This window comes from Saccopteryx leptura, chromosome 11 (assembly GCF_036850995.1).
Source record: "Saccopteryx leptura isolate mSacLep1 chromosome 11, mSacLep1_pri_phased_curated, whole genome shotgun sequence".
In the NCBI taxonomy this organism is placed as follows: Eukaryota; Metazoa; Chordata; class Mammalia; order Chiroptera; family Emballonuridae; genus Saccopteryx; species Saccopteryx leptura.
Genome location: NC_089513.1, coordinates 23,145,848 through 23,408,015, shown reverse-complemented (window position 1 = coordinate 23,408,015; position 262,168 = coordinate 23,145,848). Strand labels below are relative to the sequence as shown.

At 43.2% G+C, this 262,168-nt stretch overlaps 4 protein-coding genes across 5 annotated transcripts in view; 1 reads left to right on the top strand and 3 right to left on the bottom strand.

Annotated features, from left to right (window-relative positions):
• The first annotated feature begins 39,406 nt into the window (after window positions 1-39,406).
• SIGLEC15 (sialic acid binding Ig like lectin 15) lies at window positions 39,407-57,206 on the top strand. Its single transcript, XM_066352826.1, has 6 exons — window positions 39,407-39,512; window positions 47,110-47,169; window positions 47,602-47,985; window positions 49,318-49,692; window positions 50,790-50,820; window positions 53,972-57,206. The coding sequence occupies exons 1-6, from the start codon at window positions 39,461-39,463 to the stop codon at window positions 54,051-54,053; spliced, it is 984 nt and encodes a 327-aa protein (XP_066208923.1). The 5' UTR covers window positions 39,407-39,460; the 3' UTR covers window positions 54,054-57,206.
• Window positions 56,143-164,854, bottom strand: EPG5 (ectopic P-granules 5 autophagy tethering factor). 2 transcript variants are annotated; one of them, XM_066352816.1, is made up of 44 exons: window positions 164,733-164,854; window positions 152,117-153,058; window positions 150,618-150,861; window positions 149,064-149,200; window positions 148,070-148,177; window positions 147,114-147,187; window positions 144,965-145,070; window positions 144,005-144,119; window positions 143,421-143,571; window positions 139,557-139,712; window positions 133,088-133,245; window positions 131,554-131,708; window positions 130,314-130,454; window positions 128,093-128,257; window positions 125,970-126,089; window positions 124,749-125,008; window positions 116,643-116,783; window positions 115,691-115,835; window positions 115,271-115,468; window positions 114,415-114,525; window positions 113,169-113,291; window positions 112,141-112,307; window positions 111,099-111,320; window positions 108,793-108,916; window positions 108,092-108,236; window positions 103,411-103,582; window positions 101,861-102,023; window positions 97,337-97,479; window positions 95,563-95,719; window positions 92,692-92,886; window positions 91,433-91,646; window positions 89,019-89,167; window positions 87,880-88,081; window positions 87,265-87,337; window positions 85,783-85,886; window positions 83,627-83,802; window positions 70,989-71,174; window positions 70,300-70,509; window positions 69,472-69,616; window positions 66,598-66,840; window positions 65,097-65,313; window positions 64,366-64,581; window positions 62,280-62,394; window positions 56,143-60,067 (listed from the first exon to the last, which is right to left on the bottom strand). In XM_066352816.1, the coding sequence occupies exons 1-44, from the start codon at window positions 164,793-164,795 to the stop codon at window positions 59,885-59,887; spliced, it is 7,734 nt and encodes a 2,577-aa protein (XP_066208913.1). In that variant the 5' UTR covers window positions 164,796-164,854; the 3' UTR covers window positions 56,143-59,884. The 2 variants fall into 2 exon arrangements, with proteins under 2 accessions (XP_066208913.1, XP_066208914.1); XM_066352817.1 differs by having other exon boundaries at window positions 85,783-85,883.
• Window positions 164,855-172,047: 7,193 nt separating this feature from the next.
• Window positions 172,048-248,305, bottom strand: PSTPIP2 (proline-serine-threonine phosphatase interacting protein 2). The gene is made up of 15 exons (XM_066353062.1): window positions 248,114-248,305; window positions 210,163-210,263; window positions 204,504-204,581; window positions 199,385-199,419; window positions 195,994-196,100; window positions 189,580-189,642; window positions 185,623-185,721; window positions 185,008-185,053; window positions 184,057-184,136; window positions 181,446-181,544; window positions 180,584-180,680; window positions 180,381-180,462; window positions 177,232-177,266; window positions 176,108-176,165; window positions 172,048-172,992 (listed from the first exon to the last, which is right to left on the bottom strand). The coding sequence occupies exons 1-14, from the start codon at window positions 248,144-248,146 to the stop codon at window positions 176,116-176,118; spliced, it is 1,005 nt and encodes a 334-aa protein (XP_066209159.1). The 5' UTR covers window positions 248,147-248,305; the 3' UTR covers window positions 172,048-172,992; window positions 176,108-176,115.
• Window positions 248,306-255,314: 7,009 nt separating this feature from the next.
• The window catches only part of ATP5F1A (ATP synthase F1 subunit alpha), a 7,452-nt gene continuing 598 nt past the window's right edge, over window positions 255,315-262,168 (bottom strand). Inside the window, exons 2-12 of the mRNA XM_066352188.1 lie at window positions 261,067-261,145; window positions 260,228-260,397; window positions 258,760-258,933; window positions 258,402-258,568; window positions 257,959-258,107; window positions 257,521-257,672; window positions 257,193-257,417; window positions 256,554-256,661; window positions 256,282-256,426; window positions 255,677-255,827; window positions 255,315-255,537 (exon numbers count right to left, since the gene is read on the bottom strand). Of these exons, the coding sequence (XP_066208285.1) occupies window positions 255,456-255,537; window positions 255,677-255,827; window positions 256,282-256,426; window positions 256,554-256,661; window positions 257,193-257,417; window positions 257,521-257,672; window positions 257,959-258,107; window positions 258,402-258,568; window positions 258,760-258,933; window positions 260,228-260,397; window positions 261,067-261,145 (1,602 nt within the window). The 3' untranslated portion in view covers window positions 255,315-255,455. The remainder of the gene's footprint in view (window positions 255,538-255,676; window positions 255,828-256,281; window positions 256,427-256,553; window positions 256,662-257,192; window positions 257,418-257,520; window positions 257,673-257,958; window positions 258,108-258,401; window positions 258,569-258,759; window positions 258,934-260,227; window positions 260,398-261,066; window positions 261,146-262,168) is intronic.

The window sequence follows — 262,168 nt, the reverse complement described above, 5'->3', positions numbered from 1 at the left end:
ACTGTGAGGAGTTTCACTGGGTTGAGAATGATTACACGATTCACACCAGGGTCAGCAGGGGGAGGCCATCCACCTGGAGGACGGGAACTGAAGGATAACACAAACCAGACCCTTCCCTTTTACCCAGTGGGAAGCAATTTGAAAGATGATTTTTATATCAAAACTAGACATTAAAACATTGTTGAGTAGCACGCAAAAATCACATGAACTTCTGAGATAATACATGAGACTTTCACGAAATGTCTTGCTTGCAGTTGCCCCTTTAAATTCCAACCAGCTCTTGTTTAGAATATTTCAGAAGAAAACTAGGAAGAACAACCGTCAAACAGGATAAAGGGCTTAGGATGAAATTCTAGAACTTGCAGTCTATCCCTCTGACTGTCCAGCCTTAGCTAAGCCCCCTGCCACACAGAGCCTTGCTCGATACTCCCCTCTACATCCCTGCAGTTTCCCCCTCATCTCCTATGCTTCTCCTGCAGCCTGGAATGGATCCTCCTCCCATTCATTATCCGGAAACGTACTCACCTTCCATGAAGTCCTCCAGGATCGACCTGCCTCCCCTCTGCACAGCTGCTGTACTAAGCCTGCACTTGTCACAGCTACCGTGCACTGTTACAGCATCCACCTGTGATGTAGGGCTTGTCTCCTAAGCAAATGAGGGCATCTTTGTGTCCCCCACATAGAGTGAGATGTCTTTCTGAACAGAGATCGGGCGATGCCCACTGGCATGTTGGGATCTACCTGCCAGGGTGCCCACCTGCAAATCGGCTAAGATGCACTCCCTTAGGTTAAGACGTTGCCTTCTTTAGGAGCTTTCTTTAATAGTGAATTTTAATGAACACTGGGATAACCAGTTCCCTTATAGAAAGTGGCACATTGGAAGATAGGATTATGAAGGGAGAGGGAGGGAGATGAGGCTATTTAAGGTCCAGGAATGGGGGAACTCTGCTGTGTGGCGGTGGAGGGGGGGGCTGCTCTGATCCTCGGCTACTTTGCCTGACTTAGCTGTGCAACAACCTTGTTAATGCACTTCTCTTTTTCTTGGCTCCCGGAGCCTCGGCTGCGGGAGGGGAAGAGAGAGACAGAGAGGAAGGAGAGGGGGAGGGGTAGAGAAGCAGATGGGTGCTTCTCTGTGTGCCCTGACCGGGAATCGAACCCGGGATTCCTGCACGCCAGGCCTATGCTCTACCACTGAGCCAACTGGCCAGGGCCAAATGCACTTCTCCTATAAGCCACAGCTTGTTCGTCTGGAAGAAAAAGAAGGTTGGACCAGAGTAGCGATTCTCAAAGTGGTTTCCAGGTCAGCAACATCAGCATCACCTGGGAACTTGTCAGCAATGCAAATTGTTAGACCCACCCTAGACCAGCTGACTCAGAGACTCAGTGATGAGCCCAGCAACCTGTCTTCTAACAAGCCTTCCAAGAGATTCTGATTCATGCTCAAGTTTGAGAAATGCTGGACTAGGTGATCCACTGAGTCCCCTGGAGAGAAGGGCACTCATGCTTCTTAGCATGGCTCATAGGGCCACATAAGGCTATCACTAATCTACTACCCATGTAACAGCCCAGTCTCTTGTCAACAGACCTCTACATCTGCCAGTAAGTACTAAACATGTCCTTACAGAGACTTGCTCTTGGAAATGTATTGCATTTACACGTGCTACTCCATCATCCTGAAATAGCCTTGTCCTTCTATCACCTGTCTGCCTCCTAGTTGTCTTCCAGAACTTGTTTTAGCAGTCACCTCTTCTGGGAAGACATCCTAATACCTCCATTCTGAGGTTGGGCGTCTCCCCTCTGTGCTCTTTTAGCGTTTTATAAATACCTCTGTCATGCCACTTACCACCTTTATCTGGTCCCCCACCAGGCTAAAGTAGATGTGGGCAAAAACGTTTATTTCTGACACAATCAAGTCACAGAGTATGTCCTCAGTAAACATCATTGCATGAATGAATGAAAGTATGATTTGAATCCTGGTGTCAACTACCTGAGGGCTCAGGTAATGAGTTTTGATTTTTGTTCATCTCTAATTATTGCGGTTTAATGTTCTTCATACTGTAAACACCTAATGATTGCTTGATCATTGTACTTATTACTGTAACTAATTCTCTATAGCATATTACATAATACAAGTTCTTTCATATCTATTAGCCCATCTGAGCCTCTCGGCAATCTAATCAATTAAGTAAGGGCAGAAATTGTCTCAGTCATTTTAATGGATGGCAAAACCACACACAGATATTAAGTGGCTTTCCATGATAACCTATTTCTTTAAAAATTACTTTAGTTTCTTCTCCATTAAAGCATTACAGGAGATACAGAAGTATTAAAAATAAGATCCTTGTCCTCCAGAAACCTATATTCTGGGAAAAATAAAATTTATCCTCCACATCAGTGGTCTCCAACCCCTGGGCCGCGGACTGGTACCGGGCCGTGGGTCATTTGGTACTGGTCCACAGAGAAAAAATAAATAACTTACATCATTTCCATTTTATTTATATTTAAGTCTGAATGATGTTTTATTTTTAAAAAATTACCAGATTTCCTCTGTTACATCCATCTAAGACTCACTCTTGACACTTGTCTCGTAAGTTCAACAATTATATTTAAAAATACCACGGTTTTTATGCCGGTCGCATAATTTTATTTTGTGCATTTATCCATCCCTAAAGGCTGGTTCGGGAAAATATTTTCTGACATTAAACCGGTCTGTGGCCCAAAAAAGGTTGGGGACCACTGCTCCACATAACCACAATACAAAACAATATATAATAAATCTAATCTGGAGTGAGTCAGTCCACTGAGGCTCTAGGAGTTTGGTGGCAGAGCAGCTAGAGGAGACATCATTGGGGCCAAGGTAGAAATTGCATGATGACTGACTGATCCAGGTCTCCCAGAAGAAGGGACTAAATTGAGAAATGAAAGGAACAGGACGAGATGACGTCAGAGTAATGGCACGGTAGGAAGCGATACCGATAAATCTCCCCCAAAACTCAACAAGATCTTCAACCAGAAACAGAAAAACCTATCCTTGGAGCCTCCAGATGTTTCGCAATACACCCGAAGGTATGGTCAAGCGAAAAATTGACTAAATATATAATCAAACCCTGAAGGAAATAGGGAGTAAGAAATGTTCCGCCTTCCTCACTAACCTAAACAGGGCAGCTTTCACTGGGAACTGAGAATATAGAAACTGAGGCGGGCAAAGGGGGTGAATAGATCCAGGCCATGGCACAAACGGCCGAACCAGGCTGTGGCACGAGATCCAAGCCGAGGAAAAACTGTTCCTGTGGCAACCCAGGCAATACAAGCTAACACTCACACCAAACCCAGACAAAGAAAGACAAGCGGGGCAGCCATTTTCCCCAATCTCCTGGTCAGCGCACGCAGATAGTGGGCGAGAGATTCCTTCCAAAGCCCTGGGAGTGGGCGCCCATGTTGTCCCACAGAGAGGCAGAGTCAGAGGCCTTTGTATGGGCTGAAAGCGGAATCTCTGGGCCACCCCAGTGCCCTGGGAAAGCCGCGCACGGAGAGGGAGCGAGAACTAATTCCAACGCTGGAACTTTTCCATGCGGGAGAGGGATTCACTCAGAGGGTGAGGCGGCTGGCCTGATATCCTGGTTGGCGCGCATGGAGAGTGAGAGATTCCTCCCAGCACCTCAGGAGTGGGCGCCCGTGTTACCCCACAGAGGGGCAGAGTCAGAGGTCTCTGTGTGGGCCGAAAGCGGAATCTCCGGGCCGCCCCAGCGCCCTGGGAAAGCCACGCACGGGGATGGAGCGAGAGCCAATTCCAACGCTGGAACTTTTCCATGCGGGTGGGGGTTTCAATCAGAAGGTGAGGCGGCTGGCCTGATATCCTGGTCTGCACGCGCAGATAGTGAGCGAGAGATTCCTCCGAGTGCCTCGGCAGTGCCCGCCCGTGTTATCGCACAGAGGGGCAGAGTCAGGGGCCTTTGTGTGGGCCAAAAAGCAAAATCGCAGGCCGCCCCAGCACCTTGAAAAAGCCGCGCCCGGGGATGGAGCGAGAGCCAATTCCAACGCTGCAACTTTTCCGTGCAGGTGGGGGTTTCACTCAGAGTGTGAGACTGCTGGCCTGATATCCTGATCTGCGCGTGCAGATAGTGGGCGAGAGATTCCTCCAAGTGCCTCGGCAGTGCGTGCCTGGGTTATCCCACAGAGTGGCAGAGCCAGAGGTCTTTGAGTGGGCAGAAGCCCCGCCTGATTATGCTAGCAGCTCTGACTAACTGAGCCTTACCCAGAGCCCTGTGCTAAGTGGGAATAGAGTGGGGAGTTGCCAGCTCTTTGAGCCTCTTACTATCCAGGCAGAGGAGGCAGCAGCAACCCCATAGCTGGATTATCAGGCTACTAATTGAGGAAGGAAAGACTAGGAGAAAGGCTCCAGGAACACGGACTCTCTCACTGGCGGAGCCTATAAATGCTAATGAGCCTCAACTGCCAACAAGACTGAAGCACAATACACGACATCGCCATAGAGACTTATCAACTGCAAACCTCTACCTGAGAGTGCCAAAGGGGCAGAACCCGAGGTACAGAGTCACCAACCAGGAAGAGGGAGAGAAAAGAAAAACCAAGAAGATAACCTCTCAAAATCAAGAATAATACGCAGACTTTATAGCCTATCCCATTTTATTATATTTGTTCGTTTGTTTCTCTTATCTTCATTCTTGATATTTTTTATTCCTCCTCCAATTTGGTCATTTAACTCTCTGCCAGTCTTACTCTTTCCTCTCCTTGAACTACACTACCCATAAGTGTTACATCTCCCATTATCTTTTCTTTCCTCTTCCTTTCTCTCTATGAGGGTTGCACTCCAAAACCCTTAACTCTCTCTCTCTCTCTCTCTCTCTCTCTCTCCTCTTTTTTCTTTTTTCTTCTTTTAGTGGTTCCCTCTTTTTTTTCTCTCTCTCTCTTTCTTTTCTCTATATTAGTTTCTTCCTTTCTCCTTTATGTCTCCTCTCATTCAAACCTCAATAACAAACAATATCTTATCTGGGACTCAAACTTATGTTTCTAGCATTTTGGGGGTTTTTACTTCACCTTTTTAACACACTAGCAGTGCTCCCATCCCTGGCTCTCCATTTTATCTAGTTCTTGTTCCACTAAATACAATAGTAATTTTTTAATTTTCCCCCCCATTTTCCTGTTTCCCTCTTATTCCTCTCATCATAACTCTTAGTCAACCAACACCTAAAAGCAAATCATTTTATTCTTGACCCAATTTTTTTTCTTATTTGCTTTCTGTGGGTAAATACACCCTTTTTTTTCTTTTTTTTCCCCCTTTATTACTTCTCCCCAATTCAGGCCCTCCATTACAGGCATTGTTTGTTCTATTTAGTACAATATAATTCACAGTTCACCACAAGATTTTCTCAAGAAAGAGGGGAGAGGAGAGGAGAGAAAAAAAGGAGGGGGGGGAATAATTTCCTTTTTTTTTTTCTTTTTTTTAAAATTTTTATTTTATTTTTCTTTATTTCGTTATTAATTTTTAAAAAAAAAAACAACTCTTTTCGATTTTTTTTAACTTTTTATTCTTTATTAAATCTCATTAATACTATCAACGAAACCACCCTCAGATGCCATTAAGGTAGAGAAAATCAAATATCATGGATACAAAAGAAAGAGAGGTAACACAGCTAGATGAGGAAAAATCTATGGAGAAAAAATTTAATATATTGGAAACCTTGGAGCTAAATGACAGAGAATTTAAGATAGAAATCCTAAAAATCCTCTAAGATATACAAGAAAACACAGAAAGGCAATTTAGGGAGCTCAGAAAACAACTCAATGAACACAAAGAATATATTTCCAAGGAAATTGAAACTATAAAAACAAATCAAACAGAGATGAAAACCTCAATTCACGAGCTGAAAAACGAGGTAACAAGCTTAGCTAATAGAACAGGCCAGATAGAAGAGAGGATTAGTGAAATAGAAGACAAGCAACTTGAGGCACAACAGAGAGAAGAAGAAAGAGACTCAAAAATTAAAAAAAAAATGAGATAGCCCTACAAGAATTATCTGACTCCATCAAAAAGAATAACATAAGAATAATAGGTATATCAGAGGGAGAAGAGAGAGAAAATGGAATGGAGAACATACTCAAACAAATAATAGATGAGAACTTCCCAAGCCTGTGGAAAGAACTAAAGCCTCAAATTCAAGAAGCAAACAGAACTCCGAGTTTTCTTAACCCCAACAAACCTACTCTAAGGCATATCATAATGAAATTGGCACAAACCAACGGCAAAGAAAAAATTCTCAAGGCAGCCAGGGAAAAGAAGAATACAACATATAAAGGAAGGCCCATTAGATTATCATCAGATTTCTCAGCAGAAACTCTACAAGTTAGAAGAGAGTGGACCCCAATATTTAAAGTCCTGAAAGAGAGGAACTTCCAGCCACGAATACAATACCCATCAAAGCTATCCTTTAAATATGAAGGAGAAATAAAAACATTCACAGATACAGAAAAGATGAGGGATTTATCATCAAAAAACCCCCACTCCAGGAATTACTAAAGGGGGTTCTCCAATCAGATACAAAGAACAAAAAAAAAAACAACACAAAGCCACAAGTAAAAGCTCCAAGAAGAACACAATAAAACTAAATTTAAACTGTGACAACAACAAAAAGAAAGGGGGGAGAGGATGGAGATTAACAGTAGGAAAGGATGATGGAGTGCAAAAGTACTCACAAAATAGTGCGCTACATTGAACAGGGTAGGAACCCTTTTCATTACTTAAAGGTAACCACCATTGAAAAAACCACCACAGAAGCACATGAGATAAAAAAGATAGGAACAGAGGAAAGATGTATGGAATACAACCAAATAAAAACAAAAGATAGAAAAACGAAAGAGAAGGATCAAACAAGACACAAAACTAACAGAAAGCAATATATAAAATGGCAATAGGGAACTCACAAGTGTCAATAATTACACTAAATGTAAACAGATTAAACTCACCAATAAAAAGGCACAGAGTAGCAGAATGGATTAAAAAAGAAAATCCAACTGTATGCTACCTACAGGAAACTCATCTAAGTAACAAAGATAAAAACAAATTCAAAGTGAAAGGCTGGAAAACAATACTCCAAGCAAATAACATCCAAAAAAAAGCAGGCGTAGCAATACTCATATCTGATAATGCTGACTACAAGACAGCAAAAGTACTCAGAGTCAAAAATGGCCATTTCATAATGGCTAAGGGGACACTGAATCAAGAAGACATAACAATTCTTAATATATATGCACCAAACCAAGGAACACCAAAATATATAAGACAGCTACATATTGACCTTAAAACAAAAACTGACAAAAATACAATCATACTTGGAGACCTCAATACACTGCTGACGGCTCTAGATCGGTCATCCAAACAGAGAATCAACAAAGATATAGTGGCCTTAAACAAAACAATAGAGCACCTGGATATGATAGACATCTACAGGACATTTCATCCCAAAGTGACTGAGTATACATTTTTCTCCAGTGTACATGGATCATTCTCAAGAATTGACCATATGTTGGGCCACAAAAACAACATCAGCAAATTCAGAAAAATTGAAGTTGTACCAAGCATATTTTCTGATCATAAAGCCTTGAAACTAGAATTCAACTGCAAAAAAGAGGAAAAAAATCCCACAAAAATGTGGAAACTAAACAGCATACTTTTAAAAAATGAATGGGTCAAAGAAGAAATAAGTGCAGAGATCAAAAGATATATACAGACTAATGAAAATGACAATACGACATATCAGAATCTATGGGATGCAGCAAAACAGTGATAAGAGGGAAGTTCATATCATTTCAGGCATATATGAACAAACAAGAGAGAGCCCAAGTGAACCACTTAACTTCACACCTTAAGGAACTGGAAAAAGAAGAACAAAGACAACCCAAAACCAGCCGAAGAAAGGAGATAATAAAAATCAGAGCAGAAATAAATGAATTAGAGAACAGAAAAACTATAGAAAAAATTAATAGAACAAGGAGCTGGTTCTTTGAAAAGATCAAAAAAATTGACAAACCCTTGGCAAGACTTACCAAGGAAAAAAGAGAAAAAACTCATATAAACAAAATCCAAAATGAAAGAGGAAAAATCACCACGGACACCATAGATATACAAAGAATTATTGTAGAATACTATGAAAAACTTTATGCCACTAAATTCAACAACCTAGAAGATATGGATAAATTCCTAGAACAATACAACCTTCCTAGACTGAGTCAAGAAGCAGAAAGCCTAAACAGGCCTATTAGTAGAGAAGAAATAGAAAAAACCATTAAAAACCTCCCCAAAAATAAAAGTCCAGGCCCTGATGGCTATATCAGTGAATTTTATCAAACATTCAAAGAAGACTTGGTTCCTATTCTACTGAAAGTCTTCCAAAAAATTGAAGAACAAGCAATACTTCCAAACACATTTTATGAGACCAACATAACCCTCATACCAAAACCAGGCAAGGACTGCACAAAAAAAGAAAACTACAGACCAATATCTCTAATTAATGCAGATGCTAAAATACTAAACAAAATACTAGCAAATCGAATACAACAACATATTAAAAAGATAACACATCATGATCAAGTGGGATTCATCCCAGAATCTCAAGGATGGTTCAACATACGTAAAACGGTTGACGTAATACACCATATCAACAAAACAAAGAACAAAAACCACATGATCTTATCAATAGACGCAGAAAAGGCTTTTGATAAAATACAACACAATTTTATGTTTAAGACTCTCAACAAAATGGGTATAGAAGGAAAATATCTCAACATGATAAAGGCCATATATGATAAACCGTCAGCTAACATCATATTAAATGGCACTAAACTGAAGGCTTTCCCCCTTAAATCAGGAACAAGACAGGGTTGTCCACTCTCTCCACTATTATTTAATGTGGTATTAGAGGTTCTAGCCAGAGCAATCAGACAAGACAAAGAAATAAAAGGCATCCATATCAGAAAAGAAGAAGTAAAGGTATCACTTTTTGCAGATGATATGATCCTATACATCGAAAACCCCAAAGAATCCACAAAAAGACTACTAGAAACAATAAGCCAATACAGTAAGGTCGCAGGATACAAAATTAACATACAGAAGTCAATAGCCTTTCTATATGCCAACAATGAAACATTTGAAAACGAACTCAAAAGAACAATTTCCTTCACAATTGCAACAAAATAAAATAAAATACTTAAGAATAAACATAACAAAGAATGTAAAGAACTTATATAATGAAAACTATAAACCATTGTTAAGGGAAATCAAAAAAGATATAATGAGATGGAAGAATATACCTTGTTCTTGGTTAGGAAGAATAAATATAATCAAGATGGCCATATTATCCAAAGCAATATACAAATTTAATGCAATTCCCATCAAAATTCCAATGACATTTTTTAAAGAAATGGAGCAAAAAATCATCAGAATTATATGGAACTATAAAAACCCCAAATAGCCAAAGCAATCCTAAAGAAAAAGAATGAAGCTGGGGGCATTACAATACCTGACTTCAAACTCTATTATAGGGCCACGACAATCAAAACAGCATGGTATTGGCAGAAAAATAGACACTCAGACCAATGGAACAGAATAGAAAACCCAGAAATAAAACCACATATATATAGTCAAATAATTTTTGATAAAGGGGCCAAGAACACACAATGGAGAAAAGAAAGCCTTTTCAATAAATGGTGCTGGGAAAACTGGAAAGCCACATGCAAAAGAATGAAACTGGACTACAGTCTGTCCCCCTGTACTAAAATTAACTCAAAATGGATCAAAGATCTAAACATAAGACCTGAAACAATTAAGTGCATAGAAGAAGACATAGGTACTAACTCATGGACCTGGGTTTTAAAGAGCATTTTATGAATTTGACTCCAATGGCAAGAGAAGTGAAGGCAAAAATTAATGAATGGGACTACATCAGACTAAGAAGTTTTTGCTCAGCAAGAGAAACTGATAACAAAATAAACAGACAGCCAACTAAATGGGAAATGATATTTTCAAACAACAGCTCAGATAAGGGCTTAATATCCAAAATATATAAAGAACTCATAAAACTCAACAACAAACAAACAAACAATCCAATAAAAAAAATGGGAAGAGGACATGAACAGACACTTCTCCCAGGAAGAAATACAAATGGCCAACAGATATATGAAAAGATGCTCATCTTCGTTAGTTATTAGAGAAATGCAAATCAAAACTGCAATGAGATACCACCTCACATCTGTTAGATTAGCTATTATTAACAAGACAGGTAATAACAAATGTTGGAGAGGCTGTGGAGAAAAAGGAACCCTCATACACTGTTGGTGGGGATGTAAAGTAGTACAACCATTATGGAAGAAAGTATGGTGGTTCTTCAAAAAACTGAAAATAGAATTACCTTATGACCCAGCAATCCCTCTACTGGGTATATACCCCAAAAACTCAGAAACATTGATACGTAAAGACATATGCAGCCCCATGTTCATTGCAGCATTGTTCACAGTGGCCAGGACATGGAAACAACCAAAAAGCCCGTCAATAGATGACTGGATAAAGAAGATGTGGCACATATACACTATGGAATACTACTCAGTCATAAGAAATGATGACATCGGATCATTTACAGCAAAATGGTGGGATCTTGATAACATTATACGAAGTGAAATAAGTAAATCAGAAAAAAAGAGGAACTGTATTATTCCATACGTAGGTGGGACATAAAAGTGAAACTAAGAGACATTGATGGGGGAGAGGGAGGGGCACAAAGAAAACTAGATAGAAGGTGACAGAGGACAATCTGACTTTGGATGATGGGTATGCAACATAAGTGAACGACAAGATAACCTGGAGTTATCTTTGAATATATGTATCCTGATTTATTGATGTCAACCCATTAAAAAGAAAAAAAAAGAAAAAAAAAAAAAGAAAGGAACAGGAACACTATCAGGGACAGTGAACAGATCCGATAGCTGTAATGCAGACCTTATGAAAGGGGTCTGTGGAAACCAAAGATCTAACTGGGGGCCCACTCACCCTATGTGCCACTGAAGGTGGGCTTGATGGCATGCCTCATTTGCTTGGTTCCTTTTTTATTGTGTATGGGATGTTCTGTTTGAAAAATAATCTGTAGAAATGATTTGAGATCTAGGATAGTAACTCCTTTCAGACAGGATTTCCCGGGCTCTGCCAGGCACCTAGGGATACTCGCATTCAAGATCAGTTTAATCCAAAGTCAAGGCTTCAGACTCTTTGGCCACCATCTGACTCAGATAGACTGTGCTCCGTGGGAGGGCAGTGTACTTCTCGTTCTTCAGTCCTACAGTGCAGCACTGGAGGGCCCCAACTCTAAATGCCAAGCCATTTGCCAGGGCCTCTACCCTGGAAAAGAAAATAAGCTATAGATTCCAACTTTTAGACCCCTAGCCATTTAGAATTTCCAAAAGCATGACTTATTTCTCAGCCTCCTCTTTAGATCAGCCAATGCCAAGCTCGCCTCTCTGAACCTCTCTCTTCTAGATACTGGCTTGCTCATTCTTCACGATCCTATGAGATTTTTGAGGTGTTAGGGAAAATTTTTAATGTTTTCTTTTTCTCATTTTTTTTAGCTGTTTTCAGAAGAAAGGTTTGACTGGATTGCCCAGTCTGCTGCTAACTAGAAGCAGAGTCTGATATTGACTGGATAGAGATGAAGATGAGAATTTGTGAGCAGTGGGGGAGGGGACACGAGAACAGTAATTAAGAAAGTGATGCTTAGGCTTTTAGAGGGGGGTGTGGCAGGGTCAGTAGAGAAGTAAAAGAAGGATTATTTTTCTTGGTTCCCTCCCCTTGTTCCAACCAGCATACAGGATCAAAGAGTTTATTGGGTTAATGCCCAAACTGGCACTTCTAATTCTAGTTAACCCCATGGGATTTCAAAAAATCAGGCAGTATTGTCTAACTTACTTAATTGCTTCCTTGTTGGGGAGCTTTCCATTCCAACTGCAAAGTCTGCCAAGAGAAAAGAGAAACCTAAGACACAGAGAGATTACCCCCCCCCCCAGCACTGAACTGTCGTCCCGCTCTCAGAAAGCCACCTCGGGCTGTGCTGGGGCAGTGGGTGAACCCCGGGACTCGAGGCTGCACCTCTGAGGCAGAAGCACCATCAGTCAAGTGTCAGGACCCTGCACATGGCCCTCTGGCTGCCTGCCTTCCAGGGCTGAAGCTGCCGGAGCCTTGACTGAACAGGGCCGGGGCAGACCCTGCAGCTTGGCCAACCTGGCGTCCATTCCCCTATCTCCTTTCCCATGGCCCTCTCCACTGTGGAGACTGGAAGACCTAAATCTTCGCTTTCCCAGACTCCACCTTGGGGTGCTCTTGTGATACAGTTCTGACCAGTGAGATGTAATCAGAACCTTGGTGGGAGGGTTCTGGGGAAGCTTTTCCCCCGATAAAAGAGACAAATGGAGCGGGCACCAATCCCAGACTTGAATGTGGATGTGTTGCCTGGAGCTGGAGCAGCCATCGTGTGAGGGGACACTCGGGAGCGAGAGGCCCAGAAAACCTCTGACACTTGCCCTGACATGGCTTCTTCTTAGGTGAGAAAATGAAACCACTATTTATTCAAGCTATTGTGATTAGGTTTTCTAGCGTTTGCAGATGAATCACTCCTAACTAATGCAGAGAGATTTCAAATGCCAGGACCCAAATTCAGAGCAAAATCATCTCTGGCTTTGGAATGAAAACATGATCAAATAGCAAATGTTAATAATAGTAACTTCCGTGAATTTGGCACTGAGCTAATTGGTAATCACTGAGGTGGCAGGCACTGAAGGCACTCACACCTAAATGAGACACAATTAATTGAAACAAAACCTCATGAAATATTAGAAAAGCCTGTAAGATAATCGAATCGTGTTTGACAAACACTGTATGGAACTCAATATATGAAACACAAAATCTACTTCATTTTAAGGAAAATTGGTACCTAGAAACCTGCCCGCTTGGCCCCTTCGTCTCTTTTATGATACAAGGTTGAAAAGTTCTGATCTAATACCGCATGTGATTTGACAATTGAGGGAACTGGGGTCTCCCCGGGAGGATGGAAGCAGCTTGTTCTCAGAGATGTAATAGGTTTGCTATGGTGCCTGGATGAAGTTTACATCCCCAGGAACGACTGTTTTCAGGGCTGTCTTCTCCTGGAGGTCAAATGAGGGAAGAGGAAGATTACACAGTGAGTTGCATTGCTGTAGCAATGGTGGGTGCCGGAGACCAAAGAAAGTAGAAATCCACTTGAGCAGAAGTAGCCAAAGCAAGGTTCATGGAGGAGGTAGGACCTGAGCGAGGCTGGGAAACACAGATACACTCAAAATGGATTAGTGGTTCCCTTGCCCAAGAGGTATCTGACAGTGTCTAGAAACATTTTTGGATGTCAGAGCTGAGGGTTGGCATCTAGAGGGTAGAAGCCAGGGATGCTGCTAAAAGTTCCACAATGCACAGGACAGCCCCCCACAACAAAGAATAATTTAACCCAGAATGTCAATAGTGCTGGATTGAGAGACCCTGAAGCAGAGGGAAAGAAGATGGGGAGGAGCAGGCGGGGGATGGTGTGAGCAAACGCAGAGGTAGAAATGAGAAATGAGAACAGAGGCGGCCTCCTTGTGTCCCCAACACACATCAGCAGCTGCCAGACGGGTCTTATCTGTTCGAGAAGAGAATGAACACCAGCCATCCTTGAATTCTACCCTGGCTCTTTGGCAGCCAAGTCTTCTGCTCAGAATAAAGAAAGAAGTCAGCCTAGTCAATACTTCTTTTCCCAATTTCTTCTGCCCCACCTCTGTCCTCATCCCAAATCTTCAGAAAAGGTGGCCTTTCTTGCCCACTTACTCATCCTCCTACATCTACTTACATTCTTAAGAGTCACTATGCTCTCAATACTCACCAAACCTGCTACCTGGTGTCCTTCTGCAGGGTGTCAGCAACTAGAGAAGGTGCCAGCCCTCACCCTCACTGAGCAGGCAGGTGCAGGTGCTGGGAAATTGTGTCCATTTATATCCATCACCTGTCAGCCCCTTTGTGACTCCCAACTGTTTAGCTCAACCTCCCAGTTATCACACATCAAGTTCTCTGGGGACCAGCATGCCCCCAGGATGGAATCCTGGCCCCAGAGGGTCCCACCCTCTTCTGGAGGACTCATTCAAGTAAATGACAGACTCCCTGTGGCTCAGATTTACTGCTCGCCTGTTTATGCCTGTCCTGATGGGAGGCATCTCCTTGACATCTAATTAATTGTTTTCCCTGCCTCGATACCCTTCCTCTCACTGTGCACGAAGAGTGGCCAGTGGAGTTGCTCAGGACAAGTGTGGGCCTGGGTGAGCCTCTGCTGTAAGCACCAGCTCAGTAAACGTGTCCAGGAAACAGTGAAGGATTAAACAACCATCAGAGCACCTGGAGCCAGGACACTGTCTACAGCCTATCTCTGCTCGTCCTCTTTATGATTTTCACAGCCCCACCTCAGTGGTGGGGTTCAGCAAGTTTGCACGGGTTCAACAGAACGGACACCTAATTTTTTGTTGAGTTTGGCAAACCATTTGTTAAAATGGCCTCTAAAGGAATGGGATTCTACTCCTACTGTGAAAAGATGGTTAAGGATAAATCACACAGCTGATGATGCTTAGATAAAAGCAAAGAAAATTGCAAATGAGGACGCCAATCAAAAAGCAATATGGAAATATCTTAAATAATAGTTTTATTGTTTTTTGTCAGGTGTTATTTAATATTTTTCATTAATACTTGTAAGCTCTTATAATCTAGTTTGTGGTACCTCTTTTATTGTTCTTATTTAAGTATTAAATGCATAAAATAATACACCACCTTTCAGTATATCATTTTTTATACTTAAAACAGTCAATAGTTAAATTATTTGAATCCCACCACTGCCCCACCTCTTTTTCAAGCTTCACTGCTCTCAAGATAATCTTTCTCTCTCTCTCTCTCTCTCCTACCATAACACACTCTCATCAGATCTGCTGTCGCCGCTGACCTCTCAGTCTAGCAGAGCTAGCGCCAAGGCTCTTATCTCTGGTTCTAGAAGAAAACACGGAAAAACTTGTCCTCCTCCAGGGCCAAGGAGAAGTGGAATTCTGTGTGGTGTCCAGAGTGGTGGGCGGGACCCGGTGTGGGATTCCTGAGATAACTGTGCATTATCTCCTCCTTCATGGAGGCCCAGCGCTGGCTCCTTCAGGTCAATCTAGCCACATTCCTCAGATGAGCTACAACAGATCCAAATGGCGAAGTAACTCGTTCAGGGTCGCAAAAGGAAGTGCCAGAAACAGTATTTCCATCCAGGTCTGTTCTACCCCAAAGACTGTGGCCGGAACACTCCTAAGCAAGGAGAGAAGGAAGTAGCCCCGAAAAGTAGGAAAGTAGGAACATGTGTGGAAATCTACACCCGAGCAGGCTTGGCACAGCAGTGAGGTAAACGGAAAGACAGAAGGACACACACAAATACCCACAGCCAGAATATTCTCCTCTGAGATACGTCACAAACCCAGACGCAGCAGGCTGGGTGATCAGGATGAGGGAAGGTGTCCACAAGAAGTCATATTCTGCTAAAATCATACCTGACCTGATAAGGCATTGCCTGGCTTCTCTGACAATTTTAAGTTAGAAAAGCAAGCTATGAAAATCAATATTGGAGGAGCCTCAAAAAACTAAAAATAGAATGATCATATGATCGAGCAATTCCATTTCTGGGAATATATCCAAAAAAACCAAAAACACTATCTTGAAAAGATATATGTACCCCCATGTTTATTGCAGCATTATTTACAATAGCCAAGACATGGAAACAGCCTAAATGCCCACTGATGAATGAGTGGATAAAGAAGCTGTGGTGGCCCTGGCCAGTTGGCTCAGCAGTAGAGTGTTGGCCCAGTGTATGGAAGTCCCAGGTTCGATTCCCAGCCTGGGCACACAGAAGAAGCACCCATCTGCTTCTCCACCCTTCCCCTCTCCTTTCTTTCTGTCTCTCCTTCCGCTCCCACAGCCAAGGCTCCATTGGAGCAAAGTTTGTCTGGGCACTGAGGACAGCTTCATGGCCTTTGCCTCAGGCACTAGAATGGCTCCAGTTGCAATGGAGCAACAGCCCAGATGGGCAGAGCATCACCCCCTGGTGGGTATGCCGGGTGGATCCCAGTTGGGCACATGCAGGAGTCTCTCTCTCTGCCTCCTCGCTTCTCACTTCAGAAAAAAATATTAAGAAATTTAAAAAAAAAATAGAAGCTGTGGTATCCACATCTAATGGAATATTATTCAATTATAGAAATGAGGAAGTCCTACCATTTATGACAACATAAATAAATCATTTAATCAATAGGCTAAGTGAAATAAGTCAACAGAGAAAGACAGATACTGTATGGTATAACTAATATGTTGAAAGAAAGAAAGAAAGAAAGAAAGAAAGAAAGAAAGAAAGAAAGAAAGAAAGAAAGAAAGAAAGAAAGAAAGAAAGAAAGAAAGAAAGAAAGAAGAAAGAGAGAGAGAGAAGAAAGAAAGAAAGAAAGAAAGAAAGAAAGAAAGAAAGAAAGAGGAAAAGAAAAGAGAAAAAAGAAAAGAGAAAAAAGAAAAGAAAGAGGGAGAAAGGGAGGGAGGGAAGAAGGAAGGAAGGAAGGAAGGAAGGAAGGAAGGAAGGAAGGAAGGAAGGAAGGAAGGAAGGGAGGGAGGGAGGGAAGGAGGGAGGGAGGGAGGAAGGGGAAAAGAAAAGAGAAAAAAGAAAAGAAAAAGAGGGAGAAAGGGAGGGAGGGAGGGAGGAAAGAAGGAAGGAAGGAAGGAAGGAAGGAAGGAAGGAAGGAAGGAAGGAAGGAAGGAAGGAAGGAAGGAAGGAAGGAAGGAAGGAAGGAAGGAAGGAGATATCAGATTTATAGTTATTACAGCAGGAGTCGGGAACCTATGGCTCGCGAGCCAGATGTGGCTCTTTTGATGGCTGCATCTGGCTCACAGACAAATCTTTAATAATAATAAAAAATAACGTTAAAAATATAAAACATTCTCATGTATTACAATCCATTCATTTCCTACTGCTCATGTTCATGGTTGCAGGTGGCTGGAGCCAATCACAGCTGTCCTCCGGGACAACACCAAATTTTTATTGGATAATGCATAACATACACGGGTCATTGTATGGCTCTCATGAATTACATTTTAAAATATGTGGCGTTCGTGGCTCTCTCAGCCAAAAAGGTTCCCGACCCCAGTCTTACAGGGAGAGGGTGAAGGAAGAGGAATTAGAGGAAGGTGGTCAAAGGGACAAACCTCTAGTTGCAAGATAAGTATGAGGGATGTGAGGTACAACAGTTAACACTGATATACGATATATAGGGAAGTTGCTTAGAGAATAGATCCTAAGTGTTCTCACTGCAAGAATTTTTTTTCTTTTCTATTTATTGTATCTATAGGAGTTGATGCATGTTAACTAAACCTGTTGTGATAATCATTTCACAATACATGCAAATCAACCCGTTATGCTGTACACTTTCAACTTACACAGCAAGGTATGCCATTTATTTCTCAATAACACTGGAAGAAAAGAAACTAAGGAGACTGGGCAGCAAGTTACTTGATCAACCCAGCCCCAGTGGACAATCTAGCCGGGACAGCACAGTTGACACTGCTGGCTCCCCTGCCCCCTTCTCTGGACTCTTATCTCCACTCCCATTGCTAAGCAGTCAGGAACGTGCCCTGCATGTTAGTTACGGCAGCTCCCTCAGGACCCCAGGTCCCCAGTCCAGGCGGGGATCCTCCAACTGGCCTGGCCTTGGTTACAGAACTGGGGGAAAGGCATTTTTGTTAAAAGCCTTGTATACCTACCTGTTAAACTACATGCCTGTTTAAAAACTGATTAAATTTATCCATTTCTGACCTTGATATGATTACAGCTAAATTTTTTTTAAATGTTTTTGAAATACAATTGAAAACACATTCTCATAGTATAGGAGGAAAATACTGAACCAACCTAAATGTGATCAACAATAGAATGCAACACAATGTTAAAAATGAATAAACTGCCCTGGCCAGATAGGTTTGTTGATTAGAACATCGTCCTGAAGCGCAGAGGTTGCTGGTTTGATTCCCGGTCAGGGCACATGCAGGAACAGCTCAATGTTCCTGTCTATCTCTTTCTATCTTCCTCTTTTGCTGAAATCAATAAATAAATTTTAAAAATGAACTAACTACAGCTAATACATCAATGTGGATAAATTTTAAAGAGCAAAATATTAAGCAGAAATGTGACAAAGCATATACACTATGTGATTCCCTTCATACAAATATCTAGACTTAAGTACAATGACTCCTGAACACTATGGGATTGAACTGTGCAAGCCCTTTTACATGCAGATTTTTTTCAATAAATGTTTAAATTTTTTTTGAGATTTTCTTACTACCAGAAAGCAATCATATTGCTGCTTCTTCATTACTGATGCATGAATCATTATGCCTGTAAATAAATATAAATTTCTTTTTCACATTTTCTTTTCATTTTTGCTATCTGGTGTTATTAATATGTATAGAATCTGCAGTGTTTTGTAACCTCTACGATGATATTGATGAAGGTACAGTTAGACAATTCATCTTGCAAACAAATTGATGTAAATGCACAGTGTCGATACAGATATACAATACTGTAAACCTATTTTCTCTTCCTTATGCTTTTCTTTGCAACTTTTTTCTACCTTAATTTATGGTAAGAATACAATACAGTATATGATACATATAACATATGAAACATGGGTTAGTTGACCCTTTATGTTATCAGTAAGGCCTCTGGTCAACAGTAAACTGTTTACCTGGCTTACCTGAGCATGGGGGCAGAACACGGAGATGGATGGCAGGGAGAAAAAACCCAAAAATAAAAAAGGAAACCTGCACACAGATGAGCATATATATAATCATATTTTTGAAGCTATTAAATTTGTTTGCAGGAGGTTAGATGTCCAAAGGTATTAAGTTAAAAATATGTTTCCCCGAGGCAATTGAACAGCTGTGCTGTCTCTATTCAGGGAAATTGCGTCCCCAGAGCACTAGAACCTGGACCTTAGAATTGGGACAGAAGCAGCAGTTTTGGAATGTTTCTGCCTGCATAAGAATTATGACAACATCTGGCAATTCAAAACCCCAGGGAGATGTCACCTCATACCTGCCAGAATGGCTAGTACCAAAAAGACAAGTGATATCTAATGTTGGCAAGGATGTGGAGAAAAGGGAACCCTTCTGCACTGTTGGTGGGAATGCAGACTGGTGCAGCCACTGTGGAAAACAGTATGGAGACTCTTATAAAAATTAAAAATGGAACTACCATCTGATCTACCAATTCACTTCTGGGTATATATCCAAAAAAAATGTAACCACTATCTTGAAGAGATACCATATTTCCCCATGTATAAGATGCTCCCATGTATAAGACACACCTTAATTTGGGGGCCTGAAATTTGGGGAAAAAATGTATTACATCAAAATATTGAACTCAAGTTTTATTCATCATACAATTCATACAACTCCTCATCCGTGTGAAAAAGCGGGAAATGCAAACAAAAAAATCTACAACCACTGTATAAGACACACGCAGTTTTTAGACCCTAAATTTTTCAAAAAGGGTGTGTCTTATACATGGGGATATATGCTACCTATCTCCATGTTCACTGAAGCATTATTCACAATAGCTAAGACATGGACAACCCAAATGTCCACTGATAGATAAATGGATATAGAAAATGAGATAGACAGATAGATAGATAGATAGATAGATAGATAGATAGATAGATAGATAGATAGATATAGAATATTATTCAGCCATAAAAAATTAAGGAAATCCTAACAAGATAGACTTTGAAGGAATTATGCTAGTGAAATAAGTCAAAGAAAAATACTCTATGATCTCACATGTGGAATCTAAGAAAATCAAACTCATGGAGACAGAACAGACTGGTGGTTGCCAGGGGTAGGAGATGGAGGTGGGGTAAATTGGGTGAAGATGGTCAGAAGTTTTGAATTTCAGTTATTAGATAAATAAGTCTGAGAGTTAATAAATAGTGTGTTGACTATAGTTACCAAGACTGGACTATATATTTGAAAGTTGCTAAGAGAGTAGATTTTGAAAGTTCACCACCACACACACACACAAAAAAAAATTGTGACTACAAGAGGTAATAGATGTTAACTAACCTCATTGTAGTAATCATTTTGCTATATAGATATATTTTGCATAATGTATATATATATATATCTCAAATACATTGTACTACATTGTATACCTTAAACTTACACTATATGTCAATTATATCTCCAAAAAATAAGTTTGACATGATCCGTCCTTGCAGAAACACAACCTTGAGCAAACACCCCTCAGCCACCTGTCGGCCTCCATCCAGTGCCTGCTGATCCAAGTGGTGAGGCCAAAACCACAACCAAAACTGCAATCAAAGCTACCCCACCCCGTGCTCACCCTGACTCCCCAGCCCTTAGGAAGCCCAGCCTCAGCATTCCGGGGCAAGTTCTCTCCCCTTTGCTTGGACACCCTGTAGCGTTAGGGGCCAGACAACCAGTGTCTCCTCCTCCTTCTGCCTCTCCCCACCTGTGTGCCCTCAAGCAAATGCCTTATCTTCTCTGAGCCTCTGCTTCTTCATCCATGACTCTGGAATGACTTCATCCACTAACTCTCAGGGATGTTGTGAGAATTAGATCACACATACATATGAAACTTTCACAACATAGCTGGCACTCACACTAAAAAATTGTTGATTCTCTTGTGATTGTTAATATTGTCATTATTTTGGGGACAGCCTCCGGGACTGGGCCTGATGGGTGGGTCAGGATATGTAGCTTGCCTTACAAAGGAAGCAACGTCTGGGTTTTTCCAGCTTGCAAATGATCTCAAAATAACCTGGATTTCCATCAAATGCTGGTAGGAATGTCAACTGGTACAAACTTTGGGGAAGTCATGAAGTGGAATATAGAAACTGACTTAAGAATGGGCCTAGGTCCTGGCCAGGAGCTCCACGGAGAGAGCATCCTCCTGGGGCTGATGTCACGGGTTCAATCCCCAGTCAGGGCACATACAAGAAGCAACCAGTGAGTGCACAACCAAATACAACAACTAAGTAGAACAACAAATTGATTTCTCTCTCTCTCTCCCTCTCTCTCTCTCCCTTCCTCCCTCCCTCTCCTTTCCTCTCTGTCTCTCTCTATCTCTATCTCTCTATCTCTTTATCTCTATATATACCTCTATCCTTAATCAATGGGGGGGGGGGGGGAGAAGTGGGCCTTAAACTCATAAAATGAAAGCCAGGAAAGCCTCAACCTGCCTAGGATGAAGGGAAACCAGTCCTTCTGGTCACTCTTGGGAATCTGACCTAAAGGACTTGTGCACCATCCTGTTCATTTCAGATTTATTATAATAGCTTAAAAGTGCAGACGACTCAGATAGCCTAAACATAGGCCCATTTGTTGAGCAAACTAGGTGTATACTTTTGACAGGACGTAATGCAGCCATTTAAAATGATGCTGACAGACCTTTAACATCACAGGAAAATCCTACTGGTAAATGGTTAGGTTTTCAAAGCAGTATAGAGAAGGGTATGCACTATTTGACCTCAACTATACCAGGAAAAGATGGACGTGAAAAGAAAGGATGGAAAGGTAATGTGCCCAATTTACCAGTGGGTGGTAAGTTTACAGCCAATTTCCTTCAATCGCTTTATAATTTTCTCGATTTTTCCAAAATGTCTACAATGAGTATGCAGCACCATGATAACTGGGAAGAAATAGCAGGAAAAAGAAATTGAAAAAATTTAAAAATAAGCTAGTAAAACATTGCATTGAGCAGCAGCTGCATATTTGTCATTAGAGGTCCCGTCTCTTGACAAAAGTGCAAGCCCTCTGGCCCTCTGATCTGGGAGTGTCCCCCATGCTGGGCCAGCCAGGGATCAGGTGGGGACCCTGACATCCCAGATAGGGATCTCCTGGGCTAGGGACAGCAGCAGCTTTAAGCTGAGGCCAAACACCTTCAGAGAATCATCTCTGCTCCTTCAGGGAAAGCCTCTTAGGAAAGGAGGCTGTTGGGAGCTATTTGCAAGGAGGGGAATTTGTTGAGTGTGGGGGGTGGAACCAGATAGGTGAATATTTTTTAAAGAGACAGTGAGTCATTCCAACGCATCATCTTCCTGCGTTTTAAAGTTTGATGGAAGGTTCTGGTGAGCAAACATTTGACAGTAAATAAACAAGTGACTACAGGTAGAGGACCAACCCAAACGTGGGGGGTTGAGGAGGTCGGGATACCTCAGCAGGAAAGGGGGTCACTGCTGAGCTGAGTGAAATCTGCTTCATGAAACTGGGGACGTTCGGGGTACGCACACTCCACCACCCTTTTCAGATTTCCCCCCTCCCCTTCTCCCCTGTTTGAATCCACCTGGATTTCCACCCGTCAGAGAGGAAGGGGTGAGAAGGAAACTGCTTCTCTTCCCAAGGCTGTGGTGGGCAGCTGCCTCGGGGCTTAGCAGTGAAAGGAAGCCCAGCCCGTGGCCTCACAGGCATGGCCAGAGGGAGGACTTTAGCACCCCTTTCAAGCTCTCCTGGGAGGTGAGGGCAGTGCCCTGTGCAGAGAAAGCTGAGCTTCCTCACCCTTTCTGTGGGGTTCTGGGTCCTGTCCACTCCCACCCTCACTCCAGGGTGGACCTGGAGGAAGGGTTAACCCGAGAGCGAGAATGCCTTTGGCCTCTGGCACCTCCCTCTTGCTCCGAACCTCTCTTGTCTTCGCTTTCATCCCCATGTCCCCTCCTCTAGTGAATCCTCATAGATAACAGGAGGGGCTCTTCCCTGAAGATTCATGGAACCAGAGGGGTCCTTCAAGCGCATCTCATCCATGGCCACAGGCTCATAGAGAAATGGAGCCCTTCTAGCTCTCTCCAGAGCTCTTAAGTCACAGAGGACTAGAGTTATATAACAAATGTTGACGCTGATCTTTGACCCTCAGGTCCTTCCCAGTTACCCCCAAACATCCAACCCCACCCAATGCCCATGGAAGGAGGAGGAGATGACCACAGGGCCCAGCAGTTCCTGGTGTCTCTAACCTTTCCCCACCTGTCCTAGCACCTGCCCTCACCTTCCACCTGAACCCCACTCTGTGACTGAATGACTTCATACAGATTGCATTTATTTGCTCGTGTCTAATCACATCCTAGGATCTCATGCCCTCTTGATGGCAAATAAAGGGAAACAGAAGATACCTCCTAATGACCTGGAAAATCAAGTTTCTACCCTTCCCAAGTCAGAATCGATTTGCTCTAAATCTAGTCATGTCAGAGCCGAGCATTAGCCAACAGCCTGCCACCTTGGCCACTTCCTCCAGCCTCTGAGGCTCCGTGAGTCACCCTCAAGGGCTAGACAAGCCCATAATGAGTCAGTAGCTCCTGTCTGCATACATAGCATTACTTTTTCTTAAGAAAAAACATATCTATAAATGAGGTGGGCATTGCAATTTGAAAAGCATTAACAAAAATTCTCCTTCTCTAAACGTATCACCAGCCTCACATAGTATCTGAAAACCCACCATTTTAGATCTTTCTCAGAGTCATGACCCTTTATAGGGCATGTGATGAGGGCAGAACAGCACTTAACTAAGTGACAGTACATCTCAGTGGTTAAGCATCCAGCTTCTGGACTGAGCTCTATGTTTGGTAAGATGAGTAAACGCTTACTGTACCGACCTTCCTGAAGAGAACAACAATAAACTCTGGACCAAAAAAACCCTACTGAAGGCCCTGGCAAGTATACCAAAAGCAGGCGGATTCTAGAGGGAAGGTGATACTTGGAAGAAGGGAATCGTGTAAGGTGGGTCTACTGTTTTTTATGACGTTTAGCCTGAGGGCAAGCTGCAGTCAGAGAAGGGTAACTAAAACTCATAGAAAATCTTCTATCTTTTTTTAAATTTTATTTTTCAGTTATATCTTACATTTAATATTATTTTGTATTATTGTATTTCCCCATGTATAAGACGCACCTTTTTTCAAAAACTGTGGGGTCTAAAAACTGGGTGCATCTTATACAGTGGTTGTGACATTTCAAATGCCATAGATGGAACTGAGGATGAGGCAATCAATATATGAAGACAGTGATTTGTCATCAGACACAGATGAGGCCAATGGATGAGAGTTTTGACAGTGATGAGGAGTTGTATGAATTTTATGATGAATAAAACTTGAGTTCAATAACTTTATGTAATACTTTTTTTTCAAATTTCGGGCCCTAAAATTAAGGTGCGTCTTATACATGAGGAAATACGGTAGTTTATGTGTACAGCATAGCAGTTAGACAATCATATATTTTAGAAAGTGTTTCCCCCGATATTTCTATTACCCACCTGACAGCATACATAGTTATCACAGTATTATTGACTATATTCCCTATGCTGTACCTTACATCCCTGTGACTATTTTGTTAACTACCAATTTGTAGTTGTTTTTATTATTATTATTTTTATTTATTCATTCATTTTATTTTTTTTAACCTTTTTTTTTATTATTATTGAGTTTTGAGAGAGAGAGAAGGGGGAGGAGCAGGAAGCATCAACTCCCAAATGTGCCTTGACCAGGCAAGCCCAAGGTTTCGAATCAGCGACCTCAGTGTTCCAGGTCGACGCTTTATCCCACTGCGCCACCACAGGTCAGGCCTATTCATTCATTTTAGAGAAGAGAGAGAGAGAGGGAGAGAGAGAGAGAGAAGGGGGAAGGAGCAGGAAGCTTCAACTCCCATATGTGCCTTGACCGGGCAAGCCCAGGGTTTTGAACTGGCAACCTCAGCATTCCAGGTTGATGCTTTATCCACTGCGCCACCACAGGTCAGGCCAATTTGTAGTTCTTAATCCCTTCACCTTTGTTGTCCAAGCACCCAACTCCCCTCCCCTCTGAGAACCTCAGGCTGATCGCTGTATTTATGAGTCTCTTTCAACTTTGTTTATTTATTTTGTCCTTTAGAGTCCACATATAAGTGAAATCACATGGCGTATGGTATTTGTCTTTCTCTGACTGACTGATTCCCCTGAGCATGAAACCCTCTAGGTCCACCCATGCTGTCACAAATGGTGCTTTTACGGCTGAGTAACATTTCATTGTACGTATGTGCTACCACTTTTTTATCCACTTGTCTGTTGATGGGCATTTGGGTAGCTTCCAAATCTTGGCTATTGTAAATAATGCTAAATGAACATATATTCTTGCAAATTAGTGTTTGGTGTATCTTCCAATCTATACCAGAAGTGGAATTGCTGGGTCATAAAGCAGTTCCGTGTTTTAGTTTTTTGAGAAAACTCCATACTGTTTTCCATACTAGCTGCACCAATCTACATTCTCACCAACAGTGCGTGAGGGTCCCCTTTTCTATACATCTTCACCAATATTTGTTATTTGTTAATTTATTGATTATAGCCATTTTGATATGTATGAGGTAATATCGCATTGTGGTTTTAATTTGCTTTTCTCTTATAATTAGAGACATTGTGCATTTTTTCATATGCCTATTAGTCTTCTATATGTGCTCTTTAGAGATCTATTCAGGTCCTCTGCCCATTTTTAAAAAATTTTTTCAATTTAAACAACCTTGTTTTATTTATTTATTTAATTAATTAATTTTTATTTTTTACAGAGACAGTGAGAGAGTCAGAGAGAGGGATAGATAGGGACAGACAGACAGGAACGAAGAGAGATGAAAAGCATCAATCATCAGTTTCTCGTTGTGGCACTTTAGTTGTTCATTGATTGCTTTCTTATATGTGCTTTGACCAGGGGGACTACAGCAGACCAAGTAACCCCTTGCTCAAGCCAACGACCTTGGGTCCAAGCTGGTGAGCCTTGCTCAAACCAGATGAGCCCGCACTCAATCTGGCAATCTTGGGGTCTCGAACCTGGGTCCTCTGCATCCCAGTCCGATGCTCTATCCACCACACCACCACTTGGTCAGGCCCTCTGCCCATTTTTCAATTTGATTTTTTTTTGTTTTATTTTATTATTATTATTATTATTATTATTATTATTATTATTTTGGTGTTGAGTGATATGAGTTCTTTATAAATTTTGGATATTAAGCCCTTATCAGATGTATCATTGGTGAATATCTCCTATTCAGTAGGCTGTCTTTTTGGTTTGTTGATGACTTCCTTTGCTGTGCAAAAACTTTTTAGTTTGATGTAGTTCCATCTGTTTTTTGGTTTTTTCTTTCGTTTCCCTTGCCCAAGGAGATATATCAGGGAAAAAAAATTGCTAAGAGAAATGTCAGAGATTTTAAGCCTATGTTTCCTTCTAGGACATTTATGGTTTTGAGTTTTACATTTCAATTCTTAATACATTTTTACTTTATTCTTGTATATATGGTGTAAGAAGGTGGTCTGGTTTCTTTCTTTTTTCTCCCCTTTGTTTGTATCTGTCCAATTCTCCCAACACCGTTTATAGAATAGACTCTCTTTACCTCGTTGTATGTTCTTGCCTCCTTTGTCAAATATTAATGGACCATATAGGCTGGAAAGCCTACTCTGACTTGAAGAACCAGGCACAGAGTCTGGGGCAGTCACAGCTGCTGGAAAGAGGGAGCCCTGTAAAGGAGACAGACAGACAGAGTTCCTCGTTAATGTGTAAAACTGCCCAGATTCCTGCCCAATCATAAAAAAGATTTTTTTTTATTTTTAAACAGTCAATTTTAAAGTAAAATTTTTAAGAGATCAAATTTATCAAAGTTATTTTATTATTTCTGAGGTTCTTTCCCAAACTTAGAAAGCTCTCCACGATTCATTGTAAAAGTCACCCATGTTTTCTTCCAGCATTTTTATGATTTCAAGTTTTAGCTTTAAATAATTGCAACAATCTGGAATACAGATTAAGATTTAAGGACAATATCTAGCTTTTTTTTTTTTAATCCAAATGACACACTGGTTTTACCAGCATCAGTGATTAAAGACTCAGTTTCTCTCCAGTGATTTGGAATGACATTTTATTTTATATGCTGTGTTCTCTCTGCCTTGTTTCATCGATCTGCAACTTCTCTCTGAGGAAGGGCTGCTTTTGAAGCAAAGAGAGAAGCCTCAAAACCAGGGAGGAAGCACCGCTGTGGGCACAGGGGGTGCGGTTTGGACAGCTGGGGAGGGAAAACGGGAGGATGGATGAGGGTTTGGGAAACACTGGGAATGCAGAAGAGACAGACGTCTAAATTACAAAATGGTCTTTCTAAAAAGCAATTATACTGCTTCCCGATGCAACTAAAGCGAACAGTGAACACTTGTCCAGGTCCTCAGATGACCTGACTGAATTAACAGAAGATAGGTTTGTTAATTAGCTTGCCAATGTTTCATAAGTGCTTGAAATTGTTTGGCCTCTCCAAAATATCTATTTTCCACTATTATCTTCTATCTAACCCCTGAACTCATACTGGTTTCTCATCAAAATCTGAAGCTATCCACCCACATGGGACCCAAAAATAAAAAGATGCTATCGCATCTTACTGATTATTAGTTGAATTCTTATTAGGAGTCAGGCACTGGCCATTGTCCCCTGTAAACCTTGCCCTGTTGTTTTTGCAGCAACTGCACGAAGAGGCCATTATTGTCCACATTTTACATATTCTTTAGCCCAAAGTCACGCTATCATCACAAAGCTGGGACCGCAGAAGCCGTGCCCTTGCCAGGATACCACACCGCCTTTCCCGTGTGATTGCTAGGGCCGAGGGGGGGAAATGACACAGAAAGCTGAAAATAACTGGGTTTTCCGGAGAAGAGGAAATGGAAAGAAGACGTGGAAAGGAACAACCAGTCCCTCACCTTCATTAAAACTAGCAAGAGGGCATGGCCTCAGTCACCCTGGCAAAATGTCTGAGGAAACCCGAGCTTTCTGTCCCTCTTCCCAGACTAAGCGTGGTGTGAGCTGGTGTCACTGGCCCACTCCCATGCTCTCTAGCTCCTCATATCCTTGGGTCAAGGAACACCCTCCTCTATGAAAATCTCTAGGCAGAGACACGATGTTACCTTCCTGGATTCCTGCTCACACAAACCTTGCAACTAGCCAGGTCCCTGGAGCCCCTGAACTGGGACATCTCCTACCTAGGGGTAGGCAGGGAATCAGCAGGTGCTAAGGAGAGAGAACATCATATCAGCCTGTCATCCCATTACTGGAAACTCCCCTGGTTCCTTCTGCCATTCCTCCTTACTACTCCTGAGGTTTACACCCTGGTTCCACCAACCTAGGCCACCTGGGGGTTCACTTTCACCAGATTAAACCAGACTATGCGTCAGGTGGCAGAGAAGGACCCTATAGCTCCCCGGAAACAATCCTGGTTTCATGTTCCCAATTTCCTTACCTTACCCCAGGCATTCACACAGGGTGACTGCACACAGTTGCACAGACTGTAGAGAGCAAACACAGAGAGTACAAAAAGCACAATGGCCCCTTATTCACACGCTCTCACTTAGCCTCAGCTATGAGGATTCCAATTTACAGCTCACCCTCAGAGACCCAGGCACATACATTTTAATCCCCTTAGTGACTCCCAAGAAAATCAATGTAAAGGACCCAGATGGAAAAGGCAAAATTCTGCCTCCAATCACAGCAACTACCAGTGCCTTCCCTTACCCTCCGCTGTTTCCAGTAGTCATAGGTAGATCCATAAAGACTTTGAGATATTCTGCCAATAAATTGACAGTGCAGGATGTTTCCAGAAGAGTAATCACATGCTCAGTTTGCTCAGGAGAGTCCCAGTTTACGATTATTGTACTGGTGGTCCCAACAGTTTAACATTTAATAGTCCCAGACAAAAGTGTCCCAGTTTGGAGTGTAAATTATGCAATTACTCTTCTTATAAGCCACAGATGGGTCAGCCCAAGAGACTGGGAGAAGGCAGCATCAGCTTGTCTTCCAATAACATTAAGAACCATTTAATTAAGCAGCTACTATGTAGATATACACATATTGTGTTATTTTATATATGTATGCATATATATATAACATGTGTATATATATGTATGTTTATTACAGGTGTGTGTATGCACACACAAACACAAACATATGGCTACCATTGATTATATTGTAAAACAATTTTTTTTTTTCATTTTCTGTTGCATGAGGTTTTAGAACTGGTTCTATATATTTCTGCATTGCTGATTTCAAATCTGAAATCTGTTTTTGGTACATGCTCTAGTTTTTATGCAATTTTAATTTCTTTTTGTTACAGTTAATGGCATGCATTGATTTTTAAATTGAAGTTAAAGGGCAACGACTCTTGGATTGAACATAACCACAAGGCAATTAATGCTTTACAAACATCACTTTTACATAATTGTAGTTGTTTTTAAATGTAAAAAATTATTATCTGATAAAAAATTATTATCTGATAAAAAGATTGAATCATGGCTTCTTCGAGTAGGCATAAATGTAAGAATAGTCCTGACACCTTTTGTTATATATGTGGCTGTTATACACAATTCAACGTCAAAGGCGCGATATTTCATCATTTGTGAGACGTGCCTATTTTCAGCAGTTCCAATTGGTTATTCAATTCATCTGCCAGAAGATTATAATGACATAAAAACTGTCCTCAACTTTCTGAAGTATGAGGAGCATAACTGGATCATTTCTGTGGATCTTAAAATGGTAAATTTCCTGCTAGGACAACAGAGAGGTTTCAGGAAGTATCCTTGCTTTCTGTGTTTGTGGGACAGCCGAGCTCAGGAGAAACACTGGACACAGACAAAGTGGCTGAAATGTGAAGCTCTGGAAGTAGGAATGCAAATTATTGTGATTGAACCTGTAGTTAATCGAGACAGGATCATTTTTCCCCCACTTCACATCAAACTTGGCTTAATGAAGCAGTTTGTTCAGGCTTTGAATAGAGAAAGTGAATGCTTTCAACATTTTATTTCTGCTTTTTCTGTCTTGTCTTTCGAGAAGATAAAAGCAGGTGTATTCGATAGACCTCAAATTTGAACCCTCATACATGATGAATAATTTGCCAGGAAGTATGAATAAGGAGGAGAAAGCAGCATGACAGTCTTTTGTGGCAGTTACAAAGAACTTCCTTGGCAATAAAAAAGCAGAAAACTATGAACTGGTTCAAAGGATGCTGTTGGCTTTCCATGACATTGGATATAATATGAACATTAAGATTCACTTCCTGAACAGTCACCTTGATAAGTTTCCTGAAAATCTTGGAGCTGTTAGTGATGAACAGACTACTGCTGGAGCATCAAACGAGATTGTCCTCAACAAGTACACAAACGCAAGAGCTACAGATGCAAATTTTTGCCCAAATAGAATTTAAATAAGTTTTGCGCAAATTTTATGATTAAAATAAGTGTTTTAATATGTTCTATTTTGAAATTGTAGACAAATTCTGATGCAATCATATCTTTTAGTGTATTAGTGTATTTACTGCATTATATAAATTATATTTTCACAAAGATGATGCCCAAGAAGATATTCTATTTCATTATGTTAAAGTAAATGTTGAAAATTTTACAATAAGATGAAAACCTAAAATCTTGAATTGCAAAAAAACATGTAGCTTACAGAGAAACACTAATGTCAGATTTGAGATCAGCACACTCAAATTAGGTAAGAACAAGTGTTTTTGTGGATGCAACAAAAATTTTGTTCCCCAGTGGAGAGACTCCTCAATCTGCCAACCTCTGAACTGAGAGCTCTATGGGCCTCACCACTTTTATTCTTTAAACCACTGGTTCTCACACATAAGCTTACATCAGAATCACCCAGATTTCTGGTTAAAACATAGATTTCCAGATGGTCTATCTGACTCCCAAATCTGGTTCCTTTGCTGAATAAATGAGTCGGAACTCATTCAGTTCCAAAGATAAGGGGCATCTACTCCCTCCAGTTCAAATTGCAGGTATTCTTAGGTGACTAAGAATCTATGTAGAGATGTCAGAGAGTATCCTTCATGACATGGAGGAGCCCCATAGGGAATTTCAACTCAATTTTAATTAAATAATTGACTCATCTGGGAATGCACATGGAATGAATGGTTGGTTACCTAGCGCTCCTCCGAGTCCTCACAGCTGTATTAGACAGCTGGGGAGAGAGACCAAGATACATAAGAGGGTTGAGATGGCTCCGGAGCTGACAGTCCCTTAAAATGAACACAGAAGCAGCACACTTCAACTCACTACACAATATCCCTAGAAATTTTGTTCAGACTCTGCAGATCTCAAAATAAAACTAAAATTAACATGGGAACTAGTGCCTCCAAGGTTGAAAACTCCCAGCTTCCAGTCCCCATTAACACTCCTGCAGATATACACTTAATAGGAAGCTGTTACTTGCAAGTACTTACAGAAATGGAAAAATTTAACTAGAAATTATATAAACTTAGGTTGGTCAAAATGGAACTCTTCTGATGCCTAAATTAATTTTTTTGCACGCAAAATTAGATTAAGCCAGCTCTAAAATTAAACTGAAGGAATGGGAAGTAAATTTTGATTGGAAATTAGAAACCTCTAGGAGCAAGTCAGATAAATTATTTTCTCTATAGGAAGTTAATAAGAAAATTTTAGAGACTGTCTCTGAACTAAAGAAGGCTTCTGAAGCTAATAAGTGCCAACACTTCATCCCTCCCTTTTAGTTTCTCCACTATATTCTTTGCTCTCTGCGGTTACTTGTCTGGACTTGCCCTCGCCCTTCCTTCATCCTTCTTCCTTCCCCCTTTCTCTCCTCTATATTTCTTCCATTATCACTCCCTACTGACCGAGGGGAAAAATGAGAATAGAAATTCAGACAAGGATAATCCAGGAATTCTAGCAGTTTGCTCCAGGGAAAAGCCAGTCTCAGGCAGAAGGGAACCAGCAATTATACACGTTCCTTGCAATACAACAGAATTAAGGAACCCACCTAGAGATTTTCCAACTTTCTTCAGAACCTGATGGGTTCACAAAGGAATTTAACTGTTATAATATATGATCCTGGCTATTCTGAACCTCAATAATATCTGTTCCACAAGCTGAATTCATTGTTCTAATTCTAGCTTGTCAACTAAAGATCAAATAGCTGGTATTTACACTAATAGTAGCTATGCCTTTGGTATAGCTCACAACTTTAGAATGTTGTGGAAGCAATGAGGCTTCTTAACTTTCTTGGGGCAGCCCATAAGGGATGGAAAATAAGTTGCAGAATTATGTCACACAAAATTGCAACAACTGGCATTTATCAAAATTCCAGAACATTCTAAATCTGCCACCATGAAAGCAAAAGGGACTCCTCTAGCTGATGCTGTGGCTAGACAAGCAACATGAAACAGCCAAATTATCCAGACCCAAGAATGTACCTCGGTTCCTATGAAATCAATAAAAGACTCCCTTTACAGTTTCAATGGACAGCTGCAGAAGACAAGAGGATATGGCAACAAAAAGGGGGAAACTTTGACCCAAACAAACAGATTTGGTATGTATCCAATCAGAAACCAATCTTACCTATAAGGACTCAATTATCTATACTTTAGCATGTACATGAGCTTACACATTGGGGTCCTGAAAAAATGATTTCATGAAGTAAACACAATTACTGGAAATCTGACTGTGGCTTGTAAAAATGTGTAGCAGGTATCCTATCTGTGCAAATACAATCTTGGAAAATAACTCCACAGGTCCCAACGATATTTCCCACTCCTGATATCCCTTTGAGGTATGACAATTGGGTTTCATCCAAATGCGACCATCTCAAGAATACAAATATGTGTTAGTTACGGTTTGTATGTTTTTTTCACTGGGTTGAGTGAGGCATTCCCTTGCAGGAGAGCAACAGCCTTAATGGTAGGTAAATTATTATTGGGAAAAATTAATCCCCACTTGGGGAATTCCCTCTGAGTTACAGTGATTGAGGGACTCATTTCACTGGGCAAATAATGCAATCCATTTGCAATATTTGGCCTATTCTATGGCATTTTCATATTCTCAAAATAAAACCATGTGCCTATCACCCAGTTCTCTGGATTGGTGAGACACACAAATGGTACAATTAAAACTCAACTAGGTCAATATTCAGAAGCTTCTAATTTCCTTTGGCTGAAAGCTCTCCTCATAGTGATCCTCAACCTGAAATCCACTTCTTTAGGTAAACGCCGAGCATTATATAGTCACTGGTCATCCTATCCATCCAGATAAAGGGACATACGAATCAACTGTACTAAAAGGAGACATTCTGCATTATTATCAAGAACATATTGAATAGTTTATAGGAACTGATAAATTAGTAACCAATTCATTTCACAGTGTGCTCCTGGGAGACAAAGACTTCAAAGCCCAGAACTTAAAAGCAGAAAATTTTGTCCATTGGAAAAGAGATCAGTTAAATACCTTGTCATATTGGCCCTGGCCGGTTGGCTCGGCGGTAGAGTGTCGGCCTGGCGTGCGGGGGACCCGGGTTTGATTCCCGGCCAGGGCACATAGGAGAAGCGCCCATTTGCTTCTCCACCCCCCCCTCCTTCCTCTCTGTCTCTCTCTTCCCCTCCCGCAGCCAAGGCTCCATTGGAGCAGAGATGGCCCGGGCGCCCGGTCGGGCGCATGCGGGAGTCTGTCTGACTGTCTCTCCCCGTTTCCAGCTTCAGAAAAAAGTAAAAATAAATAAATAAATAAATAAATAAATAAATAAATACCTTGTCATATTTTACCTTATCAGATGCTTAACTGCAAACAGACATCTGCCCCTGTCTCTGCCACTTGCCTCTCTCTGCAGTGGGGACCAAGACTCCTCAAGGATCAGGAGGCACTGACATCAGAGATACAAAGCTTTCCAAAACATTTGTATCTCTACAAATTGACGTTCAACTTTGTTTTATTGTCTTTACCTGTCTGATAATATTAATCATAATAATAATAGTTACACTTGTTCTTTAGGATTTTCCCAAACTTTGTGTCTATAGGCCAACTGTTAGTAATTGCTGAAGGTATAGAACATAACTTTTGTGTTATCAACAATACTTTTTTAATTTAGAAAGGATGTTAGTGCACCAGGAAGGGATGTGTGTGTGTTTAAGAGAAGTTAAAAGTAAGTAGTTTGTCCTAATAAGTTGGTTATTGCTAAATGAGTAAAAAGAGACAAACTAAGAAGACCAACAGAGGTTGTAGAAGGTTAGTAGAAAAGGAATATTGAGAAAGAAATTTTATATATAAATGCTAGAACCCAACCATGGGCAAAGGCTTAACCCCAAACCCACCAGGGACTACTGACTAGATTAATTCCAATGGAAGTTGAAGTGGCTATAAAAACTCAGCCCCTTATAACTACTGCTGAGGCACCAGAATTTACTTATAATACTCCTACTGTCCTCTTGGCCTCTGGAATTTTTAGGTGGTAATTGTACTTTGCACCATTGTGTTATTACAGCCGTGGCCCCAAGTAATCCTTAAAGTTAGAGCTTCCAATTGCACAAAAGCACTTGATTGCTTCCCATAGGAAGTACTATAGATGGGCTGTAGTAAATGAGACTCCGTCTCATAGTCAGACTGTGAAAACCGTAGAGGTGTATGGTATGCCCTCAGACAATAAGTAAATGTTATACGACATACAGAACACAGAAAAGTGAGACAGCCCTGGCCGGTTGGCTCAGTGGTAGAGCGTCGGCCTGGCGTGCAGAAGTCCCGGGTTCGATTCCCGGCCAGGGCACACAGGAGAGGCGCCCATCTGCTTCTCCACCCCTCCCCCTCTCCTTCCTCTCTGTCGCTCTCTTCCCCTCCCGCAGCGAGGCTCCATTGGAGCAAGGATGGCCCGGGCGCTGGGGATGGCTCCTTGGCCTCTGCCCCAGGCGCTAGAGTGGCTCTGGTTGCAACAGAGCGACGCCCCGGAGGGGCAGAGCATCGCCCCTTGGTGGGCAGAGCATCGCCCCTGGTGGGCGTGCCGGGTGGATCCCGGTCGGGCGCATGCGGGGGTCTGTCTGACTGTCTCTCCCCGTTTCCAGCTTCAGAAAAATACAAAAAAAAAAAAAAGAAGAAGAAAAGTGAGACCAACAGCAGAAATTGGATCATGATAGCTTATATGTTAGAAATGACCCAGAATGATTTTCTTAATAAAGGCACATAAGATCTGCCTGCCTCCCACTTGCCTGCTTTTCACGTTTGAGAAAAACTCGGCCTTGACTTCCGTCCAGGGTTACGGTCTTGCCCTGTCTCCACGCTGACACTAAGACTTCTAGGAATGAGCCTTCCTAGAACCGTGGACCACATTATCCAACCAAAATATTGGTCACCAGTGCATCCTTTGGATTAATTTATGATGAAAGGGGAAGTGTGGGTGAAAAGGGGGTCACATACTGAACCTGACAAGTTTAAGGGAGGCCTGCATGGTGAGCCTTACAAACTCAGAGGCTGAATGCAGTCACATAGGGTGGGCTGAAATGAAAACTTTCTAACTAGAAGAGAGTCATAGCGGGTAGTCCAGTCCTTGGCCAGTATCTTCCTTGACAAAGGTCAAACTGTACCTTAACTGAACCTGTCTGTTGTCATTTTACATTTGTGATAACATAGCTTGGGAATGTCAGGGTAACCGCTTATGCGTCCTCCTTTGATTGTAATATATAGAGTAAGGTATAAAAACTGCCATTCTCTGGAGCATGTGCTCAGTCTGTTGATATTTTGTTTCCCGGCAATTGTTAGTTTGGCTCAAATAAACTCATAAAAATTCTCTACAGGTTCAGACGTTTCTTACATTGACTCCACTACAACTGCAAACACTTAGGAGCATAATCTGAGCACAATAATTAAAATGCAAAATATACATACCCTATGAGCCAGAGATCCCACTGTGGGATTATTGATGAAATATAAGTACTGGTATGTAAAGATACATGTGCACGAATTCCTCCTGCAGCTTTGCTTGTAATTTCAACATCCATTAACAGAGAGTGCTACATTAACTATATGCTGTGGGAGTCTATAGAGCTATTGGAAAGAATGGGATAGGTCTGTGTAGTGCTGGTTCATACCTGTTTGAACTGATTCTTGCTCACTATGCCAGATGTAATGCTGGTGGTTGAGGCCAGGCAGGTTCACGTTGGATTCGTGCAGATAGTAGAGGAACTATGGAGCTGGAACACGTCAGGCCATTCCTGTTTATTGGAGGCTCACAGAGATGGGTGAGCAAATAAGCAAAGGAAAACCGCTTTTCACAGTGGAGGGCAAGGGACCAGGAACACCGCCCCTCACGGTGGCGGGCAGGAGATCTGTGCCGAGGGAAAATACCTGTAGCCTTACATAGGCTACACACACACACACTCACACACACGTGGCTTTGCCACGTGCTCACGCACTAATCATGCAAAGTGCAAGCAAGTCTCACACACCTGTTTTCCTTACAGTCTGCATCTCCTGAAAGATGCCCCAGGTTCACTAGTAAGAGGAAAGGAGTAAGTTGTAGTTGAATGGAGCTCAGGAAGGCATTCTAGGCAATTGAAGCTGAGCTGGGGAGTAGTCCAGCCAAAAAGAGAAGACCTTTTCTCATTTCCTGAGGATTCTGGGACCCCCGGGCCTAACCCTCCTCTTCTCCAAGGTAGCTAGGCCACCTGCGACAACTCAGTTTTGGGCAGGAGCCAGCAGGGCGGGGCCTCCTGAGTGGGCAGGGATGGCTCTCCCATCAGTGAGAGGTTACAAGAGGAGGGGCAAGTCATGAGTAGGGCACAGAATTTCCTCTGCCACCTGGATAGGAAGAGTGACATTGCTAACGTCACCTCTGCAAGGCACTTGAGTCTAGTACATTATCAGAAAAGAGCTCAGACAGTCCAAATCCAATACAGTCAATTAAACAGAGCAAACAGGCTTCTAGTTCCCATGGAGTCCAACTGTTAGTTCCACAAGAGTCCACTGAATAAGCTTCTCTTCTTCTCCAGGGTCCCAACTTCCACCTGGCATTCTACCCAGTGGCCCCCAGGGTGGGGGTGGGGGTTTAGTTCTTCTTACTGAATGTATGGCTCATGGACCAGCAGCAGCAGCATTGAGGGCTCATTAGAGCAGTGATTTCCAACCTTTTTTGAGCTGCGGCACATTTTTTACATTTACAAAATCCTGGGGCACACCACCTACCAAAATGACACAAAATGACACTCTAACACAGTACATATTATACATATAGTTAATAATATAGTTTCTAAATGTATTTATACTTAGTGTGAAACCTGGGCCTGTTTTGATGAACACAAAAGGGATAGCCTGGCAGAAATGGTAGAAAGACACACCCGAAGCTCTTCCTCAACAGTTCTCAGTCTCTCTCTGTTTTTAGTTTTTATCACAGTCAAGCTTGAGAAGCTCAGCTCACATAGATATGTGGTTGAAAACGGGAGCAATGTCAAAATAGCTTTGTTGGCCAGAATAGGGAACTCCTTGGCAACAGATAACCAAAAACTGTTCAAAGGAAGATCAGCAAACTCTAGCTTTAAAGTTAGATAACATTGTGATGCATTGTATATCACCCTCTGCGGGGGCCTCTTTTAAAAAGAAAAAGGTCAAATATCTATATACACCATCAGGATAGACATAACCAGCTGAGGCTAAGGCTTCATCTAGTGGTGGCAACATTTACCTCCAGTCCTGACCAGGATTAGAAATCAGGACCATGGGGAGGAGTAGCAGCTTCAACTACTCGCAGTGGCCACACAATGATAAGTGCGTGACAGCCCGAGCGGGGACCTTCCTGGGTGTGGATGAGAGGCGGCCTACTATTGGTTCATTGCTAGTGGTCGGGATGAATCCTAGAAGGTGATTGGTCAGTGAGCGTTCCCTGTGCCTCCACTTTTCCTGTCGTTGATAGCTGGAGGGATTGTGAGGGGAAGGTTTATGTTCGGATGGAGGCGACTGGCCATATCTGGCATGCGGGCCATAGTTTGGGGACCCATGTTTAATTTTCCCACGGCACACCTGACCATGTCTCACGGCACACTGGTTGAAAAACACTGCATTAGAGACAACCCAGGTCAGAACCTGCATTTTAACAAGATACCCAGGTGAGTCTTATGAGGCGCAGCTCCAGGCCTCAGGCCCTCTGGTGGGGCTGGGTCATGGAAGTGGATCTTCTGTGAAAGAGTCTTTTCCTTTCAAGTACTGACAGCTTTTTGGCTGCACCTGTGTAAAAAAAAAGAGCTGTGGTTAGGCTTGCTCGCTGGTTTCCTGGCTGCAAGCACTTTGCATGATTAGTGTGTGAGCATGTGGCAGAAAGCCACGTGGGTAAAGCCTATATAGGCTACGGATACTTGCCCTTGGAACAGATCACTTGCCTGCCACCACAAGGGCAGGTGTTCCTGAGAGCTGGCCTGCCACTGCAAGAAGCGGTTTCCCAGCCCTGGCCGGTTGGCTCAGCAGTGGAGCGTCGGCCTAGTGTGCGGAGGACCCAGGTTCGATTCCCGGCCAGGGCACATAGGAGAAGCGCCCGTTTGCTTCTCCACCCCTCCGCCGTGCTTTCCTCTCTGTCTCTCTCTTCCCCTCCCGCAGCCAAGGCTCCACTGGAGCGAGGATGGCCCGGCGCTGGGGATGGCTCTGTGGCCTCTGCCCCAGGCGCTAGAGTGGCTCTGGTCGCAACATGGCGACGCGCAGGATGGGCAGAGCATCACCCCCTGGTGGGCAGAGCGTCGCCCCCTGGTGGGCGTGCCGGGTGGATCCCGGTCGGACGCATGCGGGAGTCTGTCTGACTGTCTCTCCCTGTTTCCAGCTTCAGAAAAACGCAAAAAAAAAAAAAAAAAAAAAAGAAGAAGCGGTTTCCCTGCCTGTTCACTCGCCTGCCTCTGCAAGAATCCCATAACAGGAATGGCCCAGTGCCTTTTGGCTCCACAGTTCTGTGGTCTGCCCGAATCCAATCTAAACCTGCCTGGCCTCGATCACCGGCATTGCACCTGGTGTAGTGGGCAGGATTCAGTGTAGACCGGTACAGAACAGGCATACAACTTGGAAGAGTTATTATGGTGACAGGCTCCTCCCCTCGGTCTCTTTAACCATCTTGTCAAAACCTCTCAAGACCATGGTAGAAGGAGAGAAAACCCACCCTGGCACACTAAAGGGAAGGGAAGGGGGAGGGGGAGGGAGAGGGAAGGAAAGAAAGAGGGAGGGAGGAAAGTATAAGCAGTGTGCTCAAAGGGACCAGGCCCCGGGAAGGGGTCCTGCATCTTCCCCATCCACTTCTCCATTTCCTGTCCTGAGAAGTCATCAGGGGGTTCCCCTCTTGGTTTTCCACATGACTAAACCCCACGGGTCTCATCTAATCATATCTCGGGCTGCCTGGCTGCCTCTCCCCAGTCCCTCCGACACCGGCGGAGCCCAGCACCGTGCAGACAGACGGGCACACGGCCCTCCCCTCCACCTTCCTCCCCCCACACCCACGCCCAGGAGGCTTCTCACTGGTGGCCCAGCCGAAGGTGGGGGCTGGTCCGGGGTCTGCAGGTGCTCACAACATGGAAGGGTCCATCCGACTCCTGGCCTGCCTGGTGTGTGTCCTCCGGATGGGTGAGTTTCCCACTCTTCTCTCTGGCCCACGCTAGGACCGGAATAGGCGCCAACCTCGGTACAGTCTTCTCTCCTTGCACTCGGAGCAGCCGGGGTACCGGGAGCCTCCAGGCTGTGGAGGAGGAAGAGCTGCACTTAGGCAGGCGGGGATGACAGGATCCAGAAGGTCAAGTCTGGGCTTTGCCTTGGGTTACAGGTGATTAAAGCAGGCCCCAGACTTCTCTGGGCCTCGGGTCCCCACCTGTAGAAAGGCCACCTGGCCCACACATTGCTCTGAAGGTCCAGGGAGATAATGGGCCAGGTATGAGGAAGACAGTCTGGGCTCTGAACAGACTTTGGTGTTGCTGTCACCCAAACGTTTCTATGTCTTGAAGGGTGTAGACAGCCTTGAAGAGACGGGGGGAGCACTCCGAGGTCTGGGCGAAGGATGGGGGTAATTTCCCATGGGAGTAGAATAGTGATAGAGGGCACTCGGACTGCCCAGCAGGATCCAAAGGGTAAGTGGCAACTCTGTGGCAGGCCTCGGGAACAATAGCATCGGGGTCCTTGTTTGTGTCCCTGGGAACAGTGTGCTTTAAAAGTTGATCAGCCTGACCTGTGGTGGCGCAGTGGATAAAGCTTCGGCCTGGAAATGCTGAGGTCGCCGGTTCGAAACCCTGCGCTTGCCTGGTCAAGGCACATATGGGAGTTGATGCTTCCAGCTCCTCCCCCTTGTCTCTCTCTCCTCTCTGTCTCTCTCTCTCTCCCTCTCTCTCTCTCCTCTAAAATGAATGAATAAAATAAAAATAAAATAAAAGGGAGTCCTTATAAAAAAAAAAAAAAAGTTGATCACTGACCATCTGCATCACAATCGCAGAGTGGGGGACACTTGTTAAAATGCAGGCGCATCAGCCCCCCCACAGCCCTGTGGAATCACAGCATCAGGCAGCAGGGCCAGGGATCTGCATTTTCAACCACTCTTGAGTGATTCTGACGGTCGGTGCCATTGAAGGCAGCTGGGATGATTGACAGAGGCCATCCTCTGAGCCCCTACGTCCAGGCCCCCGTTCCTCCCTCGACCCCAGCCTGAGATGTCTTCCCTGTGACTCCTGCATGCAGCATCCGTGTCTCCGTGTGCATGGCCACTGCTGTCACGTGCTGTGACTGCTGACCTCATGATGTGCTGAGCTGTTACACAACATTCCTTGTGTGGGGTCCTGTCGCCAGGACTGCATGATAAGCTCCCACGCCTTCAGCTCCTTCCTCTCCAGCAAAGTTCAGTGAGATCTGGGTTGAATAGAAACAGGAAGTGCCCACATAGCTCTAAGTGCTGGCACTTTAATTAGTAACTCACTGGAGCCTGAAAACCCTACGGAAAAGGAATATTCTAGTCACTTTTCACAGATGAGGAAACCGAAGCACAGAGAGTTTTGGTGAATGACTAGGGGTGGAGCTGAGATTTGAACGTGGCTGTGTGTGCCCTTAGACTGGACGCTCCACTGCGGACCCCTGTCCCCTGCACAGAGCCCCGTGGTGGCAGTTCGTGGAAAAGGGCTTTTTTCTCCCAAGTTGATTTAACTCAGCCATCTTTCTGGGGTGCTTTAATGCGGGGTCCCACTTAGAGGGTAGAGGCTGGAGGAGGTGACCCTGCCCAGACCTTGGGCACATAGGAGAGCAGCAGTTCCTGTCCTGCGTATTGATGTCAGGCATGACCTTGAATCTTGGCTCTGCTGTTTACTAGCTGTGTAGCCCTGGGCAGTTTTACTAACTTCTCTGAGCCCTCAGATAATCAGATCACTGATGAAAGGCCCCCAGTATGGTTCCCAGTCCTCTGTGGTTGTGCAATTAGTGCCAGTGAAATGTTGCTGATGTCACAAAGCTTCAGAAGCCAGGTATGGGGGCATTTTGTTATGGTTTGTGTTTTTGTTTGCCCTCCTCTGGTGGTCAGCTGCTGTGAATCAGTTAAACCCAAGATTTAGAGGAAGCATGCACAGTCACATGTTCAAGAACAAAACCCAAAGCTCACAGATGCTCCAGCTGTGCGTCAAGATTACCTGGAAAGCTGAGCCACGCGTGTGAGCCACATAGGGGAGGAGACCCTTTTCTTTTCAAAATGGCAGCTGCCTCATTGATAAAACCCAGAGGTCCATAGCCAGGATGAGTGGGGTCCACCCCTCTGGTGACATGCACCTGTGAGCCCCTCCAGGTGACGGCAGGACTGAGCAGGAGCCCCCTGGCTGAGCTTGACTGCGAGGTGGGAGTCCAAGGGGCTGCATGATCAGGGTCACAGACACATCCCTGTCCACATCTCTGCATGGGGGCCCAGAGCAAGCCATCAGCAGAAGCAAAGTGGAGTGAAGTTGTCCCAGGAAACGCCCCTCCACTATCCGTGCCCTCTTCCTCCTCCCCCTGTCACCGACCCAGAGCACACAGTACTTTGGGCAGCCCCTCACCTCCCGGGGGTCCCCACACACTCTTCCTTGTCTTTTCCTTCTCTCTCCCCACAAATCTGCTTCTGGAGCATGGGAATGCAGGGGGTGGGAAAAACAGCGGTCCGGGAGCTCTACCCCCTTGGACGACCTTGTCAAAGTCCGCAGTCGTCCACAGATCGCTGATAAGCAGGTTGAGCAATCAGTAGCTGTCATGCTCAAGGACTTCTGTGCCAGACCTTTGAAGAACAGCTCATTTACTCTTCATCACAATCCTGCCATGCAAGGACGGTTTTTCCTGTTTTAGGGAGGTCAGGTGACTTTCTGGGAAGTCACAGCCTGGATGTGAACTGGAGTCTTCTGTGCGCGGTCGGGACCTTATACCACCTCAGGCAGTGGTGGTGAGCCTGGCAAAGCTTGGTGCTCAGAGGAATTCACCTGACTGGCTTGGAAATGAACCACTGCAGGAAAAAGAGCAGAAAAGGCCAAAGCAATCACAGCCGTCACCCAAGGAGGTGGGGTGCTGGCACGGGGGAGGAGAGAGGCTGCAGTCGTGGGTCCAGGAGGAAAGGGGCCAGTCTAGCCGGGGCTGTTGCCCCAAAACACCTCTCATGGCAATGAACCTTCCCAAGGTGACTCGGGTCACAGCTCTGAGCATCTGTTTCACTATCTGCTGCAGGGTCATGAAGCCTGAAGACCCTCTGCCTTTACTCCTTCTTTAAGTGGTCCCTTCTATGCTGTACTTTTAGCATTTCTGTCCTGAGCCATTTTTTCATCGTTCCTGGATCCTTCCTCCCTGTCAGTTGTCTTTCCGGCTGCTTTCAGTTGGCCTACAAACAGAACCCACTTCCCAGCTGTTCACTGTGTATTTCCCTCCGCTGGGGTGCTAATCAAACAAACTTGTTAGAATTGTGTGTAAATGAAAAACAAACAGTAGCTGAGCAATGGCCAGACCACAAACATACCAAGGAAGGCCACTGATTGTTACTGTAACCACATCCCCTATGCCCTGCACAAATGTCTAGCACACAATAGACCCTCAGTGAGTATGTACTGAGTGAATAAATACATAAATAAATGACTAGCTAGCAGGTGAGTTAAGGACAGGGACTATTGTATTTCCCATGGTCTAAGATGCCAAACTGAGTAGTAACTGGTGCGATGTCAGGATAGCAATGTCTCTCTTTTTCTTTTTCTTTTTTTGTGTGAGAGAGACAGAGAAAGCAAGACAGAGAGACAGGAAAGGAGAGAGATGAGAAGCATCAACTCATAGTTGCAGCACTTTGATTGTTCATTGATTGCTTTCTCATATGTGCCTTGACTGGGAGGGCTCCAGCTGAGCCAGTGACCCCTTGCTCAAGCCAGTGACCTTTGGGCTTAAGCCAGTGACCATGGGGTCATGTTGATGATCCCATGCTCAAGCCAGCGACCCTGTGCTCAAGCTGGTGAATCTGTGCTCAAGCTGGCGACCTCAGGGTTTTGAACCTGGGTCCTCAGTGTTCCCAGTTGACACTCCATCCACTGTGCCACCACCTTGTCAGGCGTAATGTCTTAACCCCCTCCTGCATCACCCTGGTTCCATGCCCACAGCACCTCTCCACCTCTGGTCAGCACTCTCTACCCCACCCCTCTATTCCCACTCCCTTTGCAGAGCTAGTGAACAAAAGAACAGGCATGGGGCCTTTGCTGAGTGTCAGGCCCTGTGATCTACATATGTGACTTCACTCAATCCTCAATCCTATGAGGAAGGTATCATGTTCCCCCTTCTGCCACAGAGGAGCCCGAGACCTGAAACATTAAGAAATTTGTCCAAACATCACCTAGAAAGTGAATGAACCTAGAACACTGCCAGGCACAGACTGGGTGCTTGATGCCAGTCTGATGAAAGAATGAGCACAAGTAAGATTGTCCCCCAGGCCTAGCTGTGCCAAAGCTGACATGCCTTCCACCAAGCTCTGTGGCCAATGCCTGGGGGGGTATTCTGGACAATGGGAAGAATGTGGGCCTCCTGTTGACCCCAGAGGTTGACAGACCCTGGATAAGGAGATGAGGAACCCTACAGGAAGGGGCGGGGGTTCCAGTTGAAGAGTCTTCCCTCCCCTGTCAGAGGAGACAAGAGAGGCAGTGAGCTGCCAGGGGGAATGGTAAATGTCACAGGAAGCCAGGAGCTTGGATTCGTGCCAAAGCAAATGCTTTGGCTCCCTGGGCTATTCCTGACAACCTGGAGTCCTGGGGGCAGGGATTCACTCAAAGGTCTCTCTGCAGTCTGGTGGGAAGGGGGGGTAATTCACTCAAAGGGGGGGGGGGCAGAATTCACTCAAAGGTCTCTGTGCAGTGTGCAGTCCTGGCAGGGGATGGGGGGATTCACTCAAAGGTCTCTGTGTGAGCCAGAGAAGTCCCTTCACCCTTCAGCAGGTAAACAGGAAACACAGACCCCGCCCCCAACCCTGCAGGGAGCCAAGACAGTAACACCTGGTGAAAGGGCCTCTGTGTGTCCTCTCTGCTCCTACAGCAAAAGCCCCAGGGAGGGAGGGGCCCTGGCCTGCCAGCTGCAGCCCCCTGAGGACGACCGGTCTAGGCTGTCATCCTCCAGCACTCAGAGCCCGGACAAGATGAGAATGTGAACATGAGCAGAAGCCTTGGCTCTGCTGCTGGTCCGTCAGATGGACTGGCCAAGTCACTGTGCGTCCTGAGCCCCAGTGCCCCCTCTCCAAAAAGGGGCTAATGACAGTTCCTGGGGGAGGGGGTTGTGCATATTAAATAAGATGACCTCATGTTCCCCAAGGAGCCCCGAAAGACTGATCTCTGGCCACCTTATCCCAAAGTGCCCCACAACCTCTCTGCTGATGGCTGTGCTGCTCCTTTGCCTAACTGCCTCAATCCACACTAAGGCTTAGTCACACCCCACTCCTTCCTCAAGGCTCCACTGAAACGGCATCTCCTTTCCCCGTGCGTCCTGCACTCCCTGCCTGCCTGACGTGTGCGTGAGGCCGCTCCCCACCACCCCACGCCCAGCTGTTCCCGCCGGCAGCTCTCTCCCTTTGGCTCTGCCTTAACAACTTCATTGCTGACTGTGTGCCATGGTGCCGTGCTGGGCAGTAACAACATGACTGACCACGCGCACGTGGCCCCTGCCCTCCTGAGCTTCTGGGATCCTGGGAAAGACGCCGTGAACAGGCACTGCCCGTGCAGAGGAAGTACCCCTGCCAGCCAGCGCGTTGCACAGGGTAGGGGTGCCACACCCAGGCTTAGGGCTCAGGGAAGGCCTCCCACTCTAGGCAGACTCAGAGGAGACCTGGGGCTGGGGAGGAGGGAGCTGGCGAGTGAAATGGGCCTGGAACCGTGTTGAGACAGAGGGTACAATGTGTCTCTCATTAGCTAGCGCACCTGGCAGGCAGTGCTGTAATCACGTGTTCCCAGATCCGGCAGCTCCCTTTCTGAGCTGTGAGCTCCAGCAGGCTCATCAATTATTCTGTTGACCTTTGTCAATTCGCCTGGCTTAGAGTGGGGACCTGTCAGATAAGTGTTTGCTAAGTGATAAATACACAATAGCAAACACTACCTGGGGACTTTGGGATACTTATGAGATGCAGTGTGTCCGAGAGTGGGAAATGCAGGGAAACTGAGGCAGGAGCTGACTCTCAAGAGCAGGGAGCTGCTTTCTGCAGCTGGGAGGACCAACTAACCAGCAAAACCTTCAGAAACGGTTTCTCAAATTTGGACCTAGGCCCTTTGATTATTAATGACTGAGCAAACAAGCTCTTACTCGGGATAATTGTCAAGTCCTCCATCTGAGTTCAAAAGTGTAATTCCACTTGACCGGAAGAAAAGAGATTTGGCTTAGAAGCAGACTGTGTGAAAAAATAACTTGTGGTTTTATTTGACTTCAAGCTCAGTACAAGGGCAAAGCGAGGTTGTAGATGAGGCACAACTCACACAACCTGATTCAGACCTCAGTCTGCTTGTACAGCACACCTGGAGCACACACCTGGAGCCCCGGGTCAGGACACTACACTGCCGGAGAGTACTGAGCAGGCAGGACGAATGGGGAGGGGCAGCTGGGTGACTGGGACTTCCATCAGAGAAGAGAAGACTTAGTGAGTCCCAGTTAGTGATGATGGGATCCCAGGAGGACTGTCACCAGGAGAGGATGTGCAGTACTCCACAGCAGTGGGAGTCACGTGGGTGGTGTGGACAACAGTTCTGTGCAGAAGGAGGCTCTGACCTGTGGATTATTCATAGATGGCCTGGGCTCCCTGGAGGATAGTCTGCTGCCGTGGGCTGAGAGGACTCCTGCCAGGGCATGCTTCAAGCTACCCTGAGGAGCAAAGAACACTGGACTTGGAGTCAGAAAAGCTGGGTTTCTCCCACCTTCCGCCTGTGTGACTCTGGGCCTTCATTTTCTCCTCTATGACAATATCTGCTCTACTTTACTTTCTTGGGTGTTTGAGGGTCAGGTGATATGCCATACATGACGTACATGTAAACTGCAAAGTCCTTTGGAAATACAAGGGCTGCTATATTATTCCCTTTAAATATTCTTTTCATAAACTGCACCTGGGCACTAGCTGCTAAGCCTGTCTCCTCTCCTTGGACGCACAACCCCTGGCCTGATACTCCGAGGATGAGCACGGACAGCCACCCACCCACCCAGCTCATTCCTCTCTCAAAGCAGCACGTGTTCAATTACACAGGCAGCAACTCACCAGCCCTCTGAGCTGAAGGCAGAGTGGAGATTCTGGCCCTTCACTTGACCATACTTCAGAGCCTCACAATGCGGGAGGGGAAGAAACTGAGTCCAGGGGTGCTTGCACAGAGCAAGGGGGCAGCATGATTGCCCACCATGTTTGGCCTCTCAGCTCCCTATCTGAGCACCAGCCTCTTAGGAAGCCCACTTGAGTTGACCTGGATTCTAGAGGAATCTCACCCACCAACTTCACTACTATACATTAGCTTCAAAACATATCAGCATTCCCATGCCTCAGTTTCCCCTCCATGAATGGGAATGCTGGTCTGAGTCCCAAGATCCCATGCCTTTAGTGCAATGAAGTGCCACTGTGGGGTCAGGCAGTACTGAGTTTGAATGCTGGTTTTGCCTCATCCTAGCTGTGTGAACTCAGGAAAATACTCCACTTCTTTGTGCCTCAGTTTCTTAACATGTAACCCGGGATAACTGTGCTTATCTCTAGGATCATTTGTGAGATCTAAAAGAAATACTACTGGGAACTTGCTCAACACAGAGGTGCACAGTAAGTGCTTTTATTATTCTCACCATCTTGGAGGTCTTGGGACTCGACTGTAAGCACAAAATCCCCGGACTTCTCTGCAGCAGGGCAGGTGATGGATCACTGGCCCGCAGTTGAAGTGGGACCCCCCCCCCCCTCCCGAGGAAAAGCAAACAGACCCAGGAAAGTGGAGGAGGGCCCAGGAACCTTGCCAGTCATGGGGGTCAAGGAGATGTCTCTCAGGTCACCTAGTGGGTTTCCCCGCTCCCCCCTTTCCCAGGGGAGAGGTGTTTCCTGAGTCATGGGATTTCCAGAGAGGGAGGACTTCTACAGTCCTGGGGTTTTCAGGCCCTCGGGGATGCTTCCTGAATCCTGGGTTTCCAAGGGATCCCTGCGGGGTCCGGGGGACCGGGTCCCAAGCGGATGAGGCTGACGCGCCCGGCACGCCCCCCGCAGGTGCCCCGACGCAGCGCTGGTCCATGCAGGTGCCCACAGAGGTGAGCGCGGCGGCGGGCGAGGCGGCTGTGCTGCCCTGCACCTTCACGCACCCGCACCGCCACTACGACGGGCCGCTGACGGCCATCTGGCGCGCGGGCGAGCCGTACGCGGGCCCGCAGGTGTTCCGCTGCGCGGCGGCGCGGGACAGCGAGCTGTGCCAGACGGCGCTGAGCCTGCACGGCCGCTTCCGCCTGCTGGGCAACCCGCGCCACAACGACCTCTCGCTGCGCGTGGAGCGCCTCGCCCTGGCCGACGAGGGCCGCTACTTCTGCCGCGTCGAGTTCGCCGGCGACATCCACGACCGCTATGAGAGCCGCCACGGCATCCGGCTTCGCGTGACGGGTGAGCGCGGCGGGGCCCGGGGCTGCGGGGGCGAGGTGGTCTCTTCCCTCCATCCCACCTCCCGCCCTTCTCCGGGGCGAGGGGTTCTCTAGGTGCCCGGTGCTGGGATTGGAAGGGGATCAGTACACACTCCATTCTCTACAGCAGGGGTCTCACACGTGGCGGTGGGTACGGGCCACCAAGACTTTGCCGAAAATGTAGAATCCTGGCCCCGGGCTGGGCTGGGTGAGGCCCGGGTATAGGTATTGTAATGAAGCTCTTGGAGAGTAAAGGTCTCTAGGAGCTCAAAGGACAGGGAGGTGAGAGAAGAATTAATGAACAATACCCCTAAATATGGCAAGGGCTGCAAATGTCCCCTGCAAGGTGCACAGGGAGATGCACTTTGCTAGACCCTGAGATATAAAGACGTAGGAACCAGGGTCCCCATCCCTATATTAGGTTATCAGCCCTGACAGTGCATTGGAATTACCTGCAGAGCTTTAAGAAATCCCGGACCGCCTGACCTGTGGTGGCGCAGTGGATAAAGTGTCAACCTGGAATGCTGAGGTTGCCGGTTCGAAACCTTGGGCTTGCCGGGTCAAAGCACATATGGAAGTTGATGCTTCCTGCTCCTCTCCTCCTCCTCCTCCTCTCTCTCTCTCTCTCTCTCTCCTCTAAAATGAATAAATAAAATCTTTAAAAAAAAAAGAAAAAGAAAAGAAAACCCGGACCCCTGCTATGGGGGGAAGGGTGTCCACGAGTTCTGGGTTTAAGTGTGACTCTCCCAAGAACTTCCCATGAGCCCTTGGGTTGACCAGACCGCCTCTCTGAGTGCATTTCAGTTTCTTCCCAGAGTGGGCACCTGCCTAACACAGGCCCATGGATTCAGTGAATCAGTCTCAGCTCTAGCTGAGGTTGAGGTTGTCTGGCTGTGGAAGGTGCCCTTGAAATTACACCCCGAGCCTGCCCCCTACCTTGTGCTACCACAATCCTAACTACCATTTAGTGAGCACTTAGTATGGGTCAGGCCCTAGTCAAGCACCCTCCACGTATTAACGTGCCAGATCTTCTCACCAAGCCCATAAAGTAAGTGGTCCCCATTTTACACCCAGAGAAACTGAAGCACAGAGCAGTGGAGTAGTATGCCCAAGGCCACACCTGTATTGGGGCCCAGGCGGGCTGGTGCCCGAGTGCCCACTCCCTCCTTTTTGCGTTCCTCCCCCCTCTTCCAGCTTTCTGAACGACTAAAGGGGACAGGAAGGGCACCCCTTCTCCTTGCCGGCCGCACGCGCGCTCTCTGACTGAGGTTCGCTTTCTCCCACATACCCCGCCCGCCCCCTTGACTGCCCGCAGCCGCCCCGCGGATCGTCAACATCTCGGTGCTGCCGGGCCCGGCGCGTGCCTTCCGCGCGCTCTGCACCGCCGAAGGGGAGCCGCCGCCCGCCCTCGCCTGGTCCGGCCCGGCCCTGGGCAACCACTCAACCGCCGTGCGGGGCCCGCAGGATCCCGGCCACCAGGTGACCGCGGAGCTGCCTGCGCTGGTCCACGACGGCCGCTACACGTGCACGGCCTCCAACAGCCTGGGCCGCGCGGAGGCCAGCGTCTACCTGTTCCGTGTCCACGGCGCCTCCGGGGCCTCGGCGCTCACCCTCCTCCTCGGCGCGCTTGGCCTAAAGGCGCTGCTGCTGTTGGGCGTGCTGGCTGCCTGCACCTCCCGCCGCCGCCTAGGTGGGTGCGCCTGGGTGCATGGGGAACGGCGGGGCGGGGGACACTCTTTTTAGGTAAGACCATCTGGCTGGCCAGCAGGCATGACGCAACCAAAACGTCATTTTAGCACCTACGCATCATCTCCATTTTCTCTACCTGCATCAAACCCAGGAGATGGGAACCAGCCTGAGCCCATTTTACAGTCAGGAAGCCGTGGCCAGTGAGGTTAAGGAGCTTACCTCTACCCTACAGTCACAGAGATAGAGACCCGGACAGTATAGTTCTGGATCCTGCCCCTTTACCACCACCCCTCCCTAAGGTCTGACCACATATCGGCTTTGCCAAATAGCTCCATTCCATTAGTTACAACAACTTGAGGACACACTAGTGCTGTGTAGGTGCTAGAATCACAGAGATGAATGAAACGTGGTTCTCTGCCATTAAGTGGGATGCTGAGGAGTATGCAGATTATTGTAGTCTGCAGAAGCCCAGGGTGTGTATACATCCCTCTGGTGGCCATCTGGACAGGGACAGGAAGGAAAGCTGTACACAAGTAAGGTGAGAGTGAAATAAAAAACTATTATATAGGAAGGTATGACCTAGGAAAACAAGGAGCTAGTAGTATTCCCAGCAGAGGGAACAGCATGTACAGAAGTGTGGAAGGGCAAACTAGCAGAGTGTCTTCAGAGTGCTGCAGTTTGCCCCACATTGCTCTTATTGGGTTGGAGGAGATTTTGTTTCTACCTCCCAGATGAGGAGACTTCCCAAAGCCATTCAGACCACCCAGGTCTATAGGACCAGCCTTAAACTCTCGAGGGATGAAATCCAAAACTTGTCACAGTTGCCCTGGCTGCCATCTTTGCTGTGGCTATGCTGGCTCTCACTGGTTGTCCAGAATTACCAAGCATTCTGTGCTTGGACTGCTCCTCACTCCACTCTTCTCCTCTATAACTCCTCATCTTCCTGTTACTCCTTCACACCCTTCAGCTTACGGTTTGTTGTACGTTCCCTTCAGACCACTGTCCACGGTGTGGAAGGGTGGACAGCTGGGCCTATAGTCTGGAGGCTACCATGTAGACTTACGACCTCTTTTTTTTTTCTCCCTGTCCCTCACACAGAGCATCCAGTCACTCAGGACAGTCCACCACGGTAAGTGAGCTACCCCACCCCTGCCACCTGCCGACCAAGGGGTGGAGGCTTCTCAGGGCTGGCGGCATGAGGAGAAAGAACAGGCGAAGGGCTAGGACTGGGGTCCTGGCTTTGACGAGAGTCTAGGTCAGGCATGGCCAACATACGGCCCACGGGCTGGATCCGGCCCGTGTAGTGAGTGTATGTGGCCCGCAATTAAATTTTTAATATTCTCTGCACAACGCACTGTGGAAATGAAATGAGTGGTACTTTTAAATTGTTATACAGAAACTACGATATCTAACCATTGTAAAACAATGAAAGTTAAAATCTCAGCTACTCAGAAGCAGAAGCATCTTTGATTATTGGAAATCGAGATATTTAAGAAGATAGTGATACACGGAAAAGAATTCTGCGTGTGACTAATCTAGGGTTAACTTCCAATAATTGGTTGAATGGATTCACGATACTTCTTTATTTTTTAAAAAATTCCATTATAAAGATTTACAACTTTCATACTCGTCTGTGCAATTTTTATAAGCAATTGAATAATAGAAAATATGGAAATTAAAAAAAACTTGCCAAGGAATATTTAGTAATTTTCAGCTCAACTTATATTTGTGAACAAACTTTTTCTTTAATGAATCTAAATAAAAGTACAAGATCAAGATTGAATGATTTACATTTGGAGGCTGTGTTAAGAATAGTTACTACAAGTATAGAGCCAGATATTAAAAAAATAATAGGCGATGCGAGGCGCCTCAACACGTCACATTAGTTTTTTTGTTAATTTATTGTACTAAATTACTTACATTTATTTATAAACAAATTACATAATAAAATTTTGTTTACTTAAATAAATCATTTTTATATTTAACATTTTTTAATTTTAATATTTCATCCGGCCCGTGAAAAAAGGTTTCTTTCTAATCTGGCCCAGGGGGGACAAAAACTGTTGGCCACGCCTGGTCTAGGACCTCCCTGGGGCCTTCGAAGGCCCCCCTCCTTCAGTCTACCGTGTCTTCTCAAGCCAGATCAGGCCACAGTAACCTGCTCTCCCCTCCCCCACCCACTCCACTCCTAGCATTTCCTGTCTGGGCCTCATACTGACATCTCTCCCAGACCTATCTGCCTGGTGTCCTGGTGCTAAGGGATCATTTTTCTGTGTGTCTATCTTTTTTTTTTTTCCATTTTTTCCGAAGCTGGAAACAGGGAGGCAGTCAGACAGACTCCCGCATGCGCCCGACCGAGATCCACCCGGCATGCCCACCAGGGGGCGACGCTTTGCCCCTCTGGGGCGTCGCTCTGTTGAGTCCAGAGCCATTTTAGCGCCTGAGGCAGAGGCCACAGAGCCATCCAGAGCGCCCGGGCCATCTTTGCTCCAATGGAACCTTGGCTGCGGGAGGGGAAGAGAGAGACAGAGAGGAAGGAGAGGGGGAGGGGTGGAGAAGCAAATGGGCGCCTCTCCTGTGTGCCCTGGCCGGGAATCGAACCCAGGACTCCTGCACGCCAGGCCGATGCTCTACCGCTGAGCCAACCGGCCAGGGCCCTGTGTGTCTATCTTATCTCCGCACCTATACGCGAGTCCTCTTGGCTGTTTCCTCTTGGATGCCCAGCCTCCTAGATCAGGCAGACCCGTGCAAAAGCCACCCCCGCGCACTCGTTCTCCCAGACACCCCGCTTTGCAAACTAATATCATTAGAGGTTCTGAGGGCTTAGGTGAGGGGCCCAGGGACCCTGCTGGGAAGTAATGACCCCTTCCTCTACCCATGGTCCCTATTTTCAGTGTTTGTCCAAGTAAAGGCTCGTTGGGTAGTCTATCTGGGACCCTGGGTCAGAGTCGTGTTTGTCCAAGTAAAGGCTCCTTGGGTGGTCTATCTGGGACCCTGGGTCAGAGTCGTGTTTGTCCAAGTAAAGGCTCCTTGGGTGGTCTATCTGGGACCCTGGTCAGAGTCAGGGTGTGGAGGAACTCCGTCTTTCAGAACGCATTGGACAGACCCAGGCTCAGCTCCCACGCTCCACTTCACCTGTGCCCCCAGGGCTAGTGAAGCCACATCACCAGCCCAAGCCTCTCTCTCCAGCTGCCTGTTCAACTATCCCCCACATTCTCAAAGCCTGGGCAATGTCCCTTTTCTGTGCTAATGTACTACTGCACCAAGGTACCTGAATCAGAAAGCTGACAGTTGTTCAACTATTGAGTACCTAGTATGTACATATGTTTTGGATGCTAAAGTTGCAGCAGAAATCCCTGAACTCGGAAAACTCAAGTTTTACCGTGGAAAATTTTAAGAAAACATAAACGAGATCATTTTAGACCCTAACATGAAAGCTGTGAAGGAAACAGGGCAATGAAGAGAGCCACAGGATCGGGAGGTGGCCACCGGGCTACGGCTACTTTAGATCAGGACAGCCTCTCTGAGGACACAACATTGAGGAACCCTGAGCCCAGAGGGGAAGGAGGGGAGGTGTGGGGGTAATCCAGGGGGAAAAGGCAAGTCAAAGGCTCAGGGGCAACCCAGGAAGGGGTGGGAGGGCTGGCAGGCTGCAGGATTTATTCTGACTGTGATGGAAGTCACTGGATGGTTGTAAGCAGACGGGTCCCTATCTGAACCGGAAAGGGGGCAGGAGAGCTGTGAGGAGGCTGTTGGCCAAGGCTGAGGCTGGCAGGGCTGCAGAGAGGACGGGGTGGGCAGCACGAGGGAGGGAGCGAACCAGGATGCCCAGGTTTGGAGCTGGAACCCTGAGGACCACTTACTAAGATAACGATAAGGGGAGGAGAGAGGGATGGTGGTGAGGATCGTGTGAGCACTGTGGACATTTACGTCTGAGGTGCCCATTCAGATGTTCCAGAAGCCAGGAAAGCAGTTGGAGCTCAGGAAGCGAGGCCTGAGGTCAGGGACAAGGAGGTGGTTTTTGAAGCCGCAGATGAGAGAAGATCCTTCGAGAAGAGAGACTGTGGTCTGGGATACTGCCGTCACCCCAAGCAGTCCCCTCCTATCCCACAAGTTCCGCACCGCCCTGCTTCGAACCTCTAGTTAGCACCCAGGCCCTGTTGGATCAGGGCCCCACCCCACCTCATCTCTCCTTCCTGACCCTTGCTGGGCTGCGGTTTGGAAAGTCGGGGATCCCCTTTCCTGTACTGGGTGATCAGCCAACTTTCTCTTGTCCACAGGCCGCAGGCCCAGGAGTCCAATTATGAGAACTTGAGCCACATGAGCCCCCAGAGCCCACTGGCAGCCACGTGTTCACCATGAGGAGCCCCTCGGCCACAAGTATCCACTTGTGCACCGTGAGTTGCAACGGCCAACGTGAGGCTGGCTGGAGTGGCTCTTCCTGGCTCTCAGGCACGTGGCAGCCCCCAGCTGAGAAGCCCCTGGGGTAAGGACCCACTTCCAGGAGCTCAACATAGATGTGTGTCGCAGAATCCTGGTAATATTTTGCCAATGGGCCAGCATTTTGAAAGAATGTGTATATGTCTGTGTGTGTGTGAGCTCCAGTGAGAAACTCCCAGAAAAGCCCCTCGCCTTTTCTTACCTGGAACACCACAGGAAAGCAGGCAGGACACTGGTCATTGGGTCTCGAGGCCCAGACTCCACCCTGGCTGTGTCATGACTTACAGTGTGGAACAAGGCACCTCTTCCGCCAGGTGGACTGGGTCACAGTGCTGTTGAATGTGGACAATAATATTTTCCCTCCTGGCTGGTAGGACTTTGATCTGAGGATGTGAAGGGACGTTGGGAAGTACAAAGCTGTCTACAGATGTGAGGGGCGTTACAGGCTCTCCTTACAGAGAGGCTTTGGGACAGGCAGAGTTCTTGGACAAGTGCGGCACCCACAGCAGCCTTGCTGAGGAGAGCTCCGGAGCCAGCCTGAGGGGCGGGGCGTCGGGGCAGGGGCTGTGAGAAGCTGTGGTCCCGAAAGAGCAAATCGGCGGTGAGGAGCCTGGTGCCCCTGCCCCTGGTGTCTCCTCTGTGATTGCCCCACCCCTTACCCCATCAGCTGCTCTGTGCTGCCCTGAGCTGGGATAATGGGAAGACACTGTCTGCAGGCTGGGAACCCTCGGGGAAGTTGGGCCACAGGAGCCCTGCGGAGAAAGCAGCTGCAGCTCTGACCTCTCTCCACCACCTGCATCCTCCCAGGACGTCCAAAGGCGCCAGCATTTTCACCCCATTTGCCCGAGTCCTGCCGGCTGGGTGCAGGGTCTGCCTTCCGTGTTACACTTCACTGTGAACTTGTTGATCACTTTAGCTCCTGCAGTCCCTGGGGTCAGAGAGGGAAGAGGTGGGCTTGGGACCCGGGTGAGCAGGCAAGAGGAAGGGCCACAGAGATTCCCCCCACATGGGGACTGAAAAGACAATGGGAACAAACTTTCCTTCCTTCAGAACTTTCCCAAAAGCTGGAATGGTAACCTGGTGTAAGCACAGGGCCCTCTCTCATGCTTTCCTGGGGAGATGGCCTGAAGGCTGAGGGGTCTCTACAAGTTCATAAGCAGGGCAGCGGGTTACAGGTTCCCCTCCTCACCAGAGCCTGCCTTTGCTGGGGTGACAGCTCATGGTGAACTGGGGACCCATCCGGGGCCTGTCTGAGCTGTTACATGGTCAGAGGAGTTTGTCAGTTCTGAAATCCCCAAGGTTTAAATTCTCTTTGAAACTAGAGGCCTCGCCCATTATGGAATATAAAGTCTACCCATACAAGCTTTCCAGTTTCCCACTTTTTCTTAGTGTGATTTCTGGGTGAAAAGACCTGCCAACCAACTTGCTAAAAATGAGACCTGTCCACCACGTGTAAATTAAATTTGAATCAACTTTATTTGCAGTTTACTTAACCAGTTCTCATCATTTCATAAAAATCTGTCCTTTGTACAAGTGTGTTAAATGCTGAACAGTGAAGAAGTGAACATTGCACGTTTAATGACCAAAATAGGTTGTGGTTTTTAAAGGCCACACTAGACATGTGGGAAGGAAGAGGAATTGATCACACTTAAGAAGTATTTGTTGCCACACAGGTAATTTTAAGCCATAAAAAGAAAAAATAAGTTCTAACCCTCAGTGCTCAATGAGAGATATTACATCTGTACATTAAAAAAATAAAAGTTATAAGAAATGACATTCCTTAGTGATTTTATTATTCCCAGATAGAGTCAGTAGTTCATTTTTTTTTTTCCAAGTTATTGTCATCAGAAATCAGGAACCTAGTCAGCCCAAAGGAAACTTCAACTGCAGCTTCCATAGGACACATGGTGCCTCTGTGATGCGTGAGGATCATCTCGGACCAGAACCGGGTCAGGGCCTGGTGTGAGCCGAGAACTTCATCCAGTAAATGGAAGATCAAAGCAGAGGGAGCGTTTTTTGTTTTAAGCAAAACATTTATTTCCAACATTTTCCTTGATAGGACAAAGTTAACTGAGCCGGGGAAAAAATCAGCTACTACCTCAAAATAAGCTGCAATGTTGGTCCAAAATGAAGGCAGGCAGCCTTGAAGAAGCCCCAAACGCCTGTTAGACCACCGTGCAGACAGCTGGTGTCACAACGAGGCCTAGAGTTTGCACTCACCGCTGGCTGAACGTGCCAACCCAGGACACAGCTACTGGGGCCCTTGCCGATGCAGAGAGCTTCACTGCCTGCCCAGGACACAGCCACTGGGGCCCATGCCGATGCAGAGAGCTTCACTGCCTGCCCAGGACACAGCCACTGGGGCCCATGCCGATGCAGAGAGCTTCACTGCCTGCCCAGGACACAGCCACTGGGGCCCATGCCGATGCAGAGAGCTTCACTGCCTGCCCAGGACACAGCCACTGGGGCCCATGCCGATGCAGAGAGCTTCACTGCCTGCCCAGGACACAGCCACTGGGGCCCATGCCGATGCAGAGAACGTCACTGCCTGGCCCACTCTAGTGTCACCACCCCCGGGGCAGGGCCTGGGCTAGGTACAGAGAGTGAGGACGCACAGTCCTGGCACCTGCAGAAGAGTGACAACTTAAATTTGTGCCTTGGGTGTCTCATTTGTCTCACCGAGTCCTGGCCCTGCTAACCCTGGGCGTAGCCCTTTTACAATAACACGGGCTACTTTGGGCACTTTCCCAAGAGCAGAGCTGTTAGGCTAATCGAAGACAGAGCATTTAGCCTGAAGAGGACCGGGAAGCCGGGGGGCATGTGTGATGAGGTCTGTGATACCACCAGCCTGGCCTGCTCCCACAGTGCCGTAACCAGCGCTTCTGAGCCAGCGATGGCCTCTGCAGCTGCCACCAGAGGGCACGACCTGCCAGGGGAAGGGGGGAAAGACAGGCTGACACTTAGGGCTGGTGGTCCTTACAGAGTGAGAGGTGGGACTAGAGGAGCTGTAATGCCCACGTGTTTCCTGCTCCAGAATAAAATAATGAATTTTAGGATTAAAAGTCCATTGGAAAATTGTGCATAACTTTCATTCGAAAGGAAGCAAGGGCGTGAGCACGACCCTGTATGCGTGGACACACTGCTTCCGGTGCTGAGCAAGAGGACCGGGCTGGGCGGCTGGTTCAAGTGGGTCAGGCTGCTCTGGGTTTGTTTTCTAGAGCAGGCCTCCGCCACCTTGGGAGAGGAAAGCCTCAGGCAGACCCGGCCGGCGGGTGACAGTCGTGCCTGGGGCTGAGGCTCCGGAACACGAAGGTGTGGGTCCTGGCCTCCATCAGGCTGAGCAGGCCGCCTCCCAGAGCACTGTCCTCGTGCGCTGCGGAGTGGGCACAGACGAGTGGAGACGCAGGAAAGGTGCTTTTCATGGGGCCAGAAAGTTGCTAGACACCCCCACCTGAGCCCGATACCACTGAGGGCCACGTGTGCTAGTTCACCCTCAACACTGCCAGACACAGGTGGCCTTGGTCTTGCCTGACCAAGGTGTCCACGTGCAACACCAGTGACTGTCTCAGAGATGGCCCTGCGCTCTTGGGGGGCCGACCACTGTTGCCAGCAGTGGCTCGCTATTCCTGAAGCCAGGGGTCACGCTGGGTCTGTTCATCCCCAGGAGACTAGGGTAGCACGGCCACCTCCTGAACCATCTCAGTGTCCTCACAGCACTGTCATGCCCAGAGCCTCTCAGAAGACCCTGTGCGCTGAGCAGACCTTCTGCTATGCACAAGGACTAAAGAGGAAAGCACTGACCAACCACTAATATTCAGGTTACACTGTCAAGTAGTCAGATGACATCAGGCATAAAAATCTGCAACCTTAACAACTGAAAAGCTTTACAAGAGAGTGCGAGAGCCCTGAAGATCGATTCTTACCAGCTACAACCAAAGAATGATTTTATTTGATATAATTTGCAGAGACCAAGTACATTATAAATATTATAAACCTTCAAAAATTAATGGATTAATCACAATTTTCTTTAAAATGTACATACTATCACACAAAACTTTCACAGTCTAGGATATTAATAATCACATCCTCCTCAAAGAAAACAGCACACGAAATATTTCCTGTCATAAAGCCAGCCTCTACTGTCCACAGCTTCTAAACCTTCCCTGAACGCAGCACAGGGAAGATGACTGAGTCTGAACCTGGAGAGAAGCAGAAACGGGCCAGCTCTGCAATGCGCCTGAGATGGACACTGGGGGCTACAAAACGTGCAGGCTGAACAGAGATGATCTTTCTCGGGCCACGTGGCTGAGGCAGACCTGCCCTGTCCACCTAAAGACATCCCGAATGAGCAGCCACAGACTTCCAAAATTGGGGAAGCACTCCAAGAGGAAGTCTGAAAAGAAACGATCTCTGTTAACACATATTGCCATCCCATTAAAAGTTCTCCGTGACTGCTGAGACATTTTTAGGGAAATATCCTTGGGTTATAGAAAACCCATTAAAAAAAAGACACATTATGCAAGTGGACAAACAAAATCAATCTGAGCCAACAGAATTATGACTGTGGTGACAGAAGTCAAATTGCCAATTCCTGGGGGAAATGACAAGAGCAAGACGATGACAACAGAATAAGAATAAGGCAATGTCACAGACAGGCTTCGGTAATGAATGAACTGTTAACAACGGAAGGCACATGGCTAATGGGAAAAAGCTGATTTTCAGTTAAGTCTCTTGACTTGATCTAGTTTCCATGGACCAATCTCAACAGATCTGCCAGCTTCATTTCAGTTTCAAAACGGAGTGAAGAAACAAGCAGAGAACGGAGAACCAAATTCTCTCTCTCCCAAAGGGGACTTCAGATTTCTAACTTGGTGTCTATGGAGTTCGTCTGCAGGGGCAAAGCAATGGATGTGGACGAGGGAATGGGCTGGGGTAGGAGGGAAGGGGATGTTCCGTGTGTCTACACGGAACTGGAGAGTAATCCCCATTGATACTCTCCGCCATGTGGACCAAAGAAACATATCTATGCCAGTAGGCTCATCACAGACTGCCAGCGTGCCACCTCCGACTCGGATGGATGGCTCCCTCTCCGTGAGGACACACGGCTGGGTGGAAATGTACCAGACACCAGCTCTGCTGTCCACTCTAATCAGGACCACGTGGTCGCATTTTAGACAATGACTTACTTTCATTCCGCATTCCTACCTCCCTTCTGAGAAAAAGAACACGTACTTTCAAGCTGACGTGTTTCCCCACATTTGAGAAATGCAGACATTTCCAAAGCTTGTTTTACTTTGAAAAAACAGGAATAGGGTTCAAAAGTGAGGATTCTATATGATTCCCAAAGTAGTTGGATCTGGCACAGAAGCTTTGACATTTAAAGAGAACAGGAGAGGACAGAAGTGGAGCCGTATAACCCTGCCCGGGGCCTTGTGAGGAGCCCGGGATACTCGGCAACGGTGAGTGGCTCTGTCCCTCTGTCCCCAAGTGGGACTTAGTAAGTTTCTCTTGATGGATGAACATAACTGAATAGTCCATGTAAAGTTTTAAGAGCTAAGAACATACACACACACACACACACACACACACACACACACACACGAGAATTATCTAGTGCCTCTGACTTGCATCTCAGTCAACTACCTCATTGGCCAAACTGAGCTCCACAGTGAAACTGAGCAAAGCTACTTGTGCAACAGCAAAGTTGAATGTAAACAGAAACAGCAGCGGGTTTCGCAGGAGCCTCGGTGTTACTATCGAATGATGTCCAAATAATGCACTTCTGGATAGAGATGGTTCACAAGAAGAGCCAGGAAGCTTTTCCCGTCCTGGAGGCAATGAGTAGGCTGCTTTATAAACTGTGCAGCTTGCGATACCTGATCCTGGTATTCCACGTACTGCTTGCTTGATGTCAAGGATTCGAGGGCACTCAGAGCCTAAAAGACAAAGAAGAGTTAAGCACCTGGGTGCAGGTACTGTGAAGCCAGCAGGTGTGGCACACCTGTTATCATCTGGTACAACTGTGAGCCTCTGGAGAAGCTAGGGACCTGGAACTAACCACACGCAAAAGGAGGCCAGCAACCCAAGCTCCTGGGGCCTCTGCCACAGTCTCCGTATGGCCTCCCTTCGTCCTGGCCGGTGCTACTCCCCAGCCCTTCCCACAGGGCCGTGGCTGCAGCCACACGGCCTGACCGCCCCATCCCCCAGCGCCAGCAGCTGAGCCGCCGACCAAGCCTCACTGCCTCTCCTCCTGGGTCCCCACCTGGAACCACAGGCACTGGCTGCCTGGGAGGCCTATTTAAATTGCTGTTGGGTTTGTTCTGAGGTCACATAATAATGTCATATTAAAGTGTCTAACTGAATGAAATTCAGAAGAAACCAGTGGCTAAGTGCTGCTGACGGTGAGCAAAGAGGTCAGGCTATTGGTCAGCAAGCAGAGAGCAGAGATCAGTTCCTCCAGCGCCTGCCCACAGAAACCACAGAATTTCCCATGCCTCGCCTCAGGAATAAATAGAGAAAACATTTTAATTCTATAATTAATAAATTTTTCCTTCCTTCATAGAGAAGACGAGAAAAAACACTGCTCCCTCTCCTATGGAGAACACTGCACAAGAGAATTTCGATTAGATGACATTTGCTTGGCTCAGTAAACAAGGGGGGAGATATTGTTGAGGGTAGTTAATGAACTGGTAGCTTCGAAATAAATACGAGGGGGTTGAGAACAAAACTCTTAGGGTTGAAAATAAACAACTGAAGGAATCTGACAGCAGGCCAACTGCCGTGTGAACCACGTCAACCTCTGAACAGGAACCGAGGGGTTAGCACTCCCACCAACCAGTGTCCATACATCCCTCTCTGCCATTTCTTTAAAAAATTTTGCCCCCGGAGTGGTCTACTATGACAGTTTGCCTACGAGTAATCACTTTACAAAAAGATGACATTTTTCAAGCCTCACAATCCCGATGACATGTCTGGGAACTTGAAGTGTACATGAACGCAGGCAGAGAGGCAAGACCTGGGACACTTGGTGGCCACCGTGAGAGCAGAAGACTCCTCAATACACCCTGAAATGTACCGCGCTGGCTTCACAACTGGCCCTCGGGACATGCATTTCCTGAATCGTGACGGTTCATACATGACACGGTTCGAACAGCCGCTGTCTAGTTAGCTCGTGACAGGTCTCAGGGATTGTGTAAACCGAGATGCCTGTGAAGAATCTGCTGGTTGTACCACCTGATCTTGGCTCTTAGTAACCAAGATGCCGCCCGGAACGTGGCTGCCTGAGACAGCACGAGCTGCAGGAGAGCCCGGGTCTGGGCGGTGGCGTGACAGGGACCGCATGCAGAGTTCCGAGTGCGAGCAGGCTGGCCGGCTGGGTGCACCCGACTCCCGGCCCCATTCTCACGACCTGCGAGAGCTGGGACAGGTTACTTAGCCCCTTTCTGCCCCCATCTCTGCATCCACAGGAACCAGGATAATAAAGTTCCTCTGCTATAAGGTTATCATGAGGATTAAATGAATTAAAACTAAATCAGCTTCAAGTGAGTTAAAACTCAGAACATGTCAGGCATGTGGAAAGTTCTCAAGAAGGCGGCCACCACTGCATACTGCACACCTTTGTACCTGGCCAGCCTCATGTGGGTGACAACAGTTACAGAAATGGGACCACTCCCATGTAGCCTTCCACATTTTTAGAAGAAACTATAATTTCTCAAAGGTACCATTCTGTCCGTGTTAGGTTACTCCAGCATCAGACAACAGTGGTCACCTCCAGACTCACCAAACAGTAACCATGTCCTTGGTTCCAAGTAACAGTTCAGCTAACCGCCATCATGCTCCACTGTGGCCACCTGCTCTGTGCCAGTCCCCAGCCCCCTGCATGTGGGAGGTCGGCACATAGTCACATTCGTAACCAAATTCTATCCCAGACGGGCTGGCCTATGGCCTTGCTTCTTCCACAGTGGCGGTAACCGTGCTCTACGCAAGAACCTTTACAGACATGGCGTAGAATCTGAGGCCAGCACACGTGGTACCCATTCGCCAGTAAGCAGAGCACATCGGGGCATGCTGGGCTCCCGCACACCGTCAGCTGCCCCCCCCAGCCTGGTGGAGACATCTACCCCTTCACTGTTCACTGTTTCTACTGACCTGCTGAGCTTTTGGGGTGAGATGCAGTTCAGAGCCAGGCTTCAGACGGATCTGATCCTCGGCAGGAACCTGAACGGAGAGGAAGGCGGCCATGCTTCGGGCAGCCACTCGGAACCTTGGGTGTTAGGGAGAGGTCAAAAGACGTCCATGACTATAACAGTAAGCATTTTAAAATAAATACCGTTTTCTATTAAAATAGAAGACTAATACATTTCCAGACCTACTGCTATTTTAAACCTCTTCAGGAAATTCTTAAATATGATCAGGAAGGAGCCTTAATCTTCCCTTCCATTACCACCGCCCAAACAATGTAAGTATAATTCAGGCCCATGAAAGAAAGTGCCGGCAAAGACGAAGAATAACTGGAACTCTCTGACACTGCCGGTGGGAATGTAAAAAGTGGTGCAGGTGCTGTGGAAAAGTCAGGCAGTTCCTCAAAAAGTTAAGCACACATTACAACCCAGCAAGTCTACTCCTGGGTATGTACACCTAAGAGAACTAAAGCATTCTAACAAAAACTTGTAACCAAATTTCATAGCAGCACTAGTCACGATACCAAAAGATAGAAAAAAACTATTAATGCCTGTTAACTGGTGAATGGATAAACAAAATGTGGTCTCTCTCTACAGTGGAATAGTCAGTCATAGAAAGAAATGAAGCCCTGATACATGCGACAGTATGGAGGAGCCTTGAAATTTATGCTAAGCGAGAGAAGCCAGATGCAAGAGGCCACATAGTATACGATTCCATTTGTATGAGATGTCCAGAATAGCATATACATACTCAGAAAGTCAATTAGTGGTTGCCAGAGACTTGGGGAAGACGAGAATAGGGGGTGATTGCTTAATGGGTATAAGATTTCCATTTGGGGTGATGAAAATATTCTGGAACTAGATTAGTGGTGATGGTTGCAACAACACTGTGAATATACTCAAAACTGAATCGTACCTTTTAAAATGGTTACCATGATAAATTTTTTATGTGTATTTTATCAGAATTTAAGTGAATCAGAATCACACAGTCCTGATCAATTCTACCATACACAAAGAAACATGTTAACTGGTTAAACTGAGTGGACCTCAAAGTTGCAACAACAGGATGGGGTCCATCCACAGGAATGCTGATATCAGACTGGTATGAGAATTCTTTCCAATCCTTATAAGGACTTAAAAGAAAAACTGGGGCCCTGGCCAGCTAGTTCAGTGGTAGAGCATCAGCTGGCATGTGGATGTCCCAGGTTTGATTCCCTGCCAGGGCACAGTGAAATGACCATCTGCTTCTCCACCCCTCCTCTCTCTTCTCTCTCTCTCTCTTCTCCTCCCACAGCCATGGTTTGATTGGTTCAAGTGAGTTGGCCCCAGGTGCTGAGTGAGGATGGCTCCGTGGCCTCTGCCTCAGGCACGAAAATAGGTCGGTTGCTGAGCAATGAAACAACTGCCCCAAATGGGCAGAGCATCGCCCAATAGGGGGCTTGCCAGGTGAATCCTGGTCGGGGCACATGCAGCAGTCTGTCACTCTGCCTCCCCACCTCTCACTTAATTAAAAAAAATATATGTAAAAGACAAAGAAAAAAAGGAAAATTGGGGCACAAATAAGTATTAGGACATAAAACGGGAGGCTAAGGACAAATTCTTTCAAACCTTGGAATTTTTAGCAACAAAAATCTGGATCTAGAACTTCTTATCTTTTAACTCATCTTAACGTTAGCAGTTCTTGTAGACTGAGTCCCTCCAGGGCCCTGGATCACCCTGATAAAATGCATGTGACGGGGTGTTTTAACCTAATCCCTCACACTGTCCCTAGCTCCAAGGCAAAATCAATCAGTAGTGTGGTCAGGTTACAAAGTCAAAATACAGCAAGAAATACCACTAAAAAAACATCCTTTGAACACAAAAACGAAGTTGTTTTAAAATGAGAAAAATATAAACACAATTTTTAAAATAGGAAGAAATCAGGCTTTGGTTATTTTTTCCCCTTAGTGTTTGAGGGAAACCCAGCCCCTAAGTCAAAAACCTACTCAAGTGTCACAACCCTAGGGAGGCGCAGACGTGAGGCCCACTGAGAGCAGCAGCAGGGGTTTCCCTACCTGTTGGACAGGGGTGACTTCCGGCCCAAACCAATGGCCCCCAGAATCCCCGAGCTGAGCCTCTCCTCGGCCAGCAGGCTCTGCCTGCTCTGCAGCATGAGCAGGATCCGAATGACCGACTCTGTCAGGACCGAGTCCTTCTGCTCTGTCTGAATCAGGGACAGCTGTAGCACTTGGTGCCACCACAAAAACAGCTTTGCCTCTTCCTGCACAGACCTGGACGAAGGCCCAGGAAGAAAACAAAATTAGAAGTGGTTTTTTTCTACTCCCATTTAACTGCAAGTCCACACCTGAGTGTTTGTGCAAGGGGCATTTAGCACTTTCAAAGCTTGGCTAATGGGTAACAATGTTAATAAAGTAAGGAGACTGCAACAGGCATCATTTATTGAGCACTCGGGACATGCCAGGGACACTCAGGGACATATTGTGAGCCTACGTACGTCCTTCCACATAACTCTCATAACAACCTGTCAGACGAACACTCTTACCACTACTGAACTGACAGGGGAGCAAGGGGTTGGTGCTTCGAATGCCTGTTTTAGGAAATAAACAACCTGCTCAGAAGATTAGCCAACAAGGAACAATCTTTCTAAAACAAGTGTCCCTGCGTCTCGCAGCCCTACATGTTTCTGCTGCACTCGGTTCTGTGTACTAAATGAACACCGGCTCCACCCTACATCGAGTTATCCGAAAGCAGCGAGTCTCGCACGGCGGCCAGAGGGCCGACCCACCTGGGGTACACCTGTTCCAACCACTTGCTTAAGGTGAGCAGCACTTTCATTTCGTTCCTCAGCGTCTGTTCGCTGTTCAGACACTGCAGCAAGTAGACATAGAGAGTCAAGTAACTGCCAAGGGACAGGCACTCCTGCAGAAACTCCTCTATGGTGAGCTCAGGAACTTGAAGAGACACCAGAATGGGGCCCCATCCTAAAACCTGATTGAGGGAGCCTAAGGAAAGAACACCAAGAGGAGACAGCAAGATAAAAGACACATTCAAATTCTGGAACTACTGTAATGAATCCCTACTCTAAGCTTCACATTAAGAAAATACTGCCTACAGTGACCCTAGAGGCCACAAAAGTGACACAGGCCTCACAGCTGAGACTGGAGAGCCCTAATGCTAAATGCCCACGCCATGGCTGGCCACTGGAGAGGCTAAGAAATCAGAATTCAGTATTGTATTTTTATAAATCCCCTTTCTCATCATAGTATGATCAAAATCACATAGAGACACTGCATTTCCCAGACATCTAAAAGTTCTAATTTTAACACCAGTTGTATGTTATAAACACTTATGCTTTTCAAAGGGAAATTATTACTCACCCATTGTAAGTATTTTTACTCATGTCTCAACAGAAATCATTAAAAATGTTTCACAAATTAAACAAAAGAAAACAATTTTGACTTTATTAACCCGAACAATGTGGAACAGGGATATCCTAATGGTCCTGGTTTCCTGGGGGGAATCAGCATGGGCTGACATGCACGGCCCCGCCCACGGTGACTCACAGGTTGTCAGAAAAGGGCAGGATGCAGGCGCTGCCTGGCATCCTCACTCGGTGCCCGCCCCCTCGCCCACGTGTGCCCCGCGATGTGCACCCGCATGGCAGAGCTGAGAAGCGCTCTTCTGAGCAGCTCTTCTTAACCTGATCAGGTCATTTCCAGAACGTGAGAGTTTAGAGAGAATCAGAAAGATACACGGAAGGTGGTGGTGGTGTATGTGCAGGGAGGGGGAGGGATGGCCTCTTCGTAACAGTTTCAAAGACGTGACAAACAATAAAAGGAGTCCTATAAATATTCATTGTAACAAGTGACAAAATAAAGAAAATTAATATAGTGAGTCATTTTTATACAGGTTGGGCAAAAGTATGTTTGCAGTTGTGGGTGTGTGAAACAGATTATTCTTATATTAAAGTTTATTAAGTATTGTATCATTTTCCATACAAACAACTGTTAATTGACTTTTGTTCCACCCTGTATGGACTCTGGTTTATAGCATTTTCTTTGAGGACTACGACTGGGCCTGTGACACACAAGATGTGTCTATCATAAAAAGATTGGTCTGATACTCCAAAATCAACAAAATGAATTAGAGGTCTTTTCCCCTGAAACGCGACGGGACCAACAGACATGGTCATAGGCTCTCACACTAACTGCAGGTCTTTGTAAAAAAGACAAAACACGTTCAGAAACGTCAACATGTCCCGAGCACTGGAGCCGCTGGTCCCTTACCTTCTTTGAAGTAGGCAGTGATGCAGGCTTCCGTGGTCTCGGCCATGTGGCGGACGGACGCCAGGCTCTGGCAGGCCGCAGTCAGGAGCGGCAGGACCGCCAGCCCGTGCACTTTCTGCCCGATCCAGGCCCGGACACTGCCCCGGAGGAACTCTGCCGTCGGAATCGTCGCGTTGTTCATCATCATGAGGACTTCCATGAAGAGGCTGCTGAGGGCCATGTGGCGGGTCTGGCTGTCCAGGTCTGAAGGGGAACAGACACACCCTCGTGAAAAGCTGCCGGACGCAACGAGACCGTGGGCAAGGGAGCAGCTTTAACCTCAGCTGCTCTCCGGGCAGACCTGATAATCCCGTGGCCGATCTCAGAGCGCAGAAGGAACTCTGGATGGTACTCAGCTCTGCAGGACAGGATGGGGCGCAGGAGTGCTTTATAGAGCGAGGCAGAGGAACTACTGCAAGAACCTTGGTCACAGCAGTGTGGCCGAGACATATCAAGCTGGTGTGAAAGGGTAACCTACTTATCAAAACACTGTTCACTAGTCATTAGTTCCCAAACTTTGCCCATTTGGAAAACCAAATACACAGGTCTCAGCAGTCACTGGTAAACTAATTAGAAACAGTACCTCCTCCCCCACCCTCACCACTGCCAAAGCTGTTGATTCTAGGACTTACACAGAATAGTAAGTGTTTAAAACAAAATATAAAAAGGAGGAAAAACGTTTTTAAAGGCTCCAATTAGCAGCTCTTTTATTTTATTTTATTTTTTGCTTTTTAAAATAAGAAAAATAGACTGGTTATGTAAATGAGTCTTTCAAAAAAATTAAGATGTGAAAAGAGAACAGTAAACACACAAAAAGAGAAAATTAATTTACAGGATAACTGCAAAAGTCAGTTACTAAGGTAGATTCCTTCCTTACATTCAAAAATAGACAATCTACTTCACTGAGAGTGTGTGGAGAAACTATTCAACAGGTGTGCGTTTTGCCATTTCTAGCTCACTTTGAGTTGGGTATATATATTTTTTAATGGACTAGGGTTGTGGCTTTCTCACACCATGGTTTCAGTATTTATGTCAATGGGAGTAGGACGATCTTACTCATCACACACATCAGACCAAATTCACACACTTGCACAACAGTAAGTAAACCCTAATTTACTATCACAACATGACCTGCTTATTACCTCAGAAATTTCAATTGAATAGCAATTTTAATTTTAATTTACCTTTTAATTATGACTCATGGAAATAAAAAATGACTGCAGTAAACCACCTAACAGATCTCAGCCTCTCCCCTTCCTATTAATCATCAACAGGGCCAATAAATGTTTTAAATATCAAAGCCACCAACTTTTCTGATTAAGATCTTTCTAGAACATCCTTCTCTCCTTTGCCTGGTCAGCTATTATTCAAACTTCATGGCCCAATCACATGATCAACTCTAAAACAGTTTCTCCAGTACTACTTCCTAATTTTTCTTTCTTTCTTTTTTCTTTTAACATTCTCTGAGGACTGTGATTTGCCAAGCTGGTGCTAGACTTTAGGTGCATTATCTATTCCATACTTACAGTATCTAAATGAAACAGGTACACCGTTCTCTACCTGCCCGTCACATGCAGCTGTGCTGTTCAGACTTCCTATAGGCCTACTGATTCTCTGTCTACTTGATTGATCAATTACTGAGACATGCATCAAAATCTTCACTGTGAGTGAATCTGACATTTCTCTTTCTGGTTCAGTCAACTTGTACTTTATGCATTTGCTGTGTAATTAGGTACAAATAAGTTGAGAATTATTATATCCTGGTCTATATACTGATATATTTACATTTTACCATCCTATTTTAGTTACTTTTCTCACCTTCTCCATACTTCTTTTTGCCATCTTTGGACTGACTGTAATCTAGCCATTCCTTCATATCTCCCTCTACTAGCTTAGAAAACATACATCTTATTTCTATTCTTTTGGTGAATTTCTTAGACTTTTTAACATCCACATTTTAATCAGGCTGTAAATTTAATCAATTTCTTGATACTCTCAAACAATACTAAAACCTTAGTTTAACTCAGCTTCTTTCCTAACATATATATTTGTGGTCACATAATCTAATTTTAGCTTTTGCTGTTTAAACCCCTAACTGCATGATTATTGTAGTTTTATATAGGCAGTTTTTGTATCCACATTTTACCACTTTCTCTGCTTATTATTCCTTCTTGCAATTCAAGCCCTATACTTGTGGTCACTCCACTTCTACCAAAAGAGCATGAGTTAATATCTACCTCTTCTCCCACCAGATCCTAAGGCGGTTCGGCAAAAGTCTTCACGGTGAAAGCCACCAGGGTATTCCATCCACCTTTATAGCTCCCTCCTTTCCCTGAGTTTCTAACCTTTGAGGCTTTTTGCCACCTCATTGATAAGTTTAATTTTGGGTTTCTTAAAAACATTTGATCCAGCATTTTTAGTTGCTTTCAGCAGAAGAGGCAGTCAGGATGCCTAGCCCACCACACTGCAGGGAGCACAGGTTCTCACAGTTTATCAGTCTGGGGGGGAGGGAGCATTCTGAGTGCACGCCCAGTTAGGCTGCTGCAACCAGGAATGCTGCTCACTGGACAGTCTCCTGTTATCTCCCGATCGGTACATCTGCCACCTGACTTAGCCCTCAGGCCACTTAACCTCATGCCAGCAACCTGAAACGTCAACCCCCCTCCCCACCATGTGCGGAGACGGCACAGCGCCCCTCGGGTCCAGTCATCTCTGACCCCTGCTTCTGTGGAAACAGAAACAACTATCTTGACCATCTTCCTGATATCACAATGCCTTATAGGCAACAGGAATTCATTTACTGAATAAATACACGACTTCCCAGTGGTCACTTACCAGGCGGGTTAAAGACAATGATATCATCTAAGAGCTTAGACATTTCTTGTTCTAGGATGGCTAAGGTGATTTTTCCATTTTGTTCCAGGGAGCTGAGGAATTGAACCATCTGATGAGTGAAGGCTCGGCATTTTGGAACTGCATCCTGACAATAAAGAAAAAAAAAGAATCATTCAAACAAATCCGTAAGAGCAGTGTTGGCTGCGTGTCCCTTGAGAGCTGGTGCTGCACTGACTGCTTCGGTCGGGAGCGCAGGGGACAGTGCAGGAAGCCACACAACGACACGTCTAAGGGCCTTGTGTCTAGGGATGTGCAAATCTGTGGTAGCACTTAAGACTAGAACCTGTATTTCCCCAAATTACAGTAGAACACTTCCTTTTTTACTATATTAAAACATGAACTATACACTACTCACCAGGAACTTATCAAAAAAATGTTTATGTTCATTATCTAATTTAACCCTCCTGACAACACTTTGAAACAAGGTATTATTTCTGATTCGGTTGAGAAAACCAAGATCAGAATGGCCATGAGCTGGGACCTGAGTTTTCCAGACCTCAGACCCATCGCTTCCCTGCCATTCTGCTGCCAAGTACATTCAGATCACTAACCCATAATCCTCTTGGCCTCGTGTTAGCATGTGACACTGCTTACCAAAAGAGACAGAGAAAACTAAAAGAACCAAGAGGCCACACTATGAGTATACGACAGTCGGCCTCCCCCTGTCTCTGCTGAGCGGGCTCAGAGTCCAAGGCTGCCTGCAGGACCACTTAGGCCATTATCAGCCCTGAGGAGCACTCTACCTTTTAAAGCACCCACTCAACTTACAAGATGTTTCTGGCTGTCAGTAGGAATAGAAAGGCCTGCAGTCACTTTTAGGAGCTTCACAATTAGCTCAGCAGAAGATTCCTTTGACAGGAGGATGGAAGGCTGGTAATGGCTGCTGAAATAGCCTAGCACACTCTGATAGGACACAATATCCACCAGATGCCAGGACAGTGAGCTCGTCTGCCCGAGGAGACTGAGCAGAGGCGAGTCCTGAAAATGAAACACACAGTTCGTTAGCTCCAGAGCTCCCATTTTTCCAGAAATATGAGTCTCTAAATAGTCTCTGAAGTGACCACTAAAGACGGTCTATTTGATAGGCATAGAACAGTTAAGATGTCACGTAAGTATCTACTCAAGTTAGGAGTACTAATCAAGTAACAGCCAAAGTCTTGGCAAAAACACATTAAGGCTTGTACGTATTCAGAACCCAACTTTCAAAGAAACTCTCTGATCTGGTGTTGGAACGAGCAATTAGTGAGATATAAAACAAAACTGACTTTTGTATTCTGATTCTGCATTCCCTTCATAATCTCGAGTTAGATTATGAACTACCTAGGAAATTCAGGCACCTAGTTAGAGGCTTCCGTTCACACGGAAGAGGCACCAGGGAAACAGCTGATGGATGACAGTTCCATAGAGAGGGAGGATCTGGGGCCTCACCAGCTTTATCACAAGCTCTCCAAGCTTACCGGCTGGTCGACCAGCTGATCTTCCTTTGCCAACAATATCATCATGAAAAGCAGGCAGACCACCATGCTCCGGGTCTCTGGGAGGGGACTGGGGCTCCAGGCATCAGAGAGCACACTGACCCAGTTGACTTCACAGAGGACAGACCCCAAAAATAAGAAGCAGCTCTTGGGGCTTCCTCGTTCCACCTAAAAGGAAACAAATTAAAAACAATGTTTTGCTTTAAGTGATCTGTGTATCTTGAAGATGTGTATAAATCGATGTTTGCTAAATTATATTTTTTAAAATAACACTTTTTCCAGATTATAAAAGTCACCCACACTCCCGCCCCCAGAGGGGGCATTAACACTCTTCCCTTGCCTGCGTAGTGTGTGTACAATCTGCAGCTTGTTGGGAGCTCGTTGCTTAGTCTACTAATTCTCGGCAGGAAAGGAGTGAGCTTCCCTAGATCTAAGCAGGTGGCAGACCCCCGCCAGTCACTGGTGCAGAGGGGGCCTGTCGCAGTCCTCAGATGCGCTGGGTCAGAACAAAGGCTGAGATCTACGATAGTTCCCAAAGCAGAGTGTGGGCCAGAACCACCTGGAGGACTTGCTGAGACACAGACTGTGGGGTCCGACCCCTGGAGTTTTTCATTCCAGGGGCAGATACAGAAATATGCGTGTCTAACAAGTCCCCAGGTGCTACTGATGCTGCTGGTCCTGAAGCCATACTTTGAGACCCACTATATTAGTATATGTACATTAAGCTGTCTTTTTTAGTGTAACGTTATGTTACCAAAATGTCTCCATTATCATTAGTTTTTATAACTTTTGATGACATTGTAATATTTAATTAAATCCTATTTAAAATTATTAGGGGTGCCTGACCAGGCAGTGGCGCAGTGGATAGAGCGTCGGACTGGGATGCAGAGGACCCAGGTTCGAGACCCCGAGGTCGCCATCTTGAGCGTGGTCTCAACGGGGTTGAGCAAAAGCTCACCAGCTTGGACCCAAGGTTGCTGGCTCGAGCAAGGGGTTACTCCGTCTGCTGAAGGCCCGCAGCCAAGGCACATATGAGAAAGCAATCAATGAACAACTAAGGTGTCACAACGAAAAACTGATAATTGATGCTTCTCATCTCTCTCCGTTCCTGTCTGTCCCTATCTATCTATCCCTCTCTCTGTCTCTGTAAAAAAAAAAAAAAAAAAAAAAAAAAAAAAAAAAAAAAAAAAAAAAAAAAAAAAAAAAAAAAAAGGGCTTTCAAAGGCTTTTCATGATCAGAGGATAAAATCCAAAATCCTTAAAATGGGTTCTAAAATCTCAAATAAAACAGCCCCTTAAAAAAAAAAATTATTAGGGATTGATTGGGGGTGGGGCAAATGTATTCTCAATGTCAAAGTTATCTTCTAAGCGTATTTCAAGTCTGTTTAAAATAAAACATGGCTGGTTATAAATTTTTCCTTCCAAAATGAAAATTAAGAAGCTCTTAATTTTATTTATTCCAGGGCCCTCGCCAGGTAGCTCAGTTGGTTGGAGCATCGTCCTGACACACCAAGGTTACGGGTTCAATCTCTGGTCAGGGTACATGCAATATTTAACCAATAAAGGCATAAATAAGAATAAAAAATCAATGTCTGTCTGTCTCTCTCACTCTCTCCCCCCACCTAAAATCAATCATATAAATTTTTAAAAAACACCTCTACTCCATTTTAAAATCACAATCAAAGGAATTTGGTGGTGATCCATGTCTTCCCATCACCACCACCATTAGAACATGCTAAATGCTTCATCTTTTTCCTTTCAGAAAATGCTTCTTAATCCCTTTATAACCTGCTCTCTATCCTCACCCTCAACCCCTAAAACTATACTTTATTATGCCAACAGGGCACATAGAACAAAAAGGTGCCCAGTTCCTGGGGAGGTCAGAGTCATCTCTCATTAGACTAAAACTCCTAGAGACACAGAGTCTATAGCATCCCCTTCCAGACCATTCTACCATTCAATCTGTCTCACAGCTAAGGCTGCTCTTCCTTAAATGCGATTTTACAGCTCTTTACACACACATTCCTTCCACATTCATAATGGTAATGAGTGTCTACTTAGTGCCTGTCTGCCCTCCTCAGCCTAGCTATAAAGCCACTCTGAACCTTGTGTTTCTCCAGGACAACTGTCAGGGGGTGGCTGACAAGAGCGGAGCTGGTGCAGTTTCTATTTAAAGCCCTAAAAGACGGCAGTACATTTTTCTAACTGTCATAAATACATAGCTGGGCCTATAGTAACTGAAGCAGGCAGGGTGTTTCAATTATCAGTGTGACTTTAAGAATAAACACAATGAGGCCCTGGCCGGTTGGCTCAGCGGTAGAGCGTCGGCCTAGCGTGCAGAGGACCCAGGTTCGATTCCCGGCCAGGGCACACAGGAGAAGCGCCCATTTGCTTCTCCACCCCTCCGCCGCACTTTCCTCTCTGTCTCTCTCTTCCCCTCCCGCAGCCAAGGCTCCATTGGAGCAAAGATGGCCCAGGCGCTGGGGATGGCTCTGTGGCCTCTGCCCCAGGCGCTAGAGTGGCTCTGGTCGCAATATGGCGACGCCCAGGATGGGCAGAGCATCGCCCCCTGGTGGGCAGAGCGTCGCTCCATGGTGGGCGTGCTGGGTGGATCCCGGTCGGGCGCATGCGGGAGTCTGTCTGACTGTCTCTCCCCGTTTCCAGCTTCAGAAAAATGAAAAAAAAAAAAAAAAAAAAGAAGAATAAACACAATGAACTGATGACTATGAACAAATTAACTGAAACAACTGTATAAAATTAAGATCATAAACAGTTTTTAAAAATAGAAACAATAAGAAGAACAAAACTGCCTGGCTGGTAAGTCTGCTAGGGTTTTTGTAAATTGCTTCTACAGCAAAGACTCACACACACTTGGTGGCACTCTTCCAGGTCATCTCATAGTACTGGGTTGCATCATTAGTGTTACAGTGCACTTCTGTCTCCTACAACCTCATTACTCCCCCACATACTTGCTTAAAGAAACTAATGGCTTAAAAGTACTAGAACCATTCAATGAATTCGGTAAAGTAGCAGGATATAAAATAAATATCCAAAAGTTAGTTGCACTTTTATACAACAATAATGAACTACGAGAGAGGGAAACTAAGAAAACAATCCCAATCACAATTGCTTCAAAAAGAATAAAATATCTAATAGGAAGAAATTTAACCAAGGATGTAAAAGATCTGTACTAGGGAAATTATAAGACACTAAAGAAAGAAACTGAAGATACAAATAGGTGGAAGCATACACCATGTTCATGAATAAGAAGAATTAATATCATTAAAATGTCCATACTACCCAAAGCAATCTCTAGATTCAATGCAATTCTATCAAGATACCAATGATGTGCTTCACAGAACTAGAGCAAATATTCCAAAAATTTATATGGAACCACAAAAGAACCCAAATAACAATAGTGATCTTGAGAAAGAAGAATAAAGTGGGAGGAACCATGCTACTTGATATCAAACTAAGCCATAGTAATCAAAATAGTGTGATACTGGCATGAAAACAGACATGTAGATCAGTGGAACAGCATACAGAGCCCAGAAATAAACCCAGGCTTTTCTAGTCAATTAATATTTGCCAAAGGAGGAGAAAACATAAAGATAGTCTATTCAATAAAAGGTATTAGGAATATTGGACAGATGTGTGCAAAAAAAATAAATAAAAAGAAACTAAACCACTTTCTTATACTATACATAAGAATAAATTCAAAATGTATTAAAGACTTAAATATCAGACTCAAAAACAAAGTAAAATCTCAGACATTTCTCATAGCAATATTTTTTTCTGATATTCCTCCCAGGCAAGGGAAACAAAAGAAAAAATAAACAAATGAGACTACATCAAACAAAAAAGATTTTTCACAGCAAGGAAATCATCAGCAAAATGAAAAGACAACCCACTGAATGGGAGAACATATTTGCCAATGACACATCTGATAAGGGGTTAATATCTAAAATGTATAATGAACTTATAAAACTCAACACCAAAAAACAAACAAACAATCTAATTAAAAAATGGGCAAAGGATATGAATAGACACTTCTCCAGGGTGAACATACAGATGGCCAACAGACATATGAAAAGATGCTTAACATTACTAATCATCAGATATATCATATATATCATTATCACAATGATATATTACCTCATACCTGTCAGAATGGCTTTCATCAATAAATCAACAAACAAGTGCTGGCGAGGATGTGGAAAAAAGGGAACCCTCCTGCACTGCTAGTGGGACTGCAGACTGGTGCAGCCACTGTGGAAACCAGTATGGTGATTTCTCAAAAAATTAAAAATGGGGAAGACAAGATGGTGATGGAGTAGGCCGACGTACCAACTTCCACCTCCCAGAAACAAAGTAAATTACAAACTAATTTTAAGAACCATCATCTGGAAAAACCAACTTTGGACTAAATTAAGAGGACTCTTCAACTAAGGAACACTGAAGAAGACACACTGAGACTGGTAGGAAAAGCGGAAACGCAGAGAGAGATGCCCAGCTCCCCGGAGCGAATGGCAGCCGGGAGAGACTCTGGTGGCGGGAAGTGAGTTTAGCAGAGAGGGGAGGGGCCTGTGTCCCAGGAACAAAGCCCCAGTCTGCAGCCCCAGAGCCTAGAAGAGGCGTATGCACAGTATTTAGCTGGAAACAAGACAGGATACTGTTTGTGAGAAAGAGACTGATTTCTCAGACCCAGGATTCTTCTTAAAGGGACCACACAGAAAACCTCTCTCACAACCACTCACCCGGGGCTCCGGGGGACGAGGAGAGAGGAGAGGAACAGAGTAGCAGGAAGAGAGTGTAATCTAGGAGGCACAGGGAGAAACATTTTGAGAGACAGCCACACTAACCCCTGGGATGAGTCACTCCCCAAATCTGAAGTGAATATTTCCCCTGAAAACAGCAATACCAGCAAAGGGAAGCAGGACACCAGCCAAACAAGCTCTCTCGCAGCACTCAGAGCAGAGTCACATAGAAGGAGGGAGCTTTCAGGACTACAGTAGTGAGTCTTAGGGTCTGAGCTGCAGCACCCCCACCCACATGGCTGAGAGCTCGCCGGAGGGCAGGCGGCAGCTGGCTGGCCAACACTGAGGCCCAGGTGTGAGCTCAGTCTTGCCCGGCTGGGGAGGAGGGGACATGCAAAAGTGGTCAAGACCAGCTGTGGGCCACCTGCAATCCAGCCTGTGGGGGAAGGGCAGGAGCCCCGGAAGGGGTGGAGACCACCCCTTGAGCAAGGGCGCAGGAGCACAGCCTTGCCCCCTCTGCAGAACCGAGGCTTGTGGCCTAATTTGGGAGCCGGCTCCTCCCGGGGGAAGCGGATGGCGGGGGGTGGAGCCAAAAGCCCAGAACAGGCAGAGTCCCGCTACTGAGTGTGGGCACGCAGTCCTGTGTCCGTGTCCCCCTTTCCCCAGCCTGTGGAGTACCACGAGTGGACTCCTCCTGCAGGGCAGGGTGAAAGCCCGGAATCATGCAGAGACCCGCAGATGAGTAAAGGTGCTCACCCCTGCCCTCAGGGCCGAGCATAACACCACCCACGGGGGCGGGGCAAAGGCCAAGGCCACTGAGGCTTGTACACCCGAGCATGTGATCACAGCCACTCCCATGAAGGAGAGGTGGAAACCACAGCAAGCCCATACCTAAACGCCCTAGGCAGCAACAGCAGAGGGGGTGGCGAGTCTGCAGACAGACCACACCTAGGGAACACAGAGGCCACACTCAGTGGATTCCAGTGGCCAAAACCTTCTTTTACACAGACAAAATGAGAAGGCAGAGAAATGCAACACAAATGAATCAAGGGAAATCCCCAGAAAAGAACCTGAATGAGTCAGATATAACCAAATTACCAGATGCAGGGTTTAAAATAACGATTGTTAGGATGCTCAAAGATATTAGAACAACAATAGATGGTCATTACAAACACCTAAATAAAGAGATAGCAAATATAAAAAAGGACATTGAAATAATAAAAAAGAATCAGTCAGAAATGACAAATACAATATCAGAAATAAAGAACACAATGGAAGGAATTAAAAGCAGGATGGATGAAGCTGAGAATCAAATCAGCGACTTAGAGGACAAGATAAATGAAAGCACAGAAGCAGAGCAGTTAAAAGAAAAGAGACTCAAAAAGTCTGAGGAAAAACTAAGAGAGCTCTGTGACAACATAAAGAGAAAAAACATCCGCATCATAGGGGTTCCTAAACAAGAAGAGAAAGAACAAGGAATAGAGACTTTGTTCAAACATATCATAACTGAAAACTTCACTCAATTAAGGCAGGAAAACGTCTCACAAGTTCAAGAAGCACAGAGAACTCCATTAAAGAGAAACCCAAAGAAATCTACACGAAGACACATCATAATTAAAATACCAAAGCTAAGTGATAAAGAGAAAGTATTAAAAGCTGCTAGAGAAAAAAAGACTATCACCTACAAAGGAGCCCCCATAAGGATGACTTCCAACTTCTCAACAGAAACACTTGAGGCCAAAAGGGAATGGCAAGAAGTATTCAAAGTAATGCAGAACAAGAACCTACAACCAAGACTACTTTATCCAGCAAGGCTATCGTTTAAAATTGAAGGAGAAATATAAAGCTTTCCAGACAAAAAAAAACTCAAGGAACTCACTACAACCAAACCAAGGCTGCAAGAAATGCTAAGGAGCCTGTTGTAAACAGATCAAAGGAGAAAAAGAATATAGCAAAAGAGGAATACAGTTTTAAAGAATAAAATGGCAATAAACAACTACATATCAATAACAACCTTAAATGTAAATGGATTAAATGATCCAATCAAAAGACATAGGGTAGCTGCATGAATAAGAAAACAGGACCCATACATATGCTGTCTACAAGAGGCACACCTTAAAACAAAAGATGCACATAGACTGAAGATAAAAGGATGAAAAAAAAATATTTCAAGCAAATGGAAATGAAAAAAAAGCTGGGGGTAGCAACACTTATATGAGACAAAATGGACTTTAAAATAAAGGCTATAGTAAAAGATAAAGAAGGCCAATACATAATGATAAAGGGAGCAATCCAACAGGAAGATATAACCGTTATAAATATCTACGCACCTAATATAGGAGCACCTAAATATATAAAGCAGACTTTGAGGGATTTAAAGGGCGAGATCAACAGCCATACTATAATAGTAGGGGATTTCAATACCCCACTAACATCACTAGATAGATCCTCAAGAAAGAAAATTAACAAAGAAACAGCAGACTTAAAGGACATACTAGATCAGCTCGATTTAATAGATCTCTTCAGTACCTTCCACCCTAAAGCAGCAGAATATACATTCTTTTCAAGTGCTCATGGTACATTCTCTAGGATAGACCACATGTTAGGGCACAAAAGTTGTCTCAACAAATTTAAGAAGATTGAAATCATATCGAGCACTTTCTCTGATCACAATGGCATGAAACTAGAAATCAACCACAACAGAAAAACTGAAAAATACTCAAACACTTGGAAACTAAATAGCATGTTATTAAATAACGAATGGGTTAACAATGAGATCAATGAAGAAATAAAAAAATTCCTAGAATCAAACGATAACGAGTATACATCAACTCAAATTCATGGGACACAGCAAAAGCAGTCCTGAGAGGGAAATTCATAGCATTACAGGCACACTTTAAGAGCTAGAGAAAGATCAAATAAACAACTTGACCATCTAAAAGAACTAGAAAAAGAACAGCAAGTAAAGCCCAGAGCTAGTAGAAAGAAGGAAATAATAAAGATCAGAGCAGAAATAAATGACATAGAGGCTAAAGAAACAATACAGAGGATCAATGAAACCAGGAGCTAGTTATTTGAAAAGGTAAACAAGATCGATGAACCTTTACCCAGACTCACCAAGAAAAAAAGAGAGAGGACTCAAATAAATAAAATTAGAAATGAGAGTGGAGAAATAACAACTGACACAACAGAAATACAAAATATTGTAAGAAAATACTATGAAGAACTGTATGCCAAAAAACTAGACAACCTAGATGAAATGGATAAATTCCTTGAAACATATAATCTTCCAAAAATTAATCTGGAAGAATCAGAACACCTAAACAGACGAATTACAACAAATGAGATTGAAACAGTTTTTCAAAAACTCCCCAAAAAGAAAAGTCCTGGGCCTGAAGGCTTCACAAGTGAATTCTACCAAATATTCAAAGAAGAACTAACTCCTATCCTTCTCAAGCTATTTCAAAAAATTCAAGAGGAAGGAAGACTTCCAAGCTCCTTTTATAAAGCGAGTATAATTCTGATTCTAAAACCAGGCAAAGACAACACAAAGAAAGAAAATTATAGGCCAATATCCCTGATGAATTTAGATGCTAAAATCCTCAACAAAATATTAGCAAACTGGATCCAGCAATATATGAAAAAAATCATACACCATGATCAAGTGAAATTTATTCTTGGGAGGCAAGGCAGGTACAATATTTGCAAATCAATCAATGTGATTCATCACATAAACAAAAGGAAGGAGAAAAACCACATGATAATTTCAATAGATGCAGAAAAGCATTTGACAAAATCCAGCATCCATTCATGATCAAAACTCTCAGCAAAGTGGGAATACAGGGAACATACCTCAACATGATAAAGGCCATCTATGATAAACCCACAGCCAACATCATACTCGATGGGCAAAATTTAAAAGCAATGCCCTTAAGATCAGGAACAAGGCAGGGGTGCCCCATTTCACCACTCTTATTCAACATAATTCTGGAAGTCCTAGCCACAGCAATCAGACAAGAAAAAGAAATAAAAGGCATCCAAATTGGAAAAGAAGAAGTAAAACTATTATTTGCAGATGATATGATATTGTATATAGAAAACTCTAAAGGCTCAGTCAAAAAACTATTGGACCTGATAAATGAATTCAGCAAGGTGGCAGGATATAAAATTAATAGTCAAAAATCAGAGGCATTTTTATACACTAACCATGTACTGTCAGAAAGAGAAATTAAGGAAGCAATCCCCTTCACCATTGCAACCAAAAAAATAAAGTACCTAGGAATAAATTTAACCAGGGAGATTAAAGACTTGTACTCGGAAAATGATAAAACATTGATAAAAGAAACCAGGGAAGATACAAACAAGTGGAAGCATATACCGTGCCCATGGTTAGGAAGAATAAACATCATTAAAATGTCTATATTACCCAAAGCAATTTATAAATTCAATGCAATACTAATTAAAATACCAATGATATACTTCAAAGATATAGAACACATATTCCAAAAATTTATATGGAACCAAAAAAGAACACAAATGGCCTCAGCAATCTTTAATAGGAAGAATAAAGTGGGAGGTATCACACTTCCTGATATCAAGTTATACTACAAGGCCATTGTACTCAAAACAACCTGGTACTGGCATAAGAACAGGCATATAGATCAATGAAACAGAACTGAGAACACAGAAATAAACTCACACTTTTATGGACAACTGATATTTGACAAAGGAGGTAAGAGCATACATTGAAGTAAAGACAGCCTCTTCAACAAATGGTGTTGGGAAAATTGAACAGCTACCTACAAAAAAATGAAACTAGACCACCAACTTACACTATTCACAAAAATAAACTCAAAATGGATAAAAGACTTAAATGTATGCCATAAAACCATAAACATCTTAGAAGAAAACATAGGCAGTAAGCTCTCTGACATCTCTCGCAGCAATATATTTGCCGATTTTTCTCCACGGGCAAGTGAAATAAAAGACAGGATAAACAAATGGGACTATATCAAACTAAAAAGCTTCTGCACAGCTAAAGACAATTAAGAACAGAAGAAAAAGACAAACTACACAATGGGAGAATATATTTGACAATGCATCTGATAAGGGGTTAATAACCAAAATCTATAAAGAACTTGTAAAACTCAATACCAGAAAGACAAACAATCCAATCAAAAAATGGGTGAAAGAAATGAATAGACTCTTCTCCAAAAAGGACATACAGATGGCCAATAGGCATATGAAAAAATGCTCAACATCACTAATCATTAGAAAAATGCAAATTAAAACCACAAAGAGGTATCATCTCACACCAGTCAGAATGGCGCTAATCAACAAAACAACACAAAGTAAGTGCTGGCGAGGATGTGGAGAAAGGGAACCCTCCTGCACTGCTGGTGGGAATGCAGACTGGTGCAGCCACTGTGGAAAACAGTATGGAGATTCCTCAAAAAAAAAAAATTAAAAATCAACCTGCCTTTTGACCCAGCTATACCACTTTTAGGAATATACTCCAAGAACACCATAGCACTGTTTGAAAAGAAGAAATTCACCCCCATGTTTATGGCAGCATTGCTCACAATAGCGAAGATCTGGAAACAGCCCAAGTGTCCGTCAGTGGACAAGTGGATTAAAAAGCTTTGGTACAGGCCCTGGCCGGTTGGCTCAGTGGTAGATCATCGGCCTGGCGTGCAGGAGTCCTGGGTTCAATTCCCGGCCAGGGCACACAGGAGAAGTGCTCATCTGCTTCTCCACCCCTCCCCCTCTTCTTCGTCTCTGTCTCTCTCTTCCCCTCCCACAGCCAAGGCTCCATTGGAGCAAAGTTGGCCCCGGCGCTGAGGATGGCTCTGTGGCCTCTGCCTCAGGCGCTAGCATGGCTCTGGTTGCAACAGAGCAACGCCCCAGATGGGCAAAGCATCGCCCCCTGGTGGGCATGCTGGGTGGATCCCGGTCGGGTGCATGCAGGAGTCTGACTGCCTCCCCGTTTCCAACTTCAGAAAAATACAAAAAGGGGGAAAAAAAAAGCTTTGGTACAGCCTGACCAGGTGGTGGCGCAGTGGGTAGAGCGTCAGACTGGGATTCTGAGGACCCAGGTTCGAGACCCCTAGGTCGCCAGCTTGAGCACAGGCTCATCTGGTTTGAGCAAAAGCTCACCAGCTTGGACCCAAGGTTGCTGGCTCGAGCAAGGGGTTACTCGGTCTGCTGAAGGACTGTGGTCAGGGTACATGTGAGAGGGCAACTGATGAACAACTAAGGTATCGCAATGCGCAATGAAAAACTAATGATTGATGCTTCTCATCTCTCTGTTTCTGTCCGTCTGTCCCTGTCTATCCCTCACTCTGACTCTCTATCTCTCTAAAAAAATAAATAAATAAAATTTTTAAAAAAAGAAAAAAAATAAAATTTAAAAAAAAGCTTTGGTACACATATACTATGGAATACTACTCAGCCATAAGAAATGATGACATTGGATCTTTTACAACAACATGGATGGACCTTGATAACATTATACTGAGCGAAATAAATAAATCAGAAAAAACTAAGAACTATATGATTCCATACATAGGTGGGACATAAAAATGAGACTCAGAGACATGGACAAGAGTGTGGGGTTTACGGGGTGGGGGGAGGAGAGGGAGAGGGTTGGGGGAGGGGAGGGGCACAAAGAAAACCAGTTAGAAGGTGATGGAAGACAATTGGACTTTGGGTGATGGGAATGCAGCATAATCAAATGTCAAAATAACCTAGAGATGTTTTCTCTGAACATATGTACCTCTATTTATCAATGTCACCCCATTAAAATTAATTTTAAAAATTAAAAATGGAACTGCCTTTTGACCCAGCAATTCTACTTCTGGGAATTTATCCAAAAAAAATCTGAAACGCTAATTTGAAAGAATATATGCACCCCTATGTTCACTGCAGCATTATTTATAATAGCCTCAGTGCCCATCAATAGATGAGTAGATAAAAAAAACTGGTACATTTACATAATAGAATACTACTTAGCCATTAAAAAGGAGGAAATCTTAACTTTTGTCACAGCATAGATAGACACAGAGAGCATTATGCTAAGTGAAATATGCCAGCCAGAGAAAAACAAGCAGAAATACGATGTTACTCACATGTGGAATCTAATGAACAAAATGAGCTAACACGCAAAACAGAGAGACTCACAGAGAGCAGGGCAATGGCTATTGGAAAGGACGGGGAGAGGCAGGGGCTGGAGGGATTGAGCAAAAACTCATGGACACAGACAACAGTGTGGTGACTACTGTGGGCGATGGGAAGGAGGCAGTGGAGGAGGGTAACAGCGGGGGGGACAAATGGTGACAAAGATTTGACTTCGGGTGGTAAACACACAATACAGTGTACTGATGACGTATTGTAGAATTGTGTACCGGAAACTTGAATAATTTTGTTAACCAGTGCCACTCCAATAAATTCAATAAAAGGCGGGGGGAGAAAACTAAGGGTATTAACTTACAATTTGCTTTAAGAGAACACTGAACAGTAAGTAGTTTTAATGATATGATCCTAGAACACACATACACAGAAAACACCAAGAGTGTGGCCTACTCATTAGACTATGTATTCACATGACAATATTACTCAAGTCTAGGGGATGACAACCATATTATTGCCAAAGTCTTTCTCTGGGTTTTAGAAATGGTCCAATAAAAGTGTTCCCATCATCTACCAGCACCACAAAATGATCTCCATGGACTGACGCTTTACACAAATATCCTTTGGGCCATACAGCACGCGGGCCCAGTCCACTTCAGCACACATGGAACAGTGCAGGGAGTACAGCTGCCCCTAGAAGCCAGTCCCGGCAGGCTGTAGGGGAGCAGGGCTTACTTTGAAGAAGGCCTCCATGAGCACCTGGTCGGGGCGCAGGTCCCTCCACGGGAGACTCCGGTAGGCACTGTGCAGGGCATACAGGATGAACTCGGGCATTTTGGGTGCTGTGCACGCTTCACAATAATGCATCAGGTGCAACCGAAGGGCTCCTGCTTCACCCGGCAGCAGCTTGTCTAAAATCGGGGAAGAAAAGACAGCTCAAGTTCTTTTGGGTTATCTTTTATATTAATAACAATACAAAATACAAATGTGAACTGAAAGTCTAAAACCTAAATTTCTCAATAATTACCCAATTTCAAACTTTTCCACATGCGAGGGGGCAATAACCGGTGGCAGATTAACACTGAATAATGCTACTTTACTTACTGGTGACTGGACGGAGCACTGGGGTGCGGAGACAGAGGGGTGATGGCTTTCCCTTCAAAACTTCTACACAGATGGCTTCTTACCTCTAAATCACCTCCCTAACCCTGACCACTTCTCGATCTCCCTCAGATGCGGCCCTCCGCACGTGTTCATTCAGTCTCCTGCATTTAGCACTGTGCTCATTTGGCACGTTGAAGGAATCAGTGTTCCTCAGAGGGAAATGTTCCCTGGTACAGTAAAACGAGACTATTAGCTATTGAGCTAAGTCATTCTAAAACAATCTGAGCTGGGTGGACCTAACATCCTCATAAACCTCCCAATATAGAACACTTAGATAAAAAAATTAAAAAATAAAAACACTTAGATATACTAAGGAAACGATCACATCTTTGAAAATGCATAGCTAGGAGCACTCAGTGGAAGAAAATGCCAGGAGCCGAAAGCAAAGAGAGACTAGGAAACCAAGCAGTAAGCTGACTTGGAAGCCACAGTTGCCCCAGGACTGTCTGCTATGCTGAGTTTTAACAGCACAGGGGACCCAGACGAGGTCCTCTGAGGACTGCACTCGATGAAAGGGCAGAGCAGCAGGGGAAGGCACAGCCTCTAGCTTCGAGACCTGGGGAGGAAAAAGGGTTCACTGCGAGTAGAGGACTGCCTTCAGTTTTAGTATAGACCTGGTTTCATGTAAGCCTGTGGTGTGAGAAACCCCAAGGCAAGAAATGACGTAGTTACAATTGGCAACAGATGCAGACTTTCTCTGGAGGCAGCACCCGGGTCCTACTCCTGACAGAACTGCCCCAGATATGTGCTTAGAATACAAGTCTCCCTAAATATGTGCTTAGAATACAAAATTACAAAATGCACAGGAAACAAGCCTCTAAGAATAAGAGTCAGAAGGAGCAAATAGCAGCATAAGCTGCCCTGAAGAGGAACTTCATAAAGGAAAGTGTGTTTAAACATTTTTTAAAAAATTAAAATTGGAATTTGAAGCAAAAGAAATCCACCAGGGTAGATGTGTACACCAAATAAAACTTCTAGAAACTGAAATGAGAAATTCAATGGACACTTTTAAAAGATGACTAGAGCCTGACCAGGCGGTGGCGCAGTGGATAGAGCGTCAGACTGGGATGAGGAGGACCCAGGTTCAAGACCCCGAGGTTGCCAGCTTGAGCGCGGGCTCATCTGGTTTGAGCAAAGCTCACCAGCTTGGACCCAAGGTCGCTGGCTCGAGCAAGGGGTCACTTGGCCTGCTATAGCCCCACGGACAAGGCACATATGAGAAAGCAATCAATGAACAACTAGGGTGTCGCAACGAAAGACTAATGATTGATGCTTCTCATCTCTCTCCGTTCCTGTCTGTTCCTCTCTCTGACTCTTTCTCTGTCTCTATAAATAAATAAATAAATAAAATAAAAGATGACTAGATATAGTTAGGAACACTGAGTAAATTGGAAAAAAAAACACCAAGAATTTGCCCAACATGAAACACAAAAGTATAGAAAACATGAAAGGGAAGTCAAAGTCACAGAAAACAGACTGAGGTTCAACAGAGGGACTGGCAATATCGCAAGAGAAAGGCCACATAACTTTCATAACTGAGGAAACTCCGAGCAGCCTCCCCAACAAGACCAGAGGTAACGAACTTGACACTAAATACGGTAGGAGTGCCTTTCCTTTGGTCAGCAAGGACCGCCTATTTATTAAAAGAAAACTAAATAAAGTACAAAAGCAGGGTAAAAGATTCACAGAATGAGTCCAGGGAAAGTGAAAACCAACCAGGGTCCTACCTTTAAGGCTCTCGTGCAGGGAGGCAATGCAGGCAGTGAACAGCTGCACGACGCTGGCGGCCACCGCCGCGTCGCTCTCCAGCCAGGGGTAGTGTCGCTGGCTGCTTGAAATAAAGGCAACGCACTTAGAAACGAAATACCATGATTAAATTTCTCTAGGTCCCAGAGTCTCAGGCTTGCCTAAGTCAGAGAGAACACTGTGTATGTCACTCTAAAAACACATTTAGACAACCTCAAAGGCTGTAAATTCCTGAGGGTGAATTGTACTATCAACCACACAGTTTTATATTTTCCTTCCTAGACATTATTCCCCAGCGCAACTGTTTCTGAAGTGTGTTACCTAAATTAGCTATCAAATTAACATCTTTTACATCCTTCACTTTGTACTCTGAACTCATCCCTTGTGCACCTTGGTTACATTTCAAATGCCTTAGAAATACACTGTTAGGCGGCTTCCGCAGGAAGGAGAAAAGGGGAAGGGAAAAGGGAAAGAAAGAAAAAAAATTCATGTCACAAAAATGTCCAAAAGTGAATGGATGGGAAATAACCGAACAAATAGCAAACAAACAAACAAAAACTTCTTTATAAAAAAATGTTAGTTTCTGAACCTGGCCCAGAAAATTTAATATCAAAATAGATTCGATTAATTCTTCATATAAATAAGCAGGCAGCCTGCATTATGGTCAGCAGTCAAATAGTCACGGCATCTTAAAGCCTGCAGATTCTTTGAGAATAGCCCTCTAGCAAAAGCAAAGGTCCAGAACCTTTTCTGCTTTTTTCAAGGAGCTCTTGAAGCAGCAAGGGTTAATGCAAAGGGCTCCTGTGCCAATTCTGGCCCTCACTGGCCACGGGACAGGAGCCCAATGTTTAATTTTTCTGAGTCTCAGAACCAGATTAGTGAATATTTGTGAAAACACCTTAAATTCTGTGATGTTTACTACTGTTGTAATTTTTAAAAACCCCTGTCAAGTTCACCTCACCTTTGTATGCTTTTAGGGGGGGAGGCTCATAGGGTATTATTTGAATAGCTCTACGCCTCTCCCCTAAATGTTCACAAAATAATGCTTTCATTTAATTGCAGGATTCATGTTAAAAGGGTGATTCCCACCCACTCATCTGAAAGCCAGTTTAGTAGGTCTCATCTTCTTAGTGTTATATCATCCACATCTAACTAAGAACAGCATCCGTTTCTCTAAAATTAAGGACCAAAACCGAGTCAACGTCTTTACCATGAAGAACTGAAAACAAGTGTCCAGTTTTGCTTCAAAATTACTATCGAGATAATAGCTCTGATCAACCAGACTAACAACTCCACAAACAGAAAATGTTCTGTTTCTTTCTTAAAGAAGCATTTTCCTAAAATTAAATATGACCTTAACTTAAAAAAATTAAATCTGTGAATGCATCACTCGTACCAAAACACCACCAGAACTTTAAGACTATGAATTTCAGAGGAACTCGAACACGTGAGAAACGATGTACCTTTCCCTGTCCTCTAACACCAGGATCCATGGCCGGAAGAGCTGGATGACCACTGAATGCAGGGACCGCAGCACTAAAACAAAGACAAGTATTTAGAGACAAGAAACACTGTCAATGTCACTGACAAAACTATATGAAAGAGTCTTCTTCCTATTATCTGTACCCTCATCAACTTATGTTGATATAAAAACAAAAAGTTTCCTGTAACTGAGTGCATTTTCATTTGCTACCCAGTGGAATTTCTTGATTGAATTTTTATTACAACATGTCATGGATAATTTTATAACAATATATTTTTTGAAAGATAAAGGCTTAACTATTCAGGACCCTTTTCTTAGTGAGAGAAATAACAGGAACGAGGAGTTGGAGGTTGAAAGCCATCTCGTGTGTCTCGCCCTACAGAGGAGGGGCAGACAAGCTAAAGCAAGCACCTCTTAAGTGAATGCAGGTATGACACACACACACGGTTCACACCTACGCTGTATATTTTCCATTTCCTCCATGTGACACGCAGGCAGCCTTATCGCAAAGATTAAATCTCTTAATATGTCTCCTCAAATCCCTTCTAATGGAAGGTCAGAACACCCACCTCCACATGCACTCACAGCACATTACCTGTTTTGCTGCCGGCAGATGGGTCTTGGGCCAACGAAGCCATTTCTGAGTCAAGCAGCCTTTTTACAAGATAGCCCAAGAGCGTCTTCACATCATCCATGTAAGGACTCCACTTAGAGAATAAGCCAAAACTTTTAAAGTCCACCGTGGATAACCGGAGCTTATAAAAGAAGTCTGAGAGCCACTGTATGGTCTCCGTCACCTGGAAGAGAAGGGCCCGGTGAGCGTCTGCCCGCAGCCAAGTATGGCAGAGACTGCGGTGCAAGGCTCTGCCTTTGTAATGGAGTCGCAAAGTTACATAGCACATAAAAAGTAAATCACCAGCCCTGGCCGGTCGGCTCAGTGGTAGAGTGTCGGCCTGGCGTGCAGGAGTCCCAGGTTCGATTCCTGGTCAGGGCACACAGGAGAAGCGCCCATCTGCTTCTCCACCCCTCCCCTTCTCCTTCATCTCTATCTCTCTCTTCCCCTCCTGCAGCCGAGGCTCCACTGGAGCAAAGATGGCCCGGGCGCTGGGGATGGCTCCTTGGCCTCTGCCCCAGGCGCTAGAGTGGCTCTGGTTGCAACAGAGCAACGCCCCGGAGGGGCAGAGCATCGCCCCCTGGTGGGCAGAGCATCACCCCCTGGTGGGCGTGCCAGGTGGATCCTGGTCGGGCGCATGTGGGAGTCTGTCTGACTGTCTCCCCATTTCCAGCTTCAGAAAAATACAAAAACAAAAAAAGTAAATCACCATATTTCAAATGTTTTCTAAAGCAGAGGAACCATTGTCTCAAATAAATTTTCAAGTAAAATTTCATGTGGACCCATATCATACAGAGTTTATAAAACTGCCAGCTCTGTGGGCCACTGCATGAAACGCTGGCCAAAGAAGCCAAAGACATGGGTGGGTGAAGGTGGGAGGGGAGGCCTGGGGTGTTCTGAACAGATGGACAAGAATCATACTGAGCAGTGAGAGAAAGGTGGTCCAGACAAATCAGGAGTTGGGGGAAGGAGGTGACAGACAAAAAAAAGCACAGAGCTCTTAAACATAATGCACAAAAAAGATTTTTAGATATAAATTTTAAACGTGTTCCAAACATTTAAATAGCAAAGGAAATAGAAAAGAAATGCACAAAAAATGTCAGACACCAAAAGCTACACACCTGCTTATCTGACAAGAGACCATCCAGAGAGCTTTGAAGCACTGTGCTCTCAGCAGAAGCTGCCCCCTGCTGGCCGTTCGGGGCACAGCATCCCAGGGCTCTCAGAGTGGCTTTCCAGCACTCGGGGCTCAGCAGCTGTTCCGCAGAGCCTTATGGGGCAGGGACAGAGGACAGCAAGTCAGCATCTTTCACAAACTAAAATTTTCAACTTGCATCAAAGAGCAGATGAATGTTACAAAGAAATCCAAAACAAATTCATAATGATCTTTGGTGAAGAAACCAAAGTAAAGAAAACCTATTAAAAAAACTATCCACCCAAATAGTTGACTTTCCTTGTTCCTGATCACTCCGCTGAGAGTAAGCATCCCACCTATCAGACCCTGACTGGGAATGGTAGGATGCCATTTTCCAGGCCAGCTGATGTGAGACAAATAATGGTGACAGGACAGGGGAGACTGGGTGCAGATGCAACAGCAGAGCCTAGGCTCTCCTCAGAAGGTGTCGTATTTACCCCTAAGACGCCATTCTTACTATAGACACAACCGAAAAGATGGAATAGAAGAGTGGAGGCTATTACCCAGCAGTCCGCTGCTTGCACAGCTCCCATCCCAGAGGTCAGGAATCATGCCTCCTCGGGTCCTTTCCAACCAGAGGCGGCCTGAGGATCCAAGAGCGCACAGGCTCATAGGTGCAGGTGGAGGGAAGGATGTGGGTCAGCTGCTCTATACTGAGGATGAAGGGTCTGGGTATAGGAAAAGGTTTGTGTCCAGCTGCTGGCTGTGGTCTGGATCCTAGGGCAAAGGCCTAGACTCAAGCTGCAAGTGTGGGAGTCATGCACACCTAGACACAGCCGTGAAGCCAGGAAAAACAATGGGCTCGCCCAGGGAAAGAAGACAGCAGATGTGCAAAGAATGGAACCCTGGGAACCAACAGGGTGGCCAGGGAGGCGTGGGAAACCAGGAGGCTGGAGGTCAGGAACCTGACAGAGGGGGTACCGTTACTCTTAACTTTTTACTGAATTACTTTCCCTGGGAAGTAGAAATCTTCTGTTATATGCAAGTCAATGGTTGTCTACATTGTCTACATAAACAGTCTACAATCTCTTTAAAAGGTTTTGGGCAAAAAACAACATATACTTGATCAAATTTGGAAAACTTACAACAAAGCCTGACCAGGCGGTGGCGCAGTGGATAGAGCATCGGACTGGGATACCGAGGACCCAGGTTCAAGACCCAGAGGTTGCCAACTTGAGCTGGGATACCGAGGACCCAGGTTCAAGACCCAGAGGTTGCCAACTTGAGCGCAGGCTCATCTGGTTTGAGCAAAAAGCTCACCAGCTTGGACCCAAGGTTGCTGGCTCGAGCGAGCAAGGGGTTACTCGGTCTGCTGAAGGCCCGCGATCAAGGCACATATGAGAAAGCCATCAATGAACAACTAAGGTATCGCAATGCGCAACAAAAACTAATGATTGATGCTTCTCATTTCTCCATTCCTATCTGTCTGTCCCTGTCTATCCCTCTCTCTGACTCTCTATCTCTGTAAAAAAAAAAAAGAAGAAAAAGAAAACTTACAACAAAAATTAGCTAGGCAAATATGCATCAAAAAATGTATAAATATATTCCTCTGCTACTTCCCCCTGGAGAAAACAATGAAAGCTTGAAATGCTTTGAAAATGAGGGCACACATTTCAGTATTCTTCAGGTAGTCCAATACATAAGATCATTAACTTACTAAGTAATTTCTGTTAAGTAACACAAAGATTTGACGTAAAAAAGTATATACTATCTCAGTTTTCAAATAAAAGTCCTGCCTAGTGAAATTCCAAAAATAAAAAAAGCCTACATTCTATTTCTCCTCTAATCTCCACTACCCCAATGGGAAATTGCCAAAGGGGGACAGCAAGGGTGGGAATGTGGGAAATGTCATGCTGCTCTTTCCCTTGGCAAAAGTAAGGACAGTCTATCATTATGCAGGGATAAAATTCATTGTCAAAAAATTAGGGGGGAACCCTAAAATGTATCCACTGTTTTCAAACTACAGAGAAACCAACTGTCCTGTAGAGAGCAACTTCCTTCTCCATTGTCCCACCAAATCTGCAGTCAGTAGAGTAACCAAGCCCACTTCCACCCTGCCCCACCGAAGACAGCTGCAAAGTCCAGGTCAAGAGAAGGGTACAAGCTATGGACTCCAGCCCCAAAGACTTAATCCTGTTGGGCCCAGTGAGGGCCCTTTCTAACATTTAGGACAATAAATGCCATTTTCACAGGTAGCAACCTTTTGGGCCTTCTTCATCGAGTATATCAGGTAAAATCAATCATTCTAAAACCCCTGCACACCTGTGCTATTTTCACATTTTTGGATGACATCTGTAGAATGATGTCCTAGTATTCACTGTGATCGACTCAGTCACTTACTTTGCATGAGCAGCCTGAGAATGTCACTGTACTGGTCCGGGAACTGGTAGAGAAGAAGGTAAGTCCAGTGCTTACAGAAAAGATTAAATGGCATCAAAATATCTTCATCTGGTTCAAGGCCCCAGGCAGTAAGTGCCAAATGAATGGACTCCAGAAGCCTGGTACGATCAGACAGAGGAGGTTTAGTGGTGTTTAACCATTGCTTAAGATCGAACTAAAAAGAAACAGAAACAAGAAGCAATTTTATTGACACTAGAAAATTAACTGAAGTAGAGCAAAGTCTGTACAATTTACCTAGCATTTAGCTTTCCATAGAGAGTTAAACTAAAGTTTATATACAAGCACCTACAAGAATGTGCGCAGTTCAATGATTGACAGGTGCGTTACACCTCCATCTCTACTACACTCTCTGGGAGGCAGTTTTCTCACTTCCATGTGCTTTTTCGTAATTTAAAAATTTTGCTGGTAACTTTTCCCTACAAGACAGGGTTTGGAACTTTGTAGTTCTCTTTCACTGGTCACAGTGCCACAAACAAGTAGCTGCTCAAGAGAACTGTCTCCATCTAACGGCCATGTTTCTGAATCTGCAATTGGTCAGCTATCTGAGTTAATAAAATTCAGCGTGCTGAGATCTCCGTCCAGAGTCCCAACTATACAACATGTTCTCCCCATTGCAGAATGAGATCGGTCCTAGGCCCTAAAAAATTACCAGCTTTTGTGACTCACAGATGTCAGAGAAATACAGTTGAAGACAAAATAGCTAAGACCCTAAAATTCCCAACTCGTTAAGTAAATTCATTGCCTTGGTCTGAGCTAAAATTCCACTTGGAGTGAGGACAAAGGCAATTTGCTTCGATCTGGCTTTTTCTAAATATGAGAGACTTGGACATAGTACAACTCATTTATCACACATAATTTAGGCATCGATTCAGGATAAAGTCAAAAGAAGGATGTATTAAATTACTATCATGAATATTTCAAAACGGTACTGTTTTTAAACAGAATCTGGGAGCTAGGTCCTATTTATAGTAGGATTATGACTGTCTCACACAACCCAACTGACACCCCCAAAAGAGGAAGCTGTGGGGTCGACTGGGCTCCTAAAGGCTCCTAAAAGGTCACGCAAAACGTGACAAGGGCCTGGGCACCTAAGATCCACCTGGAAACAGGACCCCAGAGGGCCTTTCACGTCTGCAGAGTGGGAAACACCTGTAGTTCCTCCGTGTCGATGATAAGATCAGGATTGGATCACACCTCACCTTGGTTAGCAGCATGAAAATCATGTCACTGTTGTCCTCACTGAGAAACTTCACCACCTTCTCGTACAGCTGTATGAACTCCGCAGGAGCGGCATTGGGAGTAAAGAAAGGAGACAGAAGAGAGCAGAGCCTCCGGCTCCTCAGAACGGTCTCCAGGACCTTTCTGCACTCTGACTTGCTACCACTGATGAACACCTTGAAAGAATAAAAGAGGAAAATGCCATCAACTTTCCACTCCCCAACCTTTAAGCAACCAAGTAGTAAGGGGTAGTATATAAGGCAAATAGAATTTTTTCTAAATGAAAATATAAAACAATCAAAAGAAATTTAAAATCAATATAACATGCCACGTCCAATGTAGGTAACATGAAAATCTTGCAAATACCACCATGATTACTAAGTACCCAAAGTGATCCTACATTATGTCAAGAAAACAGAACTTCTAGATTATAGATTTTAATACTTTTTAAAAGCTAACTTTTCAAAATTAATGTATAATCAGGATAACTTCACACATTGTTTTAACTTTGTTCTAATGTTTAAAAGAATATATGTGAATACTTAAATAATCTCAGAACCAGGAAGGCTTTGATAAACTTGACCACAGTCAGAAATAATAAGGACAAGACAGATTTGAATTGATAAAAATTTTAACTTCTATAAGGCAAAAAGCATATAAAAATTAAATTAAAATGACAATGTAGAAAAATTAATTTATAACAAGGTTATAATCTATGTTGCATTTTGAAAAGAGAGAAAAAAATCAAGAAACTCTCCAACCAAAAATGTGCAAAGGACAATAACCAGCAAATCACTAAAAAGATACAAATGATGGGGGATTTATGGGGGGAAGGGTGTAAAGAGGGACATTTATAAGGTGACAGAAATTGATTTGACTTTGAGTGATGGGTATATAACATAATCAACAGTTCAAATGCTATAGAAATGTTTACCTGAAACCTATGTACTCTTATTGATCAATGTCACCCTGTTCAATTTAATTTTCTAAATAAAATAAAATAATAAAATAAAAGGATACAAATGGCCAAAACATAGGAAAAGTCATGCAACTTAACAAATACTTAAAGAAATGTATCTTAAAATAATAATACCACTTCCCCTATTAGATTAGCAAGATTTAAAAAGAATGACCATTCCTATTGTAGGTTATGACATGGAGAATAATAACTCAAACCCTGCAATGACAGTGTAAACAGGTATAAGCTTCCCTGGAGGGGAAGTGTGACCATATACATCACAATATATTGATACATCATACTTTTTTTAAAAATTATACTTCTAAGGAAGTATCCTAGGTGAAAAATGTCCATCAAGTTCACAAATATGTGTAAGATTATTTATCTCAGGTTACTGTAGCAAAATAAACAACCTAAATGTCCATGCAGGGGGCACTGTCTCAATACATTACAAGATATCTGTGCCATGTAACACTATGTATTAAATACCATGTTAGAAACAGACTCATAGATTCAGAGAACTTAGAGTCACCAGATGGGAAGGAGATTGAGGGACTGTATGAAAAATGGAAGAGATTAAGGAGTACATATTGGTAGTTACAAAACAGTCATAGGGATGTAAAGTACAGCATATCCCTATGTCAATAATAATGTAATAACCATGTCCAGTATCAGGTGGGTATTTGTAAGTTATATAATTGTACCACTATGCTATACACCTGAAACTGATATAAAATGATACTGAATGTCAACCATAATTGAAAAATAAAAATAAAAACCATGTCATAGGTCTGTATTTATTAACACAGAAGAATGTCTAAAAAGGTGCGTTTGAATGAAAAAGGCAAGTTACAAAATAGTATGTGCCATTTTTGAGTGTGTGTCTGTATCTATTTATCTATATGTAGAGTTAATATATCATTTTTATATATACATTCACATACACTAATACACACACATATGCACAAGACAAACTATAATGAAACGTCAGCTGTGTAACCAGTATCTCCAGGTAGTCAGGATTCTGAAAAGTTTTCTTTCTTTATACTTTCTGCACTCTTTGCATTGCTTATAATAAGCAGACACCAATTTTATAAGGAAAGAAACAATTTTTAAAAATCTATTTTAATACTGTCTCAGTATCCTCCGCTTCTAAGTCCCTTACCTAGAGACTCATTATGTCTGACAAAAGGCTAACTACCAGACAATAAGGACAGTACATAAGTACTCGTCAGTTGAATTTGGGTAAGAATACGCAGTTAATTAGTATGTACCTATTTTCAACAAGTGGCTTTTTTCTCTTATGACACATTTCATAAATCTATATGGACACACTGTCATTGCTCTTCTTAAATATCCCTATTTTAATGGTAATTCAAGTAAATAAATAAATGGTGACCGAGAATAGCAACTGGGAGGCAGCGGAGCTTTGAATGTGGAGTACAAAGACCCAGGGCGCAGTCTCAGCTCCAGCATGCACCAGCTGTATTCCAGGCAAGTCACTCATCTTTTAGAGCACAGCCTTCCATCTTTAAATGGGAATGATATCAATCACAGGAAGTTACTGTGAGGATGAAATAATAAATCAGAAAGCATTTTATAAACGATAGAGAGCTTCAGTGATATTACTGGTAACAACTCCAACAGTACATGAAAGAGTCTGATGTCTCCCCGGAAGCTTTCAAATGTGAATAATTTAATATCTCTTGTACGAGAAGCAAAACTCTAGATCAATAATTCTAATCCCATCTTGAGAAGCCAACAATTCAAAGGCGCTTCTGACCTAGGTAAGTCTCTGAACCTACAATAAATATGTCTGAAGTCACATACCTCATGAGAATACTGAAGGGACTCATGATAGCTGAGAAAGACTAACAACACAGATTAACCTTACCTGTCCCAAAATTTCAATGCATGAAGTAAAGAACTGCCTTGTGGGAGGATGACGCTGGGTCTCATCACTGACGTAATCCACAATAGTGAAGAAGAGGCTAATGCCAACCTTCTGAACCCCAGGGGTAGGCTGCAGCTTGTAGGCATTCACTAAGGCCCTGCAGGAAAATGGGTAAGAAGTGTTCTACAGATTGAGAATGCAGACACATCAGTGTTTCTCTGATACTCCACGTTTCTCGGGCAATATTCTTAAGAGTGCCCTGGCCAGATAGCTAAGTTGGTTAGAGCATCATCCCGAAAGCGCAGAGGTTGCCAGTTTGATTCCTGGTCAGGCATATACGGGAATAGATTGATGTTCCTGTCTCTTTCTCTCTCTCTCTCTCTCTCTCTCTCTCCCCCTTTCTCTCTTGCTAGAATCAACAAATAAAAAAGTTTTTTTTAATATTCTTAAGAGTGTTCAGAGTCCCACACAAATATCATTTTAGAAATATTTCATGGGTTCTCTTCCAACATGACCCAACACCTTATTTTCAATACATAAAGATGATTTTATGTCTTCTGGGAGTAAAAAAAAAAAAAAAATCAGCTGTATTGTAAGGGCTAATTAACATTCTTACCCTTATTAACAATTTTTACATTTTACATGTAATTCATAACTTATTATTTAACTTCATGTATTTTTATAAAATATATCTTTTAAAAAACAACAACCCTGACTTCTCTAAATTTTAAAATCCTTAACAGTGACTTAGGTTGAGGATAAAGATTTTCGTATAGAATGAGGTCCTAGACAGGCTTCCCCAAACTACGGCCCGCGGGCCACATGTGGCTCCCTGAGGCCATTTATCCGGCCCCCCACCACACTTCCAGAAGGGGTACCTCTTTCATTGGTGGTCAGTGAGAGGAGCACTGTATGTGGCGGCCCTCCAATGGTCTGAGGGACAGTGAACTGGTCCCCTGTGTAAAACGTTTGGGGACCCCTGTCCTAAAATAAAGGAATCTCCTCTAATTCTCACATTTTTCTTTAGTTCTTTTACTAGTAAAGAAACATTATCCTATAGTTCACCTTCTCTCCTCCCTCTTTCCCAGGTCCACCAATCCAACCCACAGTAAGACTCAGTGGCCCCTCCACACCACCATCCCAATCTACTGGAGGATTACTAGAATACAGCGTCACCTTAAAGTAAAAGGCTGAATCAGCCTCCCCTCTCCCAAGTCATGTCCTGGTAGCTTTGGGAAGAAAAACGATGGCAACAGTAAGCCAGGAGCTCCAAAAGAAAACCATAATCTCCAAATGCAAGTCGGCAAATATACCTGACATCCCTCATTCCCCTGAGCAAATCCACTGCAAACTGTGCTCAGTGATCGGAGTTGACAACACTGAGTTCCTAGGCAAATGTGACTTTGATACACCTCAGCAGTATATCTCTCTGTGATGGAATTTCAATGTATCGTATCATCTCACATTTCAGGGGTCTGTAAACTTATTTTACAAAGTGCCAGATAATAATTATTTTACGCTTTATGGGCCATAAATCATTGCAACTACTCAATTCTGCCATTGCAGCATAAAAGCCATAGACACATATAAATGGGCATGGTTATATTCCAATAAAACTTTATTTGTAAAAATAGGTGGCAGGGCAGATTTAGTCCAATGTCCAGTTTGCTGATCCCCATGCTAATTTAATTAGTGGGTGCCAGGGAGGGTATAGTAGCATGATCACCATCGACTAACAAAAGAGAATTTTAAAGTCAAATGCCCCAAAACTCACGTAATCAAGTTTTCGGCGTGCACGGCGGCTTCCACAACATTCAGGGGCGGTGGTTTAGCAGCTTCTGCTTGCAGCTGCTTCACTTCTTTCTGCAAAATGTGAAGCTGCTGGCTCACTGCTTCGTTCTTATGCATACCTTCAAACTAACAAACATTAAACTGGTCAACAGATTGTTTGCCCCTCCATGTTTTTAGAGCAGATATTTTATCACATATATACTGGGCATATAATTAAGAGACCATTATTACAATTACTATTATAACTCAAAACTCAGTTGAACCTGAGAGGAATGGGAAACAATAGTCAAAAAGAAAATCTTCAAGAATCTCAGGTTTGTTCATAAAGACTCAAACTTAAATTAGTTTATTGCTGGTTTAAAGTTTCCTGTAGGATATGTTCTATGTCACTTATGTTCGACTCTCCAGTCCTCATCAAAATATGACTCCGTGTCTCCCACCATGGAGCCCTTTCCTGAAGCACAGCCAGCCCCTCCTCTGCTGGCCGTCTGTCCCCAGAGCCTTAGCCTCCGTTCTCCCACCCCCGCGGCACGCCCAATTCAACTCGACACACAGGCTGCACATCGCAGGTGTGCCCGGCATGAAAAAGGAGGACACAGATGCTGTTAATAAAATGTGCCATTTTGAAAGCAAAAAAAGTCATACAAAGCAAACAACAAAATAAGATAAATATGGGAAGGGTCCAAATCAGTTGCAAGCCTAGGAAAGAGCAATTGACTGATTCTATGGTTCCTGAAAACTAATCTTTGATAAAGTGTTTATTGGTTCTCAATAAAAATAGAATTTATTAAGCATTTTTAAAAAAACTAAAGTTATCTCAATTTAAAAAACTATCCTTAAGATTATGGCTTTCCTACTCAAAGGGGTGGGTTCATATTCCTTTCTCTAATTAAGTGATGGTGACCTATATAAAAACTGCTTTGTTTGTGTATTTTTAATGCTCTTTTTTGGATGTAGGCTGATGCAGAGAACATCCCAGGTCCAGGCTGGAACACAAAGACAGAACCATGTGGTAGATGTGGGGACAGGAAGGAAGATACTGAGGAGGAGCCTAGCCAGGCTGACAGGGGGCAGGGGATCAGGGCTGAAGGGTGCAGCGAGACTGGGAAGCAGGGAGCCCTGTCTTAGAGAGGCCTTTAATGCAAACTAGGGAACTGGACTTATCTTGCAGGCATGGCAGAGGATGCTGAAAAGACCAGAACATTTAGAAGGCAGGAGTTCTGAACTCTACATGCTCCTTAGATGGCTTTCCACAGTCACATGGTGAGCAGTACACTCTACATTTTCCTTTATATGCACCTGTCTAAACCCAATCTTTAGACCACTGCTATGGTCACAGGTATCCTTTATCTGTGAATAACGTAAACGTTGAACTCACAAACTTATTTAATGAAGGCTCTTATGCCCCGTCAGGGGATAGAAATTCTGAATGCAACGCTCCTGAAGGAAGAGTCCTGTCTATTTTGCTTTACATAGCACCCAGCACAGCACAGCTCTGACAAAATACCAAATGCCTCGTTTTCACAATCATTAAATTTTCCTCTGCAAAACGCACCACTGTATTGATAAATATTTTTACAAAACTCCTTGTTTATTTAAAGAAAAAAAAAATGGCTGTTTGTATGAATCAAAAAACATGAAAACAGACTATCCAAGAATATATAATGCTAACAATAATTACTTTAGTTTTTACTACTGGAGAAATAAAAGATAAAAAATTAAATTACTTCCACTAAACACAAATGGGAATCAGTACTATTAAATTTTAAATTTTTCAAATAACAGCCAATGTTTAATAGTTTAAAATATGATGAAGAACATGTGCAGTCAGCTCTTTTGCCCAGTACGGTCCCCACTATGATTAGACTGGGTCTCGGGTGGCCACAGCCCCTGCTGGCCTGGAAACAGCCGAACAGAGGACAAGAGAAACTCTGAGTGAAGGAAGGCGGGCAGTGAGGATGAGGGAAAGTGGGAAGACTAAGGACGAGAGAGAGAGCACAGAGGTTCACCGACTGGAAAACGCAGAGATGAGACCAAATCCACTTTGTAACTCTGACTTTAAAGCTGCCAACCCATGTCATAGAAAAGAAAACCAACTGCTGTGGGAAAGTTCACACATGCTCCCAAAATAATCATTATTTCCTAGTCTACTTATTTTTATTTTGTTCATTGTTCCCACCACTGTTGAAAGTTTTCTTTTCTTCCTAGAACAGGTGTGAGAGAGACTGAATGACTACCAGCTCATAATTACAAGAAGTTGTACACAATAGAACAAAGTGGTATGGTGGAAGCCCCTCCTCTTGAGTCAATTTAAGTAGACAAAGACATTTAAAAGTAGGACACAGCCGGTCTTTCAGTAAGGTTTCACAATAATGTGAGGCCCTCCATGGGTCTTTTCCATCTTTCATTTCTAGGAATAAACAAATTTTTCACATGACAATAAATCAATTCTGGGTCCTGCAAACATGCCCTACAATACCAATGCAGAACACAAGGAACCTTATTATAAATCTCCCCATTTCCTCAGGGAATATCACTAAATTTAATTAGAGGCTTCTACTAGGAGGGGCAACCAGAGCAGAAGCACGTCTCAATTCTCATAAACTGTATTTGGCTTTTGTATACCCCAACCAAGCTATACATATTTCAAACACCTACAGATACTGGAAATTTCCAGGGCATTCCCTCTCAGAAGAATTCTATCAAGCAATAAAACATTTTCATGATATAATTTGAAATCTTCATAAATGAGTCATTAAAATTATATTAATGTATTCATTATGTATTTTAATTTTAAAATTTATATTTAATATATAAAATCATTTCCCATGAAGCTGATTTTAAAAAATGATCCAATCCATGAATTCTCTAATCACTGATCACATTTCGGATCAAATTTCCTAACTTTAGATGCATACAAGTATGTTATTTTATCAGAAATAAATTTTGAAGGTAATGAAAAATACAAATATAAAAGCTATTTCTGAGATGTTTAAGAGAAAACAGTCAACACCCAAGGAAATTGATGAAGAATACATTAGAACTATTTTAATGGGGCTTAGCACACACAAAAAAAATTTTTGAAAGACAACCAAGAAACAGTAAATTTCCCCCAATTTCTAAAAGCTACTCAAAAAGAGAAGCTATTTTTATGCAAATGTAGTCAAGCAACAAGCAGACCTCTTTTGAACTATTTCCTTCCCAGCTCATGAATCTTGAATTCATGTGCAGACAGTGAGGTGCAGTGATTACGGGGTACATGCTCTGCACCCAGACTGCTGGGCCTCTCTGGTTTGACACTCACTGGCTCTTCCACCTTGGGTATGGAACTTGACCTCTCTAAGCCTCTATTTCTTTTTTTCTGTTTTGTTTTGTTTTTAAGAGAAAGAGTGAGAGATAGAAAGGGAGGGAGATGAGAAGCATCAACTCATAGTTGCATCACTTTAGTTGTTCGATTGCTTCCCACATATGCCTTGATGGGGGCAAAGGGGAGGCTCTAGCCGAGTCAGTGACCTCTTGCTTAAACCAGTGGCCTTGGGCTTCAAGACAGTGACCTTTGGGCTGAAGCCAGTGACCATGGGGTCATGTTGATGAGCCCACGCTCTAGCTGGTGACCCTGCACTCAAGCTGGCAACATCAGGGTTTCAAACCTGGGACTTCAGTCTCCAGGTCGACACTCTACCCACTGTACCACAGCTGGTCAGGCATACCTCTGTATTTCTTCATCTGGAAAATGCAGATAATAAAAGTACCCTCTTTAGGGTAGTGGTGAAGATACAAATAAGTTCTGTAAAGTGGTTAGACAGTGCCTGGCGTGAAGCAAGTGCTAGGCTATGCTGGCTAAAGCTACACTTCTTTCCTGAGGTCCTACTGAATTCACACATTCAACTTAATTTTATTTTCCAACTCAAGGTGACTCCAGAGGCAGCTGAATTTTTCATCATACTGTTGCAATTTCTCCTTTTGCCTGCTGGCAGGCTCTACCAGCTGCTCTGCTTTCCACGGTCCCCCCCATGTTCATCTTCAGTGACCCCACCATTGTCCGCAGCACACAGTCAGAGCTCCCACGTGATTGTCCTTTCCAGTGTGAACTCCAGCCTTCCCAATGCAAACTCCCACCAGCACTTCCAAAAACAACTGGAAATAAACTGATATAGCTAGCCACCAACCCCTGGGTGAAGTCATGCTTACTCCATTCCCACACTCCTAACTGAATCCAAACTACCATTATCTAAACCTTTTAAAGATCGGTTTAAGGCCCTCTCTCTCAAAATCTTCTCAATGACTCTGCTTTCCTTTGCATTTCTGTGTGTTCGATAGGACTCATCAGAACGTATGGAAACAGGAGAGTAGCTCTGTGTCCATCTTCACTCCTCTATAAACTGCCACATGTTCTGAGACATGGAGCACCTGCCATATACCTCTTTCAGTCTTTCCCAATGACATGCCAATCACTAAGGACACAATGAAAATTCTCCAAATTACAAAGAAATCTACACAATGTTACCTGGACTGTCACAACTGCTGCTCCTTGGCATTTCTTGCCACTACTGCCTCTACACTCCAAATGCAGTGTGGTCTGTTCTTCTCGGTTAACGTACTGTTTGGGCATCGTGTCCAACAGCTCACTGTCCAGGGCAACCTGCTGGGACTCCCGAAGGGCCGCAGTTCTGAAAAACAGCCAGAGGTAGAAGAGAGTCTTAGAAAAGGGTCTGTGATAAGTGATAAAGTCTTCCAGTTACCCCCAGCCTGCATTAGAGCACACAAGATACAAGTATTACATAAGAAGAGCCAAGGTGTGTGTGCCGACTTACCCAAGTCTCTCCCTGGCAGTCATGGTAACCAAAGTTAAGAAACAAATAAAAAATGGAACTTCTTAGCCAGAAAAAAAGCTCCACTTAGAATCTGTGTTACATCAGCAATGCTTTTTAAATGGACCCTTAACTATACAAGAACAAATGAGAATTACATCTTAATTTATCCTAAAGAAGTGTTCTTTCTTGTAAGTACCACTGACTTCTTATGTATTAGCAACTCTAACTGAATTGTCAAAAATGGAGAAAGTTCATTGTCACATGGGTGTCAACACTGTTCTAATTGCAGTTGTTATTATTTTGGTGTGCAGGACAGTGTGTGCATGCGTATGTGTTGTGTGCACACACAACACACACAATAAATACCTGGACCAAAAAGAGCCAAGGGAAAAAAGGCCAATAAGAGACTGATTCCTTGCCTGACCAGGAGGTGGTGCAGTGGATAGAGCGTCGGACTGGGATGCGGAAGGACCCAGGTTCGAGACCCCGAGGTCGCCAGCTTGAGTGCAGACTCATCTGGTTTGAGCAAAGCTCACCAGCTTAGACCCAAGGTCGCTGGCTTGAGCAAGGGGTTACTCGGTCTGCGGAAGGCCCGCGGTCAAGGCACATATGAGAAAGCAATCAATGAACAACTAAGGTGTTGCAACATGCAATGAAAAACTAATGATTGATGCTTCTCATCTCTCTCCACTCCTGTCTGTCCCCTTGTATTTCATACGGCAGACTTACTGCACACATACTTGCTGCTTCTCACAAGATGGCCAGCTAGGACCAAAACCTTAAACAGTTGGTCAGTCTGTGTCCCTTGTGAACTCGGACACTAAATGATTTTCCTGCACTTCCATCAAGTACCTGTGCCGATTTTGAAAAGACTGGAGAGTGAGAGAACAAAGCAGTGACAAACAAAAGGAAATCTCATTTCATACCCTTTAAACTCCATCTTTCTCTTATCGGAAAGTCTCCTCAGGAGAAGCATAAGAAACACTTAGCTGGCACTGCTGACACTCAGAAATGCCACCACAGGAAACATGTAAAAATTTATAGTCCATGAAAGCACCACATAATTTCAATGGGAAATTAAAAGACTTGTCACAACTTGGTTAACTAAAGTAACCGTCTGGGCCAGTCTCATCCAATTACCCTCATGGTGGGAATGTTGATGAGGAGGCCCTTCCGGGCACTAAATCACCCAGGCTGTCAGGGCAGCGAGCACAGAGCGTGATCTGAGGCCTCATGGGCTCACCTGGCCTGCTGTTGCAAAAGATTCAGGTCCGTGCGCACCAGCTGGGTGGTGTCCTTCTGACTCAGGAGCACGGCAGATGAAACCACCGGCACTGGAGGCCTCACGGGGTGCAGAACAAGGGGCGGCTGGGGTGCCTCGTGCTTCCGCAAGTTACTTAAAACCCTCTCTTTAGCTGAAAGAAAATAACATTATGTTTACGAATAATGGCTATTACTAGGTAGTAACATACAAGTGGGTGCAAAGCCCTGGTTGGTTACCTTCATAAAATATGCTGGAGACCTACAGAATAGATACTTCAGAGGCCTACATGAAAGAAATCACGCCCTTTTCTTACTTACAAGCTTTGAGGGAAACCCACAGGTCTAATGATATTACAGTCTGCCCAGAGCTGGGAGATCAGGAGCATGGGGTGGGATTAAAAAGAATTCCAATCCTAAAACGTTAAAACTCACCATCTTAAATTATTACCCTAGATAGCCTTCCATGATGCACTATGATGTCCGGACTTATACTAGTACAAGCAATCTAGTGAACACTCTAAGTAAGTTTGAGAAAGAAAGTAATTACCACCAGACAGTGGACTGGGGGATGGAGTAGGTAGACCCATTAAAAGTTTGATACAAACACCCAGATAAAGTCACAGGAATGGGAGAAAAAGGAACGAGCACTATGTAATACAACTAAGTAAAAAATATGAAATTAGGCCAAGGTGTAGACAAGAGGGCTGAAGGTAGTAGCATTAAAATGAATAAGACATGGTTAGAAACTCTTACAGAACTTATGTTTAAGTATACAGTCATTCATTCATCCAGTTACATATTTATTTACAACATAAATGATTTGTTGTAAAGTCCAAATAAGAAATCAGGTACCATCTAAAAAAACAAAGGTGAGTCAGGACCATCCAGCTATGCACTAGATCAGGGGTCCCCAAACTTTTTACACAGGGGGCCAGTTCACTGTCCCTCAGACCATTGGAGGGCCGGACTATAAAAAAAACTATGAACAAATTCCTATGCACACTGCACATATCTTATTTTAAAGTAAAAAAACAAAACGGGAACAAATACAATATTTAAAATAAAGAACAAGTAAATTTAAATCAACAAACTGACCAGTATTTCAGTGGGAACTACGGGCCTGCTTTTGGCTAATGGGATGGTCAATGTGCTCCTCTCACTGACCACCAATGAAAGAGGTGCCCCTTCCGGAAGTGCGGTGGGGGCCGGATAAATGGCCTCAGGGGGCCGCATGCGGCCCACGGGCCGTAGTTTGGGGACCCCTGCACTAGATTGCACATAATCTCATACTAGACAATCCAAGCTAAACGGTTTTATTTCTACACCTAGAATAGAGCTGAACACACAGTAGGTGGCCTGTATATCCTATGTTCCCTCCCTCTCTCTTTAGTGCATTATATATATACTGCACGACAGGTAAGAACTGAGGAACATGAAGAAAAGCTGCCACATACCTGATTCTTTTCAGTAATAAGAAAATAGGGAACAAGAGAGGTCAAGGTAATTTCAAATCAGTAAGTCAAGGCAACAAGTCCTTAAGGGACTACTAGGAATTTCTGATTTCATTCCAAATGTAGCATTCAATATTCTATTCTTGTCAAGAAAAGTGAATAGCCATCACGTTCCTTGGCATAAGAAGACTGGTATTCTTTGTACCCCAAACAGATGGAATTTAACATTTCAAACAGGTCAAGTACAGGGTCGCCCTTTAGAGCTGGGGTTTTCCACTATAACCACCACTCTTGCCCAGAATGTAACCAAGGTGGATATTCATCACCAGATAAGACTCCTGACTATGGTCAGGTTTCTTTCAGACAACATTTGATCTTTTTTTTTTTTTTTTGTATTTTTCTGAAACAAGAAGCAGGGAGGCAGAGAGACAGACTCCCGCATGCGCCCGACCGGATCCACCCAGCAAGCCCACCAAGGGGGCGATGCTCAGCCCATCTGGGGTGATGTTCTGTTGCAACCAGAGCCATTCTAGCACCTGAGGCAGAGGCCATGGACCCATCCTCAATGCCCGGGCCAACTTTGCTCCAATGGAGCCTTGGCTGTGGGAGGGGAAGAGAGAGACAGAGAGGAAGGAGAAAGGGAAGGGTGGAGAAGCAGACGGGCACTTCTCCTGTGTGCCCTGGCTGGGAATTGAACCCAGGACTTCCACGTGCCAAGCCGACGCTCTACCACTGAGCCAACCAGCCATGGCCCAGGCAACATTTTAGACCATAATTCTAAAAGAAAACTGGAGGCTCTTTTTCAAAAATCACTATTACTTACCATGGGGGAGGGCGGAAAATCAAGGATATTTTAAATGCAAAATAAGCAGCAGAAAAAGCTAAATTCAGAGCATTTTAAACTATAATCACCACTCTGGACCCAAGTGACAAAAATTATGAAGCCAACAAAACAAACTGCATTCAAGAAAAAGCAGTTGAGCCCTGGCCAGTTGGCTCAGTGGTAGAGCGTCGGTCTGGCATGCAGGAGTCCCGGGTTCGATTCCTGGCCAGGGCACACAGGAGAAGCGCCCATCTGCTTCTCCACCCTTCCCCCTCTCCTTCCTCTCTGTCTCTCTCTTCCCCTCCCGCAGCCAAGGCTCCATTGGAGTGGAGTTTGCACAGGCGCTGGGGATGGCTCTGTGGCCTCTGCCTCGGGCGCTAGAATGGCTCTGATTGCGGCAGAGCGACGCCCCGGATGGGCAGAGCATCGCCCCCTGGTGGGCATGCCGGGTGGATCCCGGTCGGGCGCATGTGGGAGTCTGTCTGACTGCGTCCCAGTTTCCAGCTTCAGAAAAATACAAAAAAAAAAAAAAAAGAAAGAAAGAAAAAGCAGTTGATGTCCCAAGTGTGCAATAACCCATGAAGTACTGCTAAAATTAACCCGACGATCACAACCACAAGTTCCATCATTTTATGTAATCACCATCGAGCCTGTTATGATCGGAGAAAATCCTGAAGCTTGTTATTTAAAAATCTAGGTCTTAATTTTATTTAAAACTTCAACCTGACTGATCACCAGAAACAAAGAGACAGGATAATACATGATGAAGAGCAGGGTCTCTGGAGCACAAAGCCTCGACCACTTCCCAGCTCTGTGATCTGGGCCCGTTACCTAATCACCTGACACTCTCAGCTCCATGATCTGCTCAATGGGGGTAACCTCAAAGGGTTGTTGGGAGGACTGAATTAATGCATGTAAAGTACTGGGACAGAGCCTTAATAAATTACATACTAACTTCACTCTAAAGAACACAACCGCCTTTCAGGGCGCCGTTAAGGTGATGTGCAAGCACCACAGATGGGAGGAGATCATCTGAGATGTGCTCAGCAGCTTCCAGACCCACAAACAGATTTCTTATTCTCATTTAACTAACTTTCAGGAACAGAAAATCAGACTCGAGATGACTGGGTTGAGGGCCACTTTTATACCTTCCCCTATATAATTTCCTATATTGTTTAATTTTCTTTTTCAATGGACACATATAATTTTTATAAATAGGGGGGAAAACTGTTATTATTCAAGGGAAAAAGTGGGGAGAAAGATGTTCAAAGCCTTAGGTGAGACTGTGCAGCACCTTCATATCACAGATGAGTAGACTAAAGCCGAGAGAAGTTCCCAGTTTTCTCTGATCACACTAGCTGTTCGGTGGCAGAGCTGAACACGAAGGTATTTCTGCCTTTCCCTGAATCACTTCAGTGCTCTATTACACTGTATATTATAATATTTTGTTCAATAATTATATTGACTTTTATTATATGTCCTACATTTTAAAAATATATTCAGTAATTTAACTAGTAAATAACCCTAAACATTGTTTTATGTTATTTTTGTTGTAAGATATGTCATCAACTTTCTAGGTTAAATGAGTTTTTGTTGCCTGGCATCGAAAACTAACTGATAATTTATAAACTTATTCTCTAGAAAAATGCACTGTGAAAAACAACCAACCCTGAAACTTTGGGGATTATGATGCAGTTGTGGTATGTTAGGTAAGCGTCTAGATGCAGACAGAAAGTTTATAAAGGAAAAAGACTTCTGAATTTTAAAACTGCGAATTCAAAATAATGAAATTTAAAGTTGCACTTCACACACTGATGTTAGTTAAAATGTCTTTTTAAAGCACCACAGAGAAAATGAACCACAGAAATAGTCCCTCTCCAGTCTCCTGTTCAGGTAGGCAGAGTCAAGTGTCTCAGTTTGGGCCCACGAGATGTAACTGGATAGTCTGTAAGCAGCTTCTTAAAAGAGTCCTTAAAGAGGGAGATCCCTCTTCCTGCTGAGTGGGATGTGAATGTCACCATAAGCTTAAGCAGCCACCCATTCTGGACCATAAATGGGTGTCACGTGTAAAAACAGTGGAGCAGCCAGATAGAAGGAGCATGTCTTGAGGGCCTGTAGGTCATGAAGCTCCTGCTCTTAAATGCCTACCACCAGACTCCTTTTACAAGAGAAAAATGAAATTAAATCTCTATCTTATTTAAGCTACTACTAGTTTAGAATTTTCTCTCACTCATAGCCTAACCTAATCCTACGTGATGGAGAGTTAACTATGAGCTGCCAAAAAGCCATTCTTACCAAAGGAATACACTGTGTACACATTAACCCTCAGTGTTCTGATTCACTCACTCATTCATTCATTCAAAGGGGCTGATGCTCGTGTGACTCACCCAAAAAAGGATCAGTGAAGTCCAGCTGCACTGACAAACTGCAGGGTATGGAATGGGACTCAAGCTTGGCCTGCGTCCACAAGCCAATGGTTTCCTGAAACTCATAATGGATGCGCTCCATGTTCAAGTATTCCATCCACAGATCCTAGAATGAAACCACAGGACTTTAACTTCCACCGATATAGTCACATATAAAAGTGTATGTTTAGCTATTAAGTGAACCAGTAAATCTGAACACAGGGTGGTCCATTCCAAGTTCTCCAGCATTCAGATGACTCTCCAAAGCCACACAAAGGTAGCTCCTGCCATCCCACACAATTAACCTCATATATAACGTAAGGATCCAAATACATTCTTACACTGTGCTTTCTATGGGAGTAGAAATGGTAGCTTCAAAGTGTTCAGCTTTTAACAATTTAAAATAAGAAAGAATACAAACAGTTCGAGGAAGGCTCTTTTATGAGATTGTAGAAAGTCCTAGACTGAGTTTCAAGCCTTCAGGTGAGGTCACAGTGGGGCCAGAGATTCAAAATGGAGTATCTCTTTAATACAATCACTTACATACTGACAAAATCCATAGCAACAACGACCATTCAAGCAAGCCATTTCCATATCGCTAAGTGGTTTTACCCTTCGATTATGAATGTGACTGATTTAAAGCACAGTCAGACACGCTGAGAGAGACACCGCCATAGTTTCACCTGCTGATTCTGCATCACTTTGGCTAGCCTGTGAATGTCATAATGCTTTGGTAGAGAAGGGATATAGGTATCTCCTTTTTGAAAATTCTCATCTTCTAGCCATAATATATATACGTTGAAGAGCCTAAAGAAAGAAAAAAAACCATAATTATATAAAATATAAAAAGATGTGCAGACAAAAGAAGCTTCTTACATTTCTAGAAACAATGGCACAACATAAAAGTAAACAAAGACTTAATAGAGAAAATATTTCCAACAACCACCACCCTCCCGTAGGGGAGAATACAGGTCACAGATAACAATTCAGTAACCACTAAATCAAAAGGTGTGAAGAAAGCACTTCTGTGAACGCTATTATTAAAGTAGAATTAAAGACAGTAAACAAACAAACAAACAAAAAACACAACTAGAAGGTGATTCTATCACAAACCTAGGAAATAAATTTGAAACTATTCTTTCCTGAACAATCCAGTCACAGTGAGCCTTAGTGCTCTGAAAAGTTTAAATAACATTCAAATAAATAACTTCCTGTCTTTCAGAGAAAACGGTAAAAGCCATTTTCAACGTATGCATTGGCAGAGCCTGCTGGCTTTAGGCTCAATGACATCTCCTGCCACAAGGAGTCACAAATAGAACCCTGTTCCCATTACAAAGAAATAAAACAAAGCTGGGCTAAAAAGAGGGGAAAAAATCTCAGTTTTCCAGTAAAAACTTGAAAAACAATTTAATGATGTGTCCTTTGTTTTTATTTTGTTTTGTTTTTACAGGAAATGCAGTCCATTGAGCTAAAATCACTGGTATTTGAAGCAGCTGTCTGCAGTAAAAGGTACCAGAGTCCCCAGCACACAAACGACTGGGTGGGGAACGGGGTGGAGGTGGCGTGACTTGGCTTTGCTCGGTGAAGTGGAAAACTACCTCCTTGCCCTTCAGGGGAGTCTGTAGGAACAGGGACAGGGACAGGGACAGGGACAGGGACAAGGGTTTGAAGCTCTTAGAGGGATCAGGCTGGTACAGATCTCTCGTCCAGCTCCTGATTCTATTAGATGGATGCTCCATCAACGCACCAAAGCAAGGGGGGTTGAGAGGTGAAAGGGAACAGCACCAACTTTCATGGCCGATCTAAATGTTCAAAGACAAAGTCTTCCCATGGGTTAAGCCTGGTTAAAAATAAGTTTTCCGGTTGGCTCAGCGGTAGAGCGTCGGCCTAGCGTGCGGAGGACCCGGGTTCGATTCCCGGCCAGGGCACACAGGAGAAGCGCCCATTTGCTTCTCCACCCCTCCACCGCGCTTTCCTCTCTGTCTCTCTCTTCCCCTCCCGCAGCCAAGGCTCCATTGGAGCAAAGATGGCCCGGGCGCTGGGGATGGCTCTGTGGCCTCTGCCTCAGGCGCTGGAGTGGCTCTGGTCGCAACATGGCCACGCCCAGGATGGGCAGAGCATCGCCCCCTGGTGGGCAGAGCATCGCCCCTGGTGGGCGTGCCGGGTGGATCCCGGTCGGGCGCATGCGGGAGTCTGTCTGACTGTCTCTCCCTGTTTCCAGCTTCAGAAAAATGAAAAAAAAAAAAAAAAAAAAAGTTTTCCTTCAAGCAAGTAAGACAAGGGGAGAACCCATCTGGAGGCTGAGATGGCCCAAAGAGCTCTGAGGTCAAGCCCGAAGCCTCATTACTGTCTCAAAACAGTGGGTGTCCACACCAAGACATTTTGTATTCAGGATTAATTATGAAGAGACATTTTTATCAAGTCTTACTTATGGCAAACTGATAATCGAAAGGTGAAGAAAAATGTGAAAGGTACCCAAACTTATTTCAAAGTTCTTAACCTTCGTGGGATGCCATTATTGTGCCCGATTTTAGAAGTAGTTTTGGGAGATTACCAGATGAGGAAACCCAGGTGAATCCTGAAATCCCCCTCCCCCCACTGGGAGGGTCTGTGACCTCCCACTTAAAGACCTCGGCCAGGCTCCTTTGTTTCTTTTAAAACTATCCTAGCAGGCTTCACTAGTTGTTTACCAGCTACACCAACTTTTGGGGTTTCTGTTTTTACATAAAAAAAGGACATCCACCCTCTGGTTTAAGATCTTCCACTCAGACTCCAGGTGCTCTAAGGAGGTATATCCAAATTGCCGACTCACTTCCCACAAGAAACATAGAAGAGAAAACCTACAAGATGTAAACCTATAGTAAAAACTGCCTTCAATGGTTGATCTAAGAGGTGAAAAACACCTAGCAGTTTATAACATGGGTCACGGTCCCAGCCCAGCACTGGCGCTGCAAACAGCAAGGTAAATAGCTAAACACCCGCGCTTCACCTCACGAGCTCCGTGTGCAGTTCTGGGGAAGTCAGGTAGCCAGGTGTGCCAGCCTGGCTGGCTGCTGGCCCTTCGCTGCCCTCTGCTGGAACGCGCAGAGCCTTGCTCGCAGCGTGGTGAAAATCAGCCCCCTCAGTCAAGCGCCTCTTCATTTCTTTCAGCAAACTGATATGAGCAGGGCTTTGGAAAAATCTCCTTCCCATACAACCATCTATGGGTAACCTGATAAAATAAAGCACAGATCACAACAAGATCAACACAAGATGTTCTTCCTATGTGACACAAAGTCACGATATATACTGCATTAAATTAATCCATACTGCTTCTACCATAACACTCACTATGGGGCTCCAACAAGATGGCATATATGAAAACAGTTTTGGGGGGAAAAGTTAAATGCTTTGCAATTTAAAGATATTATCACCACTTAGAGGTACAGAATAGATTAAAAATAGTCTCTGCTCTTGAAGAACTTGCAATCTGGCAGGAAACACGTTTCAAAGGATTAACATTTCTGTTTAAAGGAGTGAGTTAAGGGAGTGAGAAGGGAGCTGGGAATGGAGCTGGAGCTAGAGATGAATTGTCAGTAACAGGGATGGTTCCAGCTGCAAGTGTCCCTTCCTGCCCAGTGGAAATGTTAGGTGCCTCCACAGATAGCCCAGGGCTGCCAGACACAGCCTGGTCTTGTCCACCTGCACGACGCAACACAAATCTCCTTGAACAAGCCCATCACGGTCACACAGGCAGCCTGTTTGGGGCAGTTTCTCTCCCTCTGCGTCTCTAGAGGTTCTATGCTAAACCCTGCCAGGTTGCAGGGAGTTGTCTTCACCATGTTGGGATTGAGGGGTGGTACGAGAGAGCTGTCACCCTGAAGACACCCGAAACTCAAAAAAGGTCTAGTCAAATAAATGTGCAACAGGAAAGGAGGGTGACTCCTAGCCAGGGACCGACTCTACGCCACCAGCCCCAGCGGGAGAACACCGCAGCAGAGCAGAGCTGAGGCAGGAAGGAGCCCCAGAACACCGCCACTGCGGCTACCTACCCGTACTGTGGCCCTGGGCGGGAGAGGTACAGGAGGAAGAACTTCTGCCAGATGAGCGGCAGAAGGGGGTGGTCAGAAGGCGTGACGAGGGCCTGGTGGGCCCAACGATAAATCAGCAGCCTCTGCAGAGATGGGACGATGGGGAGCTTCAGCTGGGCCTGGGCTTTCTACAAAAGAGGAGGAGCTGGAGCAACCTTAAAATGAACACAGTTGCAGTCTGCTCTTTCCAAATGATCCAAAATGCACTTCTCTGACCCACTAGCTAACACTTGAACCTCCTTGTTAACAAGAGATAAGGGGTTGCTTTCTTCTGTCATAACATTTCACAGACCCCAGAACTGGAAAGGATCTTAATGGTCACCTTGTCTAATTTCATGTCCAGGCCTTGACATGCCTTTACATCCTTTGCATGTAAAACACTACAATGTAGAAAGAGGATATGAAAGCCAAAAGTAAAGTTTACTATCAAACCTTATCAACCTCTTGAAATTTTAGATTTTTAAAAGGACTTTTGAGAGCGATAAACTCCTTGACAGGCTCTGGAACCCCAAAGCAAAGTCTCCACTACAGCGCCCTAAAAGAGGAGGTCTTTAATCCTAAAGCCTCACTCCAGTCTTTCCCACACTTTGGTGAGCCTTAGAATCAGCTAGGGAGCTTTTTAAAAATAAATTCCTGGTCCCACTCAAGACTCAGAAACTCAGAATCTCTCAGAAGTCAGGGGTCCAAGAATCTGACCTTTCACAAGCTCTCCAGGGACTCTGATGCACATGGGACACACTGGAGATTGCTTTAAAACAAAGGCAATGAACATGGCCTTCAGTGACTAGGTTGGGAGCTCCGTGTTAAAGGAACCCTGGAAAGGAAGTATACATGCTTCAAGGATACCATTTGCAGCACTGGTTTGGTTATGTGCTTTCCTAACATTCACAACAAAAGAAAACACAGGCGCTCAAAAGCTGCAAGTGTGCCCATCAGGGTCAGAGTAGAAACCGCCTGCTCCCCCTCAAAGGCAGAACCGCTATTTGCACCTTCAGAGCTTGGTCAGGAGTGAGAGAAGGGTTTATAACCAATTCCCCTTCAACAACTCTCCGAAGCTGAGAATCTTCTTCAAAGATGGACTCCATGTTCAGGACTGCCCACGCAAACCAGACCTACAATGACAGCAGGTGACGGTGAGTGGAGGCGGCAGCTCTCTGGGACAAACAAAATAGAGCCTGACATTCCACACCCACCTTTTCTATCACAGATCTCAATCAACAACTATTTAGGGTTTCTAAAATTAAGTTTTCATATCTATATTCTCATCACAGATGATAAATTCAGATAAAATAGATCTCTGAAAAAAGTTAAATTCCTTTAGCAAATGTTTGTTTGCTCAACAATATTTAATGGGCAGTTTCTGTATGCACGGGGGATAGGAAAGAGGGCCAGACACAAGCTCTGCCCTTAAGAAGTTTTCCATCTGTTAGGAGACAAGACTAACATATAAGCAACCAAAACGTGAAGTAAGAAGTAGCGACTGCTGATTCGGGGTAAAGTGCAATGGGAAGCCAGAGGAGGGAGGGCGGGGCAGGGAGGCAGGGATAGCAGGGGAGGCTCTCAGCGGAGACAGAAGGGAAAGCATGCCTGGTAAGAGAATCAGCTAGGAGTTGTACAGCAAGGAGTTGACTTCAGTTAGGTCACAAGAGGCATAAGCAGGAGATGGACTGGGACAGGAGGTTGAAATGTGTTAATGCTGGTTTAATTATAAAATTGATGTAATTCAACATGAAGTCTGAGAGGGGGTAATAATGACAACAGTAACAGCCAACACCCAGTGAGCACTATACGCTAAGCACTACTCTAATGCTTTACATGTTGCTGCAATCATGATTTCCTTTTGCCAGTTGAGGAAACTGAGGACAAAGAGGTAAGCAAGCTGCCAGAGGCACAGTGCTAGCACATGGCAGAAGCCTCTGGCTCCACTGTCTCCTCTTTGCCGCTCTGCTATGGGGCCGGGCAGGCTGTGCAGTGAGGCAGACCGGGTCTGATCACGAGCTATCTGAACCCGAGCCAGCCACTAATGCCATGAAACACAGCTAACCCCTCCGTGAAACAGAAAGAGCAACAGTGCAAGCTCAGCAGAGGGCTTCTGCAAGGATGAACTGAAAAAGAATTCTCCCAGTGAGTGCTAAATAAATGCCAGTTATGCCAGGCTATTAATAATGGACTAGTAAGGATGGTATCAATATTAAAGTTCACTGAGATAACAAATGGTCCTGTGAGGGCTCCTACCTGAGTGGGCGTGGCCAGGCCCTCCACAAAGGAAGGCGTGATGTTGCCTGCCACAATCCAGCTCACCAAGGATGAGAGCAGACTCCGGTCACAGTGGTAACCCAAAGCATTCTACACAGGGACAGGATGTGGAGCAGAGAGGGGGGATTTAAAAAGAACTTATCAATGATCTTTTCAGGAATTTTAGCAATTATTTTACTACAATGGAAGACTCTGGTAAGACACAGATTTTAATAATTAATTGGTCCACCAGCAGCAACAGATCCCAGGCAGTGTATTACAGCCAAATGTAAGTGGGTGGGGGATTCCTTTGGCTTTATGGGATCTGAGCTAATGGACTATGGCTACTAAGATAAGACACCATTAATGCAAGCTTTAAAAAAAGCTTATTCAGCCTGACCAGGCGGTGGCGCAGTGGATAGAGCATCGGACTGGGAGCCGCCGGACTGGGATGCGGAGGACCCAGGTTTGAGACCCTGAGGTCGCCAGCTTGAGCACGGGCTCATCAGGTTTGAGCAAAGCTCACCAGCTTGAGCCCAAGGTCACTAGCTTGAGCAAGGGGTTACTTGGTCTGCTGAAGGCCCACGGTCAAGGCACATATGAGAAAGCAATCAATGAACAACTAAGGTGCCACAACAAAGAATTGATGCTTCTCATCTCTCTCTCTTCCTGTTTGTCTATCCCTATTTGTCCCTCTCTCCATCTGACACACACACACACACACACACACACACACACACACATAGCTTACTCAGTGGCCATAACAGTCGGGTCGAGGATGGTGTTTTGAGGGGAAGCTTCTTAGAGGGCTAACGTCTAGCTGATGACTGAGAAATAAATCCTCTAACAGATTTACCTTATGTTGCTGGTAGAGTAATTTCTGCACACAGTCCTCCTGCATCAGCTGAAAAGCTGTTTTACACAAGTGGTCCATAAGGAAGAGGATGGGTTGTTCTCGGTACCAAAGATGCTGGCTGATTAGAGCCTGAACCCAGAACTCCAATACGGCCGTGGGGCCCACTTCGTTGGGCTGAGTGCTTACAGATATGTGTGCCTACGGAGAAAAGGTTCAGGTGAGGCGAAAGGTAACCAACCTTCCATTTTTAAAACACTAACAAAATATTATCTACCTCCATGCCAAAACCCAAATCTGCTGACTTTCTTGGCCAAAAGTACTATGCCAAGTGCTCTGAAATGACCGTGTAGGAGTCCTGGCCACAGCGGTCTCGGGCCAGGAAGTGGGCAAGGGTGTACTGCGGGCTTATTAGGCCCTGACCTGGATCATGCTGTTGAGAAGCTTCACGTTGTCCCCATGGCTGGCTCCGGTCAGATGCTGTGCCACCTTGTGGGTGACTTGCTGCGTGACACCCTGAGGGACGCCAGTGTCCAAGTGTAGGAAGAGAAGGAGGTGTGACAAAAACCTGCCAACACACAGGATGACACACTTTATCTTCCAATCAAAGTCAACAGAATTTCCACTGATTATTTATGAGAAGATAGAAAAAGTATGAAAGTGGTCCCAGTTTTAAACCAAAGCTCTACTTAGGAATTCTGATAAATCTTCAGGAATTTCAGAAGAATAAAGTTTTCGAAGTTCATGCAGGTTAAAAGGAATTCTATCTACATGGAGAAGTGTAGCAAACAGACCCAAGACAGACAAACAGGTGCAAATTAAGGAGTGTCTGAGGAAAAGCACCCAGAAGCGCCCCTGTATCCCCTCTCCACTTCCCACTTCCACTAACAAAAGCAGAGACATTTATAAAACCATTCTGAAATCTTTTCTTGGGTGTCTACTGCACACAGGTGGGTACAAGGAACTTTGGGGGATACCCCACAAAGAAGTCATGGCAGCATCTTCAGTTCTGGGTACTGGGCACCCATCTCTCACAGGGCCTTTGCTTCTGCTGGGTTTTCTGCCCCAAACACTCCCGCACCCAACCTGGCAAACCCTACTCATCCCTCATGCCTCTTCTGCAGTGTCTCCTCCTCGGAGAACACTTCCTGACACCTCTACCACCTAAAATGCATTAAGGCCATTACCCTCTCTCATAGCACCGTTGTTTTCCTTCAAGGTCCTTCAAACTAGTAACTGCATCCTGAGGATGTGACAGCTTCCTACGTTTCTGAAGAAGATGCCCAACCTGCTTTGCTCACCCATGTATGGAAAGTGACAGCACACAGAAAACAGAGACGAGTCATTTGCACCGGCTCAGCTATTCCCTACTTACTGCTCATTCTTCAGAAGGTAATACTGGCAAGGGTAGAACAAAGGCAGAATCTTATCCAGGACATGGACCACTGTTCTCAAATGCCTTGACTGGACCAGAATTCCCAGCAGCGGGATACCTTCTGCACAGAACTTCTCAATGCTACAGAGAAAGAAAAAGGCAGTGAGCATGCAAGGTAGCCAGTTCTTAAAAGCTGTTCCTCCACTGAGCTGTCAGCCTGAACGCTGTCAGGATCATCTTAGGTCTCCAACACATTCCTACATGCCCAAACCTCACATAGAAATATTAGAATCAGAACCCTGGAAGTTCAAAGGCACTCAAAAATTCATCTATATTTTCATTTTATAGATGAGAAAGGTGAAGTATTGTGCCCGAATTCAAAAAATTTCCTGATATAGGGTCAAAATGAAAACCCAGGTTTACAGATTTCTAGTCCAGAGTGCTTGGAACAAAACCCAACTTTGTTTCTCAAGGAGGGATTCTTATAAAAGTCAAGGGCACTTATTGTCCGGTGGCCCCACAAGTTATTTACAGCAAAGAGAAGATTTAAAGCTGAGCTCAGTCTGACAGTATACTCTGGCAAAAGTCTTGTTAAACCAATTTTGCATAAAAGATTGACTTTTTTTTATTCCAGAGGATCTATCCTTAAGAAAAAACTTCAAATACAGAAATAAAAAAGAGAGATAACCCATTTAAAAATGCACCTTCCAGAATTACTTATAATTGCAAACTCAGGGCCAAAATGACATGTAAATATTAGAAAAATCCACTCAACAGGAATATTATTGATTTTAAAATAATGCATATCATAGCCAAAAGCAACATGGAAAAATACTTCTGCTGTAACAATACTGGAAAAAAGACATAAAAGTTTAAATTTCTGACTATGATTACTAGTGAAAAAAAGAGTTACTCAGAAGGGTAAACACAGGAATGATGTTACACCAAAGTGCTCAGTGTGCTGCAGTGACATATATTATAGCTCTAAAAAAGACACAAGGAAAAGCGCTGCATAAAAATAACCCCCCAAAAAAGCTTTATTAGGTGAGAAAGATTCTGAGTAATTTTCACTACTGTCCTCTGAACTGTCTATGATGTTATATTCATGTATAACATATGTCCCTGAATACTCTACCCCAAACCTCAAGCCAATTTATAAAACTGCCTTAAGTTAGTTCTAGTATACATACATCCCAGATGATCATGATAGACATTTACACTAGGGTTTAGCCCCAAAGAAAAACCCTTTTCTTTAACCCCACTCCAGTTCAGAATTCAGTAATTAGCACTAAACAAGTACCTGTAGCCATATCAATCAATAAAGAGCTACAGTCCCAAAATGGACACAAAAAATTAGAGAAATAGGGGGAAAGGAGTGGGGGGAAGGGTGTAAAGAGGGATAAATATAAGGTGATAGAAAATGATTTGACTTTGGGTGATGGGTATACAACATAGTCAACAGTTTTAATGCTATAGTAATATTCACCTGAAACCTATGTACTTTTATTGATCAATGTCACCTTGTTAAAAGTTAATTTTCTAGGAGACCTGAAGATGGCAGTGGAGTAGGCGGACACACAAACACCCAGGTCTCACCACCAAACTGGAATACAAATCAATTTAGGAAAAATCAGCATGAAAAACCAACTCTGGACTACAAGAACAGCTCTCAAAAACCAAGGAGCAAAGAAGAAGCCACAACAAACCTGGTAAGGAGCACCTGAATCTCCCCTGCTTACAGGAACGGGGGGGGGGGGGGGTGAGGCTGAGAGCCCAGAGCGGATCTCACTCCAGGGAAAAGAGCAGTAAATACTGCTCACAGCCACTTACCTGGCGACCAGGGAACGAGGTGTGTTGAAAAGACCAGCTTATCTCCCAAGTGGAAAGGAAAGAGAGAGAGACAGACTGTAAGGGGCTAAGGAATGTAGGAGACGATCTAAAAAAAGCTGACTCATCTGTGCTGGAGGCAGCCATAGCTGGGGAAGGGACTGATCCTTCTCCAAAAAACAGTACTGAATTGCTTCCAGATCAGAGATCTCCAGACATCTCTCCAGCTCCAATCAGCGCAACAAGACACAGCTGAAAACAAGAAGTGGAGAGGAGGGGCAGTAACCCAGGTCTCCATGGAGATCTGAGATATACCTCCCCCTACTGAAGCTGAGAAAACACCCTGCCCCCAGAGAGATTAGTTGGTGGAAGAGGCCTTCAGAGTCTCAGGTTACACCCATGGCATTCCTGGATACAGTTTCAAGGAAGCTCCCTGCTGAGATCAGTAAACAAGACTATCACCTTTTAAGAAAACAAACAAATCAAGACTTCAAAGCTGCCCAAACCCGAAAGTGGATTACAAATAATAGCTGATACCAACCCAAGAAGACCTAGAAATAACACAACTGAAAACTGGAGGCAGACAACACCAAGCCTAGACTCAACCAACTCTACAAACAAAACACCCAAAAACAGACAATGAGAAGACAAAAAAGTGCAATCCAAATGAAACCACAAGAGAAATCTTCAGGAGATGAACTGAGTGATATGGAAATAATCAACTTCCAGATGCGGAGTTCAAAATAATGATTGTAAGGATGCTTAGGGATCTCAGAACAACAATGGATGGTCATTATGAACACCTAAATAAAGAAATAGCAAGTATTAAAAACAATCAGATGAAGATGACAAATACAATATCAGAAATGAAGACCACAATGGAAGGAATTAAAAACAGGATAGACAGAGCTGAGGATCGAATCAGTGAGTTGGAGGACAACTGGAATGAAGGCATGAAAGCAGAGAAGAAAAAAGAAAAGAGACTGAAAAAGTCTGAGGAAACTCTTAGAAAGCTCTGTGACAACATGAAGAGAAATAACATCCGCATCATAGGGGTTCCTGAAGAAGAAGAAAAAGAATAAGGGATAGAGACTTTGTTCAATCATATCATAGCTGAAAACTTCCCTAAATTAATGCAGGAGAAACTCTCACAAGTACAAGAAGCACAGAGGACTCTATTAAAGAGAAACTCAAAGAAATCTACACCAAGACACATCATAATTAAAATACCAAAGCTAAGCGATAAAGAGAAAATATTAAAAGCTGCAAGAGAAAAAAAAGCTATCACCTACAAAGGAGCCCCCATTAGGATGATATCCGACTTCTCAACAGAAACACTTGAGGCCAGAAGGGAATGGCAAGAAATATTCAAAGTAATGCAGAACAAGAATCTACAACCAAGACTACTTTATCCAACAAGGCTATCGTTTAAAATCGAAAGAGAAATAAAAAGCTTCCCAGACAAAAAACAACTCAAGGAATTCATTACAACCAAACCAATGCTGCAGGAAATGTTAAGGGGCCTGTTGTAAACAGATCAAAGTGGGAAAAAAATATAGCAAAAAAGGAATACAGCTTTAAAGAATAAAATGGCAATAAACAACTACATATCAATAATAACCTTAAATGTAAATAGATTAAGTGATCCAATCAAAAGACATAGAGTAGCTGCGTGGATAAGAAAACAGAACCTGTACATATGCTGTCTATAAGAGACACACCTTAAAACTAAAGATACACATAGATTGAAGGTAAAAGGATGGAAAAAAACATTTCATGCAAATGGAAATGAAAAAAAAGCTGGGGTAGCAATACTTATATCAGACAAATTGGACTTTAAAACAAAGGATATAGTAAGAGATAAAGAAGACCACTACATAATGATAAAGGGAGCAATCCAACAGGAAGATACAACTATTATAAATATCTATGCACCTAATATAGGAGCACCTAAATATATAAAGCAGACTTTGATGGATTTAAAGGGTGATATCAACAGCAATACTATAATAGTAGGGGATTTCAATACCCCACTAACATCACTAGATAGATCCTCAAGAAAGAAAATTAACAAAGAAACAGCAGACTTATTGGACACACTAGATCAACTCGATTTAATAGATATCTTCAGAACCTTTTACCCTAAAGCAGCAGAATATACATTCTTTTCAAGTGCTCATGGTACATTCTCTAGGATAGACCACATGTTAGGGCACAAAAGCGGTCTCAACAAATTTAAGAAGATTGAAATCATATCAAGCACTTTCTCCGATCACAACAGCATGAAACTAGAAATGAACCACAACAGAAAAGCTCAAAAATTCTCAAACACATGGAAACTAAATAGCAGGCTGTTAAATAACGAATGGATTAAGAATGAGATCAAAGAAGAAATAAAAAAATTCCTAGAAATGAATGACAACGAGCATACAACAACTCATAATTTATGGGACACAGCAAAAGCAGTACTGAGAGGGAAGTTCATAGCACTACAGGCACACTTTAAGAGCTAGAAAAAGCTCAAATAAACAACTTAACCCTGCATCTAAAAGAATTAGAAAAAGACAGCAAGTAAAGCCCAAATGTAGTAGAAGGAAGGAAATAATAAAGATCAGAGCAGAAATAAATGACATAGAAGCTAAAAAAACAATACAGAGGATCAATGAAACTAGGAGCTGGTTCTTTGAAAAGGTAAACAAGATTGATGAACCTTTAACTAGAATCACCAAGAAAAAGAGAGGACTCAAATAAAACTAGAAATGAGAGTGGAGAAATAACAACTGACACAACAGAAATACAAAATATTGTAAGAAAATACTATGAAGAACTGTATGCGAAAAACTAGACAACCTAGATGAAATGGACAAATTTCTTGAAACATACAATCTTCCAAAAATCAATCTGGAAGAATCAGAAAACCTAAACAGACTGATTACACCAAATGAGATCGAAACAGTTATCAGAAAACTCCCAACAAAGAAAAGTCCGAGGCCTGATGGCTTCACAACTGAATTCTACCAAATATTCAAAGAAGAACTAACTCCTATCCTTCTCAAGCTATTTCAAAAAATTCAAGAGGAAGGAAGACTTCCAAACTCCTTTTATGAGGTGAGCATAATTCTGATTTTAAAACCAAGCAAAGACAACACAAAAAAAGAAAATTATAGGCCAATATCTCTGATGAATATAGATGCTAAAATCCTCAACAAAATATTAGCAAACCGGATCCAACAATATATGGAAAAAATCATACACCATGATCAAGTGGGATTTATTCTGGGGAGGCAAGGCTGGTACAATATTCGTAAATCAATCAATGTGATTCATCATATAAACAAAAAGAAGGAGAAAAACCATATGATAATTTCAATAGATGCAGAGAAAGCATTTGATAAAATCCAGCACCCATTCATGATCCAAACTCTCAGCAAAGTGGGAATACAGGGAACATACCTCAACATGATAAAAGCCATCTATAAGAAACCCACAGCCAACATTATACCCAATGGGAAAAAATTAAAAGCAATCCCCTTAAGATCAGGAACAAGGCAGGGGTGCCCCCTTTCACCACTCCTATTTAACATAGTCCTGGAAGTCCTAGCCACAGCAATCAGACAAGAAGAATAAATAAAAGGCATTCAAGTTGGAAAAGAAGAAGTAAAACTATCATTATTTGCAGATGATGTGATATTGTATATAGAAAACCCTAAAGTCTCAGTCAAAAAACTATTGGACCTGATAAATAAATTCAGCAAAGTGGCAGGATATAAAATCAATACTCAGAAATCAGAGGCATTTTTATACGCCAACAATGAACAGTCAGAAAGAGAAATTAAGGAAACAATCCCCTTCACTATTACAACCAAAAAAATAAAGTACCTAGGAGTCAACTTATCCAAGGAGACTAAAGACTTGTACTCGGAAAATTACAAAGCATTGATAAAAGAAATCAAGGAAGATACAAACAAGTGGAAGCATATACCGTGCCCATGATTAGGAAGAATAAACATCATTAAAATGTCTATATTACCCACAGCAATCTATAAATTCAATGCAATACTGATTAAAATACCAATGACATTCTTCAAAGATATAGATCACATATTCCAAAAATTTATATGGAACCAAAAAAGAACATGAATAGCCTCAGCAATCTTAAAAAAGAAGAATAAAGTGGGAGGTATCACACTTCCTGATATCAGGTTATACTACAAGGCCATTGTACTCAAAACAGCCTGGTACTGGCATAAGAACAGGCATATAGATCAATGGAACAGAACAGAGAACCCAGAAATAAACACACAGCTCTATAGACAACTGATATTTGACAAAGGAGGTAAGGAAATACAATGGAGTAAAGACAGCCTCTTTAACAAATGGTGTTGGGAAAATTGGACAGCTACCTGCAAAAAAAATGAAACTAGATGACCAGCTTACACCACTCACAAAAATAAACTCAAAATGGATAAAAGACTTAAATGTAGGCCGTGAAACCATAAGCATCTTAGAAGAAAACATAGGCAGTAAGCTCTCCGACATCTCTCAGAGCAATATATTTGCTGATTTATCTCCACGAGGAAGTGAAATAAAAGACAAGATAAACAAATGGGACTACATCAAACTAAAAAGCTGTTGCACAGCTAAAGACAATTAAGAACAGAATAAAAAGACAAACTACACAATGGGAGAACATATTTGACAATACGTCTGATAAGGGATTAATAACCAAAAATTTATAAAGAACTTGTAAATCTCAACACCAGGAAGACAAACAATCCAATCAAAAAATGGGAAAAAGAAATGAATAGACACTTCTCCAAAGAGGACATACAGATGGTCAATAGGCATATGAAAAAATGCTCAACATCACTAATCATTAGAGAAATGCAAATTAAAACCACAATGAGATGTCACCTCACACCAGCCAGAATGGCACTCATCAACAAAACAACACAGAATAAGTGCTGGCGAGGATGTGGAGAAAAGGGAACCCTCCTGCACTGCTGGTGGGAATGCAGACTGGTGCAGCCACTGTGGAAAACAGTATGGAGATTCCTCAAAAAACTGAAAATCGAACTGCCTTTTGACCCAGCTATCCCACTTTTAGGAATATACCCCAAGAACACCATAGAACGGCTCCAAACGGAGAAATGCACCCCCATGTTTGTGGCAGCATTGTTCACAATAGCGAAGATCTGGAAACAGCCCAAGTGTCCGTCAGAGGACGAGTGGATTAAAAAGCTTTGGTACATATATACTATGGAATACTACTCAGCCATAAGAAATGATGACATCAGATCATTTACAATAACATCGATGGACCTTGATAACATTATACGGAGTGAAATAAGTAAATCAGAAAAAAACTAAGAACTATAAGAATCCATATATAGATGGGACATAAAAATGAGACTCAGAGACATGAACAAGAACAAGAATGTGGGGGAGGGGGAGGGGGCGAGGAAGGAGAGAGAGGGGGTAGGGAGGGGAGGGGCACAAAGAAAACCAGATAGAAGGTGACGGGAGACAATTTGACTTTGGGGGAGGGGTATACAGCACAATCAAATGTCAAAATAATCTGGAGATGTTTTCTCTCAACGTATGTACCCTGATTTATCAATGTCACTGCATTAAATTTAATAAAATAAAAAAAAGTTAATTTTCTAAATAAATTTTTTTTAAATTAGAGAAATCATAAAACAAGCTTAGATTTGACATTCAAAGAATTCACATGCCAGATACTGCTCTAAGTATTGGGTTAAATGTATTATAACTCACTAAAGCCTCATAATGTCCAAAACGAATATTACCATTTTAAAGATAAGGACCTGAGATACAGAAAGCTATGAATGACACCAGAGCTACTGGAAACATGGTACAGTGCCTTCCAAAAGGCCTACATAACATCTCCCTCTTCCCAGCAGATCAATTCTATCCTTTTACCTGGCCTTCAAATCTATACAGAAATTGTCCCTATTGATGTACCTGATCACCTCCATTCACCAACATGAATCACGGCTGACATACACATTTCACTCTGGGTGACACATACAACTCTCTTTATAACGTAACATGGTGACTTTCTGATACAAATGTGTCTTATATGAATTCAGGCAGCATTCCCCCTTGATAAGCTATTAATCAGGGCTTACAATCTGGCCCTGACTACTCCTAGACAGGTTTGATGGAGGCCTCGGACCTTGGGATGTGAAAGGGGAGATTCCAGAATCACTAACTACGAAGTTCAGCAAGCCTCGAGTCTCAGCCCTCACACTGTACCTGTGGCCGACCGTCGTCATAGCTAAGGCCAGGTAACAGCCGATGGGCATGCCCGCTTTGACAGCCTTCAGGAGAGGATGGAACGTGGGTGACTCTGTCATGTCAGGCACAGTGCTGGAGAAGGGAACAGTTGGACAATTCTGCTGTATTCCATAATCATTTTTGTGCAGTTTTAACCTCAAGATCAAGTTCCAGGCCCATTGGTTAAAGGAAGTCTCAGGTGTCTCTCCATATCGAACAATACTGGCCAAATATGAAACCTAAAACAATTATTTATTTTAAAACACATTATTCACACACACGTTAAATCAGTAAGCTCACCTACCTATCTCTTTTTGTGATCAACAATGCCCTCAAAAGAGAGGGCATATTACTCACTGGTATTCTGTGTTTGTGACACTATATTAAAGCAATTTCTCAAAGTGATCATTTCTGCTTACTTGGTAGTCATTTTGTGAACTTGATCTGAGTCAACTCAAGCCAAACAATAATAAAAGTTATTATGCAACAAATGGCATGCTTGTAAATAAGTTTAACAACCAGCTGAAGTGGGGGAAGCTCATTCATAGCATTTGCCAATTTTAACGGTTTAAAAAACTCCCATCATGGTCAATTTCAAGCTACTAATAGGTTAACCTGGTTTGCAGTGTTCCTGAAAATGTCACAGTCAGTTTTCCTGAGCCAGTGTTAGCTCCAGCAAACCACTGTAGCTGAATTCAAATCCCATGGTATTAAAATAGTCATATGTGCCTGACCAGGCGGTGGCGCAGTGGATAGAGCATTGGACTGGGATGCGGAGGACCCAGGTTCAAGACCCTAAGGTCGCCAGCTTGAACACGGGCTCATCTGGTTTAAGCAAAAGCTCACTAGGGTGGACCCAAGGTCGCTGGCTCAAGCAAGGGGTTTCTCAGTCTGCTAAAGGCCCACAGTCAAGACACATATGAGAAAGCAATCAATGAACAACTAAGGTGTTGCAACGCGCAACGAAAAACTAATGATTGATGCTTCTCATCTCTCCATTCCTGTCTGTCTGTCCCTGTCTTTCTCTCTCTCTCTCTCTCTCTCTCTCTCTCTGTCTCTGTAAAGAAAAAAAAAAAGCCATATGTAGGCTACCCCTTAAATAAAAATCTTTATCCAACCATAGGGTAAATACTGGAACTAATCCACCCAGGCTACTTATAACAAAGATGTATGTTCTCAATACATAAAAGAAGGAAATACCTGCTTCATACTTTCAGAAAGAAGCCCAGCATACGGCTTCTGTGTGAGGTATTTCTGATATGCTTCAAGAATCACTAACGCCACTTCAGCATGTACTGCTTGATCCAGATGAAGGGTACCCTATTAAAAGAAAATCAATCGCAAATCCGTAATCTTGATTTTCTTACATATATACCTTTGAACCAAAAGACTAGGCAGTATAGTGAAAAAGAAACTTGAATTCAAAGCTAAATTTTCCAAAAATCACATCCTCTAACAATTGTTATAAAAAGACAATAGTAAAAAAAATTAAAATCTTTTTTTGTTTGTTTGTTTGTTTTGTATTTTTTTCTGAAGTTGGAAACGGGGAGGCAGTCAGACAGACTCCCGCATGCACCCGACCGGGATCCACCTGGCATGCCCACCAGGGGGCGATGCTCCGCCCATCTGGGGCGTTGCTCTGTTGCAACCAGAGCCATTCTAGCACCTGAGGCAGAAGCCACAGAGCCATCCTCAGCGCCCAGGCAAACTTTGCTCCAATGGAGCCTCAGCTGCAGGAGGGGAAGAGAGCGACAGAGAGGAAGGAGAGGGGGAGGAGTGGAGAAGCAGGTGGGCGCTTCTCCTGTGTGCCCTGGCCGGGAATCGAACCTGGGACTCCTGCACGCCAGGCTGACGCTCTACCACTGAGCCAACCGGCCAGGGCCAAAATCTTATTTTAAAGAACTGTGCCTATATAGGTTTAGACCCAAGTCATCCCAGACTCCAACCAGAAAACGTATCTTTGAATGTAATCCTCTTCCCCTTCCCTAGAATCTCCACAAAGTTTTAAGTTTAAGGGCTTTGCCACAAACTAGGAATATGTTTAAGTATTATTTAATAGAGAGATATTTAATAAATTAAGTTTATATTTCCTTTTTTGTTGTTCTATCATCTTTGAAAATATACAAAATACTCAACCACAAAGGGATATCCAGGAGTTTGAAACTCTTCCTCTGCAGCCTGAAGAAATACTTCCTCAACCTCTCAGAGAAGAGGACTGTTCCAACAAAGGAGCAGTGAGACTTTCACAGGGCAATTTCCCTGCAGCCCTCTGAGATAAAGGGGGCCTCGTGGTCTCCAGGCACAATCAGAGAACGTGAAGGCGGAGCACAGCCCCTTGCAGCGCTCACCCACCAGCACCTGAGAGAGCGGAGACCCAGACGAGCCATGAGCGTCCCACTGGGTCAGGGTCACCCTAAAGGGAAAGCTCCCTGGCTCCAGTGTCCTCATCTGTACAACAGGAGTCCTGCTCATTCAAACCACTGACGATGGCTGTGAGAACTACATCACTTGCTCAGAACAAAAGCTGACAGACAGGTGAAGAGGGCTGAGTTCTCTCCCATTTTCCCTTTAAAATGTTTAAATATTGTGATCAAGGCACCAAGGACTAAGGTAAAGAGACTGGAAAAATTTAACAGTCAGCAATCGCTTAACCTGGCATTTCTGAAGATATGATAGGTAGCAAGGTCTTAAAAATAATAATAAACTATTATTAATGAAACTACCACCAGTGAGTATTTAACATGAGCCAAGAACTATCCTGAGTGTCTTACCATGTCCGACCTAAGCTACTGAATCTTTATAAAAACCCTATGAAGCAAGCTCATTAATATAGTAATATTGATGCTTACAGAAGAGCAACTGTGGCCCAGAGAGTACAAGCTTGCTGAGGTCACAGAGCCAGGCGGTGGCAGAGCTGAGATCAGAACCCAGGAAGGCTGGCTCAGGCTCTTAACCAATGCACAGTGTTTGCATTGGTTAAGAGCAAATCTGACAACGACATGCAAGACAAAATGCAGGAGGAAGCATCAGAGGCAGGAGAGGCAATTAGGAGGAACTGCAGTAAATAGCCAGAGATAAAACAACAGAGACAAAGGGTCTAAAGAAAAAGGGAAGGACCTTCAATGTGGAACAATTTATCTTCATTCAGAGGATGCTCACTCTGCAAAACAGAAGTAAAGAGAAGATCCTAAACTCTGATACAGCTAAAAGAATCTGCAGACCTTGCAAATGATACTCGGAACTGTTAATGTTTTGAGAAAATGTTTCTTGGAAATGAACGCGTGTAGAACCTCCAGTGTCTAGGGAATGTTTTTAACACATACCTGTTCATCAAATCCCCAATTCAGTCCTTCTAGAATAACACAGGCCAACTTGTTCTTCACCATTGTCAGGTTATAATTCAACAACCAATCCCGAATCACAGCTATCTCGGAGGCAGAAGGTCGCCAAAGATACAAAGGCAGTTCTTTAAACAAGTATAAAGACACCTTAGTAAAAGAAAATGGTAATAATTAAAATCAAAACTTAGAGACAATCCTATTTTACTACAATACATCATTAAACTGCTTACAACATTTTTTATCCAAAAGAGGGGTATTTGATTTTTAGACAAGTGAAATGGACAACCAAATCAAATTAGCACTAAAGCTAGTGATACACATAGTACAAAATAATATTGAATGTCAACTGTAATTGAAAAATAAAAGTAATGATACACCAAAAGCACATTTTGCAATAGTTTATAAAGGTTAATTTTTTTTTCCAACATGTAAATTGGAATAGTTTTGTTTAGGAAAACTATTAAGATACAAATTTAAGGTCATAATAAATCAGAAGAAAGTCATTCATTTTACAGAAAGATTTAGTAGTTTAAAAAGTTATTTCTTGCCCTAGCTGGTTAGTTCGGTGATTAGAGCGTCATCCCAAACTGCCAAGGTTAAGGGATCACCACCCGGTCAGGGCACATAGAGGAAGCAACCAATGAAAACATAACTAAGTGGAACAACAAATGAATGCTTCCCTCTCTCTCTCTTCCTCTTTCTGTCTCTCTAAAAAAGCAATGAGTAAATTTTTTAAAAATTATTTCTTCTATGGCATTTAAAAAGATTTTCTATTAGCTTCAAAACAATCTAGGGAGGAAGAATAAGAAGTGGATGACATTAAAAATGAAACAAGCCCTGACTGGATAGCTTGGTTGGTTAGAGCTTCATCCCAAAGCACTGAGGTTTCTGGTTTAATCCCCAGTCAGGGCACATACAGGAACAGATCTATGTTCTTGTCTCTCTCTCTCTCTCAATCCCCTTTTCTCTCTCTCTAAAATTGATCAATCAAAAAATTTAAAAATTTTTAAAAAAAAAAGCAAGATCAACCAAGAGTTGGTAATTGCTGAAATTGAATGGTAAGTACAAAGCAATTCAAAAATAGAAGAGGAAACGCTTCCCAAGTAGTCAATATAATCATAAAACCAACACTCAACAAAATAACAGATTAATATCCATCATGAACATATATGTAAAAAGCCTCAAAAATAATATTGTCACACTGAGTCTAGCAACACATAAAAAGAATAATACTCCATGATCAAGTGGTTTCTATTCCAGAAAACAATGATAGTTCAGCATTTGAAAACCAGTCAGTGTCACTTACCACATTAACAGAAAAAAGTATAAAAATATAAGATCATCTCAACAGATGCAGAAAAAGCAAATGAATAACCCCTCATGAAAAAAAACTCAGCAAACTGGAAACAGAAATCTCAGTCTAATATAGAGCATCAATGAAAAACCTACAGCCAATATTGTATTTAATGGTGACGTTTTGAACACTTTCCACTATGAGAGGGAACAAGGGAAGAATATTCACTCTCACTACTTCTGTTCAATACTGTAATAAAGGACACAGTCAATGCAGTAAGGCAAGGAAAAGAAATTAAAGGCCTAACAATTAGAGGAAAAATCCTAATAAGAATTCTCAACAAAGCAGAATTTAAATAAATTCTAAAATATATTCATGCTTTCTCCAAAAGTGTCAGCAAGTTTAAAGAGCACAAAGAAACCATATGTATAAACAAAAAGTGGAGGTATCTTTCAGGTGTGCTCAAAAAAAAATATTATGGGCCCAATTTTTACACTTAAAGTTAAGGATATCTCTGGACACAGTTTACTACTAGAAGTATCATGACCTAACTAAAAATGTAAGCATGGCCAAATGCAGAAAAACACTTAAGAGGAAAAGGACAATAGCTCAGACTGAAAGAATCATATGACTCACTATAGACTTCTTTGGAATTAACTCCATTAGATGATCACTCAAAAGGTGAAACCAAAAATGTGCTCCTGTATTGCAGATAAAGGGCCTTTCATCTCAATATAATTGTATCACAATAGGATACAATGGCTAAAAGTACCATGTACTGCCACTTTGGAAAACAATAAAAAATATAAAAATTAAAAATAGCGTTATGATATGTTCCCCCAATTCTACTTATGGGTACATACCCAAAAGAAATGAAAACAAGCAAATAAACAAAAGCAGTATTCTTACCATTCCAACCTGGTCAATGGTGTCTTGAACTCTATTGAATAGGATAGAAATGATCTTGGGGTGAACAGCTGTGATGGCCCCTAAAAGCTCTCGACCAACCTTTGAAAAAGTCTCTCTGGTAGACAAGGTAACATAAGAGACCTAAAAGTGGGAGGGAGTGGAGATAGCACCTTTAATATCAATTATTAGTCAAAACACATTTCCATAATATACTAAGGGTGTTTCCAAGTAAAGTAAAAAGACAGCTTCAATTCACACTATGTCTAAAAGGATGTCGGAACTTCAGAGAACAGTGTTTACCCTGAGGCTAGAAGGTGGGAGGAGAGGGAATAGTGAGGAAAGGTAACCATGTAACAATGACTTCAAATGCTACATTCAGAAAATGCATCCTAAAGTAGCAACAAAATAGTTCCTTTATGTTAAAACTTTTCTAAATTTGAGGAAATCACTAAAATGATAAAAATCACAATGCTAAAATGGTAAAGCAATTTTAATCTATGTGAAAATATACCTCTCCCCCCAGTTTTTTCACAACATGGGAGACAGTCTGGAATTCCAATCCATCCAGGCATAGTCACAACATATAATTATAAGAACAGCTCACTAGAGTATTTGATCCTGGAAAAGAACTCATCTAGTCTGCCATTTTCAAACTGGAGTAAGGATAATAAACTCGGAGAATCTTCTTGGAACGTAATTTTACTTGAGTTTACTTAAATAGCTTGGAGGAAATACTTTTTATGAAGATAAACAGAAATGACAGACTAAAAAATAAGAATGGCATCCCAGCCTGGCATTTTACAGATGAGGAAACTGAAGCCGGGAGTGGTATGGTGAGTGAGACAGGAAGTTAACAGCAGATTTAAAATAAGCCCAGGTTTCTGACTCCAGGTTCAGAATTCTTTCCATCTTCTCATTTAAACTGACTTAAAAGCCTGCTTTCCATATTACTGGAAAACAGACAGTATAAAAACTGCAAGTGTAAGGCTGTGTCAGCTTGCCTACTCTTTACCAAAACTCATGTATCAAATATCAAGAAATGGTAGGGGGAAGTGGAATGGGTATGATTCATGTTTTCAATAATGCTTATAGCAAAATAATGTTCCTTTGATCATCCGCTCCCCTGCGTGCAGACAGTACACAACAGTCACTTTTTTTTTTTAAGCAATCCAAGAATCAATGAGTGGACAACCCAAAAGAAAATATTTTTTGGCTGACTTTTAAAACTTAATAGCCTAACCTCATATATTTCCAGAACGATCATTTTTATGAAGTCTTCGTCCACATTGGTTCTTCTGGCCTGAGCCATCTGAGCAAATGTAGTCAAAAGGCAAATCTCCTCCGAGCTATTCATGGAAGAAAGACACTTCTCAAAGTTCACAAAACGTTCTGGGTCTGTAAGTTCACATCAAGAAAATTAAAATGGGGAAAGAATAAATATATACCACTTTAATTACTCTTCCAGAGAAAGAAGACATAAAAGACATTCAGAAATATTTAAAGATACAAAAGTTCTTTTTTGGAGTGCTCAGTGTTCCTGGGTCTGTCCTATATATGCAGGAGCTCAACACGTAGTTGAACTTTATTTCCTGCTTAAAAACAAACACACAAAAACTCCTATTTCTTTGTTCCAGAATAGATTTCTAGGCACCAAGAGGAAGGTTGGGCCAGATAAAATTCCAACTCTAAACATAATGTAGCCTCAGAGTTGACATTTAACGTCTCCAAACCTCAAGTTTCCTCATCTGTCTCCACAGGTTAAGATTAAATGACATGTCACTGGTGAAGTGCTTTGTCAACTGCAAAGCACTAAAACTGTCAACAGGTGAGAATCTTTAAAGGCAAACTTGAAGCTACTTGGCAATTGCCAGGCAAATGAATGACAATCCTGCTCATGAAAACCGCTAAGACTGGCCAACTACTCAGCACAAGCATGACATTCCAAACAAAACAGAGCTGATTATAAATGGAAATTTGGGGCAAGAATTAATGATAACGACTGAAATACTAATGAATGTGTATATGCTTTGCCTATTTCTCAGAAGATGCCATTTAAGTAGCATTACATTTTGTCACTAGGGGGCAGTATTGATTGACAGCTTTGCAAAAGAGGAAGAAAACTAAATGCTGCCAAGGCAAGTTTTATAGAGGAAAGACAAAGAGTCTGTTTAGAAAACATATTCCCCTGATGGAACTTTTCACAGTGAGAAGGCAATAAGCCTACAATGCTTTTCATGTGCTTACACATTTGAGAAACCAAAGGTAGCCCATCAAATTTCCTGTATCTTCAAAATAACTCCCAGGGGGCATTTACCAACTCAATCTTCATTTCCCATCCCCAAAATGGGTTTACCATAAAAATTACTATCTAGAGTATTTCTAGAATAATGAAAATTGGAGTTTATTTTAATAAGTCAACCATAAAGCAGTCTCTCGAATTTCCAAATGATCACACAAACACACAAACATTTTCTTAGTTGTTCTGAGCAGAGGAGCCGGCAGCGAAGAGGACGGGCCCACAGGCCAGGGCTGGTGGTCCGAGCCGGCGGGGCCCTGGCGCGGGGCCCTGGCGTTGGGGCCCTGCGGCAGTACCCAAGCTGGCGGGGCACTGCGGCAGTCCCTGAGCCGGCGGGGCCCTGTGTCGGTGCCCTGGCGTTGGGGCCCTGCGGCAGTACCCGAGCCGGCGGGGCCCTGTGGCGGTGCCCTGGCGTTGGGGCCCTGTGGCGGTACCCGAGCCGGCGGGGCCCTCCGGCGGGGCCCTGCGGCGGGCGTACCTTGGAGCTGCCTCTTGCACTCGGCAGGCGGGAGGGCGGCGCACAGGCTCTCCAGGCTCCCGCGCTCCACCTGGTGCATGACGTAGAAGAGCTTCCAGAGCATCTGGACCGACAGGGTTCCATACGGCATTTCCGACATAAACAGCCAAATGCGAAGTCTGTGTGTTAGAAAGAGCAGGAAGCATTTTATATTATCAGTCAAGCTCACCACCCTGAGAAAGCAGACAAGCCCTCTGCTCTGAAAGAAAAAATAAATTCTTAAATCATATTACAGCCCTGTTTCTAACATGTCTCGGTCATAGACACCTTGAGGATCACAGGGAATACTCACAAAGCCGAGTCCGTGCCAGGCACTGTTCTAACAGCTGTACCACGTTTCACACCACCTCATCCCCATCTCACTAAAACCAAGGCAAGCACTGTGACTGACAGCACCCCGGTCCACACACAAGCCTAGCGAGGCACACAGGGTGGGAAAGAGCAGACCTGGGCTTTGAACCAGATTCTTTTAAGACCCGAGTGACATAAAGGCCACACAGATGTGACGTGTGTGCCTGAGCTAGGGTACAGGTACACGTGTAGTGGGTGGGAGGGGACTCAAAAGCCCCCCAGTGACTCCGCACTCATCACCAAGTGCAGTTCAAACTCCTCAGCCCTGCATTCAAAGGCTTCCACAACATAGCTCAGGCCCATATTTCCCCCAGAGCCCTCCCTGCATTCAGAATTAGACCACTCCTGGACAAACCTGGAGCCATCCTCCTACCTCCAAGCCACTGTCCCTCCATCTGAGAAGCCCTCCTCCGATTTCTCCGTCAGCACTGACACAGAATTCCAGCCTCACCTGACTTTATAATTACTGTTCCCTTTAGCAATGGTGCTAACACAGCAGTGGGCAGCAGAAATCACCGGCAGACTTCATAGAAAATGCAGACTACAAAAGCCTGCCTACAGAGATCCTGACTTTGTACATCAAGTTGGGGTCCAAGAATATGCACCCCAGGTGAGTCAGACTCAAATGATCCTTCTTATCACACAGTGAGAAACACCTCAAGTTACAATGTGTACACACATGAGCCACAACAATTTGAGAGCATAAATTTGGTTTTGTTTATTGTTGTATAAATCAACAAGTAACCTAGAGTCTTATATTTTACTTATCTAGTACCTAAACCAGTATCTCAAAAACAATCAACACTCGGTAAGTGCTTATAAAAATTTTATGCTATGTGAATTTTATCTCAAGAAAATCTAAATAAAACAGGGAGACTCTCAAAACTGTTGCTCTATTTTGGGTAAAACTATAAATTGACCAATTAAAAATAAACAAAGCTGGCCTGACCTGTGGTGGCGCAGTGGATAAAGCGTCGAACTGGAAATGCTGAGGTTGCTGGTTTGAAACCCTGGGCTTGCCTGGTCAAGGCACATATGGGAGTTGATGCTTCCAGCAACTCCCCCCTTCTCTCTCTCTCTCTCTGTTTCTCTCTGTCTCTCTCTCTGTCTCTCTCTCTCCTCTCTAAAAATGAATAAATAAAATTAAAAAAATAAATAAATAAACAAAGCTGGCCCTGGCCGGTTAACTCAGTTGGTTAGAACCTTGACCCAAAATACCAAGGTTGCAGGTTCAATCCCTGGTTAGGGCACAAATGGAAAGCCATCAATGAATGCATAAATAAGTAGAACAAGAAGTAAATGCTTCTCTCTCTCTCTCTCAAATCAATTTTTTAGAAAGTTAAAAAATAAAAATGGGGGTTAATAACCAAAATTTATAAAGAACTTGTAAAACTTAATACCAGGAAGACAAACAATCCAATCCAAAAATAGGCAAAAGAAATGAATAGACACTTCTCCAAAGAGGACGCACAGATGGCCAATAGGCATATGAAAAAATGTTCAACATCACTAATGATTAGAGAAATGCAAATTAAAACCACAATGAGATATCACCTCACACCAGTCAGAATGGCGCTCATCAATAAAACAACACAGAATAAGTGTTGGCGAGGATGTGGAGAAAAGGGAACCCTCCTGCACTGCTGGTGGGAATGCAGACTGGTGCAGCCACTGTGGAAAACACAACATGGATGGGCCTTGATAACATTATACTGAGTGAAAGAAGTAAATCAGAAAAAACTAAGAACTATATGATTCCATACATAGGTGGGACATAAAGATGAGACTCAGAGACATGGACAAGAGTGTGGGGTTACAGGGTGGGGGGAGGAGAGGGAGGGGGTTGGGGGAGAGGAGGGGCACAAAGATCATGGCTTTTCAGCATTTGCCATATTCCCCCCTTAATCTATAGACAGACAGCAAATATTTACATATGGTGTTCCCACTATAAAGACTGCTGTCTTAGGGACAAATGCTGATAAACTATTTCAGCAGTTCCTCCTTCTTCAAAGACTTATATGTCAACATAGAGCTCCATGTTTCATAGGACATACTCAAGCTCACTCCATGCTCCCTGGAGCTTTAACACAAGGGAATGCCCCCCCCCTTTTTTTTTTTTAAGTATTTTTTCTTTTATTTATTTATTTTTTGTATATTTCTGAGGATGGGGATGGGGAGGCAGTCGGACAGACTCCTGCATGCGCCTGACTGGGATCCACCTGGCATGCCTACCAGGGGGAATGCTCTGCCCATCTGGGATGTTGCTCTGTTACAACCAGAGCCATTCTAGCAACTGGGGCGGAGGCCATGGGGCCATCCTTAGTGCCCAGGGTGGATTTGCACCGGTGGAGCCTTGGCTGCGGGCGGGAGGAGAGAGATGAAGAGGAAGGAGAGGGGGAGGAGTGGAGAGGTAGATGGGTGCTTCTCCTGTGTGCTCTGGCCAGGAATCGAACCCGGGAATCCTGCACACCAGGCCAATGACTCCGACGGGTCTACCATATCATGCTTTTTACTTAAAAAAAAAAAAAAATTTACATTTCTTTTGAATGCTGATGAACAGGAGACACCAAATCTTTTTCACCTGCAAACTACTACCTTCTTTATTAGATGTAGCTAATAACACTGTTCTGTCTTTTTTCCAAATAGCTCCAGATATATGGAAAATATTTATATAGGCGGATGGGGATCCTCAAACCCCTCAGCGAGATCTTCTGAGCATGGCTTTTAAGATACCTAGAGGCAGAAAAAGCCCAATAGAGATCAGGGGAACTACCAGCTTTTAGAATACACCCTTAAAGGCTCCAACACCCCAAAGGGGTCTCATAGGATGCCATCTGGGTCCTGCTTCAATAGTGGAAAGGAAGGTCATTGAGCTAAAGCCTGCCAGGCTTACACGCCTCTGCTGTGAGGAAACAGGGACACTGGAAGGTGGGCTTCCCCCTCACTCCTCTAAGGGAGGGTTCAGTCTCTTCCAGCCCTGCTCCAGCCACCTATGACCTAACCTTGCCCAGAAAGCTGGGGTTTGCCACTGAAGGCTGAAGGTGCCCAGGGCCGTCGGCCCCATCTACGACACTGTGGACGAGCCTAGGGTATTTCTTCCAAGAAGCAGGTAAACTGATCTCATTAGCACAAGGGCCACTTAACTATGTTTTGCCTGAACAGTCAGGTTTTTTATTCTTCCCTCAAAGATCTCTGTTGTGGGTGTTGATAGTCCTATTTTCTGCTGCTTTGCTTAATATATAGTGTTTCCTTTATCCCTCCTACCTCAATGCCCCACTCGTATTTCAGGCTGGGACCTACTCCTAATTTAGAGCTCTCTTTCCCCCTTTTGCCAACTTGTATTATGAATTTACCTTTGCCACCCAGCTTAGTGTATCCCAAGGTTCTCTTTACCAGGCCACAGTCGCAGAGCTCCAGGGAAAAGCAACCTGGTCTCAACTCTCCAGGCAGAGGAGAACAGAAGCTCCATATCCACACATGCTGCAAATGGCTTTTTCCAGTCTACCTGAATCATTACCAGCTAGAAGCAGCGGTCATTGGGACTTGGACATGAGCTGCAAAGTATAGAATGGTGACAACAATTCCAGTGCCATGCGGACTTTTCCTGTGGGGAAATTTCCTGGACTCCTGCTCCCTGTGACAGCTCCTAACAGACTGAACTGTGGTTGGGTTGCATTTTTCAGGGATTTGGCATGGTGATGGGGCCAACTTGGACTTGGGGAACATGTTAAGGACACTACTCTTTTAGGGATTCTTGCTGTATTGGCCAAGAGTTTGCTTAAAGGCTTTTAATCACTGGTAAAAAAAATAGAGGACTGGATGAAGAAGATGGGGCACATATACACCATGGTATATTATTCAGCTAGGAGAAATGGTGACATCGGATCACTTATAGAGGAATGGTGGAGTCTTGGTAGCATTGTGCGGGGTGAAATAAGCGAATCAGAAAAAAACAGGAACTGCAGAATTCCATACATTGGTGGGACATAAAAGCGAGACTATGAGGCATGGACAGGAGTGTGGTGGCTATGGGGGTGGGAGGAGGGAAGGAAATAAAATAATAATAAAAAATAATAATAAAATAAAAATGAACAAAGTTTATTAAAATAAAAAGACAAAGTATTTATATAGTATATGCCTAACCCAAGTCTACAGGCCACCAAGCCATTAGTGGCCCAAACCTCCACTGCCCTGAACTCTGAAAAGCAACAGCTAGACTCCCAAGCAGAACCAAAGAGCTGAAGAAACTTCTCTGAGTTCAGGTGGGCCAGGCTTCTGTCTTATTAAACAATTATTGTAACACCTTACCTGGGTCCTGACCTTCTTGCATAACAGATCCCAAAACAATTAGGATAAATTATAGAGACCTTAAAAACAATGTTGCCAGAGTCCGTGTGTCAGGCTATGAAACCCCCTCTACAGCAGAAAGGCATAAGTCCAGCCAGGTTTCTGTTCTGTGTATTTTGGTTTTGATTTGTTTTAGGCAGGGGATAGCTCCTGTCAGAAACTTCCATTGCAGTGCCAAATAAATTGAAATTTTGTGGCCTTAAATATCTAATTCTCATATTCTCTAAAATAAATTTCCTAATAAACTATACTAAAGAACAATAGTTTTAAATATTTTCAAGTTTAAAACAATTATCGTATTTGTGAATTTTATATATATATATACAACGTTACAGGAGGGTTCACAGCTCAGGATATAAGACCTAGTAAGTTGTACACCTGAAACTGGTACAAAATAATACTGAATGTAAACTGTAATTGAAAAATAAAATTTCAAGTTCTTTAAAGAAAAAAAGAGGTCGTGAGTAACTGCGGTCACTTCCCCTCTCCGCTAAGCAAGACAAGACCCAGCCACAGGAGACCAGGGAAGACGTCCCAGCAGCAGGCCAGCTTCAGTGGGCAGAGGCTCCTGCACTGACCCCTGGCAGGGTCCTGCACAAGATGTGTGGCATCTCAGGAGACCACCAAATTTGTGGACAACAGAGACAGTATAACAAGAGTAGCCTAAAGATAAATTTCTAAGGCTAACTTCTAGTTATCTCAGACTCACACCCCCGAGTGCCGGAAAGTGATTAAGACTTCGTCAAGGAGTCCTGACCTCTCTCTAAGTGAGCAGTTACTCTATTCATCATCTGAAATCACAAAAGAATAACTACTTTACATTTGAAAAAGCCTTCATGGTTTAAAAAGTTATTCCACGTATTACTATAGTTCATCCCTGTAACAAATTCATGAGGTCGATGGATGAGGCAGTATAGTATCATCATCTCCATGTTACAAATGAAGAAAGTGAGACCGTAAACTCTTAAGTGGCTTGCCCAAGGTAACAGCAAATGGCAGACAACGACTCAAACCCACTACACAACACACAATAAATAAGAGGCTGAAACTGAGGCCCATGTGAGGAGTGTAGACAGCTCAGAGGAAGACAAAGGTGGGGAGAGCTGGCAGCTCACAGGTGCAGCTAGGGTGGCAGGAGGCCAGCCCTCACCTCCCAGCAGAGGGCGCAATGCTGTGGTAGAACCCGCCCCTACATTCTTCCAGAAGCTCAGGGCGCAGGCTGTGCTGCGGCGCCCCTGCCTCTGCAGCAGATGTAACCTAGGCTGTAAGCAGCTGCAAAGACAGCATGATCAGAGGACAGCATGTACACGGCCAAGACAGGAGACCAGGACCCATGATCGTCCTGGACCTTAAAAGACTCTCGCAATAAGACAACTTGGACAATCAACTCAAAAAACCATTTGTGCCAGGCACTGAGCACCAGCTCTGCCTCACTGCAGGTATCGAGAAGGGTTCGAAATAGAACTCATCCCCTGCTCAAGGCTACCCCACAAGTTCAGGGGTGCCCAAACTAGATCTCAGAATCTGCTTATTTTAAGACTAACGGAAACATGAAAGAGATCATTTTAGTCAGCGCTAGAGTTAAGGAAACTCAAGTCCATGAATTTGCCCAAGATAAGAAACAGATGAAATACCTAAGACATTACGAGAAACCTACTTCAGTCAATATTTTCCTGTCAATCTTTCTCACTAGCCAGGTGGCCACTTCTCAACACATCAGCACACTTCTTACCTTTTGGCTTTCAGCACATGTAAAACAGCTCTCAAAAACAGCTCATCAAATTCGACCTGCAGTTTCTCCATGGAGTAGGGCTCTAGCGCCAACCCCACGCCACGGTTGTGGCTCACAAACTGTGCCCAGTGGTCACTCACATAACCAAGGGTTATCCTGGGTGTAAGGAAAGACAATACAGCAATCTTCAGTAATGTGCTCAGTATCAGCAGTTTTACATTTGAAGCATTCATTTATTCCACACATAGTTACTGAGCATGTACTCTCTTCTACATTCTGAAGGAAATTCAATGGGGGGGGGGGGTACTACCCTCACAGAGCTTACATTTAGGGTAGGGCAAACGGACAACAAACAAAGTAAAATACATAGTCTGTCACAGTTATAAGTGACACTGAGAAAAGTGACGAGGAGAGAACAGAGCTTCTCAGGAGTAGGTGGGCGGGGAGTAGCTAAGAGCGGGTGAGGCCCACGGAAGGGGGGTGCGTGCGGAAAGGCAGGAGGAAGTCACAGGGGTCTCTGGAAAGAGCAGCCAGGGGCAGACACACCACTGTGAGGGCTCCAAGCTGTGTCCGGTGTGCTAGAGAAACAGCACGGCGGCCAGTGTGACATGGCGGCAAAGTGACTGAGGGGGACTGGAGAGGAAACCAGAAAAGTGGCCGGAAACCAGACCGTGAAGGCTCCGCAGGCCACTGTGAAGACTTGGGCTTTTCCTCTGAGTGAGATGGAGCAGCAGGGTCTCAAGCAGGAGTGACTTTCCCTGACTCACCATTTACAGGGAACACTGGCTGTGTGAGAACAAGCTGGCGGCGGGGTGACGGGGGGGGGGGAGGGCAAGGGCAAAAGCAGGACAATCGGTATGGAGCCACTGTGCCGGTCGGGGAGGAGTAACTAAGAACGAAGGAGGGCGGTAGCAGAGAGGGTGGCAAGGAGCTGAATTCTGGAAGTAGCCTCTCTGTGGATTCCAAAGGATGTGCCTCTTTCACAGTTTAACCCCTGCAGCTGGAACGCATGTTAAACGTGATGGCACGCCATAACTGGGCAGCACTTTTTCTTTCTTAGGACACACAAAATACATCTTCAGAATCAGTAGCATCTCAGACTTGATAACACGTGGCATTTTGAAGGTAGAGATGGTTGACTTGGCTGTTAGATGGGATGCGGGGTGTAAGAGAAAAGTCAGGAATGCCATCAGGTGTGTTGGCCCAAGTGGCCAGAACAATTGGGTTGCCACTGAGTGAAACTGAGAAGACTGTGGAGGCGCGGTTTGGGGGTGGGAAAAGTGAGCTCGCTTTGGGAATATTAAATTACAGTGTCCGTGAGTCATCCAAGTGGAGGTGCTGAATTGGCAGCTAGATAAACAAGCTTATGAAAGAGGCATAGGCTGGAAATATAATTCTGAGAATTGTAACAGTATTTAGATGATATTTAAAGACATGAGAATGCCAAAGCAGCAAGTTCACATAAAGGGAAGAGGTCCAGGGATTGAGCCCCAAGATCCTCCAATGATAAAGAAGTTCAGGAGGTGGAAATGAAACAACCAAGAAGGCAGAAAATGAATAGCTAATGAAATGGAGGAGAAAACTGGAGAATGTTGTATCCTGGGAACCAAGCAAAGAAAATGTTTTGAGAAAGTGACCAACTATGAGAAAGGCTGCTCCGTGAATTATGTGAGATATAAACCAGGATGGAGACTTAGACTTGGTTGCTGGACTGGGAGCTCGAAGTGTGTCAGTGACCTTCACTCTTCAGAGCCGTGTGGGGAGTGCTGGGGAGGGAAGCCCAGTTCTGGAGAGTCCCAGTGAGAATGAAGGAAAAACCCTGGAACCAACGGATGACCCAAGCAGAGGGGCCTTGTGGGAAATTATTCTACAACTGGAAAGTAGAGAAGAATCTGTGATAAAGAGAAGTAAGCAGATGAAAAACAAAAAAAGAACATAATAGAATAATTAGCTATAAATATTTCCATTAAAATAATATCAAGAGTGAATACTGATCTTAAAACAATAACAACAAAGTCTTTCCTACAGAGTTATCACAAGAATACAATGAGAGGGCACAGTCCTGGCACACGTTAAGCACTCAGTCCTGCAGCATGTATGTGACCCAAAGACGAATTTCACCTTGTTTACCAAGCAGAATCAGAAAACAAATACTAGGACTTTTCCTAAATAAGTAAATAAACTTTTTTTTTTTTTTTTGCATTTTTCTGAAGCTGGAAACAGGGAGAGACAGTCAGACAGACTCCCGCATGCGCCCGACCGGGATCCACCCGGCACGCCCACCATGGGGCGACGCTCTGCCCACCAGGGGGCGATGCTCTGCCCATCCTGGGCGTCGCCATGTTGCGACCAGAGCCACTCTAGCGCCTGGGGCAGAGGCCACAGAGCCATCCCCAGCGCCCGGGCCTTCTTTGCTCCAATGGAGCCTTGGCTGCGGGAGGGGAAGAGAGAGACAGAGAGGAAGGCGCGGCGGAGGGGTGGAGAAGCAAATGGGCGCTTCTCCTGTGTGCCCTGGCCGGGAATCGAACCCGGGTCCTCCGCACGCTAGGCCGACGCTCTACCGCTGAGCCAACCGGCCAGGGCCTAAATAAACTTTTAAGAAATTACTCTCTCGCCTGACCAGGCGGTGGTGCAGTGGATAGAGCGTCGGATTGGGATGCGGAGGACCCAGGTTCGAGACCCCGAGGTTGCCAGCTTGAGTGCGGGCTCATCTGGTTTGAGCAGAGCTCACCAGCTAGGACCCAAGGTTGCTGGCTCGAGCAAGGGATTACTGGGTCTGCTGCAGCGCCACAGTCAAGGCACATAAGAGAAAGCAATCAATGAACAACTAAGTGCCACAATGAAAAACTGATGATTGATGCTTCTCATCTCTCTCCGTTCCGGTCTGTCTGTCCCTATCTATCCCTCTCTCTGTCTCTTAAAAAAAAAAAATTACTCTCTAAGTCACCAACCCTCCCCCTCCCTCCTTCCACCATCCCACCATCTCATTTTCATTTACCCTCTACTGAAAGTTTTCTTTAGACCTTGAAAGTGACCCCTGGCCCTTTCAGGACATCCTATACTCATGTACCTGACTTTATTTATAAAGCTAATGGATACATACACATCTAATATAAATTAATTATAATCAATGTTTTAGAAAAAAATGTGGGGAGGGAAAATTTTGCAATACATGGAGGTTTTGTTTTGCTTTTGTTTTGTTTGAGGGAAAGGAGTTTGGAAAAAAGAACAGCATAGTGATATACGGTAGGGAATGAAAAACTGATGACGCAGAGAAGGGGACACAAAACTAATTCAATGATTCAAGGAAAAGCAGTACCTACTCTCAAAATTTATTCATACTTGATGATAATAACATAAACTCACTTTTCACTCAAATAAATTAAAGGCTTTCCCAAAACAAAGGAGTAGTCACTGATGAAGTCAATGATTTTCTTTGAATAATATTTACCAGAAATTAAGATAAGGATAAATAAAAGAGAAAGCAAAAGCAATGACATGAATGAGCTATTGCTGATATCCCTACGTGACAATTCCCAGGCAGAAGCTGGGAGATGGAAGAGAGCAAGGGAACAGGAAAGAGCCTGCACTTTACTGGACCAAGTTTAGTTTCTCTGACCAAGTTCACCCTGGCAGCTGCTTTGAAGACCTTGACTCCAAGAACAATTATCAAGCAAATCAGTTAAATTTGAAATAACCAAATATTCTGACTAGAAGCATTTCTATAATTTTCATCTAGTAGATGGTGAAAAAAAACCAATTCTTACTTTTATGATAACCAAGACCTGAAGTATACACCATAATATCCATAATCCCAACTACGCAATAAGCAAACAGAAAGAATATTCCAACAGCGGTATTTACCTGATCATATAACCAATTCGCTTCACAAACTGCCTGTAGCGCGCTCTATTAAAGGTTTCTAACCCCACAGCCAGCAGTTCCACTAAGGAGTTAGCAAAGGCAAAGATTTTCATCATCTCTTGAGGTCTTGTTGTTTCAGATAAATAATCACCTAAAAGTTAAAATCAGAGAAAAGGAAAGAATTAAAATTATTTTGGAAAAACACTGCAAGCTTCAGATATAGATACCACAATAAGGAAAGAAAGAAACACAGAGAAGAAACAGTCCCCACCTTTCTGGCTCCTAAGTCATTGTGAAATGGGAAACTTGAAACAAAGTACAAAATTAAAACAATTTATTTAAACTGAGCAATGTGCTTGCTAGTCACCCTTTTTGCATGTACTGTAAACACTAGGTAGGAAATTACAAGCACAAGAGGAAGAAAGCAAGCCTCAGCAAGGTGGGACGATGCAGTTACCTCTGTGGAGTGCGGCCGGGCCGGGGGACCCGAAAGCGGAGCCCGCGTGGGGTAAGACATGATGCCGCGCTCCCATGTTTGCACTTGCCACCACCACATTCTCATAGGACCAAAGAAATTAGTCTACCTTTTGCCTTAAACCCAAGAAGATGTTGAAAGAGTTCATGAAACGGAAACTGGGATAAAAGGATAACCAAATCATCTTCATTAAGGAGAATCCAACTGGTTTCAGGGTCTTCATCCTAAAGGAAAAGATGCAAAATCACGTCCACTGATTTGATCAGATCACATATGGTCTAGAGTTACTGAAGCTAAATTGTCACAGGTCTCAACGGTAAGTGTGTGGTATTCTCATGAGTCTTCATGGACTTCTCTTCCAGGACAGAGACTTAGAGTATCAGTTCCATAGGTGGGCTGTAAATCCCCTGAAATTGTGAATGCAATTTTATGTATATCTTGGTCAAGTCCATTCTTTAGTAATAACTAATTGGAGAAAAAAATCCTTACAGATACACTAACCACGTGTACAGTAGAAAGAAAAATCAATAAGGGATATCTTGAGAAAATGGAGTTTGATAATTAAATTCTCACCAAAAACAGAGAAACATCTTCTACCTTTCAAATGAAAAGCTCTGGATAAGAAGTTAGTAAGAGGTAAGGCAGAAACTTGGTAAGCTCCAGGTCCTTATTACACAGATTCAGATAATCTATAGGTGAGATTTCAAGCCCAGAAAATTATTGCTACAAAAAAATACAATCCTAATATAAATTTTATGGTTATATTTCCAGGTTCTAAATTCTCCCAGCTCAGTAGGGAGATATTCTAGAAAAAGGTGACAGGCTAGCACCTAGATCAGAGTACAGGCTTGAGTGGCTCTGCCATTTAATGACTGTATAATTTGGAACAAACGCCTTCACTCCCATGCACCTCAGTTTCCTCATCTGTAAAATGGGATCACAACAGGGCTTGCTTCATGAGTTGTTGGGAGAATTAAATGAGATATGTGGAAAGTGTTTAGAACAATACCTGGCACATAAGAAGAGATTAAAAATGATGAATCAAAATAATGGAAACATGACAAGTTACCTCTTCTCCTCCTTCATCCACTAGTGTCCACGACCCAGACGCAGGCCCCGAGGAGGGTGACTTCCCCTCGCTGGGCTTCATGTGGCACAGGAACTCTGCTCGGTTTCTAAAGAACAAGTGAAATCACGCCTGTCACAAACACAGAAAGCCCACATGTGTGTATTCTAGATGACCTACTCACCCTGAAGAAGAGTCAGACAATGACACAATCTTAAAATGTTTTAAACTGATAAACAAGAACTAAGAACTGACTGAAACTCAAGGAGACCAGAATCTCACCAATTTCGGTGTAGAGACCACACCATTGTGATTTAGCAATGATGAGAGTAACTGCAGAAAAGCAGTTAAGCTCACCCCTCCTGTGCACAGTGGGGCCTCAACACACATGGACTGCTGCAGCCCCTTAACTAACCAGGCTTACCCCGTGCTGCCAGGGAAAGGACTAAAACGAATGCTTTATTGAATGAAATAAGGGTAATCCACAGGCAGTGCAGAAGCTTATTTAGGGCAAAATAAAAATTAGATCTATATACAAAAACATTTTTAAGTCAAATCATATCTACCCTTGTATCGAAGAAGTGAAAGAGGAATCAGGAAGGACTGCTGCCGGCCAGACTCGCACGGTGCTGGCTGGATCTGGTGAGCAGGTGCAGCCAGAGAAGTTTCTTCTCTGACACTACAACCCGGTTTTTGGTCCTCTGTTCATTCCTCTCTGGCCTAACCCAGAAAACTCATCCATTCCTTCCTCCAACCAGGAACTTTCTTCCATGACTTCCGCTCTGCAGCTGTAGTGCTGCCTTTTCAGATCGAGGGGCTTCTGATCCTGAAGCTGCAAATGACCACTGCTATCTGTCACTTGTGTATTCACGTGGTATATGCCCCAATGACCTCAAACTTTCCTCCTTACAGAACAGCTCCCCTTTCTGTCTTCTCAGTCTATTAGGACTGCCAATACCCTCTGTCGCTCGGACTCAGAAGTCTGGGTTTATATCCGAACCACTCCCTTCCTACATATTCTTTATTTAGCCAACTACCTAACCCTTTCCAAAGAGGATGACCTGTAGGTAAACCTGTTCAAGGTCACCTAGACACAGACACTGTCTCTCCACCCACCCCCCCCCCAGTTAAGGATGTGTCCCCTTGATGCTGGGCTGGGTTCCAGAGCCAGAAGAGCTAGACATCTATATTTGTAATTCAACTAAGCAAAAGCATACCTTATCCCTCCAGTTGAGTCTAAACTTCCTTAAATACAACTTTTATCCTTGTTCAAAAACTCTCACCTTAACTGTGGTGGCACAGTGGATAAAGCGTTGACCTGGAATGCTCAGCTCACTGGTTCGAAACCCTGGGCTTGACCAGTCAAGGCACATATGGGAGTTGATGCTTCCTGCTCCTGCCACCCTTCTCTCTCTTTCTTTCTCTCTCCCTCCCCTTTCTAAAATGAATAAAGTTTAAAATAATTTTTTTTTTTAAAAACTCTCAATTCTACAAAGGCCAAACCATATTAAGTCTAGATCTCTCTGTTTTAATGTCAAGGCCTTTTATAATCCAACGCACCCTACCATCTCTATTCCCTTCACCCACACAGCCCACCGAGCTGTCCTTCTACCTGTCCCCTGCACAGCTATTCTTACCTGTACCTGGGCCACTGCTCCCTGTTCACCCACTACAGTGCCCTCTACTGCTTCTCTCCCACTGAAATCCATCCCAGTCTTCAAACCCAGCTCATCCACTTGGAGCCCTCTGACTACTCCATTCTATTCTCTTTATTCTCCTCATTACATCAATCACAGCTTCATAATTCACCACTTCACTATCTGGCATTTTTTTTCCTCTGTCATTAAATCTCTTCTTCTAAGAAACAGATCATCCTTTCTGTCTTTCCCCACAGTACTTTTCACAGCAACACATATGACAGGAGAGGCAAACCGATCAAGAGGGGAACCTAAAAAGTTTAATAATTTATACATAAGCAGTTAACTGGGTCACTTGGGGAACAAAAGGCATCAAACCCCCCAAAATCTTCAATGTTAAATTCTGGAATGCTGACACAGCCCTTGACAGCCTTTGGATATAGGCAATTTAAGAACCCAATCCCTTGATAGAAAGCAGCATTTCAATTTCTACTTCAAAAAGATCTCCCACTTACCTGACAGGAGACATCAGCAGGGCAAGGGACTGCATAAAATGGAAGACCCCTGATGGGTTATTCAACACTTTGATCTGAAATCAGAAAAGGAAAAGGCATACTATGGAAAAACAACCACCCAAGTACTCATAATCTTAGTTCAGGAGAATTCTGAGACAGGGCGCTGTTAAGAAAACAGAGATGGAACTGGAACCTAACCTGCCAGAGTGAGAACACAACTCAGGGGTCACCAGCAGTACCGAGCCCGCTGCATTCAACAGGCGAGATGGCTGAGCACTTTACACAACAACCCGTAATAATATGGGTCACAGGACGACAGCGCTATTTTAATCCAAAGATAAAACAAACAAAAAATCCTCCTTCTCCCTAAAGAAGTCCAAACGTCTTGCCACCAGAAATACTACAGTAGGGGTAATGTGAGGAAGCTGAACTTGGCATACCCTTGGATTCTAATCATGAGTGGTTGCTTTCAGTGACAAAACAACCCAAAGGCAAGCAGCAGAGAGAAAAATCTATAGACCACATAATCAAAGCCTAAGTTGATAATGTGAGAGCTGATACGCAGACCTGACTATATGTCAGTACTAACAAGCTTTGAGAGGCTGGTCGTTTCTGTTTTACCTGTACCAACTGTGGTGTGAAGTGGATCAATTTAGGAAGCTGTGCTAGAAAAACGTCTTAGAGAGCCTTCCCACACAGAATTAATTACGACTGAACCTACCAAGCCAGACTACAACTAAGCTTTTGCAATTCTACTTAATTTCGTCAATTATGGGGTAGCCCAAGAACTTTCAGCATAAAATATTCCTACAAATATATTCTGCACGTATTTTAAAATTTTTATTTTAAATATCAATATTTTTTAATTGGCCTTTTTAAAAAAGCATTCTCTTCACAAAAAGTGTTAACAAAATCTTCAGCCCATACCCCTCAAACAAGAAGGATATTCATCCTACCTGAATAAAAGGAACAGCCCATTTACTAACACCAGCCGGGCATCGAAGAATATGATTTAGAAGGAAGAGGTGGTCTCCGGGACAGCCAACTCTTTGTAACACTGACACCTGACCAACAAAGAACATACAATTTCACTATTTAAAAAGAAGAATGTATCTAGAACTCTAGTGAAATCACTTATCTGATGTTTAAATACATGGGATCTTTCAAAAGAGTAATCAGACATAAGATATACTATCAACTGGTTGAGTTTCTATCATAGAGGCACAAAAAGGCCTATGAATCTATGAGTACTACAATAAAAATGTCTTAGTTTCTCTGCATAATGTTTACTTCTAACAAATTACAAATCACCAACATTCTTGGCCATTTGTGAACAGACAGAAGCCAATAGTTTAACCTATTCTCAGTTTCTAATAGTTTCTTAAATCCAAGTAAGTATGCTTGGAACTGTACCCAATATTTAAGAACCCTGTAGGTACCTAAGGAAAAAAAGCACCAAAGGCAGTCCCATTAAGAAACATAACCAATAAACAAATAACCATCCCGTAATACACCTATTATCTTTCCTACATTTTTCTAATATCGTTTCTTTTACCCTTAAAATTTTTTTTAAATTATAACTAAGTGCAAATCAAAAATAAAATGATAAAAATATGGAAAAATTTTAGACCAGATATCTATATTGTAAATATAAATCTAGTCTTAAATTTAGCAAGCTTCACACATTTCTATTTCTGTCTAAGTTGAAGCCAGAAATCATTTACATAAAGTTTATATCAAGTTTATCAGAGAGAAAAGCACTTTGTGTTTAATAATGCACTAGAAAAGTGTAGCTTATTTCCAGTGTCATGATCAAAGACATCAGTAACTAACAAATGAAATGAATTAGCTAAAGAAACTCTTGGAGAAAAACTATAATGAAAGAAGAAATAATTCTCACATTATCAGGGAAACAACGAAAGACTACTGTATCTATTTCTATTCCCTTACCAGTTTTTGCAGCCAGAGAAGAATGTGGTCATGGAACTGAGTGTCTTCATTCACTCTCCTGGTGAACATGAATAAGACACTAATGCACTCCTTTAACTGACACAGATCAGACGGAATGCTTTCTGCCTGTTTAGAAGCTGTAATTAAAGAAAAATTAAATAAATCCCATACAAATGGTATTTCAAGGGGGAAAATATTTATTATCTTCAGTCTAGAAAAGAACTCTTCAAAATATTTACTTAATAAAAATCCAAAAAGAGGCCTGACCTGTGGTGGCGCAGTGGATAAAGCATCGACCTGGAACCATAAGGTCGCCGATTCGAAACCCCGGGCTTGCCTGGTCAAGGCACATATGGGAGTTGATGCTTCCTGTCCTCCTCTGTTCTCTCTATCTCTTCCCCCTCCCTCTCTCCCTCCTCTCTCTCTCTAATAATAAAAATGAATAAATAAAAAAAATCCAAAAAGAAAAGCTGCACCAGAAATATTTGAATTTCTACTAAACATGTAAACCAAAACAGTATTTAACTTTGTGAAGTAATTCAAAGCAAGGGAAAACTGGCTTCATTAAAATGGATTTTTTATCGAAAAATGAGATCCCTGGCCCAGCCCCAGGTCTTTGATCAGTTAGGAAAACAATGAGGGGGAGGATTTTTTACTTAAAACATCCCAATATCCATCCCAGAAATGAAAAGTGCATGATTCAGTTAGCATAATTAATACTTCACATATGATACAGTAAAACCTAATTTCTTAAAACTTAAAATAAGAAAAATTTCAGAACATTAGCTCCTCTAATCAGAATTAAATACAATAAAAAGAGCTCAATAAACTGGATAAGAGACAGAGGATAAAAAAGTTCTGATTATCAGGTTTATAATAAAAAAATCTACTTGGACCTGACTTGGCAACAGGCACATAAATGAGGGCAACAAGGGACATTAAAGATAAAGAGTGAGCTTTCTAGCTCCCTGGAGAAGCAGAGGATGACAGCCGTGGGAAGGCAGACCTCACACTGCTCCTTAAAAATGTGGACAAGGCTGATCGCAACCCTACACTGGGGAGGCAAGGTAAAACCACAAGCACAAATGGTGCCTTGCAGTATAAATCAGTGCACAGTCAATTCAACCAGACCAGGGGGAGTCAACCTTTTTATACCTACTGCCCACTTCTGTATCTCTGTTAGTAGTAAAATCTTCTAACTGACCACCGGTTCCACAGTAATGGTGATTTATAAAGTAGGGAAGTAACTTTACTTTATAAAAGTTATAAAGCAGAGTTACAGCAAGTTAAAGCATATAACAATAATTACTTACCAAGTACTTTACATCGGATTTTCACTAAGTTTGGCAGAATAAATCTTTATAAAACTTACTATAGTTAAATCTATCTTTTTATTTATACTTTGGTTGCTCTGCTACCACCCACCATGAAAGCTGGAACGCCCACTAGTGGGCGGGAGGGACCAGGTTGACTACCACTGAACCAGACCACACCTCTCAATTTATTTTGCATCTGAGACTACAAGGAAGAGCGAGACTTTCATTACTTACACACCTCGGCCTTGCTGATGAACCGCTAAAGACCTCAGAACAGCTGAACTATTAAGCAAGGCGTAGATGTAAGACTCCACTTGCAACCTGGAGAGCACCGACGTGTACGAGTGCAGGGCCAGGGTCTGGTGGAGGTGCTCGGATTTGGCATCAAACAGCTTCTTTAGCTCCTCCAGTGCGTCTTCATTCATCTCTACTCTTTGGTAGCGATGACAGCCTGAAACCTTCGCTTGATCTGCACAGATACCCTAGCAGTGGACAAACGGGTTCAGTGTGAAAGCACTTCCTCTTTGCGCTTAAAATAACCAGGCAGCAGGTATACGGCACATAGGCTTCAATACCATCTTCAACATGCTAATAAATCACAGCGAGGGGGCAATAATACCAACAGAGAACACTACAGTGTAGAATCAGGTGTCAAGGAGTAAAATGCCAGTCACCAATGCATCACAAGTTCAGAGAAGAAAAACCCTAAGAAGTAGGTGGTAAAGATACAAGTAAACAGTAGAGCTTGTTCCTAACACTCTCATGATTGATGATCTTACCTAACACTTTACAAATCACCACTGAGGTCAGAGTGATCTCCCCTTCACCTTTAAGTGGCCTAAAAATCTCTCTGTACTTACCCTCATCATTTGTGATTCTGCTCAAAAGAAAGAAACCCCTCTCCTTTCCAATACTACACTGCCAGCTGTGTTCCTGATTCTAACCCCTCTTTTTTAGCATTGCCAAATGTTTCCCTCTCCACAGACTCCTTCCTATCCACAAAGAGAGACACACAGGTATCCCAATGAACAAGGATTAGGGAGGGGGAGAAATCACGTTTCCCTGATATCTCCTCCAGCTTCCTTTCAGTGTCAAGCATGTTAAGGGTGGCCTTCTCTTCCCTGCTATCTCTTTCAGGCCACTATGAAAAGGCTTTCCTTAGGTACCTTGGTCTCCATGGGGACACATCTAATTGCTTTCCCTGTTTCCTCATCTCCTCTTAACCTTGTTCCACAAATCATGTTATTGCCATTATGTCCAAGGTTACAAACAAAGAAGTCCACGGGCTGAATATGACTTGGAGACTTGACTTGCTTGGCCATGTGCGCGCGCGTGTGTGTGTGTGTGTGTGTGTAATTAGTTGTCAATATTTACAAATCAAAATCCCTCACCTTTGGAAAACAATACGATGTGGCAATATATCTCATGCTGGATCAATACATCTATAAATGGATCAATGCAACCTCAGGCCAAAAACCAGCTAGGACTCAAGAGCAGCAGCCCCTGCTGGACCAAGCATGAGTTAGCCCAGTGCCCACTGTCCCACTCAGCCTGCGGCATTTCTTCAGTTACCTGCATGGGCCCTGCAGGCGCCTGACTTGATGATTTATGCACTGTCCTACTCTGAGCTAAGACAGGGTCAGTGTGGGTATAAAGAGCAGGCTCCAGACCTAGGGCATCACAGGAGTAGCAGTTCCCCAAGCTCCTGGAAGCTTTACAGAACCCTCGTCAAAATACCTGTACAGACAACTGTTCCTCCTTAAAGTGCCAGAGTCGACTTTTAGCGTTTTGGCAATCAGAGGCCAGAGCTGTCAGCTCAGCCTCAGCCAGAAGCAGCTGCTTCCTACATCGTGAATAGTTCAACAGCAACTCATAGAATTCATGCCTGTCCTGATGAGCCATGCTGTCAAATTCTTCTAAATATGACTCAACATTTTCCAGCCATGAACCAGGCTCAAAGATTTTTAGCTGCTCTTTAGTAAACGGTACAACTTCTGGCTGAGATGGGAGCTCCGGGTAGAGTCGCTCATTCCGAAGCTCAGGTCTCACTGCCACCAAAGCTGGCATGTCGGCAATCTCAGCTGGCAACTGGGGATACAGTTTTTTCACTCTAGGCAGCTGAAAATCGTCTGTGGCTTCATAAGAACTCTGCAAGCCAACATTTTGTAGCCCCTCTGAGGAAAGCCCCAAGGTTTGTTTGTCTCCTTTGCTACACTCAGTGTCTCTGACTTGCAAAGTTTCCATTTCCTGCAGAGTATAAGAAGCACTAGATTGTAGTGTGCTCTGAGAAGGTCCACACTGCACCAATCTACTTTCCTCTACTTCTACAAAGTTCTTGGGGGTTTCTACTTCGGTTCCAACATTGTCTCCAAGGTCAACCTTCAGCTTGACTACATCATCCCCAGCACAGGCTCCAACCTCCTCCCCTTCTTTTAGGGTCTCTGTGTTACATGTCAGGGACCCTTCGGTATTTCTAGTTAAGGAGGTGAGTGGTACATCAAACATTTCACTCTCGTTCTGTCCGCTGGCGTCATTCTGGAGCTCCAGATCACTTAACACCTTCAGATGCTCTCCTCTGAATTCACAAGCTGGAGCAGAGCTTCCCAGCTCTCCGGAGGTTTTTGGAAAGGAGAGTTCATCGAACTCTTCCCTCTGAACAGTTTCATATTTCTTCTTTTCCTAAAAACAAGATTCATACTGTGAAATAACTTACAACAATTGCCAATGCTTTCAATATGAGGAACTTTAAAATTTTATATGAAATCTAACTTTTCTCATTTAACAAATGGAATCTCTATAAACAATGTTTCATACTTTGTATTATTCCAGTTTTTGAGTATGTTGAATTTAGAAATTCACTAGTCTAACCCCAACAGAGAAAGACATCATAACAAGTGGTGGAAAAGGCTTGACCGGGCAGTGGTGCAGTGGATAGAGCGTCAAAGCATCAGCGCATCACACTGGGACACAGAGAAGCCAGGTTTGAATCCCCGAGGTCGCCAGCTTGCGTGCAGGCTCATTCGGCTGGAGCATGGGCTCACCAGCTTGAGCACAGGATCACTGGGCTTGAGTTAGGGGTCACTCGCTCTGCTGGAGCACCCCCACCCCCTGGTCAAGGCATGAATGAGAAGGCAATCAATGAACAACTAAGGTACTGCAATGAAGAATTGATGCTTCTCATCTCTCTCCCTTTCTTCCTATCTGTCCCTATCCGTCCCTCTCTCTGTCTCTCTCTTTGTCCCTGTCTCTCGCTAAAAGAAGAGAAATGGTGGAAAGGATGTAGAGCAATTAAAACCCTCATACACGGCTACAGGGAATGTAACAAGATGAAGCCACAATGAAAAACAGCTTAACAGTTCCTAACTGTGGTGAAAGTTGCACAACCCTGTGATCATACTAAAAACCATTAAATATACACTTTAAATAGGTGAATTGTACAGTGTATGAATTATAGCTCAATAAAACTCTTAAAAACAAACATAAGAGATTTGTTAAAACTTAGTGAGTTGAGAAATAAAGAAAAGTAAGCAAGCAGACTGGAATGGGGAATAGAAAAACACTGCTCTAAGAGACCTCTGGGAATGTTCAATGCTCACCAGAAGAGAAGCCGGGGAGCTGAAGCAGGCACATGACTGGCCACATGATCAAGGGCACAGCAAACAACCACACCTCCTCCAAGCCACAAGCCCCCCCTTGCTTCCGGTCCAACCTGTCCTTCAGGCAGTTTTTAACCTCCCTGTCCCCTTCTTGCCCTAATCCAACCCCACCCACCTGTCCTCTCTCCTCATTGCAGGACTGCCCTTGCGATGTCAAATTCTCCCCTCTCTAAACAAAAGGAAGTTTGCAGCTGCTACTCCCAAACTTGCATGCCCACTTCCATCAGATCTACCTTCCAGGAATAATCATAACCATATTAATAGCAACAGATAATGTGGTTAGATAATCACTTAAAGAATTTTTTTTTTTCTGTATTTTTCTGAAGCCAGAAACGGGGAGAGACAGTCAGACAGACTCCCGCATGCGCCCGACCAGGATCCACCCGGCACTCCCACCAGGGGGCTATGCTCTACCCACCAGGGGGCGATGCTCTGCCCCGCCGGGGCGTCGCTCTGTTGCGACCAGAGCCACTCTAGCACCTGGGGCAGAGGCCGAGGACCCATCCCCAGCGCCCGGGCCATCTTTGCTCCAGTGGAGCCTCGGCTGCGGGAGGGGAAGAGAGAGACAGAGAGGAAGGAGAGGGGGAGGGGTGGAGAAGCAGATGGGCGCTTCTCCTGTGTGCCCTGGCCGGGAATCGAACCCGGGACTTCTGCACGCCAGGCCAACGCTCTACCACTGAGCCAACCGGCCAGGGCTACTTAAAGAATTTTTTAAAGCTCCTAGCCCCTCCAGGGAAGAACACATAAGCTTTTACACTTTTATTTCCCATGGAGGAAGAACTCAATGCTTCTCATGGTTTCAAAAGTGGAACCAAAGAAAAGAAAACTCTCTACCTATGCAGATAAGAAAGTTAGGTCCAAAGAGGAATCGACATAGTTGCCCCAGAGAAGAAGGTGGGGGAAAAGGGGAGAGAAGCTGAAGATTTGATTGTAAGAATGAACCAGAAAATCAAGGAAAGTAGGACATACAACAGTTTGAGCAGGTGGCAAAGGCCTGCCCCTGCCCCCTCATAGCCCCTAGATAAGGACAGGACTTCTGGGGTATATATGTATATGGAAGGGAGGAGGTTTTATGCAATCATAACCAACGTTGTAGCAACCTCCCTGTGGCTCGCTTCACCTCTCTAAAGCACAGAAGGGATGGGAGGGGGCAGTCCTGAATGTCTCCCAGCCTCCAGCCTCTGCCCCACCACCAATTCATCCCAAACATCATTACAAGATTTGTCTCCCTAAACGCATGCTCTGAACAACACAAAAGCAGTCATGGCTCTCCACTTAAAGATGGACTGTTAACTCTGACATTCAGTGCCTTTGATAATTTAGTTACAATTCAGTTCCAAAACAAAATCTTCAACCACACCAACCCTTGCTTTACTCTGAACTCCAGCAATATGTACTTGTCATCCAGCTCTGGTCATGTGCTACTACACATGGCTATTTATCTTTATGTTCTGTCCCTCCCCCAAAAAACTAGACCACAAGGGCCTAACTGGTAGTGGCACAGTAGATAGAGCATTGACCTGGGACACTGAGGTCCCAGGTTCAAAACCCCGAGGTTGCCAGTTTGAGCACAGGGTGGCTGGCTTGAGCATGGGATCTCTGACATGATGCCATGGTTGTTCGCTTGAGCCCAAGGTAACTGGCTTGAGCAAGGGCTCACTGGCTTGGTTGGAGTCCCCCAGGGAAGGCACATATGAAAAAGCAATCAATGAACAACTAAGTGCCACAACTACAAGTTGATGTTTCTCATCGCTCTTCCTTCCTGTCTGCCTGTCTCTCCCTTGCACCAAAAAAAAAAAAAAAAAAAAAGAGACCACAAGGATCTTTGAGGCAGGAAAGTTAAAACAGGGAATAAAGGCCTCAAAAGCTCACCTCCCACCCCTTCTCCATTTTGGCTGGAACATCACAGATGGTGACCTTCCCCTGACCACCTGTTCCCCAATTCCTCCTCCCCAATTTCCTGTAACTGGGAGGCCCTGCTATCTGAAGAGGAGACTAGGTCAGGCCAATCAGCCTCAGAAGACCATCCTATCCCCACCCCCTCACCCTCTGCCCATGGTTAACAAGAACCTTCCAGCCAGGCCCCACCGGTGCATCTCCTTCTCCGAGGTCTCCCACGAGAACACACTCTCGCTTTAATAATTTTACTGTGCTTTGCTAACTCTTCCCATCACGCTCTTGAATTCCTCCTTGTTCTGTGACAAGGACCTGGACCAGGCTGAGGCTGCTCTTGGCATCCCCGGGTGATTCCCGGCACCATCTTGAGGCCCGGCAGGTATCTGATGCCTCTTTGGATCTGATCTGCCTTTGATATTTGACACTGTGTTCGATAATTGTATCTTGAGACAATAATGATGACCTATCACTCACAAAAAGTGAGTACCAACTACAAGCCGAGTTCTGTCCTTGGTACAGGAATCATAAAATGAAGAGATTACTGAATTATTATCCAACAAATATTTATACTTACCAGGTGCTCTGACACATTTAGAAGTGTTTTTTTTTACATGCCTCTCAGAAGACAGAGAATATCCAATGAATTCAGAAGAAACTGAACTTTTGTGCCAAAATCTGAATCTATTCTTACACTTAAAATACAAAATTTCATTTAAAAAAGAAAGTATACAAATACTTGCCTACATGAGTTAAATACAAATAAAGACAGAATATATTGTATTTATAATAATCATTACAAATCACAAAATAAAAATTAAAACAGAACTCCATATGTATCATGTGCAAAGCCTGGCCTCTGGTGGTACAGTGAATAAAGCATCAACCTGGAACACTGAGGCCGCCGGTTCAAAACCCTGGGCTTGCCTAGTCAAGGCACTTATGACAAGTAATCAATCAATGAACAAGAAAAAATGAAGCAACCATGAGTTGATATTTCTTGCTCCCTGTCCCCCTCTCTTACCTCTCTGTAAAATCAATAAATAAAATCTTTAAGGTAAAAAAAAAAGGCATGTGCAAAAATTAATACTTTCAAATTAATTTAAGCAAAAAAATGTTTCTTACAACTAAAAATGGCCAGGATATTAAGAAGAATCTATTTTTATATTTTTGATCTCCATATAAATTACACACAGGAAAAGAACCAATTTTAAAATAATTCCATGAGAGAAAAAAATAATCAAGAAATTATGTAGAAATAGAAGAGTTGCTAATGTAGAAAAACATACTTAACTGTTCACTTCAGTAACTATGCCTTGAGGTGTTGTGGTATGGGGGGGGGGGGGGCTAGAGAACACACAGCAAGCTGTTACCAACAGTTATCTTCAGGAGATGGAATTGAAAGCATTTCATTTCTGAATTGTTTCTCGGTGTGTATATACCACTCATACACACATACTTTTTTAAAGCAATGAGCACTATTAAAATAAAAAATATATATGGTTCTGACCAGTTGGCTCAGTGGTAGAATGTCAGCCTGACGTGTGGAAGTCCCGGGTTCGATTTCCAGACAGGACACACAGCAGAAGCGTCCATCTGCTTCTCCACCCCTCCCCCTCTCCTTCCTCTCTGTCTCTCTCTTCCCCTCCTGCAGCCAAGGCTCCACTGGAGCAAAGTTGGCCTTGGCACTGAGGACAGCTCCACAGCCTTAGCCTGAGGTGCTAGAATGGCTCCGGCTACAACAGAGCAACACCTAGATAGGCAGAGCATCACCCCCTGGTGGGCGTGCCGGGTGGATCCTGGTCGGGCGCATGCAGGAGTCTGTCTGACTGCCTCCCTGCTTCTAACTTGGGGAAAATACAAAAAAAATCTGTGGGGGGGGGTTAAGTTCTGGAAAACAAATCAGAGGTTTCCATTCACTACTCACAGTTCTTTCTCTTGGAACTGTATTAAGACAAAAATTACAACCCTTTTCCTTCCATAAAAATAATGATGAGCCTGACCACATGGTGGCACAGTGGACAGAGCGTCAGACTGGGAAGTGGAGGACCCAGGTTCGAATCCCCAAGGTTGCCAGCTTGAGCGTGGGCTCATCTGGTTTGATGGCTTGAGCAAGGGGTCACTCGCTCTGCTATAGCCCCTGGTCAAGGCACATATGAGAACGCAATCAGTGAACAACTAGGGTGCCACAACGAAGAACTGATGCTTCTCATCTCTTTCCCTTCCTGTCTGTCCCTATCTGTCCTTCTCTCTGTCTCTGTCACAAAAAAATAAAATAAAAAAAATAATGATGAGCTGCTTCTAAATGAAAGATAAAGGTCCAGTTCTACTGTTTTATAGAATACTTTCATGAAATTAGTTTAAGTTTCTAGACATTTTGATATCCTCCTTTTCCAGATACGGTATGGAAACACCCTTTCAGATAGCAGTTTCCCTTACAAACATAAATGTCCTTTTACAAAGGGTAGCTTCTTCTTGGTTTTCAGAGTTTTCCCTATGTCTGTCATTTCTTAAAATTAACCAGCCTCAAATAATAAGTATCTCAAAGAGGCATATTTTGGGGTTGGCAAACTCTGCTCCCCTTCAAATGTCTAAAACACATTTATTATAAAATTAGCATATCCGAAACTAACTCCTGAACTGCCCCCAGAAACCTGCTTCATCTACCACTCTTTTTTTCTTAAGTGAGAAGCAGAGAGGCAGAGAGACAGACTCCCACATGTGCCCCGACTGGGATCCACTCTGCAAGCCCCTACTGGGCGACGCTCTGCTCATCCGGAGCTGTTGCTCTGTAGCTCAGCAACCAAGCTATTCTACCACCTGAGCTGAGGCTATGGCAGGGGTCCCCAAACTACGGCCGCATGCGGCCCCCTGAGGCCATTTATCCGGCCCCACTGCACTTCCGGAAGGGGCACCTCTTTCATTGGTGGTCAGTGTTCTGAGAGTAACTGAACGAGGTACTGCGCAAAGGATTATGTGGCTGCACAATGGAAGACGTCCAAAAGCAGGCCCATAGTTCCCATTGAAATACTGGTCAGTTTGTTGATTTAAATTTACTTGTACTTTATTTTAAATATTGTATTTGTTCCCGTTTTGTTTTTTTACTTTAAACTAAGATATGTGCAGTGTGCATAGGGATTTGTTCATAGTTTATTTTATAGTCCAGCCCTCCAATGGCCTGAGGGACAGTGAACTGGCCCCCTGTGTAAAAAGTTTGGGGACCCCTGGGCTATGGAGCTATTGTCAGTGCCCAGGGCCAACTTGCTCCAACTGAGCCATGGCTGCAGGAGTGGGGAAGAGAGACAGAGAAGAGAAGGGGGAGGGGAGTAAGAAGCAGATAGTCACTTCTCCTGTGTGCCCTGACCAAGAATCGAACCTGGGACGTCCATACACCAGCCAAAGGCTATACCACTGAGCAACTGGCCAGGGCCCACTTTCTCCATCTCAGAGTCATCTTGACTGTTTTCTCCAACAGTCCATACAGAAGTTATCGGCAATTCTTGGCTCTAGTTTCAAAAACTCCCCAGACTTCAGAGAGCATATAAGATCTTGCTCCCTAGCATATGTGGTCAGTTTGGCTCAAATAAACTCTTATTAAAATTCTAAAAAAAAAGAAAAAGAAAAAAGAAGTAGAAGAAAAGAATAGGCCTGACCTGTGGTGGCGCAGTGGATAAAGTGTCGACCTGGAAATGCTGAGGTCGCCAGTTCGAAACCCTGGGCTTGCCTGGTCAAGGCACATACGGGAGTTGATGCTTCCAGCTCCTCCCCCCTTCTCTCTCTCTCTCTCTCTCTCTCTCTCTCTCCTCTCTCTGTCTCTCTCTCTCCTCTCTAAAAATGAATAAATAAAATTTTAAAAATTAAAAAAAAAAAGAATAAAGAAACTCCCAGACTTTAAATGCTTCTCATCACCTTTGCTCCTGCACCTCTGGCCCAAGTCAGCAACACCTCTCCTCGGCTGGACAAATGCAATAGTCTCTCAGATGGTCTCTCTGCTTCTATTCTTGCCCACTTACAGTCTATTCTCAACAAAGCACACACAATGGTTCTTTAAAGCATAACTCAGACCACATCATTCCTCTGCTCAAAACCCTGAAGTGATTCCGTATTCCACTCAGAGTGAAAGCCTTTACAATGGCCTACAAGACCACCGACCTGGCCCTGTGTTACCTTTCGGACTTCACCTCAGCTCCTCTCCCTCGCTTGCCCCACCCTAACCACACTGCTTCCTTGCAGTTCCTAGGACATGCCACTGCCTTAAAACGTTTGTCCCAGCTGTTCCCTCTGCATAGATCATTCTCCCCCAATATCCACAAAGCTAACTCCCTCATCTCTTTCATGTCTCTACATGTCATCTTCACTACAGATTACCTTGACGACCTATTTAAAATTGCAACCAATCCTAACATCTCACCAGTACTCCCCAAATCCATGCTCTGTTCTTTTCCTTTTTTCCATAGCACTGTCATCTCCTAGCATGATATATTTTATTCACTGTATTTTTATAGGGTTTTTGTTTTCTCCCTCTAGAATGTAAGCTCAATTAGGGCATGGTTCCTTGTGGTTTCTCCTCTATTATTTCCCAAATGCCTAGAACAGTTCCTGGGACATAGTAGGTAATCAATGAGTGTTTCTTCAACAAATGAATGAATCTTAGCAGACACAAAAGGAGCTACATAATGCTATACAGTATCCCCCAACTTCAGTCCTATGACTACTACTAACAGGAAGGCAGGACCAAGAGGTACAAATTATCTAGGCCAAAGAGCAAGAGGGAATGGGTATTTTTTTTTTTTTTTTTTTTTTTTTTTTTCTGAAGCTGGAAACAGGGAGAGACAGTCAGACAGACTCCCGCATGCGCCCGACTGGGATCCACCCGGCACGCCCACCAGGGCGACGCTCTGCCCACCAGGGGGCGATGCTCTGCCCATCCTGGGCGTCGCCATATTGCGACCAGAGCTACTCTAGCGCCTGGGGCAGAGGCCACAGAGCCATCCCCAGCGCCTGGGCCATCTTTGCTCCAATGGAGCCTCGGCTGCGGGAGGGGAAGAGAGAGACAGAGAGGAAAGCGCGGCGGAGGGGTGGAGAAGCAAATGGGCGCTTCTCCTGTGTGCCCTGGCCGGGAATCGAACCCGGGTCCTCCGCACGCTAGGCCGACGCTCTACCGCTGAGCCAACCGGCCAGGGCGGGAATGGGTATTTAAAGGTCTTTCTGTTATCAGCTTTCTGAGCCACACTTCAGTCTATCCTTAGCAATTACCATATGCTCTCACTATTAATGAGTAGTTGGCATTCAGAACTTAAAATTAACTATAAAATACTTTCTATGATTATAAAATACACTGCTTCTACAAAATAAGTCCAACCTAAAAATCTACTGTTCTTAAACATTAATCTACCAAGACCAATAAAGTCATGGTGCTCTGAGGTAGAGAATATATTTAGCAGATGATTTTTAAAAAATGAAAATGTTATTAGGACTATCTCTCAGGTATCAGGTTATAAGCATAACCTAACAATGTGAGGTCATCTACCAGATGAATAATATTGAAGAATGCAGGTCAGCTACTGGGTAAAATCCAGGTGCTGCTCAAACTATTCAAAGACAATAGTACATGACACTACTCACTTCCTGAGCCTTGGATCTATTTTATGGCTTTGTAAATAGTTGCCAAATTATACCCCAGATAGTAAAGGTTTCATTACTGTACGACTTCATGACCAATGCCAAACCTTAGCCAGCACTAAGAAATGAAACTATATAGCCTGACCAGGCGGTGGCGCAGTGGATAGAGCGTTGGACTGGGATGTGGAGGACCCAGGTTCGAGACCCCGAGGTCGCCAGCTTGACCGCGGGCTCATTTGGCTCGAGCAAGGGGTCACTCGGTCTGCTGTAGCCCCCGTGGTCAAGGCACGTATGAGAAATCAGTCAATGAACAACTAAGGAACCGCAACGAAGAATTGATGTTTCTCATCTCTCTCCCTTCCTGTCTGTCTGTCCCTATCTGTCCCTCTCTCTGTCTCTGCCAAAAAGAAAAAAAAAAAAGAAAAAAAATATAAAAAAAAAAAAAAAAAAAAAAAAAAAGAAATGAAACTATTTACTCTAAAAGAATTAATTTTCTAGATTGACAAGCATGAGGGCTTTGCTGGTATTATATAGACTTTTTGACTTGCTTTCTCATACTGCTCAGGAAATTTACCAAAGTAAATTCTTCTGAGAGACAAAGCTTGGAAATATTCTTCAATACTGATATTTATTTCCATCATCCAACAAATACTATCAGTTTACAAGCGCTGTAAAGGGACTAGGAACAAGACAGACAAGACAGGTCCCTCCCTCACTGAGTTCACAGGGCAGACCTGAGGCTGAGGAGAAAAAAGAAGCCAATCTTTGAGGGCCCTGAGTCCATCCTAAGGACTTCATTGACTCTAGCCTTGAGACTGGGCTATGGAAAACCTTTGATAGGTTTTGAGGAGAGTAATCAGTTTTCTGTTCTTACCATATCAATCAATCCAACTTTAGTTTAGAGAATGGGGAACAAGAATGAACTTGGAGAGGCCAGCTAGCTAAAAATCTTCCTTATAGGATGGTGGTGGTAGTTAGGACGGAAAGAAATAGGCAGAACTGGGAGAATATTTTAAAAATACAATTAGTAAGACTTAGTGACTGATTATATTTAGAGGGTGAGAAGAAGTATATGTCAAGAATTTCTGGTTTGATAAATTCCTCTGGAATAAAAGCCTTTTCATAAATTTTAACAGAGAAAAAATAAATTAACATATGCTTGTGTAGGGAAGTTGCCTGAAATGTGTCAATAAAATGAGTGATTGTTTTTTCATGATGAATTTAAAAGTTTAAGATTTTGAATTTATTTTAGAAACTGTTTTAAACAAAATAACTTGACAGAGAATCCTCTTAACTGACCATTTTTAATTTTTAATAACATTCCATCTATAGACAGACACACATAGATATATGAAGTAATTATTAGAGAACTGGATTGAGAATTCAGATTTTTGGCTTTGAGTTTTTCACTAAATGCATGCCTTTCGGCTTATCATTTAATTTCTCTAGGCCAGCGGTTCTCAACCTGTGGGTGATCCACAGGTTGAGAACCACTGCGCTAGGCTTTAGTTTCATCATTCATTTGAAAAAATATATAGGTTAAGAATTAAGTCTCTGTTGTCTACAAGCTGATATTTGCATGTTGAGCAATACTGTATTCTAGGATCAGGGACCTTATGCATTGGCTAACCAATGGCTTTTTCTTTTACTCCTCTGTTTTGCTAGTTCTTGCCCACTTAAATGCAAAAAAGTATTTCTCTTAAAAATCTGACATTTCTGAAATTAGGTAACAAAATGGCTTTCTCCCCAAAGAATAACTCCTCACAGACCTAGGTGCACTAATGGGCATAACTCCTCTAGAGCCTTTTTAAAAAGGCACCATAATGAAAGAGATTTCACTAAGTCACTTACCGCTTGTTAAATAAAAAACCTTCGCCCTGACCAGGTGGTGGCGCAGTGGATAAAGCGTCAGACTGGGATGCGGAAGACCCAGGTTCGAGACCCCAAGGTCGCCAGCTTGAGCGAGGGTTCCTCTGGTTTGAGCAAAAGCTCACCAGCTTGAGCCGAACGTCACTGGCTCGAGCAAGGGGTTACTCGGTCTGCTGAAGGCCCCCGGTCGAGGCACGTATGAGAAAGCAATCAATGAACAACTAAGGTGTTGCAATGCACAAGGAAAAACTAATGATTGATGCTTCTCATCTCTCCGATCCTGTCTGTCTGTCCCTGTCTATCCCTCTCTCTGACTCTCTGTCTCTGTAAAATAAATAAATAACCTTTGAACATTCATCTCTTGTTCAAGCGTTGTTCCCACAAGAAAATCAGATTTTGATTTCAATCTTAAGTTACACCTGCTCTAGAACACCACTTATTTGTAGAAATGGAGAATTCCTGTACTTCTAATAGCATCCTCATATTTTCCTTAATGTAAATTCAGTTTCAGGTAATCCAAAATTATCTAGCTCCAGCCATCCCAGGGTAGCACTTAATCTGTTCACTGTAAAATAAATGTTACTTCAGAAAATACATAGGAACAAAATGAAAACCCGAACTGCACATAAAAACAAATCAACCCAAAAAACACACCAATACCACATGTCAATCTAATACATGAAACCCAGAAAATTCAAATCCATCCCTACTGTGTGAGTCTCACCCCGGTTTAACTTCTGGACATTCGTGCCCCCATCTTAAACAACCAGGATAATAAGAAATAAAGAACACCACCATCACCATGACCTTGAATCTTAAAAGTGAAGAGGCCCATCACTACAGTCTACTTTTCTGTCCGTCGTGATCCATAAAGCTCTGCCAAAGGATACATTCCCCGCGTGGAGAAGTTCCTTCCCACTTCATGCATGAGAGGGGCTGAAAGTGTTCCCAGGTTATAATGGAGAAGAGACAGTCTAAATGAGGCTGGGACAAGAAGGGCTGCTCCACGACAGGAATGCAGATCCAGATGCGGAAAGCCAAGAAGGGAAGAGCCCAGCGAGATCAAAGAAAGTGAAAGAAAGCTGGGCTCCTGACAAAGTCTAGCAAAGGAATGTGGAGGAGGAATAGAGGAATAGGATGGAATCTATGGGTGGTGGAATCAATTACGGGGAGGTGGGGGCAGAGGATGCGCAGAGCTGATGGGTAAATCTGACCCAAGAGGCCCAAGACAGCAAGAGGGAGACAGAGAACACCTGTCAGGGCCACGGAGGGTAGGAAGTGGGGACAGAATGGGTGAGGAGGGTCGTGCTCACCTTGGTTTTAGTCCGGCTGGCCTTGGCCTTGGCCCGGCGTGAGGGTCTCACGGCCTCAGCCATAGACCCTACGGCGTCGGTGTCGCCGTTTGTTTTTGTCAAACCCCTGCGCTTCCCACAACCGGCCCTGTCCCGCCCCAGACTGTCACATGATCAAATCTCCACCACTCCCGGAGAAGGGGAGACAACTTGGAGCCAGTACGGGCTGCAGCATAGGACAAACTACTCCTAGAGTCCTTTTTACTGGAGGATAATGGCCCCGCCCCCTTCGTCCAGGCCCCGCCCCCTGGCTCCGGTGCTCGGGGTCTCCAGTCTGTCCCGTGCGCCAATTCCACTGTATTGGGCTAGCGGGGCGAGAATTGCTGGACTGACACGTCGGGCCAGTTTTCCAGCTCAGCGCCGCAGTCATTTTGGACCCCGGAGCAGTGGCTCATCTCAACCACACTGGCTTAAGTAAGGAGTCCAGGGAGAAGTGCTTGTCAATCTTGCTCTGTACCTGCGATTATCAACCAGTGTGCCACAAGAATTTTGAAAACATGCAACACCTGACTCTTTAGTCAGGGGCACTGACCTCTTTTCCCTTAGATTGTCAAAGAAAAACGTGACAATAGCCAATACAACAAGAGTTATCCGGTGTGAATGAATCAAAATAGGCTCGTTTGGTGAATCTTCACCCTCACGTTTTCTGGGTAACCACACTTGGATGTGGTGGGGGACATTCCTTATTCCTTGGGCCCAGACAACTTTGTTGAACCTAGTGTCAGTGTGTACATCTGAAGTTCCCATATCCTTCATGGCAAATTCCCAGGTCTCCTTCTGTGCCCAAGGGTCACGCCTCTTGAACACACTCCATGAATATGCTTGTGAATGTTGATGCTGTGTTCTCTAGCCACTACCTTGTTGAAAACGGAATGACCCTTCTCGCTACCTTTCCTGGAAACCATTAGGCATGGCCCAAGTTGGAGAGATCTCTCTTTTTTTTTAAGATTTTTTTATTTATTGATTTTAGAAAGAGGAGAGAGAAAGGCCAGGGTCGGGGGTAGGGGGAAGGGAGCATCAAATCGTAGTTGCCTTGACTGGACAACCCCAGGGCTTTCCAACCAATGACCTCAGGGTTCCAAGTCGAGGTTTTATTTGCCAACATGGGTCAGATGGAAAGCTCTCATTTTTAATTTTTGTAAATATTTACCAGATTTTCCCTCCAATGGATTATATTAATTTTTACTGCAATTTTCATATTTTAAAATAATTTTTAATCTCAGAAAAATCCCAATCAATTAAAAACAAAAACCAAGCACTCATAAAGGGACTAGAATTCACATATATTATGGCATCCCAAAATGTAATATGACCATGATTCCTAAGTCAGCCAGCATCTGGAACAGAGCCTGTCATAAAGGGTTCAGTGAGAGCTGCTGAACTCAAGAAAGAACCCTATGGACCTTTCTTAAACTTGCTCACAAAATTAGATTCCAGAATCTCTGTTGCCATCTGGTGGCAACTGCCCATTGGTGAAACCTGTGACACGATTTCCAAGAAGTCATTCAACCTAGTTAATTATAATACTTCCCATATGATGCATCATTTTATCATTCATGATTACTGGATGCATTTTTAAAAATATTTTTAAAAACTATTTTTAAAAATCATGTTGCTTCTAAATTATTTTACTTTCTTGAGACAATTAGCTGACCGTACAAGTAATTACCAAAAATATCCAGCCTACATTTTTTAAAAGACTCTTGTACAGAGGCAAGCTCTTCTGTTAATAGACTGTGGCTTCCATAAGAAGAAAACCATAAGACTGTCCTTTTCCTATTATTTTCTTTTCCATAATCTTACCCACTAAAAAAAAAACATTTCAATGGGTCATAAAAACAGTTATTTGCACCCCCAAAGCATCAGATACTGCTTGTGTCCCACTTGTATACTCTGGGCATTCCTGAGCCTACAGACCCAAATTGCAACATCTCAGAGCCTCCAAGCTCTTTTTGGTCACATATAGGACAGACTGAAAGTGCTAGGGAAATAATGCACTACCCTGAACTGAAAGCAACCTTCAACCAGGGACAGCTGGGAGTTGGCATGTAAATAGTTAGAGGTTGGATTTTAGCCTCAAAAATTTAAACGTTGAAGTGCTAACATTCAGTACTTCAGAATGTGACTTTATTTGGAAACAGGGTGTTTACAGGGGTAATCAAATCAAAATGAGGTCATAAGGGTGGGCCCTCATCCAGTACAGCTGGTGACCTTATAAAAAGTGGGAGATTTGGACACAGAAACATACACAGAGGAAAGACAGCCATCCACAAGGCAAGGAGAACAGATCCCTCCTTCAGAGCCCTGGGAAGGAACCAATCCTGCCGATACCTTGATCTTAGAATTCACAACTGTGAGGCAATAAACTTTATCATTTAAGCCACCCAATTTGTGGTATGTTACTACAGCAGCTTTAGAAAACTAATACAGATACCCAGCTCCCTTGCCCTCTGGGTGGAAGAGCTCTGAGATGTGTGTTCTGTGCTATTTCCCAGAATCCCCAGTGGGGATCTGCTCGGTTCCAACAGTTGCAATTGTCTATTCACTTCCTTCACTTTCCTTCTTCTATTACCATTTTAATATTGGTGTCCACTGGGCTCACCTCTTAAATAAGCAACTTGATCTCAAACCCATGTCTCTGGGCCCCCTTCTGGGGTAACCCCAAAACTAAGAGTCAGTCTTAGAAATGGTCCCCAGATGTCAGGATGGGATACTGGAATTATATCCATTCCCAGTGAGATGGTAAGAAGTGTCCCACTGTTTATGGGAGTAGAAGGGTCAGAAACTCTGAGCTAAAAGCATCACAATTATTAGAGGCCTCATCTGTGGTGAATAACAGTAAGATTCAGGGGGAAGGGCTTTTTCAACATCACTAGCATTTGAGAGGTGTGATGTCAATAATTGATTGTTATCAACTGCTCTTGGTGCCCTGAAGAAAAGTACAAGTTCATATCACTAGGGACTAATAAGAAAAGCCAGAAAGCCTCTCTGGCCTCATTTAAAAAGAGATTCATTTTATAAAATTATAAAGGGAATATAAACATGAAATAATGTTGCTACTAAAATCTTTTTGCTTTCTTTAGACAGCTGAGTCAAGCCAGCACATCAGCAATCCACCATACAATGCAAATGGGACATTCTGGATTGGGTGGGGCAAAGCCAGAAAGCCAGATTTATCATACAGATGCAAACACCTCCATCACCTTCCTCTCTTGCTTTTATGTCTCTCCTTCAGCTCATACCTGTGGCCTAGTAGGAAGTTTCCTTCAACCCAACAGATCAAGAAGAGCAAACAAACTCAGGCCCAGTTCAAAGATAGGTCAGCTCTGTGTGTTAATTGTTGTCAGTCTGTATGTGCACTGCTGCCACACTACAGCCCCGTTCAGGAGTGTCTGTGAAAAATAGTGGTGAAGAGAAGTACTCTCAGTGGGCAGTGCGTCAAGTAATATGGCTGGCCATCAACTTGGTATGAAGGGAGTAGCCCAAGGTTAATGTATGCAAACTCCTGGGCAGTGGTCTATGACTTGAGTGGTTGATCAGTAAACAAAATGAGAGGAGTGAAGACAAAGGAATAGGCATAAAAGGTGCAGACTTTTGTGTCTTATATTAGTGCCCACAAGAAGGTATCTTTCAAAGGGAGGACCGAACAACCAGGTGAGGAGGATGGTTCATCCTAGGGTCCAGCCAGCCTCTGTGCTTGGCTACCCCAGTGCTTCCTCATTGAGTTCATGAACAGAGTAGCCATGGTGGCAGGGATGAAAATGTTCTAGGGACTCCCACTCACCAGGTCTGATCTAGTGGCTACTGCTGGATGTCTGATCAATTAGCCCCAGAGGCTGAAGCTGAGCCCTAAATATCCCTTCTGTAAGACCAACCAGCCCCTTGGTGGCAAATGATTTCATCAAACTCATTCTACTCTGAAAGGGGCAGAGATTCATCAACTTGGGAATCATCTCAAGAATAGATTCTCTTTGGCCAGCAGCTATCCAAAGGCTACTACTGTGTCTGATATATCGATATGAAATTTCAAATAACATTACCTTAGACTAGTGTTTATCAAATTTGCATTACTACTTCCCTAAGGAGCCTTTTTAGACATTTTCCTAATTGCCACTCCCACAAAATTTTAATACCACAGGTATATTTTGTTTGTGTGCTCTCCGTATGTCTGTGCTTTATACACAAGAAGAATAAGATTTATTTTACCCATAGAGAACCGATCTTCACCCCCTTGAAAGCAGTTGCCCTTGTTGAGAATGCATGCCTTACACTAAGAACTTCACTTTACAACGAAGGTGTTACAACAAATGTCCATGGGCTCTACTTTGTTTACTACACACCACAATATGTAGAAGCTATGGCCCTGGTAGACTATTGGAGTGGCTTCTTAAAAGCGCAGCAACTTGAGAATACCTTGCAGGGTTGGGATGCTAGTCTTAACAATGAGGTAAGTATATGGTGCACATATGGTCACAACATGGTACTGCATGTTCTGACTCCAATAGTCAGAAAACACAGATCTGGAAGCCAAGAGATAAGAGTGGCCTCTGTTACCATAGCTCACATTGACCCATGTGGGGAACTTGTGTTCCCATTCTTTGGACATTAAGCTCTGCTGAACTAAAGCACCTGACTTTAGGTGGTTGGCAGGGGATACCAAGGGACATAGAAAGGTTTCCACTAAAACTAGAGTTGATGCTTGGTCATTTGGGGGTCCACATGCCAGCAGACTAGCAAGCAAAGAAGGCAGTAACTATCCCATCAGGAGTAGGTGACTACTATGAGGAAAGTGGGCAGGGAGGAAGCCATCTGGAATGCCTCTTAGTGTTGCCATGCCTGGTGATAAGCATAAATTGGCAACTTCAGTAAACAGGGTCTGATCAGAGCCTGATAACAGGAGGCTGAGACTATTTAGGAATTGAGTTACCCCACCAGTCAAGCGACCTAGGCAAGCAGAAGACTAACCAAGTGTGAAGGGAATCCAAATGGCTGCCCTCTTGACGACCCCCCTCCTGACATGCTCATCCCTTTGTGCACTTGCACCCCTGGTTTCTCTTCCTCTTCCTATGAGGATACCAGTAAGACTGGATTGAGGTCCCACCCAACAGCCTTACTTCAACTTAATTACCTTATTTCCAAAAACAGTACAAGGATATTGAGGACTGGGACTTCAACATAAGAATTTTGGGGAAACACAACCCACTCCAAAACAGAGTGGTAGAGGAAGGAGATGAGTATCAGTTATGAACTCGGAATCACGTGTAGCCACACGGATTATAGCTTGTCCTACTATAAACTTCCTGGAGTGTGTGTGCTGGAGACTGGGACTTGAGGAAGCAATGACACGATGGAGTAAACTTCATGTGGGCATAGGTAGAGCTGAGCCATGCAGGGGTCAAAAATGTCGGTGCACCAGGCACATCCCCTCAGCACATGTCATTTCCTCACATACCAGCCCAACTTCTGACAGCCTGTGGACCCTCTGAGGCTGCTGGAACCCACCCTGACAGCGTCCACAGCAGGCCAGAAATGCCAAGAAGTGCCTCATGGAAGCAGCCCTCTACCCGTGACTGATGGGAATTGGTGAATGATGACCCCAGCCTCTCCCCTCAGGTGAGCTCTCTGAGGTACATGTCCCTGCACTGTGTCCCCAACAGGTTTAAGCTCCAATTGTCCACTGTAACTTCCTTGAAAAGGCATGCTTTTGTTTGTTTGTTTGTTTGTTTGTTTGTTTAATTTTGCTTTCTTTCCTTTCCCTGTCTCATTTTCTCACCTCCATACTGTGCTTTCTGGGATCAACCCCTAGAAAAAGTACCTGTACTCAAACCCTTATCTCAGCATCTGCATCTGGTGGAACCCAAATGAAGATACCAGCAGTCGGCAAGTAACTCATGTTTACTGAATTTAACATGTATACTTATTTGACTGGCTTCATTCCCTTCACACTCTGTATTTCTCTCTCAGCTGGTTGTTTCTCTGTGTTCTCTTTGAGGTCACTAATTCGTTCATCTTACTACTGTGAGTCAGGTGCTCAGGGTACAGCTGGGAAAAGGCTGGAGAGGGGCCCTGCTCTTGTGGAGGTTAAGGTCTAGGAGGGAAGCCCAACCTTGAACAGCTAATCCCCCCCCCCCCCCCCCCCCCCCCCGGTCGAGGGGAGTGGGGAGTGGGGACTTGAGTGCCCTCCCTCTTCTCTTCTGCCCCACCCCTTCCCTCCCCCACCCGCTCCCCGCCCAGCGGGGCTTCTGACAGTTGTCGCCCGGCCCGGTCCGCGCATCGCCTCCTCCTGCCCGGGTGCCCCGCAGGTAGAGAGGGGCGGGAGGGGTGTGAGGGAGAAGAGGAGGAGCTCGAGTCGCCGCGGCCCATCGCTGCGGCCCTCTCCCGGGAGGCGAGAGAGGGACCCCCTCCCCTTCCTTTTCGCCCCCTCCCAGTCCTCTAAGCCGGCCCGGGAGAAGGGGGCGCCGAGGCCGCCTGAACAGCTAATTTTAAGAAAAAATCGTGTAATATCAAGAAGGGAAGGGGGAAGAATACAGCAGTGGGGTCCCTGAGGAAGTGACCTTGAGTCTGGCACTGAAAGGATTAGTAGGAAGTAACATGGCACCAGTCTGCACTTGGGCCATCTCAACAGCAGTTTGTCCTTCTGTAGTCCAACAACAGCAAATGTGACAAAGGGTCAATAGCAATTGGAAGAGAGATATGGTTAACACAAAAATGCAGAATAAATCTCAGATCACCAAGAATCTTTATTTTACTTCATATCAAACTGAAAGCGCCATTAAAATAAAAGTATTTTCAATTCATAAAACACTTTTACATCAATCACCCTAAAGAGAAAAGTGAAATCCCTGAGAAATTGCTGACAATAAATAAAGCACTAGAAAGAAAATGTTAAGTTCAAAGGAAAATTTCCTGAGACTGTTCAATTTGGGGAAGTCAGTGGCCCTTTGCAAACTTCAGTTTCTCAAAAGGATATCCAATTATTGCAAGTTTCCTGTCATGACAAGAAGCTGCCACTTTCAATAGCGCCTTACACTGAAAGAGGGAAAATAATCAATATTCTTTCAATCAATTTGCCCATAGTTCTGGGAAAGCTATTACACAGAGCACAAAAGGAAAATATTTGCTTTGTGGTAACATAATTTTATGACATACAATAAGTACCGTGATATTGTAACTTGTACTAACTAAACTGCTATCTCAGAGTGTGAGTGTTGTACAAAAGGCACATAATCTTCCTGTTGTTTGTGGGTGACAAAAGGAAGACCTTAATGTTTGTAAAAAAAAAAAAAAAAAAAAAAAGGTAAGGTTAACGCTTTAAAGATTCCAGGTTCTTGCAAGGGCAAGATTCTCTGTGAAAACCCAGGACTGACGGCTTGGGCATTAACTGTCACCAGTTAATTGTTAACTCTCCCCCACCCGACTTTCTTAGTGCTATGTAAAATAATGGTGTGTTTTACAACCGATGCCTCTTCATTAAATTAAATGTGGTGCTGTGTAGTCCAGTACACAGAGTGAGCCATGTAAAAATAAATCTGACATTTAAACCCTGGTAATTTTCCCAACCTAAAAGATGCCAGCAAAATCATTTGGCGTCTTAAATTTCAACATGAGCATCACAGACTCAGAAGGGGTTAGAAAAATGGGGATTTGGAAAAACTCACACTCTATTTCCGGTTCTGCCAGAACCAGCGGGGACAACAGTAGGAAATTGATTTCATACTTTGGGGCCCCATTTCCTCATCTGTAAAATGAGAGAGTGCAACCAGATGGCCTCTAAGTCTTCCAGCCAGAAAGGAAGGTAATTTTAAATCTTGTACCACTGTGAGTGTGTTATCACTGTGGAAATGCCAGAGCACGTCGCCTCAAAGCCTAAGGAGTTTCTCCTCTCCAGCCATCCCTGTTCCCTGTCCCCCAACAGTCAGGACTCCAAATCCAGAATCTGTTCTGGATCAAGTAGAAAACACAATTCATTCACAACTTTAGTAATTAATGATTGAGAAAAGGACCATTCTTGAGTTTGGGGCAATTTGTAAACTTCTTTTAGAAATTGCAGAACTCAACTAGCTTAAGTAAAATTAAATGTTTACCATAAATTTAAAACATCAAAAAGAAATTACAGCAAGGGTTCACTTCAAAGTCTTCATGATTGACATAACCGCACAAATTCGGTGGCTCCACTGCCTCCTTTCATGCCACAGAAACATCAGCCAAAAAAAGCTGTTTTCTGAAAGAAAATAACAAAGAAATTCCATTTGAATTAACCATTTATGTCAGCACCCTGCTCCTACACTGCGATTTTATTCAACATGAATAATAGTGCTTGGCCAAGAAAAACACGTGGCGCAACACGGGTATTCTAAGTGATAAACAATGGAATGTGAGAATAGCATGCGTGGCTTTATGGTAAATAACACATGTATTTATATATATATATATCATAATATATTATATATATTTTTGATACATGTATTTTTCTTTTTTTCTTTTTTTTTTTTTTCTGTATTTTTCTGAAGCCGGAAATGGGGAGAGACAGTCAGACAGACTCCCACATGCGCCCGACCGGGATCCACCCGGCACGCCCACCAGGGGGCGACACTCTGCCCACCAGGGGGCGATGCTCTGCCCCTCCGGGGCGTCGCTCTGTTGTGACCAGAGCCACTCTAGCGCCTGGGGCAGAGGCCGAGGAGCCATCCCCAGCGCCCGGGCCATCTTTGCTCCAGTGGAGCCTCGGCTGCGGGAGGGGAAGAGAGAGACAGAGAGGAAGGAGAGGGGTAGGGGTGGAGAAACAGATGGGCGCTTCTCCTGTGTGCCCTGGCCAGGAATCGAACCCGGGACTTCTGCACGCCAGGCCGACACTCTACCACTGAGCCAACTGGCTAGGGCCTTGATACATGTATTTTTAATTAAAAAGTTATCATCTGTCTTGGGGATGTAAAGTACAGCAGAGAGAACGTAGCCAATCATATTATAGCTATGTATAATATGATTGGTGGCCAGGTGGGTACTTGAAATATCAAGGGAAACACTTTGTAAAGTAGATGATTATCTAACCACTGTGCTGTACACCTGAAACTAATACAGAATAATATTAAATGTACACTGAAAATTAAAAATAAAATTTAGAGGAGACTTGACTTGGGGTAATGAACACAATACAATGTACAGATGATGTATTAAAGAGTTGTACACCTAAAACCTATATAATTTTATTAACCTATGTCATCCCAATAAGTGCAATAAAAAAGAAAAGAAAAAGAAAATTTAGAGTTGAAGGGATGGGTAAAAAAATGAAGGAGCCCTGGCCGATTGGCTCAGTGGTAGAGCGTCGGCCTGGTGTGCAGGAGTCCCAGGTTCTATTCCCGGCCAGGGCATATAGGAGAGGCGCTCATCTGCTTCTCCACCCCTCCCCCTCTCCTTCCTCTGTGTTTCTCTCTTCCCCTCCTGCAGCCAAGGCTCCATTGGAGCAAAGTTGGCCCAGGTGCTGAGGATGGCTCTATGGCCTCTGCCTCAGGCGCTAGAATGGCTCTGGTTGCAACAGAGCAATGCCCCAGATGGGCGGAGCATCGCCCCCTGGTGGGCATGCCGGGTGGATCCTGGTCAGGCGCATGCGGGAGTCTGTCTGACTGCCTCCCTGTTTCCAACTTCAGAAAAATTTAAAAAATAAAATAAATAAAATAAAAAGATGAAGAAATACAAAAAGATGAAGACTCAGAAATACAAATTGGTAGTTACAGAATAGTCCTGGGTATGTAAAGCACAACATAGGGGATATAGTCAATAATATTATAATAACTATATATGGTGTCAGATGGGTACATTTATCAGGATAATCATTTCCTAAGTTATAGAAATGTCTAATCATGAGATTATATATCTAAAACTAATATAATATTGTAAATCAACTGTAATTTAAAAATAAAAATATATTTTAAAAAGCAAGAAATAAAAGAAAAGTTACAATCTTTCCTTACCTAAACATGTTAGAATTAAAACAAGAATAACAGCTAAAATCAACAACTGCAAAATAAATTGCAAATTCCTAAAACTTCCTGTTTAAATTTCAATTCTAAAGGTCCTTTCAAACTATTTTAAATGTGATAAGTCACTTAACTAAGTTACTAACTAAGGTAAGCTCCCTTTTTAAAAATTCTCTGACATTCAGTCAATTACCCATGTCTATGCTGAATTCTTAGTCATTGAGCTGGTGTAGACACTAATGAACCTCAGTGAAATGCTATATCACGTGAGTAAATGTATTGGGCTCAGAGGAACTAGAGTTGTTGGGTCAAATGCTATTGTTAAGCAACTAGAACATGCTCTGTATAAACTGGTGAGGGGAGAAAAGAACGAGTTTAAAAATAAAAAAAGCCTCAAGCAGGCAGTGGCTCAATGGATGGAGTGTTGAACTTGGATGCTGAGAACCCAAATTTGAAACCCCGAGGTCACTGGCTTGAGCACAGGCTCATTTGGCTTGAGCGTGGGCGCATCCAGCTTCAACATGGGTTGCCGGCTTGAGCATAGACATGATCCCATGGTCACTGACTTAAGCCCAAAAGTCACTGGCTTGAAGCCTAAGTTTGCTGGCTTGAGCCCAAAGTCACTGGCTTGAGCAAGGGATCACTCACTCTGCTGGGGCCCCTCAAGGCACATATGAGAAAGTAATCGATGAACAACTAAAGTGCCGCAACTATGTGCTGATGCTTCTCATTTCTCTCCCTTCCTGTCTGTCTGTCTGTCTCATTTAAAAAAAAATTATGGTTTATGAGGAGTTTCATTTAGTATTGCTATCTTAGCTTTGGAGGCACTCCTAAACACTTGTGAAAACTGATTGTGACTTGGGACACACTGCAAGCTCTTCAATGTCAAGAGGGGGTCATCTTTGCAGCTACAGTTGACTTACTAGTTTTGCTCTAGGAATCCTTCCGTATTGCTAGTCCAGAGCAGTAGTAATCTGGTGCAGGATGACACTATGACACCCTTGTGTGTTTGCTGAGTACAATATCATTTGCCTTATTTACTGACTAATCAGGTGTGTGTTTTTTTGTGAGTATTGCCCTTAATGTAGGTGAGTAACAGTCACAAAAGAGCCTAATGAGAGCAAGATAAAAAGATGTATGATAATTAAGGAAGGAAAAATACCCTCATTCAAATAGGTATGTCATGGCCTCCAGTCTACTTTCAGTGGCGGGGTCCAGAGAAGTCACCCTGCATGAACACCACACCCTTCCAGCCTGATGGAAGGCCTCGCTTGCTTGCAGTGGGGTTATAAAGAAACATCAAAGGCTTCAAAATTACCATTCTAGGTACAACTTGATGATGTGAAAATTAAAGGCTCTTACCATTGATGCTACTGGTAGATCAAACTGTAGTCATCAACCAAAGAATAATCCGGGTCATCTGCAAAAAGCAGAACACAGGGCAACATGAAGCCAACACTTTTTCATAAGACCTGAGCCCTTTCAAATCAAGGCACTCCACTCAGAGATCCTGGTAACTACTCTTCTGTAAGAAGAAAATGTATCTGGCAACAAAACCTACAAATGGTCATCATGACTACAAACCAGAGAATATTCTGAAAATCTCTATTATGATTTTTTGTGCCCTTTCCATCCATGCCCAGATAGCAGTACCCACAGAAAAGTCATCTTCATGTGTGGACCAAAATAAGTCCCACATTATCAAGTAATTATAAGGCAACAGGAGATTAAAATAATGTAAATCCTTATATTGTTTAACAATGTAATTTCAGCCACTAATTTTTTTTTTCAATCACTAAATTTTTGCTAAGCTGCTAAATGCAGCAATAGCTGTCTCTCTTCTCATTCCTTTGAACATAGTTAGGTGTATCTTTCTTTTATTCAAGTAATAGGTATTTGTTGAGTACCTATTACCTGCCCAGTACTGTGTTGTGAGTGACACAGGAAAAAACAAAGTGCCTGCCTTAAAGGAACTCATCATTATCCAAAGGATAAAACTAACAAAAGGGCTAAAATGCGTGGTTCTCCCAGAGCTATGGTAACAGTTCAGAGGGAAAGGAGACCACTGATTAGTAAAAGATCCCATTCTAGGCAATGTACAAAATACACAATATATAGTTTCACGATTGTAGACACCTGTACTTTCTATAAATGATATTTCTGTGTAATCTAAAGAAAATTATGTCTCAGTTCTTCTCTTCTCATGGTCCAAGATGAAATACACTCTTAGGTAAGACTACCTTATAAGAAGTTTCTTTTGGTGCTCCAGGAGCACCAAATTTCTCTTGGAAAGTTATAAAATAGACACAAATTACCAAATTCCACTCTATGACACATAATAATATAGTAAGATTCTACTATAGATTTATTCTCTTGGGAATTTGATTTTATTTATTCTCTTCTTTCCCTTCATTTCAAAATTCTATCTATTCAACCTTAAAGAACACCTAACATAGGATTTCTAAAGGTCTTTTTTGGTGGCATACCTGGTAAACTTTTAGGAATCGGGACAGGTCCTCTCCTATAAGAAATGAAAACCAAAGTCTTTCAGAGATGTTCTTGTTTTTCTAATTTTCTACATCACATAGCAAGCATATTGCACTCTCATCAGATCTGGTTTCTATTTGAAGGGCTAAGAAAAGTTCAGATGAAGCCTAAGGTCGGCAGCACTGACTACTGGAATCAAAGATGCAGTCTTTCTGTTATGCTGATGAGCAAGATGCACAGCAGAGGCGCACAGAGCCCTGCCCGCCCCTCAACCCAGACCGGCAGGAGGAACGTCTTTGCTGTGTAGGCAAGATTTCCTGAGCTCCTTGTACATCGGCATCTTCACACGGAAAATGGGACACACAACAGCTCCTTCACAGTGATGATTAAAAGAGCTAATTCATATGAACTGTTTTGAACAGTGCCTGGCATTCTTAAATATTGATGATGATCATGGCAACCCCCCCCCCCCCAAACAACACATTATCTTTTGAAAAACTAGACTGAAAATTCAACAGCTTAGACTTCAAGGCGACTGTATATAAAACAAAAGATTCCTCTTCTCTCAGGACCTTTTAAATCAGGGGCAGTAAACGTTTCTATGAAGAGCCAGATGGTAAATGATTTAGGCTTTGCTGGCCGCGTATCACTATTGTTGCAACCCTAGTCAACTCCATTGTGAAAGCAGCTACAGACAGAATGTAAGCAAATGAGTGTGGTCATGTTATAATAAAAATTTTCATATACAAACACTGAAATTTGAATTTCATATAATTTTCATGTCACAAGATAATATTCTTTCAATATTTTTTTCAACCATTAAAATACTTGCAAGGCCTACCAAAACAGGCAGTCAGATCAGACGTGCAGGGAGGCAGAGTTTGCTGACTCCTGTCCTCTAGGCTCTAAGAAAGGTACCGGACTTATCACACTCAGGCATGATGTTGTCCTTCTTGACTAGTAAATAAGTAGTAAAACCCATTTCACATTTGTCCTAAAATTTCTAAGTCTAGCAACCTCACTGAGCAAATGCAGTGGAGCTATGTTTCAATATGAATGTCTTACAACACTAATGATAAAAAATATTTATTAAAAGTACACTGTTCACAAAAATCAGGGGATATTTTATCGCTTCATATTCATTTTTGAAATATCTCTTAATTTTTGTGAGCTGTGTATTTTTCGCCTGACCTGTGATGGTGCAGTGGATAAAGTATTGACCTGGAATACTGAGGTCGCTGGTTTGAAACCCTGGACCTGCCCAGTCAAAGCACATATGAGAAGCAACTACTACAAGTTGATGTTTCTCACTCTTCCCCCGCCCTTCTCTTTCTCTCCTCTCTCTAAAATCAATAAATAAAATATTTTTTTTTAAATAAAGGATTTTTTCTGGGGACTCCAAGATGGTTACAGATAGGCAGGAGCTACATGCACCTGCTTCTGGCACCAAACTGGCTTTACAGCTAATTGTAGAACAATTAACCTGAATAACCTATTCAAGGCTAGCTGAACTGAAATATTATAACCAAGGATGTACAGACGAAGCCACCTAACGACTGGTAAGAAGGGTGGAGACATGGAAAGGTCTAGCCCCTGCACCCACATGTGGGGGCTGATAAGCTGGAGTTGTATCTCAGCTGCAAAATGCCCTCCCTCCTAGGATCACAGAATCTCAACCCCACACAGGGATCTCCAACCCAAAGCAACAAAGACAGAAAGACAGGAAGAGGAGCCTGCATAGCACCTGGTGGTGAAAATCAGTAGGGATTCAGTCCACCTGGGAGAGAAGAGAGTCTGCTAGAGACTCAGATATCACCATCCCAGGGTCAAGCACTCCTATTGTTAAAGCACCAGCTTGGGGAGTGCACGGATAGGTCCTCCAACTGCTGAAAATAATAAAGATTAGAGCGGAAATAAATGACATACAGACTAAAAATACAATACAAAAAATCAGTAAAACCAAGAGCTGGTTCTTTGATAAGAAAACAAACTGATGAACCTCTAACCAGACTCATCAAGAAAAAGAGAGGAGCCTGACTAGGCAGTGGCGCAGTGGATAGAGCGTCGGACTGGGATATAGAGGATCCAAATTCGAGGCCCCGAGGTCGCAAGCTTGAACACGAGCTCATCTGGCTTGAGAAAAAAAAAAAAAGCTCACTGGCTTGGACCCAAGGTTGCTGGCTCGAGCAAGGGGTTACTTGGTCTGCTGAAGGCCCGTGGTCAAGGTACATATGAGAAAGCAATCAATGAACAACTAAGGTGTCACAACGAAAAACTGATGATTGATGTTTCTGATCTCTCTCCGTTCCTGTCTGTCTGTCCCTATATGTCCCTCTCTCTGACTCTCTCTGCCCTTGTAATAAATAAATAAATAAATAAATAAATAAATGAGAGGATGCAGATAAAATAAGTTAGAAATAAAAGACAAGTAACAACTGATGCCACAAAAATACAAAGGATTATAAGAAAATACTATGAACCAACTACATGTCAACAAATTGGACAACCTGAGTGAAATTAACAAATTCCTAGAAGCATACAATCTTCCAAAACTGAACCAGGAAAAATCAGAAAACCTGAATAGACCAATTACCCCTAATGAAATTGAAGCAGTAATCAAAAAACTCGCAGCAAACAAAAGTCCTCTACACAGGCGAGTTTTACCAAACATCCAAAGAAGAATTAACACCTATCTTCCTCAAAGTATTCCAAAAATTTCAAGAGGAGGGAAGACTTCTAAGTTCTTTTAAAGAGGCCAGCATTATTCTAATTCCAAAACCAGATAAAGACACTACAAAAAAAGAAAATGATTGGTTAATATCCCTGATGAACATAGATGCTAAAATCCTCAAAAAAATATTATTAATCCAGATCTGGCAATACATTAAAAAGATCGAACACCATAACCAAGTGGGATTTATTACAGGAATGCAAGGTTGGTACAATATTCACAAATCAATAAATGTGATACATTACAAAAACAAAATGAAAGCTAAAAGTCACATGATCATATCAACAGATGCAGGACAAACATCTGATAAAATAGAAAATACTATGAACTCATTTATGATAAAAAAAAAAAACACCTCTCAGCAAAGTAAGAAAAGAGGGATCATTTCTCTTCATGTGAAAGGAAGCTGGTAATTACCTTGGCAAGTTCTGCCCCATAGTCTTTCCTGGTGGGGCTGCATTCTTCTGGGGGCAGTAGAAATTCTCATACATAATAGGTGCTAGAGAAATCATCAAGAAACAAAAAATGATGAGGCAGATGTATTCCACTGTCAACAACATATGACAAGAAAGACTTATAGAATTGTTTGAATGAGCTCCCACCCCTACAGCTCCATTCACCTGGTGGAGTCTGTCCAGTTTTTCGCTGAGTCACAAAGTATTCAATGTCCTTCTCGATGTTGCACATTTCTAAACTCTTACGGACTTCTTCATACATCTAACAAAAAGAAGATACATCAATATAAAGGGATGTCCATAAGATTTGTAACATGGCTTATTAAAACAGGAGGTTTGATGTATGGCTGACTCATTTACAAATTTTATTTTGAAAAGATTTTTTTAAAATATACTGATGAGATGAAAGTAAATAGATACCAAGTCCCAAGACCAATGGCATACCCAGATGCAACGACAACTACTTGGAGAGAAGTTCCATCCAGTCTTACAGATTTTCTCTGTTTAATTGTTCTTATAAAGTGAATGTCTCATCTAAGTGAGAGTGGCTATTTCTTAGCAAAATAGTTGTGATAACTTGATTCTGGTCCCTCTGAGATCCAGGAACTCCACGAGTGTTGCTGTACAAATTAAACCTGGACAATGACCCTAGAAATGCCATTGAACCCTGAACCCTGGAGTGACTATTAGCCTGGGTATGGGTCAGTCTACTAGCACTTAGTGCTGTACTGGAGTGACCTTTTAGAACTCACATTCATGCTATAATATCTCTGTCTTCCATAAATTAAACTGTATTTGGGTCTCCCTTCTCTGCCTTACTACTCTGAATTTCTTAGAGAAAGTCATGGTGGTAAAATAGACCAGGAATCAGGCAAGTTAGGTGCTTATCTGGGTCCTTCTATTAACTGACTGTGTGGCCCTGAACAAGTCATTGTAGCTCTCTGGCCCTCAAATGAGAAGGATGAACTAATAAAGGTCTATAGTTCCTTCTACTCTAATGAATCCTCCATGGATGCCTCTGACTTACATCATCGCTGGTGACACATTGTTTTGACAGCTGATTTACGTGTAGCCACAATGCATTCCGAAAGACTTTTATCCGTTCATATTCCTGAGCCTCGAACACCTACAGAAACACAACTTTATGTAAACACATATACAGAGAAAGAGGCCACTTGTCTAGACTGGCAATGACTTAAGAAACAGTGTCTCCCATCAATTATGCAAGCTTATTGGCCATTTAGGGTACTCGCCTCAATATCAAGGAAGCTCAGAAACTCTTAGAGCAGGCAAAGAATGCAAATGGTTCTGATATGATATTAACACAGACAGAATGGGATACAATTCTGAAGGTAAGAGGTCATGAAGAAAGCAGACACACAGGTTCTAACTTGAATTTCAGCTCACATTTCCAACTGCCTACGGGCAACCCCACCTAGGCAGCCTGCCGGAGCTTCCAATTCAAAACTTTGCCCCTTCACCCCCACATACACACTCCAGTGAATGAATTCAATTGGCAAGATGGTCACAATTGATGCTAGCTGATGGGTACATGAAGGTCCTTGTGCTTATATTCTAATCTTTATGTATGTTCAAAATTTTTATTAATAAAAAAAAATTTTAAGTTACTGTCTGAACTAGTTTTTTGAATATAAATAAATACCAACTTTTGTAAAACCAAGCTATCTATAAAGTGAATGCTATTCTATTCAACAGTGAATGTTATATATCAATATATTTTTAAAATATTGTCTACAGCCTGACCAGGCGGTGGCTCAGTGGATAGAGCGTCAGACTGGGATGCTGAGGACCCAGGTTCGAGACCCCGAGGTCACCAGCTTGAGCGCGGGCTCATCTGGTTTGAGCAAAAGCTCACTAGCTTGAGCCCAAGGTCGCTGGCTCAAGCAAGGGGTTACTCGGTCTGCTTAAGGCCCGTGGTCAGGGCACATATGAGAAAGCAATTGATGAACAACTAAGGTGTCGCAATGTGCAACGAAAAACTAATGATTGATGCTTCTCATCTCTCCATTCCTGTCTGTCTGTCCCTGTCTATCCCTCACTCTGACTCTCTCTCTGTCTCTGTAAAAATAAATAAATAAATAAATAAATAAATAAATAAATAAAAATAAATTGCCTACAGCAGTATTACATTTTAAAACTTTTTAGAAAGTAAAATTTCAAACATATACAAGAGTAGAGAGAATAGTATAATCAATTCCCATGTATTTTGGACCCAGCTTTGTCAAAAATTTTGGTCATATTTGCTTCAGATTCTGTTTAAGTTCCTGTGTGCTTTTCCTAATCTCTGTCACTTTCCTTCTTTCCCAGAAATAACCACTATCCTAAATTTTATCATTCCCATGCAGGTTTTTATAATATGTATGTAATCCATAAAATGTACATCATATTGTTTTGCAAGTTCCTAAATCTTATAAAATGGCTTTCCTCCAGGCTTTTCCATGAGAGTGTTGAGTTAAGGAAGTAAAGCAAAAAAGAGTGTGTTAAGTAGGGGATAGTGACCCACAGGATCAGATGATAAAGACAGGTCAAATAAGATTAGAGACTGCAAGGCCTGCTGGACCTCACACCAAGGGGATCACTGATTCCCCGGAAAGAACGGGGCGAGGGGGCAGGGAAGCAAAAGGCAGAAACAGCAGGCTGGGACAGGCAGGGCAATGAGGACGTGGAGACAGTGCCTTCAAGGATCCTGGCTGTAAAGAGAGGAGAGGCTAGCAGATAGGGAGCAATAGCCGCTAGGTTTTAAAGCCAGAATTGAGCTGAGTTTATGTAAATGATAATGAAAGAAAATCCCCACCGAAGGGAGCTGTGCACAGGCAATGGGGGGAAGGCAGCCGGATGGGATCCTGAGCCCAGGTGGTGGGAGAAATCTTGATAGGACAAGAACAGCCCCTTTTGTACTGTATCAGGAGACAAGGAGGGAACGTGGGTGTGTAGGTCAGTAGTTCTCATGTTTGGAATCGCATCAGAACCACCTGGAGAGCTTCTTAACACAGAGGCCACTGAATCCGCTCCCAGCGTTTCTGATTCAGTGGGTCTAGAGCTGGTCTGAGAATATGAATCTCTAACAAGTTCCCAGGCGGTGCTAATGCTACAGGTCTTGGGACCTCACCTGGAGAACCTCTGTTTAGAAAATGTGAAGAAGTTTCCAGATCATGTCTTATTTTCTCTGGAAAATTGTAAATAATGTGCTGAGAATGAAGGGGGGCAATGGTGAAATCAAAGATGTAAGGAAGGTAAGATACTCAAAAGCCTGCTCATCTACTGTCTGCATTTTCCTCATCACATACCAAGTGCATGTGAGGCTCTTTAAAGGCAATTGGTTAATTAACCATGAGTTGATTCATCTATTTTATGCTTGTACTAAACGAACATTAGAGGAAGACTTTACACAGAGTTGGACAGTACGATCAGGATAAGGAGGAGACAGAAAGTTGAGATTTAGGGGACAACACTCCAGTTCCTTCCATCCTCCACTTAAATTTCTGATTTCTAATCTGCCCTTAAGCACTTCTATCAGAATTGGGAGGTATCCAGCAGACGGATTTCTACAAAAGCAGACTCTACAAGTTCTAAGAGAAAGGCCCGCCCCCTCCTGGGCAGCTTCCGGTTTCAGTTACCTCACAGGCCTTGATGTGCTCACTCTGCCACTCTTCTCGGACCTTGTCCAGCGCGTTGATTTGCAGCATATATGCCTTGTCTGCAGTAGAGGGGAGGGGCTCGGGTTCAGAAACGGGGCTGGAAGGCAGCACGCGATGCACCCCTCAGGCTCAGGCTCACCCCAGATGGCAAATGAAACTCGCAGTAAGCCCCCAAGGCCCCATGGTGCACTGAACGTTGCAAGGCCAACATTACACATCTCACCCTCATAATATCTTTGTGACATAAGCACCGAACCAAGCAATTAGCAAGAAATGATGCAAGGGAGAAGTGAAAGCGGATGGACGAGGAACCTCAGCCAGGGTTTTCTTTGTCTTACTCAACCTCTGTAGCTCAGGAAAGTATCCAATAAGAGGTGCAGAGAACTACCGTGAGCCTTAAAGGGCACCAAGTTACTTTAGTTTGGGGTTTAGGGACTTCTTAAGAGACCGTGGTCATGAGAGGTTTATTTTCTGCAGGATACTCCGGGAATACAAGGCTTTTGCAAACACCTGGTAGGATCTTAGAATTCAATGATGACAAGGCTTAGCAACTTGGTTGTTTCTTTCATAGCACAAAAGATTTCATTGGGCTGAAATGGACTTTTAAAATAGATGCTCCCAAAAAATGAGAGTGAGCCCCTGATTACAAAGCAGCTGCCACATGACCTACCATCACCATTCTATCTATCACATGTTAGGCGGCTGGACGAAGGAGGCATGGCTAGAAACTGCTGCCTCATTTACTTCCTGGAAATTTCCCTTCCCTTCCTTCCTCCCTTCCTTACTTTCTCCCTGTTTGTCCCTTCTGAAAGCCTACTGTATATGTATATATTCTTCATTGTAAGGTATATATCAAACTATCTTTCTCGGACAGATTTAGAATAATGTAAACCCCACCACAATCCACCCCATCCCTGGGAGTCCCCTCACCGGCGTCCTCTGCTGCTGTCTTCGAAGCTGCCAGTTTCACAAAAAGCTGTGAGGACAAAAAAAAGAACAAGGGATCAGGAATGCTGAGGCCAGGATTCTACAGGCAAAACAGATCTAAAAGCAATGACTGTGAAGAGACAAGTGCCAGTACAATCTTACCTATGCTTCTCTCATGAGCAAATCAATTGGCCCACTAATCCTATCGCCATTGAAAAATATCCATCAAGCCTCTGGTCCCACAGTCTTCCTAAAGACATACCCCTGACCTCTGGTTGCTGGCAATCTTATAAAATTGCATTGGTAACACACCCAAGCAGGAGGCAGCCTGCCTACAAAGAGTATACAAATTTAATTTTGAAAAAAGATGAAAAAAAAATCAAAACCTCCTCCCCAACTTATCCCCCCACTCCCTCCCCCTTGGTCTTCCTTCTCTTGCTCTTCCACAACCCATAAAATGTTGACAAGGGTTTTTCTGATTCAGAGGATCCTCAGAACCTAATATAAGTTATTGCCAGAAGCTTAGGGTGCAGGTCCATTTTTAATTAAGGTTATTGATTGGCTTTAGCTTGATATAATAAATCTCAGATTTTTCAGGTGATCAGCCCTCCCAGGTACCTTTTCTTGTTGCTTCGTGTTTACCAGGTTGGCATTTCGCTGGACAGCCTGCTCTGCTTCATCTTTGTCTCGGCATTTCTGCTCATAGTTCTTCTTCGCCTGAGTTGTAATGAGCCAATAGAGGACCAGAATAGGTGAGCAGAACATAACCCCGAAAAGCAGCCGTCCTAGCCTACCAAGCCCAGCAAAACACAGGGCACTCTGAACAGAGCTGTCATTACCGCTAGACTGTGGCCACTCAGAATGCAGATGCTCTTTCTTATCTATCTTTCTCTGGCCCTTTCCCAATTATGTATGTAGTGTCAGCTGATCAGGGAAAGAACAACTTCTATTTGGCAAACAAAGTATGAATTTTAAAAACTGGCCAGAAAAAAACATGGCATTTCAGATGGAAAATATCAAAAGATCTATGTATCTATAAATTATGTAATCCAACCGCCCTGGCCGGTTGGCTCAGCGGTAGAGCATCGGCCTAGCGTGCGGAGGACCCGGGTTCGATTCCCGGCCAGGGCACACAGGAGAAGCGCCCATTTGCTTCTCCACCCCTCCGCCGTGCTTTCCTCTCTGTCTCTCTCTTCCCCTCCCGCAGCCAAGGCTCCATTGGAGCAAAGATGGCCCGGGCGCTGGGGATGGCTCTGTGGCCTCTGCCCCAGGCGCTAGAGTGGCTCTGGTCGCAACATGGCGACGTCCAGGATGGGCAGAGCATCGCCCCCTGGTGGGCAGAGCTTCGCCCCTGGTGGGCGTGCCGGGTGGATCCCGGTCCGGCACATGCGGGAGTCTGTCTGACTGTCTCTCCCTGTTTCCAGCTTCAGAAAAATGAAAGAAAAAAAAAAAATTATGTAATCCAACCTTTACACGACATATATAATCTTCAGAATTTGGTGCCATCACTTGGTCACAGTAACTGTAATTATGCTTCAATACTCTAATGTGCCTCACAATTACATGTGGGCAGTGGCATCAATTCCATCATTTCTGTTGCTTAAGGATGGTCATGTTCCTTTCTGATTTAAAGAATTCTGTTTTAGCTAATTCAAAAGTAGGCCAGTAGTATGAAAGCAGTTTGCAAACTATAGGTAGTGAGTCAAATAATTTTCTATTTCAACTATTGAAGCAATTTTAACCTGTTTAAACAAATGTGAATCTGTTCGCTAGTAAGTGAAAATGGAGAACAACAAAAAAATGCTTGACTAAGAATGAAGACTCTCTTGCAGAGATAGTTTATGCTCATTGAATATTTCATATTCTTCCCTAAATTTCTCAGCATCCCTTGCAATTCAGTTAGGGTTAACTTTTCTGTGAAGAACCTTATCATTCTCTCTCTGTACTGAACACACATAGAAATAAAAGTTTGTCACTTTTCATTATTACAAGCACAAAAGATATTCATGCAACGATTCCTTTGCAATAATGTGTAATAGACATTTTTCTGTATGAAGCAATGGTTTCCATAGCTGAACACTTTTAATAGTTGTAAATATATGCTCACCTGCCATAATTTTCTTATCCAATTCTATGGTGGACATCTATCTTATTTTCCATTTCTTATAACATTAAAATGCTCATTTGAGTAGTGTGAATTTATCTGCATGGATCACCTTTCTAGAAGTATAATTGTTTGGTAAAACAATATACACACATCAGACTTCCCTCCAAAATAGTTGCACCAATTTATATTCCACCAAAGGTATACAAGACTACCTGTTACCTCACACTCTCACCAACACCAAGCTCAGACAATATTTTTACCTTTTCTAATATTGGAGGTGACAATGTTAGCATATTGTTGTTTTATTTGTATTTACTTCATTATTACTAAGGTGGCATGTCCTTTCTATAGCCTATCTTTTACCTACTTTTCTGTTGGAGCATCCTTAATTTTAACTGGTTTTTAAGAGCTCAGTCTAGATTAGGAACAATAGCTGGCCATATGTTATAGGAGTTGTAAATATTTCTTCCCATTAGTCATCTGCCTTCAAACTATGTATAAGACAATATATTTTTCCTTTGTTCTAAATAAGTCTTAGATATGAATGTTGTCAGTGACCAATCTTTTCCCTGCCTGCATTATTTTTTATATAAAACATATTAAGCATTTTTTCTTCTTGTTACATAGTGCTCATTACACACACACACACACACACACACACACACACACACACATATTAGTTCATTTTTGTAAATGGTGTAAGTTGGTGGTCTAGTTTCATTTTTTTTTCAGGTAGCTGTCCAATTTTCCCAACACCATTTGTTAAAGAGACAGTCTTTACTCCATTGTATGCTATTACCACCCTTGTCAAATATCAATTGTTCATAAAGGTGCGGGTTTATTTCTGGGTTCTCTGTTCTGTTCCATTGATCTATATGCCTGTTCTTATGCCAGTACCAAGCTGTTTTGAGTACAATGGTCTTGCAATATAACTTGATGCCTGGAAGTGTGATACCGCTCACTTTATTCTTCTTTTTCAAGATTTCTCATAATTATATTTTTTAAAGTTACAAAATTTATTTAATATTTTTCCATTTTTTGGTCATTAAAAAAGGATCTAACATATTCTTAGAATCTTAGAAAAGAGGAGTGTGGGATGAAAAAGTACACAAAGAAATAATTTTCAAAATTTCTTCCCAAATTTGGCAAAAGATAGATTCAAGAACCTAATTCAAATGCCAAACAAGATAAACCCAAACAAAACTATAACAAGACATATTGATGAACTTCTGAAACTAAGAACAAAAGGAAAAATCAATTTAAATAACAGTGGATTTCTTATCAGAAACTGTGCAGGTCATAAGGAGGTGACAACATTTTTTAAGTACTGAAAAAAAAAGAACTGTCAGCACATGATTCTATATCCAGTGAAAATATCCTTTAAGAATGAAGGTGAAATCATGACATTCTCATATGAGGGAAAACTAAGTGTATTTGTCACTAGCCTGAAGAACAGCTAAAGAAAGTTATCTAAACAAAAAGACTTATAAAAGAAGAAACCTTGGAACATCAGAAGGAAAAAAAGAACATAGTAACTAAAAAAATAAAAAAGTAAATATGTCTTTCTCCTTTTGAATTTTCTAAAATATTTTTGATAGTTGAAGCAAAATTATAACACAATATAACTATAAATGTAGGGCAAGGAAATAATTAAGAAAATTATATTTCAATAAGGCTTTCTCTTTAATGAAGAGAAAACTTGCCCCACGTTGTTCAAAACATAAATCATATATCAGTCAACACAATTTCTGCATTAAACTGAGATCATTCTATATTTATCAATTGCTTTTGAGGTGATTTGCACACAAAAAAATTATTTAGAACAGACTGACTGTATATTACCACTAACATTGATGACATTTTCTTTTTTGACCAAGTTACTGAATACCATGTCATAGTCATAGAACATCATGATGAAACATCTGTACAAAGATGGAGTCATAGTGTCACAATAACAGAATTCACTGTATTCAAAGTTAACAGATTCATGAAAAGCTAGAGTGAAGTATCTAGCAAACTGTCTTAGCTCTGTCTTGCTAAGTATTTTTCTTCATAAATTACTTATAGGATGACTTGTACAATTAGCAGATATATTAAAACAGGAAGGGGTCACTCAATAAAATGACTTAAGAAATCAAGATTCAGAAGAGTCACAGAGGCAAAGCTCATACCCAACAAGAAAAATGTAATCATATAGTACATATAATTTTGTGTCTTGGCCTGAAATATTTAAATTAACTTGCCATACTTTCCCAGGTTACCATAAAAATAATATTGTTATGTTCCCACTATCTAGTTTCATCTTCAATATTTCCAAGGCTTTAAAAAGGAAAGTCAAATCACTAAATGAATAATAATAATAAAATTTTAAATCACTGCACTAATAACATTATTAAAATGTTATCTGAGCAGGAATATGCTCATATATAGAACAGGATTTCAAAAAAAGGCAATAAAGTGAAACTCACATCCATAGTTTTCTTGAACTGTAAGCTCTTTTGTTTATGGACAGCATCCATTATCAGCTCTGTCTGTGAAGAGAACACAAGCACTATTAACAATAAAAAACAGAGAGTCTTGTTAATACCATCTTGTGAGTGCTAAGTGTTCAAGATAGATTATCTCACTGAGTCTTCACACAACCCAGAATGTAGATGTACTATTTATTATTCCCATTTCACAAATGAGGAAACTGCAGCAAAGAGGCCGAACAATTTGCCCAAGGTCCTATGGCTGGTTAATGGTGAGGTCCACCACTGAGAATCACTGATCACTTTAAAACACACTCTTCAACAAATCTGTAATCATGGAATTTTGATGCCAAAAGGGGCTTTTAAAACTTGTGAAAGTGCCCTTCGTATTTTATTATTTTATTTATTTATTTTTCTTCTTTTCCAAGTGAGAGGAGGGGAGATAGGGAGACAGACTCCCACATCCACCCTGACTGGGACCCACCCAGCAGCCCCTGTCTGGGGCCATGCTCACAACTGTGCTATTTAGAATGAGGCAGAGGCTCTATGGAGCCATTCTAAACGCCCAGGGCGGATGTACTTCAACCAGTGGAACTATGTCTGAAGAAGAGGAAGAGAGAGGGGAGGGGAGGGGAGGGGAGAGGAGGGGGGGAGGAGAGGAGAGGAGAGGAGAGGAGAGGAGAGGAGAGGAGAGGAGAGGAGAGGAGAGGAGAGGAGAGGAGAGAAGCAGATGGTCACTTCTCCTGTGTGCCCTGACTAGGAATCAAACCCAGGACATCCACACACTGGGCCAACACTCTACCACTGAGCCAATCAGCCAGTGCCCTCTTTGTAATTTAAATGGGGACTTTTTTTTTTGTAAGCATATATCAGCACAGTTAAATTAGAAACTTATGGCCCTGGCCGGTTGGCTCAGTGGTAGAGCATCGACCTGGCATGCAGGAGTCCCGGGTTCGATTCCCGGCCAGGGCACACAGGAGAGGCGCCCATCTGCTTCTCCACTTCTCCCCCTCTCCTTCCTCTCTGTCTCTCTCTTCCCCTCCGGCAGCCAAGGCTCCATTGGAGCAAAGTTGGCCCGCGTGCTGAGGATGGCTCTGTGGCCTCTGCCTCAGGCGCTAGAGTGGCTCTGGTTGCAACAGAGCAACGCCCCAGATGGGCAGAGCATCGCCCCCTGGTGGGCGTGCCAGGTGGATCCCGGTCAGCGCATGCGGGAGTCTGACTGCCTCCCTGTTTCCAACTTTAGAAAAATACAAAACAAAACAAACAAACAAAAAAATTAGAAACTTATAACATCACTTCCACGGCATCCATTAATGATACACCCTTCACCAACAAGGACCCTGGGCAGGAAGAAGGAAGAAAATATTTGGAAGACAGCTAAAAGAAGCTCTTCTTCCCCTCTGCACTCCATTTAACTCAAGAAGGGTAAGCTACTCTCTTGAATTCACTTGGGACCAATTTTTTTGTTGTGGTTGTGACATTAATACATTTATTAGTCTAAGTAATGCAGCTAATAATAAAAACTTAATAGTAGCTCAAAAGTAATAGTAGCTCCCATTTATCAAGCATTATTATATGCTAAGCAGTTGTCATGTATCACAACAACCTACTACTCTTATTCCCATTTTCTTGACAGTAAACTGAGGTGGATTAATTTACCAAAGGTAACACTCAGCAAGTAGTAGAGTTGAGATTTGAGCTCAGGAACTGATTCTTGTGCACTTGTTCCTAATCATGACCCTGAACTACCATTATCCTTAAAGTAGTTCTATAAAAGCAAATGGATACATAGAAGACTAAGAGATTCAATCATTCAAAATGAGTTATGGCCCTGGTTAGAGAGTCATCCCAATAATCCAAGGTTGTGGGTTAGATCTCCAGTCAGGGTACATATGAGAATCAACCAATGAATGCATAAATAAGTGAAACAGCAGGTTGATGTTTCTCTCTCTCTCTTTTCTCTTTCCCTCCCTAAAGTCAATAAATTAAAAAAAAATTTTTTAATGAGCTATGATGTTGCTTTTTTGAAAAATGATGTAATGCTCAACAATACTGAAAAAGAAACTCAAATGTGGTTTCTCTTCTGGAAAGTTAAGTTTCTGTCTGACCATACACACAAATATAGATTTCCAAGATACCTGAATAGAATATTTGAGATGGTATCGCTTTGAATATGAGCTTGTGGAATACATGAACTTCCCTTGGGGGAGACCCTAGAAGCCCTCAGAGAACTGAAAGGGAGGAAACAGGAGTAGCCATGCACCTGCTAATGGTGAAGATATAATAGACACAGAGCAAAGACAGGGCTCGCACATGATCCCCACATGGAAGGGCTCATGGGCAGATCCTTGCCATTGCAGCCAGGGAGCTATGTGGTTCAGATGATCCCCTTTGCCTCTGCCAAGAGGCGGAGCTGAGTTTATTCATTTAATAATGGTTTCTCATTTTACCAGGCTCTGTGGAGCATATCCATTGGCAATGCTGGTCTATTCCATGGCCCTTCCTAAATCTGAATATACACAATGCCATTCTTCCAGTTTGGGAGCTGTGACTATTTTATAGTTTATGGCCCAAGCCAGTCCTCCTTATCCCCAAGTTCTACATAACAGCTGCTTCAAGCACCTCTCAGGTGGCTACCAAGTTCTATGAGGCAAACCTTTTCACTTCATATCATTCCTCTCTCTGCCTTCAAAGATTCCTGGCATTTGTACATCAGCAGAATCCCAGAGAGCAGCAATCTTCCTCTCTCACCTAACAGGTATAACCCCTAGGGCCCCGGAAGTCACACTATTGGTGACCGTTGCTCAAAGCAACTCAGTGACTCCAAGTCCTGCTTTGCCTGCTACATCACCTTCATTTAAGTCTCCTCATGTCCATGGTTCACTTACTTATAGGGTGACCCCACTCATGGTGGCCCCAGCAAGTCAAGGGTTCTCTTTCAGATCTCCTTGGGGAAGTGCTTCTTTTAGCACTCAAATTTTCTGCTCTGAGCAAATCCAATGGAAATTTGATTGTTTGGTTATTGATAACACAAAGCAGTGCAAAAACACACAATCATCCCTGCTATAGGGTGGGGAGAAGTAAGTCAGAAGGGGAAAGAAAGAAGAAATTTATAAATGACTCAAATGTCCCTACCCTAATTATGGAACTAGCTTCTTAGTGATCTGTTTGTCTGTCTATCCCATGCAGACTGTGTTCTGAAAACTGGAAGTGTCATTCTCTGTAACCAAGGAGGCTCCTTTTTTTTGGAGATTGCTCTCTACACAGGCAAAGCAAAATTCTGCCATGATCATTCCAATCTTAGCTGAGATGGTAAAACTAGGTGGATACCAGAGCAGAGAATAACTGACCATGTGCTATCTCTATCAGACTTAGGACATGTTGAGCTGGGGAAGAAATCTCAGCCCCCAAAACATTAAGACTCCCCAGAATATCTCCTAAGACTCCTCCCTTCCTGCCAACCACCAGGAGTGAGAGCCTCATCTCTTACCACCCTCACCTATATTGCCTTTCACTCTGCTGGTTTTAACTTCAAGGTCACTTCCTCCTGGAGGTCTCCCCAGCCCTGCAGATTAGGTGTCCCTGCCATATTCAGATGGCACCTTGATCTCCCTTATCACTTAAGGCTAATCATACTTTATCCTGATTACATTGTCCTGCTAGCTTATCTGGACAAGCTTTACATTCAGTGAGGGAAGGATGATCATGTCCACGTTGTTCACCACCCTCAGAGAGCATTCATTGCATAAGAGAGTATACCCTAAAATTCTGACCAGCCATTCTACATTCCCAACACTGTCCCAGCTTAATAAAAGAAACAAACTGATGGCTTTCTTTGATAAATGTAATTTCCAAAAAGTGAAAGACCAAAGTGAGCAGGGTTTGACCAGTGGAAATGAGAAGTTAGCATTGACAAATTTTTTCCCAAAGTTTGAATTTTAAAAAAAGTATCTATATAAGGAAGTGGTACAACCCAGCGTTCATTGTGACACAAGTAATTACAAGTGTATTAATAAACTTCGGACTTCTCCCAGAAAGCTGGGAAGGCATTTTCCTGCTCTAGAGAGTACACACTACATAGGGAACTTGGATGTATAGGGAACTTGGATTACAGCAGCTGGTTGAGCACAGGCTGCTCTCTTGCCTAACAGAATTCAGAACACGGTATTCTAGCTATGAGAATTTACTCTTTGCAACTTGTTGGGAGGGGAAGTTTCAGAAGCCTTGCAAAATTAACAAAACTCTCTCTTACATGGGCTTCCCAGAGCATTTGAAGATGTAAGGAAATGACCCTCTTCTCTTAGTGGAAATCATGTGTGCAGAGACCTTGGTTGTCTAACGCATTTTGCTTCTCAAGATTTATAATTCCTCTAGAGAGGTGGGAAGGGCTGGCAATGTCAGCCAAAAATAGTTTGAGCATCCAATAAGTAGGTGTAATATACATATCACATCTGCTCTGAAAAATACTCTGGGCCAGATGGGCCCCCTCTGACCTGATATGTGAAGCTTGAATCTGTGCGAAAGCGTTTGATATGGTGCCCCTTAAATGTTTGCTCCAGCTTTCCTTCCTAGAGAGAGGAAGAGCTATAAGAGCTTCTCATGAAATGACAACAGGGGTAAGGCAGCCAGGCTCATAAGATGCTGCTGCCCACTCCAAATGCCAAGTGGCCACCAAGGACGTGGAACAGACTGACTTAAAACCACAAGCAAAGTTGTTGAGATAGCGATTTGGGTAGCATCAACCTTACCAACTGGCTGTCTATGGAATACAGACACTGCAGACAATGACCTTGGCAGGGTCTAGATAAAAAAAGGTTTCCAGAAAGCCCATGCAGAGCTGCCTGTGGAAACCTGAATGAAAATGTCTGCACGCCAGATAGGGAAGAGCTTGTCCCCATGGGAAGCTGGGTTCCAGCCCTGGAGACCAGACATAAAAAGAAAATTCTAGAGGGCCCCTACTTAGCTGCTGGACTAACCTTAACATACAAGTCTTTTAGGAGCAAAACAGAACAGAGTCAGAATAAGGGCTGGTCTAGTCTATGTAACACCTAGTATTTCCCAAATGTCTGCCAGTGTTATTACCGTGCTCCGTCCCAGCTCCTTCCACGTAGCTGGCCAGAGTAAATCCCATCAGTGAAAAAGAGCTTATGCACATCTGCTTTCAAGACAAAAGGAAGTTGGATTCCCCAGGGCCTCAGTTTCTCTGTTTGTAAAAGAGGGAGGTTGGACTACATTATGGTCTCCAAGGAGAATATGAGTCGCCTCAATTCCTACCCACCCCTTACTGTCCAGTCCAGGAGGAGGGGCGTGGTCTGGGAGTCCACCAGCTTGGATATGCTAGACCAGGGGTCCCCAAACTTTTTACACAGGGGGCCAGTTCACTGTCCCTCAGACCGTTGGAGGGCCGGACTATAAAAAAAACTATGAACAAATCCCTATGCACACTGAACATATCTTATTTTAAAGTAAAAAACCAAAACGGGAACAAATACAATATTTAAAATGAAGAACAAGTGAATTTAAATCAACAAACTGACCAGTATTTCAATGGGAACTATGGGCCTGCTTTTGGCTAATGAGATGGTCAATGTGCTCCTCTCACTGACCACCAATGAAAGAGGTGCCCCTTCTGGAAGTGCGGCGGGGGCCGGATAAATGGCTTCAGGGGGTCGCATGTGGCCCGCGGGCCGTAGTTTGGGGACCCCTGTGCTAGATTGTCCTGAAGAAAGAGTCCCCTCTGCAGGCAGAGTTTAAGTATGTGGAAGCAGATATGAAAAGAAAAGAAAAGCAGGTTGGGTCCATGAATCTGGCAAAAATCTTAAAAGAACTGGCCTCGGGCCCTGGCCGGTTGGCTCAGCGGTAGAGCGTCGGCCTAGCGTGCGGAGGACCCGGGTTCGATTCCCGGCCAGGGCACACAGGAGAAGCGCCCATTTGCTTCTCCACCCCTCCGCCGGCTTTCCTCTCTGTCTCTCTCTTCCCCTCCCGCAGCCAAGGCTCCATTGGAGCAAAGATGGCCCGGGCACTGGGGATGGCTCTGTGGCCTCTGCCCCAGGTGCTAGAGTGGCTCTGGTCGCAACATGGCGACACCCAGGATGGGCAGAGCATCGCCCCATGGTGGGCATGCCGGGTGGATCCCAGTTGGGCGCATGCAGGAGTCTGTCTGACTGTCTCTCCCTGCTTCCAGCTTCAGAAAAATGAAAAAAAAAAAAAAAAAAAAAAAAAGAACTGGCCTCGGGAATAAGTGGGCACAGAACCATGAGTCTCCACGTGTTCCAGTAAACAATCTTCTAGGTTAAAAGAAAAGCATGGTTGCATGAGGGTGGGAGCCGAGCCAAGATCTTTAATGAACAAACAAGTCTGGAATATTCTGCCATATGTAAGGCAAGATCTTAACACGTATGCAGACCAAACCTTTTTCCGTTGTAGCTTTTGCTTTTCCCTGAATTCTTCTATCTTCCTGGCCTCTTCTCTCAGCGTCTGTGCAAGCTGAATGTGACATTGTGCCACACTGTCTACTTCTGCAAAAAGAATTTTAAAAACATAAATAAACAAGAGCTACATATGTCTGAATTCAAACATAGAAAACTTAAAATTATAGACAAAATACTGGAGCAAGGGATTAAATTAATCAACTGCACTTGGTCACCAACATTTATTGAGCCTGTCCATGTGCCCAGCATTGCCCTGGCCACCAAGACCAAAGCTAATAAAACTTCAGCTTAGCCCCCTACCACTACCTGTTCCTGCCCTGCTGTATGTGCAGGGTCAGGGAGAAGCTCGTGGAGCTTACATGGAAAGAGACATTACTAAACCCACCACAATTTCAAATTTGATCTTTATTTCTCAGTAGAAGACCTTTAAGGTTCCCTAACATCTCATGTGCCTGAGCATTTTAAAGAAAGTCATACATCCAAATTTTGGCTAGTGAGAGCTATCTCTGGATAGAAAGATTATTGTTGATTTCCGCCTAGTTTCTACAACCATTGCAATGAGCATGGCTTACCTCTATAATCGAGAAACTAAAATTTTGATCTTATTTGTTCCACAAAAACAAATTGAAGTATGCATTTAAGCTAGAAATCCTAATAAATCTGTTCTAAAAATTTTTTTTAAACTTCTGTGTCAAGATAACCTGAACATTTGAACAAGGTTAGAAGATACATGACAAACTGGAAAAATATTTTTAATTTATATAACAAAGAGTAACTACAAGTTTTCACAAATATATAAATATATATGTATATACATAGATATATATAGATATGTTCCAGTATTAAAAGTGGTTAAAGAACATGAACTGTAAAAAAGATCAGCTCAATGGCCAATAAACATTTGAAATTATATTCAGCCTTAGCACTACTGAAAAAATGCAAGATTTTAAAACATAACTTTTTTAAAGATTTTTTTACTGATTGATTTTTGAGAGGGGAGAGAGACAAGGACAGGGAAGAGTGGGAAACATCAACTCAGAGTTATTGCTTCTCGAATGTGCCTTGACCAGGCAAGCCAGGGGTTTCGAACTGGTGACCTCAGCATTCCAGGTGGACACTTTATCCACTGTACTACCACAGGTCAGGAAGAAACATATAATTTTTTACCTCTCAGTTTGGCAAAATTTTTGAAGCATGAAAATACGTGGTCTTGGCAAGCATGGGGTAAAGCAGCACAGCTGGTGGGAGAAAAAGCCATACAACCTTTCGGGAAGAAAGTGGGCATTTTGTAGAATTAAAAATTTTTTAAATAAAAAAACGAGGCAGATCCACATGAACTGAAATAGAAAGATGTCTATGATACATTGTTAACTAAAAAACTAAATTATAGGGAGATATGTATAATATATTCTGTACATATGTGTATGTATTCAATTAGAGGGAGAGAGAAACTAAGTTTTAAATGCATAGAAAATGGTCTGGAAAGATATATACCAAATTGCTAGCATGATTAAAAGTTGATATTTTTCATTTAAAGAACAATTTAAAAACATATACTTTACCCCATAGATTCTGATGCACTGCCATGGTATGATCCTATTTGTTTATATAAATAAATACATACGTAAATGTGTGTGATGTATAAAAATGTTAGAGGAGGCCCTGGCCGGTTGGCTCAGTGGTAGAGCGTCAGCCTGGTGTGCAGGAGTCCCAGGTTCGATTCCCGGCCAGGGCACACAGGAGAAGCACCCATCTGCTTCTCCACCCCTCCCCCTCTCCTTCCTCTCTGTCTCTCTCTTCCCCTCCTGCAGCCAAAGCTCCATTGGAGCAAAAGATGGCCTGGGCACTGAGGATGGCTCCTTGGCCTCTGCCCCAGGTGCTAGAGTGGCTCTGGTGGAGACAGACCGAAGCCCCGGATGGGCAGAGCATCGCCCCCTGGTGGGCAGAGCATCACCCCCTGGTGGGCAGAGCATCGCCCCCTGGTGAGCGTGCCAGGTGGATCCCAGTCAGGCGCATGCGGGAGTCTGTCTGACTGTCTCTCCCCGTTTCCAGCTTCAGAAAAATACAAAAAAAAAAAAAAAAATGTTAGAGGAATATTTACCAATAACTGCTTAGCATTAAAAAGTGAAAACTCATGGTGATAGAAGGAGACTTGACTGGAGGTAGTGAACACACAATTACAATGTACAGATGAAGTGTGGAATTGTGCACTTGAAACCTGTATAGTTGTGTTAATCAGTGTCACTCCAATAAATTCAATAAAAAGGAGAAAAAAGTAAAAGCTAGGGTGTTTACTATCTTTTTCACAATTAGCAGTCTCATTAAAAATTTTAATATAAATATATACTTTTAAATAAGAAAATGAAACTACTCATTGGAAAAAAGAAAACAATAACTAACATATATGCTTAGGAGACCCAACCTATGCTGACACCATGGTTGGCCTTGCATTACATATAAGAAACATGAAAAGAGCCTGACCAAGTGGTGGTGCAATGGATAGAGTGTTGGCCTGGGATGCAGACAACCCAGGTTCGAAACCCCAAGGTCACCAGCTTGAGCACGGGCTCACCAGCTTGAGCACGGGATTGTTGGCTTAAGCTTGGGATCATCAATATGATCTGATGGTTGTTGGCTTGAGCCCAAAGGTCACTGGCTTGAGCAAGGGATCACTGGCTCGGCAGGAGCCCCCCAGTCAAGGCACATATGAGAAAGCAATCAATGAACAACTAAGGTACCATAACAAAGAATTGATGTTTCTCATCTCTCTCCCTTCCTGTCTGTCTGTCCCTGTCTGTCCCTCTCTCTGTCTCTGTCTCTCTTGCTAAAAAGAAAGAAACATGAAAAGATACTGACCATATCTTTAAAAATGTATTCACTGATGAGTTAAAGAGGGAGGAGGATACCTTCTATGGAAAAGTTAAGATGAATACTTATGTAGCTTACCTTTACGAAGGTCTAGAACCACTCAACTGGCTACACAAACACTTTCAGCATGTGTACATACTATGTTACCAAGTAGTTTGGAAGCACCAAGTATTCTGAAGAACAGAAAGCCTTAAGGGAGAACCTGAGTAACAGGCCTGGGAGTACTATCACTGGACAGGACCCCATGAAGACCAATGTGCCAGGGCCTCACCCTGGACTTCAAGTGTGAGAACCACTGCCCTGGGGACCTCCAGCACTCATCCTGATATGCAGGTGTGGAGGGTTCTCCAGCTCACTTTGGCTCTACAGAGCTGTTTCTTACCTTAGAAGTTCCTTTCATTTCTTTCACCCAACATGAGATTGCTGTTCAAATGCGAACCCACCTTTGATGGCAGACACAGAGCTGCCAAGGACGGCAAATACATTTCTAAAGAATCACTTACGCTGCTTGAAGACTTCAAGGGCCCGCTTCAAGTTGCTAAAAAACAAGTGCATAGATAATGTCAAGTTCTGGAAATTGGCTGTACAATCTTACTACATAATGCCACTGCATGCTCCTCTCAGTCCAAATCTTAGACTACAGACTCATCTTCACCCCCAACTTGAGAAGACAGCAAGAGATAAAGACTTCTTCAGTCCAGTTTTCCCTTTCTTACACTCTTTTTCTTTTTTGTTTTTGTTTTTTGTGGTTTTTTTGTTTTGTATTTTTCCGAAGTGAGAAGCGGGGAGGCAGACAGACAGACTCCCACACGCACTCAACCAGGATCCACCCGACAAGCCCACTAGGGGGCAATTCTCTACCCATCTGGGGCATTGCTCCATTGCAACCAGAACCATTCTAGCACCTGAGGTGGAGACCATGGAGCCATTCTCAGCACCCGGGCCAACTTTGTTCCAATGGAGCCTTGGCTGTGGGACAGGAAGAGAGAGATAGAGAGGAAGGAGAGGGGGAAGGGTGGAGAAGCAGATGGGCACTTCTCCTGTGTGTCTTCGCCAGGAACTGAACCCAGGACTTCCACGCGCCCAGGCCAATGCTCTACCATTGAGCCAACAGGCCAGGGCCCCCTTTCTTACACTCTTAATCTTGAGCACAAGCATCTGTAATTCTTCCCAGTCCACCTGGGTAGAGCAAAATCCCAAATTTTTTACATTTAATTTCCCCCGAAGATAATTTAGGAGCTATGGTCCATTTTTTCCAAGAGTAAGAGTCATTCTTTAAAGCATAATAATTAGAAATATGGCTATAAGCCAAAAAAGGAAGGGTTCAGACTTGGGCTTTTTCATCATTCATCAATCATCGCATACTTACTGAGTACAAACTAGGGTCAGGCATTGTGTTAAATGTTGGTGATTCAATGGTACAAGACAGACCTCAGAGTCTAATGGAGGAGACAGACGTGAACCATACTGTATTAGTGTTTTTTATTGCTAATAACAGACTACCATAAATTTAGCCTCTTAAAAGCAATACACATTTACCTCACAGTTTCCTGGAGATAACCACGATTCATATCTTCTTTCCATCTCCCTCTTTCTCTTTCTTATAGTTCCCGGCTCCTCCTCCCTTATACTCCCACTTGGCCACGGTCTAAGCTGTCTCCCAACCTCCCTAAAGGAAACCTCATTCTGAGGTGACTTGGCTCTAGTAATTTCCTTGCTCATTGCTGCCTTCACGGAAGCAGATATCACTGGGTTCATTCCAGCCACTAAAGTAGACATGGGACGTTGTGTCTTCATGGTGCCCTAGCCATAACAGCATAGGATCATGGGTCATTTTCTATATGTAAATATGCATGTGGCAAGTCCCACTATTTTGCAAAGTAAAAGCCCTTGTAGTTTTCCATTTGGCCCCTTCTTTTTAGCTCCTTACTTTCCCTGCTCTGTTTATTCATCCCCAAACAAAGCATTCTTATTTCTCCCTGCCTTTTCCCACACAAACATTTCCAATTGTTACAAACACACCCAGAAGAAAAACATTACTGCACATTCTCCACACATTTTACCCACCTTCTAGTACACTTTTTTGAGGAACCCAGTGCACTGGAAAAGTGAGCATATTTAAACAAACACAGCAATAGTCCAGAAGGACAAATGAGTGTCAGCAAAGAGTGGACTTATTACGGGAATTAGTGAGAAATAAAGACAGATATGTCAGTGGTCACAACCCCAAGTCTTGCCTTATCGAGAGTCATGGAGTTGAGATCCAGCCTTATAGATAGTCTGTTCAGGGTCTAAAATTTTTCTATCACTCTAAGTGACCAACTGAAGGGCCACTAGAAGAGCATCCCCAGTGTCCCTTTGCTTTGTCATTATCTCTATTGTCTCACGTCATCACTTGCTATCTCCTGTGTTCGAGACATGATGGCCATCGGGGAATAGAATCTAAATGTTGGGATGGTGGCCTGGCAACCTCATCTCCTCGTCTCCTTGGTGTTCTTCATTACTGTGCAGAAAGAAAAGAGTCCGCCTCCCTTTTAATAAGCACTTGGGCCTTAAACCCTAATAAGACCCATCAAAGGCCAGAGCCCTTGGGGTGGCTGATGAGGCAATAAACCCTACCTAGCCCATGGATAAGCTAAGTCACTCATTCTCATGTAGGACATCTTCCTAGAGATCGTCCTGAAGGTGACAAAAACATAAGTCACCTAAATGTTCTTTCACTTCAACTTTGGCCACACAGTCCCCAGGTCTCACATCCTGCGTATCTTCCTTTGAGGTGTACTCTCTTAGAAGGAAAACTGACTGGTTTTCATAACAAAACAGAAGAGAACAGTGCCATAGTCTCTCCATGAGTTTACTCAGTTACAAGTAAAATGTGTAAGAATGTAAGAAATACTATTTTGGATCAGATGCATTCTACTAAATATCTTTTCCAAGATGTACTGTCTGAGAGAATGTGCCTATGATGCATCACATTACCTCAAAAGTTTTTGGATATTTTCCCTAACAGCTTATTTATTTTATAAATAAACATTGTGTTTGTTTGGGTTTTTTTGAGGGGGGGGATAGTCAGGTGACTCATTAATCTCCTCTGACATTAGCTAAACCCTGCTGGAATGACAATGCAACTTGTCTAAGTTTATGCAGTGTTGACCTGTGAACATGTAAATGGTTTACATATTCAAAAAATGAAACTAAATCAAACAGGGAAAAGAATCCTTAAAATTTAAAACAAACTGAAATGAACTTAACTAATACAAAATTGGTTATATAATCACACAGAGAAAATAACTATTTTGAGACCTTAGGACACAGTATTCTTAGTAAAATATAGCCCAATACCAAAAAGAATTGCAAAGAAATGTTAAACATTATTCACAAGTTTTATTGTTAGTAGCATATTGACACTGTCATATAAACCAAATAATTATGCTAATATTGTCAAGAACCAAGATTTTCTGCTTATGAGGAAATAAATGTAAAATTAAGGAGGCAAAGTAAAACCCTACAAAGTGAAGTTGGAATTGGAAATGTCAATATGAACTCATGCTACTAAACTCTGACCCCTGAAAGAACCTAAAAACAAGTGCATCTCTGTGACAATGACCAACACTAGCACTTACTTTTATCTCTAAACATGATTGCATAATCACTAAAAGGAACTAAGCATACTTTGAGAAATAGCTGATTCCAGGAAACCTATATAATTTTGTTAAACAGTATCACCCCCAATAAATTCAATTTAAAAAAAATAAATATAAGAAACATCAACTCATAGCTGCTTCACTTTAGTTGTTTTTTGATTGCTTCTCATATGTGCCTTGACCAGGGGGCTCAAGCCAAGCGAGTGACCCCTTGCTCAAGCCAGCAACCTTGGGCTTAAGCTAGCAATCTTGGGCTTCAAGCCAGCAACCTTAGGATCATGTTGATGATCCTTGGCTCAAGCCGGTGACCCTGCACTCAAGCTCATGAGCTCATGTTCAAGATGGTGACCTCAGTGTTTCAAACCAGGGACCTCAGCATTCCGGGTTGATGCTCTATCCACTGCATGACCACTGGTCAAAATGGACAATATCTTGTATGGCTCCATTCAGACCTCTGAGAGGCCACGGATCTCCACGCAGATGCCTATAGCACAGCCAAAGCAGTACACACGTCAGTATGTATTATGTATGCTTGGGTCTGTAAAGGCCTGCAGAGTTCTGTCTAAACTAGTTCTCCCAACTCACCCCAACATGCTTGTTTTGAATAAGAATCTAGAAATTTCCATATGCATAGAACCAGACACAGAAGTTGTGAGGCAAAATGAAAATTTGGGACCCCCTTGTTTAGAATTATTTAGAATTTCAAAATGATGACATTAAAGAGCATTAAGCCAATTACAAAGCTGTTCTAAATATAGGTTCATGTATGGCTGACTGCCCATAAAGCCAGGAATGATGGAAGAATAACTGTGGTACAAAAATCTCACATGGATGCCCAACTATGCGGTGGTACAGTGGATAGAGCATCGGACTGGGATGTGGAGGACCCAGGTTCGAGGGCCCAAGGTCACCAGCTTGAGTGCGGGCTCATCTGGTTTGAACAAGGGTCACCAGCTTGAGCCTAAAGTTGCTGGCTTGAGCAAGGGGTCACTTGGTCTGCTGTAGCACCCTCTCAAGGCACATATGAGAAAGCAATCAATGAACAACTAAGGTGTCGCAACAAAGAATTGATGCTTCTCATCTCTCTCCCTTCCTGTCTGTCTGTCCCTGTCCCTCTCTCTATATCTGTCACCAAAATAAAAAAAAGGAAAAAATGGAAATCTCACATGGGTGGTGAGAACTTTAAAATGGTGCAAAGACAGTCTCCTGTAGCTATCACAAACTATGTATATGTACATAGGTATGTGTGTCTATAAGCCTCTCTATTAAATTTCAAGTATAAAATTATATATAATGCAATCCCACCTATGAAAAAGTACAGAAAAGGACTTCAAAGCCCTGGCCAGTTGGCTCAGTGGTAGAGCTTTGGCCTGGCATGTGGAAGTCCTGGGTTCTATTTCTGGTCAGGGCACAGAGGAGAAGTGACCATCTGCTTCCCCGCCCCTCTCCCTTCTCTCTCTTTCCCTCCTCTCTCTCTCTCTCTCTCTCTCTCTCTCTCTCTCTCCCTTCCTCCTGTAGCCATAGCTTGAATGGTTCGAGCAAGTTGGCCCCAGGTGCTGAGGATGGCTCCATGTCCTTGCCTCAGGCAATAAATAACTTGGTTGCCAAACAACAGAGCAACAGCCCCAGATTGGCAGAGCATAACACCATAGGGGGCTTGCCAGGTGGATCCGGGTTGAAGTGCATGCGGGAGCCTGTCGATCTGCCTCCCCACATCTCACTTAATAAAAAAAGAAAGAAAGAAAAGGGCTTAAAAAAAAACTTAGAAAATATTAATAATGGGTTGTAGCTTCATAGTTCATTTTAAGCTTCTTTCTATTTTGCCATATTTTTCACAACTGGGAATAATAATTTTAAAAAATAGAACTAGTTTTCATCCAAGACACTTGACCATACTAGCCAACTCTGTCTGCTAAAGTGATGGGGGTTCCTGGCAGTACAAGCCAATCTAAAAACCAGAAGAAAATATGGCACGTACTTGATTTCAGACTGTCCACATGGTTTCTTCCTAGAGAGGTTGAGCAGGTCTTTGCCATATTTCTCTTCGATTGATGCCCTAAGAGGAACAGATGAGAGGGTTATAAAGTCCTTCTCAGGGCTGACACTTTGCTAAGACACATGGCACTTCTCTTAAAGGCAAAACTACACCATTGAGAGTAGCACAGAGATAATACCATTCTCTACAATACAGAACTCCCTAACGGGCAAGAACTGTAAAGAGGCCAGTGGCCTTTATCCCTAAGGTGGTCTTCTTCAACTAGAAGCCCCTAGCATAAATATTACAACAAAACCCCAAGCATAGCCCCCTGGCCAGCACAAGCTAATACATTACAGATTAAAATTTCAGAACTATGATCCAAGGGTATATGTTTATTTTGGGCGGCTTTAGTGGAGTAAGAGGTATTTCCATCAAATGCACTCCTGAGACCCATCCCTCCTCCTTCCATCTTCTTTAAGAGTACCCGTTCAGCCTGACCAGGCGGTGGCACAGTGGATAGAGTGTCGGACTGGGATGCGGAGGACCCAGGTTCGAGACCCTGAGGTCGTCAGCTTGAGCGCGGGCTCATCTGGTTTGAGCAAAAGCTCACCAGCTTGGATTCAAGGTCTCTGGCTTGAGCAAGGGGTTACTCGGTCTGCTGTAGCCCCAGTCAAGGCACATATGAGAAAGCAATCAATGAACAACTAAGGTATCACAATGAAAAACTAATGATTGATGCTTCTGATCTCTCTCTGTTCCTGTCTGTCTGTCCCTATTTATCCCTCTCTCTGACTCTTTCTGTCTCTGTAAAAAAAAAAAAAAAAAAAAGAGTACCCGTTCACCCTCCTATAGAGGTCCTCATTTACAGTCAATTAAAATACACAACTAGGCCCTGGCCAGTTGGCTCAGTGGTAGAGCTTCGGCCTGGCATGCAGAAGTCCTGGGTTCGATTCCCGGCCAGGGCACACAGAAGAAGCGCCCATCTGCTTCTCTACCCCTCCCCCTCTCCTTCCTCTCTGTCTCTCTCTTCCCCTCCCGCAACAGAGGCTCCATTGGAGCAAAAGATGGCCCAGGTGCTGGGGATGGCTCCATGGCCTCTGCCCCAGGCACTAGAGTGGCTCTGGTTGCAACAGAGCAATGCCCCGGATGGGCAGAGCATCGCCCCCTGGTGGGCGTGCCGGGTGGATCCCGGTCGGGCGCATGCGGGAGTCTGTCTGACTGCCTCCCCATTTCCAGCTTCAGAAAAATACAAATAAATAAATAAATAAATAAAAATTAAAAAATAAAATACACAACTAATCATACTAAAGAGGGAAATTTCAGAATATAAACTCTGCAGTCAGCATGTCTCACAAAAACAACTGATAATTACTTGCTGTGGAATGAGTCTGTTAAAGCAGTAAGTACATCCCCCCTTCCCCCTTTTTCCTCTCCTCACTGCCCTGTGTCAGCATCTCCATGTTGTGTCCAAGACCCCCAGTGGATGCCTGAAATCATGGAGAGTGCCAAGCCCTATATGTATATATATTTTTCTATACATCTATACCTTTTCACTTAAAGGAAGCACTTTATAGCTTCTCTTTGGCATATCTGAATTGCCAGCATCGCTACCCTCATGCTTTGGGGCCATTATTAGGTAAAGTAAAGGTTACTTGAACACAAGCGTTGTGATAACCATAAGGATCAAGCTGATAACCCAGATAGCTACTGAGCAACTCAGAGGCAGCGAGTGTATACAGCGTGGGTATGCAGGACAAAAGGCTGGTTCACATCCCAGGTGAGACAGAGCAAGATGCTGCGCGAGTTCATCACACTACTCAGATCAGTGTGCATTTAAAACTTATAAGTTGTTTATTTCTGGAATTTTCCATTTAATATTTTCAGACTGCAATTGACTGAGTAATGGGGACCACAGAAAGCAAAACTGCAGACATGGACAAGCTCTGCATCTATATCAAAATTGATGACTCTCTACCGGGAACATTTAATACTTTTACATGTAAAAAAGATGTTAAGGCCTTTTTTACTTAAAAAGTATGTATGTGTATATTTTAAATATGGACATATTTTATCCTTTCAAAATTATATGCATTAAGAGTTCTCAATAAGGGGAGGCAAAGGGCATAAAGTGGGAATGTAAAGAGACTTCACGTGGGGTATGGGGGCGCACTGGGGGGCACAGAAAGTGTTACATTGAGTGGGACACTTGAAGCCATATAATCACATTCAATTAAAATTTAAAAAATTTTAAAAAGAATTCTCAATAATCTTTTATGGTATCCGGAAGAGAAGTTATTAAATTGCTTTCTTCCAACATTAAGGCACCAAGAATCTGAACACACCATAGGCAGCGTCTGCTCCCCAGGGGAAGTCCTAGGATCCGGCAGGAAATGAGTTCCCGCAGGAACAACGGTGTGCTCTTCGGGGAATGAAGGGGTTTTATGGAGATGAAACTACAGCTTCCTCCTCATGATATTAGCGGAACAACTGTGAAATTGAGGGGATATCCCTCCCACACCCAGCAAATGGGCAACAGTGTAGTCCCCAGGCCTATAGCCAATGAAGGAATCACTAGCACTTTGCAAGAATCACCCTGATATAGGTAAGCCTTTACTAGGTCACCCTCCTACCATTTATCCAAATTTCCCTCATCATTTGTTCATCAATTTTTCATTTATTAAGTATCCACTAGGTGCCACGCTTCATATTAGGAGACTATAGAGATGCTTCTTTTAAAGAAAAAGAAAAAGAAAAATTTGGTCTGGACTTTGAAGGATGGGGAGAATTTACTTAAGCATACAGGACAAAGGAGGATATTACAGTAGGGAATAATGGAGTAAAGATGTAGAGGCAGCAACATCCAACAAAGCATGCTCACTAATAAACCCGTCTGACTGGAACAGAGAGAGTGGAAATGGGTGAGAACGTATGAAGCAAAAAGAAAAGGTAGCTAGACAAGGTCTCTGCAAGGAACAAGCTTATCCTTCCAGAAAGCCACCTGCCCTTCTGCCCAGAGTTGATGAGTCAAACAGAAGGTCTGTATAAGATGCCTCTGGAGCCTGACCAGGAGGTGGTGCAGTGGATAGAACGTCAGACTGGGATGCGGAGGACCCAGGTTCGAGACCCCGAGCTCTCTAGCTTGAGCACGGGCTCACCAGCTTGGACCCAAGGTCGCTGGCTCAAGCAAGGGGTTACTCGGTCTGCTGTAGCCCCACAGTCAAGGCACATATGAGAAAGCAATCAACAAACAACTAAGGTGTTGCAATGAAAAACTAATGATTGATGCTTCTCATCTCTCTCCAGTCCTATCTGTCCCTCTCTCTGAATCTCTCTCTGTCTCTGTAAAAAAAAAAAAAAAAAATTCCTCTGGAGATGTTCTGGATTCTGTCACTTTCTGGGTTTGCATGGTTATTTAATTATTTATCAACTTCATTTAAAAAGTTACACTTTCATGCAAAGACAATGGAAGTCATAATCCTCATGCAGTTGATGTGTGTCAAAGGGGAATATTTCAAAGAGCTGTATAAACCTCAATGTCACAGTAATAGAGACATTGAGACTAATCTCCTGGCACAACACACAGCAGATGCTCCATGTGTGGTTGTTCTTATGGAGCCACTCAGACGTTGGTATGGTTCTCATCCTCTATGTCTTCACCATGACTTTCCAGCTGGTTAGAAGGGAAAACTAGACACATTTACAATATACTGATGGATTGTTTGGTACTCTGTTTTGTTACTTACTTCTTGTGTTACAGTAAGTCATTCAGAACTTACTGGGGACAGACTGGCTACAGAGCACATACTGAGACATGGCCCAGAGATCAGCCATATAGATGCAAGAAGGGCAGCATTCCTGCCCACTCCGGAGTAGCATCTGACACTACACCTTGCATTGAGGTGATTGATCTGTCTGCAAATGAGTGTGAATGGATTGACTGCAATCCATCTGGGTACAATCAAGGTTGAGCTGCTAGAAGTTCCAGAGAGGTCCATGGGAGGACTTTGACATTTGGGCAAGAGGGGTGTGGGTGTCACAAAACTAGGATATAGGACATGCTTAGCCACATATCCTAAAAATTTTGCATGTGTGTCCCACTTGATGAACTCCAAATAATAAATAACATATATGACAGATTGTTGTCACCTTTGCCCCTGTGTTTGCGTGTGCATTGCCTCTAGTTAACATGAATATGCCATGGTGCCACGTGAAATTTATGACAGCTCAGTAAACTAATGCTGAAGATCCGAGGATGACTTTTCAGCAGTATTAGACTATGGGCCCAGACTCAGCAGACTGAGTCCCTGGTCCCATAAGCCCGCCGCACCTACCAGAGCAAGAGGAGAGGCTAGACCTCCAAACCCTGAAGAGGATGGCACTTCTCCACATAAATTAGCCCTGAACAGGACACAGTGGGGGGACGCATGCTCTGTCCTCGGTGACAGCAGCCTCCTTCTAGTAAGCATACCACCAGGAAAGGAAGGCCAAAGGCCAGGCAGGACACTTGCTTGGGGGCCTCAAATCCCCACACTCAGGGCACATATACATATCTGACCCTCTGACCTGAGGCCAGCAGATTCTTCTTCAGAATCAGAGCACATGTGAGACTGGTTATGTTTGCTATGAAACTTCTGGAGAAAAATGACCATGTACTAGAAATACAGTATGAATATTTAATTAGTTTTCATTTGCATATATGTCACCCTCTTTCCCATATAGTTTTGTGAAACATTTTAAAAGTGAGATCTTAGTTTTGGGGTTCTATTTGGACTTATGTTTTTCAAACTGTGGGTCATGACATCAATGTGATGGGTTAATTAAAAATTACCCATTCTCAGCCCTGGCCGGTTGGCTCAGTGGTAGAGCGTCGGCCTGGCCTGCGGAGGTCCCAGGTTCGATTCCCGGCCAGGACACACAGGAGAAGCGCTCATCTGCTTCTCCGCCCCTCCCCCTCTCCTTCCTCTCTGTCTCTCTCTTCCCCTCCCGAAGCCAAGGCTCCACTGGTACAGAGATGGCCTGGGCGCTGGGGTGGCTCCTCGGCCTCTGCCCCAGGCGCTAGAGTGGCTCTGGTCGCAACAGAGCGACGCCCCGGATGGGCAGAGCATGCCCCCTGGTGGGCGTGCCCAGTGGATCCTGGTTGGGCGCATGCGGGAGTCTGTCTGACTGCCTCCCTGTTTCCAGCTTCAGAAAAATACCAAAAAATAAATAAATAAAATAAAAATAAAATAAAAATTACCCATTCTCATCTTCTAGTTTGCTGCTCCCCCGCAGATACCTGGATACCCCTCCACCTATCAAACACGCCTCACCCTAGCAGGACCACCTCAACGATCTCTTCCTCCATGAAGCCCCCACTCCCCCTTTTTTGTCCAGTCCTCCACAGTTCCCGTATCCTGTGAGGTCTTTCAGTGTCCTGTGTATCAAACAACTTAACGTTTTATTATATTTTGTTTGCTGTTTCATCCATAAATCTTATCTCTCCAACTGGTTTCTAAGAACTTTAGAATAGAGACATCATTTACATTTGAGAAGCACCCTATAACCTACAGCAAAGGGTCTCATGAACCATTAAAAACAGCCAGGGAGCAGTGACTTGCTCCTCGTTCGTGTGGAAGCATTCTGTCGTCCCCTCTGTCTGCACAGAGGAAACAGTATGTACCTCTCTTTTAAAAACTCTTCGAACTCTTTGCAGTTCTTGCGGCCGTTGTTCAGGTGCTGGATGATGGTTTCATAGCCAATGGTGCTGAGGATGTCCGGACTCTGGTGAAGAAGAAACAACGTTGTGTCAGACCAGGAACAGCGCAAACGGAAGCCCTGAGGCCTGAGAGACGGGGAAGCAGGCGATGGGAACTTCCTGAAACACACGTTACCTCCAAGATGTGACCAAGACAAACTGAATAGAAGAAGTAAGAATGCATGGGCTGTGGAAGAGTGTTTCAAATTATGAAACTGAAGGGCCACAAAAGAGGAAGAAAGTGACAGAGGACCAAGAAGCACATGGATGGGCGAGCTGATAGGGTTCCGGGCCCCGTTTGACCTCCACTCATGTAATCAGGCCAGGACCAAGAGGTCTTGACCCTGTCTGATGTTTCTTCTCATGGCTGATCAGCCCTGTTTGAGGGTCAAGGGTACTGCTGCAAAGGACAAGCAGCCCTGAGCCAGGAGCCAGGCCCCAGGAGTGAGAAAGGAGGCGGGTTTTCCCACTGGGAAGCATGGAGGGGCCCAGCAGCCATCATGCCCACTGGGTCACTGAATGCAATTCAAGAAAAAAAAAATTTTTTTTTTAATTTAAAATTAGGCCCGATCAGGCAGTAGCTCAGTGGATAGTGTCAGCCAGAGACGCTGAGAACCCAGGTTTGAAACCCCAAAGTCGCGGGCTTGAGCGAGGGCTAGTAGACATAACCGCAGTGGTCGCTAGCTTGAGCTCAAGGTCACTGGCTTGAGCAAGGGGTCACTGGCTCAGCTGGAGCCCCATGGTCAAGGCATACTTGAGAAAGCAATCAAAATGAACAACTAAGGTGCCACAACTATGAGTTGATGCTTCTCATCTCTCTCCCTTCCTGTCTCTCTCAGTAAAAAAAATTAAGATAAAATAAAAAATAATAAATTTAAAATAAACTATTACTCCTATTTTATTCTATAAGTGCTCTGAGGTTGGCGGAAGATGTCTGAGCCTTCCAAAGTGCTAGTCCTAGATGCAGTACCTTTTAAAACCCAGAGTCCCCTCTGCTCCCCAAACCAACAAAGCAGGGATTCTAAAGAATATCTGCTAATGTGTCCCCTACTAAGTAAGGCTGACTCCCTAGCTTCTACCCCCAAATGCTTACAACAGGCTGCCTGATTCAGACTTCCCTCCCTTGAAGGTTCGTTGGGCGTATCCGGGTATGAGTTCTCCTGCCCCCAGCCCAGCCCAGACAGGCCATCTCTTCCCAGCCCCCAGTCAGCTGAGAGAGGTGTGGTTCTTCCCTAGGGTGGAGGTGGGGACACCTGAAGATACCTTTCTACCTGGCCCAGGACAGGAAGAAGCAGAATTCCTCTCTTCCACTTGCTTCCACTTCTCATGGCCTAGCTGACCAGACAGGTCCCAAAAAGACCCTGTAGGGCCAAGAACTGAGGCTGATTTCAATGCGGCATTCGGAAACTAAACTGGCCATCACTCAAACTGCATTTTAACAAATGGATTATTATAAGTACAACCAATTTTACACACGAAAATATAGAGAAATCTAAGTTAGGAATACATTTAATTCCATTGAACTCTAGCTACTGTGTGAGCATAGATTCAGGCTTTGGGAAGCCTACAAAATAGCCTCCACCAAAGCTTCATTTGTCCCCCTACCTCCTCCATACACCCACTCTTCTGTCTCAGCTAGGCTCCTTACTGCCCGCTAAATGCACTGCTCAGAGGCAACTCTAAGACGATGCTTACTGCTTCTGTTATCCTCTCCTGAATCCAAATCCAGTCCCTCCACTTCCAAGTTTTCTGGGAGCCTCTGAGTAGCCCCAGTACTCCCTCCTCTGGGCTCTCAGAGAACCTAGCTTCTGGCTTTGCTATTTGGTGCCCCTCATGTTAGTAGCCTTGTCTTCCCGACTCTTCTACAAGTGCCTGTGTCTCTTTCAACACCTTGGACCAGTGGTCCCTAACCCCCAGGCCACGCCAGTATTGGTCTGTGGGCCATTTGGTACCAGTCCGCAGAGAAAGAATAAATAACTTACATTATTTCCGTTTTATTTATATTTAAGTCTGAATGATGTTTTGTTTTTTTAAAATGACCAAATTCCCTCTGTTACATCCATCTAAGACTCACTCTTGACGCTTGTCTCGGTCACGTGATACATTTATCCGTCCCACCCTAAAGGCCAGTCCGTGAAAATATTTTCTGACATTAAACTGGTCCGTGGCCCAAAAAAGGTTGGGGACCACTGCCTTGGACCACTCCTTCATGTACCATTCTCCCCGACCCCCTGCCAAAAATATAAATCCAGCTGCACTGCAGTAAAATTCTGTGGGATAAAAATGCCTTGTGCTCCCAGCCAGATGTATTAGAAGAAAACAATGAAAACAAAAACTCCTGAGTGAATGAATAGGTACAAAGGATCAATATCAATGGTTTGTAGCCAGAAGTGCGTTACTCTTTCCAGAGAAAGACACTTGGGTTCTTTGTTTCATGCTACGCATTTGGAAAATGTGGTTTCCCTTTTTTAAATTAAGGATGTGTAGATTCTTTGAACTAGATAAAGAGGGTGGAGCTAGACCAGAGTTTCCTAAAAACAGACCAAATGACCAAGCTTGTAGCTGCCACCACCTTAAAAAAAAAAAAAAAACAGAGTTGCTGCTTCAGAAGACTAGCTACAGAGGGAATCAAGAAAGGAAATGCCCAAGAGAAAACAAAGAATAACCAAGGCCAAGTTCAAAGCTGTGGAAGATTTGGTCTGGAAACTCCTTCCTATGTTACTCAGAAAGCATAGGCCGCCTGACCTGTGGTGGCGCAGTGGATAAAAGCGTTGATCTGGAATACTGAGGTCGCCGGTTCAAAACCCTGGGCTTGCCCAGTAAAGGCACATATGGGAGTTGAAGTTTCTTGCTCCTCCCCTCCTTATCTCTCTCTCTCTCCCCCCCTCTAAAATGAATAAATAAATTTAAAAAAAAAAGAAAGAAACAAAGCATGGGCCAAGTAAGAAAGAATACTGCATGAGCACCAAGATAGCACTGCAGGTTGGCCATCAGAAGTGAGTGTGCCAAACCCACAACCCCAGTATCCTCAACTTAAGCCCTCTACACATTATATCTTACTTCTTTTCCCCAGCTTTTCCCACACTGGTCTTCCAAACAGGCAGAGTACATTTCTACCTTAGGGCCTTTGCATATGCTTTTTCCACAGTGAAAATGGTGTCTCTTCCTCTTCACTTAAATCCAACCTCTGCTTCAGAGCCAGTTCAAATCCCATTTCCTCTATGAAGTCTTCCTCATGTAATTTGCCCTGTAGTCTCCACTCCTTCTGAATGCCTCAAGTGTTTAATGCCTAGTCATCTCATTTAGCTCTCATTATCTATTATTTTGTGTTATTATTAATATTTTTTAAAGTAGTTAACTGCTTAGAGAATACTATCAATATATCTGAATTATACCTAACCTTTATTACTCACAGTAGCTTCCAGCTTAATGATGCTTGAAAAATATCTGTTAATTGTATATCAACTATAGACAAGGAACTAAAGAGATTACAAAGCCAACATAAGACAGAGTTCTTGCGGCCCTGGCCGGTTGGCTCAGCGGTAAAGCGTCGGCCTGGCGTGTGGGGGACCCGGGTTCGATTCCCGGCCAGGGCACATAGGAGAAGCGCCCATTTGCTTCTCCACCCCCCCCCTCCTTCCTCTCTGTCTCTCTCTTCCCCTCCCACAGCCAAGGCTCCATTGGAGCAAAGATGGCCCGGGCGCTGGGGATGGCTCCTTGGCCTCTGCCCCAGGCGCTGGAGTGGCTCTGGTCGTGGCAGAGCGACACCCCGGAGGGGCAGAGCATCGCCCCCTGGTGGGCAGAGCTTCGCCCCTGGTGGGCGTGCCGGGTGGATCCCTGTCGGGCGCATGCGGGAGTCTGTCTGACTGTCTCTCCCGTTTCCAGCCTCAGAAAAAAACAAAACAAAAAAAGACAGAGTTCTTGCAATCAGGGAGCCTATCATTTATTTAGGGATTCAGTAAAAGACGTGCACAAAACAAATGTGTATGCACAAGGAGTATATAAAACTATATAGAGAAAATATACAATGAATGAGGTAGAAAATTGAGAATGGGTTGGGATCATCAGAAAAGAGAAGAAATAAGATGACTAGGATTCACACAAGAAAATAATGACCTAAACTTTCACTTGATGGAATTAGGAAAAGGAGAACAAATCAAATCTATCGTAAGCAGAAGAAAGGAAATAAAAATAGAGGAACACAATGAAATAGAAATGGACACAGAGTAGAGAATATAAATAAAACCAAAAATTTGTCTTTTGAAAGTTTAATAAAATGGATAAATCCATATCTAGGTTGATCAAAAAATGAGAGCAAGAGAAAAAACACAAACTACAATGCCCTCAATCTGACAAAGGGAATCTACAAGAAACCTACAAGAAGCCTACTTAATAGTGAAAGACTGAACACTTTCTTCTTAATAAGGAGGAAATAAGGCAAGAATAAAGAAATAAAGTGCACATATGTTTACTGGAAGGGAGAGTAAAATTGAGTTTATTTGTGGGTAGCATGAATTAAGCAACCCAATAAAGACTGGGCATAATATTTGAACTTCATAAACATTTCATGAAAAGATACTTCATAAAAGATAATCCTTCGGCCAAAAAGTTCATGAAAAGTTGCATAACATCACAGGGAAATTCAAATTAAAGTCACAATGATATTTACTTCATGACTACTAGAACAGCTAAAATTAGAACAGCTAAAATTAAAAAGTCAATATTGAATGTAGGCAAGGAGGCTGAATATCAACTCTCATGCATTGCTGATGGGAGTGTAAAACTGGTACAGTCATTTTGGAAAACAGCAATTTCTCTAAAAGCTAAACATATACATACCCTATGATTCAAACTTCTACTCATAAGCATTTACCCAGTAAAATGAAAACATATGTCCACAAAAGACTTGTACATGAATAATAAACCATTTGTGGTTTATTTACACAATGGAATACGACACAGCAATAAAAAGGAAATAACATGAATGAATCACAAAAATGTTATGCTAATGAAAAATGCTAGACAAAGTGTATTTACTGTATGATCTCATTCATATGAAGTTATAGGACAGGCAAGCAGTTGTAGGAATTTATTTCTATGATAAAAGAAGTAAGAACCTTGATTGTCCACCTGACCAGTAGTGGCACAGTGGCTAGAGCATTGACCTGGAACGCTGAGGTCACGGGTTCAAAGCCCCAAGGTCGCTGGCATGAGCTCAAGTTCATCTGGCATAGGGCAGGCTCACCAGCCTGAGCGCAGGGTCCCAGCAGGGTCCTAGCTTGAGCCCAAAGGTCACTGGCTTGAAGCCTAAGGTTGCTAGCTTGACCCCAAGGTCAGTGGCTTGAAGCTCAAGGTCTCTGGCTTGAGCCCAAGGTCAATGGCTCAGCTGGAGCCCCCCAGTCAAGGTACATATGAGGAAGCAATCAATGAACAACTAAAGTGACACAACTACAAGTTATTACTTCTCATCTCTCTCCCTTCCTGTTTCTCTCTCTCACTCCCTCTCAAAAAAAAAAAAAAAAAAAAAAAAAAAAAAAAGGAACATTGATTGCCTGAGTCAGGAAGGATGGACTGGAAAGAGCCATTTGGGAACTTCCTGGAGTATGGAAATGTTACCCCCATGTGACCCACATTCTTATCAAGATCTTTCTACAGAGGTATACATTGTACAGGTATATGCAGTATTCAAAACTCATTGATCTGTGTACTTTATCTTATGTAAATTAGACCTCACAAAAGTAAAAGCCGAAAAAGAAAATAAGCTGATTAGGATTAAGAGGAATAATGGGAGGGAGGCTGTTCCAGGGAAGAATAAGAGAAGCTAAGCCTTGAAAATACATAGACCTGGTCTTGGAGTCCTGGGTGGGACAGGAGATGAAAAAGAAGGGGTGAGTAGATCCAAGCACCCAGCAAACCTCCCAAAGGCACAGACCGTAACATTTAAAAATGCTCAAGTCATAATGAGGTAAATAGCATCCAAGTTTTAAACAAAGGATTTGTACTTTAACCATAAAACCATTTATGGCCTGACCAGGTGGTGGCGCAGTGAATAGAGCGTCGGACTGGGATGCAGAAGGACCCAGGTTCGAGACCCCGAGGTTGCCAACTTGAGCCTGGGCTCATCTGGCTTGAGCCAAAAAAAGCTCACCAGCTTGGACCCAAGGTCACTGGCTCAAGCAAGGGGTTACTCGGTCTGCTGAAGGCCCACGGTCAAGGCACATATGAGAAAGCAATCAATGAACAACTAAGGAGTCCTAACGAAAAACTGATGATTGATGCTTCTCATCTCTCTCCATTCTTGTCTGTCTGTCCCTATCCATCCTTCTCTCTGACTCTCTCTCTCTCTCTCTGTCCCTGTAAAAAAATAATAAATAAAAATTAAAAAAAAACAAAACCATTTATGTTTAAGACAAAACGTGGCAGATCCAGCAGTGAGCACATCTGTGCCACATCCAGCAGATGTGTGAGCCAAAGAATAATAAAAGAAGTCTTGTCATTGTCCTATCCGTGGGGAATCCAAAGCAGGTGGGGTGTGCGTTCAGGGAAAATGAAGTCTATGTGGGCTGCCCACCAGCTGTAGTGCTCAAGGCTGCTTTCTCTCCCACAGTCAAATCACATGGACCCTTCCTTCATGCTCAACCCTGAACCCTGAGGCCCTGCTGCAGAGACCTCTGAAAACTTGGGTCCAGGCTCCTTTTCCAACACATGGCCTCTGGGCAGAAGTTGTAGAGACAAAGGGAAGCAAAGGGTGCCCACAGCCTCCCAAGCCTCCACCAGAATCGCGGGCGCTGCTGGGACACATCCCCACAGCTGGTTCTGTGCTGCATCTCAGGGCTACCCGTCGTGATGTCTGCTACACACAATTTCTCCAGATGTGGGCTCCAAGGACCACCCATGTCAGAATCAGCCAGCTAAACATGCAGACCCTCCAGATCCCACCCCAGACCGCTGGTTCTGAACTTGGGGTGGGGACATGCCTACTTTTACACTTCCCAAGTGACTATAATGCCATTTGAGAAATACTGCCACAAAAATTACAGTAGACAAAAGAGCAATCGTGGTTCCTGCCTGGAGAAGCAGCTGGCTACAAGAAGAAAGCAGGTACACGCACAAATAACTACATAACACAGCAGAATGGAGCCGCGAGAGAAGGACTGTTCGGAAAGGGCAAGGGAGAAGAGGGCAGAGAACACTCGGTTTCGTTTTAAAGCCTCCAACGCTGAGTAAAAAAGAAAAATCCAAGTTGGCACAGATGCCTTTGGAAACGCAGAGCCCCACTAGAATGGAGAGGAGGTCTGACTTTGCATGTCACACAAAGGCTGCATTTGTTTGACCCCTGGGCATATGATACAGATGTGTGTTGCATTTTTTATTAAAGGACCACAGCATGTTCCAAAGACACAGCAAGATAGGAGTGATTTCCATGTTTTACAGCTGGAAAAAATAAGACACGAGGAAGAGAATTTCTCCTTATCACTGCCTCCAGCCACAAGGAAAACACAACCCTCAACCAACAATATTATTCAAATCTCTGTTTTTTATTAAAAGCTATATGGCAACAATAGACTTGGGATCAAGATTGAGGACTTCATTTTACCTCCCTATGCTCTTCACCTTGATCTTTCTTTCCTACTCATTTTCCGACCTCTTTCACCCAAAAGGCTAAAACCAAATGAATCAAACTCCCCTTTATCTGCAAATATGGATTAATTATTGTTCATTGATACTAACAATTAGATCTAACTTACACTGAAAACTTGCTGTCTTCCAAACAGCCTACCAAGTATTTTACATGGTATACCTTGTTTAATTCTTATAACTATTCTGTTGATATAGGTATCATTATTACCTTTATTTTATAGGACAGGAAATAGAGAATCAAAATCTGTATTCTGAGACAGACTAAAGTCTGTATTCTTAAATAATTCAACCACACAGCTTCTCTTATTGGAGGACAATGACATCTAACTTTTAGTCAGTCCATTTCCTTGCAATTTAAGACAAGACTCACCAAAGCTTCAACCCCAGACTTGGGTTAGAGTCACAATTCTGTCACACCCATGCTACGTGACTTTGAGCTAATGGCTCAGTCTCTCTCTAGTATTAATTTACTAGACTAAAATAAGGATCGCTGGAAAGATCAAATGAGATAATGTGATTTGTGGTGGTCAAATGCTTCACAAACTAAAGGAATTAAGGAAGATACAATCAAATTTTTCAAGACGAGGCTACATAATAATAATAAAACAAAACAAAACAAAAAAAACCCTATGTGATTGTACCATGTAAATTTCTTCATTGAAGGCAGTGAAATAAATGTAGCCTGTTAGCTATTCAAAAATAAGTATGTTGTCATCTGAGGAAGCAGCGGGAAATGTGTCCAAGATACAGGGGATATGGAAACTGCCAGCAGCGTTTTCAGTCATGTTTACCTAAATCTAAAGTCAAACTCACTACAATGGTTGTGGATCCACACTTGCCATTTTCACATGTCTAAATGTCCCTCCTGTCAAGTCAGACCCCAACTAAAAAGGCAATTCTACTCACCCGGAAAGATGTGTGAAAGTAAAGCCTGAGAAAGTAACTGTGCAATGCAAAAACTCCACGTTAGGAAAAACAATGATATAAGGATGCACATCAAAATGTTGAAAACGATTCCCTTCTTAGTATGTTTCTGTATTTTCTAAATGTTCTATAACATGTACTTTTGTCATCTGAAGTCTTTCTCCCTCCTTTAACGATGACAAATTGAAGTCTCTCCTTTCTCTCTCATCGAAAATAACAAACGATCCACAGCAACAACAGAAAATAGGGAAGGACCCAATGAGGAAGCTGGAGATGTGTAGGAATTTCTGTGATCGACAAAGTACATGGGATAGATGAACAGAGGCCGGAAGCCAGTATTCCAACCCACACAAAACAGAGAAGAAATTCCATAAACTTTCCCAACAAAGCCCTAGAAAACCCCAGGCTCAAACCAGCAGGGGCTGGAACTGAGGCAGTCCTGGAAGGATCGGAGGGTGTGTGTACGACACCGGGAACACGGCCAGTGCCCTGCCCCCCTCCGAGTGGAAACAAAGCAGCCAATCCTGGCATCTGCGCCAAGGCCTCAGCGGGGAAGGATTCCACCTTGCAGCAGGTTCCTACCAAGGACATGGAGACCAGAACTGTCCCTGGGCACCACCAAAGCTTCCACAGTAAAAAAAAGAAAAGGAAAAAAGGGGTTCTGTACAGTTCTCAAGTCCTGTAAATGCCCTTCCCATCTGGTGTATCACTTTTCCCACTTTCTCACTCCAGACAGAGGCAAAAAAATCAGGAATTATCATTATTTCTAGATGATACAGGTATCTACTTAGAAAACAAAAGATAGCAAGTGAAAATATAGAAACAAAATTACATATATTTAAGGCAATAGCTTTCTTATCTGTCAATAATAACCATTTAAAATGTAATATAAAATCCTATTCACAATGCCAACAAAATCTATAAAATGCCTAGTAATAAGTCTTTTTGAAAGAAAGCTATAAAACATTACCAATAAATACAAAGATACAACTTGGCCTGTGGTGGCACAGTAGGTAAAAAGCATCAACCTGGAATGCTGAGGTCGCTGGTTCAAAACCCTGGGCTTGCCAAGTCAAGGTACATATGGGAGTTGATGCTTCTTTCTCCTATCCTCTCTCTCTCTCTCCTCTCTAAAATGAATAAATTTTAAAAAATAAAAATATACCAAGGGATATTCTAGTCCAAGATGGAAAAATCCAATGTTAGAAAGATTCCAATGTTCCCAAATAAATCTATAAAGCCAAAGTAATTTCTATCAAAATCCTTAAAAGATTATTTTTTAAAACTTAAGTTCATTCTAAAGCCCACCTGAAAAAGTAGATAAATGAAAATAGTCCATAAAATTTTAAAAGATAATGAGTGAGGACTTACCTTACCATATAAAAGCAATACAAAGTAATCAAAAATTTGTAAAGTATGCTACTGATATTGATAATTAATAATCGAGTAGATAAAATACAAACAACATTCCAGAAATGGCCTTATGTGCATACAGAGATTTAATATGTAATAAAGGAAGCATTTGGTACAGAAATCAAAGGACAGCTTATTCAATAATTCCTATTGTGACAATTACTTCATTTTGTCAAAAACTAAATATAGAGCCCTTTCTAACATCATACTCAAATATCTCTGAGGAATTAAATGTCTAAACATGGATACATGTAAGAAGAGATATAGAATGTATATAAATATTTTTTAGTTGAAGAGATTTTTCTAAGTATGACTCGAAACTTAGAAGACACAAAAGAAAGACTAACGGATTCGCCTATTCTGATAACACAGTTTACCATAATTAACCCCACTTGAGACAGAAAGCTTAAATGGGCCAATGTCCATAGAGGAAACAAAGAAAGCAATCAGGAGCAGGGAAAGGAACAGAACTGGATGTTTTTACAGGAGAATGAAATTATGTCAAACCTTCAGAGAAAAATATGTTTTCCTAAGGTCCATAAACTTACTGAAAATGAAAAGAAATGTCCTAATTCATTTTATAAAGCAAGTATAACATAACACCTAAATTGGAGTACAAAAAAAGAAAGAGACTGCTATCACTTAAGAATATCAATTTAAAAAGTGCTACATAAAACATTAGCAAAAAGAATCTAATACCACATTAAGAAGAGAATACATCGTGACTAAGTGTGATTTATATTAAGAATTCAAAGTTGGTTCAATATTAGGAAATTTATTGATCTGATAGACCATTTCAATAAATCTTAGAAGAAAAAAAACCATGATCTTCTCCATAAAATGCCTTTGTGGTAACTGAATAATGGACCACAAAGATATCCAGGTCTCAATCCCTGGACTTCATGAATTTCATCTTATAAAGAAAAAAAGAGGCCTGACCTGTGGTGGCGCAGTGGATAAAGCGTCGACCTGGAAATGCTGAGGTCGCCAGTTCGAAACCCTGGGCTTGCCTGGTCAAGGCACATATGGGAGTTGATGCTTCCAGCTCCTCCCCCCCTTCTCTCTCTCTGTCTCTCCTCTCTCTCTCTCTCTCTCTCTCTCTCTCTCTCTCTCTCTCTCTGTCTCTCCCTCTCCTCTCTAAAATGAATAAATAAAAATAAAAAAAAAGAGTTTTTGCAAATATGAATAAGGTGAAGATTTTGAAATAGGGAGATTATACTGGATTATCTAAATGGATTCTAAATGCAATCACAAATGTTCTTATAAAATGGGGGTGAGGGAGATTTGACAGAGAAGAGTAAAAGGCATGTGACCACAGAGGCAAGCCTGGAATGATGTGGGCACAATCCAAGCAATGCCAGCTGCCGTGAGAAACTAGAAAAGACAAGGAATAGGTTATTTTCTAGAGTCTCCAGAAGGAGCACCGCCCTGCTGACACCTTGATTCCATCCTTGTGATACTGATTTTGAACTTTTGGCCTCCAGAATTGTGAGACTACCTTCTTTTGCTGTAAGCCACCAACTTTGTGGTAATTTGTTCTAGCACCCATGGGACAGTAATGCAAAGCCAGAAAAGCTTGTGGCAGTATTCAACACCCATTCCAGATTTTAAAAGAAACTCAAGAAAATAGAAATTATTGGTACTTTCTTAAATTAATTAAATATATAAATACTTTATTCTTAAGGCCAGTGTCTTACTTAAAGGAAAAACACTAGAGGAATTTGCAGTAGTATAGGAAACAAAGCAAGAATGCTCTTATTTCCACTACCTTATACTGGAAGTATTAACCAATGCAATTTGAAAAGATGAATTGATTAGAAGCATAACAGTTGGAAAAGGAATAAACCACCTCTACTTGCAGATGATATGACACAAATGAAAAAATATTCTTTGTTTTTGGCTAGGATGACTCAATATCATTAAAATGTCAGTTCTTGGTTAATTTACAAATGTAATGCTATTCTAATAAAAATGCACGATTATTTCTTATGTAGCTAAATAACATTCATATGGAAAACATAAAAATGTAAAATAGCTAGGGTAATAATGAGAAAGAAAAGTTGTACGGGGAAGGCAACCTTACCAGACATTTAAACATATTATAAATCCTCCATAATTAATACAGTGTGGTACTGGTGCACAAATAATCAGACCAATGAAACAGAATATAAAGTCTAAAAATAAATACATGTAGACATGGATATTGACTAAATACTCTCAGTCTAAGACAGAAAGAAGTACACATATTAAACTCTAGTTTGTTTTTCACCATGTATATGGGTTTGCAATTCTGAAACTACTTTCTCTGTATGTTAGCACTGAGTAAATGAGTATATATATTATATATATTGTGGATAATGGGACCCAGATTTCCCTTTGAAAAGGGAGCAGTGATATGCTAGAGCTGGTTTACTCCAGGAAGTGACAATCAACCATGCACATACCTTCTTAACTCCTCATTCAGTGATGATGTCATGTTGGTTTGAAATTGGCCACAGAGGGAATGTTTACACCATGGAAATTGGCAAATGCTGCAAATCAGAATTTTAAAACCACTGAGGAGCTGGTTGTTAAACATTTACCAGCACACCACTGGAAGGAACTGGGAAATATAGCAAGTGAGGGAAGGCTAGAATGATTTGTGGTATTGGAATGGAACTGGAGGTATCATTATGCACATATCTATTTCCTCACCTTGTTAGCTGAGAGGGCAGGGCCTAGAAACAATAACATTCAAGTGGCAATGACAATAGCTAGAGCACAAATATTGGTCTCTAACTACAATTTTCTTCCAAAAGGAACCAATGTGCTTTGGAGAAATGCCAGAGTCCAGGACTGGGGCAGAGAAATTATCCATTAAGTCTGTAACATCTTGCCCCAGAAAACAGGGAATGCTCAAAGAATGATGGAGCTACATCAAAAAGAACAAGGTCTAGGACATGGGATCCAGTTAAAGGGGTTCTCATTGTCCAAATCTATGACAATTTGAGCAATCAAAATAAAAATTGATGGCAACATAATCCATGAAATAAAACACGAATCCTATTAAGGGTGGGGTGGGGGGAGCTCTTCCTTACAATAAAATGCCAACTTAATTATGTAGTTGGAATTAGAAAATCCCTATACAAAACTTGTACACCAATGTTCATAACAGCTTTATTTATTATAGCTCAAAACTGGGAACAGCTTTATTTTTATAATAGCCAAAAAAATGTCCACCAACAGGCCAATGAATGAACAAACTATAATATGTCCCTAAAGTAGAAAATTATTCACTAATAAAAAAGAACAAATTATTAATGTATACAACTGGGATAAAACTCAAAATAATTATGATAAATGAAAGAAGACAGGTAAAAAAAGAGTAAGTAGCCCTGGCCGGTTGGCTCAGCGGTAGAGCGTCGGCCTAGCATGCAGAGGACCCGGGTTCGATTCCCGGCCAGGGCACACAGGAGAAGCGCCCATTTGCTTCTCCACCCCTCCGCTGCGCTTTCCTCTCTGTCTCTCTCTTCCCCTCCCGCAGCCAAGGCTCCATTGGAGCAAAGATGGCCTGGGTGCTGGGGATGGCTCTGTGGCCTCTGCCCCAGGTGCTAGAGTGGCTCTGGTCGCAACATGGCGACGCCCAGGATGGGCAGAGCATTGCCCCCTGGTGGGCAGAGCATCGCCCCTGGTGGGCGTGCCGGGTGGATCCCGGTCGGGCGCATGCGGGAGTCTGTCTGACTGTCTCTCCCTGTTTCCAGCTTCAGAAAAATGAAAGAAAAGAAAAAAATAAATAAATAAAAAAGAGTAAGTATTATTTCTTCTGCTTCAGTTATATAAACTATAAAAAATGCAGCTAATTTATAGTGACAGAAAGCACATCACTGGTTGTCTAGGAAGAGGTTGATGAGGAAAATGAGATTTTGAAGGGACAAAAAAACTTTGGAGGTAATGATTACGTTCACTACCTTAATTGTGGTGATGGTTTCATGGGTGGTATACATATGTCAAAACTTATTAAACTATATACTTTAAACATGGGCAATTTATTATATGTCAATTATTCTTCAGTAAAGTTGTTAAAAAAATCTTTTAATCACCACTTACCAACCACTTTAGTAATAATTGATTTAAGCAAAAACCATCAATAGATCTTAAAACTAATAGATGAAGGTTTGAGGAAAGTGGTATATTTACATAATTTCAAGAAACTAGTTATTATTATTATTTTCTTTGGTATTTTTCTGAAGTGAGAAGCGGGGAGGCAGAGACACAGACTCCCACATGCGCCCGACCAGGATCCACCCGGCAAGCCCATTGGGGGTGATGCTCTGCCCATCTGGGGTGTTGCTCTGTTGCAACCAGAACCACTCTAGAGGTGGAGGCCATGGAGCGCCCAGGCCAACTTTGCTCCAATGGAGCCTTGGCTGTGGGAGGGGAAGAGAGAGATAAAGAGAAAGGAGAGGGGTAAGGATGGAGAAGCAGATGGACGCTTCTCCTGTGTGTCCTGGCTGGGAATTGAACTTCCACATGCCGGGCCGACACTCTACCATTGAGCCAACCAGCCAGGGTAAAATTACTTATTATTTACAAAGAGAAAGGCATTAATCTTACAGTGAAAACACCTATAAATACCACTGTGGTGTTTTCTAACACCTATAAAAGGGCTAAGTGCTAGGTGTTTTCTAAAACCTAACACTGTGGCCTAAAGTGAAAAATGGCCCCCTAAACACATCCTCCACCGAACCCGCAGAACCTGTGAATATGTTTCTTTACATGATAAAAAAGAACTGTACAGATGGGATTAAGTTAATAATCTTTCTTTTATTATTATTGATTGATTTTAGAGAGAAAGGAAGAGAAAGAGAGAGAGAGAGCGCTCCATTGATTTGTTGCTCCACTCATTCATACATTTATTGGTTGACTCTTGTACGTTCTCTGATGAGGGATCAAACCCTAAACCTTGGCATATTAGGATGACACTCTAAATAACTGAGCTACTCGGCCAGGGTCTAAATTAAGGATCTTGAGATGGGAGATTATCCTGGTTTCTCCAGGTAAAACCAGTGTGATCACAATTTTCCTTATACGAAAGAGACGGGAGAGCCAGAGTAGGAATGTGATGGACAAGTGCAAAGGTGAGACAAACACACACACACAGCCTTGAAGATAATATGTTGCTGCCCTGAAGATGGAGGAAGAGATCACAAGCCAATGAATTACAGCAGCCTCTAGAAGCTAGAAAAGGCAAGAAAAGAGATTCTCCTCTAGAGCTTCCAAAAAAAACCAACCTTGCTGACACCTTGATTTTAGTTTAGTGAGACATCTGACCACCAGAGTTGCGAAATAATAAATATGTGTTCTTTAAAGCCACTAAACTTGTGGTCATTTGTCACAGCAGCAACAGGAAACTAACACAACCACCTTGAAGTTACTACCAGGAAAAGGACAAATAAACATCATGCTGCCCTCTGATATTGAGAAAAACACAGCATCACTTCTGTGAAATTCCTGCCTAAATGCACAGCCTAAATCTAATCTTAAGGAAACAAGCAAGCTCAAATTGAGGGCATTCTCCAAAATGGCTTCCCTATATTCTTCAAAAACATCAGAGAAATACAAAGAAAGACTGAAGAACTTTTTCAGATTAAAGAAGGCTGAAAGGACTTGACAAATAAATTCCACACAGAATCCTGGATCAGAATGTTTGCTTCTGTTGCTATAAAGAACATTATTGAGGAGATTCAAATAGAGTCTATATACTACCTAATAGTTTCATAGTATGTGATTATGTAAAAAAAAAAAATCCTTATATTTAGAAAATATACAATGAAGTATTTGTAGATAAAGAGAAATCATGCTTGCAACTTTACTATCAGAATGCCCTGGCTAGATGGCTTTGTTGGTTGGAGCATTGTCCTGTAGCCCAGAAGTTGCCGGTTTGACCCCGGTCAGGGCATATAAAGGAACAGATCGATGGTCCTCTCTCTTTCTCATTCTCTCACTCTCTCTCAAGTCAATAAATAAAATTTTTTTTAAATGGTTCAGAAAAATAAATGTACATGTAATATATATACAGGGTGGTTCAAAAGTAGGTTTATAGTTGTTTGTATGGAAAATAATAGAATAATAAATAATAACACAAGTATAGACCGGGCGGTGGCACAGTGGATAGAGCGTCAGACTGGGATGCGGAAGACCCAGGTTCGAGACCCCAAGGTCGCCAGCTTGAGCGAGGGCTCATCTGGTTTGAGCAAAAGCTCACCAGCTTGAGCCCAAGGTCTCTGGCTCGAGCAAGGGGTTACTCAGTCTGCTGAAGGCCCGCGGTCAAGGCATGTATGAGAAAGCAATCAATGAACAATTAAGGTGTTGCAACGTGCAATGAAAAACTAATGATTGATGCGTCTCATCTCTCCGTTCCTGTCTGTCTGTCCCTGTCTATCCCTCTCTCTGACTCTCTCCCTCTCTCTGACTCTCTCTCTGTCTCTGTAAAAAAAAAGAACAGATAATAACACAAGTATAAACTCTGTTTTGCATACTCACAACTATAAACCTATTCTCCAAAGAGGATATACATCTGGCCAATAGACATATGAAAAGATGCTTAATGTCTATAATAGAGATATTAAAATTAAAATCACAATGAGGTTTCACCTAACACCTGTCAGAATGGCTATCACCAATAAACCAACAAACAAGTGTTGGAAGAATATGAATAAAAGGGAACCCTCATGCACTGTTGGTGGAAATGCAGATTGGTGCAGCCACTGTGTAAAGCAGTATGGAGTTACCACAGAAAATTAAAAGTGGAACTGCTTTATGACCTAGCAACTGCACTTCTAGGAATATATCCAGAGAAACCCAAAACACTAATTTGAAAGAATATATGCATCCTTAAATTCATTGCAATGTTATTTACAATAGCCAAGATTTGAAAGCAGCCCAAGTGCCCACCAGTAGATGGGTGAATTAAAAAAACTGTGGTACATGTATACAACGGAATGTCTTGCAGCCATAAAAAACGATATCTTACCTTTTGTGACAGCATAGATGGACCTAAAGAGTACTATGCTAAGTGAAATAAGCCAGTCAGAGAAAGACAAGTATTGTATCATTTCACTTACATGTAGAATCTAATAAACAAAATAAACGAACAAAAAAAAAAAAAAAGAAAAGTTGCATAGAGGAACCCATAATAACTGAGCCAAAAATTGCTTAAAATATATATATATATATTTGCTATAAATATATATATATTGGTATATTTATATATTTACAAGGCATATAACTGCAAAGACAAGTCTAGAAAGAAGCACACTGAACATTTGCTAGCGTGAACCTCTATTTCTTCACTGTTTGGATTCCTATAACATAATTTAACATAAAACTAGCAACAATTTCATGTTTTACTGAATACAAATGAATTTATATTATGTATGGTGAGACAATGGCTTTGTGAATGATGACTTTCCCTGTGCATAAAACTTAGAAGATGTCAATGTTCTGAAAGTGGCTCAACCTTACACATCTAAACTTCAATGTGATCCAAATCTTTCTTTCTGTCTCTCTCATTATATTCTTCTTTTCACTTTTTAAAAATTTATTGATTTTAGAGAAAGAGAAATGAAAGAGAGAGAGAGAGACAGAAACATCATCTGTTCCTGTATGTGCCCTGACTAGGGATTGAACTGGCAACCTCTGTACTTCCAGATGATGCTCCAACCAACCAAGCTATCCAGCCAGGGCTCTTCTTTTTTTTTTCTTTTTTTAAAGATTTTATTTATTGCCTGACCAGGCAGTGGCTCAGTGGATAGAGCGTCGGACTGGGATGCCAAGGACCCAGGTTTGAGACCCCAAGGTCACCAGCTTGAGTGCGGGCTCCTCTGGTTTGAGCAAAAGCTCACCAGCTTGGACCCAAGGTCGCTGGCTCAAGCAAGGGGTTACTTGGTCTGCTGAAGGCCCGCGGTCAAGGCACATATGAGAAAGCAATCAATGAACAACTAAGGTGTTGCAATGTGCAACGAAAAACTAATGATTGATGCTTCTCATCTCTCTGTTACTGTCTATCCCTCTCTCTGACACTCTGTCTCTGTAAAAAAAAAAAAAAAGATTTGATTTATTGATTTTACAGAGAGAAAAGAGAGAGGGACAGGGAACAAGAAGTATCAACTCATAATTGCTTCACTTTAGTTGTTCACTGATTGCCTGTCATATGTGCCTTGACCAGGCAAGCCCAGGGTTTCAAACCAGCAATCTCAGCATTCCAATTTGACACTCTATCTACTGCATGACCACAGGTCAGGCTCTCTCATTATATTCTTTACATGAATAGAAATACATAAATACAAAATGTGTTATTCAGCTAGTAACATTCAAATATCAACATTCAAAAACGAGATAATCCTCAAATTTGCCCATCAGGCTGATTGACTTTGGTTCTAAGGAATAACACCAAGTATCCATTTCTTTATTCCAGAAATTACTCATCCTCCATGTATCAGTGATTCAGTCTTCCCTGAACGCTGAAAAATGTGACTCCTGTTTCTACTTGTTCTTACTCTAGAAAACTAACAATTTGTTGTCCTTGAGGGTTTTTTTTTTCACAAGGTTTAATTTAAATTTAGTTAAGTTTTAGATTTATTTTTAGTTTCCCCACTGCCACTGCCCGGAGGCCATCCCCAAGTTCAGGAAACATTTGGGTTTTCTGTACTTCTTACCCATCCATGACTTTTGAGAATGAGAATGTTTTTATATACAGATTTCAGACTTGTGCATGCATGTCTCCAATGTCAGAATTTTAGAAGCCAGTTTTAGAGACAGGAAGTATTTCTCCAGCACTTGTTCGTCTGAGTCCTCTGCCTTGTCTCCTCCAACTTGTTAATTTCTTACCCAGCTTGATCCAATAAACATCTTGCATGAATTTTGTCTTTTTTTTTAAATATTTTTTTTGTTTTGTTTTTTGTTTTTTTCTGAGACAGAGAGAGAGTCAGAGAGAGGGATAGACAGGGACAGACAGACAGGAACAGAGAGATGAGAAGCATCAATCATTAGTTTTTCATTGAAACACCTTAGTTGTTCATTGATTGCTTTCTCATACGTGCCTTGACCGTGGGCCTTCAGCAGACCGAGCAATCCCTTGCTCGAGCCAGCGACCTTGGGTCCAAGCTGATAAGCTTTGCTCAAACCAGATGAGCACGCGCTCAAGCTGGCAACCTTGGGGTCTTGAACCTGAGTCCTCCGCATCCCAGTCCAACGCTCTATCCACTGCGCCACCGCCTGGTCAGGCTCTTGCATGAATTTTGAACACAAAGGATATTCAGGCATCTTGGATATGAAACACATGTTAAAAATGACATTTCAACTGAGCTAGATCAATAAATATCATTCATCAAAACCTAACTGAGTTGAAAACTTATGTCCACACAAACCTACACATGATTGTTTATAGCAGTTTTGGTCATAATTGCCCAAAATTGAAAGCAACCAAGAGATTTTTCAGTAGGTGAATGGATTAACAAACTGTGGTACAAGCATACTATGGAATATTATTCTGCAATAAGAGGAAAGGGGCTATCCAGTTACTAGAAAGTTACTCTATAACTTACTTGGGGAGGTTGGGATTTGAGATGCTGAGCGATAGCCTTTCATGTTGTATACTGTATATGTTTTTTGCTATATATGCATCTGAATCATTTCACTATTGTACAATGAACATGTGTTATATTCCTACTTTTTTAAAGTACCAATAAAAATGAAAAACAAATGACCCTATTGTATCCACAGGTGGGTTTTTCGGCTTACAGGCCAGGCCACAAGGAGAAGTCACTATGAGTGGGTTGGTCTTGTCACCAGTATAGTGGGAGCTGGAGGAGTGGGGGTAGGAGGTCTTGTTGAACTTGAATCTCCATCACCGAGCCAGGTGCAGCGACCTAAAGGAAAACTTTGGCCTTGGCACAGGCAGGTATCAAGGCTCCTTCCCTGAAGGTTGGTCCTTGTCCCTCTGGGTCTGTTACTTTTATTCTACTGTCTGAACATGTGTACTCATTCTTCCTTTAATAATTAGTATTTTTAATCTTCTAATTCTTTTAAAATTATACACATTTTACTTTTCTTGTTCTAAAAATACCTTAAAATTTTTAAAGCGGTTTCCCCGAATCACTTTCATTCATTACCTCAATTTTTTTTTGTATTTGTCCAAAGTTAGAAGCGGGGAGGCAGTCAGACAGACTCCTGCATGTGCTCAACTGGGATCCACCCGGCACACCCACCAAGGGGCGATGCTCTGCCCAACTGGGGCGTCACTCCGTTCCAGCGAGAGTCATTCTAGTGCCTGAGGTAGAGCCCATGGAGCCATCCTCAGCTCCCGGGCCAACTTTGCTACAATGGAGCTGTGGCTGCTGGCAGGGAAGATAGAGACAGAGAGAAAGGAGAGGGGGAAGGGTAGAGAAGCAGATGGGTGCTTCTCCTGTGTGCCCTGACTGGGAATTGAACCCGGAACTTCCACACACCAGGCCAACACTCTACCGCTGAGCCAACCAACCAGGGCCCATTAGCTCAATTTTTAAAATTAATTTAACTGCAAAGAAATCTACAATTTTGACATACTAATGTATTACTGCGAATTCCACCTCCTTAACACAACGATTTTATCATCTAGGACACAGCCTAGGATAGGGTTGCCCAGATCTTACTATCCTCGCTGTACAACAGGAAGCTCAAGCTCAGAGTGATTAGCTGTGTGGCTTTGGGCAAGTCACTTGTGCAGTCTGAGGTGGGATGGAGTGTGGGCTGCAGGTGACATGTAGTGAGGACCAGGAGGGCTGTGACCGCCCTTGGCTGGTGGCCTCTCCCTCCCCTTTTCCTGTTCTCTCTTGGCCAATCACAGTTCAGTCTGAATAGCTGCAGTCTTGTGCACTCAGCCTCTGTGGGGCCCTCTTGTCTTTCCAGGCCTCCAGCTTCCCTATCTGAAACCCTTCCCACGGGACTTTGGCCCTGGGCATGTAGCTGGCTGAGCCCTTGGACCCTGGCGCCTTTCAGTTTGGTTTCTGCAGGAGGGACCATGTGACTCACAGGCAGGTGCCCAGACCTGCAGCATAACTGCTCCCTTCAGTCAGAGCTGAGGACTTCCAAGAGGAGCACGGGGTCCCCCACAGACAGACTCCCCACCCACGCTGCCCAGGAAACAGTAGTACCAGCTTTTGTCAGCCAGGGAGAGGTTTGCCTGCCAACACAATGGCCTGGGCCATGGCTAGTCAGATCAAGGCCAACCACTCTTGTGAGCAGGAATTATGTGAGAACCCTGATTGAACAGGTAGGTGCTAACACAGGACAAGGAGATGAGGAAGCCTGAACTGGGGACAGACAGCCCACAGGGCTGGTCAACTGTCCAGATCTGGCCATCAGCGGAAGTGCTGATTGAGGCCTGAAATAAATTCTTTTTGGACCCTTAGTTCAGACCCTTAGTTCAGAACCTGGATCTCCGCAGATGGAGCACCTGCATTTGATAACAAGGGATCTGATATCTTCAAAGCAGATTCCAAGAGGCTGGGCAACCTTGGCCTGGAGCAGCAAAGGAACTTAAATGTTGGTATTTTAAAAGTTTTCAGACATTTGTGGCCACTGTGCCTGTCGCTTCAAGCAGCTATTCTTGCAATAGAAAACGCAGTCTTCCAGTAGGAGCAGAAACTCAGCTCCGTAGGGCACGAGTGGGGAGGAAGGACCATGGCGACCATTTCCTTGGTGTGCCACCTGGCATCCATCGTTCGGCAAGACTGAGCCCAACAGTCAGCCAGGATCCCACCCCTCCAAGGGCAGCCACACCATCAACTATGTCCACGCAAGCAAGACCGTCAGTAAGCGTGGGGTCTCGGTCCCCTACCCTGAGCAGTTTATTCAAGTATTCATTCCAACCTCATGCCATCCCATACCCTCCCTTGAGGTGCTCTAGAAACAGATATCCTAGCATTCCTAGTGCTATCTTAGCACTTTTTAGGGATTGGTCCCTCATAGTACCCACCCAGCTAGGCCTGCTCCAGAATGTTGCCCTGCTGACTCACTCCTTTCAGTGTAAAGAGAATAGGTCAGCCTGTTCCCAATCCCTGTCATACATGTATGTCTGCCCTTAGCAAGAGCATAGGTCCCTAAGGGCAGGGGTCAATCATCTCCTGATTAGAGGTCCACACAGATCTCTGCTCCACAAATGTCTAAACACCTAAGGGCTTGGACACCAAGACACCAAGACAATTAAATATTGAGTAATATTTTGACCAGAAAAGTGCAAAATAGTAAAATATAATAATTCAGTGTTTTGCAAGCTCTCAGTATAGGGAGGAGTTTTAAACCTCAGTGATAGATGAAAATCACAAAAATGAGCTGAACAAACTTGACTGTATAAAGCATTTCAAAGTACATATACCTGTTTAAGTATAATTATCATTTTACAGATGAAAATACTAAGCTTAGGAAGGCTGAGTAACTTGAACAAGGGTACATCCCACAGCCAGGATTCCAGCCCAGCTGTGTTGGACACAAAAGACTGTGTACCTAAGGACCACCCTTAACTACTGCACACCATATTTACTGGGTGCTAGGACGTGTGAATTACACACACAACTGTATACATAGACATGTATACAAGAATAGCTATTCTAATATTGGTAGTCCATGACAAAAAGTATCTATCATTTCAAAAAGTGTAGATTGATAAGTAAAGCATCAGAAAGGAAACAAAATCACTTGTAAAAGAGGAAGACAAGAAATTGAAAACCTGTACACTATCCCTGGTAATTAAACACAAATGAAAGTTTAATAAGGCCCTTATTTTTGCTGATTTATTGAGAAGGGAAAAAAACACAAGGGCCATGACTAAAGTTTTTAAACTGGTATCTTTAGATGTTATTAGGGACACTGAGAATTCATTTCTGCTTTAGAAAATCAGTTTTGTTCTATATAGCAAAAGTTTTTTAATGTTCTACTATTAATGAATGCTATTTTCAGTCATTCTGATATTTTTGTGAATTTGCTCCATGCCACGCATTGAACCAGGTACCATTGGAGTAACCAGTAGCAGTGTGGGACTTGACACCAAGGATGGCCATGCCAGCTTGGGAATGATCTGTTGGGGACTTTGTGTATATGAGAGAGAAATAAACATTGTCCTTGTCTAGGCCACTGTTGTTTCGGGTTTTTCTGTCACTCATGGCCAAACCTAACCCTATCTATATAGAATGTAAATGAGCTTTCACCAGCTGGAGGTAAGAACATCAAAACAGAGTAAGACTGTGGGAGGGAAGTGGAGGGCTCAGAGGCTAAGGTATGAAATTATCATTGTGGATAGAGTGTGATCTTATTAGAGAAACATTGTAAAATGGCTGGGCACTGACAAGTTCTTTCACAAGTTTCCAGAAATAGATACTTCAGGTATCCAATTTTTAAATACCCTTAATGAATGAAGATGTGCATCACAACATTATTTATTGCAAAAAAAAAAAATCAGAAATTGCATAAATGCCAGAAAGCAACAGAATAGTTACATCACATCATAGTTTTGAAATCATTGTTAGGAAAAGTCAATAACAACAGATAAAACAGACTTATGGTATTTTATTATCATACTTATATTTGTTATATTGAAACAGTAGAATATAAAATACCGTATTTCTCCATGTATAAGACACACCATAATTTGGGGACTCAAAATTTGAGAAAAAGACAAGTGCGAAAAAGGTGGGAGATGCAAGTAACAAAATCTACAACAATGAGCTCAAAAACAAGCGAGAAAAAGCTGGAAATGCAAGTAAAAAAACTACAACCAATGTATAAGACGCACCCAGTTTTTAGACCCCAATTTTTTCCAAAAATGGTGCATCTTATACATGGGGAAATATGGTAATACATATACTATGATTTACAACTATGCATGAAGGAAGAAAACTGAGGAAAGTACCAACTTACCAATAATAGATTTTAAATCTCCTCAATTTTGTTGTGTTACTATTAAAAACTCTTATTTTAAAAGAGTATGTACGATTCATATTTCCTACTCCTTGAGTAGGTAATAATCTCTAAAAGGTGAGATGTGTGTGCCTCTCTGTGTGACCCACAGCAGCTACCACAGGGCTGCTACCCTACTTCAAAGATAGTTGAGTTGAACTGCCCGAGAGTCCACCACACCTGGGGAAGAACATTCCTCACTTCAACCAGCTGTGGTGTTTCCTCTGTAGGTCACAGGGTCTCTCACCAGATCGTGAGCACAATGTGCATGGGTTTTGCTCTTTACATAGATGCTGTGTCCCTCCTGCTCTCCCACGGGTATGTGCTTCTTCTGGTGGAGACAGAGCCCAACCTTGATGACATCATTGTCCCACATACAAGATGACCAGGCATGACATCATAGGGGAACAGTTGCTTTTAAAGCGTGGCATGACACTTCAGACTAAAGGGAGGGTAGGGCAGAGTGTTTACCTGAATGAGCAACCTCCACTCACTGCCATATATGGGTTTCACTGTTCCTTCTTTTATTCACTTTGATGGGAGGGAGGTAAAGAGGTAATTACAACACCGTGGATTGTCTTATGGGTACAGAATGCCAAGAACAGGCAGCTGGGGCGAGCTAATTGTTGAGTCAAAAGCAATCATTTATTATTTGGTATCTGACTTAAGAGGGCTGCCACTGAGTAAGTGAGCAGGAGATGGGAAGTGGTAAGAGCAGAGGCAGGCTGGCCTGGGTCAGGCAGGCCATGGTCAGACCTGTAGACTCCAAGGGAGGCCACTGGAGGAACTTAAGCAGGGGAATAATATTTTTATCATTGACTTATGTTTTTAAGTGCTGCTTATGCCCTGGCTGAATAACTAAGTTGGTTAGAACATTGTTCTGATGAACCAAGGTTGTGGGTTTGATCCCGGGTCAGGGTTCATGCAAGAATCAATCAATGAATGCATAAATAAGTTGAACAACAAATCCATGTTTCTCTCTCACCCTACATCTTTCTCTAAAATCAATAAATTTTTTTAAAATGTTTATTTTAAAGAGCTCTTTTCCCTGACCTGTGGTGGCACAGTGGACAGAGAGTAGATCTGGAATGCTGAGGTCGCTGGTTGGAAATGCTGGGCTTGCCTGGTCAAGGCACATATGACAAGCAATCAATGAACAACTAAAATGAAGCAACTATGAGTTAATACTTCTCTCTCCCCTCAACTCTGTAAAATCAATAAATAAAATCTTCTTTTAAAAGATCTCTAGATGACATGGGATCTGGAAAACAGTAGCACCAACTCAAGAGCGCACTAAAGGGAAGGGCAGGCTGCCCGCTGTGCGGCAGGCAGGGAGAATAGCCGGCCCAGGCTGGGATGGTGCGGGGGGCTCCAAGAAGGGGTGTCCAAAGGAGGATGGGGTGCGGAGGAGTTCTTTAAATATCTGCTATGATGGAGCATAAAAAAAAAATCTCTGATAAAGGTGAAGAATTTACAGAAATAGAAAAAACATCCTAAAGTTCACACGGAATCTCAAGGGACCCTGAAAAGCCATACAATCTTGAAAAAGAAGAGCGAAACTGAAGGATTCACACTACCTGATTACAAACTTGCAAATCTACAGAAATCAAAACAGTGTGGTACTGGCATAAAGACAGACATACAGACCAACGGAATCAAATAGAAAGTCCGGAAATAAATCTTCACGTGACTTTTGACAAAGGTGTTGTGGAAGAGAGACTGTTCCGTGACATGACCGCTGTCTGTACCACAAGCTGAACTCGGGCCAGAATGAAGACTGCTTTCTGCAAACACCTGAGACTGTCTGATCGTAACTGGTCCATTCTAACACAAATCAGCACTCTTCCCTTGCCTCCTGCTACGTGCTGGTTCCAGGAACAGGTTGTTGTCCGGAACTGGTCAACCCTGGAAAGTATGTTCCCATACCTGGTAGCATTCACATATTGGTACCAGTGACTATTCCCCGCCTTTACCCTATATAATTCTTTGGCATCTGCTGAGCACCCAGAGAAATATTCACTTCATCTTGCAGCCACCTGAGATATGCCTTGTGTGTAAGTTTCCCTTAATAAACTCTTTTAGTTGCTGGACTGGAGTGGCCTGCTCTTTTCTTCCATCTCATTCTGCCCTCCACTTACGGAGGGAGATTTTGAGTCTCAAGGCTTTTCCCTGGGTATCTGTATGAACAGTGCCAAGATCATTCAATATGGAAAGAAAAGTCTTTTCAACAAATGGTGCTAGGACACCTGGATATCTACATACAAAGGAATAAAGTTGGACCTTTACCTAATACCATATACAGAAACTAACTAAAAGTGGATAAGGACCTAAATGTAAGACCTAAAACAATAAAGCTTTTAGAAGATAACATAGGGCAAAATCTTCACAACATTGTATTTGGCAGTGATTTCTTGGATATAACACCAAAGGCACAAGTGAAAACGGTAAAATATAATTGTAAAAACAATGATGTCATTGAGATAGGTGGGACTTCTAGTACCATTCTTGGAGATTTATAAAAACACTTGAAACTGGAATCTGACCACATAAGCAAACAGCAATATGTTTCAAATATGGACAGTCCTCTTTAAAAAAAAAAAAAAGAATAGCTTGCCGACCCAGGATGCTGAGGACCCTGGTTTGAAATCCTGAGGTCTCTGGCTAGAGCACAGGCTTGTCGGCTTCAGCGTGGGATCATCAAAATGATCCAAAGGTCACTGGCTTGAACCCCAACGTCGCTGGCTTGAGCGAAGGGTCACTAGCTCGGCTTGAGCCCTCGGTCAAAGCACATATGTGAAGCAATCAATAAACAACTAAACTGAAGCAACTAGGAGTTGATGCTTCTCGTTCCTCTTCTCCCCCTCTATCTCTCCCTTCCTTTCTCTCTCTCTAAAAAAGAAAAACCGGCCCTGGCCGGTTGGCTCAGCAGTAGACTCAACGGTAGAACGTCGGCCTGGCATGCGGGGCACCCGGGTTCGATTCCCGGCCAGGGCACATAGGAGAAGCGCCCATTTGCTTCTCCACACCCCCCCCCGCCCCCTGGTGGGCGTGCCGGGTGGATCCCAGTTGGGCGCATGCGGGAGTCTGTCTGACTGTCTCTCTCCCCGTTTCCAGCTTCAGAAAAGTACAAAAAAAAAAAAAAAAAAGAAAAACCACTTAAAAAAAGAATAGTGAGTAAATATAGCATTTAAATGTCTAAGAATATCCTTTTGTTTTACTTTCACAAATATTTAGCTGTAATAATTTCATTAAAAAAGAAAGTCTGGCCCTGGCCGGTTGGCTCAGCAGTAGAGCGTCCGCCTAGCGTGTGGAGGACCCCGGTTCAATTCCCGGCCAGGGCACACAGGAGAAGCGCCCATTTGCTTCTCCACCCCTCCGCCGCGCTTTCCTCTCTGTCTCTCTCTTCCCCTCCCGCAGCCAAGGCTCCATTGGAGCAAAGATGGCCCGGGCACTGGGGATGGCTCTGTGGCCTCTGCCTCAGGCGCTAGAGTGGCTCTGATCGCAACATGGCGACGCCCAGGATGGGCAGAGCATCGCCCCCTGGTGGGCAGAGCGTAGCCCCTGGTGGGCGTGCCAGGTGGATCCCGGTCGGGCGCATGCGGGAGTCTGTCTGACTGTCTCTCCCTGTTTCCAGCTTCAGAAAAAAAAAAAAAAAAAAATTATTAAAAAAAAAAAAAAAAGAAAGAAAGTCTGGCCTGACCAGGTGGTGGCGCAGTGGATAGAGCGTTGGACTGGGATGCCGAGGACCCAAGTTCAAGACCCCGAGGTCGCCAGCTTGAGCGCAGGCTCATCTGGCTTGAGCAAAATAAAAAAATGCTCACCAGCTTGGACCCAAGGTCGCTGGCTCAAGCAGGGGGTTACTCAGTCTGCTGAACGCCCGCAGTCAAGGCACATATGAGAAAGTAATCAATGAACAACTAAGGTACTGCAACAAAAAACTGGTGATTGATGCTTCTCATCTCTCTCAGTTCCTGTCTGTCTGTCCCTATCTATCCCTCTCTCTGACTCTCTCTCTCTCTGTCCCTGTAAAGAAAAAAATAAAATAAATAAACTTAAAAAAATAAAAAAATTTGAAAAAAAGAAAGTCTGACCCATTAATGCAATCCAATATGACTTGGTCAATGCTAATTCAATGGCCAGATTTGGGTTTTTTCATTTGCTTTGTTTTTTGCTGGCCATGTTTTATTTGTCCCTTTGCTTCAACCAGGGTAACTAAAGATATAGACAGTATTCAATAAAATAAAATGGCTGAAACAAATTCTAAGAGACTATGATGCCACATTTAACCTAAATTTATTTACTTCTTGCCTTAGGATGAGGAATAGATCATTCAGTAAAAACATACAGTAAAAAAAAGTTTTATCATGTATGCCTTCTAAACTACACTAATGATGTTCCTTAGTTACTTTCATGCACATTTGTCTAATATTCCAATTTAAGAAAAAAAACACAATTAAGATTTCTAGGAGCATTTGATAATAAAGTAATTTATAATTTTTCTTTGTAGATATATTAAGCACCTCCAAAATACAAATTCCATAAACACAGTGAGTGCTTTATTTAAAATGAATACTTAAGTCAAAATACGGAGAGCAGTGGCCATATTGGAACAGTGATCTCTGAAGCTTTCTGATCATTCCCAAAGACAGATAATGATAAATGTTAAGGATTTGTGCACTGGGGGTTAAAACTGCCCTATGCTGTCCTTACACATACATACAAATTGTGCACATAATTCTCGACAGGAGCATTGGACCGACTAGAGAAAAATTTTCCTCTTCTCACAAAAAACAAACCTCTATCATATATCTGATGTGTGATCTCTTGCTTGACTCTTATCTAACTAATCTTCAGCCCCAAATGCACAAAGTAAAGTAAAGCAAATCCCACAAAGCAGGTTTAAGCAAACTAGCCAAAGTCTACTGTGTCTCTGAGAAATCTGATTTTCCTACTTTCCTCACATCCATGCTGCTGGGAAACAAGCCCATGACTCTAAGGCTGGGGATGAAGCTTTGCTGGAGGTCGTAAGACCCACCACAGCTATCTGAACGTGGGACTGAAATACCTGCCGCCTGACTTCTGGAGCAAGATCAGATGGTTCTGTGTTCTTCATGGGTTTTCATAATATGTAAGTTTTTAAATTCCTGCCAACAATCTCTTAACTTAAAGCATCCTCAGTTATTTAGTTGGAAATTTTTAATAGATTGATATTTTTTAAAATTATAATGGCATTCTATGAAGCTAACCAACAGCTCCTCTTATTTAAAGCTACTGGCTGACCTGTGGTGGTACAGTGGATAAAGCGTTGACCTGGAACACTGAGGTCATGGGTTCAAAACCCTGGACTTGTCTGGTCAAGGCACATGTGGGTGTTGATGCTTCTTGCTCTTCCTCCTGCCTTTCTGTCTCTCTCTCTCCCTACCCCCCCACCCCTGCCTCTCCAAAATTATTGTTTTATTATTTAAAAAAATAATGCTACTTTTTTTTGTTAAAAACTGGTGATTTCTAGCAAAGGTAAGGAAAAGAAAAACATCAGCCTTTTCCTACTCAAGATGAACTTTTCATTAATATTGAAATTTAAATGACATTATGCTATAGCAAAATATGCACAGTGGATAGAGTGTCAGCCTGGAATGCTGAGGTCACTGGTTCGAAGCACCAGGCTTGTCGGTCAAGGCACATACAACAAGCAATCAATGAACAACTAAAGTGAAGCAATTTTGAGTTGACACTTCCCGCTCCTCACCCCTGCCCCTGCTTTCTTTCCCCTCTCTCTGTAAAATCAATAAATAAAATCTTTTATAATATTTATTTTTTAAAAATGACATATCTCACTAGCTGCTCTAGGAAGAATAAATTGGAGAAGGGCAATCATCAATGACTTTACCTTTCATTTTGCCACTAGACCAAACAATACAAAATAGCCCTTGTTTTGTGTTCTAGAAAACCAGTTTCCAAGAAAGAATATTTTAAAAAATTAAAGCAATTGTCTAAACATTGTATAAAATAGCATATGGGATCAGCATAAAGGGTCTGTGTGATAATGTTTTCTTCTTTATTTTTTTTTTAAATGGAGCCTCCCACACTAGATGGAGAAAAGTCATAGAGCAAAGCCGGATGCAGATCCAGCTTAAGCTCTAGGAAGGCCCCAGAATGACAAGACTCCAAATTGGTCAAAGGTTTGGAGCAGAGGGACAGGACAGCCCTGGAGCTCTGAGCAAGTTCAGACAGTCCCAAGACTTCCCAAAGCTCTCTTCGGCTGCGGGGGGGGGGGGGGGGGGGGGGGGGGTGCTAGGACAGGGACTAAGAGGCTGGTCTGAACCAAGAGCCTTGAGAGTCAGGAAGGCTGGGTCAAAATAGGATCTAGAGGGCAGACAGGGACAGGTTGGACCTCAAACACGAGTGAGGAGTGTGGGAGGACATCTGTCTCATCAGGAGCAGACTGTATAGTCACCCATGCATATCCATATCTGGAAGACACTTGTACAAATTCATGCCAAAGACAGTGATTTTTTCCTCTGCTGTGGCCATGCCACTTCTCTGGAGCTCTGGAAAGCACAGCCTTGGTCAATGTCTTATTCTGACAAGGTATCTTCCACATTAACCAAGACAAATTACAAGTACTGTTTAACTACCTTGCCACAAAGAAGGTACGTGTAGGAAAGGGTGGGAGAGAAACAACATACAGGCGTGCTTCCTGTCGGGAAAACTCAATTGGGAATGATCCAGTTTTAAAGAACAGAGTGGCCTGACCTGTGGTGGCGCAGTTGATAAAGTGTCAACCTGGAATGCTGAGGTCACTGGTTCAAAACCCTGGGCTTGCCTGGTCAAGGCACTTATGGGAGTTGATGCTTCCTGCTCCTCCCCTTCTCTCTCTCTCTCTCTCTCCTCTCTCTCTAAAAATGAATAAATAAAATCTAAAGCCTGACCTGTGGTGGCGCAGTGGATAAAGCGTTGACCTGGAAATGCTGAGGTCGCTGGTTCGAAACCCTGGGCTTGCCTGGTCAAGGCACATATGGGAGTTGATGCTTCCAGCTCCTCCCCTCGTCTCTCTCTCTCTCTCTCCTCTCTCTCTCTCTCTCTCTCTCTCTCTCTCTCCTCTCTAAAATGAATAAATAAAATCTCAAAAAAAATACATTTCACTAAAGAATACAGAGTATTCATCTTCTCAAACAGATTCACCAAAAGGTTTCTTTAAACAAGCATGGAGCATTTGAATAAGATTGTTTGTGTTTTATATGCTGACTCATACCTTGTCAGGAACATCTACCTAACTTGACCATGGACCTCTCAACTTCCATGGAATGTTCTCCTCTTGGGCCTTTGATGGCTCTTTCCTGATGGTAGCCATATGGTTTTTTGTTGTTGTTGTTGTTTGGGGTTGTTTTTTTTTAGCAAGAGCAGAGACAAAGAAAGAGACAGAGAGGAACAGACAAACAGGAAAGGAGAGAGTTGAGAAGCATCAGTTCTTCGTTGTGACACCTTAGTTGTTCATCGATTGCTTTCTCATAAATCCCTTGACCAGGGGGCTCCAGTTGAGCCAGTGACCCCTTGTTCATGCCAGCGACCTTGGGCTCAAGCCAGCAACCATGGGGTTTTGAACCTGAGTCCTCTGCATCCTAGGCCGATGCTCTGTCCACTGTACCACTGCCTGGTCAGGCTGTAGCCCTATGTCTTTGCCTCTCATTCTTTGCCCTTCTCTCCTCCTGCCAAAATATAGGCATTCACCAAGAGTGCTCTTTGGAGACTTCTTAATTCTTTATTCTTTCTCCTCAATTGAGTGACTGTCACCCACTTCCTTTAATTGTCACCTCAGTGCTGATAATAGCTGACAATCACAAATACTCATTATGTTCCAGGCACTGTTCTAATTTCTAATCTTAATCCTCACAACAGTCCTATGGAGTAGACGCTGTTATTATTCCATTTTTATACATGGGAAAACTGAGGCTTGGGACAGAGCAAGGTTTGAAGTAACTGACTAAGGTGCCCAGCTAGTAAAGGGCAGACCCAAGGATTCGAACCTCTCCTGTCCACCTCAGAGACCGCTGGTAACCTATGATGCTCTGTATTTCATGCAATTCCATGCACTTTCTCACCCAGACACCCTTTCCAAGGTGCTGGGGCCATTTCCACCAACCCCTCAAACCCAGAACGTTGAGCAACTGTCATCAGAGAGTAGTCACTGAGATGTGTGCACTGGCATTTAAACATTGAAATGCGGCCCTGGACTGGTAGCTCAGTTGGTTAGAGCGTCACCCTATGTGCCAAGGTTGTGGGTTCAATTCCTGGTCAGGGCACATATAAGAATCAGTAAATGAATGCATAATAAGCAGAACAATAAATTATTGTTTCTCTCTATCTCTCTCTCCCTTCCTCTCTAAAATCAATAAAAAAATAATAAATGAAAGTTAAAAAAAAACTTTTAAAAAAAGATATATAATTAAATGGAAAAAAAATTGAAACACTTCCAAACCCTGCCACCTGTCTCCTCCCCAGATTATTCCCGCTAAAACCTGCCTACATGCAGCAACCCTGGCACTGTACCAGGGGCTGAGGGCTGGGAGTGGGGGCTTCAGGATGCTGTTGGCTTTGTTCCTCACCAGTGCCACCCCTGTGGTTACAAATTGTCAGTATCGCTTCTGCCTCCTCCTCCTCCTCCTCCTCCTCCTCCTTTTCTCTCCACAAACCAGTTCCTCCTCCTAACTTCCTTATTTCTGAGGTCTACACCTCATTCTGTTCACCTTATATGAGCTCTCCTTGCCTCTTCGCTTCTGCTCACCCTCAGCTGGTGGCCTCATTCTGTGGCTCTGACCTCTTCCACCCTCAGCAGCTCATCCCACCTGTCTCTTCTGCCCCTCACTCTGGTCCTCACCCTGGAACAGACCTCTTCTCCCCCTGGCCCAGCTTCCTCAGCCCCTGCTAAACTCTCCCTACCTCCTGCCCCTTCCTCCTTCACATTACTGAGGCCAGCCATTCAAGGGCAAAGCCTAGCTTCCTCATGAGAAATCTACCTTTAACCGAGGTGGTGGTCTTACCCTGCCAATGCCCCCTCCATTACAGTTCCTCATACAAAGAAGGTATTTCATGAATATGTATTCAACTGATACCCACTTATGTTTCCAAAGTCTCCTACCTTATCCAATCACAACCCTTTCATAAAAATCATTGCTAGCCCCTCAGTACTCTCAGCAGTCTCACCTCCCTACCTGCTGAGAGTGCAAAAGCTCCACAAGGAGCCCTGGAGGTCCCCAACAGTTTCCCTTCTGCCCCTCTCTTCCCAAATCCTGACTAACCGGTGCATCTGCCTGACTCCTGAGCATCCAATGCAAGGCACCATGGCAGGTGCTGGGGGCCCAGCTAATGGGGACATGCCTCTAGGAGCTCATGGCTAAAGCTGGAGAAAGATATATTCATATGAAGGTCCAGTGGTGACCCCAACTTCCTCTGGTACTGCCGTGGAAGACAGACATGCAACTATGTTGGGACAGAGCCTCTTGCTGAGTGCTAACCTCCTTGAGGCATTCACTGAGCTTTTGGTCCACGCAATCATGCTCCACTATTTAACAGCAAAAGGACTTTGAAAAATGTTGCTTAACTTCTGCCACTCAGCTTTCTCACTTGTAAAATGGGATAGTAAGTAAGCTACCACCATAGGGAAGTATGAGGCTTAGAGTAGTGTGTGTAAAGCATTTAGAACAAGCTTTCCACAGATCTTTGCACAGTAATATTAGCTATTATTGTTTTTATGACTTGAAATGCCTAACTGGTGGTAGCACAGTGGATGGAGCATTGATCTGGGACACTGAGGTCCCAGGTTTGAAACCTCAAGATCACTGGCTTGAGCATGGGATTAGAGACATCGGGCTCAAGCCATCAAGCAGTTGCTGGCTTGAGCCCAAGGTCGCTGGCTTGAGCAAGGGATCACTGGCTCTGCTGAAGCCCCCGGGTCAAAGGAGGTATGAGAAGCAATCAATAAACAACTAAAGTGACACAAGTACGAGTTGATCCTTCTCATCTCTCTCCCTTCTTCTCTCTCTCTCTCTCTTGCTAAAAAAGCAAAAAAATAATATATATATATATATATATATATATATATATATATATATATATGGTCTACCGGAAAGTTCTGTCAGTTTTTAGAATAAAACAAAATACAAATTTTTCTTACCATCAATAAACTTTATTAAATAATATAATTGCCATTATTATTAATGATTTCTTGCCAGCGTGAGGGCAATTTGTATATCCCATTTTTGAAAAATGTTTTATCTTTTGATGTGAAAAATTGAACCAGTGCTTGTTTGATATCTTTTTCATTTTTGAATTTTTTGCCCTTCAAAAAATTTTGTAAGGACAAAAACAAGTGATAGTCGGAGGGTGCTAAGTCCGGGGAATATGTTGGATGTGACAGACTTTCCCAGCCTAATTCTGCAATTTTTTTTTTTTTTTCATTTTTCTTAAGCTGGAAACAGGGAGAGACAGTCAGACAGACTCCCGCATGCGCCCGACCGGGATCCACCCGGCACGCCCACCAGGGGCGACGCTCTGCCCACCAGGGGCGATGCTCTGCCCATCCTGGGCGTCGCCATGTTGCGACCAGAGCCACTCTAGTGCCTGGGGCAGAGGCCACAGAGCCATCCCCAGCGCCCGGGCCATCTTTGCTCCAATGGAGCCCTGGCTGCGGGAGGGGAAGAGAGAGACAGAGAGGAAGGAGAGGGGGAGGGGTGGAGAAGCAGATGGGTGCTTCTCCTGTGTGCCCTGGCCAGGAATCGAACCCGGGTCCTCCACACGCTAGGCTGACGCTCTACCGCTGAGCCAACCGGCCAGGGCTGCAATTTTTTGATGAGTCCCCAAAGCAGCATGTGGCCAACCGGCCAGGGCTGCAATTTTTTGATGAGTCCCCAAAGCAGCATGTGGCCTGGCATTATCATGATGCAGTATGATGTTCTTCCTATTGAACATCGCCGGCCTCTTTTCTTGGACTGCTGTCTTTAAATTATCCAGTTGCTAGCCTGACCAGGCAGTGGCGCAGTGGATAGAGCGTCGGACTGGGATGCAGAGGACCCAGGTTTGAGACCCCGAGGTCGCCAGCTTGAGCGCGGGCTCACCTGGTTTGAGCAAAAGCCTACCAGCTTGAACCGAAGGTCGCTGGATCTAACAAGGGGTTACTTGGTCTGCTGAAGGCCCATGGTCAAGGCACATATGAGAAAGCAATCAATGAACAACTAAGGTGTTGCAACACACAATGAAAAACTAATGATTGATGCTTCTCATCTCTCTTCGTTCCTGTCTGTCCTTGTCTATCCCTCTCTCTGACTTACTCTCTGTCTCTGTAAAAAAAAATAATAATAATAAATAAATTAAATAAATAAAAAATAAATTATCCAGTTGCTGACAATACTTCTCCAAATTGAGCTTTTCGTTCGGTTTTAAAAGCTCATAATGTATTGGTCCTCGAATGTCCCACCATATACACAACATTCTCTTATTCAGAGTCAAATTTGGTTTAGAGGTGGAAGGGCTAGGTTTTCCGGGTTCACAATATGCCCTTTTCCTTACAATGTTTTCATAGGTAACCCACTTTTCAACCCCAGTTGTCATCCGGTTCAAGAAGGGCTCGATTTTGTTCCAAGCAAGCAGAGATATGCATATGACGACTCGATCATCCAAATTCTTCTGACTTAATTCATGTGGCACCCATCTTGAATATTTCCACACCAATCCTATCTGCCGAATATGGTCCGAAATGGTTTGCTGAGCTGAATTAAGCCTTTCTACGATCTCCGATGTTGTCAGAAAAGGATCTTGCTCCAACATGATCTTAACAACATCGTCATTGATCAAAGATGGTCGCCCAGAACGTGGCTTATCAGAAAGGTCGAAATCTCCTGTTTCGAATTTTTTGAACCATCTTCTGCATGTCCTATCAGAAACTGTACCTTCACCAAACACTTTCAATAAATTTCTACATGCTTCTGTAGCATTTCTTCCTTGTTGAAATTCGTAAAAATTACAGTGGCGTAAATGAACTTTATCAGTAGCCATGGGTACACTATCGCTTCACACATAAGACTAACGTGAATCAACTTTGTTTTAGTTAATTTTGCTATGTCAGTATGTATACATTAAGTGATAAAAATAGAGAGGCACACATGCGCCAAATAAACATGTGTTTACATGTCAAAACTTGTTGTGATAGAAACGGACAGAACTTTCCGGTAGACCTGATATATATTTGATGTAAAGTGTCACAGGAAATTAGAGATGGAAGATAACCTTTGCAAACTATCTCTCTGGATCTCAAATACCTTCTGAAAGTATAAGCCTAGAAAGTTCTTTCTCTCAGACAATCACCTAACCTCTACGTTCCAACCCATGCCTCATTTCTGTCCTCTGCCCTAACTTTTCCTGCAAACGTGCATCGAGAACAGCTGCGCGGCTACCTTACTGTGGCCTGGGAGCCCTCTGCAGATGGAGGGTGCAGTTCTTACCCTAGCACACGCACTGTCCGTCTCACTGACCTACTGTACTCATTCAGCAACTGTTCGCAGAGCACTCATTGTATGTCAGCCTGTGTAAGGGGCAGCGGCATTGAAAGCCAGTATAGTAGCTGTCCACATGGTGCTAACGTGTTTGTAGGCCCTCAAATTCAAAACCATAAACTAAAAAATGCTAAGGGCCAGAATGTGAAATGATGACAGAGCCTACTGGGTGCAATCAAGAAAAGCTTCCCTGAAGAGGTGATATCTGGGTGAAGATCTGAAAACTGGGTGTCATACTTTGGGGGTAGAGGGGGAGACAGGTCTCTCTGCCCTGCTTCTTCCCACAATGCCTGTCACCGGACCCAAAAGTCCTACATTCTACCAGAATAGGCCTCCTTACAGAACCAGCTGTGAAATCATTCACGCTCTCTGTGCAGCTGCACAGCCCTGCACCCCACAGGTAGGAAATGTCCCAAAATGCCAGGAAGAAAGGCAGACTTCACAAGGCAGGGACACCACAGAGCCAGGTTTCTCCACCCAGCAGCCCATGAATGGGGACAGGGAGGTGTGAAGCTAAATGGAGAACAAGCAGAGTCCCAAACAAGGAGTTGGAGCCACTTGGCAGCTGCAGGTCAACTTTGAGGTGTACTGACTTCCTGCTCCCGCCTTAAAGGGATGAGGGTAGTTCCTCTAAATGCAGGGTTTACACTTTGAGGGGGCACCTGGGGGTGAGAAGACTGGACAGAGGAGGACAGGGAGCAGGCGGACCTGTTGCCTCCTGCTGGTCCTACAGGGCTTGAACGCCCTCACTAGTTCATAAGGCCTCACACACGACGCCCTCCCTCTGGGCTGGGGCCAAGGCCTGGGGCGGAGGGCTCAGGAAAGAGGGCTGCCGGATGGGACAAAACTTCTGTAGTAGAACCCCGCTAAGATCTGCAGGGGCAAGTCGGGAAACAACGCCGCTCCGACTGTACGTGGCCGCGGACCTGGAAACGACCATCCCCTGGGGTGACTGCCACTGTGAGCACGGCGAAGCTCAGCCCAGGTCCCCGACCTCAGCTTCCCCCAAATCTGCTCACGCGCAGCCTCCGGGGCCATCGGCGACTCTCCCCGACAGGTCGCTCCTCCGTGGGGTCTCGGTTTCCTCATCTGTGCGATGAGGGGTGGATGTCCCAACTCTCCAGGGCTCGGGCTACACCGGCCCGCGGCAGCGCGCACTGCTGGGGGCACGGACGGCAAAGGGGGCACCCGGGACCGGACTTGGGGAGGTGCGGACGCGCGGCAGGCTAGGGATCGAGGCAGAGTGGGAACCTCACCCCGGCGTCCGCTCGGGCTCTGCGTCTGAGCCGCACAACCTCCCGGCCCCTCGGAGAGGCCGGTGCGCGGCGCGTGGTCCGGGAGCGGTGGGTACGCGGCGGGGGCGCCTGCCCGGGCGGACTTACCCAGAAGTTCCTCTTGAACAGTGAGCCCGTCATGGCCGGCACTTCTGCGGGTGCGGAGGAGAGCGGAGCGGCTACTGCGCGCTGGCAGGCCCGGCGGTCACCGCCAGCGGTCCGGCAGCCCGACTCTGGAGTCCCCGCCGCCCGCCGAGAGGCCCGCCCCCGGGGACTAAACCACGCCCGAAAGGACCGCCGCGTCCCCGCCCTCCGCCGCCCGCCGCTCCGGGACCTGATGAATCCCTGACGCAGACCCATTTAATGCCCCGAGGTCAGGCAACAACCGCTGAGCAAGCCCTTAAGTACCTCCCTCCTTCGGGAAGCCTCGGGTCATTGGAAGGAACTGGTCCAGTCGCCTACCCGAATCCCTCGCAAAGAAATCCAGGCTCTGCAGGGTGGGGAAGGAGCCCCCGCTGATCACAGGGTGGTCGCGTGGACCGAGTATCAGCTCCGTAGCCGGAGGACGGACAATGCTGCGACTGCGTGAAGTGTAGACGCTTCAAAGAGTCGTGTTCACGACCCCAAGTGCCCGCTGCAGATCAGCCAGCCCTTGGGACACGTTTTAGTCTCAAAGTCATGGAAAGGCAATTGATACTTTCCCCCCTTGACTCTAGGTCTCTTAGTGGGGTCCTTACAAGGCGTTCAGGATCTCAGCACCCTCCCCCCCAAAAAACAGGGTTTTCCCACTCTTAAGATCCAAGACCCTCTCCATCAATCCCACTCCAGCAGTAGGAGCCAAAGCTTCCTTCCTCTTGTTCCGCTTTCACAGCACAGCACCCCCGTAAATAGCCCCAGGGCAAGCCGAACCCATCCCTGCTTTGTAGTAATACGGTGTTTTGGGACAAAGTACTGCCCAGTGCCCTGTGCCCTGTGCCAAAGCTGAAGCCCAGAAAGGCTGAATGAGTAGCCCGAGATCACAGCGTATTATAGGGATGAAGAGCTCGGTTAGAGCACTGTCCTTCTAAACAAGGCCAGAGCTAAAGACACACGTCACTCCTGAGGCAGATCCACTCAGGCAGGAGAGGATGAAAGTCAAGGAGGATACAAAGACTGAGCGCACAACCCCAAGCCTGGAGAGGCAAGGGCTTGCCTCTTGAGCAGGCTCTAGCTCGTCCAGACACAGTGAAAAAGCAATGGCTAGGATGACTTGAAGGACCGCTAAGAGGTTCTGCTTGGTAATGTCATCCCCAGTCCCACAATTACAAGAATGAAGAGCTGGCCTCTAGCTCTGCGTGACTTCAAGGGCATGCATACATTCATCTGGTTTTTCATCTCTTTGGAAAGCTGGTTATAAAGAAGGGAAGCCTGGCAGCATCATTAGGATTCATCAGAGGTCGTGGGCGCGGGGTGGAGGTGGCAAGGGTAGGAGGGAGGTGCAGGAAGATAGGTTGAACCTTAGCAGGAGGAATAAGAAATACTGCTAACTGGGAAAATGAAAGAAGCTGGAGGGTCAAGGACAAGACCAAGACTTTTCCTGGAAGTTTTGAAGATTTTGGAACAAATATTTTATATATAATTTTTTATTTATTTATTTATTTTTAGAGAGGAGAGAGAGAAGGGGGAAGGAGCTGGAAGCATCAACTCCCATATGTGCCTTGACCAGGCAAGCCCAGGGTTTCGAACCAGCGACCTCAGTATTTCCAGGTCGACACTTTATCCACTGCGCCATCACAGGTCAGTATAATTTTTTTTTAAGTCTTAGAAATTAGAAAGTATTACAAGTTCATGGTACACTGCGCTTGGTTTTCGAGGCTCAGGTTTCAAAGATCCATGAATTTTAACACTCTTCCACCATCAGGTGGCAAGATTGCAAATTGCAAATGTTTGTCAAAGCTACCAGAAAATTTTACTCACTCATTCCTCATTTATTAAGCTCATCACCTGGGCAGGTGTTGCAAAAGACAAGTAAAATATGTACTATATTCAAGGGACTATGAAAAATTTGGGATATTTTACTAACATAGTTAACATTACTACAGCAATTATGAAATAATGAACTTTAATGGTTAATACATTTAAGATAGCTTGTTAATATTTTGACATAATCTCTTCCAATAATATATATTTGCATGGTTAAGCTCTTACTGTACATAAAATTTAATCTTGCTTTTTTTTTAATCTTGCTTTTTTTTTAACTGAACAATATTTCCTAAGCATTTTCTAAAATCCTTAAATAAATCTTTACTAACAAAAAGTTTGAAAGCACACAGTGCAAATAGGAAGAGGACATGAACAGACACTTCTCCCAGGAAGAAATACATTTGGCCAACAGATATATGAAAAGATGCTCATCTTCATTAGTTATTAGAGAAATGCAAATTAAAACTACAATGAGACACCAACTCACACCTGTTAGATTAGCTATTATCAACAAGACAGGTAATAGCAAATGTTGGAGAGGCTGTGGAGGAAAAGGAACCCTCATTCACTGTTGATAGGAATGTAAAGTAGTACAACCATTATGGAAGAAAGTATGGTGGTTCCTCAAAAAACTGAAAATAGAACTACCTTATGACCCAGCAATCCCTCTACTGGGTATAAACCCCCAAAACTCAGAAACATTGATAGGTAAAGACACATGTAGCCCCATGTTCATTGCAGCATTGTCACAGTGGCCAAGACATGGAAACAACCAAAAAGCCCGTTGATAGATGACTGGATAAAGAAGATGTGGCATATATATACTATGGAACACTACTCAGCCATAAGAAATGATGACATCGGATCATTTACAACAAAATGGTTGGATCTTGATAACATTATACGGAGTGAAATAAGTAAATCAGAAAAAAACAAGAACTGCATGATTCCATGCATAGGTGGGACATAAAAACGAGACTAAGAGACATGGACAAGAGTGTGGTGGTTGGGGGGGGGGGGGAGAGGGGAAGGGGGAGGGGAAGGGGCACAAAGAAAACTAGATAGAAGGTGACGGAGGACAATCTGACTTTGGGTGATGGGTATGCAACATGATTGAATGACAAGATAACCTGGACATGTTTTCTTTGAACATATGTACCCTGATTTATGGATGTCACCCCATTAAAATTAATAAAATTTTTTTAAAAAGAAGAAGCACACAGTCCTGGTCAAAACAGACACTCTTGCATATAAAATTGAAAACCTTTGTGAAGAGAAATTTGGGTATGACATCAAAATTTAAAATGCATCTATCATTCTATGTTGAAGAATTTACCCTCCAAATATATCCCCCCATGTGCAAATTGAAATATGTATGCAGGTATTTATAGCAGCATGGTTACTCTAACAAAGATGTGAAGCAACTAAGTATCCATCCATGAAGAATTACTTCAATATATGGTGATATATATATTGACAATGAAATCATACTAAAGCATAAAAAATGAAGAAGCTATTTGTATGTTGATGTGAATAACCATCAGATATATTTGGGCGAGGAGGAAAAAGGACACTCACACAATTTTAAATCCCCTTGAGGAAGGAATGGTGCTGAGGGACACAGGGAGGGGGACCTACTTTTCACTTCATGCCCTTTTGGACCTCAGAATTTGTACCATGAGTTTATTACAAACCCCAAATAATTAAAAAGAAAACTCGGTATCATTTTAATTTTTGTATAATATCCCATCAAATGGATATATTGATACTTTACCATTTCCCTAATGTTTTTAGAAATATTACTATGATAAATATCTTTTATAGAAATCTTTAAAATTCCTCATGTAGAATTATGGGTCAAAGAATACAAACATTTCTAAGGTACTTGAAATATATTGCCAAATTGTTTTCCAGAAAAGTTGTATAATTTCTATTCCTCTTGGATATCTTACCTCTCCAAGAAGGTTGCAAAGCACCTCAAAAAAGGTATTCTCTCATGTATTAGACGATGGAGCTAGCCAGAGAATTTCAATGAACTCTCTCTGATCCTCAAAAATACCAATTTTTCAGTCCCTCTAGTCTGATCCCTCCCTTCCTGGAAGCAAGGGTAAATCTGGCAGGGGTACTGACCACCTAGCTAATGCCCATTGGAGTCCAGGACAAGGACCTGGCCAGAGGCCATGGCCCCAAAACACCAGAGGGCAGGAGTAACCTGTTATTAAATTTCCAACTCAATGTCAAAAAGTGGAGAGGCTGGGTTTTGTCACTAAGATTAGAAGCTGAGTAGACTGAGGAATGGAGCAGAGGGTCACAACAGGACAGGAATAGAATACACAGGAAAAACATTCAGGAGCCTTCACTGTCCAAAGTTTAGCTGTGTCACGGCTGAAGAGGTCTGCCTTAAATCAAAGCAAGGATTAGAGTGGGTACCATCAAATCCTTAAATCTTCATAAGTAGAAGTGAGGTAAGGGACTCCAAGGACCAAATTTTGGCCCAAGTAGTTTAAGGGTGGAAAAACTTGGATACATACTGTCATAGAAGACAGCCTTCTGTATATAGGAGAGGGAGGGAGCTTTTTTTAAATCAATAGCCCTTAATGGCAAACCACAGAAGAGGAAATTTATGATACATTTGTCCTACAAAGGACTCATATCCAGTATAAACAGAGAAAATTTGTAAAGTAAAACAAAACCAGGACTGTACAGGGTTGGGGCAGGAACACATAAGGTAAGCCTGGAGAATCTTCAGTTCCAGAAAGTACATGAGTGCAAGCGCGCGCGCACACACACACACACACACACACACACACACACACACACAAAACTAAGGCACATCAAAGGAACACAGGAGCCAACTGAAAGAGCCCACAACGGCCAAAGCTAGAACAATTTGAGTAACAAAATATAATATTGGGTCTGATTGGAGATCCCAATCAAATTCAAAACGTATTCTAAAGGGCTAGTTGACATCTCAAAATAGTCATGGCAGGCCCTGGCCGGTTGGCTCAGTGATAGAGCGTCGGCCTGGCGTGCAGGAGTCCCGGTTCAATTCCCGGCCAGGGCACACAGGAGAAGCACCCATCTGCTTCTCCACCCCTCCCCCTCTCCTTCCTCTCTGTCTCTTCCTTCCCCTCCCGCAGCCAAGACTCCATTGGAGCAAAGTTGGTCCGAGCGCTGAGGATGGCTCTATGGCCTCTGCCTCAGGCGCTAGAGTGGCTCTGGTTGCAACAGAGCGACGCCCCCTGGTGGGCATGCCGGATGGATCCCGTTCGGGTGCATGCGGGAGTCTGACTGCCTCCCTGTTTCCAGCTTCAGAAAAATAAAAAAAATTAAAAAAAAAAAAGTCATGGAAAACAAGAAAAAGACAAATGAAATATTTTAGAGAGAATAAAATATACAGCAAATGTAATACGTAAAACTTTGCTTGGATTCTGGTTTAAAAAACATTGTGAAAGATGGTTATTTGGAGAAATTTCAATATGGACTGCATATTATTGAATCATTATTTATTTTCCAATATTCACCACTCCCCCATAACCTATACAAAAAACACATTTTATGACAGCCATTAGGCAGAGTATTGAGGTACACCTGGTGCCTGTAAGGTCTATCTGACTAGTCTGTGAGTAATTGATAAAATAAGATTTGAAGCACAGAATTTGCTTCTCTTGGTTCATGGCTGCAGTAGAATGGGCTGGGCTCTGGCCCAGCAAACCTAACAGTGAAAGAACCATGTAGGACACAGGTGTGACAATGAACAACTTAAGTAGAGAGGAGCCATTTAATAAATGGGAGCTTTAAATAATTGGATATGCATATAGAAAAAGATTCCTCATCTTGACACAAAAATATAATCTTAGGCCCCGGCCCATCGGCTCAGTAGTGTCCACCCAGCGTGTAGACGTCCTGGGTCAATCCTGCAACCATCTGCTTCCCCACCCCTCTCCCTCCTCTTTCCCTCCCACAGCCAGGGCTTGATTGGTTCGAGCCTGTGGGGACACTGAGGATGTCTCCTGAGCCTCTACCTAAGGTGCTAAAAATAGCTTGGTTGCAGCATGGCCCTACATGGGCAGAGCATTGGCCCAACAGGGGTTGCCAGCTGGATCCTGGTCAAGATGCATGTGGGTGTCTATCTCCCCTCCTCTCACTTGGGGGAGGGGAAAAAATATATATATATAAACTCCAGGTGGATGTGTAGTTCAATCCTATGTGTCAACCTTGCTAGGCAGCCTGTGGTATCCAGTTTTTGGTCAAACACCAGTGCAGATAATGTTGTAAAGAAACTTTTTAACACTTAAAATTATCACAAGACTCTGAATACAGGCTTATTACTTTCCGTAATGTGTATGGGTCTCATCCCAGTTGAAGCCTTAAGGAAATACCCAAGGCCTACAAAGAAGGAATTCTGCCTCCAGTCACAACTGTCCTGGGTCTCTAATCTGCCAATCTACCCATTTGAACTCACCAGCCCCCACAATCCCTCTCTATACATCCTACACTGTATTTCTCTGCAGATTTCATGACCTGGATTAATCTCTGATAACAAATGCAAACCTTTAAAACTCTTAGAAAATAGTTATATTTGTCACTATAGGATAAAGGACTCCTAAATAAGATTTATACCACAAAAGCGTAATTTGATTACATTGTAAGAGATGTTTATAAAAAAGTACATTAATAAGCTACACACTGACAAACGTTCACAAGTCTATTCATCTGATATCTCCTTTCTCAATTTTTGTCTCGATCTTTCATACTTCACCTAACATTTTTTAAAATTTCCTTGTGGGTTTTGTGTCCTTTTCTTGTTTACAGTAGCTTTTTAACAGTGAAGCTAGTGAGGCTCTTCAACATTATCAAATGTGAACTTTGCCACATGTGTATAGCTAATGAATTGTTTAAGAGACAGGAAGGAAGAGGAGAGATGAGAAGCTTTTATTTATTTTATTTATCAACTTGTAGTTATTTCACTTTTTAGTTGTTTTTTATTGTTTGCATCTCATACCTGCCCTGCGAGCCAGAGACCTTTGGGCTCAAGCTGGCAAGCCCACATTCAAGCTGACAAGCCTGTGCTCCAGCCAACACCCTCAGTGCCTCGAACCTGGGCCCTCAAGCGTTCCAGGTACACGTTCTATTCACTGCACCACCAACCACCACTGGTCAGGCAGTGAATCTCTTTAATCAATTACAAAGCACTCTAGTCTTGCAAAAATACTTAGCTGTGAATTATCTGAGTAAGCCCACTTAGATTGTAACACTCAAGTAAAATTCAGCTATGAAGACTGTTTACCAATTCCTCAAAGTAATCCCAGTTCTTTACAAAGAATCACTCAAACTACAGAAAACAGCCAAGCAATATGGAACCTTTATTTTTAAGGTGATTTCTGTACATCTGGAATATGAGAGTAATCCTTTTACAAATGGAAAGGATTGACTATAAGAAACCATGACAAACACAAACTGGTATTTGATGTGAATCCATAGGAGTTTAAGCTTCAAATCCAGCCAAGAAGTTTGTTACAATCTCCTTCAGCTTTGCATCCGACTGTTCTGAGATCTTACCGTCAGCCCTATTTGGAAATAAAGCAGATCATTAGTTCTGAACTCGACAAAGATTCACTGACTAAGCTAACTACAAAATTCGAAAGAAGTTTAGCAAGACTTTATATCTTAAAATTCACAAAAAGAGGCCTTCAATTGTGTTCATACCTGATATTACCCAATAGGGCTTGGTGCTGGCTGATAACATGAGACAAGAAAGCATTCTCAAACTTTGTGATCTTGCTGGGCTCCAGTTTATCGAGATATCCCCTTACACCAGCATAAATAACAGCTACTTGTTCTTCAATAGCCATGGGAGCTGAAAGGAAACAAACACCAAGTTACCAGTCAGAGAAAGTTTATTATCTGGCAGTGTTTATATTGGTTTGGGTATAATTACTTGCTAAAATTTTCTTTTCTTTTCTTGTTAATTGTGCTTGCTGATATTTTATAACGATAAATGCATACTAACATTCTTTTAAATCTGCCCAATTCTATACCCATTTGGTGGGGTAGGGTGAGATCAAGGGAGGGAAGAGCAATTAATAAGTGCTAATTCCCCAAAAGGTATTAAATATATTTAATAAGTTTTACTGATTATAGTTTGTAGCATTTACATTTAAATAGGAACGGTCCTTTAATTAAATAAAATAGGCATCGATGGCATTCAAAACGCAGGACCTCTGATGAAAAATAACATGTATTATAACTTATAAAAAGCTATGTGATATTCCCACAGCAGGAACTTGACCCAAATAAAAAGAATAACTCACAATACTGTCCTTGCTTCAGCAACTCAGTCAGACGCACACCACGACTCAAGAGTTGTTGAGTGGCAGCATCAAGATCAGAACCAAACTGAGCAAAAGCAGCAACCTCCCGATACTGAGCCAATTCCAGCTTCATGGTACCTGCCACCTGAAATACAGAATGGGTTAACTCATACAATACAAAAATACGTAACTCAATGAGACAGTGCACTAAACAAATACACTGATTTTAGCCTAATGAGGAAACCCCTCACCAACAAAGTAATGTAAATTACCTGCTTCATGGCCCTGGTTTGGGCAGCAGATCCCACACGTGACACAGACAAACCAACGTTAATGGCAGGGCGAATACCTTTGTAGAACAATTCTGTTTCCAAGAAGATCTACAAGGTAAGGAGAATACAGATGCTAACAAACTTAAAGAAATTAACACTTCAACAAGACAATGCCAAAAAACTGAAGCCCAAACACTGAGAAAGAATGCCAAATTATTTCTTATGGTAATGGTAAAGAGCTCCTTAAATCTTTCACAACCCAATCAACCTACATACGTCATTGCTGAGGTCAGAAGTGCAAGTCATGGAAAAACAAAAGTAGCATTGTATTAAAATATATACAGGTGAAGTGTTATGAGCTCTCGGATTTGTTCAAAATTATCTATGGGGGGGGGGGGGGAGAATAGTAGTCGGTATAAATGAAGCAAGAATGAAGTATTCTATGCTATGAATTAATAAACAGGGGAGAGATAAATGGGATTTTGCTATATACTATCCTAGCCTCCTTTTGCATTAATTTGACATTTTCCATAATAAATAAAAAAGACTTTTAACAAATCAGTTCATAACCACCAGTCTCAATCAATGCCTTGGAATCATCTTAAGCTTTTATACTTATATTAAGCATAGAAAGAATACCTGTCCGTCAGTGATGGAAATGACATTTGTTGGAATGTAAGCAGACACATCACCAGCTTGTGTTTCTATGACTGGTAAAGCAGTCAGGGAGCCACCACCAAAAGAATCATTCATCTTGGCTGCTCTCTCTAGCAGACGGGAGTGTAGGTAGAACACATCACCAGGATAGGCCTCACGACCTGGGGGCCGGCGCAGCAGCAAAGACATCTGACGATAAGCGACAGCCTACAATACAGAAAAAGGTAGTGAAATTCACCTATTAAACAGAAGTTACATTTGTCAACTTTTACTGGATGCAAAAATAGTCTAAAAATATATTTCTTTTGACCTGTTTGGATAAGTCGTCATAGATGATCAGAGCATGTTTGCCATTATCCCTGAAATATTCTCCCATAGAACAGCCAGAGTAAGGAGCCAGGTACTGAAGTGGGGCAGCATCAGAGGCTGTAGCTGAAACCACAATGGTGTACTTCATGGCATCTGAGGAAGAAAACAGAGTTTAAGTTTTACAAGGTTGTCAATATTGTAATTCTTAAGTTAGAGACTACTGTAATGAAAAATATCGAAGTCCTTTTACCATGTGATTTACTATTAAGATTAATCAGAATCACACAACTTCTCCTTAGTTTGTTTTATGCTACTTTTCATGTTTTTGTTTTACTTATTGATTATCTTAGTTGAAAGTTCATTAGAGAGTAATTAAAATCAGCCTTTATTAAGTACACACTATCCTAAGTAACAGCAATCAGACTGAAGTTCTTATAACCTGCATCTGTAAGTCTCTTCACCAACTGGGCAACAGTGGATCTCTTCTGACCAATAGCAACATAGATACAGTATAGCTTCTTCTTTTCATCAGTTCCATCATTGAAACGTTTCTGGTTAATGATTGTGTCAATAGCAATGGATGTTTTCCTTTAAAAGCAGAGTAAACAAAAACCTTACTAAATAAGTATTTCAAAGATTTTCCCAATTAAAATTTCACTACTCAAAGGGGGTGGGGGAAATATATTCAGTGGGACACTTGAATCTATGTAAATACAAAAAATTAAAATCATAAAAAACCCATAAAGTTTCACTACTATGACTAATCTGCACATATTCTACTCTCCTCATTATATCCAAAGCATTTACCATCCCAACACTAAAAAGTAATCTTTTCACAGAGCCAATTTTAGTTAGAACTCTTAATAAGCTTTGAGTCTTTACCCAGTCTGTCGGTCACCAATAATCAGCTCACGCTGACCACGACCAATGGGCACCAAGCTATCCACAGCCTTAATGCCAGTCTGCATCGGTTCCCGCACAGAGATTCGAGGAATGATCCCAGGAGCTTTCAGGCCAACTCGCCGACGGGTCTTGGAACCAATTGCACCCTGGAAAAAAAATAAAAAAGAACCCAGACAATCAGTTTTAGTATTTGTTAGAAACTACGTGCCTGACCTGTGGTGGCACAGTGGATAAATGTTGACCTAGAATGCTGAGGCCACTGGTTCGAAACCCCAGGCTTGCCTGGTCAAGGCCCATATGGGAGGGAGGGAAAACATCTAATGAATGACAAACCTACCTTTCCATCAATGGCATTACCAAGGGCATCTACTACACGACCCAACAGCTCCTCGCCAACAGGAACATCCACAATGGCTCCTGTCCGCTTCACAATATCTCCTTCCTTAATTAGCTTATCATTTCCAAACACGACAACACCAACATTGTCAGGTTCCAAATTCAGAGACATACCCTACACAAAAGACACAATCGAACACCTGAGTGGCTCTTTTCCCCACATACCAACACTACATGATATTAAAATAGCTAGGGGAAAAAAGCAGTATTGTCCTTTAGATCTGGCTGGTTTACTCTTAAGTACTTTCCCAACAATCTTCTTTAAGACTTTTAAAATAGCAACATGTTTCCTTGAATAATCTTAGAATAGCATTATAACCCTACCAAGCTCCTTATCACATCCTCAAAGAACACACAGAAGAAAAGAAGTTGAGCATATTAAACCTTTTTCCACTGTATTTCCTTTGATGATGACTTTTGAGCTAGGACGATCAACATGAAATAAAGCGATCAAGATCAACTGGAAAATTTAAGACATACTTGATTTATATCTTTTGATCTGTAAGAAGCTCCATAAACAGTGTAATTATCTAATGAGAATCTCTACTTCAGATTTTCCTAAAAGGTAAAACCATATTTCAAAATGGAAAGATTTTAGGTCCCTAAATCATGGCTGAAACAAGAAAAGCTATTACAGGAACTGAGTCTGGTCAGCAATGAAAGATCTGGCGAAGTACTTAGAATACAGAGGAATATCATAGAATGTCATTGGAGGTACTGAATCTTTAGTCTAAATCTCAGACTTAAATATAATAGTCACTAACCACATGTGACTTCTCTTTTAATCACACCAACCATGTTTCACGGGTTCAATAGGCTCCTACGTATACTAGTAATAGTATCAAACAGCAGAGACATAGGATATTTCTGTCATTGCAGAAAGTTCTATTTGACAGTACAGGTCAACATTCTTTAACAGCTAAAAGAAAACTCAAGATCCATCAATTTCAACCTAATCTTTCAAAGACACCTAAGATATATATACACATTAAAGATAGAAGAGGTTAAATTTTTAGCCAAGGTTTTATAGATCTTGATAAAATTTTTGGCACTATAATTACTCTCCACATTAAGTGGCTGTTTCCATACCTAGATATGAACAAGACCAAGATGATCTTTCCCCCTCTCTGTGTACTTAGTAGATAATCCTATTTATTGCCCCTGATCCATCTAGATATTAGGCTCTGCTTTCCTCAGAGAACCCATGAATCCTATACAACTTTTATTTCTCAACCCCCTGGTCAACTAGGTTCAACCTAATAGAAAGAAGTGGACTTGACAATGACCACAAAAACCTTGGCACATTGAAATTTAAAGTTTAATAATAAAAAATGACATAACCTCTGATTTACTATATAACTAAATGAATTATTAATCCTAAAACAGCAAAATCTCCTTTTAAAATTTACCTTTAAGCCTGAAGAAAACTCGACCATTTCTTCTGCTTGAACATTCCTCAGCCCATGTACTCGGGCAATACCATCACCAATACTTAACACACGCCCAGTCTCTTCAAGGTCAACAGAAGTATCAGCTCCAAGAATTCGCTCTTCAAGAATAGAGGACATCTCAGCAGTGCCTGTTGAGAGAGGACAATTGCATTATAAAAATAATATGATCCCAGAATCTTTTCAAAACCTATTTCCCTAACATGAAAACAAACCCAAGTAATTGAGAGAAAACCTCACAGGATACATGAAAACCAGATTAAAAAGCTAATAAAATTAAGCAAAATCCTTAAAATAAATATTTCCTATCTTGTACTCCTTTGGTTCCTATGCTTATCTCCCCACTTCTCTATAGAATCTGCAATGTGCAAATTCATAGATGAGCAGCTACTGCCTTTGAAAAACACTGAAGAAAAATTGCCTACTTTTTGTAATGTTTTTCAAGAGAGGGGGAAAAAAATCTATCATACATCAGAAAGTGTGCCCACCACCTGATATGTGTACATTATTTCCAGCCAAGGGAACATTATCAAAATAAAGAAGCTGTATTAACATCAAAAGAAAAATATATAACTGTAGTTCATTTCAATAGAACAAGCAAACCTACCAAGACAGGACAGGACTAAATCTGTCTTGTGATAAGACTATCACTGTGTGTTAAGAATCTGAGATTCTATAGTAACTAAAATTCATAGGGAAAAAAAGGGGGGGGGTAAAAAAACCTACAAAAACTATATAACTCATTTTTCATTTAATGAAAAGATAGTAAGTGTGATGTAGACTTAGAAATAATGACTTACCAGTCTTCTGAAGACGAGTGTTAGAGGCATGGAGATTCCTTGCAGCAACGAACGATGATCCCAAAGCATTTTTGGAGACCTAGAGCAAGAATACGTTTTTTAATATGATTTTTAAAAGGCCTTCATAAAACTGGCAAGCTTGAATGTGGGCTGTTTGATCAAGTAATCAGTTAAAATAATAATTTGATTAAAAATGTTAGACTATTAATCAGATGAGACAACACCGTAATGCAGTTCCTGGTGCCCTGTAAATACGTACACTCAACAGTTAATAAAATGTCTTCTCCTTCAAAGGCATCAAGTACTATCATTTTGACTTAAAAGATACATTTCATTTAATTTGTGGAAATTGTCAATATGATAAAACTGCTTCCTGAAAGGGGCAAATTTCAATAGATTACCTAACACAAGCAAACAAAGATCTGTCAATGTTGGAATTTGATTAGAAACTTAGAGGTATGACATATGCAACTTTTTTTAAACTGCCTTCAACAAAGCCTGCATGAATCTGGACCTCTCCTTCAAATTTAAATGCTGTGATTGGTCACAGTCCATTCTGAAACTTCTATAGGACCTGGATGAAAATAGTTAAAACACATTTTGTTAACAGAAACCCAAGATGCTACCAATGGTTGTAGTAGGGCAGTAAAATAGCCAGTGTGTTTATTTCACCCTTCAAATTGAGACTTTTAAGATGAAAAAAAAAAAAGGTGTAAAATCGCTTACACAGGATTTCAAGTTATGTTCTTCAAGGAAGATAAATAAGGACGGGTACTGACCTTCACAAGTATTTTCTGACCTTTTTATTTTCCTTGCGTCCTCAATCACTGACTAACAATTCCTCAAGGACGAAATCTTACACATGTCAAAGTACCACAAAGCACGTCTCTGCTAGACCGAGACAACCTAGAAGCAGCCTCACCGCCTTCTCGGCATCAGCCGCCTGAAATGCCTACCCGCACCTGTGCGGTGTTTTCACAACCGTTTCAGCACAAAGAGAGAGCCCTGAAGCACTCAGAAAACCACTGTCATCTATGGCTCTCCTCTGCACCGACCTCCGGGCAGAGGTGAAGTGCCAGGCCCGCTGACCTTCGTACAATGT

Bases quoted from the DNA above. Each gene is read 5' to 3' on its own strand.
- SIGLEC15 (XM_066352826.1), top strand. From the start codon at position 39,461: ATGGAAGGGTCCATCCGACTCCTGGCCTGCCTGGTGTGTGTCCTCCGG. The intron at 39,513-47,109 runs GTGAGTTTCCCA...GCTTATCTCTAG, and splicing joins GGTGTGTGTCCTCCGGATGG to GATCATTTGTGAGATCTAAA. The intron at 47,986-49,317 runs GTGAGCGCGGCG...GACTGCCCGCAG, and splicing joins CATCCGGCTTCGCGTGACGG to CCGCCCCGCGGATCGTCAAC.
- PSTPIP2 (XM_066353062.1), bottom strand. From the start codon at position 248,146: ATGACGGGCTCACTGTTCAAGAGGAACTTCTGG. The intron at 180,463-180,583 runs GTGAATGGAGCT...TGATTTCTCTAG, and splicing joins AACTGGACAGACTCCACCAG to CACCTATTATGTATGAGAAT. The intron at 176,166-177,231 runs GTATGCCACCAA...TGCTTTTTGCAG, and splicing joins GATTCCTAAAAGTTTACCAG to ATGACCCGGATTATTCTTTG.
- EPG5 (XM_066352816.1), bottom strand. From the start codon at position 164,795: ATGGCTGAGGCCGTGAGACCCTCACGCCGGGCCAAGGCCAAGGCCAGC. The intron at 116,784-124,748 runs GTACAGTGTGAG...CTTTCTCTGTAG, and splicing joins ATGACGACGGTCGGCCACAG to CATTGAGAAGTTCTGTGCAG. The intron at 115,469-115,690 runs GTCAGGGCCTAA...TTTTCTCCGTAG, and splicing joins TTCTCAACAGCATGATCCAG to GCACACATATCTGTAAGCAC.